Source organism: Hippocampus bargibanti, linkage group LG08, assembly GCF_051943395.1.
Source record: "Hippocampus bargibanti isolate YZ-2025 linkage group LG08, ASM5194339v1, whole genome shotgun sequence".
Taxonomy (NCBI): Eukaryota; Metazoa; Chordata; class Actinopteri; order Syngnathiformes; family Syngnathidae; genus Hippocampus; species Hippocampus bargibanti.
This window is the reverse complement of record NC_142741.1, coordinates 6,379,741-6,664,043: the sequence shown is the minus strand read 5'-3', so window position 1 is coordinate 6,664,043 and position 284,303 is coordinate 6,379,741. Positions and strand designations below refer to the sequence as shown.

The window sequence follows — 284,303 nt, the reverse complement described above, 5'->3', positions numbered from 1 at the left end:
ATATCTTGATAGTTAGCAACTGAGCTAGCTAGTTAGCAATCGAATTAACTAGAGATCGAGTGAAATAGGGATTGAGCTAGCTAGCGATCGAGGTAACTAGTGATAGAGCTAGCTAGCAGTCAAGCGAGCTAGTAATCTTTCTTCATTCGGCTAGCTTTCTTTATTCAGCTAGCTGGCTAATTCCTTACATCACAGGTGTCCAAGTCAAATTGTCGTATGTCAACCACAATAACAGTCATTGTTCTTGACTTCAAATTAGAAAACTAGTTCTTCATTAATTTGTTGTGCGCTCTATATGTAATATGTGGAGGAGATTAAACATTTGAATGGCTTCTCCAAATTTACAACGGTCCCCGAGAGGAAACCGTAACGACATCGTGGCCCGCGTCAGAAAACGACTGACACCCTTGGGAGTGGAGTGACAAAGGACAAACCTGCCCTTCAGAGAGCGATTTGGCACTCTCGTATAGCTCGTCAATGCGGGAAGAGAAGGACTGGAAGTCGGGGATGACGAACTTCTTGCGGAAGGCCTGCGTGAGCAGGACAATGTTGCTCTGGACACACCTGATGAACAAGACCACAAAACAAACAGCATGCTCAAACGCGGCGACCGCATGCAACGGGGTGGGGGGGAACAAAATTTGCCAGTTGGGTTTGCCACCTCGACGCGGTGACAAACTTGCCGATGAAGACGCTTCATCGACAATATGGCGGTTCATCGGTTCACCCTCATCACAGTTACCATGAACCCATACGGAAGATGGCGCGTCGCCGTGTGGCGTTTAGGCTTATTGTGTTAACATGCCACAAATGCCTGGTGGAACTTGGTTCAAATGTAGCCGTTACCTAACATTTGCCAACTCACTTGTTGAACTGGTGCCTGTCCAACGTGACGCCGTCCGGAGTGGCTTTTGAGATTTCTTTCAGTGTTTCCATACATTCTTTGAGTCGGGGGTCTCCGGTGCGGAGTCCTGTGCTTTTAAGAGCCTGAAAACGTCGGATAATAAACATCGTTTAAAAAAAAAAAAACAACTCAGTGACTTCAGGTAAAGTCACTGGGAAACCACACTTCATATGCAGCTAGCTAATAAATGGCTATCTGGCTGGTTATCTAGCAAGCTATCAATTAACTAGCTAGATAGCTTTCTACCTATTTAAGATTTCCGGGTTGAGTGAATGCTGGCGTGTGTGGTTGCCGCTGCTCACCCACACAAAACTTATGTGAATATAAAGTGACCTTGAGAGTTTTGAAATGCGCTTATAAATGAAATGTATAATTATTATGTATTAGCTAGGTAACAAGCTTTCTATCTATTTGAGTTACTTTCAGGTTGAGTGAACGCTGGCGTGTGTGGCTGCCGCCGCTCACCCACAGAGTAACTAATCATGGGACTGTAAAATGACCTTGAGTTTTGAAATGCGCTTATTAATTAAACATATTATTATTATTATTATTATTATTGTGATAGTTATCTATTAGCTATCCATTAGCAAGCTTACTAGCTTTCTATCTATTTGAGTTACTTTTGTGTTGAGTGAACGCTGGCGCTGCTCACACACAGAAAACCTTAATCATGTGACTGTAAAGTGACCTTGAGCGTTTTGAAAGGCACTTATAAATGAAATGTATTATTATTATTACTATTATTATTATTATTTTCTGTCACAAAAACTGCATAATTAGCATAGTATAATATGCTATTTTTTATAATTTGGTGTTATCTGTCTTATAATACGCCGTTCAAATTTGGGAGTGGTGCAAAAAAACTAAAATAAAACTTGTACAAGCCCCGTTGAAATGACCAAAATGAGTCTGCAACGAGAACAGCCGCGTCCTTTCAGTTAGCGCCATTTTCGAAGGTGCTCAAAATGGCCGCTATATCGAATTACAAAGCGACCGCAGGACTTACTGTGAGGAATTTATGCACTGAAACAGTTTCTTGACCTTCGGCGATTGTGTAGAAAAGCAAATCTTCCAGACTGGGCAGGATGCCGGCATTTCTTCTCCTACAATGGAAAAACATTAAAGGACAACCAACATCACTTTTTTGTTTCCTAACTGACATCAGAAAAACGTTTTATAGCATCTAAAATACCCAAAACGTGCAGTATGATATTTTTAGTCAAATGCAAAACACCAATAAAAATGACTTAAAGTGTGCTGAAACTGCAAAAAAATCGAAACCGGAAGTGGCCAGTTTCAGAAGGTACCGTCCCCATGTTCGTGGTGTCACGCCAAGATGTCTTGCCTGGCTCGAGAATCAAAACAATGGCTTCAGATTTAGAGAACATGCTTTCTTGTTACTCATCCAGTTATGAATATGATTCCAATAGTTCTGAAGAGGAAAGCATACATGTTTGCAATCGATTAAAGAATTTATTCTGTGTCATTGTGAGGCATCAGAAGGGGGGGGGGGGGATGTCGCACCCAAAAGAGGCAGGAGATGGCGACAAAGCTCCGTGGAAACGGGCTCAACATTTTTGTCACAACACAAGGATTCACCATCGCGTTATTTATGTGTTTGCCTTCTGATTTCGCCATCAAGACGGATCAACACGAAGTTTTCAGACCAAAGTACCGCAAAACGCATTGACGTGATCAAAGGACTGCTACAGTGTGTCTTTTCTCGGTCAGGGGTGTTCCTTCAGTGACGCAACGTGAGGACTCGTCACCAACTCAAACACAAAACTTCATGAATATTCAGCGCGAGTCTTAAAACGTAAAATATAGATATCTACGGTGGAATCTTTGTAAAATACGCTCAGTAGAAGTCATTTTAAGCGATTTTACAAATTATGGACACAACTTGTCCGGAGACGTCGGTTGGTGCACCACAGGGATCAATACCAGTGCCACTAACAATTCCGCGAGATCGTTTTAACTCATTCACTGCCATTCCGGAATTTATTCGGGAATTGAAAAGTGTGATGTGGAGCACCATTCTCGAATTTGCTCGGGTTTTGTTTTTTTTGGGTGCCGATAAAGCGCTGGCCACGGCCTCAGGCGGAAATGTTTTTTTTCCTTCCACAAGGGAGCAGCATTTCCCTTTTGTCCATGTTAGCGCTTTGTTAGAGCTTCGGCTATATAAACCAATATGTATTGTGTTGAATTTTGTACAGCCGCCCCTATTTTTAAGCTCAGATAACTCCAGACCCATATAACTTATGAATTAACATTTTTTTCTGCTGAAACAAGAGAGTCTAAGGTTTTTTTTCCCTGCATTAAATGTTTATGTCATCCTAAAACTCAATATTCTGTGGGTCATGCAATTTGAGTGAGAATGACAAAAACCCTGGCACTGGTTTGGACACATTTTTGCACATCGTCTGCCAGCGAATGAGTTAATTTGTATTTTGGTAACTTTTTTTAAGGACTTTTTTCCTAAAAAAACTCACTTCATTTCTTTTTTAGAAATGTATTATGATAATGTATCATATCCTTTTTTTTTCAAAAATGACTAAAATGTTAAAAAAATTACTCAAAAATGTACATTGTCAATGTTTATATACCAAATGCTTGACATGTAAAAATGTCAACAAGCTTGAAAAAAAATGCGCGAATGAGTTAAAGGTCCTTTTTTTTTTACTTAACGTCAGCAAATCCTTTCCTACGATACTTCCGGGTTACTGCCGCTGCTCACCCGCAGAAAAAAAAATATCCTGTGACTGTAAAGTGTCCTTGAGAGTTTTGAAAGGTGCTTATAAATGAAATGTATTATTATTATTATTATTATTATTATTATTATCTACTTTCTAATTTTCTAAGCTTTAAAACTATGGTATGGTATTATAATTAAAGAAATAAATGGTACTAGATAATAAAGTCGTTTTATTTACCTTTATGATGGTCGTCGATGGAATGGAGTGGCCGGTTTCATCAGCATTAAACACTTGATGAGGAACGGAGCCTTGTTCTTTCACCAACTTGAGGAATGATCCCTTGTAGGTACTTTCTCTGTGATAATTTTACCTGGTTCCCAATCATGTTGTGTTCTGTTTAGCTGGGTTGATAGCTTTTTGCATCAAGTGTACAAATGGCTTGTGCGGGTTATTTGTAGAGCCTGATTGATGGGAATTTCAACCTTGCAGTCTACACTCTGCTTTTGAACTATCAAAGTCGAGGTAATACTGTATTATTATTATCATCAAACAGTTTGCGTGTCTGTGAAAAAATATCGGCAAGGATAAAAAAAAATGACAGCAGCCCTCTACTGAGGGGTCACAATGGCTTTGACAAATATCAAGGTCATCTGGTGTACCAGAAGACTTCCGTGTAACCTAATTTAACCACAGGGCAATATTGACAGTACACGGTATCTGCCTACTAATGCAAAAAGCGGTAGCGTGTGCAGCTAATGCGCGAAGAGAGCACTCTGCAAACTGCTTCCTGAGTCCCCCGCGCTGCACACGGATGAGACATTTAACAAGATGCTTCTAGTCCTCTCATCATATTGATTTTTTTTTTTTTACCGCACCTCCTGCATTTCACATGAAGTGGAAAAAATGTGCAAACATCCCGAGCTGCTCCAGGTGAGGGTGCAGACGAAGCGTGAAAGCAAGAGTCTCTCTATTGGTTGGGGAAAGGGAAGTCTAGAGCGCTAAAGGCATTGCACCCGAGAAACTAGCCCGGATAATCGCTAGCAACGGTACATTTTGTTGATTTTTATCGGTATTTTAATGGCCGTTATTTTGCAAGTCTTCAAATTACAGTCAAACTTGGTTTTCGAACGTCCCGATTCAGTTTTTGACCCAAAATGTTATGCCTTGGTTTACAACCGAAAATTGGTTCTCAACCTAGCCGAGCGCACCTGAACGCACCACTGGACTCCCCTCCGCTTCCTTTTACGTCACTTCCTGGTGTCGTGTCTCATTGTGACCGACGCATTAGTGTTGTTGAATAAAGTTTTTAGTAACTCATTTACCGCCAGACGATGTGCAAAAATGTGTCCACTCCAGTGCCAGGGTTATGTTAGCGCTTTGTTCCAGCTTCAGCTCTTGTTAAAGTGCTATATAAATCAATATGTATTGTATTTTGGTCATCTGCCCCCATTTCATGCTTAGATAACTCCAGACCCATATAATTTAGGAATTAACTATGTTGATCTGATGAAATAAGAGAGTCTAAGGTTTGTAACACTGTATTGAATGTTTATGTCGTCCTAAAACTCAATATTCTGTGGGTCCTGGAATTCAAGTGACTATGACAAAAACCCTGGTACTAGAGTAGACACATTTTTGCATATCGTCTGGCAGTGAATGAGTTAAAAAAAAAGCAGACATTCATTCCAATGATTGTAAATGGAAATGCTTCGGTTTTAGACCAAATAGGTTATCGAACAGATTTCTGGAAGGGATTATGGTCGAAAATCCAGGTTGGGCTGGATTAGCATGCATCTAGAACTGCTTCATGTCACAAAGAAGGTACAGCAAGTGCTGAAGAATGAATGGCTATCTGTGTCTTTGTGTTGTCATGTTATTTCTTATTTAATACGCGAAAGTATTGTATTTTGTTTTTCTACTTCTTTCTTTCCTTTCCTTTTCGTTTCATAACTTTGCTGCTGTAAAATGTCAATTTCTCCACTGCGAGACGAATAAAGGTACATCCAATCCAATCGTCGCTTATCGCGCGAGTCAATGAACTTTAAATCATGCTGAACCGTAATCAGTCCGTTGGGGATGTCATATCAAATCATTAACGGCGTTGTGGCGTCTGCCACAAATCCACCCAGTTAACACCCGCGCAGCGCGAAGAGCCACATGGTCAACACTTGCTTCTCTTTTCTATTTCCGTCCACCATCTATCACCCTGTCACGAGGCCTTTGGTTATGTTTGGACTCCGTCAACCGCTTCTTCTTTTATTAAAGACTTTTTTGAACTTTGTCGTCATCACCCCAACAGCCCCCCCCCCCCTCGCAACTCTGTATTGGAAGCTTTTACATAAATAGCACACCCCTGCGTTACGTGTGAGCTCCGCCGGTAGGAGCTAACACGCGGCTGGTGAGCTAATCTACTATTTGGCTCCATTCTCAATTAACTTTCAAGATAGCTCAGTGGGATTTTTTTAACTGGGTGAACCTGCTGTGTTTAGCCACTTGGCATGGCGTCAAGGATGACGGAGCTTTTATGTCCTAAATACAGCGAGCGCAGGGGGGAGGGTGCCGGGTATCTCACAAGGCCGTCTTGTTTGGTAAACAACGTCACGCATGGTTTCAACTTGTGACCTGGCATATACGTCATGTTTCTTTTCGATTTGTTTCGATGCCATGTTTATGTTCGCCATTACAGTGATACCTTGGCTTACGAACTTAATTGGTTCACAGACAGAGCGTGTAAGGCGAAACGTGTGTATCCCAAAAATTAATTTCCCATAGGAAACCATTAAAATGAGAATAATCCGTTCCCAGGTCCCCATAAAACACAATTTTCTACTTTTTAATTTTCTAAGCCTTAAAACTACACAAAATATACCTTATATTAAGTATAATAAATGTGCTATGGTATTATAATTAAAGAAATAAAATGTACTATATAATAAAGTCAAATGGTGATGATAGTTTTGCTTTTTTGATTGTTGCTGTGCTGATGACCATTGTGTGTTTGGGAGCCTTTTACTGAGCGAGTTGCTTGTTCTGTAGCCACAAAGGGACATAAGTCTTCTTGTGCCTGTCCCAAGCCCGGATAAATACAGAGGGTTGTGCCAGGAAGGGCATCCGACGTAAAAGCTTGGCCAAAACAAACATGCGTATCATACCTCTGAAGATGGACGTCACTGATTCACTGTGGCGACCCCTTGGAGGGGAAAGGCGAAAGGAAAAGTGTACAGATGGCTTGTGTGGGTTATTTGTAGAGCCTGTTTGATGGGAATTTTAACCTTGCAGTCTCCACTCTGCCTTTGAACTATCAAAGTTGAAACGAGTCCAAATTTCACTGTTTCCTATCAATATTATAACTCTCTCTCTGTCGTCTACCTGTCTCTTTAAACCCCCCCACTCACTGCTGTGTTCTTGCCCAATCAGGTGGCTTTAACCGAAGACTGGGGGTGGGAAATAGAGGACAAAAACAATCGGCTCCCATTTTCTTGTTAGGAGAACGGGCTCGGTCACGAACGACACATCTCTCATTGTGGCAGCTCTGTGTGTATCCCAAAAAAATAGTTTGTATGCCAAGGTAAAATTTTCATTAATTTAACGTTCGTAAACCGAAAAGTTCGTAAGCCAAGGGGTTCGTGAACCGAGGTATCACTGTATTATTATTATCAAACAGTTCACGTGTCTGTGAAAAAATATCGCCAAGGATCCAAACAAATGACAGCAGCCTTCTATAGAGGGCTGCTGTCAAACCGTCGGTATCACTGTGTTTGCAAATATTCCTTTTCTAATTACCCGCACGGCACGCCCTGATATGTACACATTTTTCTCGCAATCTATAAAATGTTGTTCTTTCACATACCTGACGTCTTGTACCTAAGACAAAGCTTGGCCTACTTGTTCGTCAAGGTTGTAACATACTTGTCGTTATATTCAGTGAAATAGCAAAAGGCAACAAACTCCAAACGCGTACAAAAAACGTCTTGTGTTGATAGCTAAAACTCGAGGAATTTAAACATGGCCGCAATGGGTGTTTGCCAAATGGAGAATAATGTACGAGAGAAGAACAGTTTTATCCAAAGAGTTTGTTTTTTTTCTAGATTTTTTGAATCGAACCAATATGACACTAAGTTGACGGATAAGTCGTATATAAGCACTCAGGACAGAAGCAGGAGTGAGCGAATTTACGGTAACATGGCGTGATTCTCCGCATGAAAATAAAACCATCATGTAACTGAGAGAAATCAGATCGTGAGTCAGAATAATAAAGGAGTTCAGCGGGTACAAGATGTGCAAGTTTATTGATTGGATGAATCAATCTGCAGACTGAAACCCAATCGGGCATTCATTTTCCCGCCTTTCGTTGACATCCTGTTCACTATTTTTTATATGTATTTGAGTCTAGTTTTCTGCTGTTGTAACTCTACTGTCCTGTATTTGTATTTCTTAAATACCTGTCAACCTTGGCTCATAGTGGCCCTTATAAATGATTACAATTCTCGTATAATTGTATGTCTTTTTTTAGCCACGTTATAAGTGCCTTGCATGTCTTGCACGCTGGGTCCGAGAGGACATTAATTTCATCTGTGCTGTATGTCATGCATATTAGCATATTTGACAATAAAGCTGACTTTGACTTTGATAAAAGTTGGGAGTGTGCCATACATTATTTGAAATGATTTTTAAAAAAATGTATAAAATACAGAGAAAACTGATACATTGACAGGTACAGTGAGACCTCAACTTACAAACACCTCAACTTACAAACTTTTTGTCTTACAAACGTCAAATTTATGAAAATTAAACCTTATAATAAGCACTATTTTCATAATACACACCCACCACGGCTGGCGGAGTGATCTTCGGCGGAAGCACACGACCGAACAGCACCAGAGGTTAAGTTACCAACAGTCCTTATGGAAGGTGACTCTCGTTCCATAAGCCATCAACGACCATCAAAAAGGTAAATAAAACTTTATTTTACAGCACAGTTTATTTCTTTGATTACAGTCGTCATGTAATGCGCCTCTCTTTCCAAACAGCAATTCCCTTTGCCCTTCGACCTCCAACGCCATTCCATCAAGCTATAAATGACCATCACAAATGTAAATAAAGTGACTTTATGATACAATGCAGTGTATTTCTTTCATTACAATACAATACCACATTTATTATACATAGAATAAGGTATGTTGTGTGTAGTTTTAAGGCTTATTTAGTTGAAAAGTATATTTTATGGAAACCCGGGAACGGATTATTCCCATTTTAATGGTTTCCTCTGGGAATTCTTTTTTCGAGATACACACTTTTCGCCTTACACACTCTGTCTGGGAACCAATTAAGTTCATAAGTTGAGGTCTCATTGTATGTGTATATCATCCGGTACTGCATAGCTTGGATGTGCTATTTGGTTGAACCCGCTAACTCACAGATGTCAAAGTCAAGGCCCGGTAGCCAAATCTAGCTAGTGATTGCGCTAGCTAGCGATTGCGCCAGCTAGCGAGTTAACTAGCGATCGAGCGAGCTAGCTCTCTATATTCAGCTATCTGGCTAATCCCTTACATCACAGGTGTTGAAGTCAAGGCCCAGGGATCAAATCTGGCCTGCCACATAATTTGATTCGGCCCGCGAAAGCAAATCAATCTTGTGAAATTCCATGCTCATCTCTCAAGCTAGCTAGCGAGCTAGCTCGCTCTCTTTCTATTGAGCTTGCTGGCTAATTCCTTACATCACATGTGTCAAGGTCAAGGCCCGGGCACCAAATCTGGCCCACTACATCAATTTATTTGAATGATAAAAGCAAATCAAGCATGACAAGTGCCATGATGCTTGCTAAAGTCTGAATGAAAATTTCAAATTGTCGTATGTAAACCACAATAACAGTCATTTATTCTTTTTACTTCAGATTTGAAAACTAGTAATTCATTAATTTTGGTCTATTGTCTTTTCCTTTGGGCTTTTCCCTTTGCCGAATGAAATTTTTTTAGCAGACACCAGGGCAGAAGTCTGAAAAATTGCCTGCACCATTTTTCACAACATGAAACACAATAAGACGACAAATCGCAAAAAAAAACATTGTTGCCAAGTATTAAGGATTTTTTTAATGACGGATGAATCTACCACAAATGCTCCCTTGCTTAATTGATGGTAAATATGCCTTGCTGATGATTTTGCTCCAGTTGTCGTTTGTCCATACACTGTTCGGCATGTTGCGCAATGCAATGTTTGCGTTGCGTCGTCTGCTACTTTCCACGATTTTAATGTATGTTTATGTTTTGTAGCGTCATAAAGTTTGTTAGCTTCTTTTGAGTCTTTTTTTCTGGGGCTGAGGCTCTGTGCATCGACTTTGGAAAATGATATTTAAATGCATGACCTTATAACGCTCGGGGAAATTCCAGAAGCGCGAAGCAGGCTTCTGATTGGCTGCCATGCCAAATATGCAAATTGCCAAACGAACCGAAATGCCGAAATTTCCAAACCGAACGAATAATATTGAATAATTTATTCCGATTCTGAAATCTTCATTCAAAAATGTTCTTTATTGAATAACGCAAACGTTTGATTTGAAAAACAAAAACAATCTTTTTTTTTCTTGGAAAAGTTGTCGGCCACCCGGGCGTAGACGTTCTGTAAATTGTACACCTGACGTAAAAGTTGCACGCCCCGTTATTTCACGTTATTTCAGACACTGATAATAGTCATCGGCAACATTCATTAAAGTAAAACTACTCACCATTTGATGACAATGCACTGATCTTAATGTGAAATGGGCATTTCTTTCCCTACCTTTCGGTCTATGTGAAATATATAGTATAATCTCTCTGTAATATGTGGAGGGGATGAAACATTTTAATTGATTCCCCAAATTCATAACGTCCCCCCGAGTGGGAAACCGGAACTACAATGTGGCCCTATGGCAAAACAATGACATTGATAACGATGCCCTGACTACACGGGATCTAATTCCACAGCCTTAAAGTGTGAATAGAATTCGTTTTTTTTTATTACAACGACAACCGAGTTCCGGTTCGTATTTTAAGGCGGCGTTATCCTAGTGGCTATTTCTGACACAACGTCAGAGCTAAGTATTAGCAGCAGTCGTGCCACGCGCGTGTGGATTTGTGTTGGCGAAAAGCGGCTCGTTTCGGTTTTACATCACTTTTTTGTTTCCTTTGCTTAAAAACAAATGGGCGAAAGTAGAAAAGCGGGACGCCATCAGCGCCAACATGCCGTCATTGAGCCTCCAGATCCCCGTCGTGCGAAGCTAAAAAGGAACCAAGCTGGAGAAGAACGAGCCACGGTCGCAACCAGCCACCTTTCGCATTCCACTTACTTATCAGCGGCAGCCTCGACGCCGTCGTCCTGTTTCTTCGGTTCGTCCACTTTCAGCTCGCCCTCCGCCTTCACGCAGTAAGGCCGGAAGTGGACGTACGCCGCCGGGTACGTCGGCCGGGACGCGCACCCATTGAAGATCTTGAGCCTGGCGGAGGAGGCGGTGTCCGAGCACCGATGGCGGGTCGCGAGCCACCCGGCTGAAGGACACTTGAGGCTGGCTTTCAACAACTCCTTGAGCACTGTGGCGTGCCTAAAATGGAACATTTCAATCCCCGTCGGGCTGGTGGAGACGCGATTGTTTGGATTATAAGAAGGTCCCGCGTTCAAAGAGACGACTAGACACACGTTAGGACGTCTGAGGCGATGACTCATAAAATACTGGCGCTGATATATAAATACAGTCGCCGGTTCACACCCACCTCTGCTCCCATTGGTTAAAAGACGGTGACGTCAAAAGACGCTTCTGTACAGTACAGCGTGTCGAGTACAGCCACCCCCCGCACATTCGCGGATATCGCTAAAAACAAGTAGCGCCAGCCTTTTATAATAGTAATAATAATATATTGTAGCAGTTGAGGAAGGAGGACGCAAACCAGGAAATTGATGTAAAAAGCTATCAACCCAGCTAACAGAACACAATTGATGAAGAACAAGGTAAAATCGCAGAGAAAGCACCTACAAGGGATCATTTCTCAACATGTCGAAAGAAGAAGGCAACATTCCTCATCAAGTGTTTAATGCTGATGAAACCGACTACTCCATACCATGAACCAATCAACGACCATCACAAAGGTAAATAAACCCACTTTATTATACTGCACATTTATTTCTTTAATTATAATAACAGCACATTTATTATAAATAAAATAAGGCATACTGTGGGTAGTTTTAAGGCTTAGAAAATTAGAAAGTAGAAATTTATGTTTTATGGGGACTTTGGAACGGATTATTCTCATTTTAATGGTTTCCTATGGGAAATTATTTTTTGGGATACACACTTTTCGCTGTACACACTGTCTGGGAACCAATTAAGTTCGTAAGCCAAGGTATCACTAATAATAATAATAATAATAATAATAAAAATAATAATAATAATACATCTGTGTAAGCTCTCAGTCGTACAGGAGTGGTGCATCGATGAAAAGGTTTCTTCAGCCGTCATCTGTACTTTTATTTTGAAGGTGTCGGACGTTTCGCTTCTTGTCCAAGATGCTTCTTCAGCGAACTAAAGTATAATAAGTAAGTTAAGTACAGATGACGGCTGAAGAAACTTTTTCATCGATGGAATAATAATACATTTAATTTCTAAGCGCCTTTCAAAACTCTCAAGGACACTTTACAGTCACGGGATAGTTTTTTTTTTTTTTTTTTTTGCGGGTGAGCAGCGGCAGCCATTCGCGCCAGCGTTCAAGACAGTTCCTAATACTAACTAAAAACACTGAATTGTATAAATGGCACCGAATGAGATACGCAAGTTTTTTTTGGTTTTTTCAAATGCTGAGAAAGGGGTACTCTCTTTGAGCTTTACAAAAACTGGCAACAACTAAGGTGTGTACCCCAAATCTCCCCTTAAAATAATAATAATAATAATAATAATACATTTCATTTCTAAGCGCCTTTCAAAACTCTCAAGGTCACTTTACAGTCACAGGATCAGCGTTCACTGAATCCGGAAGTAACTCAAATACAAATATTAATATAAATAAAAATGATAGGTAGATAGTAAGATAGACAGACTGATAGATAAAATATACATAATAATATAAACAAATAAATAAAATAGGAATTAAAAATAAGAACAAATAAAGTATACATAAAAAAATAACAAATGCATATTAATTAATCAATACAAAATATATATAAATACATCAAATAAACACAAATAAAAATAAATTAAAATATTAACACATTATACGTAATAAAAATCGAAATATTAATATAAATAAATAAATAAATAAATAAATGTGCCAGCTCACCCATGACGTTCGATTGAACTACAACATTAGAAATTGGAACGTGTTCCGTTGTTTTTCAGAAAACAATGGTTCTCAATCTGCGCCAGTCATTCCTGACAGAATAAAATCAGGGTTAAATAACTAGAGGACTCCACCGCGCCCTCTAGTGTCCACAAGCCAGAATATCCAAAGTTGCCACGACTGCAGCAGTTCGCCAAACGACGAAGGCACCGCTCAAACATGTCAAAGTTTGTGAGCTACTACACGCTGTGCGTATTTGTGTGCTCTCAGCTGTGGTACGCGAGCGTTTGGGCAGACGACGAGGTCAAGATCGAGGTGGTGTACAAGCCCGACACGTGCGAAAAAAAGAGCAAGAGAGGAGACTTGATGAACGTCCACTATGACGGCTTCCTCGCCAAAGATGGGACCCAGTTCTACTGCAGGTCAGTGGGAAATATTAAAGCAGCAGAAACTCCCATTACAAACAAATGTCCCGTTTCCAACCAAAATGTTCAGTTTCCTGTTCTATTCTTTTGAACGGAACTTTGAAACTGATTCTGGGGTCTTACTTTTTCAACTGTTCGGGGGCCTTGTGATAAAACGTTTTCCACTTTGAACACAATATTACATCCGAGAATATTGTCCTATTTGACAAACTATTTGCGCATGATTTAATAGTACAGTGATACCTCAGCTCACAAACTTAATTGTTTCCTAGAAAGTGTAAGACAAAGTTCGTCTGCTGAACATGTATTTCCCATAAGAAACCATTAAAAATTAGAATAATCCGTTCCCAGGTCCCCATAAAACATAATTTTCTACAAAATAAAGCCTTAAAGGACAACCGACGTCACTTTTTTGTTTCTTGACTGACATCAGAAAAACGTTTTACAGCATCTAAAATACCACGCAGTATGATATGTTTATTCAAATGCAAAACTCCAATAAAAATGACTTAAAGTGTCCAAAATCTGCAAAAAATTGAGCTGCGAATTGGGCATTTTCAAAAAGTCCCGCCCCAGTTCGTGACGTCACGCCAAGATGTCTTGCATTGCTGGAGAATCAAAACAATGGCTTCAGATTCTGAGAATATGCTTTCTTGTTACACATCCAGTTATGAATATGATTCAAATAGTTCTGAAGAGGAAAGCACACATGTTTGCAAGTGATTAAAGAAGTCCTTCCGTGTCATTTTGAGGCATCTGGACTGCAATGTAGCGTCCCAGAAAAGAGGCAGAAAATGGCGACCAAGCTCCATGTGAGGAATTAATCAGCCCGTTCCCGGAGCCTAATAAATTCCTTATATGGAGCTTGGTCGCCCTCTTGTGGCTCTTTTTGGTGCAACATGACGTTTTCAGACCAAACAAGCACAGCAAAATGCATTGACGTGATTGAAGGACCGCTACAATGTGTCCTTTTTTTTCGGTCAGGGCGTTCCTTCGGTGACGTCACATACGGACTCGTCACCAACTCAAAAACAAGACTTACGGAATATTCAGCGCGAGTCTTAAAACGTAAAATATAGCTATATGCGGTGGAATCTTTGTAAAATACGCTCAGTCGAAGTCATTTTACAAATTATGGACACAACTTGTCCGGAGACGTCGGTTGTCCTTTAAAACTACACAAAATATACCTTATTTTATGTATATTAAATGTGCTATTGGATTGTAATTAAAGAAATAAATTGTACTGTATAATCAAATCGTTTTATTGACCTTTGAGATGGTCGTTGACGGAGTTTCCTCTTGATAATATCTGAGTGAAGTTGCCATGTTCTCTCTGCGATAATACCCTCACTCACATCATCCCCTGCTAGCTGCTTTTCATTAATCCAAATCAACCGAAGTTTTTCAACCTCTTCTATTGCCTGAGACCGTTGCTTAGACAACACAGAAACACCCTTAGCCACACGTAGCAATGGTCGATTTAGCGTACTGTTACTGGGATGCTAAGTCACACAAACGCACACCTTGTTCGTGTTTTTCGATGATCTCCTGATTTTGCTTGACCGTCATTTTATTTTGTGTCCTCTTTGGCGTAACACTAGCGTGTAGTAGGGTCTTTTTTGGTCCCATAAAAGCAGTATTCCACTCGATAACAAACCACGTCTGCACTCAGAGGGAGTGTGGAAAACTACTCCGCCAGTCACCGTGGTGCTGTGTGGTTTGGTTCGTCCGTTCGTAAGCCAAAGTATCACTGTTCAGCAGTAGTACAGTACTAGTACAGTAATAATAGTACTATTCTGTAAAGTCTGTGCGTAAATAATCTCCAAAATCTTTTCTCTCATTTCCAACTTTTATTATCCTCTATTCCCCGCCCCCAGTCTTCGGTTAAAGCCACACGTGATTGGTCGATAGGGAGAATTACAGACACACGCAGCAATGATGAGAAGGGGGGGAGGGGGGGTTATGGTAGACAGGTGGACAAATGTTATCACATTATGCTGTTATTATTACATTTTTTACTAGTTGGTATGATAGCATTATTAATATGAAAAGAAAATTAGTGACAGCTGATCATCAGACTACAGTAACTACACGGGGAAAGTGAAAGTTAGCATCCACTAACTGCACATATAAATAAAAAATATTTGATAGTGTATTTTTTTTACATGAGTAATTCGTTTTTCACATAATTTTACATGATTTTTGGTAGTTAATTAATTTAAGCAACAACAAAAAAACAGGAGCCATTTGGAAGCCAAAAGAGCCGGATCTTTTTAGTGAGCCGAGCCAAAAGAACCGGCTCCGTGAAAAGAGCCGGAATTCCCATCACTACTACAAATACATCATTATTTCTATCACCAGAGAGTGTTTTGGGAAAAAAAATGACTTTTATAAACGTTCTTTCAGTCGCGACGACAAAGCCGGCCACCCGCAGTGGTTCGTCCTGGGCGTGGGACAAGTCATCAAGGGCCTGGACATCGGCATGGTGGACATGTGTGTGGGGGAGAAGAGGAAAATCACAGTTCCGTCCGCCTTGGCATTTGGCGAAAAAGGCAAAGGTAGCCGGTTGGATGCTACGGTCGTCTCATGTCTCTCTTGTCCAATTGGAGCTTCTTTCATCTTGTGTCCTTGCCTTTTGCAGTTACTCTCTCTGAGAGGAGGGCCTCACATCCCCTTTCTCATCTCCCCGTGGCATGATTGTAAGCATGCGCTGAGATTTTAAAGGTTCGACACTCGCACTTCTGCTACTCGTCTATTGAATGTGTCTTTATTAGTGATGGGAATTTCGGCTCTTTTCAGAGAGCCGGTTCTTTTGGTTCGGCTCACTAAAAAGATCCGGCTCTTTTGGCTCTCAAATGGCTCTTCAGTTTTTTTGTTGCTTAAATTAACTACCAAAAATCATGGAAACTTATGTGAAAAACGAATTACTCATGTAAAAAAATACACTATATTAAATATTTTTATTTATATGGCTTTATTTATATGTGTACAGAGAGCATCCACTAACTTTCACTTTCCCTGTGGTTACTCTGGTCTGATGATCAGCTGTCACTAATTTGCTTTTCTTATTAATAATGCTATCATACCAACTAGTAAAAATATAATAATTGAATAATAACAACAGCATAATGTGATAACATATGTCCGTTCACCTGTCTACCTTGACCCCCCCACCCTCTTCTCCTCATTGCTGTGTGTGTCTGTAATTCTCCCCTCCCTCCTCTACCACAGATATTAACCATTCACGTACGGCTTTAAGCAAAGACTCGGGCAGGGAATAGAGGACAAAAAAAGTTGGCTCCCATTTCCGGCTCCTTGTTAGGAACCGGCTCTCTTTGTTCACTTCAGAGATCCGGCTCTGAGAACCGGCTCGTTCGTGAACGACACATTACTAGTGTTTATAACAGTAGAATGTTAAATTCCCTCCACATATTACATACAAAACGCACAACAAATTAATGAATAACTAGTTTTCAAATTTGAAGTTAATAATAATGACTGTTATTGTGGTTTACATACGATAATTTACATTTTAGTTGGGCCTTGACTATGACACAAATAGAAAGAGAGCAAGATAGCTCGCACGATCGCCAATTAGCTAGCTTGCGTCAATGCTAATTAGCTAGCTCACGCGATCACTAATTAGCTAGCTCGCGCGATCGCTAATTAGCTAGCTTGCGTCAATGCTAATTAGCTAGCTTACGTGATCACTAATTAGCTAGCTCACGCGATTGCTAATTACCTAGCTCACGTGATCACTAATTAGCGAGCTCGTGCGATTGATAATTAGCTAGGTCGCGCCATCTCTAATTAGCTACCTCGCGCCATTGCTAATTAGCTAGCTCACGCCATAGCTAAATGGCTAGCTCGCACCATAACTAATTGGCTAGCACGCGCCATCGCTAATTAGCTATCACGCGCCATCACTAATTAGCTAGCTCGCGCCATCGCTGATAGGCTAGCTCGCGCCATCGCTGATCGGCTAGCTCGTGCCATCACTGATCGGCTAGCTCGTGCCATTGCTGACTGGCTAGCTCGCACGATCGCTGACCGGCTATCTCGCTAGCTACTTTGCTCGATCGCTGAGTATGAAATTCTCACAAGTTTGATTTGCTTTCATGGGCCGAATAAATTGTGCCGGGCCAGATATGGCTCCCAGGCCTTGACTTTGATAGCTTTGATGTAAGGGATTAGCCAAATAGCTGAATAGAGAGACCTCGCCAGTGAGCTCGATCGCTAGCTAGCGATTACGCTACTTAGTGATTACACTAGCTAGCACAATCGCTGTCTAGCGCAATTGTTGGCTAGCGCAATCGCTAGCTAGCTCGATCGCTAGCTACCCTGCTCGATAGCTGAGCATGGAATTTTGAGCAGAAAGTTTGATTACCTTTTGCCAAATAAAATAATTCGGCCCCCAGGCCTTGACTTTGACACCTATGATATACCATTACGAGCAATTTCCCCACGTCCGTTTCAACAATCGACACAAAAATGAAATAATACATCCTTTGAACATATTATCTTACTTTTTATGGAGGCAGTTTATTATTAAATGTAATTAAAGGACAACCGACACCGTTTTTTGTTTCCTAACTTACATCAGAAAGACGTTTTATAGCATCTAAAATACCAAAAACACGCAGGCAGATATGTTTAGTCAAATGAAAAACACCAATAAAAATGAGTGTCCCAAAACTGCTTCAAAATGACCTCGGAAATGGCGAATTTCAGAAGGTCCCGCCCCCTTGTTCGTGACATCACGCAAGGATAGTCCAGACACAAAACAATGGCTTCAGAGAGTTCAGATTCGGAGAAGATGCTTTCTTGTTACTCATCCATTTATGAATATGATTCAAATAGTTCTGAAGAGGAACGCATAAATGTTTGCAATCGATTAAAGAAGTCCTTCCGTATCAATTTGAGTCGTCTGGACTCCAATGTAGCGTTCCAGAAAATACACTAGATGGCGCACAAGCTCCGTTAGAAATGGGCTGATTTGTCTGCTGAGAATTTCTCTCCACTTTTATGGTCTTACCGCAATTGGTAATGTTGGTGCGACACACAACGATACACCATGTATCGCGTTATTTATGTGTTTTCCTTCTAATTTCGCCATCAACACGGATCAACACGATGTTTTCAGACCAAACAAAGTACCCAAAATGCATTGTGTGTCGCTTTCTCGGTCAGGACCGTCCGTTCCTGACGTGATATCACATCAGGCATCGTCATCAACTCGAAAACAAGACTTCCTGAATATTCAGTGCGAGTCTTAAAACGTAAAATCTAGCTATATGCCGTGGAATCTTTGTAAAATGCGCTCAGTAGAAGTCATTTGAAGTGATTTTACAAAGTCTGGACACAACTTGTCCGTAGGTATCGGTTGTCCTTTAATCCTGGTGGCATGAACTGTTGGGATCCAGTGCAAAGCATCAAACCAGGTCTCTTTTCAAATACAGGGCCTGTCCCACCTAATGCGACTGTGGTTTTTGAAGTGGAGGTCTACTCGGTATCTAGGGGTCCACGCAGCATGGAAGCTTTTGGAGAAGTCGACGTCAACCAAGACCGAAGTCTCACAAAGGAGGAGGTGAGAACCGTGTCGGGCGTGAACTCATTATTGGCTCCTGAAGGACTCGCAGGCAACTTTTTCTGCTATTTCCAGATCAAAGCGCACCTGAAGATGGAGTATGAAAAAGAAGGCAAACCCCGTGACGACGTCTTCTACGAGAAAGTCGTCACCGACATCTTTCGCAAGACCGACACAGACAAAAACGGGATTATCAGTGTAAATGAGTACAACATTTATCAACACGATGAGCTATAGTCTTTTTTTTCCTCTAGCCCGTTTTTCTTTTTTACTTTTTGTAGTCCACAAAATGTGTTTTGATCTGAACACACTGAAGCTTTAAAACTACAAAATGTGTCTCGACGCAGATGGGGTATCATTTTGTCTAGGACTGCATGGATTTAGCTGATTTCGTCTTTCACCCCTTTGCAATAATAAACCGACTGAGGCACGCTTGATCAATTGATTAATTGCTTGTTTAATTGATAAGGAAGATGCCAAAGATGAATCGGGGTTTGAGATTTGTGTACATCAAGGGTGTCAAAGTCATTTTTTTCGCAGTGGGCTACATTGTAGTTACGGTTTTCCTGTAGGGCGCAGGTGTCAAAGTCAAGGCCCGCGGGCCAAATCCGGCCCGCCACGTCATTTTTTTTTCGGCCCGCGAAAGCAAATCAAACTTGTTAAATTCCATGATGATTGCTAAAATCTGAGCCAAAGTTTCATATTTTTGGATGTCAACCACAATAAAAGTCATTATTCTTGACTTCAGATTTGAAAACGAGTTATTCATTAATTTGCTGTGTGCTCTATATGTAATATTTGAAGGGATTTAAACATTTTAATGGGTTCCCCAAATTCATAACGGCCCTTGAGAGGAAACCATAACTACAATGTGGCCCGCGGCAAAAAATGACTTTGACGCCCCTGCATTAGAATGTTTCATCCCCTCCACATATTACATACAAAATGCACAATAAATGAATAACTAGTTTTCAAATTTGAAATAAAAAATAATGACTGTTAGTGTGGTTTTCATATGATAATTTGACCTTTTGGTTTGGACATAAGCAAGCATCATAGAATTTTTCAAGTTTTATTTGCTTTCGTGGGCCGAATAAAATGATGTGGCAGGCCAGATTCGGGCCCCGGCCCTTGACTTTCACACCTGTGCTATACACTTTTTTTTACACTTTTTTTCACACTTTTTTTCGGGCTAAAAAAAGCTACCTAGCTCGCTCGCTAGCTCGCTTGATCGCTGGCTAGCTCAATCTCTAGCTCGATCGCCAGCTAGCTTGTTTGATCGCGAGCTAGCTAGCTTGATGAGCATCATGGCACTTGACATGCTTGGTTTGCTATCGTGGGCCGAATAAAATAATGTGGTGGGCCAGATTCGGGCCCCGGCCCTTGACTTTGACACCTGTGCTATACATGTTTTTTTTCGGGTAAAAAAAAAAAAAAAACCTAGCTCACTCGCTACCTATCTTGATTGCTAGCTAGGTCTATCGCTAGCTAGCTTGATGAGCATCATGGCACTTGACATGCTTGGTTTGCTTTCGTGGGCCGAACAAAATAATTTGGCGGGCCAGAGTCAGGCCCCGGGCCTTGACTTTTACACCTGGGCTATACATGGTCTGTTTTTTTTGGGCTAAAAAAGGTACCTAACTCGGTCGCTAGCTAGCTTGATCGCTAGCTAGTTCACTTGCTAGCTTGCTAGTTTGATCACTAGCTAGATAGCTTGATGAGCATCATGGCACTTGAATGCTTGATTTGCTTTCGTGGGCCGAATTAAATAATGTGGTCGGCCAGATTTGGGCCCCGGGCCTTGACTTTGACATCCGTAGTGTACATTTTTAAAGACACGTTTTTGTCAATAAATTTCTGCGGCAAACAAATAAAATGTCACCCTTGGTGTTGACGTTATATCATGTCATGTCCGTGCGCTTCACATTTTTCACGAATGGACAAAGGCACGATTCCCCAAAATAACCTCCCCTTCACCGATGGAAAAAAATCTTTGAAAAGTGCTTTAACGTTCACACGAGCCAACCTGCTGGTAGTTGTCCCAGTTTATTAAATCCTGATCCGGACCGACGGTACCCTAATGGCCGCCTCCTTCACCCGCGACGTGAGGTCCACGCCCAGCGGTGCCCTGGAAGCAAACATCTCATTGATTCAAAAGTTGATGAAAATAACGCAAGCTGTATGTTTCGCGTACTTTGGCTCGTAGCGGACGTCGGCGTCAGGAGGCAGGATTCCTTTCCCTTCCCTGAGTCGCTCAACCCCATTCCTGATGGATCAAGATGCAAAAGCATCATTAAAAATAAAGATTTGACAGTATAAAGAAACGGCGGCGACGCACCACGCGATCATCACGCCGTTGTCAGTGCAGAATTTGGCGGGAGGGCAGAGCAGGCGCAGGCCGGTTGCCTCGGCGATGATGCCCAGAGCTTTGCGGATGTACTGATTGCTTGCCACGCCTCCCGACAGAACCTGCAATGCATCGTTGGAAAGGTTGTGGTTAAAAATGAAAATCTAGAAAAGGAAATATATACTGTACAGTGATACCTCGGTTAACGAACCCCTTGGCTTACGAACTTTTTGGTTTACGAAAGTTAAATTTATGAAAATTTTACCTTGGCATACGAACTATTTTTCGGGATACACACGGAGCTGCCACAATGAGTGATGTGTCGTTCGTGAACGAGCCCGTTCTCCTTACAAGAAAATGGCAGCCGGCTTGTTTTGGTCCTCTATTCCCCGCCCCCAGTCTTTGGTTAAAGCCACGTGATTGGTCAAGAACGTAGCAATGAGGGCGGGGGGGGGACGCTGCTTTGCAGTGTTGTTTGCAGTGTTGTTTCTTTTACTTTGTTTTTTTGCACATTTATAGACAGAGAGAGTGAAGCTATTCTCCAAAAAAGAAAATGGCAGCCAACATTTTTTTGTTCTCTATTCCCCGCCCCAGTCTTCGGTTAAAGCCACGTGATTGGTCAAGAACGTAGCAATGAGGGCGGGGGGGGGACGCTGCTTTGCAGTGTTGTTTGCAGTGTTGTTTCTTTTACTTTGTTTTTTTGCACATTTATAGACAGAGAGAGTGAAGCTATTCTCCAAAAAAGAAAATGGCAGCCAACATTTTTTTGTTCTCTATTCCCCGCCCCAGTCTTCGGTTAAAGCCACGTGATTGGTCAAGAACGCAGCAGTGAGGGGAGGTGGTTTAAACATGAAAGAGACAGAGAGTCTGGATATGGATGGATAGAAAACGGTGAAATTTAGACTAGTTTCAACTTTGATAGTTCAAAGGCAGAGTGTAGACTGCAAAGTTAAAATTCCCATCAATCAGGCTCCACAAATAACCCACACAAGCCATCTGTACACTTGATGCAAAATGGTATCAACCCAGCTAAACAGAACACAATTGATAAGGAACAAGGTAAAATTATCGCGGAGAAAGCACCTCCAAGGGATCATTCCTCAAGATGGTGAAAGAAGAAGGCTCAGTTCCTCATCAAGTGTTTAAATGCTGATGAAACCGGCCACTCCATTCCATCAAGCCATCATCGACCATCACAAAGGTAAATAAAATGACTTTATTATATAGTAGTTTATTTCTTTAATTATAATACCATATCACATTTATTATACATGAAATAAGGTAAATTTTGTGCAGTTTTAAGGCTTAGAAAATTAGACAGTAGAAAATTATGTTTTATAGGGACCTGGGAACGGATTATTCTCATTTTAATGGTTTCCTATGGGAAATTATTTTTTGGGATACACAATTTTCGCCTTACACACTCTGTCTGGGAACCAATTAAGTTCGTAAGCCAAGGTATCACTGTGTACAGGTAACATTTGACTTACGACCAGCTCGATTTACGACCACGGGTTTGCGAGTCATTTAGCCTCCAATTCTCTATTCAACATTTTGAATGTTTGATTTCGATTTACGACCATTTTGATGTACGACCACTTGGTCGGAGCAGGACTCGGTCCGAAGTCCGATGTTACCTGTATATATTCATTTGGCCTCTGTTGTACTATTTCAATAATGAAAACGAGGATCAGCCAATTTAAAAGTGTACTGTTGAGCGCCATTCCCGATTTTGTTTGGGTTTTGTTTTTTTTTTCTTGCAGGCGGTGCTGATAAAGTCAAAGTCAAGTCAAAGTCAGCTTTATTGTCAAATATGCTAATATGCATGACATACAGCACAAATGAAATTACTGTCCTCTCGGACCCAGCATGCAAGGCACTTATAATTACTTAACAAACATAAACATGAAAACGCCAATTTGCCGGGAGAGCGCTGGTCAGACATCTGGCAATGTTTTTCCCTTTCCACGAGGGGGCAGCATTCGCCTTTTGTCCATGTTCACACTTTTTTTACAGCTTCAGCTGTTGTTTAAGCGCTATATCAATCAATATGTATGGATTGTATTTTGTACATCTGCCCCATTTCAGATAACTCCAGACCCATATAACTTTGGAATTAACTCTTTTTCTGATGAAAGAAGAGAGTTTAAAGTTTTTAACGCTGTATTTAATGTTTATGTAGTCCTAAAACTCAATATTCTGTACATCCTGCAATTTGAGTGAAAGTGACAAAAACCCTGGCACTGGAGTGGACACATATTTGCACATCATCTGGATGTGAATGAGTTTTTTTTTTTCTTATAGCTTTTCTTCAAAAATGATATTTATTTCACTTCTTTATTTTTTCCCTCAAAATAAAAAAAAATCACTTGCATTTTTAGAAATATATTATGACAATGAATCATATCCATTTTTATTAGGTTTTTCAAAAATGACTACAATGTAAAAAAATGACTAGAAAATGTAACTTGTCAATGTTTTTTTACAAATACTAGTCAGGTAAAAACACACAAAAACACCAGCAGTATAAATTCAATCCTAAAAACAACAGATTGTAGATTGCTACAAATCTTTTGTTTAATTTTCAAAAATACAGTAAAGTCTCGTTATATCGATATCGGATATATCGATAGTCCCGGTTATATCGATACTATTTCTATGCACGCACGGAGAAAATTACATGCAAACAGGGTCGGATATATCGATAGTCCCGGTTATATCGATATTTTTTCGGACTCCCTTGAATATCGATATAACGAGACTTTACTGTATATATAAAATAGGTCAAATTTGAACCCCCCAAAATGACTCTTGATGCATCCGATCATTTACATCCAATTATTTTGCATGTTCCATCCAATTTGCATCCAATTATTTGCATGAGTTTCATGCACTTGGGTGACATAACTTTGCCAACCCAGAGGTTGCTTATACCCAAGTGTCCTTGAGCAAGCCGCTGAACCCCCAGTGGCCCCTGATGCTGCGTCATCAATCGACGAAAGACGTCGTAGAAAAGTGCTAAAAAAATGACAGCCCGTTTTGCTTTGACTCACCAACGTGGGCGCAAGCGATGGCAGCATTCCGTTGGCCTTACAGAAGAGGATGGCACGATGCGTGCGCTTGGCCAGATGGCACGCCACCGTATGCTGCGTGGCCGCCGCAATGTCGTTCGCACAGGACAGCAGAGTTCCGCGTTCGATTCCTGCCGGCGCAGGGTAACCACAGAGCGGGGCCATTATGAGGTTGCGGCGATGAATATTTGGAAAACATTTTTAATTCATGGAAGGTTCGCCTTATAGAACTAACATCCGACTTACGACCGGCTCGACTTACGACCACCTGTACTAACGACCGCGACCTCCAGATCCTATTTAAAAAATTTTTGATTCTACGGCTGGCACCGCAACGGACTAGCAGGCCGGCAACGCGTACAACAATTATGGCCAGCCAGCCAGCATCTCACTCTCGCACAGCAATCGACCGTGTGATGGCACCATAGGGGGGGAGTTCAGTTCAGAATCAGAAAACCTTTATTCGTCCCACAATGGGGAAATTTGCGAGTCATTTAGCCTCAGAGTCTCTATTAAAAATTTTGAATGGATTTTGATTTATGACCGCTTTGACTTACGACCGTTTAGCTGGAACGGAACTCGGTCGTAAGTCGGATGTTACCTGTATATGGAAAAAGTTTGAAAATACACAATTCATTTGGGGTGCACCTTATACTCCAGTGTGCCTTACACACCGGAAAATCAGGTAGATGAACCTTTATTAATCTCACAGTGGAGACATTCCCAATTCACAGCAAAATTACAGATTTTTAACAAAATGTGTAGTGAAATTTACTTAGTAAAAAACGCTGCAACGTTTCCTAAAAAAATAGATTAACTCCTTCACTGCCATTGCACAATTTAATAGGGAATTGAAAATAACACATAGAGTGCCATTCCCGAATTTGTTTGGGTTTGTTTTTTTCATGCTTGGTTGCCGAAGCGCTGGCCATGGCCTCCCTTTCACAAAGGGGCCGTTTTTCCATGTTAGCACTTTGTTTCAGCTTCTGCTTTTGTTAAAGCGCTATAACAATCAATATTGTATTGTATTATGCACATATGCGCTCATTTCAAGCTCCGATAACTCCAGACCCATATAACTTAGGAATTAACTTTTTTTTCCTAATGAAAGAAGAGAGTCTAAGGTTTCTAACGCTGCATTGAATGTTTATGTCATCCTAAAAGTTAATATTTTGTGGGTCCTGCAATTCGAGTGAAAATGACAAAAACCCTGGCACTGAAGCGGAAACATTTTTGCACATCGTCCGCCAGTCAATGAGTTAATTTAAAAAATAAAATCAAACGAAACTTGGCTGATGGAAGACTAAGTCCCTCGTACCTTCCTCTGCTTCTTTTTTCTCTATCGTCACGTTAACTTGATTTCGTAGGCCGGCGAAAGAGAAGCAGCAGTCGTACGTTTGTCCCATGGGCGTCGTGAAAGGAAACCTCGAGCGGTCGCCGTCCCGAGCCAGCAACTCGATCGCCTGTCCTCCGCTCAGCGCGGCGCATCGTGGATGCTTGGTCAGCGACAAACGTCTCGCCACCTGTGGAAACGCACACACACAAAAAAAGGCATCAACTAAAGAAGCTCTTGGCGATTGACCCGTTTTATGATTTTTTTGACGGGAGACCCGCATTGAGATGCGCGTCAAATCTGCGCTTTGATTGGGACGACCTACGGAAGAAACGAAGTTTTTTTTCGTTCTTCACTGAAGCCTGTTCGCGGAAAATCCTCCACGCGAGAGACAGAAGGAATCACAACTTTCTGGTGGCAGTTGTGCTCCTCGCGTTCTGGCTGAAGGACTACACGGCAGCATTCAAAAGTTCACTAAGTAAGTAGCGCGCTAGCTAGCAGCCATTGTTTGAATGCATTGTGAGACCTCCTGGCCAGAGAGTCTCTTTTCCACTTGACTCACGTACGGACCGGTGTGAAGCGATTTTCGTTAGGCAAGGTGGCCAAATGAGAATACGTGTGCCGGTGGAGGAGTGCATATTAAGGTGCACGCAATATCCACACGCCGAAATGTGAATCGGAAGTTTTCCAGCGAAAGAATATTGTTCACAAGGTGGTGATAGCTGGGATTCAGTTTGTGTGGTGGACCGCTTTTAGTCTGTAGAGCGGAAGTGTTTTAGGGCAGCTGCTATTGTACTGAGTCGAGAGGAAAGAAATAAGATCAAAAATACATTTTTAACTTGGTTTGTCTATGCTAGCATCGTGGCTCAGAGAAAGTTCTTTGTCTCGGAGAAAAAAGGGTGGGGGCGAAGTCATTTGAGCCGTTGGTGTGTGTGTGTTGGTGTGTGCGTGTGTGCGTAAGAGCATTCCTTGTGTGTGTGCGTGAACGCGCATCCTGGCTGAGGATTGGCGCGAATCACGCCCTTTGTTCTTGGGTTTGAATCAACATCGCGAGGTGTGCTTCCTTTCTTGTGATAGTTGAAGAAGGAATTTGTTGTTGCAATCGTGAAAATGGGTGCTATTTTTTCTAAAAAGACCCCAATTCATAGGGACGTAGAGTTTATGTCCAAAAAGTTCCCAGGTAGCGAACTTTATTGCAAGAAATGGATGGACTGTAGTACGTTCTCTGGTTCTTTGCAACTACAGCCTCTGAAGGAAGTTTTGTTTCTATTGAAACTTCAAGAAGCATCCGCGATGAAAAAATCTCTTGGAAAGATACGTGCCGAGATAATTGCCTGCGAAGCTTGGATTGCGCAAGCAAAAATCAGAGAGAGAGAGATGGAAGCCAAACGGATGAAAAAAGAGGAGAAAGCGATAGTTGCAATGTCTTCCAAAGTGGGCTCTGACGATGAAACTGTGGCTTCGTCTGTTGCACGTCCCAATGTAAAGTTGGTGGAAAATGGAGAGCGGCCATTGTTTCAATCCCCAGGGCTCCCCCACGGGAGGCGAGGGGGAGAGGCGGGGGGCTGCCCCGTCGAGGCGCCACGACCCCCCTCCTCCTCCGCGGAGCTGAAGAAGGGGGAGGACGCCATTTGTTCAACCCCTGTGGGGCGGGTGGGCCCCCCTGCGTGGGCCCCCCAGGTGATGACTCCAAATGTCTGTTGGGCAGACCAGCAGAATGGAGCGCTTATGACCCCTACTGGAGGAATACGAGGATTACAACCTGAGATGGCAAATCAGATTGCCGCTGATTGTGTCTCTTCGCGTACGAGGAGCAAAGCAAATTGTTCTGGACAATTGTATCCGTTTGAAGAGTTGAATGGAATTGAAATGAATAATGGAAGCGACTGTGACGCTTTGCCACTGATTCAGGTAGCAAATCCTAATTCTTCAAGCATACATGATCAAACTATCTTGGTTTATCGGCCATGGGGCGACAGTGATGTCGCAGAGGCGTGTAAAGGACTAGGTAATGTTGTTGAAAATGCAGAAAGTTGGACTGAGAATTTTGAGGAATTATGTGCTTCTTATCAGTTGAATGGACAAGAAACACTTAAGGTTTTCAGGAGATGCTTGGGACACCATTGGAATCGGGTGAAAGGTGACTTCACTGGGAAAACATCGATGGGAACAAATATGACGTACGAGGAAGCGTCAACCCAACGAAGATTGGTTTGTGAAAACATCCGAACATTATGGAAGAAAACACCAAACTTTGGCTTGATTCAGAATTGTAGACAGTTACGTGGGGAAGATATTAACATTTTTCGGGGACGCTTGGAAAATGTTTTTCGAAACCACTGCTGTATTCCTGAATCTGCTGATGAGAATTCCATATATGTCAACCAATTCAAGCAAACATTTTTGCAGAATTTGACGCCGGAAATTGGAGATTTCATTCGCAAACATTATGTCCAACACCGGACTGGAAGGTTGGTTGATCTCATGGAATGGGCAATACACGCCCAAGAAGTGGTGAGAAAAAAGTGGGGAAATGGTGCAGATTCGCCGATGGAACATGTGATGGCATCTACCATGGGTAACATAATGGAGAACGTGTTATACCAGGATCGGATGAAGAGACGGATGCCGCACAATGATCGATGCTACAGTTGTGGCAGTGTAGGGCATATGGCTCGCCACTGCAAAAAGAAACCTATACCGAAAAGGAAACATGGGAAATCTTACATACCTCCACCATATAATACGCGATATGGTGAAGGACATAAAACAAAACATTCAGATTGACGCGAGGAACCCCATTTCAACACTGATGACAACAGTCACAACAGTGAGGAATGGGAATCAATAAAACCAGTTGAAATCTTGGATTTGACTAATGTGTTTGCCTTAACTTTACCGGAAAACGAAAAACCTTATTATTGGCTAAAAATCGGGAAAAAGGATGTCAAATTTCTTTGCGATAGTGGTGCATGCAGATCAGTGTTAAGAGACACCATTCCAGGTGTCACTCCGAGTCGACAACAAATTTCTGTGGTATCTGCAGATGGGAAAGTGACATTGTTACCGATTTCCAAACCAATAAAAATTTTAGATGAGGGACTAAGTCCATACAAGGTCACTATGGTCTTGAGTGGAGAGTGTCCTATAAATTTGTTGGGGAGAGACCTGTTACAAAAATTGCAAATAGCTTTAATACCAACAGAAGAAGGGTATAAACCCAAAAAAGTGAATTTTCTGGAGTCCTTCGTAGTTGACGCTATGGGGGACCCAGTAAAGGTCGATTCACTAGAATTATGACTGATGGCCACTTTAGGGGCGGAGGACTTTCCAGACGTCCCTGCCACCCTTTGGTCATCGGGAAAAACTGATGTGGGCTTACTTAAAACAGCGAAACCAGTTGAAGTATTGCCTAAAACGACTTATCGACCAAGACTTAAACAATATCCATTAAAACAGGACGCTATTATTGGCATCACCCCTGTAATACGGGATATGGTGAAAGCTGGTATTTTGATTGAAGACCCAACTTGTGAATGTAATACACCGATATTTCCTGTTAAAAAAGTGGAATCTGGAGTTTGGAGAATGGTGCATGATTTACGACAGGTAAATAAATCCATACAATCACGTGCTCCGTGTGTGCCAGACCCGCACACATTATTGAACAGTTTAAAACCTGACAAAAAATGGTTTACAGTGATTGATTTGAGCAATGCCTTTTTCTCCATTCCGTTACACAAAAATTCACGTCATTGGTTCGGATTTACATTTAATGGGAAAAAATATACATATACAAGATTACCACAAGGGTTTACAGATAGTCCTACAATTTTTTCACAGGAAATGTCTTCGTGTATTGCTGATTTTAAACATCCTGAATCTTCTCAGATTCTTTTGTATGTTGACGACATCTTAATTGCTTCACCAACTGAAGATGAGAACAAGACTGTATCAATAGCTTTGTTCCAGTATTTAGCGAATACAGGTAACAAAGCTTCTTTGGATAAATTGCAGTTCTGTCAACAAGAAGTAGTTTTCTTAGGACATCTTTTGTCAAGAAAGGGAAGAGAGTTGACAACTAAGAGAAAACAGACAATTTTGCAGGTTCCTCGACCTAAGACGAAAAAACAGATGATGACGTTTTTGGGACTGTGCAATTATTGCAGAACTTGGATTCCGCATTATGCACAAGTTACCCAACCATTATTGACACTTATATACCAAGACGAAATGGCACTGAAAGACTCTATTCAGTGGACCGAAGAGGGCAGTAAAGCATTTACAGAATTAAAAAATTTGATAGCAAACACTAGCGTCTTAGCTTTACCTGACTATGACAAACCTTTTGTTCAAACAGTTGACTGCAAAGACAAATACATGACTTCAGTCCTGTTACAAAAGCATGGACAAAAGCTGAGACCAGTTGCATTCTATTCTAAAAGACTGGATCCAGTAGCTGCAGCTCTTCCAGCATGTGTTAGAGCAGTGTGTGCCGCAGCGTTGGCAGTTCAGTCGTCAGCTGAACTAGTACTTTTTCATCCCACAACGCTGATGGTACCACACTCAGTTGATTTATTGATTACAGGCACAAAAATGACCTTCTTGTCACCAGCACGACATTTGTCTATCATGACAACCCTGCTGGAACAACCACACATAACTGTTGAGAGGTGCAATAGCATTAACCCAGCGACACTTATACCTCTACCTGTGGACGGAGAACCACATTCATGCGTTGACAGAATAAATGAGAACTGCAAACCACGACCAGACTTAAAAGACATACCTTTACCTGACAGCATCTACCTGTACGTTGATGGCTCTGCGTCTAGGTCAGACGCAGGGGCTAACAGGGTAGGCTATGCTGTTGTGACCGATGTTGAAATTGTTGCTGATGGCTCATTACCAAACACGTATTCAGCACAAGCAGCAGAAATTGTTGCATTGACTGAAGCGTGTAAATGGGCGGAAGGGAGAACGGTGACGATTTTTACGGACAGTCAATATGCGTTTTCCACACTTCACTGCTTTGCAGCTCAGTGGAACCGCAGAGGAATGACTACATCGAACGGAAAATCTGTCGAACATGCAGATTTATTGAGAGGCTTATTAAAAGCTATCCTCCTTCCAAAAAGTGTAGCTGTATGCAAATGTGCAGCGCACACGAGAGCTAAAGACAGAATTAGCTCAGGCAATGCCAGAGCGGACACAGCAGCTAAGAACGCCGCTCAGACTACTTTCAATTTGGTCAATCAAGAAATGCGTGAATTAGTGCCTACACAAGTTTTAAAGGACATGCAAGCGTTAGCTACAAAGTCCGAAAAAGATTTGTGGCTTGCCGATGGTGCTAAGCTCGTTGATGAGTTGTATAAAATAGACAACAAACCATGTTTACCAAGAAACATGTTCCCTATGGTGGCTCGATTGAGCCATGGTAGTTCACATATATCAACAGGGGGCATGGTGTTTATAGCAGGGAAAGTATTCCATTTAAGCAGAGGTTTCAATTCGTATGCAAAAAACTTTTGTCGGAGTTGTTTGATTTGCTGTAAACACAATCCACAAGGTAACATACGACCAAAAAGAGGAACATTTCCACAAGGGTCACACCCCTTTGAAGTGGTCCACATGGATTTCATTGAACTAAGCACAAGTAATTCTTATAAATACTGTTTGGTGTTAATTGATTCATTCACCAAATGGGTGGAAATTGTGCCTTCAAAGAAATCCGATGCATTATCCGTTGCAAAAGCATTATGCAAACATATTATTCCAGAACATGGCATACCAAGAATAATTTGGAGTGATAATGGACCACATTTTGTTAATGACGTAATCACCAAAATTTCTGAACATTTAGGTATTAAATTAAAAAACCACTGTGCATATCATCCACAGAGTGCAGGATTGGTTGAAAGAACGAATGGCACAATAAAAAATCGACTCAGAAAAACCATGGAGGCAACAGGCAAACCTTGGCCTGAATGTCTGTTTTTGGTTAAATTATATATGAGAATAACACCCACGAATAATGGCTTAACGCCTTTTGAGATCTTGCATGGCAGACCTTTCATCCTCCCATTATGGGAAGGTGTGCCCTGGCAAGAAAATGAATCAGATCCAGGTGCTTTGTTGGCAAAATGGTTGTGTGAAATGTTTACAACAAAAGAGGTTCAGTCAGCCTGTGTACTGCCGCAGTCTGCCCTGTTGTATCCACAGGACGAGAAGCTGCTTCGCCCCGGAGACCGCGTGCTGATCAGAGCGATTAAACGTAAATCCTGGTCGGCGCCAAAGTGGGAGGGGCCATTCACCGTGCTGATAACAACGCCAACTGCCATCAAAATCGCCGAGAGGTCCACCTGGGTGCATCAAAGCCACTGCAAAATCGTTCACCAACCAGATCCGGAGCAGGTGGAAGAGAGACGGAGCCAAACCACTCAATAGCCATGGGTTTGGTCCACATCATCTTGCTGTATGAATTAGTGGAGGCAATCCAGATGACGCACGTAAAGCCTCCCATTCCATCAGCCTGCCAGACTCCACCATTGCAACCAACGATGACAGAAAAGTGCCCTAGCATGGCACATCCTGTAGCCTGCTTGCCACTACAAGATGCAGGAATCATCTCATTTCCTCTTAGCATCCTCAGGAACGAAGCACGACAAACGGGAAGTGATTACCCTCATGGTCCTTGGTACGCTCGTATCAAGTCAGGGAAGACTTGGACCACTGGTTGGGACTCAGTTGTGGTCCATTCTGAGCCCAAAACAAAATGGGTTCAAAATAGCTGTGCCCAAGAAGCAAAACGAATTGTCAGAAAGATAACTCAAGGGAACTGGTTAGGAACTGGAACTGGCACAATGACAGATATCCAACTCGTTATCGTAACCCACAAGGTTGCGGGATGCATGGACTTGAGACTCTGTCCTGATTTTCGTGAACATCACACTGGTTTTCCTGTAACTATATGCATGTTGTCATCTTTGACAACACCAGTCGTGACATCGCCTTTCCAGCGCAAACCGCATATCAAACCGACAGCCTGGATGGAAACACCTGACAAAAAAGCCCAAAATTCAGATGTCATGGACGCATTATATCAACCATTTGCAGGAGAAAAACATGACTGGAATCCGTTGTTATCAAACACGTGGTATCGTTATGCTACATTAATTGCTAAACAAAATAGGAAAAGTAATTGCTTTGTTTGTTCTTTTATGCCACATTCTGTAACGCAACAAAGAGTGCATTCAAAGGTATTTGGAGATAAAATGGCTCGAGCTGCGTATATGTTAATATCTTCGCATAAACCTGATCAACATTTTCCAGTTCTTCGCAATGCTTCGAGAGGAGAGATTGTTCCAAGTTTGGATACCATTTTGGAAACTGAAAATCAGGTTATGACCGAGAGCGGATTGCGATTACCAGTATGCGTTGCAATGTACGGTACAGGTCAAAATCTAGGTTTTATAGATGAGAATAGATGTTTATACGTGCTACCGTTAAACACCAATGTCACCATTTTACCTGTATCTTCACATCTTTGGTGGTTATGTGGTTGGAAAGTATATTCTTTTATTCCTCCGAAAGCCTACGGTATGTGCGCACCTGTTACTGTAACTGACAATACTTTCATCATTACCAGTCGTCCAGCACACCATCATGTGAAAAGAAGAGTGTCGTTTAAGCCCCACGATTCGATCTGGGGAACTGATGTTCCAGAACAATTCAAACACCATAGCACGGGAAGTAAGGTAATGTTAGCTCTTTTTCCACAAATTGGAGTAGCTAAAAACATGCTACAAATTGAAACAATTGACTACAGGTTTCAAGTGTTTGTAAACGCCAGTTTGGAAGTAGATGAAATGCAAAACACTGAAATTGCAGCAATTAGACAAATGGTGCTGCAAAATAGAATGGTTTTGGACCTTTTGACCGCGCCACAAGGGGGCGTCTGTGCTATGGTGGGTGATACTTGTTGTACGTACATACCCGAAGAAGCGAATTCCATAAACATGACTGATGCTCTGTCTGTTGTCAGGGATCTCAGAGATGCCATGGCCAAAGATCACCGGCCTGATCAACCGTGGATCTTTGACGGGCTCTTTGGGGGCTCTTGGTATAAGACTTTGCTCAGACTGTTTATCCCATTCGCAATTGTGATTGTACTTATTTTCTTAGTCATTGGTTGTATTATTCCATGCTTAAGAACAATGCTAATGAATATGATAACTAATTCTCAGGTGAATTACGCAAAGGTTTTGTATCAACAAATGCGTGAAGGGGACCCAGTGTTGTAGCTAGGGATAGTACACCATGGCCAGAGAGTGGTTGCTCCAAAGAACAAAAGCAAAAAAAGAAAACGGAGAGCCGAGAAGGAGTTTTCCTCATTAAAAACCCTCAAAAATGGAGAGGTTATATATCACAGCAGCAAAATTGTGATAGAGGTTTTTCGCCTTCTCCATGGTAAGTTAAATAATATTAGACGTTGGATAGATGAGATTAGAATGGTTCCCTGTGCAATTAGTATGACGTGCATGCATGAAATCTTTTGGAAATGTATGAACTGATGTTTAAATGTACAACAGGAGGGAATGATAGAGTGTTTATGCACATTAGTAAACATATTACGTTATTTCATGTTTATATTAAGTAAACATATGTTTTTCATGTTTAGCTTAGTATATATTATGAATTGTGCACGTTTAATTTCAGTCTAATTTAGTTAAATAAAACTATCAGTCTTATTAGTACAATAGCCGTGGAAGGAAAAAAGCAGCGGCTCCAACTTCAATCTAAGACCCGCCCAACACTGAATTGCTCGTAACCGATTGGACGGGAAAGGTCGACTTGTTCGCAACTGATTGGACAACAGATCGCCACTCTGTATGTTTAAAAACTTGGAGCGGGAGCTCGTTCTTGCTCTTGCCTTCTCTTGCTTCTCTTTGCTCTTGTGCTCATGTCTTCGTCCCACCTAGACGAGAAGTGCTTTCTCTGCCTCATTAGAATAAAGTAGATGTTTGTCCACCATCTATTGTACTTGCTGATATTTTTATCAAGTGAACTCCAGACAATGCGCGAACCAGGAGAGAAAACGAAGTTTTAACCGGACAGCATCAAACACGGGAGATGGCGTCGCGGGGCGGTTTTTGTGACTGATAATAATAATAATAATAATAATAATAATAATATAAAAAAATAATAATAATACATTTTATTTCTAAGCACCTTTCAAAACTCTCAACGTCACTTTACAGTCACAGGATAAGTTTTTCTGTGGGTGAGCAGCGGCAGCCATACACCCCAGCGTTCACTTAACCCGGAAGTAACTCAAATAGATAGAAAGCTAGCTAGCAAGCCAATAGATAGCTAATAGCTAGCCAGCTAGATACCTAGCCAGCCAGCGAGATAGCTATTGTACGGGATTACAGAAAAGACAAAGAGAATAGACTTAGCACAATATTTCTAACTAATGTCTACATTTACAAAAGTAACACTTCTATAATAATAATAATAATAATAATAATAATAATAATAATAATAATAATAATAATACAGTAATAATAATAATAATTCCATCCATCCATACATACAATAATATTATCTTTTCTGGACTACCGTACAATAGCTACGTGGCTGGCTGGCTAGCGATATAGCTGGCTAGCTATTAGCTATCCATTGACTTGCTAGCTAACTTTCTATCTATTTGTGTTACTATTCTATTTGAGTTACTTCCAGGTTCAGTGAACGCTGGCAGATGAACAAAATATAATACATATCGATTTAGATAGCGCTTTAATATAATAAAGGTATGAAATCAGCATTTAGCGTGAATATTTCTTGATTTATTTATCTAGCTAACCAGCTATCTAGCTAGCTATCTCACTAGCTAGCTATTTGCTATCTATTTGCTATCTAGCTCCCTGGCCGGCTATCTAGCTAGCTATTAGCTATATAGCTATATTATTATTATTATTATTATTATTATTACACATACATACAATAAAAGAATACAATTATAATACAATAAAAAGCGTCTCACTTTATCCAACGTATCACCTGGGGCTTCATCCAAAGTGTGACCTAGCAGCAGGAAATCATCCACGCCACGAGCCACGGCGAGCAACGAGTGCCCGCCGGACACCAGCAGCACCAGGAAGGGGAAGGGGACAGGTTGCAGCAAGCGGACGGTCAGGGCGTGGGCTTCCATGTGATGGATGGGGATGAAAGGCGTGCCGTGGAGCTTGACCAAACTCCGGCTGAACGCGAGACCCACGCCCAAGCTCAGGGACAAGCCCGGCTTCACCGTGGTGGCCACCGCCGATAGCTGACGCGGTTCCACGCCGCTCCTTTCCAACGCCTCTTGGACGACGCGCTCAATGTGCTGCTGGTGGAGTTGCTGGGCCACGCTGGGGACGATGCCACCCGTCCTACATTGGGGACAGACAAACCGTTTGAGAAAGACAAATAATTTTCTCAACTTTCATGGTGTGCGACATTGTTGCATGGGGTGCTACAATAACAATAACAACAATAATAATAATAATAATAATAATAATAATAATAATAATAATAATAATAATAATAATAATAATATAATCTAATAATAATCTAATAATAATAATATAATCTAATAATAATCTAATAATAATATAGTAACAATGGCAATAATAATAATAATAATAATAATAATAACAATAATATATTTAATATCATGATTTTTAATCATGATGACGATGCTAATAATGATAATAATAATAATGATAATAATAATAATAATAATAATAATAATAATAATGACAATAGTGATGATGATAATAATAATCATCATCATATTAATAACAACATTAATAATAATAATAATCTCCTCTTCTTGTTTTCCTTTCGGCTTTTCCCTTTTCAAGGGGTCGCCACAGCAAATCAGTGTCCTCCATCTTCAGAAGTTGATAATAATAACAATAATAATAATAATAATAATGACGATGATAATAATGATTATATGAATAATAATAATCATCATCATAATCCTAATAATCTATAATAATAATAACAATAATAATAACATAACGAAACTCTCAAGGACACTTTATAGCCATAATATAATGTATAATACACAATGAATGGTGTATTTTAAAACTTTTTCCATGTATAAGGCGCACCTTCAATGAATGAAAAAAGTTTTCCAAATATAATATATACATTTATAAAGGTTTTTCGACATACTATATATAAGGCAGTTTCCAGACCTTTTGTGGCTCAATATTACTTCACATATAAGGTTCAGCACGGGCGGATAAGGCACAGGGTCATCTGTTGAACAAAATGAAGGCTTTTGGGTGTGCCTTATACAGTGAGACATAATTTGATGCTGTGAAATGTGAATTTTTCCACTATGGGACTAATGAAGGCTAATCTAATCTAATCTAATCTAATGTAACCTTGGGCTCACCTGAGGTGCACTTCTTTCTGAGAGTGAAGGGACTCGCCCAGGATTGTGCCCGTCTCGCTAATCACGGCCGCTCCGGTATCGTCGCAGCTCGTCTCGATGCCTAAAACCAGCCGAGGGGAACCGGATCCCGGGGAGCTTTTCTCCATAGCGACATTGCCATACCGCCGTCGTTTATATGGAAACAACCGTCTCAGGGCGAGTTTGTTCGCCTTGGAAGCGAACATGCTAACGGGTATTTGCAGTCAGTTTAAATGGGCAAAGTCATCTTGCGTGAAAGTTTAATTTAGTAGAGAAAGAGAGAGATGTGAAATTTTAATTTAATAGAGAAAGAGATAGGTGACGCGTATATCAGAAAGCATTAAATAAATGTATCGTTCTTCCAAAGTCAACGTAGATTTGCTTCCGGTTAATTTCTTCTTCTACTAAAATATCTTCCCTCTTTTTGGGACCTAGTTTACAAACCCGCCACCATGTGGTTGAAACGTGAGTGTACAGCATCCGTATTACATGCAGTATTTCTATCTGTAATTCGCGTGTGTGCGCGCACCCGCGCGCGTATTTTTTATTTTATTTTTTTATTTTTTGACAAAATTAAAAAACACAGAACAGTCAACCATATACACTGCACGAAATGAACACGTTGTTAACCCGTAACAGTATACGAATTTACAAAATACTGTAGTAAAAACAACGCCAGGATTTATACATGTATTCATGTTGTCTTTGTGTTGTCATATTATTTGTTATTTAGTTTTTTCGTTGTTCTTTTGACTTCAAGACGGCGCCGCGAGAGCGGCTGCCTTTCCAGCAGCTCATGTATTTCTTTTTTTCATTCCTTTCATCACTTTGCTGCTGTGAAATGTAAATTTCTCCACTGTGAGACTAATAAAGGCAAATCCAATCCAATCCAATCCAATACACACACTCAACTCATTTAGGCAGGGTATTTATTTTAAATGTCTCTGATTAGGGTGTTTTATGCAGTGTCACGGGAAAATTAAAATTCCGTAAAAATACACAAACCATCTTAAAAATGACGAATTCTTAAATGACACAAATAATATTTCAAAAATACACAATAATGCACACCACAAACCTAAAATTCACCTTTCGCTTTCAACACGAAAACTTTGAGAGAAGTGAATGAAGCGAGATAGTTTATTTCCGTTTATCACGTTTCGGGGGGGACACTTTAGTCTGCTGCACTAAGCCGTCTTCACAACACGCCTTTTAATTTTACATCGCTGGACCAAAGTATTGATGTCCAAAATAAAGTAAGGATTCGTCTTTATGTAGGAATGCAATGGTATAATGATATATTTTATGCAACAGTGGGGAGACGTTTTGGGTTTGTTCTTGCCGTTCACGCGTGTCAGCGTCCTCTGGTTCTCAAATTGAGTTTATTACATCCCACGTTTTTCCATATAATTTTTTCCACAAGGAGACATGGAACACCTGCCATGTATTTCCGAGGAATTGAAGCAATTTGTCGTGCGCGGTGCTCCATCTACAGTCTATTACATCCCCGCATTCATATCTGACGAAGAGGAGGCCTCCCTCCTGCAGCAGGTCTACCAGTCCCCTAAACCCAAGTGGACTCAGTTGTCCGCCAGGAGGCTGCAGAACTGGGGAGGCTTGCCGCATCCCAAAGGCATGCTGGAGGAGAGAATGCCCCCCTGGCTTCAAGTTTACTGCCAGAAAGTTTCCTCCTACGGGGCGTTCGATGGGAAAACGGCCAACCATGTTCTGGTAAACGAGTACAAAGCGGGCGAGGGGATTATGCCCCACGAAGACGGACCCCTGTACCACCCTACGGTCACTACCGTCACTCTGGGCTCGCACGCCCTCCTGGACTTTTACACGCCCGTCGGACGAACGGTGGGCGACGGGGTCGCGGCGTTGGAGGAGGACCGGCATGTTTTCTCGTTGCTCTTGAGGCCGCGCAGCTTGTTGGTGTTGCAGGACAATGCTTACCGGAACCTTCTCCACGGCATTGGGGCACGCCGCTTGGACGCTCTGACAGACAAGGTGTTGAACTTGCACGCCGCTGAGGCCAACCTGGGCGAAACGCTCACTCGGGGAACCAGAGTGTCGCTGACCATTCGATACGTGCCCAGAGTCTTGAAGACCAAGCTTCTTCTCGGGAGGAAATGAGTGTATGTGTGTGGGGGGTGGGGTCTGTTGACTAATGGCTAATGTTTGTCAACCTTGACTGTTCCAATGTACATATTTGGAAAAACACATCACATCAGTACTTATTGTGTGATATCATTGCCAAAGGTCTTATTTTAATCGTTTCAACCGATACATTTACTCCAAACTAATTTAAAATGATAGTTAGCTAGCTAGCAATCGGGCTAACCAGCTACCAATCGAGCTAACCAGCTAGCGACCGAGCTAACGAGCTAGCCAGCTAGCGACCAGGTTAGCGAGCGACCTAGCTATACTAATCTTCTTTTTCTTTCGGCTTTTCCCTTCAAGGGGTCGCCATTGCAAATAAGTGTCCTCCATCTTTAGAAGTTTGATCCGTTTGTTTTGGCCAAGCTTTTACGTCGGATGCCGTTCCTGACACAACCCTCTGTATTTAGCCGGGCTTGGGACCGGCACATACGTCTTGTATGTCCCCTTGTGGCTACAGAACAAGCAACTCTATGAATTTATACATTTAATTTCTAAGTGCCTTTCAAAACTCTCAAGGACACTTTACAGTCACGGGATAAGAACTTGTTTTTAATTGTGCGGGTGAGCAGTGGCAACCATTCACGCAAGCTAGCTTTTTTGATGAATAGTACAGGTGTCAAAGTCTGAGCTAGCTCGCGACCGAGCTAGCTAGCCTTAGCCCCCAAAAAAGACCATGGATAGCACAGGTGTCAAAGTCCGATCTAGCTAGCTTTTTTAGCCCAAAAAAAGACCATGTATAGCAGAGGTGTAAAAGTCAATGCCCAGGGCCCAAATCTAGCCCGCCACATTATTTTATTAGGCCCGTGAAAGCAAATCAAACTTGAAAAATTCTATGATGCTTGCTAAAATCCAAACCAACATTTCTAATTGTCGCATGTAAACCACAATAACAGTCATTATTCTTGACTTCAAATTTGAAAACTAGTTATTCATTAATTAGCTGTGCGCTTAGTAATATGTAGGAGGGAAGATACAGTGATACCCTGGCTTACGAACTTATTTGGTTCCCAGTAAGACGAAAAGTGTTTATCCCAAAAATTAATCACCCATAGGAAACCATTAAAATGATTATAATCCGTTCCCAGGTACCCATAAAACATAATTTTCTACTTTCTTATTCTTTAAGCCTTAAAACTACACAAAATATACCTTATTTTATGTGTAATAAATGTGATGTGGTATTATAATTAAAGAAATAAACTGTACTGTATCATGGTCATTTTATTTACCTTTGTGATGGTCGTTGATGTCTTGATGGAATGGAGTGGCCGGTTTCATCAGCATTAAACACTAGATGAGGAACGTAACCTTCTTTCACCATCTGAGGAATGATCCCTTGTAGGTGCTTTCTCTGTGATAATTGTATCTAGTTCCTCATCAATTGTGTTCTGTTTAGCTGGGTTGATAGCTTTTTGCATCAAGTGGACAGGTGGCTTGTGCGGGTTGTTTGTGGAGCCTGATTGATGGGATATTTAAACCTTGCAGTGTACACTCTGCCTTTAAACTATCAAAGTTGAAACTCTCTCACTGTCATCTGCCTCACTTTAATTTTTAAACCACCTCCCCTCACTGCTGCGTTTTTGACCAATCACATGGCTTTAACCGAAGACTGGTGGCGGGGAATAGAGGACAAAAAAAGTCAGCAGCCATTTGCTTTTTGGAGAATGGCTTCACTCTCTCTCTGTAAACCCCTCCTCACTGCTGCGTTCTTGACCAATCACGTGGATTTAACCGGGCGGGGAATAGAAGACAAAAACAGTTGGCTGCCATTTTGTTGTTAGAACGGGCTCATTCGCGAACGACACATCACTCATTGAGGCAGCTCTGTGTGTATCCCGAAAAAAGTTTGTATGCCAAGGTAAAATTTTCATAAATTTAATGTTTGTAAGCCAAGTTTGTCAGCCAAGGGATTCGTAAACCGAGGTGTCACTGTATTATCGAGATGGTCCAACTGTCATGGACAGGACACTAACTTTGCTGTAAATCCCATCCGACAGGAGAACTTTTTTTTAATTAAATGGAACCGGCAAGTAAGCGGCGGAAAGGCGCGTCGTGCGACCCCAACTCCTGGACGGCATACCCGGTACTTTCGGATGAGCAGATCCACGCCATAGAACTTGTTGACGCCTTCGCTGCGCCTGTCCTGGACAAGCGAGCAACCTCTCGACTGATCGCTGAACTCAACAACCGCTACCCTTTGACGGGCCTTCAGCACGTCAAGAGGGTTCGTCCCACCAAGGCGGAGGAGGGCCGCCCCCACTCCCTGGAGATCCTCCTTTGTCCCGTCGGTCAAGTTCTAAACTCTGACTTGGACTCGTTGAGTATTGGATGCGATGGTTTGGGCAAACCCTTCGTTGTCAAGGTTCCTGCACGACCCCCTTTAACCAGACCCCAATTTGAGCTGGCCAGCAAGCACTGGCCCACCTCCTTCCACGAAGACAAGCAGGTGACCGACGCCCTCCGAGGGGAGTCCTTCAGCCCAGCTCAGAAAGCCCGGATGCACACGTACATGGCCGCGGCTTTGTCCGTCGCCCACGAAGGGAAAACCTTAGGGTCGGAGGCCGTGGGGGCTGTGATGGTGGACCCAATCTCGGAGACAATCGTGGCAGTGGGCCACGATTGCCGAGGGCGACACCCGCTGCATCATGCCGTCATGGTGTGCATCGACTTGGTGGCCCAAGGGCAAGGTGGCGGGCATTACGGGTGGGACGCGTATCCCGCTTGCCGTTCGAGTCGGACACCCGTCCCCGAATTGAAGGCGTATATCTGCACGGGGTACGACCTCTACGTGACCAGGGAGCCGTGCGTCATGTGCACCATGGCGCTGGTGCACTCGCGGATCGGTCGCGTGTTCTACGGGTCGACTTTTGCTGATGGTGCCCTGGGGACAAGGTATAAAATCCATACGATGAAAAACCTGAACCATCGCTTTGAGGTTTACAAAGGAGTAATGAGGCAACAGTGCGAGGAGCTCGACTGTGTGCCTATTTGAACAGGATCAGTGTCTGAAATAACGTCTGCAACTTTTGCGTCAGGCGTACAACTTACAAAACGTCTGCGCCCGGGTGGGTGGCCGACAACTTTTTGAAGAAAAAAAAAGATTTTTTTTTCAAATCAACTGTTTGCTTTATTTAATAAAGCAAACGTTTGAACGAAGACTTCGAAATCTGAATAAATTACAGTGATACCTTTTACAGACAGAGAGAGATTGAAGCCATTTTCCAAAAAAGAAAATGCCGGCCGACAAAGCCACGTGATTGGTCAAGAACGCAGCAGTGAGGGGAGGTGGTTTAAACATTAAAGGGCAACCGACGTCACTTTTTTGTTTTTTAACTGACATCAGAAAAACGTTTTATAGCATCTAAAATACCCAAAACACGCAGTATGATATTTTTAGTCAAATACAAAACACCAATAAAAATGACTTAAAGTGTCCAAAATCTGCAAAAAATTGAGCTGCGAATTGGGCATTTTCAGAAAGTCCCGCCCCCAGTTCGTGACGTCACGCCAAGACGTCTTGCATTGCTGGAGAATAAAAGCAATGGCTTCAGATTCAGATAATATGCTTTCTTGTTACACATCCAGTTATGAATATGATTCAAATAGTTCTGAAGAGGAAAGCATACATGTTTGCAATCGATTAAAGAATTTATTCTGTGTCATTTTGAGGCAAACGGGTGGGGGGGAATGTCTCACCCAAAAAGAGGCAATAAAATGGCCACCGAGCTGTGAGGAATGAATCAGCCCGTTTCCACAGGCTGATACATTCCTTCCAAGGAGCTTGACTCCCTCTGCTGGCGGCTTTTGGATGTAACACAAGGGTTTCAAAAAAAACAGTACAGCAAAATACATTGACGTGATGGAAAGATGCTCCAATGCGTCTTTTTTTACGGTCAGGAGGCGGTCCTTTTCTGACTTCACGTGAGGACTCAACCAACTTAAAAACAAGACTTCCTGAATGTTCAGAGCGAGTCTTAAAACTTAAAATATAGCTACAGTAAAGTCTCGTTATGTCGATATCGGTTATATTGATAGTACTGCTTATTATGATACTATTTCTATGAACGCAAGGAGAAAATTTACATGTCGCAGGATCGGATATATCGATAGTCCGGTTATGTCGATATTTTTTCCAACTCCCGAGAATATCGATATAACGAGACTTTACTGTATATGCGGTGGAATCTTATTAAAATATGCCCAGTAGAAGTCATTTGAAGCGATTTTACAAATTATGGACACAACTTGTCCGGAGACGCCGGTTGTCCTTTAAAGAGACAAGCAGACGACAGAGAGAGTGACAAAATGGATAAAAAAACTGACATTTGGACTCAATTCAACTTTGATAGTTCAAAGGCAGAGTGTAGACTGCAAGGTTAAAATTCCCATCAATCAGGCTCCACAAAAATTATAATGCCATAGCACATTTATTATACATAAAATAAGGTATATTTTGTGTAGTTTTAAGGCTTAGAAAATTATGTTTTATGGGGACCTGGGAACGGATTATTCTCATTTTAATGGTTTCCTGTGGGAAATAAATTTTTGGGATACACACTTTTCACCTGACACACTCTGTCTGGGAACCAATTAAGTTTGTAAGCCAAGGTATCACTGTATTCTGATTTCAAAATATTCGTTTGGTTTGGAAATTTCGGTTCGTTTGGCAATTTGCATACTCGGCACGGCAGCCAATCAGAAGCCTGCTTCCGGACTTTCCCGAGCGTTATAAGGTTGTGCATTTGCGTATCATTTTCCAAAGTAGATGCACAGAACCTCAGCCCCAGAAGAAAAATTCAAAAGAAGCTAACAAAATTTATGACGCTACAAAACATAAATGTACATTATCCCGTGACTGTAAAGTGTCCTTGAGAGTTTTGAAAGGCGCTTAGAAATTATTATTATTATTATTTCTTAAAGCATCGTGGAAAGAGGAGTTTGTTGTAGCAGACTACGCAAAGCAAACATTGCATTGTGCAACATGCCGAACAGTGTATGGACAAACCACAACTGGAGCAGAATCATCAGCAAGGGATATTTACGATAAATTACGCAAGGGAGCATTTGTGGTAGGTACATTCGTAATAAAAAAATCCATAATACTTTGCATCAATATTTTTTTTTTTTTTTTTTTTTTTTGGGGGGGGGGGGGCGATTAGTCGTCTTATTGTGTTTCAAGTTGTGAAAAACGGGGCAGGCAACTTTTCAGAGTTGTCTGCCCTAGTGTCCGGTAACGTCATCAGTTTCAGACCCTGACAGGATCTTTTATTACTTTTATATTCTCATTTTAATACAATCTCTGTTCAAAACATTAAATTCAGATTTGTTATTAAGATGGAGGTTGAAAATACTGGTTTGTCTTGCGATTTCAACATACATGGAGGCAAAGGCTCTGTTTTAGCAAAGCAGCCCCAAAAGACGACCAAATGTGAGATTGTTCTGAAGATTTGAATGTATGAAAATATTTCTGAGCCAGTTTTGAATTTGAATTTCTAACGCTGAATTTTATTCTCAATACTGAAGCTGTTAAAAAAAAACAGTGTGCATGTTCTGTGGCTGCTTTGCTACATGTGACATGTTTGTCGTGAATCTGTGCAGGGTAAAATTAGCCCTCTCACAAATAAAGGTTAAAACAGTTTTAATAGCATCCAAAACGTTTGACTTGCCTCAATCAACATTATCAGGCATTTTCATCACTTCAACGAAACCATTTTACACCGCTTAAAACATAGGTGTCAAAGTCAAGGCCTGGGGGCCCAAATCTGGCCCGCCACATCATTTTATTCGGCCCGCGAAAGCAAATCAAAGATGTGAAAATTCCATGCTCATCTATCGAGCTAGGTAGCTAGCAAGCGATTGAGCTAGTGAACGATCGAGCTAGCTAGCGAGCTATTGAGCTACCGAGCGATCCAGCTAGCTGGAGAGCGATCGAGCTCACTAGCAAGCGATCGTGTTAGGTAACGAGCGATCCTGCTAGCTAGCGAGCGTTCAAGCTAGCTACTGCTCTTTCTATTATGCTATGTCGCTAGTCTCTTACATCACAGATGACAAAGTCAAGGCCCGGGGGCCAAATCTGGCCTGCCACATCATTTTATTCGGCCCGCGAAAGCAAATCAAGGCAATGAAAGTCCATGCTTATACCTATTGAGCTAGCTAGCGACAGATCGAGTTAGCTAGCTCTCTTTCTATTAGGTAATCCATCTCATCCCTTACATCACAGGTGACAAAGTCAAGGCCCGGGGGCCAAATCTGGCCTGCCACATCATTTTATTCGGCCCGCGAAAGCAAATCAAGGCAATAAAATTCCATGCTTATATATCTATTGAGCTAGGTAGCTAGTGAGCGATCGAGCTAGCTAGCTCTCTTTCTGTTAAACTATCTAGCGAAACCATCACTACAAAATGACTTTGACACAGTTGACTTAAAATATTGACGGACGTAACCATCTCAGCCATTAGTGTCACCGTATGAATTCACGTCAGAGAATAAAGAACAAAAAGGAATCAAAAGTCTCACTGATATCTGGGCCAGCCCGGTTCAGAACAGACTGAAAACGCATCACTAACCCTCCTGTTATACACAGCATTAGTGATTGTGGGTCAATTTGACCCGAGGAATGTTTCATCATCCAATAATGCATATATGTTGATAACATAGATGTAACTTTTTTTGCTTTGTTGAAAAGGAAAGGTAATTTAAAAAATCTGGGTCAGTTTGACCCCAAGGATTTTAAATGATCAAGAAATGTGGATGTTGTTTAGACTTATTGAAAAAAAGTAACAATTTAAAATGGGTCAATGTGGCCCATTTGTTCCCCTTGATCAGTGTAAAATTGTATCTGTCAATTTGACCCGAGCAAAGTTGAATTCATGACAAAAGTATCTGGAAAGCTCAATCTTAAATATCTGTAACTCTACTCGCAGATATATGAAATAAAACATTCATTGTCAATGATGATTAGCAGGTCACTTTGACCCGGCGCACGTTTACCTATGCAGAAAAGTGGCAAAACCTCAAAATCTGAGTCAACATGACCATATTCATTCATTATCTTAAATTGTGAATGTGTGATCGGTAATACACGTTGAGGTTTTTTTTTACCATGTACATTTTTCCAAAATTTATAAAACGGGTCTGTTTGACCCGTATCATAACAGGAGGGTTCAACATTCACACAAGTTCCAAATGCACACGATCTCACCGATCTTTGCGCCAGTCTTTGTATATCACACAACAGAAAACACGATGGGCGGAATGGTGGGGGCCGAGGGGGAGGGGTGTCGAGAAGGACCTCATCAGTATTTGTTAATCCCAAAGACCCTCACGCCGTGAAGTTGCGGGAGCTTGGGGATGAGCACGCTGAGCAGCGAAGCCGTGTTTATCAAGAAGTGGGTTGCGTCGTACTTGGTGTAGAAACTCGCCAAGAAATAACTGTGGAGGAAAAACAAACACCAACAACCCCCACCCAAAAAAAGTCAGCAAGCTATGCATGTGGGAAGTACACATCATCTTATTCGGCCCGCGAAAGCAAATCAAACTTGTGAAATGTTGTGCTTATCTATGGAACTAGCAAGCGATAGAGCTAGCTCGCGATCGATCGAGCTAGCGATCGAGCTAGCTAGCAAGTAAGATAGCTGGCTCTCTTTTATTCAGATAACTGGCTAATCCCTTACATCACAGGTGCCAAAGTAAAGGCCTGGGGTACAAATTTGCCCCGCCGCATCATCTTATGCGGCTGGCGAAAGCAAATAAAATACAGTAAAGTCTCGTTATATCGATATCGGATATATCGATAGTCCCGGTTATATCGATACTATTTCTATGTACGCACGGAGAAAATTACATGCAAACAGGGTCGGATATATCGATAGTCCCGGTTATATCGATATTTTTTCGGACTCCCTTGAATATCGATATAACGAGACTTTACTGTTTGTGAAATGTCATGCTCATCTATCGAGTTAGCTAGAGATTGAGCGAGCTAGCGATAGAGCAAGCTAGCTAGCGAGTAAAATAGCTAGTGATTGGATTGAGCTAGCTAGCGAGCTAGCTAGCTAGCGATCGAGCTAGCTAGCCCTTAAGATAGCTAGCTATCTTTTATTCAGATAACTGGCCAATCCCTTACATCACAGGTGCCAAAGTCAAGGCCCGGGGGACAAATTTGCCCCACCCCCGTCATCTTATTCGGATGGCAAAAGCAAATAAAATTTAAGAAATTCCATGCTCATCAATCGAGCAAGCTAGCTAGCGACCGAGCCAGCTAGCGAATGACCGAGACAAGCTAGCGAGCAACCGAGACAAGCTAGCGACCGAGCTGAGCTAGCGAGAGACCAAGCCAAGCTAGCGAGCGACCGAGCCAAGCTAGCGAGCGGGCGAGCGACCGAGCTAGCGAGCGACCGAGCCAAGCAAGCGAGCGAGCTAGCGAGAGATCAAGCCAAACTAGCGAGCGACCGAGCCAAGCTACCGAGCTAGCGACCGAGCTAGCGAGCGATCGAGCGAGCCAGCTAGCGAGCGGCTGAGCCAGCGATCTAGCGAGCGACGGAGCTAGCGAGCGACTGAGCAACCGAGCTAGCTTTCCCAAATTCATAACGCTCCCTCGAGAGGAAAATATAATTACAATGGGGCCCGCAGCAACAAAAAAAATTGTTTGAAACCCTTGACTTACAGGATGATGGGTGAAATGGTGAAGAATTTTCTGGAGGATGTGAACTGAACACCGTAATCCAGCTGTTCCCAATGCGTCAGGAGTCTGGCTTTTCCTTGATCGGGGGTCTCAAATGGCGTCCCTTTCACCGCGTGCATGAACACGTACATCCCCTGAGGAGACAACAAGACCACGGACACCGTTACGACTTGGCTAAAATGGACATCCACCGTATTTTCATTTGTGTCTCAGCTGTGTTCCACTAACCAAGTTATGGATGACGTTGGTGAGCGTCCACACCAGCGGCACGCTGAAGAACGGAATGCTCAAAAGCACAACGTGAAGAATTCCCACGCCGAGCGCGTACGTCAACCAGATGCCGCGACTGTTCATGACACGCGTGTTGGGGTTCACCTCACTATGTGCCACGCCCACATTCATTCTGGTCTGGAAGATACAAATAGTGATACAGTGAGACCTCAACTTACAAACACCTCAACTTACAAACTTTTTGTCTTACAAACGTCAAATTTATGAAAATCAAACCTTATAATAAGCACTATTTTCATAATACACACCCACCACAGCTGGCGGAGTAATCTTCGGCGGAAGCACACAACCGAACAGCACCAGAGGTTAAGTTACCAACAGTCCTTATGGAAAGTGACTCTCCTTCCATAAGCCATCAACGACCATCAAAAAAGTCAATAAAACTTTATTTTACAGCACAGTTCATTTCTTTAATTCCAGTCCTCATGTAATGCGCCTCTCTTTCCAAACAGCAATTCCCTTTGACCTCTAACGCCATTCCATCAAGCCATAAATGACCATCACAAATGTAAATAAAGTGACTTTATGATACAATGCGGTGTATTTCTTTCATTACAATACAATAGCACATTTATTACACATAGAATAAGGTATGTTGTGTGTAGTTTTAAGGCTTATTTAGTTGAAAAGTATATTTTATGGAAACCCGGGAACCGATTATTCCCATTTTAATGGTTTCCTATGGGATTTTTTTTTTAGATACACACTTTTCGCCTTACACACTCTGTCTGGGAACCAATTAAATTCGTAAGTTGAGGTCTCACTGTACCTCGGTTTATGAACGGTTTAGCTCACCAACTTTTCTCCTTTCGAACGTTAAATTCGCGAGGATATAATCTTGGCATACAAACTATTTTTTTGGGGAAACACAGAGCGCCACAATGAGTGATGTGTCGTTCGCGAACGAGCCGGTTCTTGGAGCTCCTGACAAGAAACTGGAAATGACAGCCAACTTTTTTTGTCCTCTATTCCCCGCCACCAGTCTTCGGTTAAAGCCGTACGTGATTGGTCACGATCTGTGGTAGAAGAGGAGGGAGGCAGCAGTGAGGGGGGCGGGGGCAGGCTACAGAAACACAGAGCTGCACATTAACAGGAAACGCAGACGACAGAGCTTGAAACAAACAAACAAACAAAAAACTAACGTGAAAAGGTGAGAACATGGATAGAAAGCACTGAAATTTGGACTTGTTTCAACTTTATTGATAGTTCAAAGGTAGAGTATAGACTGCAAGGTTAAAATATCCCATCAATCAGGCTCCACAAATAACCCGCACAAGCCATCTGTACAATTTGAAGAGAAAAGACAAGCAAGGGAAGCAGCTATTAGTGAAGTTTCTAGTGTGTCTGCTTGCATCTGTTGCTGTTGCAATATCACAACTTCCAAGATGAGCTCCTTGAGACACTATATGCAAAAAGCTATCCATTCCATCAAGCCATCAACGACCATCACAAAGGTAAATAAAATGACGTAATTATACAGTACCGTTTATTTCTTTAATTATAATACCATAGCGAATTTATTATACTTAAAATATGGTATATTGTGTGTGTATTAAGGCTTATTTAGTTGAAAATTAAATTATATGGGGACCTGGGAACATTTTATTCTCCTTTTAATGGTTTCCTATGGGAAATTAATGTTTGGAATACACACTTTTCGCCTAACACACACTTTCTGGCAACCAATTAAGTTCGTAAACCGAGGTATCACACAGAAATAAAAAGTTTGCATTAAAGGCGATTTCAAGCTCAGAATTTACAAACATCTCCACTGAATCTCTTGTTCATCAGTGAAACACGAATAAGGGGTTGTTTTTTTTCTAACTTTTCAATTCCTGCTGTTATTTGACCACAGCGATTCCAACCCCAGGACACCATGGACCCTATTTTGGATTTCAAGACACACATAGTTTGAAGAATTGCCAAACTGGACCTTTGCCCCCTGGGGGCCTAAATATGACACCAAGAAAATGTATTAGCCAATCTTGGTGAACTTTGTTCCCTGGCCCGCTTTCAGCTTCCAGCTTGGATGAATGCTTGCACTGTTTACCTCACCACAAAGCAGAAGAGCGATCTTCCCCTTGGACGTTAATAATGTGGAACATTATATTGCCCTATTTAAGTTATTTCAGCTTCTATTGAGAAGATATGAAATGTAATATTTAATCGTTTATTTTAAATAACAACTGTCAATCGAATGGTTAATCACTTTCATACCCATTTAGAGTCTTCAATGAACATAACATGCTAACCCAAATTCAAACCAAGGACCTCTCAAATGTACAAACCACCGATTAAACTGTCATATTTTTAAATACACTTAAAAATATAATGCATGCCATTTGAAATAACGTGTATTGTTTTTGAAATACAAAGAAATGAATGAAAAAATACTTTAATACGAGTACGCACACCGTTTTGTCCTCAAATAGACTCCAAGCCAACAAGTCGGGGCAACAGATGTTAGATAAGATCGGTGCATCTGATGAGCACCACCGTGTCGCTTGGAACTGACAAAACCGGAAAAACAACTGAAATCTAAGACAAATACAGTTACATTTCGACGATATTGATTGGAAATCAAAAGTCTCGTGCAGTGTGTTTCATATCTAGCAGTTGGAGTTTGATAGCAAATGGCGCATAATATGCGAGAAAATTATTTACTTTCGATTCGATTATGGAGAAGGTGGTCGGGAAAAGCCCCCGGAGACTTACATGTTAGACTTTAGAGCAAGCGAGTCGTGGACGTACGTAGAGAGCAGATCTGCCGTGGAGAGAAAGAGAAAACAACCTTGTTGTTGTTGATGTGCTTCACTTAGACGACGGCGACGGGCCTAAGGGACAAAGCGGAAGTGGAGGACAGTTGTTGTTTCACCGCCTTTATCGTAGGTATTTTGGAGGTTCAATCGAGGCCAATAGTGTGCGTTTGTTTTCAATTCGCGTATATATTATTTCAAAAAAAAAATTAAAATATACTTTTGTGTCATATCAGTACGGAAATAAAATTAAAAAGAAATTATAAGGGCGGCGTGTCTGACAGACTAAGTTCAGGGCTGACATATTATTAGTGTTAATGCCTACCTCTCCTTACCAGCCAATTAGATTAGAGTATGCATGGCGGGGTAACAGTTGTCTTCCTGTTTACGGCATTGGCGAGGGACGAGGCAAGTTCACACAAAAATGTTAATTATTGGGTTGTATTCGTTAAGATACAGCATTCACTTTTGGTATAAAATGCAAATCTTTTCGTGGGAGTTTGATGAGTTCAAGAGCCGCTTGTGAACAGAGTCGCTCACCATCGTTACTCGTCGAAGGGCGTCAAAAATGACGTCACTCGCGCGACCAGATGAGTCCTTCCTCCAGTCGCAATTCAGTAGCATTTCCATGTCCTACGTTTGTTTTTGTTTTCAAGATCCGTCATGAAGCAGCTTCCGGCAGACACCGTGCGGCTGTTGTCCAGCTCGCAGGTCATCACTTCGATGACGAACGTCGTGAAAGAGCTACTTGAAAATTCACTCGATGCTGGGGCTTCCTCCATTGACGTCAAACTGGTATAGATGACATCATTTTCGCTCGTATTTCATCAATGGGCTGGAAAACAAACCTCCCCCATCACGTATGAAATTCCAGAACCAAGTCTTTTTCCCTGACCTCCACCTGCGAACGTAATGTTGTAAATTGTGGGTCAATTTAGGCACCGTTAGTAGGGTTCGTATGTTTGTTATTGATTGTTACAATTTGTGTTAAAAGTTAGTAATTTATATTGTAATTGCCAGGTTTATGAAGTGCTTCCTCCATTAAAGGACAACCGACGCCTTTTGTTGTGTCCATAATTTGAAAAAAAAACACACAAAAAAACAAGTTGTGTCCATAATTTGTAAAATCACTTCAAATGACTTCTACTGAGCGTATTTTACAAAGATTCCACCGACTCGCGCTGAATATTCAGGAAATCTTGTTTTCGAGTTGGTGACGATTCCTGACGTGACGTGACGTCAGGAACGCCCCTGACCGAGAAAGTGACACACAATGCATTTTGGGTACTTTGTTTGGTCTGAAAACTTTGTGTTAATCCGTGTTGATGGCGAAATTAGAAGGAAAACACATAAATAACACGATGGTGAATCGTTGTGTGTTGCACCAAGACTACTATTTGATACTAGTTGACACAAATTCCCAGCAGACAAATCAGGCCATTTCCAACAGAGCTTGGGCGCCTTCAGAACTATTTGAATCATATTCATAACTGCATGAGTAACAAGAAAGCATCTTCTCCGAATCTGAAGCCATTGTTTTGATTCTAGAGAAAGGCAAGACGTCCTGGCGTGATGTCACGAACAAGGGGGCGGGACCTTCTGAAACTCGCCATCTCCGAGGTCATTTTGAACTTCTCTATGATTTACTACCGCAGGTGAACTACGGCCTGGATCGAATCGAAGTCCGCGACAACGGCAGCGGAATTAAGGCCAATGCTGCTGCCGTCATGGCTGTCCGCCATTTCACCTCCAAGATCAACAGCCACGAGGACCTGGAGGAACTCCAGACGTACGGCTTCAGGGGCGAAGCTCTGAGTTCTGTTTGCGCCGTGGCGGAGGTCAGTCCCAACTGTCACATGGGTTTTAATTTACACATTGTTGATTGTGATAAAGGGTGTCGCTATCGAATATTTTCTATATATATATTATCTATATATTTTTATTTTATATTTATATTTTTTTATTTTAAAGTCTATCAATTAATGACAAAAATGACATTTTATTTTTAATTACAGGGTGTTGTAAAATTCTGCTTTCCTTGATGACTCTTTATCAACCAATCGCTGTCATTTATGTTGTATTTTTTTATAAAAAAAAACTGAACACTGGGATAAGAATTTTCCGCCGATCGGTGGAAATATGCATTCTCGCTTTTTTGCTGTTCATTTCCTGTTTCGGCTTGTGTTGGCAAAAAGCGCAATTTTGATTGGAAGACACTAACGCCGGTTGGCGGAAAGTGCCATTTTGATTGGACCACCTTTTGAATAAGCGGTCGAGGAAAAAAAAATCTCGTTGATTCGCCTTTCTAATTTGATATATTCTAATTTGCAATGAAACAATACCACTATGACAAGCCACATGCTAACGTTAGCATCAATATACTACTGTGAGAGAACAGAAAGCAAGCGTGCAAGCTAACAAGCAGTGTGCACGGCATATATATATATATATATATATATATATATATATATATATATATATATATATATATATATACACACAGTATATAAAACAGTGTATAAAACAGTGCGTGCGCAAAATACAGCGCCTTTTTTTTTTTTTTTTTTTAATTTTTTCCTCATTTGTCAGTTTCATCCCTGTAAACATGTGTACTATTTTTTATATTTTTCTCCAGGTGACCATCACCACCAAGACCGAGGACGACGACATCAGCACCCAGTACACGCTCGACGCCCAAGGGAGCATCGTATCTCAGAAGCCGAGTCACTTCGGTCAAGGCAAGGCCTCATTCACATTTGTTGTAAGCAGCAATATCCAAAAATTGCATTTTTACCACATCTGTCACCCTCCCCACCCCCAAATATGCGATTTACATCTTCACATAGCTCTTTCGGCTTTGCCCCATCATGCAATTTTTCATGACTCCCTTAGCCATTTTAAAAACATATCTCCGTTATTTAATAACAAATCTGGTTGTCACATTTTACAGGTACAACGGTTAGCATACTGAAACTTTTCAAGAATCTTCCTGTGAGACGACAGTACTACTCGTCAGTGAAGAGATGCAAAGAGGAGGTGAAAAAAATCCAGGACCTGTTGATGGCCTACGCTATTATAAAACCCCAAGTGAGACTCACACTCACTCACAATAAGGTAAGACTACTTTATTTTTTTAAATCAATGTTCAATTTCAATCTGCTGTTTTAAACTTTGAAAGTTTAGCTCTAAGAGCTTTTCACAAAAATAACAGAATGGGCATTTTGGAAGTGCCAAAGAACCAAAAGGCACAAAGCTAAACAGCACCGAGACGTGTTTTGAGTGTGGACAGCCACAAGGTGTCCTCAGCAGCTTTCTCAAGGGTGCACGATGCAAAATAGGATGGGAAATTTGGAATTATGTAACAAAATACTCACAGGATTAACTGCATATTTTCCTTCTTTGCCCATGTGGGGTAAATGGGATCCTAAAACTCCTCATTACTTTGTTAAAAAAGATGATGATTTGAAGACATCACAATCAAACAAACAGTATTTTGGAAAAAGATGCGAATAAAATTGATTTCTTTTCAATGTTTTACGTCGCTCTTTGATCTGAAGTGTTTGGTATATTTCACACGATGTATTAGCCCATTTTATTCCTTCCGCAAAAGCAAATCAAACTTGTGAAATTCCATATTCATCGATCAGGCTAACTAGCTTGCGATCGAGCTAGCTAGCGAACGACTTAGCTAGCTCTCTTTCTATTCAGATATCTGGCTAATCCTTTACATCGCTGATGTCAAATTCAAGGCCCTGTGGGCCAAATCTGGCCCGCCACATCATTTTGTTCGGCACGCCAATGCTAATCAAACTTGAGAAATTTCATGTTCATCTCTCAATTTAGCTAGCTAGCGAGCTAGCTAGCGATCGAGCTAACTCGCTAGCTCTCTTTTTATTCATCTGGCTAATCCTTTACATCACAGGTGTCCAAGTCAAATTGTGGGGGTCAAATCTGGCCCGCCACATCATTTTATTTGGCCTGCGAGAGCACATTATTATTATTATTATTATTATTATTATTATTATTATTATTATTATTATTATTATAACAATCATTAATAATGATACATTTCATTTATAAGCATCTTTCAAAAGTCTCAAGGTCACTTTACAGTCACAGGATAAGTTATTTTGTGGGTGAGCAGTGGCAGCCACACGCGCCAGTGTTCACTCAACCCGGAATAGCTCAATTAGATAGAAAGCTAGCTAGCTAGCTTATAGATAGCTAATAGCCAGCTATATAGCTGATAGATAGTTAGCTAGATAGCTAACAAGCCAGCTAGATAGATAATAGATAGCTAGCTCGATAGCTAGCGAGCCAGCTAAATAGCGAATAGATAGCAAATAAAGTTCTTGCTAGGTAGCCAGCTAAATAGCTAGATAGCTTGCTAGATAGCCAGTTAGCCAGCAAGATAGATCGATAGCTGAATAGCTCAATAAATAAAAACACCCCCCATAGCAAAAATGAAGGAAAGAAGTTGTGAGACACATTTCCACCAAAAATATTTGTATCCACATTTTCCACTAACCATAAATCCCTTAAACTATTTTAACCCGGGTCAGATGTCAACTAAAGTTCATCGTTTTCTATTCTTGACTTCATGTTTGAAAACTAGTTGAAACATTGTAATATTTTTGTCCAACTTTATCACGGCCGTCGAGAGGAAACCTTAAAAAAAAGACTTTTTTGCAGCTCGCTTGCTAGCTAGCTAGCAAGCTTTATTATGGAATTTTACAAGTTTTATTTCCTTTCGCGGGCCGAATAAAATGATGTGGCGTGCCAGATTTGGCCCCCAGGCCTTGACTCAATCTCACCGGACAAATTTCAGCTGTAATTTTACTTGACCTGTTAAAAATCAAAATCTATCATTTGGGTCTGTGTAAACTCTATCATTTGGGTTCATCTTTAGTCTTTCAACAAGATGAGTGGCAATCGTCCGTCCAAGTATTGAGCAAGCGGGCCTGCCTTGTCGCCTTTCTCAACGCCTCTAATCACAGCTGTCAGGTGCTCCCAACACAAATACGAGCGACTGCAAACTCGGATTTAGCCGATTATGATGCTTGAGTAAGTTGCTGAAGTCAGCTGCAGTTTGTGTTTCAGGCCGCGGCGCACGTCGCCGCGCGCGTTGGTGTATGTGGGTCAGAGAGAGGGCACGACGCCACTTTCTGTGGCGTTCCTAGAAATCCGTTTCAAGGGTTGTTAACGGCGAGTAACGAAGGTGCCCATTTTGTACATTCAGCTCTCGCTCGCCGCTATCGTTTACAAGCGGCAACGCCAGTCGAGCCCCCGTGTCGCGTTGCACGCCGTGTCTACGAGCTCTTTACAGCGGCGATCCCTTTCCCTGCGGTAACTGTACGTTACATAGCTCGAGGCGTGCCACCATATCGTCCCGAATCATTTTAATCAAATCATTGCTTGGGGAATGTGATGGCAAAGAGCAGTTTTTTTCAAGAATCCATTTTTGATTGTAAACCAAGGCATAAAAAACCCCGAAACTTTGGTCAAAAAACGAATTGGTCGAGAATTAAGAAATTGTATTGTATTTTGTTGTATTTATCTGTCACACTTTAAAGGACAACCGACACCATTTTTTGTTTCCTAACTGACATTAGAAAAATATTTTATAGCATCTAAAATACCCAAAACATGCAGGCTGATATTTTTAGTCAAATGCAAAACACCAATAAAAATGAGTTAAAGTGTCCCAAAACTACTTCAAAATGATGGCGAGTTTTAGAAGGTCCCGCCCCCTTGTTCGTTACGTGACGCAAAACGTCCTGTCTTGCCGTCCTCTAGAATCAAAACAATGGCCTCAGATTCGGAGAAGATGCTTTCCCTTTACTCATCCAGTTATGAATATGATTCAAATACAGTAAAGTCTCGTTATATCGATATCGGATATATCGATAGTCCCGGTTATATCGATACTATTTCTATGCACGCACGGAGAAAATTACATGCAAAAAGGGTCGGATATATCGATAGTCCCGGTTATATCGATATTTTTCCGGACTCCCTTGAATATCGATATAACGAGACTTTACTGTAGTTCTGAAGAGGAAAGCATAAATGCTTGCAATCGATTAAAGAAGTCTTTCCGGGTCATTTTGAGGCATCAGGACTGACCCAGAACATGCAGAAGATGGCACTCAAGCTCCGTTGGAACTGGGCTGATTTGTCTACTGGGAAGTTGTGTCAGCTGATATTAAATAGTTGTTTTGGTGCAACACACAACGATTCACCATTGCGTTACTTATGTTTTCCTTCTAATTTCACCATCAACACGGATCAACACGAAGTTTTCAGACCAAACATAGTACCGCAAAATGCATTGTGTGTCCTTTCTCAGTCAGGGGCGTTCCTTCCGTGATGTGACATCAGGAATCGTCACCAACTCAAAAACAAGACTTCCTGAATATTCAGCGCAAGTCTTAAAACGTAAAATATAGCTTTATGCGGTGGAATCTTTGTAAAATATGGTCAGTAGAAGTCATTTGAAGCGATTTTACAAATTATGGACACAACTAGTCCACAGGCGTCGGTTGTCCTTTAAGGCTTATTTGGTAGAAAATTATGTTTGATGGGGACCTGGGAACGGATTATTTTTAATGGTTTCTTATGGGAAATAAATGTTTGGCAGACGAACGTTTCGCCTTACACACACTTTCTGGGAACCAATTAAGTTTGTACACTGAGGTATCACTGTATTTCAGTTCAACTGGTTCATATGTGAAATGACTCAAGATGAGATCACCTTTATTAGTCTCACATTGGAGATATTCCCTATTTCACAGCAGCAAAGTGACAAAAGGAAGAGGATAGGAAAAAGAAGTAGAAAAGCAAAAATCTAGTAGCTGCTGTAAAGGCAGCCACTCTCCCGGCAGCCATTTTGAAGTCAAAACAATAACAAAAATGGTGGTTCAGTTCCCGTCTCGACACCAACGTCAAGTGTGTAAATGTAAAAAAGGCTGTCGTCGTTGTGGTTGCAGGAGATGCTCTGGCAGAAGGCCAAGGCGGCTGACCACAGGGATGCTCTCCTTGCCACCTTGGGCTCCGCGACGCTTGCTAACATGCTCCCGTGCAACCATCGTCAAGAGGAGGCCGAGGTTTGTTCCTCGTCTCTTTCATCATATCTATTCACGCTCCCAAATGACATTAGATTTGATTTGATTAGATTAGATTAGCCTTTATTATTCTCGCAGTGGAGAAATTGATGTTTCACTGCAGCAAAATGATGAAAGGAAGAGAAAAGGAAAGAAAGAAGTAGAAATAAATACAGGATCTATCTGGCTATCTATTAGCTATCTGTTAGCTAGCTAGTTAGCGTTCTATCTATTTGAGTTACTTCCGGGTTGAGTGAACACTGGGGCATGTGGCTGCCACTGCTCACCCGCAGAAAAAAGTTTTGAAAGGCGCTTAGAAATGAAATGGATTATTATTATTATTATTATTATTATTATTATTATTATTATTATTATTATTATTATTATTATTATTATTATAGGAGCTGCTGTCAAGGCAGCCACTCTCGTGGCGCCATCTTGAAGTCAAAACAACAACAAAAAACAAAATATCAAATAATTAGATTAGATTACTTTTTATTAGTCTCGCACTGGAGAAATTGACGTTTCAAAGTAACAATGGGATGAATGGAAGAGAAAATGAAAGAAAGAAGTAGAAAAACAAAATACAGGAGCTGGTGTAAAGCCAGCCACTCTCGTGGCGCCATCTTGAAGTCAAAACAACAACAAAACAAAATATCAAATAATTCGATTAGATTCGTTTTTATTAGTCTCGCACTGGAGAAATTGACGTTTCACAGCAGCAAAGTGATGAAAGGAAGAGAAAAGGAAAGAAAGAAATAGAAAAAAATACAGGAGCTGCTGTCAAGGCAGCCACTCTCGTGGCGCCATCTTGAAGTCAAAACAACAACAACAACAAAACCAAATATCAAATAATTAGATTAGATTAGTTTTTATTAGTCTCGCACTGGAGAAATTGACGTTTCACAGCAGCAAAGTGATGAAAGGAATAGAAAAGGAAAGGAAGAAGTAGAAAAACAAAATACAGTAGCACCTTCTTTGTCGTATGAAGCAGTTCTAGATGAAAGAGGGGTGGGTCAACGCCTCATTTTCACCAGTGGATCAAGGACATCACGGTGAAATAAGCACGTCTGCTACAAGCTAAATGTTGAACGCTAACACAAAGCTGTAGCATCCATTGACGAAAAGACTGTCGCACATCTCCTGTCCCACGTAAATCCGCATCAATTCCAAGCCGCAGCCGATTCACAGACAAGAATGGCACATTTGGCTAGCTTGCCGAGAAAGTGCTGCCCTCACCAGTGAAAATCTCACTTTTCTCTTCAGTCTCTGGATTGTTTGTTTGGGGACATGGTCGCCTTTGGCTCCCGAAAACACAGAGCTAGCGAGCCAGTGCTGGTTTCTAGCCAGAAAATGTGTTGAGCTGGTCGGCAGCCAAAATTTCTTTGGCATTTTTGCTCGCTTGTGATGAGGAGTGAGCATTTTTGGAAAGCCAAGCTTTTGTTGTGCTGCCGCTAATTGAATGACGCTTTGAGCGCTCACTTTTCTGCTAGGTCACGCTAGGTGCCGTACGCTTTGCTAGCTCCCAACTAATCGTCCGTGACGGATGTAGAGCAGCACCTTTTCACCTCCCTTTCCTGGTTTGTCTCATTTGCTTGTTGTTGATTTGTCGCCGCCGCCCCGTTAGCACATCGACCTTTCGTCTTGTCCCACGAGTCCGACTCCCCGAAGCAACGGGAGCAGAGGTGACTTCACCGCGGGGGGGGGATTGTAAGCAAATGCCATAGCTGCGTTTCGGCGGCGTTTTACTTTCAGCCCGATGGAGGGCAAAGTGTGGCCATTTGTGTTAATATAAAGTGAGCGTACATGTGGCCTGAAAAGCCCGAAGATCGGCTCCTTTATTGACATCAAATTCGACATCTTTTAGAGAGCGTCGCGAATAATGACATCAAAGTTATGTGGAGGCGAGCAAAGGGAAAACAAAGTAATAAATCGGCGCTTTGCCACCTGGAATCAATACGCTAATAGCGATCGTAATTTCATATAAGCTTATTCTGTCTGTCTGTCTGTCCCGTCCCTTTGTCCGTCTGTCCGTCTATTTGTTTGTGTGTTTTTCATATGCCAGAGTTCATTTAGCTGCCTATCTATTTGCTCTATATCAGCTTTCTATTAGCTATCTATTTGCTATCTATTAGCTAACTGGCCGGCTAGCTAGCGATCTGGCTGGCTATCTATCAGTTATATAGCTAGTTGTCTAGTTGGCTATCTATTGGCTATCTATTAGCTAGCTAGCTTTCGATGTGTTTGAGTTACTTCTGGGTTAAGTGAACGCTTGCGCGTGCGGCTGCCGCTGCTCACCTACGGAAAGACTTATCCTGTGACTGAAAAGTGACATTGAGAGTTTTGAAAGGCGCTTAGAAATTAAATGTATTATAATTATTATTTTTGTACTTATGTACTTATTATTCTATACATGGTCGTATTTTTTTCAGTCAAAAAGGAAACAAAGAAGATTTACCTAGCTATCCAGCTATCTAGCTGGCTTCTCGCCAGCTAGCTATTTGCTATCTAGCGCCCTATCTAGCTAGCTATGTATTAACTATATCGCTATCTAGTTAGCTTTCTATCTATTTGAGTTACTTCCGGGTTGAGTGAACGCTGGCGCGTGTGGCTGCCGCTGCTCACCCACAGAAAAACTTATCCTGTGACTGAAAAGTGACCTTGAGAGTTTTGAAAGGCGCTTATAAATGAAATGTGCTATTATTATTATTATTATTATTATTATTATTATTATTATTATTATTATTATTATTATTATTATTATTATTATTATTATTATTATGTATTTACCTATTATTTACTTTTTATTTGCTATTTATTTACGTATCATTTACTTTTGTATTTATTTGCTATGTATTACTTATTATTTATGTATTACAGTAAAGTCTCGTTATATCGATATCGGTTATATCGATAGTACTGCTTATTACGATACTATTTCTATGAACGCAAGGAAAAAAATTACATGCCGCAGGATCGGATATATCGATAGTCCGGTTATAACGATATTTTTTCAGACTCCCAGGAATATCGATATAACGAGACTTTACAGTATTTATTATTGACTTTTTACGTAATTGTTTGTTTACTTATTTATTTGTATGTTTATTGATTTGTTTGTCTATTTATTTGTTTTTTTTTTGTTAATTCATTAACATATTTTTGTGTAGTTATTTGTCTATGCATTAATTTATGTGTTTATTTATTTACTTATGATGTACTTATGATTTACTTATTGTTTACTTATTGTTTACTATTTATTTACATATTATGTATGTAATTGTAAATGTAAATGTAATTTATTATGCATTTGTTGTTTTATTTGTCTATTTAGGTTTATTTGTTTATTCATTTATGTATTTGTTTATTCTTTGTGTATTTATTTATTTATTAATTTATTTATTTATTTTAAGGGATTTTGGAACAACTCTTTTCATCTAGCATCTCACTAAGATTCTTTAATTAATTAATTAATTTATTTATTTATGTATTTATTTATTGACAGTATTTATTTATTTACCAGGGTATTTCAAAGACATTTAAAAATTATTTACTTATAATTAAAATTTGGTTGTATTGTAAATTGTTTATTGTATATATTCCAATTTATGTATTCATTTATTTATCTTGTTTTGTGTTTTTCTTTTCAGATTTTTCTGGAGGGTTTTTTCCCTAAACCAGGCGCCGACGTCTCATCAACCAGCGCTTCCGGTCCGGACAAAACGTTCCTATTTGTCAACAATCGTCCCATCCATCACAAGGACATCATCAAGGTGCGCTTGACGTACTTCGCTCGCGGCGCTCATCTTTAAAAAAAAAAGTTCTGTTTCCATTTCTGCTGGGTTTTCAGTTACTACGCCAACACTACGCCGCGCAGTATGCGGACGAGTCGGCGCACAACCGCTACCCCATCCTCATGCTTCACATCACCGTGTCACCTTCCGCCGTGGACGTCAATCTGACACCTGACAAGACCCAGGTTCTCCTCCACAGCAAGGTATTTTCTGGAACGCATAATAATAATAATAATAATAATAATAAATAATAATAATAATACATTGTAGCAGTTGAGGAAGGAGGACACAAGCCAGGAAATTGATGCAAAAAGCTATCAACCCACCTAAACAGAACACAATACATTCAATTTATAAACGCCTTTCAAAACTCTTCAGGTCACTTTACAGTCACGGGATACCTTTTACTGTGGGTGAGCAGCGGCTGCCACCCGCACCAGCGTTCACTCAACCCGGAAGTAACTCAAATTGATAGGAAGCTAGCCAGCTTGCTAGCTAATAGGTAGCTAGCAAAGTAGCTAGCACGATAGCTAGCCGAGCCAGCTAGATAGCTGACAGCTAATAGATAGCAAATAGAGAGCAAATAGCTAGCTAGAAAAAATTGCATTCATGGTCTCGTTCAATCAGCTATTTTATTATTATTTTATTTATGGTTTTATTGTTCTGTGTATTTTTTGATTGAGCGTTCAGAAAGGCGCTTGGAAATTAAATGTATTATTATTATCAGTGTTTGAAATAACGTCTGACCGGACGCCCGGGGCGTACAACTTTTACGTCGGGCGTACAACTTTCAAAGCGTCTCGGCCCAGGTGGCCGACAACTTCTTCAAGAAAAAAAAAAGATTTTTTTCAAATCAAACGTTTGTTTTATTCAATAAAGCAAAAGCCAGGAGCCATCCGTTACAAGCCACATGGGCTCCCCTTTCTAAGCGCCTTTCAAAACTTTCAAGTACAATTTACAGTCACTGTATAGTCCGAAGCACGAAACAGGCTTCTGATTAGCTGCAGTGCTGAGTATGCAAATTACCAAACGAACGTTCGTTTGGCAATTTGCATACTCTTCAGCAAGGGATATTTACTATAAATTAAGCAAGGGAGCATTTGTGGTAGGTACTTCCTTAATTAAAAAAAAATCATTTATACTTTGCAACGTTTTTTTTTGCGATTAGTCGTCTTATTGTGTTTCAAGTTGTGAAAAATGGAGCAGGCAACTTTTCAAAGTTGTCTGCCCTGGTGTCCGCTAACTTTTTGTCATGAGTTTCAGACATTATTATTATTATTATTATTATTATTATTATTATTATTATTAAGAATCAGAATCATCTTTATTGCATCTTTATTATTAAGTATGTAGAACTCACAAGGAATTTGTTTCCGGTAGAACACGCTGCACTAGTATCGTCGTCAAAAAAACTGCTAAGTGGCACTATACAATTCCATTTTGGCTACTGTTGAAAGAGTTCAAAGAGTTAATGGCTTGGGGGAAGAAGCTGTTTAAATGTCTGCTGGATTTTTTTGTTTGATTTATTATTACTATTATTATTATTATTATTATTATTATTATTATTATTATTATTATTATTATTATTATTAGCCAGTGTAGCTGGCTTGATAACTAGCTAGATAGCTAATTGGGTAAATTTAGTAGAAATACAGTATGTAACAATTGATGGTGGCCTATGAGAACTATTTTTTAAATACGATCGCAATTCCGGTTTGTAATTTTTGCGTTTTAGGAAACCTTGTTGACGGCCTTGGAAGCCTTGTTGGTCTCTCTCTACGGATATCGCGACTCCACCAGACCGACCTCAGCTAGCAGTTCTTCGTCCTCGGCGGTCCAGGAACCCATTGTTCATGGGTTACCCGCTCCCTCGGAGTCCACCTTGGATGAACCCTTGCCGAGCGAACTCCCCGCAAAATTCCAAGATGGAGACAAGTTGAGAAAAGCACAAATATCTGCGGACGACTGGAGCAAAGGCACCGCTTTAAGCGACCCGGTAACAGGACAGCCTCTGCAGCCCGTCACCGTCCATCAAGGATCGGCGTTGGACGCTCCAAGGCCGCTCAATGTCATCACGGAAAAGCGTACAGCCCTGACGGCCTTCAACCTGATCGGCGACCGGACGATGAGAGCGCCGCTGTCGCCGCTCGCTTTATTTGAGAAGGAGGCCCGCCTCCAGGTTCTCTGCAAGAAACCCACCGCCAGCCTGCAGGAGATTAGCGAGGCGGTTCGCGACAGGTGGAAAAATCTCGGTCAGGAAGATCGTAAGAAGTAAGTTTCCGTTTCTTATCGCCTGAGATATATATATATATATATATACAGTGATACCTCGGTTCACGAACTTAATTGGTTCCCAGAAAGTGCGTGTAAGGCGAAAAGTGTGTCTTTCAAACATTAATTTCCCATAGGAAACCATAAAAAATGAGAATAATCCGTTCCCAGGTCCCCATAAAACATACTTTTCTACAAAATAAGCCTTAAAACTACACAAAATATACCTTATTTTACATAAAATAAATGTGCTATTGTATTATAATGAAAGAAATAAACTGTACTGTAGAATAAAGTCGTTTTATTTAACATTGTGATGGTCGTTGATGTCGTTGCCTCTTGATGCGATCCGAGTGAAGTTGTCATGCTTTCTCGGTGATAATACCCTCACTCACACTGTTGTGTGCTAGCTGCTTTTCGGTAATCCAAATCAACAATTTTTCAAGCTCTTCTTTTGCCTGAGACCGTTGCTTAGACAACACAGAAACACCCTTAGCCACACGTAGCAATGGTCGACTTAGCATACTGGCACTGGGATGCTAAGTCACACAAACGCACACTTCGTTCATGTTTCTCGATGATCTCCTTCTTCTGCTCGACTAATTTTGTTTTCTGTCCTCTTCAGCTCAACACTAGTCTGTGGTGGGGTCTTTTTCTGTCCCATAATTGCAAAAGTACTCCACCCGATAGCAAACCGCGTCTGCACTCAAAGGGGTGTGGAAAACTAGTCCGCCAGCCAACTGTATGGTTTGGTTCGTCCGCCGAAAACTAGTTTGTCAAGATTATATTCTCGCAAATTGTTCGTAAGGCGAAAAGTTCGTGAGCTAAAGCATTCGTAAGCCGAGGTCTCACTACATATATTTTTTTGATAGGGTAACCGGCCAATTCAGAACGAGTCAATCAATAGCTTTCCGTGTGCCGCCCTTGACCCAACATGCTTCTCGCCACTGTTTTCGTTGGTCGAAAATCACATCCACGCTTACATCACCGGCGCTCGGCGTGACACATAGTTGGCTCGCGGTGAACAAATTTGGCAGCGAAACAGATGGAGGTAATGAGCGTTAGCTGTTTGACCCGTTTCGGGCCCCCCTGCCGGGCAAAGGATTTAGCATTCATGAAGCGAAGACGGAGGAGGAGGATGGAGTCGTTTCGTGGGGGTGATCGGGAAAATAAAGCGGCTCGCAAAATGTCTTCACGTGGCTCTCGCTGTGAATTGTGCCCTATTTTTCAGATGTCAGTCAACGCTAAAGGCACACTGAGTAGAAACCCCAAAAAGTAAAAATTAAGTTCGGAAGTTGAGGTCTCACTGTATTTAATGTTTTATGAATGTTTTTAAATTATGGACAGTGATACCTTGGTTTACGAACTTAATTGGTTCCCAGACAGAGTGTGTAAGGTGAAAAGTGTATATCTCAAAAATATTTTCCAATTGGAAACCATTAAAATGGGAATAATCCGTTCCTGGGTTTCCATAAAATATACTTTTCAACTAAATAAGCCTTAAAACTACACACAACATACCTTATTCTATGTATAATAAATGTGCTATTGTATTGTAATGAAAGAAATACACTGCATTGTATCATAAAATCACTTTTGTATCCCAAAAATTAATTTTCCATAGGAAGCCATTAAAATGAGAATAATCCGTTCCCAGGTCCTCGTAAAACATAATTTTCTACTTTCTAATTTTCTAAGCCTTAAAACTACACAAAATATACCTTATTTTATGTATAATAAATGTGCTACGGTATTATGATTAAAGAAATGAACTGTACTATATAATAAAGTCGTTTTATTTATCTTTGTGATGGTTGTTGATGGCTTGATGGAATGGAGTGTCCGGTTTCCTCAGCATTGAACACTTGATGAGGAACATAGCCTTTTTCTTTCACCATCTTGACGAATGATCCCTTGTAGGTGCTTTCTCTGCGATGTTCCTCATCAATTGTGTTCTGTTTAGCTGGGTTGATCGCTTTTTGCATCAGATGGCTTGTGCGGGTTATTTGTGGAGCCTGATTGATGGGAATTTTAACCTTGCAGTCTACACTCTGCCTTTGAACTATCAACGTTGAAACGAGTCCAAATATCACTGTTTTCTATCCGTTTTGTCACTCTCTCTCTGTCGTCTGTATATATACACAGGTAACATCCGACTTATGACCGAGTTCCGTTCAGACCAAACGGTCGTAAGCCAAAATGGTCGTAAGTTGAAATCCATTCAAAATGTTGAATAGAGACTCGGAGGCTAAACGACTTGCAAATTCCCCCCTCTGGTGCCATCACACGGTCGATTGCTGTGCGAGAGTGAGATGCTGGCTGGCTGGCCAAAATTGTCGTCCACGTTACCAGCCTGCTAGCGCACTGCGGTGCCAGGCGTCAAATTAAAATTTTAAAAATAGGGTTTGGAGGTCATGGTCGTAATGATGCGGATGATGTTTTGTTTCTCATGGATGTGATATGCACTCGACAGGTATGAAGAGAAGGCCCAGAAGCAGCTGGAGCACCACGACCGCACTTGCGCCGCCAAACTAGCGAGCGGCGGCGCCAAAGAGCGACGGGCCTCCTCAGCTTCCGGCCAGAAGCGCAAGGCGCCGCTCTCAAACCAGCAGCTGCTGGACGAGCTCTTCTCCACGCCGCGCTCGCAGAAGAAGGCCCGCACCCCCATCGGCAAGCCCTCGCGGCCCCTCCCCTGCTGCATGTCGAGCCTTCGCGCCCGACTCCAACGCCTCTCGACGGCGGTGGCGACGCCGCGGGGCCTTCGTCTTGTCAACCGGCTGGCCTCGCAGAGCATCTGGCTGGTTTTATGTGACCAGCAGCTGATGTTGTTCAACCCCTTCCGGGTGCAGGAGAGCCTTCTTCTTCAGAATCTCCTGCGGGATCAAATCCTTCCAGCCGTTACTCTGCAGAACGCCATCCGTGTCACCGAAGGGTAACGGCACACTCACTTCTCACTTGCAAACAGCCCAACCACAATTTCCGTGCTGAATTTGAAAAATAATTGTAGTGTAGTTGCAGCAACGGTCCACGTATGGCCACATACGGTCATATATGGCCCCTTTCTGTCATGCTGGTTTGCATTGATCTAAAAAAATAATAGGTTTCATTTCTAGTTTAATTTTTAAAATATTTGTATTCATAAAATTAGATGCTTGGTTAATTCTGTGAATTTATGATAAATGTGTGTTAGCAAAATAACAGTACCTGGAAATGTATTATGATTATTATTATTATTATTATTATTATTATTATTATTATATTATTATTATTATTATTATTATTATTATTATTATTATTATTAATATTATTACTAATAAAGGCATATCCAATCCAATTATTATTATTATTATTATACTAATTATTATTATTATTATATTTTTCAATTCTATTACAAAGACATATATACAATGATATATATATATATATATATATATATATATATTTTTTTTTTTTAAACTATAAACTATATTTTTAAAGAAAGAGACATTTAAAAAAAATCCACATTATTTATGCCTATAGATGTTTTTTATTCGATTACAAAAAAATTATATAGATATGCTGTTTTTAAAACGTATATATAGTATATAAAATATACATTATATATATACAGTAAAGTCTCGTTATATCGATATCGGATATATCGATAGTCCCGGTTATATCGATACTATTTCTATGCACGCACGGAGAAAATTACATGCAAACAGGGTCGGATATATCGATAGTCCCGGTTATATCGATATTTTTTCGGACTCCCTTGAATATCGATATAACGACACTTTACTGTAATATATATATTATATAATAATAATTTATATATTGTCTGTGACTGTGTGAGAGCTTTGAAAGGCGCTTAAAATTTAATGTATTATTATTATTAATATATATTTTTTAATATATATTGGATATGTATACATATTTTTTAATTCAATTACAAAAAACAATATAGATATACTGCTTTTTGGATTTGATATGCCTTTATTAGTCTTTCAATGGAGAAATTTACATTTCACAGCAGCAAAGTGATGAAAGGAATAAAAGTAGAAAAACAAAATACATGAGCTGCTGGAAAGGCAGCCACTCTCGCGGCGCCGTCTTGAAGTCAAAAGAAAAAATGGGCCATAAATAAATAGATAAAGATAATGGCGACAATTGGCACACAGCACAAGCCAAAAAAAAGAATCAAATGGTCATATTAAACCCATATTAATGTTGGCATCCCGACTCTCTGATAGGACATTTCACATATCAGCCTGTCAGGGGGTTTAACTGTCCTACCACATCTTGTGAAATTGACGGGGCCTTGTGTGTCTTGTGGTTGTGTGCAAATGACCTCCTCAAGTTCAGTCTCATCTGGAGTCGAGTGTGCTATGTCAAACACCCCATTTTTTCCCATGGGTTTTAAAAATATATATAGACAGTATATCAAATATATATATTTTATATTTTTAATATATATTGTATTTGTATGCATATATTTTTTTTATTCAATTACAAAAAAAAATTGATAATAGTGTTTAAAATCATTCCGGACACGTCTGAATTTCCTCCGTTTTTTTTTCTTGTGCAGAAGTGTAGGCGGAAGCGAGTGCCTGGAGTGTTTGTGCAACATGGAGAAAGACAAGCCGGATGCTAACGGCAGGATGGTCATCTCTGACCCGAGAGTCGTCGCCAACGGATTTCAAATCAGGCTCACGCCAGGTAAATTTCCATCGCTAACACCACGTTAGCTTAAACGACTCACGCCAGGTTAACTTCCATCGCTAACACCGCGTTAGCTAATATGACTCACGCCAGGTTAACTTCCATCACTAACACAGCGTTTGCTAAAACGGCTCACGCCAGGTTAACTTCCATCGCTAACACAGCGTTAGCTAAAACGGCTCACGCCAGGTTAACTTCCATCGCTAACCCCACGTTAGCTAAAACGACTCACGCCAGGTTAACTTCCATCGCTAACACCACGTTAGCTAAAATGTCTCACACCAGGTGAACTTCCATCGCTAACACAGTTAGCCAGAACGACTCACGGCAGGTTAACTTCCATTGCTAATAATATTTTTTTTTTGTAATTGAATAAAAAATATATGGGGCCGATACGACCAGTCAGACTTTAGTTCGCTGACGAAGCCTCTTGGATAGGAGGCGAAACGTCCGAAACCTTCACTTTTGTACAGATGACGGCTGAAGAAACCTTCTCATCGATGGACCACTCCTGTACGACTGAGAGCTTACACAGACATAAAAAATATATGCATACAAATACAATATATATTAAAAATATATAATATATATTTTAAATCTATATATTTTATATACTGTCTGTATATACTTTTAAAAGCAGTATATCTATATTGTTTTTTGTAATTGAATTTAAAAATATGTATACGTATCCAATATATATTTAAAAAATATATAATAATAATAATAATAATAATAATAATAACAATACATTTCATTTCTAAGCACCTTTGAAAACTCTCAATGTCACTTTACAGTTATTACAGGATAATTATTTCTGTGGGTGAGCAGCGGCAGCCACACACGCCAGCATTCACTCAACCCGGAAGTGACTCAAATAGAATAGTACGACAAATAGATAGAAAGCTAGTACCACGTTAGCTATCACGGCTCACGGCAGGTTAACTTTCATCGCTAACACCACGTTAGCTAAAACGAGTCACGCCAGGTTAACTTCGATCGATAACACCACGTTAGCTAAAACGACTAACGCCAGGCTAACTTCCATCGCTAATCCCACGTTCGCCAAAATGACTCCAGGGTTTTTTTATTTATTGTTATCATTTGGTGTGATGGCAGCCAACAAAACAAACGGCGACCGCGTGTCAATATTGACCATCGGCGTTTCGTAACCAAATGGCCGCCAAGGGGAGCATTTGGCAGCGTTTGGTCTTCATTAGCCGGGATTATTTCTCAGTTTGCAGTGCGTGAATTTGCGCGACCTTTTGAGCGGGCACGCTGCCAGTCTCGCAGGTGATGCGAATGCTTGCTTGCCCTTTCAAAGAATTTCAGGAATTTTCATTGCTCGCTGCTAGCCCCCCCATGGCCCCCTCCCTAAATTGCAATAATAATAATACAGTGACACCTTGGTTTATGAACTTAATTGGTTCCCAGACAGTTTGTAAGGTGAAAAGTGTGTATCCCAGAAATTAATTTCCCATGGGAAACCATTAAAATCAGAATAATCCGTTCCCAGGTCCCCATAAAACACAGGTGTCAAAGTCAAGGCCCGCGGGCCAAATCCGGCCCGCCACATCAATTTTTTCAGCCCGCGAAAGCAAATCAAACGTATGAAATTCCATGATGCTTGCTAAATTCTTAACCAAAATTTCATATTTTTGGATATAAACCACAATAACAGTCATTATTCTTGACTTCAGATTTTATAACTAGTTATTCATTCATTTGTTGTGTGCTCTATATGTAATATGTGGATCGGATTAAACATTCTAATGGCTTCCCCAAATTCATAACGGCCCTCGGGAGGAAACCATACCTACAATGTGGCCCGCGGCATAAAACATAATTTTCTAAGCCTTAAAACTACACAAAATATACCTTATTTTATGTATAATAAATGTCCTATGGTATTATAATTAAAGAAATAAACTGCCTTCGTAAACATAGGTATCACTGTAAAACATTTAATTTATAAGCGCTTTTCAAAACTCTCAAGGACACTTTGCATTCACAGGATATTTTTTCTGCGGGTGAGCAGCGGCAGCCAGCGTTCACTCAACCCGGAAGTAACAAAGTAAAAATAAAATAAAAACTAAATAACAAATAATATGACGACACAAAGACAGAGACTCATTTATCAGCACTTTCTGTACCCTCTTTGTGACATGAATAAACAAGTGATGTATCACACTGGTTTCTTTTGGACTTTTCATCAGAATAGGATAGCGACGTACCTCTGTAACAAGAATGTACTGTTACATAAGCCACATTCTGTTGCGAACAGCTAAATGATTCAACAGAGCTACATGCTTATACAAAACACATTTTTGAATGTCTACATTGGAAAATAGTAGGGCTACTGACTTTCCAACAAAGTTCTATCACACTGTCCGCCGCACAGACGATTTTAGCTTCTTAGTTCATTAGCTAGCTAGCGACCTTGCTAGTTAGTTAGCGAGCTTGCTAGTAGTTAGCGAGCTTGCTAGCTAATGTCATGTGTCCCTTGGCATGTTTTCATCGTGTACTTGGAACAGGTTATTTTTTCTGTATATAAAACAGTGGAATTGTTCCAATTTTAAGTGTTGATAAAAAATGTCTTCATAAAAGTAGAAAAAAATGTGTGCCACTTTTAGCTAGCTAGCGAGCGAGCTAGCTAGTTAGCTAATGCTAGCTGGGTAGCTAGCATTTCCACATTCTATTGCGCGAAGCTAAGTGATTCAACAAAGCTACATGCAAACACAAAACACATTTTTGAATGTCTACATTGGAAAATAGTAGGGCTACTGACTTTCCAACAAAGTTCTATCACACTGTCCGTCGCACAGACGATTTTAGCTTCTTAGTTCAATAGCTAGCTAGCGAGCTTGCTAGTTAGTTAGCGAGCTTGCTAGCTAATGTCATGTGTCCCTTGGCATGTTTTCATGGTGTACTTGGAACAGGTTATTTTTTCTGTGTATAAAACACTGGAATTGTTCCAATTTTAAGTGTTGATAAAAAATGTCTTCATAAAAGTAGAAAAAAATGTGTGCCAATTTTAGCTAGCTAGTTAGTTAATGCTAGCTGGGTAGCTAGCATTTCCACATTCTATTGCGAGAAGCTAAATGATTCAACAAAGCTACATGCTAACACAAAACACATTTTTGAATGTCTACATTGGAAAATAGTAGGGCTACTGACTTTCCAACAAAGTTCTATCACACTGTCCGTCGCACAGACGAGTTTAGCTTCTTAGTTCAATAGCTAGCTAGCGAGCTTGCTAGTTAGTTAGCGAGCTTGCTAGCTAATGCCATGTGTCCCTTGGCATGTTTTCATGGTGTACTTGGAACAGGTTATTTTTTCTGTGTATAAAACACTGGAATTGTTCCAATTTTAAGTGTTGATAAAAAATGTCTTCATAAAAGTAGGAAAAAAAAGTGTGCCACTTTTAGCTAGCTAGCGAGCGAGCTAGCTAGTTAGCTAATGCTAGCTGGGTAGCTAGCATTTCCACATTCTATTGCGAGAAGCTAAATGATTCAACAAAGCTACATGCTAACACAAAACACATTTTTGAATGTCTACATTGGAAAATAGTAGGGCTACTGACTTTCCAACAAAGTTCTATCACACTGTCCGTCGCACAGACGATTTTAGCTTCTTAGTTCAATAGCTAGCTAGCGAGCTTGCTAGTTAGTTAGCGAGCTTGCTAGCTAATGTCATGTGTCCCTTGGCATGTTTTCATGGTGTACTTGGAACAGGTTATTTTTTCTGTGTATAAAACACTGGAATTGTTCCAATTTTAAGTGTTGATAAAAAATGTCTTCATAAAAGTAGAAAAAAATGTGTGCCAATTTTAGCTAGCTAGTTAGTTAATGCTAGCTGGGTAGCTAGCATTTCCACATTCTATTGCGAGAAGCTAAATGATTCAACAAAGCTACATGCTAACACAAAACACATTTTTGAATGTCTACATTGGAAAATAGTAGGGCTACTGACTTTCCAACAAAGTTCTATCACACTGTCCGTCGCACAGACGAGTTTAGCTTCTTAGTTCAATAGCTAGCTAGCGAGCTTGCTAGTTAGTTAGCGAGCTTGCTAGCTAATGTCTTGTGTCTTTTGGCATGTTTTCATGGTGTATTTGGAACAGGTTATTTTTTCTGTGTATAAAACACTGGAATTGTTCCAATTTTCAGTGTTGATAAAATAATTTCTTCATACAAGTAGAAAAAAATGTGTGCCACTAGCTAGCTAGCGAGCTGGCTAGTTAGCTAATGCTAGCTAGCATTTCCTTGTCATGTTTTCGTGGTGTATTTGAATCAGGCAATATTTGGCCCAAGGCGTCCGAACATTGCTTCGGAAATATATTTTAGCATGATTTGTGATATTTCCTCTTGACGTGACAGGCCGTCTTTTTTTTTTCTTTCTTCCGACTTCCTTTTGGTCTCGCGAGCCTTCTATTAGTCATTAAACACTCCATTTGGCCGTCCTCCGTTTAACTTGGCCCAATGCTGAATCGTAATATTTATTTGGGGATGATTTCCTGGCGATAACATCTCGCTCTGCCAATATTTGACTGGTGTCTTTCTGCTTCTCTTGGCCAGGTGGCGTGTCGTCCCAGAGACATCTGGAAGTGACGGCGTTGGCCGACTGCGTCCCTTTCCTCGGCGTCCAGGACCTGGGGGAGATCGTCTCAGCGGTGCTTCGCAGGAAAGCCAAAACGCTGCAGGAGTGCCGGCCGCTTAAAGTCTCCAACTTCCTCCAAGTGAGTGACGAAACGCTTCCGAAATCAAAGTGGAACGCGGGCTGTTCGTGTCCGGTGCTGAGATGACAATCCGAAATGTGAAGTTGGTGCCTCGAAATGCAAACTAAATCCAAAAATGTTAATAGTTCTTTGTTTTTAACTCCTTCACTGCCAGACGGTGTGCAAAAATGTGTCCACGCCCATGCCAGGGTTTTTGTCATTGTCACTCGTTTTCCAGGACCCACAGAATGTTGACGACATCAACATTCAATGCAGCACCAGAAAACTTAGCGCTATTATTTCATTACAAAAAAAGTGTTAATTCCTAAGTTATATGGGTCTGGAGTTAAATGAGGGAACGCCGGCGCGTATGGCTGCCGCTGCTCACCCTCAGAAAAAAATATCCTGTGACTGTAAAGTGTCCTTGAGAGTTTTGAAATGCGCTTATAAATGAAATGTATTATTATTATGATACTATGTATTAGCGAGCTAGCTGGGTTTCTATCTATTTGAGTTACTTCCGGGTTGAGTGAACGCAGGCGCGTATGGCTGCCGCTGCACACCCGCAGAAAAAATATCCTCTGACTATAAAGTGTCCTTGACAGTTTTGAAAGGCGCTTATAAATAAAATGTATTATTATTATTATTATTATTATTATGAGCTTGAAAGGGGGACAGATGTACAAAATACAATACAATACCTACATTTTGATTTATATAGCGCTTTAACAAAGCGCTAACATGGACAAAAGCCAAACATTGCGCGTCATGGAAGGGAAAAACATTACCAGTGGTCTGACCAGCGCTTAATTGGCACCCCCACGCAAGAAAAACAAATTGGGGAATGGCGCTCCACGCCACAATTTTCAATTCCCGAATAAATTTGGGAATGGCAGTGAATGAGTTAACTAATGGGCTAAAAATGGTCGCCAAATTGTTTCGGAGAAACAAGCACATGCTAATCGCAAACCACCAACCGTTGCTGATAAACTGCCCGTTTTCAAGCAACGCAAATTACAACAAAGATAAGTGTAGCATAAACGTATTATTCATGTTTTCATTCAGTTTGAATGAATAGTGATCCAAATATCAGATCAAAAAATACTTTGACCGTAAAAAAAAACAAAAAACTGATTGGCGAGCTGCGCGTATTTCCGCCATACCCGTCTGAAGGCGTTAGCTAACTGACTAACTGGCTAGCTAGCTATTAGCTATATTGCTGTCTGGGTGGCTAGCTATCTGTTGGCTATTTATTAGCTATCTACTAGCTGGCTAGCTAGCTTTCTATCTGTGTATTTAATAGTGACATTCAGTGTATTAGCTATCTTGTTATCTTGCTAGCTAGCTATTAGCTATGGAGCTATCTAACTGGCTATCTGTTGGCTATATATTAGCTATCTACTAGCTGGCTAGTTAGCTTTCTATCTATTAACTTCCGGGTTGAGTGAACGCTGGTGCGTGTGGCTGCCGCTGCTCACCCACAGAAAAACGTATTCTGTGACTGTAAAGTGACCATGACAGTTTTGAAAGGCGATTAGAAATGAAATGGATTATTATTAGTCTTATTATTATTTGAGTTAGTATTAATCGGGTTATCTATTAGCTAGCTAACTGGCTTTCTATCTATTTGAGTTACTTTCGGGTTGAGTGAACGGTGGCGCATGTCGCTGCCCCTGCTCACCCACAAAAAAAACTAATCATGTGACTGTAGTTTGAGTCCACTTCCTGTCAGACCAAAACCAGGGTTAACAAAACAAACTAAGAATTCAATGCGTCCTTGCGTGGCCCGGATCTGGCCCGCGAACCGGTGATTGAAGACCGACCGTTCACCTTGGGTAAAACCGCAGCGGAACGTTACCTTCTTGCGCGAGTTATCATCCGGCATGATTTACGCAGAGCGAAGCCGTGCGACTGGCCCGTCAGATGCCGGCACATCTCAGCAGGGAGGACGCGGAGGACATTTTGAGACGGATGCAACAGCAACTGGGCGACAGCCAGCGCGCCTGCTTCCACGGGAGGCCTTTCCTGCAGCCGCTTTGCGACGTCCCGCAGACGGAACGCCAGGCCCGAGCGCTCCTTAAGTCCATTCCTGCCAGTAGCGAATAGAGATGGACACACCTAGTAGATAATGGCGATTATGTGGGTATTAGTGATGGATTTTCAAGTGCGGTCGGTGTGCGTCGATACCCAAAAACAATTTTTTTTTGTTGAAAATATCAACTCAATAAAGCGGCAGTATGTCAAGTTGCAAAAAAAAAGAATGGCACTTGATGAGATGCGCGTCTTCTTTCTCCTCCATGGAAGGAACTCGATGCGTTCATGGCGACATCAATGCAGTCAAGGCAATTTTCATTCTTTATCTCGCCAATTTTTTGAGAAGAACGATTATTGATACAGTTCGATTCCATATTTGCTCCAATCACCTTTAAAGGACAACCAACGCCTCCAGACAAGTTGTGTCCATAATTTGTAAAATCGCTTCAAATGACTTCTACTGAACGTATTTTACAAAAATTCCACAGCATATAGCTATATTTTACGTTTTAAGACTCGCGCTTAATATTAAGGAAGTCTTGTTTTTGAGTCGGTGACGAGTCTGTATGTGACGTCACGAAAGGACCGCCCCCTGACCGTAAAAAAGACACATTGTAGCAGTCCTTCCATCACGTCAATGTATTTTGCTGTACATGTTTGGTCTTAGAACCGGGTTGCACCCAAAAGCCGCCAGAAGAGGGCACCCAAGCTCCATATGAGGAATTGATCAGCCTGTGGAAATGGAGGTGATCACAGGAGGTCGCCATTTTGTGCCTCTTTTTCGGGGAGACATTTCCTCTCAATGTTGCCTCATAATGGCACATATAATTCTTTAATCGATTGCAAACATGTATGCTTTCCTCTTCAGAACTATTTGAATCATATTCATAACTGGATGAGTAACAAGAAAGCATATTCTCCGAATCTGAAGCCATTGTTTTGATTCACAAGCAATGCAAGACGTCTTGGTGTGACGTCACGAACTGGGGGCGGGACTTTCTGAAAATGCCCAATTCGGAGCTCAATTTTTTTGCAAATTTTGGACACTTTAAGTCATTTTTATTGGTGTTTTGCAACTGAATAAAAATATACTGCATGTTTTGGGTATTTTAGATGCTATAAAACGTTTTTCTGATGTCAGTTAGGAAACAAAAAATGATGTCGGTTGTCCTTTAACTCATTCATTGCCAGACGTGCAAAAGTGTGTCTCCGGTTTTTGTCATTGTCATTCAAATTCCAGGACCCATAAAATATTGAGTCTTTGGACTACAGAAACATTCAATGCCGCATTAGAAACTTTTCATCAGAAAAAAAGAGTAAATTCCTAAATTATACGAGTGGAGTCATACGAGCTTGAAATGAGGGCGCCTGTCCAAAATACAATGCAATCCATACATATTGGTTGATATAGTGCTATAACAACAGCTGAAGCTGGAACAAAGCGCTAACATGGACAAAAGGGAAATGCTGCCCCTTGTGGATGGGGAAAACATTCCAAGAGGCAATGGCAAGCGCTATATCGGCACCGCAACATGAAAAACCAAAACCCGAACAAATTTGGGAATGGTTCTCTACGTCTATGTTTTCAATTCCCGAGTAATTCGTGAATGGCAGTGAATCAGTTCATAGCGTCACAACGATATGTTCATAATTTAGGATGTTTGAGTCCACTTCCTGTCAGACCAAAACCAGGGTCAAATAGATCTTTGATTTGCGATATCTCTCATAATGGAATTTCATTTCACCAGGTGACAAAAAAAATCAACAAATCCATTTCCATCATGGATCATACCACCCCGGGATAGCTGCTGCCAAATACCCCCCCCCGCCCCCGCACCACCACCGACCCCTCCACCACCATCCCCATTAGTATCAGTTGGCTTGTAACGGTCACCTCGGCGATCAGTGCTCCTCACTTTCTATCTATAAATATCTGCGTTTTTTTTCCAATCTGCAGTTAGTTTATACACATCAAATCAAAAGAAAAGAATGACAAGGAAAGAAAAAAAATACTAAACCAATCCTGCGGCAACACCGATTGTCACGGAGATTTAAAAAAATGGCCGTCCACAATAAAATCTGCCCTGATCATCGTCTACCAGGTGTCCACTCGCTGCCCCGTGGAGGATACCGAAACCGCCGAGGGCAAAAAGTGCCACCTGATCTTACGATCATATCATCGTTAGGCCAGCGAAAGGTCAAAGCTCAGCACGTCTTGTTTTACGTGAGTGTAGCCCCCCCCCCCCCCCCCCCCTCGCAACCCCTCCTTCCATATGGCTTCGGCATTGCTGCAAGCGACGGAAAGGGGCTTGTAAAGGCGCATCTGAGTTTCCCGTGTCAGCAAATGTATGCAGCAGCAGTGGAATCGGCTCCGTACACGTTCGCCTTGTCACCCAAGGGCCTTATTCGAGTAATTGGGGGGGCGGGGGTGGATTAAAAGGTCAACGGGAGCTGCCTTTGCGTTGGCCAGCTGTCTTTTTACACCACCTGTTGCATCCCTTTTCCTCCCACCACTCAAACCGATTCAGTAGATTAGCGCAATGCTAAGGTGGTAAGTACAGAAGAGCATTAGGGCCAGGTTGAAATATATATTTTTTTAGAGATGGGGTATTATTTGGAGAAAAAAAGTGACAAATTTGCTAGATTTAAAGTCACAAATTTGCTAAATTCAAACTCGCAAATCTGCTAGGGTTAAAGTCACAAATTTGCTAGCTTCAAACTCGCAAATTTGCTAGATTTAAAGCCACAAATTTGCTAGATTCAAACTCGCAAAATTGCAAGATTTAAAGTCACAAATTTGCTAGATTCAAACGTGCAAATTTGCAAGATTTAAAGTTACAAATTTGCTATATTCAAACTGGCAAATTTGCTAGATTCAAACTCGCAAATCTGCTAGGGTTAAAGTCACAAATTTGCTAGCTTCAAACTGGCAAATTTGCAAGATTTAAAGCCACAAATTTGCTAAATTCAAACTCGCAAATTTGCAAGATTTAAAGTCACAAATTTGCTTGATTCAAACGTGCAAATTTGCAAGATTTAAAGTTACAAATTTGCTAGCTTCAAACTGGCAAATTTGCAAGATTTAAAGCCACAAATTTGCTAAATTCAAACTCGCAAATTTGCAAGATTTAAAGTCACAAATTTGCTTGATTCAAACGTGCAAATTTGCAAGATTTAAAGTTACAAATTTGCTAGATTCTAGATTTCTAGACAATAAATCTAGCAAATTTGCACGTTTGAATCTAGCAAATTTGTTACTTTAAATCTTGCAAATTTGCGAATTTGAATCTAGCAAATCTGTGACTATAAATCTAGCATATTTGCGAGTTTGAATCTAGCAAATCTGTGACTTTAAATCTAGCAAATTTTCCAGTTTTAATCTAGCAAATTTGTGACTTTAAATCTAGCAAATTTGTCACTTTTTTCTCAGAATAATACCATATCTCAATAAAAAAATCAACCTGGCCCTAATGCTCTTCCGTAGGTAAGAAAACTTTTTTTCTTTTTTTTTTTTTTCAAGTGCGAGCATCCGCGGCGTCTCTTGAAAACGCATTGCGCACGACCTATAGTGCGCAATGCTATTTGTGAGATTTTCGCAAATCCTCACGGCCCATTTGACACGTAGCTGACATGGGCGTACATCCGTTAGCGTGTCGTCTTTCCATAATCAAGGCCTCCCTCGGCTTCACTTTTGGGAACATTTATTCTCCAACACTTGTCACGTCTCTTCCGAAGCAGGTCGTGGCCTTGGACACCCCCCCCCCCCCAACCTGAGCCCTCTTTTAACCCTTCCGTTCGAAACCAACGACGTGCCGGTGATTAATATTGTAAACATTTCTGGAGTGGACACCAAATTTGTTGTCCAAACTTCCAGTCATAAATCGTCCGATGGCTTCCCCGAGGTGACTGTCAATGTTGACGTCGGAATGGCCGTTCCTTCTCCCTAAACGAAAAAGCAAACGCCGCACGGACGGAAAGGATAAATCACCGCTTCAGGCGAAGACAGGCAGCGTTCAACGGACGGCCATCTGGCCGTTATCGCGTCCTGGGTTGCTTTTATGACTTTTCATTGCCTTCCGTGGACCCGGCAGGGAGTGAAACAAAAATGCCTGGTGACATGATTACAATATGCGTCGTCAATACGTCGCCCCCGATCCACAACGCCGATTTCGACAACCGAATTCCAATGCAAAAGTGGCAAAGTCCACTGGGGCAGTTTAGTTCAACTGTAACAACAATACAATACAATACAATACAATACAATACATCCAAGCTAACAAGCGAGCTAGCTAGCAAGAAAGCTAGCTTTTTTTACATTTTAAAAATGTAAAATTCTCATGTGTAAACCACAATAACAGTCATTATTATTGACTTCAAATTTGAAAACAGTAGCCAAAATGGAACTGTATAGTGCCACTTAGCAGTTTTTTTGACGACGATACTAGTGCAGCGTGTTCTACCGGAAACAAATTCCTTGTGTGTTCTACATACTTGGCAATAAAGATGATTCTGATTCTGATTCTGAAAACTTGTTATTCATTAATTTGTTCTGTGCTCTGTATGTTATATGTGGAGGGGATGAAACATTCTAATGGCTTCCCCAAATTCATAACGGCCCCCGAGATGACCAGCTAGTGAGAGAGCTAGCTAGCGAGAGAGTGAGCGAGCTAGCGAATGACCTAGCTAGTAAACGACCTATCTAGCGAACGACCTATCTAGCGAACGACCTAGCTAGCGAACGACCTAGCTAGCGAGTGAAGGATTATTGCTTATTATATTTTGTTTAGTTAAGCCTCTACCTTGGTATTTTGCTTTACTAAAGATAAGTAATTATGTGCGTCATAAATAATGTGTTGATGCGCGTCATAAATAATGTCATGATGTGTGTCTTACGCCATATTTACTCTAGCTTGTATAACCTTCTGATACGCAGAGTGAACCATGTTCTTTCTTGGAGCCATCTGTTAACCTTGATACACTGCTTACTGGAGACTTTGTGGAAACAGTCTGATAAAAGCTAGGAATTGTTTTGGAAGAATGCCGCCTCAGTGTCGCACCATATGTCGTATGTCCATGATGTGAACACACACTCGTGATCATGCAGCCATTGTCTGTAAATCATGTGTGTCACGGAATGTTCTACAAATAAACCCTTCGAAGGTACTGTTCATCGACTCCAGCCTTTATTTGGATCACCAAAATCTTCATTAACCGATATTAACAAACACGCGGAGGAAAGAAGGCCACTCTCCTCCAACATGAGCTAGCTAGTGTTTATTCTACAAAAGTAACTAGCCAAAAAAATTTCATATTATCATATTTCATATATTCATATTCTCCATATAAATACCCAGCGGATGAATGTCAATATAGCATAATCACTACTAGCTGTCGACAGCTATCTATTAGCGATCTATTAGCTCTACCTAGCTATCTATTAGCTCTAGCTAGCTGTCTATTAGCTATCTAGCTAGCTTTCTGTCTATTTTAGTTACTTTCGGGTTGAGTGAACGCTAGCGCGTGTGGCTGCCGCTGCTCACCCACAGAAAAACGTATCCTGTGATTGTAAAGTGACCTTGAGAGGTTTGAAAGGCGCTTAGAAATCAAATCTATTATTATTATTATTATTATTATTATTATTATTACGTCTGTATAAGCTCTCAGTCGTACAGGAGTGGTCCATCAATGAAAAGGTTTCTTCAGCCGTCATCTGTACTTCTTTGAAGGTGTCGGACATTTCGCTTCTTATCCAAGGTGCTTTGTCAGCAAACTAAAGTCTTTTGCTCGTAGTTTTGGCCCTATATATATCCCTACTGTCCAGACTCTATGATTGGTCCCTTCTCTCAGGTTGGGGGAGCAGAGGACTACTCCCTGCGGCTCCACTGACTACTTCTATTGTCCTGACTGATTACGTCTATTGTCCTGCCTGAATATAAGGTCTATGACTGGCCTGATTCCCCCATTTGCTCTGGTATCATCTCGTCAGCATAACTAAGCCTATGTTGCCTAAGCAGTCTGTTGTACGAACGATTCAAATTGAACCACACTCCACCATGGCGGTTTAGTGAAGGATTTTGCTGTTTTATGAAAATAATAATAATAATAATAATAATAATAGCTTCTTTTGCTCCCCTTTCAAACCATCTATTTTCTTTCGCTAAGATTTTAACCTCATTGTCGTCAAATGAGTGGTTGCTAGCTTTTAGGTGCATATGTACTGGCGATTGAGGCCTACTGGTATTATCCCTGCGATGTTGATAAGGTCTTTTTTTGAGAAGGGTAACCACAGTTTGTGAGTGCTCTCCTGACTACCGGGTTACCCTCAGTGATCTTTTAAAAATGTCAAAAGGAAAGAATAGGGAATGAAACCAACAATTCTAAAGATACAAAAAGGAGAGGAGTAGCAGTACCTTACATTGCAGGAGTTTCTGAAAAACTACTAAGAGTCCTTTGGCAACACAAAATTCCTACTTATTTCAAACCGATAAACACTTTAAGGCAGAAATTAGTGCATCCAAAAGATAGGCTGCCAAATGAAAAATAAAGTAATGTAGTTTTTTCAATACATTGTAAAAATGAAAATTGTAAAGGCAATACATTGGGGAGACTAAACAAATTCTCAAACCTGTTCATCGATATTATTATTATTATTATTATTATTATTATTATTACAGCAACATATTGTTTCACATTCGCCCCAAATTGAATCCCCGTTTCATCCGTTCGGCTTCTGCTAATGTGAACACAAACACGAATGGCGTCCAATAACCGGGTCTCCAGCTGTCTTGGAGCAGTCGCCCGGCCCCCGAACATCCTTCTTCCCTCTCCTCTCGCTCTCACTTCCTCACCTGTCAAGAGGTGGAATGTCACTGGCGGATGCAGTCCTCCAGAGTCCCGCCATCACAACAGATGTCACTACGCTCAGGCGGAGACGCGGGGATGACCCGCGAGGAGTAAAACAAGCAGCAAATAAATCGGCCGGGCGCGCTTCAACTTGGCGCTCGCCACAATTGCGAAATGTCAGACAGACGGAATTCATGGCGATTTTAATTTTGCCGCATTAGCGGGTGCGAGCCGTTTGTCGTGATTGTGACAATGGCGGTGTGTTTTTGTTTTCATCATGAAACAATCCGAAGTGAAAAATACAGTACAGTGAGACCTCAACTTACGAACTTAATTGGTTCCCAGACAGAGTGTGTAAGGCGAAAAGTATGTATCTCAAAAAACATTGTCCCATGGGAAACCATTAAAATGGGAATAATCCGTTCCCGGGTTTCCATAAAATATACTTTTCAACTAAATAAGCCTAAACAACTACACACAACGTACCTTATTCTATGTATAATAAATGTGCTATTGTATTGTAATGAAAGAAATACACTGCATTGTATCATAAAGTCACTTTATTTACATTTGTGATGGTCATTTATGGCTTGATGGAATGGCGTTGGAGGTCGAAGGTCAAAGGGAATTGCTGTTTGGAAAGAGAGGCGCATTACATGAGGACTGTAATTAAAGAAATAAACTGCTGTAAAATAAAGTTTTATTTACCTTTTTGATGGTCGATGATGACTTATGGAAGGAGAGTCACCTTCCATAAGGACTGTTGATAACTTAACCTCTGATGCTGTTCGGTCGTGTGCTTACACCAAAGATCACTCCGCCAGCCGTGGTGGGTGTGTATTATGAAAATAGTGCTTATTATAAGGTTTAATTTTCATAAATTTGACGTTTGTAAGACGAAAAGTTTGTAAGATAAGGTGTTTGTAAGTTGAGGTCTCACTGTATTTTGAAGACTACCTGTCCTAAGTTCCAAAATAACACAGCACTTTTCGAAAATGCACGTTTTGTCACGATCTGGTTAGCGACCAACGGGTGGCGCTGTCAGCCCTGCCTGCACCTGCACAGGTGTTGGTTGTTCCAATCAGTGGCAGTTAAAAGGATTCCCGGCACGATCGGTCCTTGTTGGGCCATTGTACTGTGTATGTGTTTGCTGCACCCTTTCAGGTTTGTTTCATCTTGGCATACTTTTACTCTTGGTTTTCTTTGATACTTTGTACTTTTCTGTTCAGATGACTTTGATGTTTTAGATTTTGTTCCAGCTGACTTTATTTTAATAAAATTTGTCAAATACATCCTGCTGCTCCCTCGTGCCTGCTTTTTTTTTTGGGGGGGGGGATCCACAACCACCATCACCACCTCGCAAACCGTGACACGTTTATGTACTTCCGGAGCAAAATGGCTACCTTAGCCTTTAGCATGCGAATGTTTGAAAGATAACAGTATGTCTTTCGGTTATTTATACTTAATATTAAATGACACAGAAGAACGTAAAGACATGTTAAAAATAATTACATTTGTATTTCAAGCCAAATTCAAAGTAAAATTACTTAAAGTAGCCTACATGTGAAACCCCTCCATCTTAGTAGATTTCGTTTACCGTAAAATGACCCAGAAGAACATAAAAACATGTTCAAAGAAAGAAAGAAAGAAAAAGTCTACATGAGGGAACACCACGTTGTTTTTTATGTGTATTTAAAAAAAATCGTTTTACCACAAAATGACCCGGAAGGACAAAAAACAAATAAAAAGAAAAGTCCAAGTGATGGAACAGAAAGTTGTTTTTTCTTTGTATTTCAAGCCAATTTCAAAGTAAATTTCACTTATGACGGAAACCCTCCATTTTTGTGACTTTTGTTTACCGTAAAATGACCCGGAAGAACATAAAGACATTAAAAAGAAAAAATACGACGTGAGGGCTCTTTCCCCCTTCCGTGTTACTTTAAGGACTGCGTACGACTCTGCATCTGTGATGTGATCGTCGTTAACCCGAACCAGTCTGACAAATCTCGCGCCTCTGAGCCTTTACATTTGTTTGTGGCACTTTTGCATCACTTTCAAGAAAAAAACAAATGCAGAAAAAGAGGGTTTTGTGGCCGGGCGGCTGTCCAGCTCTCAGCTGGGCGAGGAAGTGGCTCTCCGGGGGCGACGCTCGATTCGCCTTCTACTGGGCGGAAGTCAAGTCTCATGTCAAGCCCGGCAGAGGTCACGCTGTCACTTTACATCCCCTCATCATTAGGCTGCCGCGCTTCCAACCAGAATCGAAACAGCTGAGTCATGGAAATCCAAATAGATTTGCACCTTGGCCATCAGGTACGCCGGATAGAATGTGCGCGCGTGCTAGCGAGCTGTCATTTTACTCCCTGCTTACTCACACCACGTGCGTTATCGGTTTCCAGCATGTGTGGAAGACATTCGGATTCTCAGCTGCTGAGGCGAAGCTCTTAAAAGCCGTAAAGCCCCGCGTCGCTTGTAAATCAACCACAAAAAAGGCCAGCCATGAAAATCAATCGCTTGTGCATATCACGGCAACTCTCCGACGATCCGTGAGATGGTGAAATGAGTGTACTTGGACGAACGAAATGTTGCTCACATGAGCCTTCATCTTGTTGTGTTGCCAGCCAAATGAAGTACCTTTAAATTCAATTTTAAGATACTTTTTTTCCGTTTTATTTTTTTAACCCATCCACAAAAGCTAAGATGAACACTGTTACAAACTTACGAAAAACTCTCTCTCTCTCTCTCTCTCTCTCTCTCTCTCTCTCTCTCTCTCTCTCTCTCTCTCTCTCTCTCTCTCTCTCTCTCTCTCTCTCTCTCTATCTATCTATCTATCTATCTATCTATCTATCTATCTATCTATCTATCTATCTATCTATCTATCTATCTATCTATCTATCTATCTATCTATATATATATATATATCTATATATATATATATATATATATATATATATATATATATATATATATATATATATATATATATATATATATATATATATATATATACACACACACACACACATTTATAAGCATATATAAATATAGATAGATAGAAATCCCGTTACTATAAAGTGTCCTTGAGAGTTTTGAAAGGCGCTTAAAAATTGACATGTACATGTAATAGTATATGTATATATATGTACATGTAATAGTATATGTATATAAACACATTTTGTGTATATGTATATAGATGTATATATACAGCATATATGTGTATATATACAGTATATGTGTGTATATATACTGTATATGTGTATATATACTGTATATGTGTATTTTCGGGGGCTTAAAATACAGTAATAATACCACTCCACCACTCCAGTTAAAAAGTTTATTTGTTAAAATAGGTACAATATATAGAGTCGTTGCAGTACATCTGCCATCTTGTTAAATTGCAGTTTGATTGGTGAGGACCAAAAAGCGGTGAAGAAAAACATTTAAAAAGTAAATTAGTAACAAGAAATGCAAATATGTATACAATCCAAAGTCCATTTTTTTAAACAACTTTCATAGCCACCAAGCGATGGGCCTCAGTGCAAACCGCATACAGAGCATACGCGTACCCAACATATTCCCACCATCGACGAGGTACTACCCTGATATTCACAAAAAAACTCTTATTTCTTCATCAAAACTACTTTCCTCCTTCAATAATATTTAATATTCACAACAACAACAAAAACCCCAATAATGCAACAACTTTTTACCACCTAAAAAAAAAACTTTGATATTCTTAAAAAAAGGAACTTTTAAATTTCAGTGTCTATTCGGGTTACACGAATCTTGACTTGATCATGACGATGATGCTGCGCATTTGGGGGCCAATGTCCAGGATCTGCACGGGTTCCCATGAGTCAAAAGTTTTTTTCTTTTTGTGGGGGCGCAGAAAATGTCCGACTGATCACTTATGAAGACTTCCACTGTTCACATAAAAAAAAAATCTGCAATGTCGAATCAGCAAGGGTGATTCTGAGTCAGAGTCGAAGTCAGAGTCAGTGATGGAGTCGGAGTCAGAGCCTGATTCAGATTCTGCATTTTTTGGATTGTCGCTCTTCGGCAACTTTGTTTTTGTTTTGACATACGGTCACCAAAATACAGTGATACATTAGTTTACGAACCCCTTGGCTTACGAAGTTTTCGGTTTACGAACGTTACATTTATGAAGAGTTTACCTTGGCATCCGAACTATTTTTCGGGATACACACGCAGCGCCATAATGAGTGATGTGTCGTTGGCGAACGAGCCCGTTCTAACAAGGAAATGGCAGCCGACTGTTTTTGTCCTCCATTACCTGCCCCCAGTCTTTTGTTAAAGCCACATGATTGGTCAAGAACGCAGCAGTGATGTGGGGGTTTACAGACAGAGAGAGAGAGTGAGGCCGTTCTCCAAAAAAGAAAATGACACCTGACTTTTTTTTCGTCCTCTATTCCCCGCCCCCAGTCTTCGGTTAAAGTGATTGGTCAAGAACGCAGCAGTGAGGGGCAAGGGGTGTTAAACATTAAAGAGACAGGCAGACGACAGAGAGTGATAAAATGGATAGAAAACGGTGAAATTTGGAGTAGTTTGATAGTTCAAAAGCAGAGTGTAGATTGCAAGGTTAAAATGTCCCATCAATCAGGCTCCACAAACAACCCGCACAAGCCATCTGTGGACTTGATGCAAAAAGCTATCAACCCAGCTGAACAGAACACAATTGATGAGGAACGAGATAAAATTATCACAGAGAAAGCTACAAGGGATCATTCGTCAAGATGGTGAAAGAAGGTTACGTTCCTCAAGTGTTTAATGCTGATGAAACCGGCCACTCCATTCCATCAAGACATCAATGACCTCACAAAGGTAAATAAAATGACTTTATTATACAATACAGTTTATTTATTTAATTATAATACCATAGCACATTTATTATACATAAAATAAGGTATATTTTGTGTAGTTTTAAGGTTTAGGAAAATAGAAAATTATGTTTTATGGGGACTTGGGAACGGATTATTCTCATTTTAAAGGTTTCCTATGGAAAATTAATTTTTGGGATACACACTTTTTGCCTTACACACTCTGGGAACCAATTAAGTTCGTAAGCCAAGGTATCACTGTACTCCCCCCGAGGGCCCGGCGACGATTGCAAAACCCTTGTTGTCCATGGCTAGCATCACCCTAGCGGAGGAGCCAAAGGAAGCGACAGAAAGCTGCGTGACCGCCTCAGGCTTATCGAGGCATCGGCCGCGCCAGGAAAAAGACCAGAATTGGTGTTTTGGGGTGGAAAGACCCCCCCCCATCGCCCTCCGCCCTCCGTCCCCTCAATCGCAATGGGCTGAGGTGGAGGGGGCTCAAGAGCAGCCGCAACGATCCACCACCATGGATGGGATCTTGCCGTAGATGATCTGCTCTTTGCGGTTGAAGTAAAGCATATTGATGGGCGACATCTTGGTAGGGGTACAACAGGGGCCGGCGTTCCCGCGCGGGTTGGCCTTGTTCACCAAATGGGTGTGCGGGTATTTCTGCAGGTGCATGTACTCGCACTCGCCCGAGCAGTAGTTGGCTTTGTAGCGCTTGGGCGCGATGATCCAGTCCCAGCCGAAGTCCTCAAAGTCTACGGTGAGCGGGTAGCGGCAACAGCGCGACTCGGGCGAGTTCTCGTCGCAATCAAGGCCGGCGTCCCGCCGCAGGCGTCGAGGACCCTCGTTCAGCTTCACCTCCATGAACGGTTGCTGCACAAACAAAAATAACGTACAATGTGGACCACAGACCAAGTTTCGATTTTAAAGGACCACAGATGTCTCCAGACAAGTTGTGTCCATAATTTGTAAAATGGCTTCAGATGACTTCTACTGAGCTTATTTTACAAAGATTCCACCGCATATAGCTATATTTTACGTTTTAAGACTCGCGCTGAAGATTCCGGAAGTCTTGTTTTTGAATTGGTGACGAGTCTTCACCCTACGTCACTGAAGGAACGCCCCTGACCGAAAAAAGGACACATTGTAGCAGTCCTTCGGTCACGTCAATGCATTTAGCTGTATTTGGCTGGGCTGAAAACTTCGTGTAACACCAAAAAAAGGTAGAAAGGGCGACAAAGCTCCATGTAAGGAATTAATCAGCCTGTGGAAACGGGCTGATTAATTCCTTACAGGTGCTTTGCCGCCATTTTCTGCCTCTTTTTGTGCTACATTTCCCGCCCCCAGATACCTGAAAATGGCATGGAATAAATTATTTAATCAATTGCAAACATGTATGCTTTCCTCTTCAGAACTATTTGAATCATATTCATAATTGGACGAGTAACAAGAAAGCATTGTTTTGATTCTAGAGCAAGGCAAGACGTCATGGCGTGACGTCACGAACAAGGGGGCGGGATGCTAAACACTTAGCATTAGCCAACAATGTGTGACCACATTAGATTACATTTAATTAAATTACATTATATTACACTATTTAAAATTTGATTAGATTAGATGAGATTATATTAGAATGGATTATATTAGATTAATTAGATATTACTTTAGATTACATTAGATTTCATAATAACAATAATAATAATACATTTCATTTATAAGCGCCTTTCAAAACTCTGACGGTCACTTTATATTATTTTATATTAGATTATTTTGGATTAGGTTATATTATACTCATTATATTTGATTAATTGGATTGGGTTAATTAGATTAGATTAAATGAGATTAGAATAGATTAGATTATTTATATTAGATTAATTAGATTCAATTGGATCAGATTAATCAGATTATATTTTATTATATTAGATTATATTGATTAGATTCATTGATATTACTTTATATTACATTAGATTAGATTATTTTTATATTAGATTATTTTGGATTAGGTTAGATTAGATTAATTAGACTTGATTAATTATATATGATTAAATGGATTAGATTTAATTAGATTAGATTAATTAGATTACATTATATTATATTTGAGTACATTAGATTATATTAATTACATTACATTCATTAGATTATATTATACTAAAGGGGGGGGTCCGGATTCTAAAAATTTAGCATTGGCCAACAATGTGTGACCAAATTAGATGGTTGATTTAAATTACATTATATTAGACTATATAAAATTATATTAGATTAGATTAAATTAGATGTAATTAGATTATATTACTTGGATTAGATTAGATTAATTGTATTATATTATATTAGATTAATTAGATTATATTAGATTAGCCTTCAATAGTTTCAGTGGAGAAATGGACATTTCACAGCAGCAAAGTGATGAAAGGAAGACGAATGACAACTAAATCAAACAGCGTCCATCAAAATGGTCGCCGTCCAACGTCGGAGCTTCTCTGATGACTTTTTCGCAGTCCAAATTTTATGAAAAAACGTTATTATTTGTAACTACAAAACGTTGAAGGCGCTTCGCTATGCTAACAAGCCACCTGTCGACAATTTTAAAAGGCAAGATGGAATCTCACCAGGCCTTCCTCGCCCAACTCGGCGGAGGTGACGGCCAAGTCGTTGCCGGCGTTGTCGTAGGCGTTGATGTGGATGCCCCAGTTGGTGTCGGGCTGGCGCAGCCACACGCTCAGAACCTGCTTGACGTCGATGCTCTGCCAGGAACCCGTCCCGGCCTTCACGTCCAGCTTGAGCGAGCGCACCCGCACGTGACGCCCGCCGTCCGATGCCGGTGTCAGCCGCGAGATCTGCAGGAAGACGGCGGTGGGTTCCTGGGATGCTCGCAGGTACACCCACAGCTGAGCCCGTAGCACACGGCTCGCTTGGAATTTGGGGCTCGGCGTGAACAGGCAGCATTTGGGCCAGCCGTTGGATTGCACCTCCGGATTGGCTGAGGGACAAACGCCACCGCCGTTGTTAATACGTTTTCAAAAAAGACCATAAATACAGGACGGTGTTTTCAGGACGAAAAAGATGCCCATGTATAGTAAGGCGTTTTCCAGCAATTTAAATGGGGATTTAGCTCAGTGGTAGAGCGCATGCTTTGCATGTATGATGTCCAGAGTTCAATCCCAGGCATCTCCACTAGGCCTTTTTTCTTAATTTCCACATTGTGGGAGTATGAAAGGCTTTCTTATTCTGGTTGTAAAACAACTATGTATATTAAGGCGTTTTTAGCATGACAAAAACGACCATGTATAGTAAGGTGTTTTTAGCCCGAAAAAAAACGACCATGTCGACCATGAAAACGACCATGGTAAGGTGTTTTTGGACCAAAAAAACACTATGTATAGTAAGGCATTTTTAGTCAGAAAAAAAACGACAAATTTTTTGGACAAAAAAAAACGACCATGATTAGGAAGGCGTTTTTAGCCGAAAAAAATGACCATGTATAGGAAGGCGTTTTAGCTTAAAATAAAAACTACCGTGTATAGTAAGGCATTTCAGCCCGAAAAAAACAACCTTGTTTAGTAAGGAAAAAAAACGACCATATATAGTAAGGTGTTTACAGCCATAAACCCCCCAAAAATGACCATGTATATATAGTAAGGCGTTTTTCACCGAAAAAAAATGACCATGTAGAGTAAGGCTTTTTTTAACCCGAAAAAAACAACCATGTATAATAAGGCGTTTTTGGACGAAAAAAAACGACCATGTATAGTAAGGCGTTTTTTTCCCGAAAATTATGACAATGTATAGTAAGTCATTTTTATACATAGTAAGGTGTTTACAGCCGTAAACCCCCCAAAATAGTGCCCCCCCCAAAAAAAAAAAATGACCATGTATGGTAAGGCGTTTTAGCTTAAAATAAAAACTACCATGTATAGTAAGGCATTTTCAGCCCGAAAAAAACAACCTTGTTTAGTAAGGTGTTTTTAGCTGGAAAAAAAACGACCATATATAGTAAGGTGTTTACAGCCGTAAACCTCCCAAAAATAGTGCCCCCACAAAAATTACCATGTATATATAGTAAGGCGTTTTTCACCGAAAAAAAATGACCATGTATAGTAAGGCTTTTTTTAACCCGATAAAAACAACCATGTATGATAAGGCGTTTTTGGGCAAAAAAAAAACAACCATGTATAGTAAGCCGTTTTTAGCCAAACAAAAAATTAACATGTATCGTAAGGCGTTTTTGGACGAAAAAAACTGACCATGTATAGTAAGGCGTTTTTGGACGAAAAAACGACCATGTATAATAAGGCGTTTTTAGCAACAATAACAAAAAAAAAAAAAACACCATGTAAAGTAAGGCATTTTAGTCCGAAAAAAACGACCATGTAAGGCATTTTTGGGCCAAAAAAACAACATATGTATATGTACATATGTACATATGTACAGTTGTCATGATCTTGTTGCAGACCAACGGGTGGCGCTGTCGGCCCCGCCTGCACCTGCACAGGTGCTGGTCGTCCCGAGCCTTGGCGGACTGCCACGTTCAGATTGGCGACCACGGGGTAGCGCTGTCAGCCTGCCTGCTGCCTCGCAGGTGCTGGTCGTTACAATCAGTGACACTTAAAAGGACTCCCGGCACAACCATCCGGTGTCGGGTCATTGTTGTATGCTTTGTATGCAATTGTAGGCATTGTATGCTGTGCATGTGTTCATTTAACCTTGGCGGACTTTTACTCTTGGTCTTCTTTTGATACTTTATTTTTTCTGTTCAGATGATTTTGATGTTTTACATTTTGTTCCTACTGACCTTTATTTTAATACAATTGGTCAAACACAACGTCCTGCTCCCGCCTGCCTGCTTTTTGAGATCCGCACCCGCCATCACCACCTTGCAAAACGTGACAATAGTAAGGCGTTTTTCTCCGAAAAAATACGACAATGTATAGTAAGGCGTTTTTGGACGAAAAAGACGACCATGTATAGAAAGGCGTTTTTAGCCAATAAAGAACGACCATGTATAGTAAGGTGTTTTTAGCCAAAAATAATCGACCATGTATAGTAACGTGTTTTTGACATGTAAAAAATGACCATGTATAGCAAGGCGTTTTTAGGACGAAAAAACAACCATGTATAGTAAGGTGTTTTTATCTAAAAAAAAGAGCAAGTATAGTAAGGCATTTTTCGCCGAAAAAAATACGACCATGTATCATGAGGCGTTTTTGACATGTAAAAAAACGACCATGTATAGTAAGGCGTTTTAACCGTAAAAAAAGACCATGTATAGTAAGCTGTTTTTAGCTGTAAAAAACGACCATGTATAGTAAAGCGTTTTTAGCCGTAAAAAATGACCATGTATTGTAAGGCGTTTTTAGCCGAAAAAAAAAACCACCATGTATTGTAAGGCGTTTTTAGCCGTAAAAAACACCATGTATAGTAAGGTGTTTTTAGCTGATAAAAACGACCATGTATATATAGTAAGGCGTTTTTGGCCCAAAAAAAACAGCCATGTATAGGAAGGCATTTTCAGCCCGAAAAAAAAAAACCTTGTTTAGTAAGGCGTTTTTAGCCGAAAAAAACGACCATTGTATATTAAGGTGTTTGTGACCCCCCAAAAATGACCATGTATAGTTTTTGACACGTAAAAAAACTTAAAATAAAAACTACCATGTATAGTAAGGCATTTTCAGCCCGAAAAAAAACAACCTTGTTTAGTAAGGCATTTTTAGCCGGGAAAAAAAACCACCATATATAGTAAGGTGTTTACAGCCGTAAACCCCCCAAAAATAGTGCCCCCCAAAAATGACCATGTATATATAGTAAGGCGTTTTTCACCGAAAAAAAACAACCATGTATAATAAGGCGTTTTTAGCTAAAAAAAAAAACTACTATGTATAGTAAGGCGTTTTTATCCCGAAAATTATGACAATGTATAGTAAGTCATTTTTAGATGAAAAAAAAAACAATCATGTATAGTCAGGCGTTTTTAGGCCAAAAAAAACAACCATGCATAGTAAGACGTTTTTAGCGGAAAAAAACGACAATGTAGAGCAGGGGTCGGGAACCTTTTTGACTAAAAGAGCCATAAAAGTAAAATATTAAGAAATGTTTTTCAGCAAGAGCCACACGCGCGCGCGCACATACAAACGCTCGCGTGCGCGCGCACATACAAACGCTCGCGTGCGCGCGCACACACACACGCACGCGCGGCCACTTTTCAACAAAATATCAGAATGTATTATTTAAAATAACTTTGTGATAGTACTCACGGTTAACATGGAACGTTTTCCGTTCCTCGTGTTTGGTAAAAATCCAGGAAAACGATCGGAATGAAATTCAATTTGCCGGTCCAGAGGCGAAGTTACTGCTAGCTAGCCTTCACACGGCTCATAAGCTTCCACACTTGCTATCTGCAATCGACTTCTCGCAGAAGTATGTTGATGCTAACGTTAACATGGGGCTTGTTAAAATGTCACTGACATTCGACTGTTTCATCGATGGTATTGTTTCATTGCAAATTAGAATCTGAACATTTTCTCTCCTGTCATGCTCCGGTGCATTCACGCTGAAGTGCACAAGTTGGGCTCATTTAAAGGGGTGTTTACCTGTTTCAACATGACGGCCACTATCATCCAATCAACATGGCGCTTTCGGCCATTCTAGGTCAGTGTCATCCAATCAAAATTGCGCTTTCCGCCAACTGCAGCCCCAACGGGAAATGAACGGCGAAAAAAATGACAATATGTATTATAATATGTAATATTATATTGGCGAGCCATAGCAATCATCAAAAGAGCCACATATGGCTCACGAGCCATAGGTTCCCGACCCCTGATGTAGAGTATGGCGTTTTCATCCCGAAAAAAGGACTATGAATAGTAAGCGTTTTTGACACGAAAAAAAAAAAACGATGATGTAAAGTAAGGCGTTTTTGGCGTGAAAAAAAATCTACAGTGTATATAGTAATGCGTTTTTGACGCAAAAAAAACACAATGTCTAGTAAGGCGTTTTTAGCCAGAAAAACTGACCATGTATAATAAGGCGTTTTTGGCCGAAAAAAAAACGACCATGGCAATTTTGGCTTGAAAAAGAAGACCACGTAGATCACTGGTATCAAAGTCAAGACTTGTCTCCTACCGGATAGCAAAGTGCAGTCAATCTTGGCCCTCAGCATGTTTTCATTTTTTTTCCAATATCGTCCACCTTTGCTAACCAGGCATCCGTCCAGTTCACGATAACTTAAATTCAAGATAGGTTGAAAATGTTTTTAATCAAGTCTTCTGAAATTGAAACTGACTGTCCGTTTTGACGACCCAAAAAAGCGAAGTGAGCTCGATTGTGACCAAAAAAAAAACGAGGCAGAAAGTTATCACTAATATCGTCCACGTTCGAACCCGGAAGTATCTGAAAGCAGCCGAACGAAAGACATCGAGTCGGGGGGCTCGGTCCTCTTACGCTCAGTGGCCATCATCATGATGGTCTCGGTGACGGCGTGCTCGTCGTCCAGGTCCACGACTGCGTCGCGGTTGTCGTCACCCAAGACGTCGTACTGGTCCAGCAGCTGTTGAAGCGGCGGCGCCCTGGGCAGGAGCTGCTTGACGACGTCGCGGCTGATGTTGGGGGCCTCCTTCATGCGCAGTTTGCTCAGGATTTGCGACTTGATGGCGTTCAGGCGCATAGTTTTGATTTGCTGGCGCACGTCGCAGGTGGAGCACGACTCGGACTGCTCCTCCTGTCCGCCGGAAGTCTGCTGCGGATGCGGCTGCGGCTCGCACATGCACGCCGCGGCCGAAAGCATCAGCAAAGTCAAGCCGGCGTGACAGAAACGCATTGTGGACGCACGCGGATGCCACCAAAAACCCTACTTGAAAAAAAATGGATTTCTTTGGGATTAAAGTCCACACTGATTGGCATGGCTTGATTAGCGCGCGCGTTTTTATATTCATTTTTTCTTTTTTCTTTTTTTGCGTCCAAAACGATGATTGGCTGAGGAGGCCAATGATGACTTCGAATCATGATAACTTTTTTTCCTCCGCCTCTGTCAAACCATAAAAGTACCGTGGACGGAGTGTAGGGGGGTGTACAGTCGTGATGGGGATTACGGCTCTTTTTAGAGACCCGGATAGTTTGGCTCGGCTCAAAAAAAAAGCCGGCTATTTCGGCTCCCAAATGGCTCCTCATTTATTTATGTTTTTTTGTTGCTTAAATTAATTTACGACCAAAAATAATGTGCAATGATATGTAAAAAGAGTTACAAATGCAAAACATATGCAATTATTTATTTATTAAAATTTATTTGACTTTATTATCTTGTGTGACTGTGCTGCGTGTGTGAGTGTGTGTTTGTATGACAGGCTTGTGAGGACCACTAACATTTTATATCATCCGTAGTGAGGACATTTTTGACAAGTGAGGACCTTTTGGCCGGTCCTCACAAGTTTTTCATTCTAAAGGCTTCTAGAGGGTATATACATGCATCTGTTAAAGTTTCAGAGAGGTCCTCACAAATTCACCCAAAATGATTGTTTTGTGTATTTTCATTGCACATGGATACACACACTTTTTACTCACCTTGTGTGTTTATGTTTGTGTGTGCGTGGTTAATGAGAGGAAAAAGTTCATACCACAAAAAGTAAAATATTTTTACCAAATTCACAACAGGGATGAGGACTTTGAATGTACCCATTCAGAAACCTCACACCTGCTGTTATTTCAGTTTCAAGTCCACTATTTATTTCTTTGTTTCAAAAGAAACTGAAGTGGGAAATGGGGTGACATTTAGTGTTCAAATGTAATACTAGTTCATATCTAAACTTATCAGCAACGGTGGTCATCACTTCTTATCTGGGGTTATCCAGAACTCACAAAACAATTGAAACAGGAATGCGTGTGTGTGTATGTGTTCTACCACGGATTTTGAGCATTCATGCACGACTTTAACTATAGGGGAGGATGAGTCGGTTCTTCTAAGCAGCTCCCTATGAAGACCCGGCTCCAGTCGTTCGCTTAAAAAACACGGCTTTAAAATCCGGTTTGTTCACGAAGGACACACCAGTCGTGACAGCGGGTGGGTCGCGAGCAGATTGTGGATAGATTGACTTTTCGTGCCAAGATTGCGCAACAGGCGGAAGCAAACTTGACCTTCTTTTCACACGAAGATATTGCTGATGATAAAATGCATTTTGTTTGTTATTAATTTTGTATTGAAGTTTTTAAACAGTTAGAAAAAGTTACGCGGTCTGGAAAATGGAGGGGATCGATAGAAAAGAGAAAACATTGTAACGAGTACATTGAACATCATTAAAAAGCATTTTTATTGAAAAAAAATCACCACAAATGTTTGTTCCACCGCGATAATGAGCAACATTAAAATTCAGTTGCATAAAAGTGTTCTAAAAAAACACGATTTTAAATTAAAACGAAGGAAAACACGTCAACTGAATTGCAATAGGGCCATCTAGTGGATATTTGTGGCACTGCAGCGAAACAGCGTCGAACCCAACTCGCTTGTACTGCACTCCCACAAGTGTCCACCGGACGGCGCTGCTGCTTCAATGAATTGTGACCTCTTGCTCACGTGCGCGCGCGCGGCCGCGATGTCTGCTTCGCTGTGAGATCCGCCAGGAGAGCCGCCAGGGCAAATTATTCTCTCGCGGGACTGGTCGAAGAGGAGGAGGATTGTTTATTTGTTTGTTTGTCGTCTATTTTCACGCGTCGACTGAAACGGAAAATACCCGGATGACGTCTCGGGCAAGTAGGTCGTGTTTTTCATCGCCTGAGCAACGCACGTGTGCTCGCTTTCCTTACAGATGTTGAAGCAAAACATCTGTTTTGTCATCGATTCGATACGAGCCGGGGGGCGCACCTCGTTGTACGACGGAGCTGCGTTCCCATGGACGTAAATCGGGACACTTATTGCTCCGTCAAGGGGGAAAATCAATAAGTACGACGGCTGATAGCGGTTCGTTACCTCGAGACGTTGTACGTCGTAAACCGAGGACCCTTGTGCCCTTAATTCAAACGTCATCAAACGGATCCGTCCCACACTCTCTTATAAATCAGGCCATCGTTACCCTTGCTCCAGACCACCACTTCTCTTCTAGAACTTTTGACACCCAGTATTACCTGGGGGGGGGATGTATAAAAATAACACGCCAGTTGAGAAAAAAAAATTGATTTGCTTTTGCGGAGCGAATAAAATGATGTTGCGGGCCAGATTTGTCCCCCGGGCCTTGACTTTGACACCTGGCTACCTAGCGTGCTCGCTACCTAGCTTGATAGATGAGCATGTAATTTCACAAGGTTGATTTGCTTTCGCGGGCCGAATAAAATGTGGCGGGCCAGATGTGGCCCCCGTGCCTTGACTTTGACACCTGTGATGTAAGGGCTTAGCCAATTGCTTAATAGCTATCTGAATAGCTAGCTAGCTCGATCACTAGTGAGCTCAATTGCTAGCTAACTCAATCACTAGCTAGCTCACTCGCTGCCTAGCTTGCTCGCTACCTAGCTCGATACATGCGCATGGAATTTCACAAGGTTGATTTGCTTTCGCGGGCCGAATAAAATGATGTGGCGGGCCAGATTTAGCCCACGTGCCTTGACTTTGACACCTGTGATGTAAGGGATTAGCCAATTGCTTATTAGCTATCTGATTAGCTAGCTAGCTCGAGCGCTAGCTATCACAATTGCTAGCTCACTCAATCACTAGCTAGCTCACTCGCTACCTAGCTCGATAGATGAGCATGGAATTTCACAAGTTTGATTTGCTTTCACGGGCCGAATAAAATGATGTGCCGGGCCAGATGTGGCCCCCGGGCCTTGACTTAGACACCCTTGTTTTTTTGGGATTTTCACATTTTTAAAAGAATCACTTTTGGGAATCAATCAGACATCCAAAAGCGCTGTGAATATGTACCCTCTTTGATCTGCAGGTGACAGCAGTGGTCTCCAGACCATCTCTAGCACCAAGGATGCGTGTCAGTAGATCCGTCCCCCCTGGTAGAGTCTAGAACCGACGCATGCGGACTCTCGGCCTGGCACTCGTCCGCCGCAGTCCACCCATGCCACATCCTCCAGACCATGGGTTGCATCAAATCCAAGAGGAGCGCTTCCCACGCAGACGGTGAAGTGGCGAGGACAGGGGGTGAGAAGGCCTACTTGGTCCGCTCAGAGGACGGATCTCATCGAACCGACCCGGCGCTGTTGGACTACGCCCAGAAACTGTCGGAGGAGATCATGACGCGGGCCGTCCAGCAGTGGGCCGAGGTGGACCGGCGTTACGGCGACATCCCGTACATCGAGTGCGACGTCCCGTGATTGACGAAATGGTTCTGAGACCATCATGTCCGAGTGGAACGAGTGAATTTGGGCGTACAGTGATACCTTGGCTTACGAACTTAATTGGTTCCCAGACAGAGTGTGTAAGGTGACAAGTGTGTATCCCAAAATTTAATTTCCCATAGGAAAACATTAAAATGAGAATAATCTGTTCCCAGGTCCACATAAAACATAATTTATACTTTCTAATTTTCTAAGCCTTAAAACTACACAAAATATACCTTATTTTATTTATAATAAATGTGCTATGGTATTAAAGGAATAAACTCTACGGCACAGGTGTCAAAGTCAAGGCCCGCGGGCCAAATACAGCCCGCCACATCATTTTTTTCGGCCCGCGAGAGCAAATCAAACTTGTTATATTCCATGATGATTGCTAAAATCTGAGCCAAAATTTCATATTTTTGGATGTCAACCACAATAAAAGTCATTATTCTTGACTTCAGATTTGAAAACAAGTTATTCATTAATTTGCTGTGTGCTCTATATGTAATATTTGAAGGGATGTAAACATTCTAATGGGTTCCCCAAATTCATAACGGCCCTTGATAGAAAACCATAACTACAATGTGGCCCGCGGCAAAAAATGACTTTGACACCCCTGCTCTACGGTATAATAAAGTGGTTTTATTTACCTTTGTGATGGTTGTTGATGGCTTGATGGAATGGAGTGGCCGGTTTCATCAGCATTAAACATTTGATGAGGAACGTCGCCTTCTTCTTTCACCATCTTGAGAAATGATCCCTTGTAGGTGCTCTCTGCGATAATTTTACCTTATCAATTGTGTACTGTTTAGCTGGGTTGATAGCTTTTTGCATCAAGTGTACAGATGGCTTTTGCTGGTTATTTGTAGAGCCTGATTGATGGGATATTTTAACCTTGCAGTCTACACTCTGCCTTTGAACTATCAAAGTTGAAACAAGTTGAAACAAATTTCACTGTTTTCTATCCATTTTGTCACTCTGTCGTCTGCCTGTCCCTTTAATGTTAACCCCCCCACAGCGGTGTTCTTGACCAATCACGTGGCTTTAACCGAAGACTGGGGGCGGGGTATAGAGGATAAAAACAGTCAGCTGCCATTTTGTTGTTAGGAGAACGGGCTCGTTCGCAAACGACACATCACTCATTGTGGTGCTCCGTGTGTATCCCGAAAAAAAGTTCGTACGCCAAGGTAAAATTTTCCTACATTTAACGTTCGTAATCCGAAAAGTTCGTAAACCAAGGGGTTCATAACCTGATCTATCACTGTACAGTCAAACCTGGGTTTTCAAACGTCTAATTGGGTTTTCGGCCAAAATTGTCAGTTTTTTTATGCCTTGGGTTACAACCAAAAATGGGTTATTGAAAAAACTGAGCACACCTGAATGCACCATGACTCTCCACTTCATTATACGTCACTTCCTGGTGTTGCGTGTCATTGTGAGCGACGCATTAGCCTCTTGTAGCGTTGCATTGTATTGCTCCATATCAATTAAAAAAACAAACATTAATTATTATTATTTTTTAACTACATTGATTATAACGAGAAACGTTTCGGTTTTGGAACCAAATGGTTTTCGAACCGATTTCTGGAACGGATTATGGTCGAAAACCCATGTTGGACTATATTATACATTTGAAAAACTGGGCTACATTTTCTTCCGATTTTTACTTTCCATTGTTATCGGCAAACGCTTTGCATTTGTTGCGAGACATTTCTTTGATTGCCGCGCGTCGACAAAAACAGCGTAACCTATGTGCTAATCTGCGGGTGCGCGGGGAGCTAATCCCAAACATATTGCCAACACGCTAAAGATTAAAGTGGACTCGGCCGTTCTTCTTAAGAGGATGTCGTTTGGTTTGTCGACTGCAAAGTTGACACGCACTATTTTTAAGTCCATTTTTTTGGGCTTTATTTACAAACTGAGCTGCTTGTTACGAAAAAAAAAACATGCAGGGATGATCGTTAGGTCGCGGGTCAAATTGACCCGGGGCCAAAAGGGTGTTAAGTTACATGTATTTCCCACAAAATTAATGGTGCGTTGCCTGATAGCCCAACAAGAGTTCCTGTTTTACTCGCTGTGTGTTTATGGCGCTTTATCGCTTTGCTCTTTGAACGTTGTTACCTAATAGTAGCAAGCGTGTGTTGTGTGTGTGTGTGTGTGTGTGTGTGTGTGGGGGGGGGGGGGGGGATTAGGACATGACATAATACCGGGATGATTATTTGACAGAGAAAGCGGTAAAGGCGGCCATAGCGGCTCATCTAATCAAGTCACCGCTAAGCCGGAAGTGTCCGTGCTACGACATAAAATGGGCAAAGTGAAATGATGCCTTCAAGTTGGAATAACGTGAATGGAAAACTACAATTGCACAGAAGGGGTCAAAACATCGATCAAAAAGTCCTCCTCACCAAAACGACGCCTTTTGTTTGCACTTTATCTGATGAACAAAAAAAAAACATGGCTGGATGAAAACGTTTTGTTTAGTCGATGGCACCGACGCCACTACATCATCCCAGACAGACCTTGGCCATAAAAGGAGGTACAAGCGCGCATTTGACGTTCCAGGCTGAACGTTTGCGCCGCGGTCAAGTCACACAAAGTGGAATCGGGACTCAGCGGGGCATTTTTTTATTATATATGATAGATAGCTACCTAGCTAGCAAGCTACATAGCTAGCTAGATAAATAGCAACATAGCTAGATAATAAGATAGCTAGAAAGCTAGCTACATAGCCAGATAGACAGATAGATGGCAAGATAGCTAGATAACAAGATAGCTAGATAACAAGATAGCTACCTAGCTCGCGAGCTACAAAGCTAGCTAGCTAGATTGTTACTATTTTTCCTGCGTCCTTTTTCAACTAAAGCATAATGACATTTTGCATCAGGCATATGATATGGTTGGGCAGCTATTCCAACGCGGTTTCCATGGATGTTGCGTGAATTTGCTATCTATTAGCTGTCGAGCTATCCAGCTGACTACCTATTGGCTATCCAGCTGGCTACCTATTGGCTATCTTTTTGCTGTCTATTAGTTGTCGAGCTGGTTAGCTGGCTATCTTGCTTGCTATCTAGTTGCGATCTAGTTATCTAGCTGAATATCAAAGTCAGCTTTATTGTCAAATATGCTAATATGCGTGACATACAGCACAGATGCTATCCATTAGCTATCTGGCTGGCTACCTAGCTATCTAGCTGGCTACCTACCTAGCTATCTGTTTGCTGTCTCTTAGCTATCTAGCTATCTAGCTGGCTACCTAGATCTCTGGCTGACGATCTAGCTGGCTACCTAGCTGGGTACCCAGCAATCTAGTTGCTGTCTATTAGCTATCTGACTATATAAATTACCTGTATTATTATTATTTATTATTATACAAAGGTAGCTAGAAAGCTAGCTAGCTAGATCGATAGCTAAAACTTCTGCTGGCCTTTTTTCCACACTGACCCTTTTGGATCTTGGAACTGAGAAACACGACGTAGTAGGAGGGTCAAAGTGACCCATTTCTAGGTTTTAAACTCCTAAAAAGGACCGAAAAGGGCTAACAAATAAACATAAGAAAAATAGTTCTATACCAATTTGGATTTTTTTTTTTTTTTTTTGCATGAGTTTAGTAGGACCAGCAATGCTTGAAAGGGGCCGTGGATCTTGCCTTGGCCTCTCTACACATTACTGAAGAGTGGAGTACCCACATTGGGGTAGATCTACTTTCTTATTTAATAATTTCACATGATGAGTCAAACAAAAACTAAAAATCATCCATCAGTCATTATCTTGATGTTTGCCGAGCGTTATTACCTGATACAAAAGTTCACGGGTGACAAAATGGTCGACGGGTGACAAAATGGTCGCCGGGTGATGCAATCACAACACCAGATCCAGGTCACCAAGCGAAGCGAAGCACTGATCCACGCTGGCGTCCGACACTTCCTCCAGGGACGGCGGCTTCCATTTGGGATTTTGGTCTTTGTCCACCAGAACTGGAAACACGCATGAAAAAAACAGGAAAAAAAAAATTGTCGAGAGACGTCATGATGCGTTTAAGCGCCGTCCGACTTACCGGCTCGGACGCCCTCGTAGAAGTCGCAGCCCCGCTGAAAAGCAAACGTTACACCTTAGAAAAGGAATTTTACAACATCAAGTTGCTGTTGACCCGCACAAAAAAATGGGGAAGGTGAATGTTCTTTTTTACTTGTAATGAAAACAGAATAATTCAATAGATTTTTTTTCTGCAAGAAATAGTGCGGGTCATAATGACCCGAGACATCAAATATTCAAGTGCGGGCAAAAATGTTGTTCGTTAAGAAAAAAATAATAAATCGTGGCAATTGTCGTCAATGATTGAATATTTTTGGGGACAGTAAAAAGTAGAGCGGGTCACATTGACCCGATACCTCAAATATTCAAAGTGTGAGCAGACTTTTTTTCCTCTAAGAAAAAAATTGTCAATTGTTGTCAATGATTGATTGAATATCTTTGAGGATAGTTAAAAGTAGAGCGGGTCATATTGACCCGATACATTAAATATTGAAAGTGTAGCCAGAAATGTGAAGAAACAAATAAGTTGTGGCAATTATCATCAAAGATTGATTTAATACTTTTGGGGATAATTAAAAGTAGAGCGGGTCACATTGATCCGAGACACCAAATATTCAAAGTGCACAGAGAAATTTTGTTGTCTAAAAAAGTGTGGCAATTGTCATCAATAATTGATAAAATATTATTTAGGACAATAAAATGTAGAGCGGGTCACATTGACCCGACACCTCAAATATTCAGAATGCAGGCAGAAATTATGTCCTTTAAAAAAGTTGTGGCAATTGTCATCAATGATTGATTGAATATTTTTGGGCAGTTAAAAGTAGATCGGGTCAAACTTACCCGATGCATCAAATATTCAAAGTGCGGCCAGAAAGGTTGTTCATTAAGAAAAAAAAAGTTGTGGAAATTGTCGTCAATGATCAAATAAATATTTTTTGGGATTGTAAAATGGAGAGTGGGTCATATTGACCCGATACATAAAATATTCAAAATGCAGGAAGAAATTATGTTCTTTTAGAAAAAAAGGTGTGGCAATTGTCATCAATGATTGATTGAATATTTTTGGGGATACTTAAAAGTATATCGGGTCAAATTGACCCGATGCATCAAATATTCAAAGTACGTGCAGAAATTTTGTTCGTTAAGAAAAAAAATAGGTTGTGGCAATCATCGTCAATGATTGCATATTTTTTGGGATATTTAAAAGTAGAGTGGGTCATATTGACCCGATATATCAAATATTCAAAGTGGGGCGCTTTCCTACCACACAGGCCTGACTCAAGCGGTACTCCATGACCAAAACGTCCCGCAGGCTGAGCGCGGCGCCGAGCTGCAGCTGTTTGAAAGTCAGTTTCAGGGAGGTGGGAGACATCTTGGACAATGTCTGCGGGAGGACAACCGGGGACAGAAAAAAGACAAGTGCTCATTCCCAACAAGAAGAAATTCATTTGATTTGTTTGTGTGGATTCAACAAAATGCTTTTAAAAAACAGAACTGTGAGAAACAAACTACAACGAGACCTTGGCTTACAAACGCATATTTGGTTACAGAAACAGAGCTGCAAATAAAAATAGATAGGCAGACGACAGAGAGTGAGAAAATGAATAGAGAAAACAGTGAAATTTGGACTTGTTTCAACTTTATTGATAGTCTAAGGCAGAGTGTAGACTGCAAGGTTAAAATATCCCATCAATCAGGTTCCACAAATAACCTGCACAAGCCATCTGTACACTTGATGCAAAAAGCTATCAACCCAGCTAAACAGAACACAATTGATGAGGAACTAGATAAAATTATCGCAGAGAAAGCACGGCAACTTCACTCGGATATCGTCAAGAGGCAACCTGGAAGTTTGTCATCCATTGACGATTTCAAGGCTAGCCACGGATGGTTCGAGAACTTTAAGTGTCGTACAGGGATTCATAGTGTCATTCGTCATGGTGAGGAAGCCAGTTCTGACGATAAAGCTGCCAAAGCATACAAGGAATCATTCCTCAAAATGGTGGAAAAAGAGGCTACGTTCCTCAGCAAGTGTTTAATGCTGATGAAACCGGCCACTCCATTCCATCAAGCTATCAACGACCATCTCAAAAGCAAATGAAATGACTTTATTATACCGTACAAATTATTTCTTTAATTACAACACCACATCACATGTATTATACATAAAATAAGGTATATTTTGTGTAGTTTTAAGGCTTAGAAAATTAGAAAGTAGAAAATTATGTTCTGCGGGGACCTGGGAACGGATTTTTCTCATTTTAATGCTTTCCTATGGGAAATTAATGTTTGGGATACACACTTTTCACCTTATACACTCTGTCTAGGAACCAATTAAGTTTGTAAACAGTACAGTGATACCTTGGTATCACTGTACAATGAAAAATGGGTCAATTTGACCCGCTACGTAAGATCAGGATTGAGCAAAGTGCTTTTCCTTTATTAATCCCGAGTGTGATGCTAAGTGGCAAACAGTGGATGGAGGTGATGCTGGCATGGGGGGTTGGGCGTTTTTAATCTTTTTTTTTCACCCTTCAATAATCCCCCTCCCCTCGCCTGACCTTGATGGACGCCGTAAATGGATATGAAGTGGCGGGGGAGGGGGGGACGGGCAGAATTAGGCAAATGAGTTTTGGCGAAGCTACTTTGCTACAAAGCTACAACCACTCCCTTGAAGCCCCACCCCGGAGGGTGTTAAGATGCAGGCACAAAAATACCAATAACCACCATTAAGCGATTTTACTGCCGCAAATGCTAACTAGCAATACAGTGAGACCTCAACTTCCGAACTTAATTGGTTCCCAGACAGAGTGTGTAAAGCGAAAAGTGTGTATCTCAAAAAAAAAAAAAATCCCTATAGGAAACCATTAAAATGGGAATAATCCATTCCCGGGTTTCCATAAAATATACTTTTCAACTAAATAAGCCTTAAAACTACACACAACATACCTTATTCTATGTATAATAAATGCGCTATTGTATTGTAATGAAATAAATACACTGCATTGTATCATAAAGTCACTTAATTTTTTTTGTGATGGTCAATTATGGCTTGATGGAGTGACGTTGGAGGTCGAAGGTCAAAGGGAATTGCTGTTTGGAAAGAGAGGCGCATTACATGAGGACTGTAATTAAAGAAATAAACTGTGCTGTAAAATAGTTTTATTTACCTTTTTGATGGTCGTTGATGGCTTATGGAAGGAGAGTCACCTTCCATAAGGACTGTTGGTAACTTAACCTCTGGTGCTGTTCGGTCGTGTGCTTCCGCCAAAGATCACTCCGCCAGCCGTGGTGGGTGTGTATTATGAAAATAGTGCTTATTATAAGGTTTAATTTTCAGAAATTTGACGTTTGTAAGACGAAAAGTTTGTAAGATAAGGTGTTTGTATTTATTTTTTTGCTTATTTCTTTCTTTCTGTATTCATTTACGTCATTATTTATCCATCTATTTATTTATCCATTCATTTTTTCTTTATTTTTTGGGGGGGTTAGCATACCTCCACTTGCTTCTTTGCAAAGTCGGAGGGGTCGGCCTTCAAGTTGCGCATGACGCCTTCCATTGTGGCCGAGTCGAAGAGCCTGTGAGGGCAGGCACAACAACACTGAAGCGGCGTTCCCACTTTACAGTTTTCTATGACATCATCAACGAGGAGTTTGTGACGGCCTACCTGTCGATATCTGCTATCTGCTTCTCCAGGACAAAAGGCTTGTCACCATCGAGGCTGCTCTGAGAGAAGCGGGGAAATGCCCAATCAGCACCCAAACTTCACCGGAACGTGACTTCAGGCTCCTCACCTGGGTCTGGAAGAACTCCAAGACTTTGGAGATGTCCTCAGCAGAGGGAGACCTCAAGTTCACCACTTCCTTTTCCAGCTCCGCCATCTATTACAAACAAAAATATGAATGAATGAATAAATAAACAACCAAATAATAAGACAAATAAACAACTAATAAATAAAATTAAAAAAATATACAGTGAGACCTCAACGTACAAACTTAATTGGTTCCCAGACAGAGTGTGTAAGGCGAAAAGTGTGTATCTCAAAAAAGAAATTCCCATAGGAAACCATTAAAAAAGGAATAATCCGTTCCAGGGTTTCCATAAAATATAGTTTTTAACTAAATAAGCCTTAAAACTACACACAACATACCTTATTCTATGTATAATAAATGCTATTGTATTGTAAAGAAAGAAATACACTGTATTGTATCATAAAGTCACAAAGAGAGGCACATTACATGAGGACTGTAATTAAAGAAATAAACTGTGCTGCAAAATAAAGTTTTTTTCAACTTCTTCGATTGCCCGAGACCGTCGCTTTGAGAGCACAGAAACACCTTTTGCAATAGACGCACCTTTGATGGCTTCTGTGTTCCGGAGAATGGGAGCAATGGTTGATTTAGCATAGCCGTGATCGGCCACTAAATCACACAAACGTACACCTCGTTCGTGTTTTTCAATGATCTCCTTCTTCTCAGCGACGGTGATTTTATTTTGTGTCTTCCTGGGCTGTACACGAGCCTGTGGTGGGGTTTTTTTTTTTCGGTCCCATCATAGTAAAATTATCAGCAAAAAGCTCCAAGTAGGCGATCGACGTGTGCATTCAATGAGAGGGGGTGTGCAAAGTAGCGCCGGCTGGAGCGCTGTTCGGTCGTGTGCTTCCGCCGAAGATTACTCCACCAGCCGTGGTGGGTGTGTATTATGAAAATAGTACTTATTTTATGGTTTAATTTTCATAAATTAGAGGTTCTTAAGACGAAAAGTTTGTAAGATAAGGTGTTTGTAAGATGGTCTCACTGTATAAACACACAGACAAAATAAACAATAAGTAAATAAATGGATGGATAAACAAATAAAAACAAACTACATAATAAATGCATCCAGAAATACATAAATTATAAATATTAAAATAAAAAAATAAATGGCTAAATAAAAAGATAGGTTAACAGGCAAACAAACAAACTAAATAATAAATACATAAATATATGGATAACTACAACAAGACAAAATAAAATAAAATAAAATACAATGAAAAATGGTGATTGACAGGCCGTCCAGGTCATGGAGTAATAAAAAAGTTGAATGGAATGTGTAGTGCTGAGTTTGTCAAAAACTACCCGAGCAATTTGACAAGAATACATTTCGTAAAGCGTGCTTAAGCAACGTAAGCATCCGCAACGGCAGGCTCGTCCTACCTTGGCGGACTCGACAAAGTGAGTGGCGATTCCGGCTCGCCGCACGTCGCGGCCCTTGAGGCGGAAGCCCGTCAGAGCCAGAAACAGGCCCAACTTGCCCTGAAGCCTCGGGAGAAAATAACCGCCTCCCACGTCGGGGAACAGGCCTGCCGTGGGCAAAAATACCACTTGGGGTGAAAATGGCCACGTGGGATCCTTTGCGAGAGATCCAGACCGCCTCCTCAAAATGGGCTCACTTAAAGGACAACCGACACCATTTTTCGTTTCCTAAATGACATCAGAAAAACGTTTTATAGCATCTAAAATACCCAAAACACGCAGGATGATATTTTTAGTCAAATGAAAAACACCAATAAAAATTACTTAAAGTTACCCAAAACTGCCACTCATGAGCTCAAAACTGAATAGATTCAGAAAGTCCCGCCCCCAGTTCGTGACGTCACGTCAGGAAACTCCTTCACAAACTGCCTTGCTCCAGAATCAAAACAATGGCTTCAGAGAGTTCAGGTTCGTAAAAAGATACTTTCTTGTTACTTATCCAGTTATGAATATGATTCAAATAGTTCTGAAGGGGCAAGCATAAATGTTTGCAATCGATCAAAGAAGTCCTCCCGTATCAATTCGAGGACTCCAATGTAGCGTCCCAGAAAATGCACAACATGGCGCCCAAGCTCCGTTGGAAATGGGCTGATTTGTCTGCTGGGAATTCGTATCAAATAGTAGTCTTGGTGCAACATACACACACGTCGGTTGTCCTTTAAAACATATAATATAGCTATATGCGGTGGAATCTTTGTAAAATGCGGTCAGTAGAAGTCATTTTACAAATTATGGACGCAACTTGTACAGAGGTGTCGGTTGTCCTTTAAGCATGGCTTCATAAACAACTGAACCGTGGTGACGCTTACCGATGGCCGTCTCGGGCATGGCAAACATGGTCCTCTCGGTGGCCACTCGAAAACGTCCGTGAACTGAAAGACCGACACCCTGCGGGCGCACAACCGGATAATTAATTTGCCAACCGGTCACGTGCAAATGAAGTCACGGAAAACGGAAGATGGGTTGCGGATCGCGCGGAGGGTAACATTTTCTGTCTCAATCGGGATGCATGATGACTTTGGGTATGTCCGGGACTGGTCGCCCACCGACAATCGACCAGTAATCACAACAAATGTCCAGATTATTTCCTTGATCAAAGTCATATGCTGATGAAGATGAATTCAATAAATTGCAATTTTTCCAGTATATTACCTATATTTTTTATATTATATATATTTTGTATTATACATACTTTTTGCATATGGCGAGTAGTTTTACTTTATTTGAATATTATTGTTCATAGTGTGAGTGTGTGTGTGTGTGCGTGCGTGTATGCGTGCGTGCATGCTGGCGCTTATGGCTACCGCTGCTTACCTGCAGAAACACTGACTGTCAAGTGTCCTTCAGAGTTTTGAAAGTCGCTTATAAATTAAATGTAGTAGTAGTAGTAGTAGTAGTAATATTTGTCCTCGTATTAGTAGTAGTATTATATACAATCTGTGTCTTTGTGTTGTCATATTATTGTATATATTGTGTATAATGTTATTTAGTTTTTTGTTTCTTTAACTTTGTTACTTCCACGTTGAGTGAACATTGGCGCGTGTGGCTGCCACTGCTCACCCGCAGAAAAAATATCATGTGACTGTAAAGTGTCCTTAAGAGTTTTGAAAGGCGCTTATAAATGAAATGTATTATTAGTAGTAGTAGTATTAGTACAGTGAGACCTCAACTTACAAACACCTTAACTTACAAACTTTTCGTCTTACAAACGTCAAATTTATGAAAATTTAACCTTATAATAAGCACTATTTTCATAATACACACCCATCACGGCTGGCGGAGTGATCTTCGGCGGAAGCACATGACCGAACAGCACCAACAGTCCTTATGGAAGGTGACTCTCCTTCCATAAGCCATCAACGACCATCAAAAAGGTAAATAAAACTTTATTTTACAGCACAGTTTATTTCTGTAATTACAGTCCTCATGCAATTCCCTTTGACCTTCGACCTCCAACACCATTCCATCAATCCATCGCCGACCATCACAAATGTAAATAAAGTGACTTTATGATATAATTCAGTGTATTTCCTTCATTGCAATACAATAGCACATTTATTATACATAGAATAAGGTATGTTGTGTGTAGTTTTAAGGCTTATTTAGTTGAAAAGTATATTTTATGGAAACCTGGGAACGGATTATTCCCATTTTAATGGTTTCCTATGGGAATTTTTTTTGAGATACACACTTTTCGCCTTACACACTCTGTCTGGGAACCAATTAAGTTCGTAAGTTGAGGTCTCACTGTAGTAGTATTATCATCATTATTATTATTATTATCATTATTATTATTATTATTGTTGTCATTATTATTATTATTAATCTCACTCATCCGCATTCACACAAAAAAAAAATCAATCTCGAGTCTTTGGTAAGTTTAACATGCCTGTTTTCAAATAAGGAGTTTGTCCAGCTCTAGCTATCAAAAAATAATTAATTTATTAACTAATTAATGAATTAATATATTTTTTAGGCATGTAACTTGAATATATTGAAGCGGCCATGACACAAGGTGCTGAAACGGGACCAAGACCGTTTCCGTTTTTGTTCTGTTTTTTTGGTTTTTTTTTTTTTTTTTTTTTTTTTTTTTTTTTAGGGGGGGGGGGTTACTCATGCGTGACTAAACGGGCAGCGGGGGTCACACTCATGCATGAACGTTTCTGACATCCCAGAGTAATAATTAATAAAAGAAATAAAGAAATAGGACAGGGAAAAGGGCAACAGGCAAATATGTCAAAGCCCAGCAGTAAAGCTGTCTGATGATTCATGATGGTTATTTTTTTGTAAGGGGGAAAGGGGGCGGGCATCATTTCAATTCAAGCTCTGCTGCCACCCTCAGGCGAAATTCCGCATTGCACCGCATAGCGGACACCATATTGGCTCCAACGGCACGTACTCGGCCGTTTGGATCGTCCCCTTACCTCAACCCCATTGAGAAATGTCATAATTATTAATTATTATTATTATAAAATGTTAGCATCTTAAATAAGACGGCGCCTGCGAACGTCTGAAATTGGGGCCATGGCTCTGTTTACTTGTTACTCCGGGTCGAATGTACGCTGGCGCGCTTTTGGCTGCCGCTGTTCGCCCGCAAACATTTGGCTTCTTTTTGTTTTTTTACGATTCCTGTACCACTGGAAATACTCGACAGTCACCAGAGGAACTTATGGTGGAACTCCAATCTGCTTTGGCTGTCGGATCGTCTCGTGATTCCGGTCGTTTATCCGGACCGCGAACGAGAACACGGACGATCTCCACCCACCTGTACCCGCTGTTGAGGGCTAACCTGGGCGCTGCCTGTCTCTGGACGTTGCTGGGTGCTATCATGTCGCTCCTCCAACGACCCGTTGGACGGCTGCAATATTCGGCGTCAGAGCTGCTTGAACTCCGCTCCCGGTGGACGAGCGTGCCACAGGCGATTTTCCGATTCCCGGAAATCGCTCGCCACCCTTCCCGGAGGTATATCCACCGCGGATCACGTCGAGACTTTCACCTCGACGACTCCAAGGATATCACCTCCCTGTGGTCATCTTTCCGCCGGCCACGCAGAGGTTACAGCCGCTCCGTGCAACACCGTGTGTTGGCCGGCCTGGCTAGGTCGGCCAATACCCCTCAAAATGACACCACCAGCGTCACTTTCGGCCTCCTGAACATCCGCTCGCTTACGGGTAAGGGTTGTCTTATCCAAGACATCCTTAGTGACCGTAAGCTGGACTTCTTCTGTTTGAATGAGACCTGGCAAACAGCGGGGGACTTTTCCGAGTTGAACGACACGACGCCACCTGGGTTTGTTTACCTCTCAAAACCCCGCCTCTCGGGCCGCGGAGGCGGTCTCGCGATATTTTACCGCGAGATCTGGAAAGTCACTCAAGTACCAGTCCCGGAAACTCTCTCATTTGAATGCCTTGCGTGTCAAATTTCTGGTCCATCTCCCACAGTTATAGCCACTGTATATCGTCCCCCTAAACCACATCGTGACTTTTTAAAAGACTTCTCAGCCGTCCTCACACACCTCTCCACTCTGTCACCAAATATTATTATCCTTGGGGACTTCAACATACACATTGACAATTCCACCCATCCCCTCACCAAAGACTTTATTTCCTCATTGGAGAGTTTTGGCTTACACCAATTCTCTGATTTCCCCACGCATATAAAAGGGCATATCCTGGACTTAATATGCTGCTGTGGTTTTACCCCCGCCAACTGCACAGCAAACGAACTTCCTGTAACGGACCATTTCCTCGTCTCATTTAACGTTCCCATCACACTCTCTCTCCCCAAGCCACCGCGCATCATCACTTATCGGAACATCCAACACATTGACACTGTCACCCTCACTGCAATGGCTGCCAACCTCAAACCGGACTACAACTCCCCCCCTGATGAACTTGTTTCCCAATACAACATGGACCTTGCACACATGCTCAACACCCTTGCTCCTGTTAAATCCCGGTCAGTCCAATTCACTCGATCCGCCCCTTGGTTCACCGCCCAACTCCGCTCCACCAAGGCGAAAACTCGGCAGCTGGAAAGACTTTACAGAAAGACCGGCCTCACCACCCACCAGGACATGTACACAGCTCACCTCACCCACTACAAGGACTCTATCACACGCGCAAAATCGGAATACTATTCTGGACTGATTGATGCTAACAGTGGGAATTCACGGACTCTGTTTTCCCTATACAACAAAATCATTCAACCCCCTATCTCTCTCCCCCCACACTTTCACTCCTCAGACACCTGCAACGCACTACTTCTGTTTTTCACTGAAAAGATCAACAAGATCCACCAGCACCTCGGCTCCTCTGTATCCCCCCCCTCTCCCAACCTTCCTACTCCCTATCAACTGCTGTCGTCTTTTGAACTCCCTCATCCCTCCTTACTTTCTGACCTCATCACCAAGTCCAAGAATTCCACCTGTAAACTTGACCCCCTCCCTACTGTCCTCATCAAATCTTGTCTACCTGCTCTCCTCCCTTTTATTTCAGCTATTATTCACTCCTCACTGTCCACTGGAATTGTTCCTGTCCCTCTTAAAACCGCAGCTGTAACGCCAATCCTGAAAAAACTTGGTTCAGATCCCAATGATTTCAATAACCTACGTCCAATTTCGCATCTTCCATTTATCGCTAAAATTCTCGAAAAAACCGTCGCCTGTCAACTCCACTCTCACCTCACTCACAATAACCTCTACGAACAATTCCAGTCTGGTTTCCGTCCCCGCCACAGCACTGAATCAGCCCTCATAAAAATCACGAACGACCTTCTCATAGCAGCAGATACCGGCTCCCTCTCTATTCTCATCCTTCTTGATCTATCTGCGGCCTTTGACACAATTTCTCACCCCATCCTGCTCAACCGACTCTCCACTCTAGGCGTGACACACACCCCACTCAGTTGGTTTCACTCCTACCTCACTGGCCGCTCACAGTTTATCCAAATTACCTCATTCACTTCACGGTCCTCCCCTGTGTCTTCTGGTGTGCCCCAAGGTTCTGTCCTGGGGCCCCTTCTCTTTATTATATACCTTCTTCCCCTTGGTGATATCTTACGCAAATTTGGAATTCATTTTCACTGCTTCGCGGATGACACCCAGCTCTACCTCTCCAGTAAACCCGACGCCTCTCTTCCACCTGCATCCCTTACACTTTGCCTCTCAGAAATCAAATCCTGGTTTTCTCATAACTTTCTCAAACTAAACAGCGAAAAAACTGAACTTCTCCTTGTCGGTACAAAATCCACCCTTCACAAAGCAAACAGTTTCTCTCTCACCATTGACAATTCTACCGTGTCCCCCGCCCTTCAGGTTAAGAGCCTGGGTGTCATCCTTGATAGCACACTATCTTTTCACTCCCACATAAATAACATAACCCGGTCTGCATATTTTCACCTCCGCAATATCAATCGTCTCCGTCCCTCTCTCACCCCTCACACCACTGCTATCCTCGTCCACAGTCTCGTCACCTCCCGTATCGATTATTGTAATTCACTTCTTTTCGGGGTCAATCAAAAATGTCTCCATAAACTCCAACTAGTCCAAAATTCCTCAGCCCGGATCATCACAAAAACCCCCTCATTTCACCACATCACTCCTGTCCTCCAACAGCTCCACTGGCTCCCTGTTAAACTCCGTATTGAATTCAAGATACTTCTGTTTACATTTAAAGCCATCCATAACCTTGCCCCCCCCTATCTGTCTGACCTAATTCAAATCTCCGTTCCTACTCGGGCCCTCAGATCCTCTTCCTCCCTCCACCTCTACACGCCCTCTGCCCGTCTCACAACGATGGGGTGCAGAGCTTTCAGCCGCTCCGCTCCTAAACTCTGGAACTCACTTCCACCCAACATCCGCAACATTGACTCCCTTCCTACTTTCAAATCTCACCTGAAAACCCACCTCTTTAAACTTGCTTACATGGTCTAATTTATTATGCTGTTTTATTATTTATTGCTTTATGCATGATTTTACTGTTTTGTGTGTTGTCTTTGTTGTAAAGTGTCCTTGAGTGTTCAGAAAGGCGCTTGTAAATTAAATGTATTATTATTATTATTATTATTACTCGTGAAGCTATGCTATCTTGCTAAATTCTGTCAACGTGGTCTGTTGAAATGTTAGCGTTGGGTCCAGCGTCTTTATCTTTGTTTACGTTATTAAGTGACCTTGACAGTTTTGAAAGGTGCTTGTAAATGAAATGTATTATTATTACTGTATCTATTAGCTAGCTAGCTTTCTATCTATTTGAGTTACTTCCGGGTTGAGTGAACGCTGGCGCATGCGGCTAGCGCTACTCACCCACAGAAAAGCTTATCCTGTTACTGTAAAGTGACCTTGAGAGTTTTGAAAGGCGCTTATAAATTAAATATATTATTAGTATTAGCATTAGTATTAGTACTGGTAAAGAACTAGTACTAGTACAAGTATTAGTATTATTATTAGTATGATTAGTAGTACTAGTAGTATTAGTAGTAGTATTAGTAATACTAGTACTATTAGTATTAGTATTAGTAGTCGTAGTATTAGTCATAGTATTAGTCATATTATTAGTATTAGTCGTCTTAGTATTAGTAGTATTAGTAGTAGTATTAGTCGTAGTATTAGTATTATTATTATTATTATTATTCTAAGACGTCATATGTTATTCAAAAGGACGAATTTCCACTCACCCCTCCCATGGTTATTCCGTCAATGAAGGCAATAAACGGTTTCCGGCATGTTCCTGAAAAGATGACGCGCGTGAGAAGGCAAAACGTTTGTTTCAGGCACCGTCAAACCTCGGCTTTGGAACGTCTTGGTTCTCAAACAAAAATTTCTGGGTGTTAATGCCTCCGTTTATAACAGAAAATGGGTTGTCGAAAAAAACTGAACGCACTTGAATGCACCATTTGTCTACCCTCCACTTCCTTATACGTCACTTGTGTCGCATCTCATTGAGATCGACGCATTATCTTCAAGTAGCGTTTGATTGTGAGCAGGAATGTTCGTATTGTTAAATTATGATTTAAAAAAAGCAGACAGGGAAATGTATCGATTTTCCACCAAATAAATTTTCAAACAGGTTTCTGGAACAGATTATGGTCGAAAACCCAGCTTTGACTGTATGTGAGACTGCAGGGTTTTTCATATTAACTCATTCGCTGCCATTCCCGAATTTATTCAGGAATTGAAAAGTGAGACGTGGAGTGCCATTGCCGAATTTGTTCGGGTTTTGGTTTTTCTTCCCGATAAAGCGCTGGTCAGACATCTGACAATGTTTTTCCCTTCCACTATGGGGCAGGATTTCCCTTTTGTTCATGTTAGCGCTTTGTTACAGCTTCAGCTGTTGTTAAAGCCCTATATAAACCAATATGTATGTGTTGCATTTTGTACAGACGTCCCCATTTCAAGCTCAGATAACGCAAGACCCATATAATTTAGGAATTAACTATTTTTTTTCTGATAAAAGAAGAGGGTATACGATTTATTACGTTGAATTGAATGTTTATATAGTTCTAAAACTCAATATTGTATGGGTCCCGGAATTTGAGTGAAAATGACAAAAACACTGGCACTGGAGTGGACACATGGTTGCACATCGTCATCAGTGAATGAGTTAACGAGTATTAAAAAAATGTTCTCCAAGCTCACCGATTGCGTGGTTCAGAATGTATTCCTCACGGAACAAGTCCTTGGTTAGGCGATCGCCAACTTTCCCTGCCTCGGTCAGTGCTGAAATGAAAACACAAAGCAACAAAGGCGACAGAGAGTCACTTATCCATCTGCAAGAAAACAAATTCCCCCAAATCGGCAAATCAGCATCGTTCGAAACGGCAAAATGATCGTGTTTACGATGGACTGATCAGAAACCGCCACTATTGGAATTTACCTCGGACGTCTCCACCGGCGCAGAAGGCTTTCTCGCCTGCCCCTTTGATGATCACAAGGTCCGTGTCGCTGTCACTCTCCCATTTCTAACAAGGCGACATTTTGAAAAAAACACACGAGGAAATGGAGATTGAACATTCCTGAGGAGCGTTTCAGCTGGTACCTTGAGTTGAGGGTAGATAGATCGGATCATGGTCAAATTGAGGGCGTTGAGCACTTTGGGCCTGTTCAAGGTGATCACACCGGCCCTGCCCACCTTCTCCAGGAGAACCTCGGGCTCTGCGCGACTGGACATCTGGAGCGCAGAGGAAAATAGTTCATAACATCATGGTGACTTTTAAGACTGAATACTGTCACCGTGAGACAACGGAAGCTACTATCGAGGGGAAATTTACGGCAAAGTCTATCAATAAGCTACGATACAACAAAACTAAAACTTTCAGCAAATAATTGCATAAAAACGTTTTGTAGGCCATAAGTCTAAAACGATCTATTGGGAAGATGCACGGCGGTAACTGGATGCATCTAATTTGCGTTTTGTTATGTTTTGTTGGTGCGTATCCAGATTACATCCAATGTGGTAAATCGAGGATCGCCACAAAAAAAAGCAATTGTTCACTCACCATGTGACCTTGGATTCGTTGAAGTCTGCATATGGCCCTGAGTCTGAAACAATTAACAACATGGGACGACCCCTTTATTCTCACGTAGAAGTTATTTATCGATGCCGATCGATCGGCGTGGAACTGACAGTTTTTTTTTCGCCAGTTCTGCGAAACTAAAACCCCACTATGACTGGGCCCCGATAACATGCTTCTTGAACTGCAAAATGGTAGCAAAAAGAAACATTTTGTAGCAACAACAAAAGACAATTACCTGTGTTTGGACGTCACGAGCGTTAACGACATGGCTTTTATATTGTTAGCTTGTTAGCTTGCGTTTTTCTTCGGACGCAGCGCCGACTCCAACTTGACTTCCTGAAATAGGTCGCTGCCTTTCCTGATTGGCTGTTATTCGTGACGTGTTCATACCCGGATGAAAATAAAAAAATACGTATTGCCTCTTGCTCTGTAAATATAAATGTGTGCACATAAATAGCTGTTTCGGGTTTTGCGTCTTGCTTTTGCCTCTTGCTTTGTAAATATAAATGTACGGAGTGCCGACTTTCACTTCCTGAAAGAGGTCGCTGCCTTTCCTGGTTGGCTATCATTCGGTACGCGTGTCACGCGGATGAAAATAGAAAAACTTTTGCCTCTTGCTTTGTAAATATAAATGTACGGAGCGCCGACTTTCACTTCCTGAAAGAGGTCGCTGCCTTTCCTGATTGGCTGTAATTCGTGACGCTTGATCACCCGGATAAAAATAGAAAAACCTTTGCCTCTTGCTTTGTAAATATAAATGTACGGAGTGCCGACTTTCACTTCCTGAAAGAGGTCGCTGCCTTTCCTGGTTGGCTATCATTCGGTACGCGTGTCACGCGGATGAAAATAGAAAAACTTTTGCCTCTTGCTTTGTAAATATAAATGTACGGAGCGCCGACTTTCACTTCCTGAAAGAGGTCGCTGCCATTCGGATTGGCTTTAATTCGTGACCCGAAATCATCCGGATGAAAATAGAAAAACTTTTGCATCTCGCTTTGTGAATATAAATGTACGGAGCGCCGACTAAATGTACGGAGTGCCGACTTTCACTTCCTGAAAGAGGTCGCTGCCTTTCCTGGTTGGCTATCATTCGGTACGCGTGTCACGCGGATGAAAATAGAAAAACTTTTGCCTCTTGCTTTGTAAATATAAATGTACGGAGCGCCGACTTTCACTTCCTGAAAGAGGTCCCTGCCTTTCCTGATTGGCTGTAATTCGTGACTCTTGATCACCCGGATAAAAATAGAAAAACATTTGCCTCTTGCTTTGTAAATATAAATGTACGGAGCGCCGACTTGCACTTCCTGAAAGAAGTCGCTGCAGTCCTGATTGGCTATCATTCATGACGCATAATTACCCGGATGAAAAAAAATATTGCCTCTTGCTCTGTAAATATAAACGTGTGCACAGAAATAGCTGTTTCGGGTTCATATAGCCGGAAGCTAACAGTATATACTCCATTTTGCCCCTACAAAAACAAAATAAAATAAAAACACATCATCATTATCAGCAAAGAAGACGAGCGAACATTCAGGGCAAAAAGTCCAGCTGTTACTTATCAATGAGCTGGCAAGGTGCGGCCCATCCCAAGGCCAAGGGTCAATATCTCGAATTTATCCGGACTGTCAAAACAAGATTAGATGTGAAATTCCAAGATGACAAATGCTGCTGGGATAAGGTGCGGCTTGGACAAATAGACACACTTTTGACTCTCCCTAAACAAATGAATGAGATCGGTTTCCAGGATTTTCTCTTTATTTTCGTCAAGGAAAGTCAGTCAAATATTGCAAAGTCCATCAATGTTACAGGAAGCATTTGCTTGAAAAAAAATAGTCGCAAGCGGCAATGTCGCAGTGTGCCTTTGTTTACAATACAGGTACATCTGACTTACGACCGAGTTCAGTTCCAACCAAACGGTCGTAAGTCAAAATGGTCGTAAGTCGAAATCCATTCCAAATGTTGAATAGAGACATGGAGTTGAAATGACTGGCAAACTCCCCCCTCTGGTGTCATCACACGGTCGATTGCTGTGCGAGAGTGAGATGCTGGCTGGCCAAAATTATCGTGCGTGTTGCCTCCTTGCTAGTGTGTTGCGGTACCAGGCGTAGAATTAAAATTTTTAAAATAGGGTCTGCAAGTCCTGGTCGTAAGTTGAACCCGTCGTAAGTCGGATGTTACCTGTATCTAGCACACAGAAGATCAATCAGTATATCTCCCCTATAAAAAATATGAATAATATATTCTTCAAATTATATCAAAGTCATTGATTTGATTTGTAATTTTTATTTGCACATATAAGTAAATACACATTTTGTGATGGTTAGTGTTATTGATATTTTTTAAATGTTGTATCTATGTTGAGTATTTTCAATGCGCACCGTGTAGTTTTGTATTATAAAAGTGAATTTCCACGTTAAGAAGCAAAAAAAACATACTTTGCTTTAATAACTAAATTTTTAAAGGACAACCGACATCACTTTTTTGTTTCCTAACTGACATCAGAAAAACGTTTTATAGCATCTAAAATACCCAAAACACGCAGTATGATATTTTTAGTCAAATGAAAAACATCAATAAAAATGACTTTGTGCCCAAAATCTGCAAAAAATTGAGCTGCGAATTGGGCATTTTCAGAAAGTCCCGCCCCCAGTTCGTGACGTCACGCCAAGACGTCTTGCATTACTGGAGAATCAAAACAATGGCTTCAGATTCGGAGAATATGCTTTCATGTGACACATCCAGTTATGAATATGATTCAAGTAGTTCTGAAGAGGTAAGCATACATGTTTGCAATCGATTAAGGAATTTATTCCGTGCCATTTTTAGGCAATATTGGGGGGAAATGGATCACCAAAAAAGAGGCAGAAAATGGCGACCAAGCTCCGACCAACCCCATTTCCACAGGCTGATTAATTCCTTACATGGAGCTTGGTCGCCCTCTTCTGCCTCTTTTTTGGTGGTACACAAAGTTTTCAGCCCAGTCAAGTACAGCCAAATGCATTGACGTGATGGAAGGACTGCTACAATGTGTCCTTTTTTTCGATCAGGGGTGTTCCTTCAGTGACGTCACGTACGGACTCGTCACCAACTCAAAAACAAGACTTCCTGAATATTCAGCGCGAGTCTTAAAACGTAAAATATAGCTCTATGCGGTGGAATCTTTGTAAAATACGCTCAGTAAAAGTCATTTGAAGCCATTTTACAAATTATGGACACAACTTGTCCGGAGACGCTGGTTGTCCTTTAAGGGTGCATTAAAGAAGCAAATATAAAATGATTAAGCACACCCTTGTACTCTTCAAATATTTGGCAGCGACGTCACATTCTTGCCGCCATGTCCATCGATTTGGTCTAGTCAGAGTCGCTGCTGCAAGAGCTGCTGGATGACTAAAAAAATGAATAAAAATAATGAAAAAAAAACAAGAACACAAATGGACAATATAAGAATGAACAATGGAAGTTTTCATTTGATCAAAATGTTGACGTGGAGCGACACGCCTTACTTACCCCATGACAGTTCTTCCCTTTTTTGTGGCACTTGCCATGCTTGTGGCCATGCTTGTGCTTGTGCTTGCCATGACAATGAGCACCATGTCCATGTCCATGACCATGATGTCCATGTCCATGTCCATGACCATGATCATGACCATGACCATGATCATGACCATGATCATGCCCATGTCCATGACCGTGTCCATGATCATGCCCATGTCCATGTCCATGATCATGTCCATGACCATGACCTTGACCTTGACCTTGACCCGGTCCACAACCAGGTGGGCAGCAGGGTTGAGGAGGGCAGCCACCCGGCTGATACTGAGGGTAGCCCCCGGGAGGATATTGCGGGTACCCTCCAGGCTGGTTGGGGTAACCCGGGGGGTACTGGTTGCCTTTTTACACAAAAAGGAAAGAAAAGAAGCGGATTGGAAAGGCATTAGAAAAAGACTGGATAGTGTAAAATGATCTATATAAACTATATATAAATATAGAATTAACTTTAAAATTATTCTTTATACATTTAAAGCTATCCATAACCTTGACCCCCCCATACCTATCGGACCTTCTTCAAATTTCTATTCCCTCTCATTCCCTCAGATCCTCTTCCTCCCTCCACCTCTGTGTGCCCCAACCTGTCCATCTCAGCACGATGGGGGACAGAGCTTTCAGCTGCTCTGCCCCCAAACTCTGTTCGTAACATTGATTCACTTCCCATCTTCAAATGGCATCTTAATACCCACCTATTTAAAATTGCATTTTCTGTGTATCTCTTGATTCTATTTATAATTGTATTTTATTTATTGTATTCTATTTATAATTGTATTTTATTTATTATTGTATCTATGCTTGTCTGTGAGTGTAAAGTGTCCTTGAGACCTTTGAAAGGTGCTTGAAATAAAATGTATTATTATTATTATTATTATTATTATTATTATTATTATTATTATTATTATTATTATTATTAAAACAGGTCAGGTTGACCAATTTTTACTTTTTTAAAGTAAATACTACTGACAAACAAAACAACTTCAAGATTGAAAATCAGATTTTTTAAGGAGTTTGAATAATAAATATGGATATTTATCTCATGGGTCAAATTGACCCGGGCATATAAGAGTCATTTATGACAAATGGCATTTCACAAGAGGTCATACAAAGTCACGGTCGGTTTTCAAAGTAGCTTGGCGGTTTACCTTGATTGTTTCCGTACATTTTTTCACCAACAAGTGAAGCCCCTGAGATTGGAATAAGAACAAAAAGCTCATAATCAGCACAATCAGTTCAAGAACCACAAAATGAGCATGAAAAAAAGAGTAGCTTACTGCACGCTGGAGAGTCAAGTTGTAAATACAGTCCACTTCATCCCTTGCTTTTTTAATGTCCCTTTTATGAGAAGCCACTCCTTGACTTGCCCGCCTCCACTCCACTCCCACTACAACTTGCGTGTGTTTACAAATGTTTGTCTTTAAACAGCTGACCATGTGACCAAATGGCATATTTAAAAAAATGGGTATATATTGTTTATGACAAGGTTATGGCAAGGTCATTTTTTTGCCACGAGCCACATTGTAGTTCCGGTTTCCTCTCGGGCGGAGGGGGGGGGGGGGGCGTTATGAATTTGGGGAAGCCATTAGTATGTTTAATCTTCTTCCCATATTCCATATAGAACGCACAACAAATTGATGAATAATTAGTTTTCAAATCAGAAGTAAAAAATAATGACTTTTATTGTGGTTTACATACAACAATTTGAAATTTTGGTTGGGACGTTAGCAAGCGTCATGGCACTTCAAATGCATGATTTTTATAATTGTATTTTATTTATTGTATTCTATTTGTAATTGAATTTTATTTATTATAGTATCTATGCTTGTCTGTGACTGCAAGTGTCCTTGAGAGCTTTGAAAGGCGCTTAAAATAAAATGTATTATTATTATTATTATTATTATTATTATTATTATTATTATTATTTGCTTTTGCGGACCAAATAAAATGACATCATTGACTTTGACACCTGTGATGTAAGGGATTAGCCAGCTAGCTGAATATAAACAGAGTGAGCTAGCTCAATCGCTAGCTAGCTCAATCGTTAGCTAGCTCAATCGCTAGCTAGCTCGATTGCTTGCTAGCGACCACGTTCGCTAGCTCGCTCGCTCACTAGCAACCACGTTCGCTAGCTCAATAGCTAGCTAGCTCGATAGATGACAATGGAATTTGACAGTTTGATTTGGCCCCTAGGCTTTGACTTTGACATCTGTGATGTAAGGGATTAGCCAGATAGCTGAATAGAAAGAAAGCCGTCTAAGTCGTTCACTAGCTAGCTTGATCACTATCTTGCTAGCTAGGTCGTTCACTAGCTACACTAGATAGATGAATCGCTATCTTGATAGCGAGGTCGCTCACTTGCTAGCTTGGTCGCTATTTTGCTAGCTCGCTCGCAAACTAGCTATCTTGATAGATGAGCATGGAATTTCACAAGTTTTATTTCCTTTTGCTAGCTGAATAAAAAATGATGTGGCAAGCTAGATTTGGCCCCCTGGCCTTGATTTAGACAGCTATGGTTTATGAGATTCAGAACTAATTGCTGTGACTTTCTTTTCAGAAATGTTAATATTAGTCTTATTCGCTCAGGTGTCTGATTGTTATTCCGATAAGTAGACTTTAAAGGACAACCGACACCATTTTTTTGTTTCCTAACTGACATCAGAAAAACGTTTTATAGCATCTAAAATACCCAAAACACGCAGGTTGATATTTTTAGTCAATTGCAAAACACCAATAAAAATGAGTTAAAGTGTCCCAAAACTACCTACCTCTAAATGACCTTGGAGATGCAGAGTTTTAGAAGGTCCCGCCCCCTTCTTTGTTACATCACGCCAGGATGTCTTGCCTTGCTCGAGAATCAAAACAATGGCTTCAGATTCTGAGAAGATGCTTTCTTCTATTCAAATAGTTCTGAAGAGGAAAGCATAAATGTTTGCAATCAATTAAAGAAGTCCTCCCGTATCAATTCGAGCCGTCAGGAGTCCAATGTAGCGTCCCAGAAAATGCACAAGATGGCGCCAAAGCTTCCTTGGAAATGGGCTGATTTGTCTGCTGGGAATTTGTGTCAACTAGTATCAAATAGTAGTCTTGGTGCAACACACAACGATTCACCATCGCATTATTTGTGTTTTCCTTTTAATTTCGCCATCAACACGGATCAACACGAAGTTTTCAGACCAAACAAAGTTCCAGATGTGACATCACGTCAGGCATCGTCATCAACTCGAAAACAAGACTTCCTGAATATTGAGCGGCAGTCTTAAAACGTAAAATATAGCTATATGCCGTGGAATCTTTGTAAAATACGCTCAGTAGAAGTCATTTGAAGCGATTTTACAAATTATGGACACAACTTGGTCGGAAGCGTCGGTTGTTCTTTAATAATTAACCGTCCAGGTATGTATCATGTATACTCCCAAAGGAGCTGGATGCTATGCCAAGATGTCAATGTAACTTTCAGAAGGATTCTTGATGTGTCCTGTGTTCCAGCCTCAAGACCCACAAGACCACATCACCACAATTGTTATGCCAAAACACCAAACATAATTTTTTTTGTGTTTCTTTGGTACACTTGAAATTACACCCAAGTGCTTCCCTAAGGCGTTTTTTTTCTCCATTGCAGGAATTCCAAAACACAAAAGTCAATGTCGTCAGAGCAGCGGCGTGATACAACACACCCTTAAAAATCACATGGGACCGTACAAAGGTCCTTATTCAGACCTTCCTTGTGATAAAAAGTCATAAAAGAAGTGAAGAAAAAAGAAAACACAGATGTGGGGACTGATGACATTCTATCCATCCACCTTCCATTGGATTTAGGGGTTATTATTATTATTATTATTAGTAGTAGTAGTAGTAGTAGTAGTAGTAGTGGTAGTAGTAGTAGTATTGGTATTAGTAGTTTTAGTAGTATTAGTAGTATTAGTAGTAGTAGTAGTAGTAGTAGTAGTAGTAGTAGTAGTAGTAGAACAAACGTGCGTTTGGAGACAAATATGGCGGCGGAAAAATGTTGATTTACGTTGAAGATGAGTGATGTGTCGTTCGCGAACGAGCCGGTTCTTAGAGCCGGGGCTCTGCTCTGCAGTGACGAACAGAAATTCCGAACAAGGAGCCGGGAATGAGAGCTGACTTTTTTCCCCTCGATTCCCCGCCCCCAGTCTTCGGTTAAAGCCGCACGTGATTGGTCGATATCCGTAGTAGAGGAGGGAGGGGAGAATTACAGACATACGCAGCAGTGAGGAGAATTGGGATTAGGGTAGACAGGTGGACAAATGTAACACACATTACACTGTCAATTATTATATTTTTTGAATACGTAGTTGGTATGATAGCATTATTAATATGAAAAGCAAATTAGTGACAAATCATCAGCCCAGAGTAACCACAGGGAAAGTGAAAGTTAGTGGATGGTCTCTGTGCACATATAAATCAAGCTATATAAATGAAAATATTTGATATAGTGTAGTTTTTACATGAGTAATTGGTTTTTCACATAATTTTACATGATTTTTGGTAGTTAATTTAAGCAAAAAAAACAACAACAAGAGGAGCCATTTGGAAGCCAAAAGAGCTGGATCTTTTTATTGAGTTGGGCCAAAAGAAACGGCTCTCTGAAAAGTGCTGGAATTCCCATCACGAGTGAAGACCGGTTTCTCTTCGCAGACCTGGTCCAGGTTGTCCGGTTTAACGCAACGCTTTTTTTTTTTTTTGGGGGGGGGGGGGGCAGCGACGTTGGTGGTCAGGCGATTTTTCTACCAAACTGGATTTTTCAGAGGACGTAATTTCAAGTATTTCAAGTAACGTTGGTCTCCACCAGGTGGCGTAGTAGTTCTCAATTTACTCTGTCCAGGGTTGAATTTCGATGCTGTCACGTGCTTCGGTTCGGTCAGCTTGTTTGACTCTCCTGCTGGGTTAGCCTCTTAGGTCTCAAACGAATAACAAACAAACAAACAATAATAATCCCAATATCGTTAAGATGGTTGGTACATTTTAATAGTATGCGCCCCCCGGGTCAAAATGACCGACTAAGAACAGAGCAGACAATGGTGAGATGAAATCCGACACCCAAACGTCCACTTAGCATATGTTCTCACAATTGCCGAGTCAAAATGACCCAGGTTCATGAGGAAGATGAAATGCAGACAATGTTGTGATTTGCATTCCCGGGCCAAATTGACCCAATAGGAATGTTGCTATTCCTGATGAAAAAATGTAACAAAGTAGATTGACGCCATTCGTCACTTTCGTTTCAGAGTTGCATTTTATTGCACCGACTGATCCTGGTTATGTCATTGAGCTGAGAATATACATGCAAGTACATTTCAAGGTCAAAGGTCAAAGGTCAAAGGTGTTATTGTATCGAACAACCTCTGTGGCCGTAGCCGTATCTACCGTGGTGGCCGTAGCCGTGGTAACCGTACGCGTGGCCGTACGCGTGGTGCCCGTATCCGTAAGCGTTTTGATGCCCGTAGCCGTAGCCATAAGCGGGCCTGTAGCCTCCGTAGGGTCCGTAAGCCGCAGCTGGCGTGTAGCACACCCGGGGGGGGACGCAGGGTCTGTACGGACCGTACGGCATCGTCACCGAGATAAGCCTAAAGAGGAGAAAACTGTTTTGTAAAAAAAAATATAGATATAAAAATATATAAATATAAAAATAAAAAAAGATTTTCTCAACTAGAGGAAACTGTCATGATCTGGTTGGCGACCAACGGGGGGCGCAGTCGGCCCCGCCTGCACCTGCACAGGTGCTGGTCGTCCCGATCAAATTGGCGACCAGCGGGTAGCGACGTCAGCCCTGCCGGCAGCCTCGCAGGTGCTGGTCGTTATAATCAATGACACTTAAAAGGACACCTGGCACGATCATCCGGTGCCGATTCATTGGTTGTTTGCTGGTTGTTTGCAGCATGCATCGTGTACGTGTTTGTTTAACCTTGGCGGACTTTTACACTTGGTTTTCTTTTGCTACTTTGTATTTTTTCCATTCAGATCATTTTGATGTTTTACATTTTGTTACTGCTGACCTTTAATTTAATACAATTTGTCAAACAACCTCCTGCTCCCTCCTGCCTGCTTTGTGGGATCCGAACCCGCCATCACCACCTCGCAAACCGTGACAGAAACTCTCTGGCCCAAAACTCGAGATGCCGAAAAAGACAACCAAGACGAAAGTATGGGTCACATAATATATTATTATTATCAGTTCAGTAATACCTTGGCTTACGTACTTAATTGGTTCCCAGACAGGTGAAAAGTGTAGTTGTGTTGCGTTCATCCTATCTACTTGATATCTAATTTAAACCAGATTCTTTTATTACAGACAGTGTACATGAAACATGTCAGGTAATCGAACACCTAAAATACACTGTCTGTAAGAAAGGAATCTGGTTTAAATTAGGTGAAAAGTGTGTATCCCAAAAATTAATTTCCCGAAGAAAACCATTAAAATGAGAATAATCCATTCCCAGGTAACCCATAAAACATTATTTTCTACTTCCTAATTTTCTAAGCCTTAAAACTACACAAAATATATCTTATTTTATGTATAATAAATGTGCTAGTCGTTTTATTTACTTTTGTGATGGTCGATGTAATGGAGTGGCCGGTTTCATCAGCATTAAACACTTGATGAGGAACGTACCCTTCTTCTTTCACCATCTTGAAGAATGATTCCTTGTAGGTGCTTTCCCTGTGATAATTTTATCTAGTTCCTCATGAATTGTGTTCTGTTTAGCTGGGTTGATAGCTTTTTGCAGCAAGCGTACAGGTTGTTTGTGGTGCCTGATTGATGGGATATTTTAACCTTGTAGTCTACACTCTGCCTTTGAACTATCATAGTTGAAACTCTCTCACTGTCGTCTGTCTGTCTCTTTAATGTTTAAACAACCTCACATCACTGCTGCGTTCTTGACCAATCACGTGGCTTTAACCGCAGACTGGGAGCGGGGAATAGAGGACAAAAAAAGTCGGCAGCCATTTTCTTTTTGGAGAACGGCTTCACTCTCTCTCTCTCTGTAAACCCCAGCCCCCTTCACCACTGCCTTCTTGACCAATCACGTGGCTTTAACCGAAGACTGGTGGCGGGGAATAGAGGACTAAAACAAGCCGGCTGCCATTTTATTTTAGGAGAACGAACTCGTTCGCGAACGACACATCACTCATTGCGGCAGCTCTGTGTGTATCTCGAAAAAAGTTTGTATGCCAAGGTAAATTTTTCATAAATTTAATGTTCGTAAACCGAAAAGTTCGTAAACCAAGGGGTTCGTAAACAGAGGTATCACTGTATATTATTATTTCTGTTATTAGTATATTGTTATTATTACTATTATTATTATTATTATGGTTATTATGATGATTATTATTATGGTTATTATGATTATTATGATTACTACCCAGCTGGTTATCTAGCTGGCTATCTATTAGTTATACGGCTACCTAGCTAGCTGTCTCTCTATTAGCTATCTATTTGCTATCTATTAGCTATCAGCCTGGCTCGCTAGCTATCTAGCTGGCTATCTATTAGTTATACGGCTACCTAGCTAGCTTTCTATCTATTAGCTATCTATTGGCAGCAACACATGCGGCCTGAAAGCCCGAAGATCGGCTCCTTTATTGACGTCTTTTAGAGAGCGTCGTGAATAATGACCTCAAAGTTATGTGGAGGCGGCGAGCGAAGGGAAAAAAAAAATTGGCGCTTTGCCACCTGTAATCGATACGCGAATCGTGATCATAATTTCATTGAAGATTATTCTGTCTGTCTGTCCGCCGTCCATCCGCCTATTTGTGTGTTTGTGTGTTTTTCATATGCTAGAGTTCATTTAGCTGTCTATCTATTTGCTCTATATTAGCTTTCTATTAGCGATCTATTTGCTATCTATTAGCTATCGGGCTGGCCATCTATTAGTTATATAGCTAGTTGTCTAGCTATCTATTGGCTATCTAGCTTTCTATCTATTTGAGTTACTTCTACTTCTACTAGTTGAGTTGAGTGAACGCTGGCGCATGTGGCTGCCGCTGCTCACCCACAGAAAAACGTATCCTGTGACTGAAAAGTGACCTTGAGAGTTTTGAAAGGGGCTGTGAAATTAAATGTATTACTATTATAAAATGACGTTGTTCAAACTCATGCTAACAACAAGTTGATAATTGGGGGGGTGGCGTTAGAAGGATCCATCTTGTCACAATGTGAAAAATGGCCACCCGCAACAAACCAGGAAGTGTTGTTCGAGGAAATATGAGCAAATTTCCTTCAGATGCGGTTTTGCAGGTTTCAACCAGTGACATAAGCTACTGTTCTCTTATGGAGGAAATAAACAACCATGCTAAGAAGTAATTTTAAATAACAACAGCATGGAAACGATAAAAGTAAATAAAATAAAATAAATACATAAATAAATACAATAAAGTAAAGAGGCCTACCCTGACTGGTCTTGCTTGTGCTTGTCAAAATCTCAAATCCCTGCAATGAAAAAAGGGGAACATGTAAAATACATACACAGGCTCAACATTTGACACAAACATTTCTCAAGTGTTTGTAAAAAAATATATATTTTGGTGATGGAAAAGCTGAATTTACCGTGCGCTGTCGTTGAGAGTCTCACTTGCTCAACTGTTGACGTTGGACGCTTTTAATAGAAGTCGGAGAAGAAAAAACATTCCGCCTCCAACCACACCTCCAGAAATTGAGGGCTGGGTTGTTGTTGCTGATTGCTTCACCGCTAATAGTGTGGCACAAAATTTCCTATGTAGCTATCGAGATCTATCTATCTGGATCGATCGAGATCTATTGAGATCAGGGGTCAGCAACCTTTAGGACTCAAAGAGCCATTTGGACCCATTTCCCACAGAAAAGAAAACACTAGGAGCCACAAAATACTTATTGACATTTAAAATGAAGACAGCACTGCATCTTTTCATCATCGTTTTTTACATTTATACAGTGAGACCTCAACTTACGAACTTAATTGGTTCCCAGACAGAGTGTGTAAGGCGAAAAGTGTGTATCTTAAAAAAAATTCCCATAGGAAACCATTAAAATGGGAATAATCCGTTCCCGGGTTTCCATAAAATATACTTTTCAACTAAATAAGCCTTAAAACTACACACAACACACCTTATTCTATGTATACTAAATGTGCTATTGTATTGTAATTAAAGAAATACACTGCATTGAATCATAAAGTCACTTTATTTACATTTGTGGTGGTCATTTATGGCTTGATGGAATGGCGTTGGAGGTCGAAGGTCAAAGGGAATTGCTGTTTGGAAAGAGAGGCGCATTACATGAGGACTGTAATTAAAGAAATAAACTGTGCTGTAAAATAAAGTTTTATTTACCTTTTTGATGGTTGTTGATGGCTCATGGAAGGAGAGTCACCTTCCATAAGGACTGTTGGTAACTTAACCTCTGATGCTGTTCGGTCGTGTGCTTCCACCGAAGATCACTCCGCCAGCCGTGGTGGGTGTGTATTATGAAAATAGTGCTTATTATAAGGTTTAATTTTCATAAATTTGACGTTTGTAAGACAAAAAGTTTGTAAGACAAAAAGTTTGTAAGATAAGGTGTTTGTAAGTTGAGGTCTCGGTGTATATGCATAAACAAACTATAGTGTGTTGCATTTATGAATCAATGAACTGTTACAGAGAAGCGAAATTCCATTTCCGCACGCAACAAAAACATTTTAAACGCCGAAAAAAAGACGTTGGGTTGAAGATTACTTTCAAATATAATACTCAATGTCTATTTGAAAAAAAAAAAAAGAATATTTGCTAAATGGCAAATACAATATTTATCACCTGGTTAATGTGATTTCTGCTCCTGCGCCTCAGCGCACAGCCTCCGCACATCAGGGCTCTATGACGTTACCTTCATCTTCACACAGGACTGTAAGACGTCGTCTGTCAGGCGTGAGCGATGTCTGTTTTTAATGAGAGGGGCAGAGATTAACATGTCTCTGATTTTCTGCACAACTTCACTCTTGTTTTTAAAGTCTGTGAATAGATGTTCTGACATCTTAATGAATGATTCATTTATATATTCTCCGTCTGTGAATGGCTTCCCGTGCGTGACTATTTCCTTGAGCGGCCACAACACTAGCATATGTCGCTGAATTTGTAGATTTCATCCACTTTATAAAATGATTTTTGCTCTGATCAGCCTTCCGCATCAGTTTCGAAACAGCTCTTTTTCTCTCATCTCCATCCGGATATTTTTGAGCAAAAGCTGTGTGTTTGTTCTGGAAATGTCTTGCGACATTTGACTTTTTGTTGTTTGCTAACTTCTCATTACATATTAAGCATACCGGTAAACCCGTCTCGTCAGCAGTGAAGGCGAACGAATCTGCCCAAGTTCATTAAACGTTCTGTTTTCTTCAGACACTTTTCTTTTCTTAGATTTATCCATAGTTGGCCTACCTGGGGGTCGAAAAATTCAAGAAATCGTGCGCAATTTGGCGGTTGTGACCGGATATACATTCACTGTCGATGGTTGTGACGTTTTATGAGCGAGAAAAAAATTGAATACGTTTTATTTTGTATTATTTATAATCACCGTAATCTTCAAATTTAGAATTACATTTTAAAAACGAACGAACTAAAATAATATACATTAAATTAAATACTCATTATTTATTTTCTAAAGCCGCAGGGAGCCGCAGCAGGGGGGTGAAGCCGCGGGTTGCAGATGTCTGATCTAGATCTTTTTAGATCAGGGGTGCTCCCACTTTTGCAGCATGGGAGCTACTTTTGAAATGACCATGTCAAAATGATCTACCCATTATATTTATTGAGAAATATATTGAGGATTCTAGGCAACTTTTGTTGCCTAGAATGTTTATGTATAACCGCATATGTTGCACAACACAACATAATGATGCACATTTTTTGCCATTACCTGAGTTCACTCTGATAACTGGCAGACGATACAAACACACTTTGAAAATGTCATCGTGAAAAAAGTCCTCCTCCCATTCCGTATGAAAGGGATACTTTTTTCGTCTTACTTAGTCCAGCTCCCCCACTCATTGTTATACCCAATCTTACATTTAAAGGACAACCGACGTCTCTTTTTTGTTTCTAACTGACATCAGAAAAACGTTTTATAGCATATGAGGGAGCATTTTAAAATGGCAATGTTTCATTTATTACATATGATATTGTTTGACATTTTGGTACATATTTTATCATGTACAGTGAGACCTCAACTTACAAACACCTTATGTTACAAACTTTTCGTCTTACAAACGTCAAATTTCTGAAAATTAAACCTTATAATAAGCACTATTTTCATAATGCACACCCACCACGGCTGGCGGAGTGATCTTTGGCAGAAGCACACGACCGAACAGCACCAGAGGTTAAGTTACCAACAGTACTTATGGAAGGTGACTCTCCTTCCATAAGCCATCACCGACCATCAAAAAGGTAAATAAAACTTTATTTTACAGCACCGTTAATTTCTTTAATTACAGTCCTCATGTAATGCGCCTCTCTTTCCAAACAGCAATTCCCTTTGACCTTTGACCTCCAACGCCATTCCATCAAGCCATCAATGACCATCACAAATGTAAATAAAGTGACTTCATGATACAATGCAGTGTATTTCTTTCATTACAATACAATAGCACATTTATTATACATAGAATAATGTACGTTGTGTGTAGTTTTAAGGCTTATTTCGTTGAAAAGTATATTTTATGGAACGACAGACCGAAAGGCAGCTCATGTAGCCTTGCTAGGTATTTGCTGTCTATTAGGTATCTGGCTGTCTATTAGATAACTGGCTATCTAGCTAGCTAGCTAAGTACATTTAGTTAGCCATTTTAAACATTGTAGGATGAACATTAAAGTCGTGATTTGTTCAGTAGAAAGTGCCTTGTTTTCAATGAATGAATGAGCGAACAGACATCGAATGTTCGTTGGGTGTTATGTTTTGGCAGGTACTGGAGGTTCAAGGGGTCAGCTGGTTCTTATCACACAGGGGAAGCGAAGCAATACAACATGGCCAAGGCCGTATGGGGGAGGTGAATACTACAACAAAAACCAACGTTGTTTGCTGGGGACGCACGCCACTTAAATTATCCGCTTCCCCCGCCAAAGAGGAGGATGACATCACAGACCAGTGAAGGAGATGAGTGGACATGCACATTCCACCATGAACAGGACGACGTCTATTGAGTGATGATTCCAAAATGTTATTACTTTGTAATTAATAAATAAAGCACTACCAAACTCAGTTTTGCTCCCAATCTGTTTTTTTTTTAATACGCACACTTGTATGCCTCTCTGTTGTTGTGGGGCGGACGTACGTATGGCAGTAGAGGATATGTACCGGCATATAAAACTTGCGCCCTATCACCCGGTGCGCTCAATGTGTATATTAAATAGAGAAATGGCACACATAAATGAGACTGCGCCTTTTCACACCGTGCGCCCTTTGGTCGTGAAAATACGGTATTCTGGGTTGAGTAAACGCTGGCACGTGTGGCTGTTGCTGCTCACCCACAGAAAAAAAACTTACCCTGTGACTGTAACTGAATGAACAGGGACAAACACTTAAGTACCTGTCTGTTCTTCCCTATTCAACTGTCTGGGATGATGCACAGAAAATGTCAAATTCTTTGAAATCTTTAATTTCCCCCTCTATGATCATTTTAATTCCTATCAAATTATGTAGCATCATTTTGTTACTAGTACATCACCTGCTCATTATCAGGAAAGACATTCAAGATCACCCCCACCCCCCATTTAGAGCTGATGTGTTTTCGAAGTGTTCCTCTAATTTTTTAGAGCAGTTTATTTTGTTGAATTAATCTGTTCAGCTGTTGAGAACAAATGTATTTCAATTATATTGAAATTTTCAATTTATTGTTTTTGATGTTTGGAAGAGAATGCTTTGTGTTGTATTTTATGTTAAATATGAACAACTTCAGATTTAAAGTATTTTAATTAAATAAACGTTGAAAAAATAACCAAAACACCATGTTTGCCTCATGATAAATCCATTTTACATTCATTTGTGTGACCAGTAGGAACTAAAAACTGCTCCTAATGAAGTCATGATAATTTCATAATCGTGAGCGAGTAGAAATGACAGATTTTTGGGTAAATAGAGTAATCTTACATGTCACTGGTTCTAAAACCGTCCTTTTTTGTGCTACTTTCTGTGAATTTTTGGGAAATTTTAGAGTATACCCACTACTTAAGGGACCACGACACCACTGTCGACACTTGCCCAAATTGTGGACACGCTGTTTTAATTTGGGATGATTGTTAATTGCAATTTGGATTTGGAAATGCATTTGTAAGATTTGTCAATGACTGGGAGGTTGTATATTGTAGCGGAGCGATTCGTTATCTCCGCTACCCGTGGGTAGCGTCACCGGTGCACACCGCGGCCTTAATGTTTTTCAAGCCCTTGCTTTCTTTGATGTGCGTCTCAGCCTGACGCGTGTCCCACGCTTGAAAACGATATAAAAGTAGCCGTTGCGGGACAGAGAGAATCAGACTCATCTCGGACCCAGAGATACACGCAGCTCGCAGAGACCCGCTCAGCATCGGACGGAGTGTCACAGCACGACTTGCTCGACTCCACGCTCCATCTGCGTGTCACCTGCCTGAGAGATCTGACAACGAACCTACTTACAAAATAAAGAGAAACATCAAATTCTTTTACCTCGAGCTTGGGTAAGTTATCGTGTTCCATTAGTTATGTTTTTTTTTTTCTGGGGGGGGGGGTGCACTTATTACGATCATTGCGATGTTTACTATTTATTTTTGTAACGTTTTCCAAAATAAGGGTTTCTGTCTCTCTTTTCATTGCCGTCAGAAGACGAATATATTTATTTACTGCTGTGGTTTATGCTAAAGAGAAATTGAATAAAAATTTACAGACTGTCCTCTCTCTCTCTATCTGTATTACTCTCTGTCTCTCTCTGTCGCTCTCTCTCTCTCTCTCTCTCTCTCTCTCTCTCTCTCTCTCCCTCTCTCTCTCTCTCTCCCTCTCTCTCTGTCCTCTCTCTCTCTCTCTCTCTCTCTCTCTCTCTCTCTCTCTCTCTCTCTCTCTCTCTCTCTCTCTCTCTCTCTCTCTCTCTCTCTGCCCCACCCCTCTCTCCATCTACACACACAAACACACATACACACACTGACTGCACTTGTGTATATAATATGTATGTTGTGGCGGGCACTCGGACCAGGCATCTCACCCAGCAGGTGCACGAGAGGAGGCGGGTTTATGTTACATATATTTCACTGCATTTTCTGTTTGAGTTAGATCCACTTGTTAGCAGTTGGAATAAAGACGTACTCCAGTCGATCGTGTGTTCTTCTTCCTCAACTGCTACAATGTTTAGAATTTCCCTAGAGTAGCAGCTAAATGTTGTCTTCATGTTGGTGCTGGTTCATTTCCTAAATAGCATATTGTTTCATACATACTTTGGTATATGTCGTATGCCCCTTAGTCATTAGGTTATTTCTTGTTTACTGGAGAGTTGTGGATGGATATGTGGAACAAATTCGTTTCAGGGGTACAACATTAGATTTTTGTTTTGTTTTCTCTCCCACGTGTGTTCAAGGTGGTGGGATTAAATCATCTCCAGATACAGTGGATTCGCCCTAGCGGAGCAGTCATGCAGTTGTCCAGAACAGTTTTAAAACATGGCTTCATCATTATCACTCTGTTTGGTCTCATCTCCTGGATGAAAACCATCAGAAATGTCGAGGTGAGAAAGGTTAAAACTTTTCTTGCACGCTAAGCATGGGTACACCGGAACAGTGTACCCGTTCTCAAACATATTGATTAGAAATGCTCGCTGGCAACGGTGAAGGATGCCAGGCCTTAAAAAGTCCAATGCATCCCCAATTTCCCACGACACACCTAATGGTCTCTCACTGCATGTACCCTTTTTTGCAAATCCTCTCAATGATTCAAACTACAGTGAGACCTCAACTTGTGAACTTAATTGGTTCCCAGACAGAGTGTGTAAGGCGAAAAGTGTGTATCTCAAAAAAAAAATCCCATAGGAAACCATTAAAATGGGAATAATCCGTTCCCGGGTTTCCATAAAATATACTTTTCAACGAAATAAGCCTTAAAACTACGCACAACATACCTTATTCTATGTATATTAAATGTGCTATTGTATTGTAATGAAAGAAATACACTGCATTGTATCATAAAGTGACTTTATTTACATTTGTGATTGTCATTTATGGCTTGATGGAATGGCGTTGGAGGTCGAAAGTCAAAGGGAATTGCTGTTTGGAAAGAGAGTCGCATTACATATGGACTGTAATTAAAGAAATAAACTGTGCTGTAAAATAAAGTTTTATTTACCTTTTTGATGGTCGTTGATGGCTTATGGAAGGAGAGTCACCTTCCATAAGGACTGTTGGTAACTTAACCTCTGATGCTGTTCGGTCGTGTGCTTCCGCCAAAGATCACTCCGCCAGCCGTGGTGGGTGTGCATTATGAAAATAGTGCTTATTATAAGGTTTAATTTTCAGAAATTTGACGTTTGTAAGACGAAAAGTTTGTAAGATAAGGTGTTTGTAAGTTGAGGTCTCACTGTATTGTTAAAAATGTCATCTCTTCAGAAATGGAAGAATCAAACAATGCTGTACAAGTCCCAGAGCACCGATCAGTCAATCAGCAGGACAAGCTCGCTAACATTTCACCACAACCACAACTTCTGTTCACATCTGGTCCAGCCACCATCACCCTCAGAAGAGTTGGAGAAGCAGGACCTGTTGGATCTCATTGCCTGGCCCCAACTGCCCTCTGGTTCCGCACTACCCACCCTCAGCCAGACAAGTGACCCGGCCCACAGCCTTTTTACAATTGTCCCCGCCAAAAACGACCAGCGTTGGTATGTGGGCGACCAGCTGGAAGTGCTCATCCACCTGCGTGACTTCGAGGGTCGACCCAAACGCTACGGCGGCGATGTTCTGCTGGCTCGGTTGCACTCGCCAAAATACAAGGCGGGGGTTGCCGGCCAGGTGGTGGACCTGAAGAACGGCCTTTATGCCGTTCGATTCCCGCTACTGTGGGAGGGGACGGCTCAGGTTGAGGTCACAATGGTGCACTCGAGCGAGGCCGTCGCCGTGCTGCTGAGGCTGAGGAAGGAAAGGCCCGATCGGGTGTTTTTCGTCAGCCTCTTTCGCCGCGGCCTTCTTTCCGAGACCACAGTTTGCAACGTGTGCCTGCCGCAGGACCAGGGGCAGCTTTGCAACTACACGGACCTTCACACTGGCGAGCCGTGGTATTGTTACAAGCCTAAAACGCTCAGCTGCGATGCTAGAATCACCCATGCCATGGGAGGCTACCAGAAAAACCTCATCACCAACAAAGAAGCTTTGCTCTTCCAAAGGTTTGTACTGTAAACTGAAATGATCAACAAAAGCTGCCCTAAAGGTATTTCAAAGGAGTTGAGCCCCACTTGACCTTTTGTCACAGATGTTAGTTCGGACACTGTGAACAAAGGCTCGAACACAGGAAGATTGATTGTCTTTTACTGCCTGCAGGGAACGGAGCCATTCATGACCGATGCCCAACTTCCGCAGCCCTCTGCCAAGCTATTTATTGAGAGTATATGCAAATTTAAAGGACAACCGACACAATTTTTCGTTTCCTAACTGACATCAGAAAAACGTTTTATAGCATCTAAAATACCCAAAACAAACAGGCTGATATTTTTAGTCAAATGTAAAACACCAATAAAAATGAGTGAACGTGTCCCAAAACTACTTCAAAATGACCTCAGAGATGCCGAGTTTCAGAAGGTCCCGTCCCCTTGTTCGTGACGTCACGCCAGGACGTCTTCGCCTTGCTCTCGAATCAAAACAATGGCTTCAGATTCGGAGAAGATGCTTTCTTGTTACTCATCCAGTTATGAATATGATTCAAATAGTTCTGAAGAGGAAAGCATAAATGTTTGCAATCGATTAAAGAAGTCCTTCCGTGTCATTTTGAGGCATCTGGACTCCAATGTAGCGTCCCAGAAAATGCACAAGATGGCGCCCAAGCTCCGTTGGAAATTGACTGATTTGTCTGCTGGGAATTAGTGTCAACTGATGTCAGTTAGGAAACAAAAAATGTGATGTCGGTTGTCCTTTAAGTGATAGTTTAGTAAAACACAGTCTTCTTGATTTGAATACCACACCCCTGGATGTCCCACTCCACACCCCTGATAGATTTGTAACCTGGCTAATGAGCTCTTCCTGTGAAGAAGTTTACCAAGTCCTAAATTCTGCCCAAGGCTAGATCGCCTACTTGACGATGACAGTTTAACAGGCTGTGTCTGTTCACCTCAGATTAACCACAGATTTTCTGTGCTTCCATTGTGGGCCTAGTGTTCGGCCAAAGAAGCATACAACAGCATGACATTTCTTAAATATGATAACTTCTATTCTGTCTATTCCATATCACCTTTCCAATTGTTTTTTTTTACATCAGTAAGGTGAACGTTAAAGTTCCCATCCACGCTTCCACAACAGACACCATCACTGTACTGCCTCCCAGGAAAGGTACTGCGGCGCTTTAGACCAATATTTCACTTTTTCTGAAATGGCTATTTAGTCACATCATTGTATCTGCTGTCATTGAAGAAAATGCCAGTCAAAAAACGGATCCTGTGAAGCTGGCAACGTCTGGGTACTACTACCAGGACTCGTGGAAGTCATTGGGTGGCGTCCCCATGCGCCAATTTGACGGAGCGTCCGCCATCACTCAGTGTTTGACCAGCAAGATGGTCTACATGTACGGCGACTCCACCATGCGCCAGTGGTACGAGTACCTCCTCTCTGTTCTTCCAGGTGAGTGCTTCTGTCTCATTGCGTTGTGGCCGTTTGTTTCAGGTGGTGGAGGAAAAAGGATTCAAATGCTACAGTATTGATACTCGTGTCACTTTTAAGAAGTATGGGTTTTGTACAGACGCTCCCCAATTTACGAACGAGATACATTGCCTAGCTCTAGAATCAAAACAATGGGTTCAGATTCGGAGAAGATGCTTTCTTGTTACTCATCCAGTTATGAATATGATTCAAATAGTTCTGAAGAGGAAAGCATAAATGTTTGCAATCGATTAAAGAAGTCCTTCCGTGTGAATTCGAGCCGTCAGGACTCCAATGTAGCGTCCCAGAAAATCCACAAGATGGCGCCCAAGCTCCGTTGGAAATGGGCTGATTTGCCGACTGGGAATTTGTGTCAACTTGTATCAAATAGTCGTCTTGGTGTTACACACAACGATTCACCATCGCGTGATTTATGCGTTCTTCTAATTTCGCCATCAACACGGATAAACACGAAGTTTTCAGACCAAACAAAGTACCCAAAATGCATTGTGTGTCGCTTTCTCGGTCAGTGACAATACCTACCGTGACGTCATGGTAGGTATCGTTACCAACTCAAAAACAAGACTTCCTGAATATTCAGCGCGAGTCTTGAAACGTAAAATATAGCTATATCAGTGGCGGTCTGTGCATTTCACACCTAGGCCTTCAGTGAAGTCCTGCTTAGTCCGACTTGAACAAATATCCCTCGTAATACCGTAATTCAGGGGTGTCAAAGTCATTTTTTGCCGCGGGCCACATTGTAGTTATGGTTTCCTCTCGAGGGCCGTTATGAATTTGGGGAACCCATTAGAATGTTTAAATCCCTTCAAATATTACATATAGAGCACACAGCAAATTAATGAATAATTCATTTTCAAATCTGAAGTCAAGAATAATGACTTTTATTGTGGTTGACATCCAAAAATATGAAATTTTGGCTCAGATTTTAGCAATCATCATGGAATTTAACAAGTTTGATTTGCTTTCGCGGGCCGAAAAAAATGATGTGGCGGGCAGGATTTGGCCCGCGGGCCTTGACTTTGACACCTGTGCCGTAATTTATCACACAACGGCTGGAGATATCATTTACAAAAGCACACGCACGCAGTACTGGGTGTGGCATCACCTTAATCGTCTACAACACAGGTTACTGCAAACACTTAAAAATGAATGGAAATTTAAAATCATTTGTCCACAAAGTTTTATGAAGTCCACCAAGAATATGCAATCTTTAACAAGATTTTACGCTAAATTACAAAACGTCAGTTTAATATAAGAACAACAACAAGACATTCACAAAACGAACTATTTGTTGAAAATAAAAGTAAACAAATCTTTTTCATTTGTTCTTGAGAATAGGCATAGGCAACATGCGACAGCGAGTTGTCCTCTCCTTCAGCCATTGTGGGTTAAAAAAGCGAGTAGATATACGTACTTGGTTTTTCTGCTAAAGTTTCCGGGTCTGTTCTGTTGTAGCTTGGTTGATTTGCATAGGGCTGCCTCCGCTGAGGGCTGAGGTAAAGTGAGTATCCAATCACAGGACGTGTACATGTCATGTTCAACGCGAGGCCCTCTAGCTTGCCTTACTGTGCCAACTCGTGATCTGATTGGCTATCGCAACTATCTATCAACTACATGTGCCCGTTCTTGTACAGCGCACAGACGCCCTCACTGTTGATTCTGAAGGCGTCGGTCAGATTTCATACAGCCTGGTGACACAAGCTGTCTGAATTCTGATTGGATTGAAAACTCTGACCTAAAACTACAACACTGAAAGGAGCATAACCAAATGGATATAATATAACATCAAGAAAACAGTATGTAGAATAATTATATATATATTTAGAAAAAATACTTTTTTAATGAAATTGAATTTTATTATAATTATGATAATGATGTCTGATTATGTTAGTCCAGCAGAGAAGGCCTTGCTGGCTCTGACGGCCCACCACTGAGCTATATGCGGTGGAATCTTTGTAAAATACGCTCAGTAGAAGTCATTTGAAGCCATTTTACGAATTATGGACACAAATTGTCTGGAGACGTCGGTTGTCCTTTAAACTTTAAAGGACAACCGACATACATCAGTATGATGCCTGATGCCTCAAAATGACACAGAAGAACTTCTTTAATCAATTGCAAACATTTATGCTTTCCTCTTCAGATCTATTTGAATCATATTCATAACTGGATGTGTAACAAGAAAGCATTTTCTCAATCTGAAGCAATTGTTTTGATTCCCTAGCAATGCTAGACGTCTTGGCGTGATATCACAAACTGGGGGAGGGACTTTCTGAAAATGCCCAATTTGCAGCTGAATTTTTTTGCAGTAATAGCACATTTTAAGTCATTTTTATTGGTGTTTTTCATTTCACTAAAAATATCAGCCTGTGTGTTTTGGGTATTTTAGATGCTATAAAACGTTTTTCTGGTGTCAGTTAGGAAACAAAAAAATGGTGTCATCGTCCTTTAATGTTCCGGAAACAATATTACACACCACTGGCTTTTTTATCCCCAGTAATTTTCTTTTTCTGACAATCCCGCAGTCATTCCGTACCATCCATGCTCTTGCGAAAGCGACATGGCCTCCAATTGCTACTAACCAAATGTTTCCTGTGCAGAGATGAAGGAATTCGACCTTCAGAGTAACAAAAAGGTGGGGCCCTTAATGGCGGTGGACAACACCCACAAAATTCTGCTGAAGTACCGCTTCCACGGCCCACCCATTCGCATCTTCGCCGTCAAGACCAGCGAGTTGCGCTACATCGCCAACGAGTTGGACCGCCTGTCCGGCGGTCCCAACACGGTGGTGGCGCTCAGCATCTGGGCTCACTTCGGCACCTTCCCCGCGGAGGTGTACATACGTCGCCTTCAGCATATCCGCAAGGCGGTGGTACGACTCCTGGACAGGGCACCGGGGACGGTGGTGCTGGTCCGCACGGCCAACCCTCAGGCGCTGGAACGCGACATCAGCTTCTACAACAGTGACTGGTTTACGCTGCAGCTCGACACCATACTGCGCACCATGTTTAAGGGTCTTGACGTTATATTGGTGGATGCCTGGCAGATGGTCGTGGCGCACCATGAACCTCACGACCTACACCCTCCAAGGGCCATCGTCAAGAACATGGTCGACATGATGCTCTCCTACGTTTGTCATGATGGGACCACGAAAATTGGGTGATTTTTGGCACCAGGTTAAATGTGTGAAAGGGACCACACTGAAAAAAAAACAGAAAAAGTTGTAATTAAAGGAGGCTTATTACCTCATTCACTTCCAGACGTGCAAAAATGTGTCCACTGCAGTGCCAGGGTTTTTGTCATTGTCACTTGAATTCCAGGACCCACAGAAAATTGAGTTTTAGGTTCACATCATCATTTAATACACTGTTAGAAACCTTAGACACTCTTCTTTCATCGAAAAAAGAGTTAATTACTAAATTCGATGGGTCTGGAGTTATATGTGCTTGAAATGAGGGTGACTGTCCAAAATACATTTCAAAACATACATATTGGTTTATATAGCGCTGAAGCGGGTACAAAGTGCTAACATGGCAAAAAAGGGAAATGATGCCTTGTGGAAAAGAAAAAAACATTGCAGAAGGTCATTGGCATAGGCCATGGCCAGCGCTTTATTGGCACCCAAGCATGAAAAAACAAAACCAAACAAATTTGGGAATGGCGCTCGACGTCCTATTTTCAATTCCTGAATAAATTTGTCAATGCCAGTGAATAAGTTAATTGAATGATCTATTTTTATTTTTTGAAAATGTTTTTCTCTGTTTTTTTGTAACTTGCATCTTTAATATTTTTATAACATTTAAAAACATTTGAAATTGAACATTTGAATACAGAATGCCTTGTGGCCAATTTGTATAACAACATCCTTTTGTAACTGCAAATTATTCAACAATGAAAACAACCAATCAACAAAATTAAAACACAGCAATAACAATAAAGCAAAAAAAAAGTGATCGATAATAACAAATTTCCCTTTTTTTGGGATTTATATTTGTTAGCTATCTTGACTATATTTATATATCCATCCATCCATTTTCTGTACCGCTTATTCCTCAGTAGGGTCGCGGGGGGTGCTGGAGCCTATCTCAGCTGTCTTTGGGCACGAGGCGAGGGACACCCTGAATTGGTTGCCAGCCAATCGCAGGGCACACAAAGACAGTCACTCTCACACTCACACCTAGGGACAATTTGGAGTGTTCAATCTGCCTGCCATGCATGTTTTTGGAATGTGGGAGGAAACCGGAGGACCCGGAGAAAACCCACACGGACCCGGGGAGAACATGCAAACTCCACACAGGGACGCCGGGGCGGGACGCGAACCGGCTAACCACTCGACTACCGAGCAGCCACTATATATATATATATATGTATATATGTATATATATATATATATGTATATATATATCAGTGGAGGCAGGTGTGACAGCTTTCCATGATGACAGGTGAGGCACTGCCTCACCTGTCATCATGGAAAGCTGTCATGGAAATATCAAATTAAAAAATAAATTAAACAATTAGATGTATTTAGTGATTTGTACTTTAGTTCTTGTCCATTTAACTTCACCGTTTTAGGATTTTTTTCAAAATCGCTGAATTTACCGTTCAAATTCTAAGTAGAGATGAGCGGTGACATCATTGATGACGTCAGTGCCTCACCAGCCATGAACCTCACCGCACGTCACTGGCATATCGCTATTAAAGCGTTCAAACACGTTTAGTATATGAACTAAATTTCTACAGTTTAGCTGGTGTATATAATGTAGAGTCATTGTACATTATAAACACTGTACTCGTGTTTATTTTATTTTATTTTCATCAAAACGCTGTGCGTAAGTGAGGCACACAGTTCTCCCGCCTCATGACAGGCAGGGGGCGCTTGTGATTCCAGAGATACTTCTTACTACACGTCTGCAGAATAATAGAATTAGAGACAGAAAGCTACAGTAAACAGTTAGCAAGTAAAGTGCAACCCTGCAGTCATTTTTTCGTGTTGCTTGCCCTCACTTTCAGAATGGAGGATTACATATCTAAATTGAAAGAATTTCCTAAACTGGACTTTCAGTCGAAGCAGGAGGTAATAATTAAAGGAAGACCAACACCGGAGCTAAAGGGTTTGCTTCAGACAACGGGACACAATAATCGCTCTTTTCAGGCGGACTGGTACACACGAAAAGGCTGGCTATGTGGATGTCCAGCAAGAAACCGCCTTTTCTGCTTTTCCTGCCTTCTGTTCTCAATTTGTGACAATGTCTGGACTCAAATGGGATCTTGCGACCTGAAAAATTTACAACGGAGCCTCATCAAAAATGAGCGAAGACTCAACATCAGCATCCACAATGCTAAGGTAAAGGAGAAGCGGGAGATTTTAAAATATCTCATCAATGCCACCTGCTTCCTTGCCAAACAACAGCTGGCATTTCGTGGAAATGATTAAAGTAAAGGCTCTGCTCATCGTGGCAACTATGTTGAACTATTACATGCTTTCGCTGAGAAAGATGACAGGCTAGCGAGTCATTTTGCGATATCCACTGTATTTTCTAGCCTGTGAAACAGAATACAGAACGATTTAATTGAAGCAGTTGGTGATGTCATTAGAAATGACATTTAAAAGGAGATCGGTGCAGCCCCATTTATTGCTGTAGAAGTAGACGAGATTGTCATTCTCAGCACTGAAAACATACAGTCGGAACAGGACTGATCAAGGACGACTTTCTTCACTGGCAGTGATCTCCGTTGAGACAGGGGGACTTTTAAAACTGAAGAAAGATAAGGAAGGCTTCTACAAAGAAGTTATCGATGCCTTTCTTCAGAAGGAGCGGCCCATGGACTAAAGGTAACACGATAAAAACGTTTTTTTTTATTATTTTTTCTATGCTACAGTTTGTATATATAAAGAATGCTGACATGAAATTTTAAACAAAATATGTTAACTGTTGCCAATCAAATGGTGAATAAACTACTCTGTAGAGTTAATGTTTGTAAATCTGACTATGATGACGTCAGTGCCTCACCAGCCATGAACCTCACGTCACTGATATATATATATATATATATATATATATATATATATATATATATATATATATATATATATATATATATATATATATATATATATATATATATATATATATATATATATATATATATATATATATATATATACAGTAAAGTCTCGTTATATCGATATCCAAGGGAGTCCGAAAAATATCGATATAACCGGGACTATCGATATATCCGACCCTGTTTGCATGTAATTTTCTCCGTGCGTGCACAGAAATAGTATCGATATAACCGGGACTATCGATATATCCGATATCGATATAACGAGACTTTACTGTATATATATATATATATATATATATATATATATATATATATATATATATATATATATTGTGATGTCACGAGAGGCTGGGTCCTGGAGGGCAAATACATCCCCCTAAGATGGCTCCACCCAGAGAGAGTCTTGGCCCCACCTGGTGGAAGGCAGCAATTAAACCCACACACCTGCAGCTGATCAGGGCTTGATTGGAAAGCAGGGCTCTTAAGGCAGAGAGCCTCTGAGTGTGGAGTTTGTGGAAAGACAAGCTCGATTGCTGTGCTCTGTGAAGAAGTTGATTGCTGCGTGGAACTCATTGCCAGTTGGGACCACACGACTGGACACTGGATTTGAACCTAGGTAAGGTGGCTAGGCTACATGACGAGGACGTCAAGAGGGGTGAGGCCTAGAGACTCTTGTAAAAAACTCATAATATATATATTGTGATATCATGAGAGTCTAGCTCTCAGTGGGATGGGACAAGAAGTGCAATGGGCGACGGGTTTGGATACAAACAAAAGATTTTAATCAAGGGTTCCAGGGGGAATTCACAAGCAACAAAGGTTTGAATAGTGTCTCCTCTGTAATGATATGAGCAAATTGTATTTGCATGTTCTACTAGTGATGCCTGGCTTTAGATCAAAGGAGCATGCGCGCTGCTGCAAGTCAGTCTGATGAGAGCCTACGAGAGCCACACATGTGAATTGCCTTCTCCCTCCAACCAACACAGCCGTCCTAATAAAGAACCTCAACTCTATCCAGAAGTTGTATCATTTACCGAACCCGCTTACACAAAGCAACACATGGTGTCAGAATTGGTCTGGAAGACAAGAGGACGATAAAAGGACTTGGAACGAAAGATTCCACGGAGGAAAGACATTGAGTACAACCCACGGCAGAAAACGGCAGAAATGGAAGCTTTACGTCCACCCACAGCTCTGCAGCTAACAGGTAACGTGGCTGAAAATTGGAAGAGATTTAAGCAACGTTTTGAACTGTATTTGTCTGCAATTGGAGCTGATGAAAGCCATTCAAAGATGAAAGCATCCATGTTTTTGCACGTTGTGGGAGAGGAAGCTCTAGAGGTCTACAATAACTTCACATTTGATGCTGAGGATGACAAAATGAAGCTGTCAAAAATAATGGAAAAGTTTGAAGCTTACTGCATTCCGAAACGCAATGTGACGTTTGAAAGGCACAGATTCTTCACATGTGTACAGACAGTTGGAGAAACTATTGACCAATATGCAAATGAGCTGAGAAACAGATCAAAGACATGTGAGTTCGGTGGATTAACAGAATCACTGATCAAAGAGAATAGTGTGTGGCATTACAGATAATAAACAGAGAGAAAGGCTACTTCGAGAATCAGATCTGGACCTGGAAAAAGCCTCAGCACTGTGTAGAGCCGCTGAGACTGTTAAATCACAGGCTAAAGAGTTGCTAAATGATTCTAGCTGCAACGTGGATGCAGTGGAAAGAAATGCACACAGATTCAACAAAAACAAGACTGCTGAGATCAAAGCAAGAGTGAGAAAACCCAACAAAAATAGGATACTCAAACAAAAATCTTGTACTTGTTGTGGTACGCAACATCCCCCAAAGCAATGTCCAGCATATGGGAAAATATGTAAAAACTGCGACAAAGCAAATCACTATGCTCGTTGCTGCAGGAACCAAGACGTGAAAGGCAAGGTAGATGCAGTAGATGATCATTATGAAGTGGAGGAACTTTATGTGAATGCTGTAAAAGATGAAAGAGAAGAAAGAGATTGGATCACTACGCTGAAAGTGAACAACATTCATCTAAAATTCAAATTGGGTACTGGAGCCAATGTGAATGTCATTTCAGAGACTGATTTCATGAAGATCAGGCCGAGACCAAAAATACATAAAGCAAATATGAAAGTAACAGCTTATGCGGGTTCAGTCATACCAATGAAAGGAAAATGCATTGTGAATGTGACACATAAAGGCCAATTACATAAGCTATCTTTCATCATAGTTCCAAGGGATGTGCAGGGTCTACTAGGATTGTCGGCATGTGAGAGACTACACCTAGTGAAGAGAGTTTTTGTTGTGGATAGACAAAAAGAGACAGCATATGATCAACTGATTGAGCAGTACAAAGACTTGTTTCAAGGGTTAGGCTGCCTACCAGGAGAACACACAATCAGAGTGGACAAAAGTGTGCCACCAGTGATACATCCATGCAGGAAAGTCCCCTTTGCTCTTCAAAAGCAGCTAAAATCAGAATTGGACAACATGGAGAGCAGGCATGTGATAAAGAAAATTGATGAGCCGACTGAATGGGTGAGTTCCCTCGTTGTCGTAGAGAAAAAGAACGGAAAACTCAGAATATGCCTGGATCCCAGAGATCTAAACAGAGCCATCAAGAGAGAACACTTCAAGCTACCTACTCGTGAAGAGATTATGGCACAGTTTTCAAAGGCAAAGTATTTCAGCAAGCTAGATGCTTCTTCAGGATTTTGGCAAATGAAGCTGGATGAGCCAAGTTCCAAACTATGTACTTTCAACACTCCGTTTGGAAGATACAGATTCCTAAGACTACCTTTTGGAATTGCTTCAGCTCCTGAAGTTTATCACAAAACAATCAACATGATATATGAGCACTTGGAAGGAGTTGATACCTCGATGGATGACATCATCATTTGGGGTGCCACCAGAGTTCAACATGACGAGAGACTGAAAGCTGTGCTAGAAGCAACAAGAAAAGCAAACCTGAAGCTGAATAAAGAGAAATGTCAGCTAGGTACAACAGAATTGACATTTCTGGGAGATATCCTAAGCAGTGAAGGTATCAGACCAGACCCACGAAAAGTGTCTGCTATAGAAAACATGCCAAGGCCACAATGCAAAAAAGATGTGCAACGGTTTAATGGGATGATCACTTTCATGGGAAAATTTATACCCAACCTGTCAGAAAAGATGGCCCCACTGAGACAACTAACTGAGAAGAAGATAGAATGGCAATGGAATCATGAGCATGAAAAGGCATGGAATGAACTGAGGAAGCTGCTCACAGAGGAACCAGTACTGACATTCTATGATCCAGAAAAAACAATCAAAATATCATCGGATGCATCACAGAGTGGGCTTGTAGCAGTACTTCTACAAAAACATGAAGGCTGGCAACCCGTAGCATATGCATCGCGTTCGATGACGGATCCGGAAACACGTTATGCACAAATTGAAAAAGAACTGCTCAGCATTACGTATGCCTGTGAGAGATTTCATCAATTTGTGTCAGGACAAGAAATCAGCGTGGAGACTGATCACAAGCCCTTAATAGCATTGTTTCAAAAGCCACTAAATGACTGTCCACTCCGTATACAGCGAATGATGATCAGGCTACAACGTTACTCACTGAAGGTCGCATACACCCCTGGAAAACTGATGTATACAGCTGACACTCTATCCAGAGCTGTTGACCCGAAGGAGCACTCGAAGGCTAAACTGGATGAAGAAGTCGAAGCTTACGTACACATGATCACCAGTGCATTGCCAGTTGCAGATGCAAAGATGGAGATTATACGGATGGAAACAAACAAGGATGAGACACTGAAACAATTGAAACAAATCATCAAAAATGGATGGCCCGAAGTGAAACAAAATTGTTTACCAGACGCAGCAGAATATTGGAACTACAGGATGGAGTTATCTGTAGTGGATGACATCATATACAAAGGCAGTAAGATTGTCATTCCAAAGACTTTGAGAAGTGAAATGCTCAAAAAGATCCATGAAGGACATCTTGGAATTGAAAAGTGCAAGAAAAGAGCACGACAACTGATGTTCTGGCCTAGAATGAATCAAGACATCACAGATCAAGTGTCGAGATGTACAATTTGCCTCAAATATCAAGCAAATCAACCGGCAGAGCCACTACACCCACACCAAGCACCAGAAAGACCATACCAGAAGGTGGGTGCTGACCTGTTTTCGTGTCAAGGTAAAGATTATCTTTTGGTCACAGACTACTACTCCCTGTATCCAGAAGTTTGCAGACTGCAAGCTACAACAGCAGAAGCAGTGATAACATGCATGAAGGCCATATTTGCTAGAAACGGGATTGCAAACCAAGTGTTTTCTGATAACGGTCCACAATTCGCCAATGAGAAGTTCAGAAAATTTGCAAAGGAGTGGGACTTTAAACACATAACCTCAAGTCCACATTTTCCACAATCCAATGGATTGGTGGAAAGTTCTGTCAAGACTGTGAAAAGACTGATGTACAAGGCAACAGACAGTGGAACGGATTTCTACCAGAGCTTGCTGGTGTATCGCACAACGCCGCTCGAGTGTGGTATGTCCCCGGCCCAGCTACTCATGGGACGCGTGCTGAGATCCAACTTACCCATCCCGGAAAACCTGCTAAAGACAAAGGAAGGGGAGAAAGTGAGGAAGATGAAAGAACAACAGAAACAAAAACAAAAGTTCTACCATGACAGAGGAACACGGAACCTACCTGAACTACACACCGGTGACCAAGTACGGTACAAAGACAAAACAGACACATGGTCACAGAAAGGAACTGTTCTGCGTCAGGTCCAACCTAGGTCATACAACATTCAGACAGAGGAAGGTGCTGTTTTAAGAAGAAACCGCCGAGATCTTCTCAAAGAACCAACCATAGCAAGTCAACGAACAGAGACTGTAACAGAGACTGTTGTAACACCTCTAAATCCAGGACATGCTATCTGAAAATCCTCAAGGAAAGTGAAACCACCTGAGAGACTGATTGAAACCATTTAACATGTTTTTCTAAGTGATCATGGAAAAAAAAAAATGATGTGAATGTTTCATTTATTGTTGCAAAATTTAGAAATACTTTATTCAAGTTTAAGGTTGCTAATTACTGACATAATTAAATTCATTACATTTGTTAAAAGTAAAGAATTCCATTAAGAAAGGGAGATGTAATGATATGAGCAAATCGTATTTGCATGTTCTACTAGTGATGCCTGGCTTTAGATCAAAGGAGCATGCGCGCTGCTGCAAGTCAGTCTGATGAGAGCCTACGAGAGCCACACATGTGAATTGCCTTCTCCCTCCAACCAACACAGCCGTCCTAATAAAGAACCTCAACTCTATCCAGAAGTTGTATCATTTACCGAACCCGCTTACACAAAGCAACACAGGGTCCACTCCAATACTTATCAAAATAAAGTCTCTTCTGATGCTTAAATCCAAATAAAGTCTCTTCTGCTACTTAAATCCAAATAAAGTCTCTTCTGAGGTAAAACTGAAGACAGAATTTTTTACAAGAGTCTCTAGGCCTCACCCCTCTTGACGTCCTCGTCATGTAGCCTAGCCACCTTAGCTAGGTTCAAATCCAGTATATACTCACCCCCCACAAGAGGTACGCAGCAGCATACTTGGATGATGTCGTCATACAGAGTCCCGACTGGGAGAGTCACTTACCACGAGTGCAAGCTGTGATTGACTCCCTCAGAAAAGCAGGTCTCACAGCAAACCCGAAAAAGTGCAGGTTGGCATTTGGCGAGACCAACTACCTGGGCTACACTATAGGACGGGGGCTGGTGAAGCCTCAAGAAGCAAAACTACGGGCTATACAAGATTGGCCCCAGCCCCTTTCCAAGACGCAGGTGAGGTCGTTCTTAGGCCTGGCTGGCTACTATAGACGCTTTATTACTGACTTTGCTACTATAGCAGCCCCCATGACAGAATTGACGACCAAAAAACAGTCCCGGTTGGTGAAATGGAGCCCAGAGGCCGAAATGTCCTTCATCAATCTAAAACAGGCGCAGTGTTCCAGTCCGATCCTGGTGGCACCAGACTTCAGCAAGGACTTCATTGCTCAAGCTGATGCATCAGAAGTTGGTCTGGGGGCCGTACTCTCGCAAGTACATGGAGGAGAGGAACATCCCAACCTTTACCTTAGTAGAAATCTGTTGCCCAGGGAAAAGAACTATTCCACCGTGGAAAAGGAGTGTCTTGCCATTACATGGGCGCTGGAGTCATTACGCTTCTATCTCCTGGGTAGACGTTTCACGGTGGTCTCTGATCATGCTCCTCTACAATGGATGGCTCGAAACAGGGAGACTAACAGCAGAATAACCAGGTGGTTTTTGAGCCTGCAGGCCTTTAACTTTTCTGTGGCCCACAGGGCTGGAAAGCGCCAAGGCAATGCGGATGCCCTCTCCTGAAGGGAGGCCTTCCTTGCCTGTTTCACATCCTTCACCCCGCCGAGGACGTCGCTCTCAAGGGGGGGGATGTGTGATGTCACGAGTGGCTGGGTTCTGGAGGGCAAATACATCCCCCTAAGATGGCTTCACCCAGAGAGAGTTTTGGCCCCATATGGTGGAAGGCAGCGGTTCAACCCCCACACCTGTGGCTGATCACGGCTTGATTGGCAGGCAAGGCTTTTAAGGCGGAAAGCCTCTGAGTGTGCAGGCCGGGGAAGACAAGCTCCATTGCTGTGCGCCGTGGAGAAACTGGTTGCTGCATGGAACTCATCGCCACTTGGGACCAGATGACAGAACACTGGATTTGGACCCTTGCTAAAGGTGGCTAGGCTACCTGAGAAGGACATCAAGAGGAGTGAGGCCTAGAAACCCATGGAAAAGAACTCTGTCTTCAGTTTCACCTCAGAAGAGACTTTATTATGATTTAAGTATTGGAAGAGACACTATTCTTGCCTTTGTTGCTTGTGAATTCCCCCTGAAACCCTTTATTAAAACCTTTGTTTGTATTCAGAATCAGAATATCAGAATCCTTTGTTTGTATTCAGAATCAGAATATCAGAATCAGAATACCTTTATTCGTCCCGCAATGGGGAAATTTGCAGTCCACAGCAGCAATTGAAGAGGGATGGGGTTGGGGTGGGAGTGAAAGGATAGAAAACAAGATATTCTAAGCATAACAAAATAAAAATGTCAACTGTATACTGTGCAAATGTAGATGTGCAAAAACCGTTCTATAAACAAGACTGTACATAGTGCAGAATCAAGAAATGCATTTAGATATATTGCAACAACCCATATTTACAAGTGTCCAGTTTTTTTTTTTTTTCACATGTGATCATTGGGAATTGTGAAGCCTGACAGCAGTCGGTACGAACGAGCGGCGGTACCTCTCCTTCTTGCAGCGCGGGTGTAATAGTCTCTGGCTAAAGGAGCTACCCAGAGCTGTCAGGATGGGCAGGAGGAGGTGGGAGGGGCTGTCCGTCATAGCTTTTAGTTTAGCTAGCGTCCGTCTGTTGCCCACCTCCTCTAGAGAGTCCAGCGAGCAGCCCACGACAGAACTGGCCCGCTTGACAAAGCGCTCCAGTCTTTTTCTGTCCCGGGTGGTGATGCTGCCTGACCAGCAGACAATGCCATAGTGGATGGCTGATGCCACCACAGACTCAATCCAATATCCAATCCAAACCTGTCGCCCAGTGCGCTCCGTGTCCTGTCCCGCTGAGAGCTAGCCTCTCATGACATCACTATATATATATATATATATATATATATATATATATATATATATATATACAGTAAAGTCTCGTTATATCGATATTCAAGGGAGTCCGAAAAAATATCGATATAACCGGGACTATCCATATATCCGACCCTGTTTGCATGTAATTTTCTCCGTGCGTGCATAGAAATAGTATCGATATAACCGGGACTATCGATATATCCGATATCGATATAACGAGACTTTACTGTATATATATAGTCAAGATAGGAAAGCCGTTGTCGTGGATGTAGCGGTCCCGAGTGATGGAAACATCAGAAAGAAGGAACATGAGAAAATGGAGAAATACCAAGGGCTCAGAGAGGAGCTGGAGAGAGCCTGGAAGGTAAAGGTGACAGTCGTGCCTGTGGAGGTCGGAGCACTCGGGGCAGTGACCCCCAAACTCGACGAGTGGTTGCAACAGATCCCGGGAACAACATCGGATATCTCGGTCCAGAAAAGCGCAGTGCTGGGAACAGCACGGATACTGCGCAGAACCCTCAAGCTTCCTGGCCTCTGGTAGAGGACCCGAGCTGAAATGGGGGACAGACACCACCCATGGTGGGTGAGACGAGGATTTTTTTTTTCATAGTCAAGATAGCTAACATATAAATTAAAAAAAAGGGAAACTTGTCAGTATCGATCACTTTTTTTGCTTTATTGTTATTGCTGTGTTTTAATTTTGTTGATTGGTTGTTTTCATTGTTGAATAATTTGCAATTACAAAAAGATATTGTTATACAAATTGGCCACAAGGCATTCTGTATTCAAATGTTCAATTTCAAATGTTTTTAAATGTTATAAAAATAATAAAGATGCAAGTTACAAAAAAACAGAGAAAAACATTTTCAAAAAATAAAAATAGATCATTCAATTAACTTATTCACTGGCATTGACAAATTTATTCAAGAATTGAAAATAGGATGTCGAGCGACATTCCCAAATTTGTTTGGTTTTGTTTTTTCATGCTTGGGTGCCAATAAAGCGCTGGCCATGGCCTCTGCCAATGACCTTCAGCAATGTTTTTTTTCTTTTCCACAAGGCATCATTTCCCTTTTTTCCATGTTAGCACTTTGTACCCGCTTCAGCGCTATATAAACCAATATGTATGTTTTGAATTGTATTTTGGACAGTCGCCCTCATTTCAAGCACATATAACTCCAGACCCATCTAATGTAGTAATTAACTCTTTTTTTCCGATGAAAGAAGAGTGTCTAAGGTTTCTAACAGTGTATTAAAGATGATGTCATCCTAAAACTCAATATTCTGTGGGTCCTGGAATTCAAGTGACAATGACAAAAACCCTGGCACTGCAGTGGACACATTTTTGCACGTCTGGAAGTGAATGAGGTAATAAGCCTCCTTTAATTACAACTTTCTCTGTTTTTTTCAGTGTGGTCCCTTTCACACTTTTAACCTGGTTCCAAAAATCACCCAATTTTCGTGGTCCCATCATGACAAACGTAGGAGAGCATCATGTCGACCATGTTCTTGACGATGGCCCTGGGAGGGTGTAGGTCGTGAGGTTCATGGTGCGCCACGACCATCTGCCAAGCATCCACCAGCATAACATCAAGACCCTTAAACATGGTGCGCAGTATGGTGTCGAGCTGCAGCGTAAACCAGTCACTGTTGTAGAAGCTGATGTCCCGTTCCAGCGCCTGAGGGTTGGCCGTGTGGACCAGCACCACCGTCCCCGGTGCCCTGTCTAGGAGTCGTACCACCGCCTTGCGGATATGCTGAAGGCGACGTATGTACACCTCCGCGGGGAAGGTGCCGAAGTGAGCCCAGATGCTGAGCGCCACCACCGTGTTGGGACCGCCGGACAGGCCGTCCAACTCGTTGGCGATGTAGCGCAACTCGCTGGTCTTGACGGCGAAGATGCGAATGGGTGGGCCGTGGAAGCGGTACTTCAGCAGAATTTTGTGGGTGTTGTCCACCGCCATTAAGGGCCCCACCTTTTTGTTATTCTGAAGGTCGAATTCCTTCATCTCTGCACATGAAACATTTGGTTAGTAGCAATTGGAGGCCATGTCGCTTTCGCAAGAGCATGGATGGTACGGAATGACTGCGGGATTGTCAGAAAAAGAAAATTACTGGGGATAAAAAAGCCAATGGTGTGTAATATTGTTTCCGGAACATTAAAGGACGATGACACCATTTTTTTGTTTCCTAACTGACACCAGAAAAACGTTTTATAGCATCTAAAATACCCAAAACACACAGGCTGATATTTTTAGTGAAATGAAAAACACCAATAAAAATGACTTAAAATGTGCTATTACTGCAAAAAAAATTGGGCATTTTCAGAAAGTCCCTCCCCCAGTTTGTGATATCACACCAAGACGTCTAGCATTGCTAGGGAATCAAAACAATTGCTTCAGATTGAGAAAATGCTTTCTTGTTACACATCCAGTTATGAATATGATTCAAATAGATCTGAAGAGGAAAGCATAAATGTTTGCAATTGATTAAAGAAGTTCTTCTGTGTCATTTTGAGGCATCAGGCATCATACTGATGTATGTCGGTTGTCCTTTAAAGTTTAAAGGACAACCGACGTCTCCGGACAAGTTGTGTCCATAATTCGTAAAATGGCTTCAAATGACTTCTACTGAGCGTATTTTACAAAGATGCCACCGCATATAGCTCAGTGGTGGGCCGTCAGAGCCAGCAAGGCCTTCTCTGCTGGCCTAACATAATCAGACATCATTATCATAATTATAATAAAATTAAATTTCATTAAAAAAGTATTTTTTCTAAATATATATATAATTATTCTACATACTGTTTTCTTGATGTTATATTATATCCATTTGGTTATGCTCCTTTCAGTGTTGTAGTTTTAGGTCAGAGTTTTCAATCCAATCAGAATTCAGACAGCTTGTGTCACCAGGCTGTATGAAATCTGACCGACGCCTTCAGAATCAACAGTGAGGGCGTCTGTGCGCTGTACAAGAACGGGCACATGTAGTTGATAGATAGTTGCGATAGCCAATCAGATCACGAGTTGGCACAGTAAGGCCAGCTAGAGGGCCTCGCGTTGAACATGACATGTACACGTCCTGTGATTGGATACTCACTTTACCTCAGCCCTCAGCGGAGGCAGCGCAATGCAAATCAACCAAGCTCCAACAGATCAGACCCGGAAAAGTTAGCAGAAAAACCAAGTGTATCTACTCGCTTTTTTAACCCAGAATGGCTGAAGGAGAGGACAGCTCGCTGTCGCATGTAGGTAAGCCTATTCTCAAGAACAAATGAAAAAGATTTGTTTACTTTTATTTTCAACAAATAGTTCGTTTTGTGAATGTCTTGTTGTTGTTCTTATATTAAACTGACGGTTTGTAATTTAGCGTAAAATCTTGTTAAAGATTGCATCTTCTTGGTGGACTTCATAAAACTTTGTGGACAAATGATTTTAAATTTCCATTCATTTTTAAGTGTTTGCAGTAGCCTGTGTTGTAGACGATTAAGGTGATGCCACACCCAGTACTGCGTGCGTGTGCTTTTGTAAATGATATCTCCAGCCGTTGTGTCATAAATTACGGCACAGGTGTCAAAGTCAAAGCCCGCGGGCCAAATCCGGCCCGCCACATCATTTTTTTCGGCCCGCGAAAGCAAATCAAACTTGTTAAATTCCATGATGATTGCTAAAATCTGAGCCAAAATTTCATATTTTTGGATGTCAACCACAATAAAAGTCATTATTCTTGACTTCAGATTTGAAAATGAATTATTCATTAATTTGCTGTGTGCTCTATGTGTAATATTTGAAGGGATTTAAACATTCTAATGGGTTCCCCAAATTCATAACGGCCCTCGAGAGGAAACCATAACTACAATGTGGCCCGCGGCAAAAAATGACTTTGACACCCCTGAATTACGGTATTACGAGGGATATTTGTTCAAGTCGGACTAAGCAGGACTTCACTGAAGGCCTAGGTGTGAAATGCACGGACCGCCACTGATATACAGTAAAGTCTCGTTATATCGATATCGGATATATCGATAGTCCCGGTTATATCGATACTATTTCTATGCACGCACGGAGAAAATTACATGCAAACAGGGTCGGATATATCGATAGTCCCGGTTATATCGATATTTTTTCGGACTCCCTTGAATATCGATATAATGAGACTTTACTGTAGCTATATTTTACGTTTCAAGACTCGCGCTGAATATTCAGGAAGTCTTGTTTTTGAGTTGGTAACGATACCTACCATGACGTCACGGTAGGTATTGTCACTGACCGAGAAAGCGACACACAATGCATTTTGGGTACTTTGTTTGGTCTGAAAACTTCGTGTTGATCCGTGTTGATGGCGAAATTAGAAGAACGCATAAATCACGCGATGGTGAATCGTTGTGTGTAATACCAAGACGACTATTTGATACAAGTTGACACAAATTCCCAGTCGACAAAACAGCCCATTTCCAACGGAGCTTGGGCACCATCTTGTGGATTTTCTGGGACGCTACATTGGAGTCCTGACGGCTCGAATTCACACGGAAGGACTTCTTTAATCGATTGCAAACATTTATGCTTTCCTCTTCAGAACTATTTGAATCATATTCATAACTGGATGAGTAACAAGAAAGCATCTTCTCCGAATCTGAACCCATTGTTTTGATTCTAGAGCTAGGCAATGTATCTCGTTCGTAAATTGGGGAGCGTCTGTACAAAACCCATACTTCTTAAAAGTGACACGAGTATCAATACTGTAGCATTTGAATCCTTTTTCCTCCACCACCTGAAACAAACGGCCACAACGCAATGAGACAGAAGCACTCACCTGGAAGAACAGAGAGGAGGTACTCGTACCACTGGCGCATGGTGGAGTCGCCGTACATGTAGACCATCTTGCTGGTCAAACACTGAGTGATGGCGGACGCTCCGTCAAATTGGCGCATGGGGACGCCACCCAATGACTTCCACGAGTCCTGGTAGTAGTACCCAGACGTTGCCAGCTTCACAGGATCCGTTTTTTGACTGGCATTTTCTTCAATGACAGCAGATACAATGATGTGACTAAATAGCCATTTCAGAAAAAGTGAAATATTGGTCTAAAGCGCCGCAGTACCTTTCCTGGGAGGCAGTACAGTGATGGTGTCTGTTGTGGAAGCGTGGATGGGAACTTTAACGTTCACCTTACTGATGTAAAAAAAACAATTGGAAAGGTGATATGGAATAGACAGAATAGAAGTTATCATATTTAAGAAATGTCATGCTGTTGTATGCTTCTTTGGCCGAACACTAGGCCCACAATGGAAGCACAGAAAATCTGTGGTTAATCTGAGGTGAACAGACACAGCCTGTTAAACTGTCATCGTCAAGTAGGCGATCTAGCCTTGGGCAGAATTTAGGACTTGGTAAACTTCTTCACAGGAAGAGCTCATTAGCCAGGTTACAAATCTATCAGGGGTGTGGAGTGGGACATCCAGGGGTGTGGTATTCAAATCAAGAAGACTGTGTTTTACTAATGTATCACTTAAACGAGACAAGTTGTGTCCATAATTTGTAAGATCACAAATGACTTCTACTGAGCGTATTTTACAAAGATTCCACGGCATATAGCAACATATTACATTTTAAGACTCGCGCTGAATATTCAGGAAGTCTTGTTTTCGAGTTGATGACGATGCCTGACGTGACGTCACATCTGACACGCCCCTGACCGAGAAAGCGACACACAATGCATTTTGCGGTACTTTGTTTGGTCTGAAAACTTTGCGTAGATGACGAAATTAGAAGGAAAACACAAATAACGCAATAGTGAATCATTGTGTGTTGCACCAAGACTACTATTTGATCCTAGTTGACACAAATTCCCAGCAGGCAAATCAGCCCATTTCCAACGGAGCTTGGGCGCCATCTTATGCCTTTTCTGGGACGCTACATTGGAGTCCTGACGGCTTGAATTGATACGGAAGGACTTCTTTAATCGATTGCAAACATGTATGCTTTCCTCTTCAGAACTATTTGAATCATATTCATTACTGGATGAGTAACAAGAAAGCATCTTCTCCGAATCTGAAGCCATTGTTTTGATTCTAGAGCAGGGGTCGGGAACCTTTTTGACTAAGAGAGCCATAAAAGTAAAATATTTAGAAATGTTTTTCAGCGAGAGCCACACGCACGCGCGCGCGCACATACAAATGCTCGCGTGCGCGCGCGCAGACACACAGGAAGCGCGGACACTTTTCAACAAAATATCAGAACGTATTATTTAAAATAACTTTGTGATAGTACTCACCGTTAACATGAATGGTTTTCCGTTACTCGTGATTGGTAAAAATCCAGGCAAACGATTGGAATGAAATTCAATTTGCCGGTCCAGAGGCGAAGTTACTGCTAGCTAGCCTTCACACGGCTCATAAGCTTCCACACTTGCTATCTGCAATCTACTTCTCGCAGAAGTATGTCGATGCTAACGTTAACATGGGGCTTGTTAAAATGTCACTGACATGCGACTGTTTCATTGATGGTATTGTTACTTTGCAAATTAGAATCAGAACATTTTCTCTCCTCTAATGCTCTGGTGCATTCACGCTGAAGTGCACAAGTTGGGCTCATTTAAAGGGGCGTTTACCTGTTTCAACATGACGGCCACTATCATCCAATCAAAATGGCGCTTTCTGCCATTCTAGGTCAGTGTCATCCAATCAAAATGGCGCTTTCGGCCATTCTAGGTCAGTGTCATCCAATCAAAATGGCGCTTTCCGCCAACTGCAGCCCCGACGGGAAATGAACGGCGAAAAAAACCACAATATGTATTTTGTTTTATCGGCGAGCCATATGCAATCATCAAAAGAGCCATATATGGCTCGGGAGTCATAGGTTCCCGACCCCTGTTCTAGAGCAAGGCAAAGACGTCCTGGTGTGACGTCACGAACAAGGGGCGGGCTTTCTGAAACTCGCAATTTCCGGGATCAATTTGAAGTATAGTTTTGGTACACTTTTAACTCATTTTTATTGGTGTTTGTTTTGGGTATTTTAGATGAAACGTTTTTCTGATGTCAGTTCGGAAACGAAAAATGGTGTCGGTTGTCCTTTAAATTTGCATATACTCTCAATAAATAGCTTGGCAGAGGGCTGCGGAAGTTGGGCATCGGTCATGAATGACTCCGTTCCCTGCCGGCAGTAAAAGACAATCAATCTTCCTGTGTTCGAGCCTTTGTTCACAGTGTCCGAACTAACATCTGTGACAAAAGGTCAAGTGGGGCTCAACTCCTTTGAAATACCTTTAGGGCAGCTTTTGTTGATCATTTCAGTTTACAGTACAAACCTTTGGAAGAGCAAAGCTTCTTTGTTGGTGATGAGGTTTTTCTGGTAGCCTCCCATGGCATGGGTGATTCTAGCATCGCAGCTGAGCGTTTTAGGCTTGTAACAATACCACGGTTCGCCAGTGTGAAGGTCCGTGTAGTTGCAAAGCTGCCCCTGGTCCTGCGGCGGGCACACGTTGCAAACTGTGGTCTCGGAAAGAAGGCCGCGGCGAAAGAGGCTGACGAAAAACACCCGATCGGGCCTTTCCTCCCTCAGCCTCAACAGCACGGCGACGGCCTCGCTCGAGTGCACCATTGTGACCTCAACCTGAGCCGTCCCCTCCCACAGTAGCGGGAATCGAACGGCATAAAGGCCGTTCTTCAGGTCCACCACCTGGCCGGCAACCCCCGCCTTGTATTTTGGCGAGTGCAACCGAGCCAGCAGAAAATCGCCGCCGTAGCGTTTGGGTCGACCCTCGAAGTCACGCAGGTGGATGAGCACTTCCAGCTGGTCGCCCACATACCAACGCTGGTCGTTTTTGGCGGGGACGATTGTAAAAAAGCTGTGGGCCGGGTCACTTGTCTGGCTGAGGGTGGGTAGTGCGGAACCAGAGGGCAGTTGGGGCCAGGCAATGAGATCCAACAGGTCCTGCTTCTCCAACTCTTCTGAGGGTGATGGTGGCCGGACCAGATGTGAACAGAAGCTGTGGTTGTGGTGAAATGTTAGCGAGCTTGTCCCGCTGATTGACTGATCGGTGCTCTGGGACTTGTACACCACCGACATTGTTTGATTCTTCCATTTCTGAAGAGATGACATTTTTAACAATACAGTAAAGTCTCGTTATATCGATATTCAAGGGAGTCCGAAAAAATATCGATATAACCGGGACTATCGATATATCCGACCCTGTTTGCATGTAATTTTCTCCGTGCCTGCATAGAAACAGTATCGATATAACCGGGACTATCGATATATCCGATATCGATATAACGAGACTTTACTGTAGTTTGAATCACTGAGAGGATTTGCAAAAAAAGGTACCAGGGTACACAAGCATGCAGTGAGAGACCATTTGGGTGTGTCGTGGGAAATTGGGGATGCATTGGATTCACGGTCCTTTTTTTTTTTCCGGGAGACAGTCTCTTAAAGGACAACCGACGCCTCCGGACAAGTTGTGTCCATAATTTGTAAAATCACTTCAAATGACTTCCAATGATCGTATTTTACAAAGATTCCACCGCATATACCAATATTTGACGTTTTAAGACTTGCGCTGAATATTCAGGAAGTCTTGTTTTCGAGTTGATGACGATGTCCTACGTGACGTCTGGAACGCCCCTGACCGAGAAAGCGACACACAATGCATGTTGGGTACTTTGTTTGGTCTGAAAACTTCGTGTTGATCTGTGTTGATGGCGAAATTAGAAGGAAAACACATAAATAACGCGATGGTAAATCGTTGTGTGTTGCACCAAGACTACTATTTGATACGAGCTAACAGAAATTCCCAGCAGACAAATCAGCCCATTTCCAACAGAGCTTGGGCGCCATCTTGTCCATTTCCTGGGACGCTACATTGGAGTCCAGATGCCTCAAAATGACACGGAAGGACTTCTTTAATCGATTGCAAACATTTATGCTTTCCTCTTCAGAACTATTTGAATCATATTCATAACTGGATGAGTAACAAGAAAGCATCTTCTCCGAATCTGAAGCCATTGTTTTGATTCTAGTGCAAGGCGAAGACGTCCTGGTGTGACGTCACGAACAAGGGGGCGAGACCTTCTGAAACTCGCAATTTCCGGGGTCATTTTGAATTACTTTTGGGACACTTTAACTCATTTTTATTTGAGTTTTTCATTTTACTAAAAATATCAGCCTGCGTGTTTTGGGTATTTTAGATGCTCTAAAACGTTTTCTGATGTCAGTTTGGAAACAAAAAAGTGATGTTGGTTGTCCTTTAATGTGCGTAGCTAAACTCCTCCAATGAAAAAATGGCTTATAACAATCCTTAAAGGACAACTGACACCATTTTTTTGATATTTTTATTCAAATGCAAAACACCACTAAAAATGACTTAGTGTCCAAAATCTGCAAAAAATTGAGCTGCGAATTGGGCATTTTCAGAAAGTCCTGCCCCCAGTTCGTGACCTCACGCCAAGACGTCTTGCGTTGCTCTAGAATCTAAACCAGGGGTGCACATTACGTTGATCGCGATCTACCGGTCGATCGCGGAGGTAGTACTGGTCGATCGCAGCGTGACAGTAAAAAAAAAAACATTTGTCAGCCTATCAAACGTCCCGTCACTTGATTGACATACAGGGCAACCAATCAGATGACAACTGAATTTTTACCTTGAGGTCGCCATGCATGCGTAAACAACGGCGCTAAACGCAGCAAAATTTACAAGCTAGTCAGCGAATTCCCTAAGATTTTAAGCCCTTGCTAAAACATATAGTGATAAAAATGAGTGAGAAACCTGGATCAAGTAAGGGGGCAAAACATATTACTTTCATACGGAATGGGAAAATGTGGAGCGGCATTTTCGGACTGTTCATGGAAAATACGACATTGACTTCCCGCCGAAAAGCCAGCTGAGAAAGAGAACGGTGGACGAACTAAAATCCCAGTTGTCCGGACAGCAGTCATTTTTCACTCAACATACTTCAAAAGCGAAAGCCGCCACCAAAGCATCGTTCCGGGTGAGTCACGCCATCGTTAAAAAACGATAAGTCCTTCCAAGACGTAGAGATGGTAAAAGAAGCATTCGTTGAAGCAGCTGACTCCTTGTTCAGAGACTTTAAAAATAAGGCAGAGATATTATCTTCAATCAAAGCACTGCAGCGGTCAAGACATACAGTTACACGGCGCTGTGAAGCCATGGCTGAGGATTTAACCCAGCAAATGTGGAAAGACATCGGAGATTGTGAGTGTTCTCACTGCTGAAGTGCAGGGCTCATGGACAGTTCTGGAACTTACTCACACAGGAAAAGTACCCCAACATGAGGAAATGTGCTACCTCCTTGACTGCATTATTCGGCTCCACTTATTTATGTGAGTCAGCCTTTTCCTACATGAAGATCATTAAGTCCAAATACCGTTCCACCATGAATGATGAACATTTATTTGGAAATGTGCTTGAGGCTGGCTGTCAGCAGCTACTGTCCGGGCTATGCAGCCCTGGCTGATTCAATTCAGTGCAAGTCATCAAAGTAAACTCAGGTAATTACAAAAAATGTTAATCGTTATTTATTATGTTATGTATATGTAGTTATCATGTGTGTTGTACAATATTGGCTCATTCAGTTATGCAAGGTACATCAACATACAAAGAATCCTTAAAACATTTGAAAATAATTATGTTTTGCATTTTTTGTCGTGGGTAGATCATTTTGACTTAATTGGTTTTATAAGTAACTCGTATGCTAAAAAAGTGTGAGCACCTCTGATCTAAACAATGGCTTCAGATTCGGAGAATATGCTTTCTTGTGACACATCCAGTTATGAATATGATTCAAATAGTTCTGAAGAGGAAAGCATACATGTTTGCAATTGATTAAAGAAGGTTTTCTGGGTCGTTTTGATGGCTCAAGACTGACGTGTAGTGTCACAGAAAATGCAGAAGATGGTGGCAGAGCTCCGTGTAAGGAATTAGTCAGCCGGTTTCCACAGGCTGATTAATTCCTTACATGGAGCTTTGTCACCCTCTTATGCCTCTTGTTGGTGCAACACGAAGTTTTCAGACCAAACAAGTAGAGCAAAATGCATTGACGTGATGGAAGGACTGCTACAATGTGTCCTTTTTTCGGTCAGGGGTGTTCCTTCAGTGACGTCGGGTGAGGACTCGTCACCAACTCAAAAACAAGACTTCCGGAATATTCAGCGCGAGTCTTAAAACGTAAAATATAGCTATATGCGGTGGAATCTTTGTAAAATACGTTCAGTATGTCATGATCTGGTTGACGACCAACGGGGGGCGCTGTCGCCCCCGCCTACACCTCACAGGTGCTGGTCGTCCCGATCAGATTGGCGACGTCAGCCCTGCCTGCAGCCTCGCAGGTGCTGGTCATTATAATCAATGGCACTTAAAAGGACACCGGGCACGATCATCCGGTGCCGATTCATTGTTTGTTTGCTGCTTGGTTGCAGCATGCATTGTGTACGTGTTTGTTTAACCTTGGCGGACTTTTACACTTGGTTTTCTGTTGCTACTTTGTATTTTTTCCATTCAGATCATTTTGATGTTTTACATTTTGTTCCTGCTGACTTTATTTTAATACAATTTGTCAAACAACTTCCTGCTCCCTCCTGCCTGCTTTTTGGGATCCGAACCCGCCATCACCACCTCGCAAACCGTGACACAGTAGAAGTCATTTGAAGCCATTTTACAAATTATGGACACAACTTGTCCGGAGACGTCGGTTGTCCTTTAAGACAGGAGATGAAAAAGAACACAAAGAATCTCCTGATGTCAATTTTTTTTAGTCAGCGAAAATAAAAAGTACTATAAATAATAATGTTGAGCAATAAGTTTTTTTGTTTGGTTGTTTTTTTTGCTGTAATGCATTATTTATAAAATCACATGAATGGAATCTGAGAGCCCCACCCCCTTTGAAATTGCTGCTGTGGACTGCAAATTTCCCTTTTGTGGGACGAATAAAGGTTTTCCCATTCTGATTCTGAGATGCAACTCCATAATATATTTTAACGTTGTCGTTGATGTTCTCGGTTTTGCACATTTCCAGTATGTAGTTGCCATTTTTATTTTACTAAGCCTCGAATATCTGGTTTTTCTATCCTTTCACACCCCCCCCCCCACCTTTTCTGATTCTGATTCTTACTGGATGGTATTGCTTCTTCAGACCTATGAATCGTTTGAAATCATTCATTAACCTTTCAATCATTCGGCTTGCGTTATTCCGCTTGCTAAGACTTTTTAAGGCCTGGCTTCCTTCACCGTTGCCAGCTGGCATTTCTAATCAATATGTTTGAGAACGGGTACACTGTTTAGGTGTACCCATGTATAGCGTGCAAGAAAAGTTTTAACTTCTCTCACCTTGACAGTTTTGATGTTTTTCAGCCAGTAGATGAGACCAAACAGAGTGATAATGATGAAGCCATGTTTTAAAACTTTTCTGGACAACTGCATGACTGCTCCGCTAGGGCTAATCCACTGTATCTGGAGATGATGTAATCCCACCACCTTGAACACACGTGGGAGAGAAAACAAAACAAAAATCTAATGTTGTACCTCTAAAATGAATTTGTTCCACATATCCATCCATAACTCTCCAGTAAACAAGAAATAACCTCATGACTAAGGGGCATACAACATATACCAAAGTATGTATGAAACAATATGCTACTTACTCAGTAAATGAGCCAGAACCAATTATGAAGATTCAGCATTTCTCCAGATGAGAAATGAGATGTATTTTTTTATGATTGAGTAGAGATCAACTAGCCATCAATGAGCTGTAAACATAGACTTTGAAGTCCTGTTTGTGATGTAATATAGGGAAAGAGATGCCCATTTCACGGTAAGAAGCATTGTCATCAAATGGTGAGTATAGTTTTGCTTATTTGATTGTTGCTGTGCCGATGACCATTTTGTGTTTGGGAGCCTTTTACTGAGCGAGTTCTGGAGCCACAAGGGGACATAAGTCTTCTTGTGCCGGTCTTGGCGCCGTCTTGAAGTTAAAAGAACAAAAAAAAAAAAAAAAACAACAACAACTAAATAACAAATATGACAACTTAAAGACTATATGACAACACAAAGACACAGAGAGTCATTCATTCTTAAGCACTTTCTGTACCCACTTTGTTACATGAAGCAGTTCTAGATTAAAGATAATTTTGATTCAATTTCTCTGTAGCATAAACCACAGCAGTAAATAAATATATTCGTCTTCTGACGGCATTGAAAACAGATACATAAACTCTTATTTTGGAAAACGTTATAAAAATAAAGAGGAAACATCGCAGTGATAGTAATCAAGTGCACACACCCCAAAAAAAGAAAACAGAACTGATGGAACATGTTAACTTACCCAAACTTGTGGTGAAAGAGTTTGATGTTTCTCTTTATTTTGTAAGTAGGTTCGTTGTCAGATCTCCCTGGCAGGTGATCGTGGCGTGGAGTCGAGCAAGTCGTGCTGTGAAACTCCGTCCGACGCTGAGCGGGTCTTTGCGAGCTGCGTGTTTCTCTGGGTCTGAGTCCGAGATGAGTCTGATTCTCTCTGTCCCGCAACGGCTACTTTTATATCATTTTCAAGCGTGGGACATGCGTCAGGCTGAGACGCACATCAAAGAGATCAAGGGCTTGAATGACATTGAAGCCGAGGTGTACACCGGTGACGCTCCCCGCGGGTGGAGGAGATAACGAATCGCTCCGCTACAAAATACAACCTCCCGGTTATTGACAAATCTTACAAATGCATTTCCAAATCCAAATTGCAATTAACAATCATCCATTCCATTAATGAAATTACGGCCGATCTGTAACGATGGACCAAAGCATTTTGGCCCCACACCTTCTTTATCTCTTCTCCCTGTAGCATCACTCTTGTACTTGGATCCCTCTCATTCACACACATGTATTCCGTCTTGCTGTGACTGATCTTCATTCCTCTCCTTTCCAGGGCATATCTCCACATCTCTAGTTTCTCCGCCACCTGTTCCCTGCTCTCGCTACAGATCACAATGTCATCTGCAAACATCATGGTCCAAGGAGATTCTTGTCTAACATCGTCTGTCAGCCTGTCCATCCCCATAGCAAACAAGAAGGGGCTCAGAGCTGACTCATGGTGGAGTCCCACCTCCACCTTGAATTCCTCAGTCATACCGACAGCACACCTCACAACTGTCTTACAGTCATGATACATGTCTTGCACCGCTCTGACCTACTTTTCTGTCAATCCAGACTTCCTCATGCAATACCACAGCTCTTCTCTGGGCACCTTGTCGTATTCTTTCTCCAGATCTACAAAGACACCCATTTTTAACGAGTACTACATGCATATTCAAATTTGGCTCAAACAAAGAAATCAATAGTTGATTGGATTGGATTGTCTGTCAATTGATTGTCTGAAATTCTGATGCGGCCCAGCCTCACCCAGACTCTGCCTCCAGCGACCCCCGGGTAAATTGAGTTTGAGACCCCTGCTCTAGAATCAAAACAATGGCTTGAGATTCGGAGAAGATGCTTTCTTGTTACTCATCCAGTTATGAATATGATTCAAATAGTTCTGAAGAGGAAAGCATAAATGTTTGCAATCGATTAAAGAAGTCCTCCCATATCAATTTGAGCCGTCAGGACTCCAATGTAGCGTCCCAGAAAATGCACAAGATGGCGCCCAAGCTCTGTTGAAGTCAAAACAACAGCAAAACAAAATATCAAATAATTAGATTAGATTGGTTTTTATTAGTCTCGCACTGGAGAAATTGACGTTTCAAGGCAGCAACGGGATGAATGGAAGAGAAAAGGGAAGAAAGAAGTAGAAAAACAAAATTTAGGAGCTGACCTATCTACCTAACTAGCTATCTTCCTATCTACCTAACTGGCTATCTACCTACCTACCTACCTAACTAGCTATCTACCCACCTACCTAACTGGCTATCTACCCATCTACCTAACTGTCTATCTACCTATCTACCTATCTACCTAACTGGCTATCTACCTACCTACCTACCTACCTACCCAACTAGCTATCTACCTACCTAACTAGCTACCCATCTACCTAACTGGCTATCTACCTATTTACCTAACTGGCTATCTACCTAACTGGCTATCTACCTACCTACCTACCTTACTAGCTATCTACCTATCTATCTATCTATCTATCTATCTATCTATCTATCTATCTATCTATCTATCTATCTATCTATCTATCTATCTATCTATCTAACAGACAGACAGACAGACAGACAGACAGACAGACAATCTATCTATCTATCTACTTACCTATCTATCTATCTATCTATCTATCTATCTATCTATCTATCTATCTATCTATCTATCTATCTATCTATCTATCTATCTATCTATCTATCTATCTATCTATCTCCATCCACCAATCAATCAATCTATCTATCTATCTATCTATCTATCTATCTATCTATCTATCTATCTATCTATCTATCTATCTATCTATCTATCTATCTATCTATCTATCTATCTATCTATCTATCTCTATCCAACCACCAATCTATCTATCTATCTATCTACCTACCTATCTCTATCTATCCATCCACCAACCTAGCTATCTACCTACCTACCTATCTACCTAACTAGCTAGCTACCTCTCTGAATGGATAACTGACTGAGAAGCTTTTTTAGAATTTAATAAATAAATTAATAACAATACTCTAGCTCGTTATTATTTTTTTTTCTTTCAAAACACATCAACTAACATGTACATGAGCAGCCGACTGTGTTTCAATGGACGCCTTCTCACCACATAATTCGTCCCGGAGGCAAAATGTATCATGGCCATTGAATAATGCAGTCCTTCCAAATCCGTTGGTTTCATTTTTCAATCAATTTTATTGCACCATCGCAAAATATGCGCACTTGCACATCCTGTGCAATTATCTTCATCCAAAGAAGTCGTACAAAGCGGATGCTTGATGGCCTTCCAGGTCTGGTTGTCGTCGTCTTTTAGTCGGAGTCGCTGCTGCTACTGCTGCTGCTGCTGCTACTGCTCGTACAGGAGCTGCTGGACGACTGCAAACAACAGAAGAGAAACGGGTCATTTTTTAGACCGGTAGAAATGAAAATGTGTTATTTATAAATGCACAAGTGTGGTGGAAATGAACCTCATGTTATGTGGTTGGTCAGATTGACCCATTTCATCTGCATTGATAATGTCCAAAGCGGACAAAGCATAAAAATGTGATTTTTGTTGTACATTTTTTTTGTCGTCATGTATTTTTAGCTGTTTTTCATAATTTGTGTACCTTTTTTTCATCGTTTTCTTCCATTCGATCAATTTTATCAATATACAGTGATATCTTGGCTTACAAACTTAATTGGTTCCCAGACAGTGTGTGTAAGGCTAAAAGTGTCTATCCCAAAAATTAATGTCCCATAGGAAACCATTAAAATGATAATAATCCGTTCCCATAAAACATAATTTTCTACTTTCTAATTTTCTAAGACTTAAAAATAAACAAAATATACCTTTTTATGTATAATAAATGTGCTATGGTATTATAATTAAAGAAATAAACTGTACTGTACAATAAAGTCGTTTTATTTACCTTTGTGATGGTCATTGATGGCTTGATGGAATGGAGTGGCCGGTTTCATCAGCGTTAAACACTTGATGATGAGGAACGTAGCCTTCTTTCACCAACTTGAGGAATGATCCCTTGTAAGTGCTTTCTCTGCGATAATTTTACCTTGTTCCTCATCAATTGTGTTCTGTTTAGCTGGGTTGATAGCTTTTTTCATTTTGCATTTTGATAGCTTATTGAGAATTTTAACCTTGCAGTCTACACTCTGCCTTTGAACTATCAAAGTTGAAACGAGTCCAAATTTCACTGTTTGCTATCAATTTCCTCACTCTCTCTGTCATCTGGTTCTCTCTTTAATGTTTAAACCACCTCCCTTCACTGCCGCATTCTTGACCAATCACGCGGCTTTAACTGAAGATTGGGGGCGGGGAATAGAGGACAAAAAACAGTCGGCTGCAATTTTCTTGTAAGGAGAACAGGCTCGTTCGCGAACGTCACATCACTCATTGTGGCGCTCCGTGTGAATCCCGAAAAATAGTTCGGATGCTAAGGTACAATTTTCATAAATGTAACGTTCGTAAACCGAAAAGTTTGTAAGCCAAGAGGTTTGTAAACCGAGGTATCACTGTCGATTGATTTGTGGTATACTAACATTAGAAAAAAAAAACATGACTATTCTTGTTTCAGCCTTTTATAATATTGAAATCAAAATAAGCTTTTCTGGTACTTTTAGATAAACAAAGCCATCCCGGGTCAAAGTGACCCGGGTCCATCACTACAGCTCCAAATAAACAAAGAAAAATGGAGAAGTAAATAAAATCTCACCCCACGAGAATCTTTTCCTTTTTTGTGACACTTGCGATGCTTGTGCCCTAACTTGTGCCGCCGCCGACGACATTTTTTACATTCCGGTCCATGTCCGCATCCATGTCCGTGCCCGTGACCGTGGCCGTGCTTGCGCCCGTGTTTGCCGCCACCGCGCCCGCAGTGTCCTCCTGTAAAAAAAAGAAGAAAACAATTTCTGTTGGGGGAAAATAAAAAGATCTACGGAAAGAGAAATCATGACAAATTACTCACCGCGCTTGTTGTGGTGCATCGTCACCTGAAATATATATATTTTTAAATGCAATGGTAAATGCGTCAATGTCTAAAAAGTGTTCAGAAAAACAAATCCAGGGACTTACCTTCCGCGCACTGCCAAGTTTGGGAGGAATCTGCTTGCAGTGGATCCTGGCAGAGTCTATTTACCTGGCGCCACGCCTAAAGCATCTCCACGTCCGTCAGTGTTGGATAGGAATTTAATCTGTAATCTGCATTTTTTTAAATGAGGGCAAAAAGGGTTTGCTTGATTTTCAAGATGAGGAATTGGAATTATTCGGACAATGTGCATACAGCCCCGTTTGCATCGCCGCTTATCAGGAATGATGAACAATAATAGTAACACAAAGGAGAAGGAGTACAATTTGGAGTACAAATGTATTGTACTCCAAATTGACTGGTGTTGCTACTGCCCAAAAACGGCAGTGATTGTCTTCGGAATGCCTGCGACCCTCATGAAGAAATAACACTTCAGATCATGGGTGGATGGTCTTGATTTGGAAAAGCACGCTAATGCCGTCATGATGGCCACTTGAGCCTGTATTCCCGGCGGCCATTTTACGTTGCCATTCTTTAAACACTCGTGGCCCTTTCGTGTTATTTTCTTTCCCAAACAGCCACAACGACCCTCATGATGAAAACAATCGCTTGAAATCATGGGTGATGGTTTTGATTTGGAAAAAAACACGCAGCTGCCCGCATTTAGGTCCAGTTGAGCCTCTGTTCCCGGCGGCCATCTTACGTCGCCACTCGAAAAAGCACTAATGGCCTTTTCGTGTTATTTTGTGTCCCGAACGGCCGCAATGCCCCCCATGATGAAAACAATCGCTTCAGATTATGGGTAGATGGTCTTGATTCGGAAAAAACAACACAGCTGCCGCCATTCTGAACCACTGAGCCTGTATTTCCGGCGGTCATTTTACGTTGCCACTCTTTAAGCACTCGATCTTCATGAGGAAAAAATGTGTTTGAGATTATGGGTGGATGGTCTTGATTTGGAAAAGCATGCACCTGCCGCCATTAGGGCCAACTGAGCCCGTGCTCCCGGTGGGCGGCCATCTTACGTTGCCATTTACGAAGGCCTTTTCATGTTATTTTCTTTTCCGATAGGCCGTACCAACAAATCGTTGGCACCCATAATATCCAAATTATAAATTTCGTACACTAACACCACGTTTATCGGAAACAAATGAAACAAAAGGCCTTTGGGAAACCATGTTAGTCTAAACTCTGTAAGTTACAATTCATTAAACTGAGACCACACACGCCAAATGGTGGATGCACACCGTGAAGTTCCCTGTTTGAGAGGCTCTAATTCCATCATAGAGGAGACTAAAAGGCACTGATCAATGTTTTTCAGACAATATCCAATAGAAGTATTATTATTATTATAAGTTGCAAGGCAACGTAAGATGGCTGCTCCAAGGGTTTAAGTAGCGAATTGTTAGTCCACCTGTGTACAAGTCCGTGTTGGCCACATAAGTTTTGCTTGTTTTTTTTTCTCCTTTTTTTGTGGAGGCGTTGTCCCTATAGGCAGATCGAGACGGCTTCTTTCTTGGCGCGCATGACGTCCCCGATCACGAGTGCTGTTCTTTGAAAACGCGGAAAACAACAACAGGACGGCACCATTATTCCATTCACGCATGACATTTTATTACAATCAATGCCGTGACATCAAAATGACCAAAAAAAGCGACGAGCAACAGCGAATCAACGCCGAGGACCAAGTCTATACCCATAACTGAAGTTGTAGTTGTAGCCATAGCCGGGCCGAAATCCCCCGACGACGGGCCGTCCTACGTAGGGCCCGTAAACTGGAGCCGGAGGACAGTACACCCGCGGAGGGCACGTCACCACAGGGCGATACGCCGGTTGATAAACGAAGGGTCGGGAGACGGGATATCTGAGAGGCATCTTTGCAGGATGACTTTTCTAGACAAAAAAAAAAAAAAAACGGGCGGCCTTGATGAAATGAATCCTTCTGGTTTTGAGCTACAGTTCAACATGGGTTTTGAACCATAATCCGTTCCAGAAAGCTGTTTGAAAACCGATTCAGTTGAAAACTGAAAAGTTTCCCTATCTAATCAATGTAATCAATATCTGCTTGTTTATTGTTACTGAACAATGCAATGACGTCGACTCACAATGGAAGGTTGCACGTGGACACACACGTCACAATGAGACGCAACATATAACGAAGCGGAGAAAGGGGAGTCGAGTGGTGCATTCAGGTGCGCTCAGTTGGCTCGAGAACCCATATTCGCTTGTAAACTGACGCATAAAAAAACTGAATTTTTTTGGTCAAAAACCGAATTGGACGAGAACCAAGACGTTTGAAAACCGAGGCTTGACTGTCAAAGCTGGGTTTTCGACCATAATCCGTTCCAGAAACCTGTTCAAAAACCAATTTGGTCAACAATTCCCATTCTAATCAAAGTAATCAATGTCGGCTTTTTATGTATTTATTTTTTTTATCGTGATTGAAGTTTGGGTGAGAACAGATTTTCAACTAAGTCATAAAAAACACAAAATTTGTGGTCAAAAACCGAATTGGTTGAGAAGCGAGACGTTCGAAAAGCAACGTTTGTGTAAGGAAGCGGAGGAGAGTCAAGTGGTGCATTCAGGTGCACTCAGTTTGGCCAAGAACCCATTTTCGGTTGTAAACCGAGGCATAAAAAAAAGGAAATTTTTGGTCAAAAACCAAATTGGTTGAGAACCGAGACGTTCGAAAAGCAACGTTTGTGTATGCAAGCAGATGGGGAGTCAAGTGGTGCATTCAGGTGCACTCAGTTTGGTCAAGAACCCATTTTCGCTTGTCAACTGAAACATAAAAAAAACAAAATTATTTGGTCAAAAACCGAATGGGTTGAAAACCGAGACGTTTGAAAACAGAGGCATGACTGTGTAGTGTAGTCAAAGCTGGGTTTTCGACCATAATCCGTTCCAGAAAACTCTTCGAAAACGGATTTGGTCAAAAATCGTAACATTGCCTATTATAATCAATGTCATCAATGTTGACTTTCATTTATTTATATTTTTTGATTGAAATTTGGTCAAAAACCGAATTGGACGAGAACCAAGACGTTTGAAAACCGAGGCTTGACTGTGTAGTCAAAGCTGAGTTTTCGACCATAATCCGTTCCAGAAACCTGTTCAAAAACCAATTTGGTCAACAATTCCCATTCTAATCAATGTAATCAATGTTGGCTTTTTATTTATTTATTTATTTTTTTATCGTGATTGAAGTTTGGCCGAGAACAGATTTTCAACTAAGGCATAAAAAAACACAAAATTTGTGGTAAAAACCAAATTGGTTGAGAAGCGAGACGTTCCAAAAGCAACGTTTGTGTAAGGAAGCGGAGGAGAGTCAAGTGGTGCATTCAGGTGCACTCAGTTTGGTCAAGAACCCATTTTCGGTTGTAAACCGAGGCATAAAAAAAAGGAAATTTTTGGTCAAAAACCAAATTGGTTGAGAACCGAGACGTTCGAAAAGCAACGTTTGTGTATGCAAGCGGATGGGGAGTCAAGTGGTGCATTCAGGTGTACTCAGTTTGGTCAAGAACCCATTTTCGCTTGTCAACTGAAACATAAAAAAAACAAAATTATTTAGTCAATAACCGAATGGGTTGAGAACCGAGACATTTGAAAACAGAGGCATGACTGTGTAGTGTAGTCAAAACTGGGTTTTCGACCATAATCCGTTCCAGAAAACTACGAAAACAGATTTGGTTAAAAATCGTAACATTGCCTATTATAATCAATGTCACGAATGTTGACTTTCATTTATTTATATTTTTTGATTGAAATTTGGTCGAGAACAGATTTTCAGTTGTGAACCAAGGCATAAAAAAGCCGAAATTTAAGGTTGAAAACCAAACTGGTCGAGACTGAGACGTTCGAAAACGCAGGTTGGACTGTATAAGGAAGCGGTGGAGAGTCAAGTGGTGCATTCAGGTACGCTCAGTTTGGTCAATAACCCATCTTTGGTTGCACACTTGAGTATTCAATCTGAGCATTGTACACAAGTTTGATCATTGCCAGAATTTGCCTGGCATCAAATAAAGCGGTGCGCCCAATGCATTCTTTGAAGAAAAAAAATACCAATCTTGTGAAAAGACCAATACCTGGATGAATCCAAATCTCGACTTGACACCCTAAAATGACCAAAAAAAAAAGATATTTTCAAAGTAAAATTTCAGATCTGAAATAAACAATCATTTTTTTTGTTTTTTGTACCTTTTGCTGGAGTTTCGATGGATGCTTGCTCACCTTTGGACTGCCTGCACTTTTATGGCAAGTCGTTTATTTGTGGCTGCGATTAAATTAACAAAAAAGGCGTCGGCCAACGCCAGACGTTCTGTCACCGTCCCCCCACAAAAAAAAATGCCGACACGCCTTCGTATATTGCGAAACGTTCCGTTTGGAGTATCCTTTCGCAGTCACGACAATAAATACCAACTAAAACGCTTAACAACATCTAAACAAATTCATGAAAGGCTGACAGGAAGTGACATGATGACAGGAATTCTGAGAAAATAAAACAATGTTAATGGAAATAGAAAAAATGTTTAAAATGTGTTTGTATAGCGATTTCTCTTTGTATAACGTTTATTGGAATTGTTTCCCATTTTATAATAATAATAATAATAATAATAATAATAATAATAATACATTTAATTTATAATCACCTTTCAAAACTCTCAAGGTCACTTTACAGTCACGGGATCAGTTTTTCTGAGGGTGAGCAGCGGCAGCCACACATGCCAGCGTTCACTCAACCCAGAAGTAACTCAAATACATAGAAAGCTAGCTATATAGATAATAGATAGCTACGAGATAACTATTAGCTAGATAGCTAGCTAGATAGCTAGATAGCCAATAGCTAGCTAGCTATATAGCTAGCCAGCCGGCTAGACAGCTAATAGATAGCTATTATATTGCCATTAGATAGCTGTTAGATAGCCAGCCATATAGCTAATTGATAGCTATTAAATAGCTATTAGACAGCTAGCTAGATAGCCATTAGATAGCTAGCTAGCCAGCTAGACAGCTAATAGATAGCTATTATATAGCCATTACATAGCTGTTAGATAGCCTGCCAAATAGCTAACAAGATAGCTAATAGATAGCTAATAGATAGCTATAGATAGCTAATAGATAGCTATTAGATAGCTAGCTAGCCAATAGATAGCTACCTAGCCAGCTAGACAGCTAACAGATAGCTATTATATAGCCATTAGATAGCTGTTAGATTGCCAGCCAAATAGCTAGCTAGATAGCTAATAGATAGCTAATAGATAGCTAGCCAGATAGCCAGCCAGCCAGAAAGCTAATAGATAGCTCGGTAGCTAGCTAGATAACTGATATTCAATGGAATTTACAAGTAAAATTACCATATTTATTTGAGTATAACGCACAAAATTTCGACGGTACTGGGTCAAAAGGGCCCCCGGGTCAAAATGACCCACTGTGAAAGCCAATGAGGGGTTAAAATAACCCGTTGTGAAAGGCAACGATGATTTTGTCATTTCCTGCAAACCAATAAAAAAGTCAGAACAGGATAAACCAGCCAGTCTCTTTGTGCGCTGGCTTACTATCTTGGTGGAAAAATCTGCTGGCTGATCGCCGGCGCATCATGAGGCACTCCTCAACGTCAGGTGTGTCCGTGACAAAAACAAAATCATCGTTCTGGAGAAGAAATAAAAATCTCACTATGCTTCGGGGTGTTCACAGTTTGAGCTTTCCGGCGAGAGAACTGCTGGGGTGCAGTGAAGCGAAGCGGCCCAGGGTCCAAATGGGGAAGACATTCCGATAGGACGTGTAGCTAATGGCGCAGCTCTTGTTGAAAACGCCGGAAATATTTTCCTGTTGGAAGAGAGGGGGGTCGGGGGGGTGACGTAAATTCAATCACGTTGTGCGCACTCATTTGACATAAAGGTTGGAAAAAAGGCTAACCTGAGGCCAGTCTCCATTGGGTAACTGTTTGTCTATTAGCAGCTTGACGCCTCTCTCGATGGCTTCCAGGTCGGGGTGCCTTTCGATAAAAACACACATCGCCATCAAAAAATGTTGATGTCAGCACAGATCGTTCCGTTGTCATCTAGCAAATGGATCTATACAGTGATACCTTGGCTTATGTACTTAATCGATTCACAGAAAGTGTGTGTAAGGTGAAAAGTGTGTATTCCAAATATTAATTTCCCATAGGAAACCATTAAAATAAGAATAATCCGTTCCCAGGTCGCCATAAAACATAATTTTCAACTAAATAAGCCTTAAAGGACGACTGACGCCTCCGGACAAGTTGGGTCCATAATTTGTAAAATCACTTCAAAAGACTTCTAATGAGCGTTTTTCCAAAGATTCCATGGCATATAGCTATATTTTACATTTCAAGACTCGCGCACAAGGAAGTCTTCGAGTTGATGACAATGCCTGACATGACGTCATGTCTGGAACGCCTCTGACCGAGAAAGCGATACACAATACATTTTGGGTACTTTGTTTGGTCTGAAAACATTGTGTTAATGGCGAAATTAGAAGGAAAACACATAAATAACGCGATGGTGAATCATTGTGTGTTGCACCAAGACTAGGAGCTTGGGCGCCATCTTGTGCATTTTCTGAGACGCTACTTTGGAGTCCTGGCGGCTCGAATTGATACAGGACTTCTTTAATTGATTGTAAACATTTATGCTTTCCTCCTCAGAACTATTTGAATCATATTCATAACTAGATGAGTAACCAGAAAGCATCTTTTCCGAATCTGAAGCCAATGTTTTGATTCTCGAGCAAGGCAAGACATCCTGGCGTGACGCCACGAACAAGGGGGCGCGACCTTCTCTCGCTAAATCTCTCTCTCTTGCTAACTCTCACTAATTCTCTCGCTCTCGCTAACTCTCTCTCCTGCTAACTCGCTAACTCCTGCTTAATGTATCTCTTGCTAACTGTCGGCCTCCCTCTCTTTCACTAACTCTCTCACTAAGTCTCTCTCACACTAACTCTCTCCTACTAACTCACTCACTCTCTCTCGCTAACTCCTTCTCACTAACTCTTTATCTTGCTACCTCTTAATAACTCGTTCTCCCTCTTGCTAACTCTCTCTCTTGCTCTTGCTAAGTCTGTCTTTAACTCTCCCTTTAACTCTCGCTAACTGTAACTCTTACTAGCTCTCTCTCTAACCCTCTCTCTCTAACTTTCGCTACCCCTCTCTCTTGCTAACTCTCTCTCTCGCTAACTCTCACTAACTGTCATTCGCTAACTATCTCTCTCACTAACTCTCTCTCTGTATCTCTTGCTAACTGTCGGCCTCTCTTTCACTAACTCTCTCACTAATTCTCTCTCACACTAACGCTCTCCTACTAACTCGCTAACGCTCTCTTGCTAACTCTTGCTTAAACTCTTGCTTACTCTCTCTCTAACATTCACTAACTCTCACTCACTCTCTCTCGCTAACTCCTTCTCACTAACTCTCTCTTGCTAACTTTTAATAACACGTTGTTCCTCTTGCCAACTCTCTCTCTTGCTAAGTATCTGTCTTTAACTCTCTTTAACTCTCGCTAACTGTCACTCTTAGTAGCTCTCTAACCCTCTCTCTCTAACTTTCGCTCCCCCTCTCTCTTGCTAACTCTCTCTCTCGCTAACTCTCACTATCTCTCTCTCTAACTCTTTCTCCGTCTCTCTGTCTCTCTCTAATTCTCGCTTAATCTATCTCTTGCTGTCTGCCTCTCTTTCACTAACTCTTTCACTAATTGTCTCTCACACTAACTCTCTCCTACTAACTCGCTAACTCTCCCTTGCTAACTCTTGCTTACTCACTCTCTCTCGCTAACTCCTCACTAACTCTCTCTCTTGCTAACTCTTAATTCGTTCTCCCTCTTGCTAACTCTCTCTCTTGCTAAGTATCTGTCTTTAACTCTCTTTAACTCTCGTTAACTGTCACTCTTAGTAGCTCTCTAACCCTCTCTCTCTAACTTTCGCTCCCCCTCTCTCTTGCTAACTCTCTCTCGCTAACTCTCACTAACTCTGTCATTCGCTAACTATCTCTCTCACTAACTCTCTCTCTGTCTCTCTGTCTCTCTCTAATTCTCGCTTAATCTATCTCTTGCTAACTGTCGGCCTCTCTTTCACTAACTCTTTCACTAATTGTCTCTCACACTAACTCTCTCCTACTAACTCGCTAACTCTCCCTTGCTAACTCTTGCTTACTCACTCTCTCTCGCTAACTCCTCACTAACTCTCTCTCTTGCTAACTCTTAACTCGTTCTCCCTCTTGCTAACTCTCTCTCTTGCTAAGTATCTGTCTTTAACTATCTTTAACTCTCGTTAACTGTCACTCTTAGTAGCTCTCTAACCCTCTCTCTCTAACTTTCGCTCCCCCTCTCTCTTGCTAACTCTCTCTCTCACTAACTCTGTCATTCGCTAACTATCTCTCTCACTAACTCTCTCTCCGTCTCTGTCTCTCTCTAATTCTCGCTTAATCTATCTCTTGCTAACTGTCGGCCTCTCTTTCACTAACTCTTTCACTAATTGTCTCTCACACTAACTCTCTCCTACTAACTCGCTAACTCTCCCTTGCTAACTCTTGCTTACTCACTCTCTCTCGCTAACTCCTCACTAACTCTCTCTCTTGCTAACTCTTAACTCGTTCTCCCTCTTGCTAACTCTCTCTCTTGGTCTTGCTAACTCTCTCTATTGCTAACTCTCCCTTTAACTCTCGCTAACTGTCACTCTTACTAGCTCTTTTTTTTTAAATTGAAAGAGTCTTCCGTTTTTCCTCACCCGACAGCCATGAGCCCTAATAGAGCCCAGCAGGTGTTGTGGATCTGCGGCGAGGCGCTCTGAACGTAGCGCCGCTGCTCGCAGGACTCAAAGTCCTCCCCCCAGCCTCCGTCCGCCATCTGCCGATCCAACAGGAAGCGGCAGGCCTTGCGCACCTCCGCGCAGGCGTCCCTTGAGAGGGGAAAGCGCCAAATATCACTCTGCGACGTACTTTAGACATGCGGACGGCACACGCGGACTTCCTCCCACCTGTGGTAGCCGCGTCCCATGCAAGCGAAGGCTTCCAATCCAAACCAGATCCCGTAGGTGAAACACACTCCCCAGGACCTGAATATACGACTCACATTAGCGTCAGAGTCTAATCTCACTAAGGAAAGGCCAAGCTCACCCTTCCCAGGATCCGTCGGGCCTCTGCACCCTCCGACAGTACTCCAGCCCGTTTCTCAAAGCGTTCCTGGGGGACAGATATGGCAACCTTGCTACATGGGAAAGTCAACAAATTGCCACTTTTAACAAATTTCAAGTATTATTTGAGTACGAGTACGATTAAAAACGTGGCTTTCGTCTTCCCTGGATGATACACTGCGATAGGTCATGTTTTGAGTACAGTCAAACCTGGGTTTTTGACCATAATCCGTTCCAGAAAGCTTTTCGAAAACTGATTTGGTGTTAAAGCAAAACATTAGCCATTATAATCAATATAATCAATAATGTGTGCTTGTTTTTTTTTTTTTATCGATATTGAACAATACAAAGACGTCGACTCCCAATGGAACGCGATACGAGGAAGTGAACGTACAAGGAAGCGGAGGGGAGTCCAGTGGTGCATTCAGTTTGCTCCAGAACCCGTTTCCGGTTGTAAACCGAGACATAAAAATTCATCCACGGTGTAACCTTCCTTTCGTTGATGAGTTATGGGTTCAATGAGATGTAACATTATCAAGTGATATATAAGGAAGTAGAGGTTAGACTCGTGGTGCATTCAGGTGCGCTCGGTTTAGTCCAGAACCCATTTTTGGTTGTAAATCAAGACATAAAAACCCCAAACTTTTTGGTCACATTTGAAAACCCAGATTTGACTGTATAAAGAACGTTCTGGCACTTTTACTCAATCAGTTTCTGGAAGTTTGAAGGTCAAAGGTCAGACATGAACCAACTTATCAGTTTGAAGGTCAAATAAATCAGCAATCATCCAAAAACGTCCGAAACTGAAGAAATGAAAATTTCACTTGAATTTCACTTGTTGCAAAAAAAACAAACAAACACAAGTGCGCTATTATGGGGTGCAGCGTAATTATGTTTATTATGTTTCTGTTGCTCGGATACAGCATGTTTATTCCTGAGTCAATTTGACCCGTGATGCGTTTAATTACCCAGCAGGCAGGTTGGAGTAATACGTTTGGGTGTACAGTACCTAATCTCCTCTGTGCGATGTTCAGGATGGAGCTGGTGGAAATGGCGGAGCGCTTGCATGACGGCCGACGTGCACTCCACATACGTGTAATCGATCATGATGTCACCTGTTTGCGAAAAAAAAACAGATTTTTTTGTGGGTATTTTTGCAACCCGCGTCGCAGCTTGTGATGAAAAGGAAACGAGCCGGTCGTCCTTTTGTTGTCATGTTGAAACGATTGAGTCAGATGACAAAAATGCTGCAAGACGTATTTGGCTTGAGCGTGTGGAAAAAAATGGGAGAGACGGTGACACGTCTGCACTGCAGTCTGGTGTTCGGGTTTGAATATCTGCATCTCTGCTAAGAAACTCACCAAAAACCTCCGATGGGTTCAGCAGCTCAAGAAGTCGCCCCCCTCTTTTTGTTTCGTACGTGGCGAAGCCGCCATCCGAGTTTCTCATGCTCAGCAACTACGACAACAACAACAAAAAAAGTTGGCGGGCATCACGTTGACACAATAATAATAATAATAATAATAATAATAATAATAATAATAATAATAATAATAATTCATTCAATATTTCATTCCTTTCATCACTTGCTGCTGTGAAATGTAAATTTCTCCACTGTGAGACTAATAAAGGCATATCCAATCCAATCCAATAATAATAATAATAATAATAAAAAAAATAATAATAATAATAATAATTATCAAATAATTTAAAACTCTCATGGTCACTAGTCACAGGATACGTTTTTTCATGTGGGTGAGCAGCGGCGGCCACACGCGCCAGCGTTCACTCAACCCGGAAGTAACTGAAATAGATAGCAAGCTAGCTAGCGAATAGATAGCTAATACTTAGCGAATAGATAGTTAATACCTAGCGAATAGATAGCTAATAGATACAGGAGCTCGCTAAATAGCCAGCTAGATAACAAGATAGCCAGCTAATAGATTTTCAAGACGTCTTGAATGAGATCAACTGAAGACGCATAGCTGATGGTTTGCCTACATCTGCTCAATTAATAATAATAATAATAATAATAATACATTTTATTTTCAAAAGCCTTTCAAAACTCTCAAGGTCACTTTACAGTCACAGGATACATTTTTTCCTGTGGGTGAGCAGCGGCAGCACCAGGCGCCAGCGTTCACTCAACCCAGAAGTAACTCAAATAGATAGAAAACTAGCTAGCGAATAGATAGCTAATAGCTAGCGAATACATAGTTAATAGCTCGCAAATAGATAGCTAATAGCTAGCTAATACAAAGCGAATAGATAGCTAATAGCCCGCGAATAGATAGATAATACCTAGCCAATAGATAGCTAATAGATACAGGAGCTAGCTAAATAGTAGATAGCCAGCTAGATAACAAGATAGCCAGCTAATAGATTTTCAAGAGGTATTGAATGGGGTCAACTGAAGCTTACATCTGCTCAATTAATAATAATAATAGCCCTCCGCCCCAAATATTCCCGAGCGTTCTCCACCTACCACGTTGACGGCGTCGTACAAGCGATGAGGCGCAATGGGTTCGCCGAGGGAGGGGCGGCACTCGCTCAGAAGCATCAGAGACTTGAGACCCTCGGCGGTGCAGTCGGCCACGATCCAGCCGCAGTCACGGGTGCTGAAGGGGAACCCCCCCTGCAGCAAATAATAATAATAATAATAATAATAATAATGATAATAATAATAATAATAATAATAATAATAATAATAATAATTTTCATTTATAAGTGCCTTTCAAAACTCTCAAGGTCACTTTTCAGTCACAGGATAAGTTTTTCCGTGGATGAGTAGCGACAGCCACACGCGCCGGCGTTCACTCAAAGGATAAGTAACTCAAATAGAAAGAAAGCTAGCTAGCTAATAGATAGCCAATAGATAGCTAATAGATAGACAGATAGCTAGATAGCCAGCTAGGTATATAGCTAGCCAGCCAGCTAGGTATATAGCTAGCCAGCCAGATAGCTAATAGATAGCAAATAGATAGCCAGTTAGGTAGCTAGCTAGATAGCCAGCCAGGTAGCTAGCTAGATAGCCAGCCAGGTAGTTAGCTAGATAGCCAGCATTCATGGCAGTTGTACTGAAATAGAGCAGGCCTGGCCAACCCGCGGCTCCCGAGCCGCATGCGGCTCTTTGGCTGATTTCATGCGGCTCTTAAGGGGCGTCCATATGACAAGCGTAAAAAAGTTTGGCGCTGGCGCTGCCATTCATCCCTTATGTACCGTAAATTCACGACCATTGCGCGCGCTGCGCATTTTGGAGAAAATTTACGACTTTTAAGTGCACCCGATAGTCGTGAAGACCTTTAAGTGCACCTTATAGTCGTACCAAGCTGACCATGTGACATCAACACGCATGAACGTAAGATGAAAATCAATCATTTATGTTGTAAACCAGGGGTGGCCAACCAGTCAGACTTGACAAATTATTTACGACGTAAACAAATTGTGTCACGTTCGCTCTCAAAATGGCAGGGAAAAAATGCACAGCGAAACGAAAATATGAAGACGAACACAGGACGTTTTTTAACAGAGTGGGAGATTTTATATTTTTTGTTGCGCGTAAAGGCAAGCCATTGTGCCTTATCTGTCAGGCGTGATTAGCGCATTTCAAAGCGTCAAATCTTCAGCGCCACTTCAGCTCACTCCATCAACCAGGAATTTCCCAAAAGGACTGAACTTCGCAAGCAGAAGGTGGTCACTTTGAAAACTCAGACCGAAAAGCAGCTAATTTTTTCCCGAAATTTTACAAAGAACACAGAGACGCTTGCATCTACCCAACTGGCTTGAAACATTGCACAGGATAAAAAGCCATACAACGAAGGGGAGTTTCTTAAGAAATGCTTCAGTGACGCTGTTGAAATCTTGTCTTCTGAAAATGACAAACTAAAACGAATGGTAGCAGATGTCTAACTGTCCCGCCATACTGTTGAACGCAGAATATCAGACATTAGCACGGCTATTGAATCACAGCTGCACTCTGACCTACAAGCGTGTGAGTATTTTAGTGTCGCATTGGATGAAAGTTGTAACATACAAGACAAGCATCAGTTGGCAATATTTGCACGGTCTGTGAAAAAGGATTGTGTCATCAAATAATAACTCCTTGATATGGTGCCATTAAAAGACAACCTGTGGCATAGTTGTGAAAGAAACAATGATGGCTTCACAGATGAAGCTGAATTGGAGATGATCGATCTTTGTGAGGAAGACCAACTGAAACCTGCTGTAAGGGAAGGGACCATTGGGTTCTGGAAAAGTGTGCCAATGGAAAAATTCCCCCAATGTCAAACCGGCTGCGCTTAAAATACTGTCAATGTTTGGGTCAACATACATCTGCGAGTTTGTGTTTTCTACCCTGAAACATGTGAAATCAAAGCATCGATCCGTTCTGACTGACACTCATGTAAAAGAATTGCTTCGAGTGGCAACAACAGAATGCAAGACAGATTTAATGAGGATGGTTCAAGACAAGAAATGCCAGAAGTCCCACGAAGCAACATGCACGCTATTTTAAATTATTATATTTTTGTTTGTGGACTTGGTTGAACTGAATTTGTTTGTGTAAGACAGTGTTCTTTGTTGGAAATGTTCCTGTGGTTTTAGTACTCGATGAGTCAATTTCTGACATATTTGTTGATTTTGTATTTAAAATGTAATACATTGTATTCATAATAAATCTGGCTGGGCAGAGGTCTGTGTGTGTGTGTGTGTGTGTGTGTGTGTGTGTGTGTGTGTGTGTGTGTGTGTGTGTGTGTGTGTGTGTGTGTGTGTGTGTGTGTGTGTGGGATGGGGCGATGGGGTGTTGATGTGGCTTTATGAGGTGGCTCTTTGCAGTAACATAGTAAAAAATGTGGCTCTTGGTCTCTGACTGGTTGGCCACCCCTGAAATAAAGCATACTCACAAATCAAATCAAAACCGCTTTCCATTTCAAAGTCCCCAAAAAGATGACAGGGGTGATACGACGGGTACCTTGTTCATTTGCCGGTAGTACTTTTGGTAGTCGGGCGGATTTTCCGGGATCTGGTCAGGAGGGAAGGAGGGGGGGGGGGGGTGAAATTATATTTTTCACCAACATCCTTCCCTCCTCAAGCCCCAAATTAAAAATGGCGGAGCCAATGGTATGAAAATGTTCTCACCTGCGTGATTGACAGAAAGTGGCGGGCGCGTCCGAGACACTTGGCTAGGGCGGGGTGGTCTTGGGCTCCAGCCTGAAAGACCCCATTTAAAAACACTTGTCAATACCATGAGCAGAAATTCAACATATATGGCAAAAGTCACAGACATGACTCAAAAATATGGCTTTTCACGTAATTTTATGATTAAAAAGTCTAAGTAAATACATAATTTCTGGGGACAAAACAAAAATAAAGAAATACATCAACAACCAAATAAATAAATAGACAAAAAAATAAATGAATAAATAAACACCCAAATAAATATGCAAATAAACAATAAACAAATATATAAGTACATGAATAAAATAGTAAATAAACTAATAAATACATAAATAAACCAACACACAAACAAATAACTAAATAAACAAACAACCAAATGGATAAACACCCAAATAAATAGACAAAAAAAATGAATAAACACCCAAATAAATAAATAAATAGAAAAAATGGATGAATAAACACCCAAATAAATAAACAAATGAATAGACCAAAATACATGAATAAATAAACTCCCACATAAATACACAAATAAATAAATATGTACAGTAAATAAACTAATAAATACATAAATAAACAAACACACAAATAATGAAATAAACAAACAACCAAATGAAAAACACCAAAACAAATAATTAGACAAAAATAAATTAATAAACACCCAAATAAACAAATAAATAAATAGACAAAAAAATACATGATTAAATAAACACCCAAATAAACAAATACATAAATAAAACACTAAATAAACAAATACAACATGAATAAATAAACACCCAAATAAATGCACAAATAAATAAATCTGTACATAAAACAGTGAATAAACTAATAAACACATAAATAAACTAATACACGAATACATAACTAAATAAACAACCAACCAAATGAATAAACACACAAATAAATAAATAAATAAATAGACAAAAATAAATGAATAAACACCCAAATAAATAAATAAATATGCAAATAAACAAAGAAACAAATACAAAACTAAATAAATAAAATACACAAATAAATACATACATTCACACTTAAATACATGCATACACAAAGAATGAATGAATAAATAATAAATACATGAATGAATGAATGAATGAATGAATGAATGAATGAATGAATGAATGAATGTGAGAAAGGAGCCTTCATTTCATGGGAATAAAGTCCACATTCAAAACAAGTAATGACTAAAACTAAAATAATTGCATGAGTAGGAAGTTCAAAGATCAAGTCACCCACGGGACTATGTCATGTCCGACAACACAAACGAAACAATCAAAATGGAGTCCGCCACTGTTGATAATAAAATGATTAAAAGCTGCCATGGAGATGGACCCATCACATTTGTGTCTGACGAAAAGCAAACAAACAAACCGAGATTCCACCACTCTTATTTTGTTACGCTTGTGGCCAAAAGGAAGCTGACGCCAAACCTGTTCTACAACTTCCTTGTCCTTAGCTTCATGACGACACACCAAAAAAAAAAAAAAAAAAAAAAAAAAAAAACAATAACAAAAACAAAAAAAAGCTTATGTGAAACTGTACCTCAAGGAACGCTTGAACAGCAAAGCAAGTATCCCAAAGTTGAGATCCATTTGTACCCTGCGCAAAAAACACACCAAGACATTTTTTTATTTTCATTTTCTCAACGATGCTAGTAATGAAATTTGTTGCTAGTTCGACACGGAGGAAAATGCCTCACCTGCATTTTCATGCCATCGAGCCCCAACCTGAAATGCACAAATGTCTCCATTCATTATTCCACAAAAATGTCAACAAATCAACCCGGAACTGCAATTGATTGAGTTTTATTTTGGCTAATTGATCGATAACAAACTGACCAGAGATAGTCGGGGATCCTGGACACGTGCTCCTGAAAGGCTTCGGACGACGGTCCGTCCACGTACCAGCGGACGAGCATGTTGATGGTCTTGGAGATCTGCCAAGCAGAGGTCGAGCCGTCACCATGACGTCACTTTAGCCTAGCTTGTTAGCAGGGTTTTTGTCATTGTCACTCCAATTCCAGGACCCACAGAATATTGAGTTTTAGGACGATATAAACATTCACCATTTCGGTCAGCGACGTTCACTTTTCCGTGACTCGCGACGCTTCGGTGACTGCCAGGATAAACCATTTTTGTGGACTTGTAACATATCCAGGTAGCTATTTGCTGGCTAGATAGCTATCTATTAGCTATATAGCTAATATAATAGATAACAAGGAGACAGAATGAACTTAACACAACGAGCTAGCTATCAAGCTAGCCAGCTATTAGCCATCTATTAGCTATCTATTAGCTAGATAGCATTCAATCTATTTGAGTTACTTCCGGGTTGAGTGAACGATGGCGCATGTGGCTGCCGCTGCTCACCCACAGAAAAACTGTAAGGTGACATTGAGAGTTTTAAAAGGCGCTTATCAATGCTACCTCGCCAGCTAGCTATTTGTATCTGGCACCCTGGCCGACTATCTAGCTAGCTATGTATTAGCTATATAGCTATATAGCTCGCTGGCTGACTAGCTAGCTATTAGCGATCTTTTGGCTATCTAGCTGGCTTTCTATCTATTTAAGTTACTTCCGGGTTGAGTGAACGTTGGCGCGTGTGGCTGCCGCTGCTCACCCACAGGAAAAAATGTATCATGTGACTGTAAAGTGACCTTGAGAGCTTTGAAAGGCTCTTGAAAATAAAATGTATTATTATTATTATTATTATTATTATTGTTCAATTATTATTGTTATTATTGTTCAATACAGCATTAGAAACTTTAGCCATTAGTGTGGTTATGTATTTACTGTTTTATTTATTTACATATGCATTTGTTTCTTTTTTGTTTATTTCCATATTTGTTTATTTATTTGGTTGTTTATTTATTTATTTATTTTGATATATATTTATGCATGTATTTGTTAATTTACTCTTTTATTTACTTATTTATGTGTTTATTTATTTAAGTGTTTATATATATTTATGCATGTATTTGTTTATTTACTGTTTTATTTACTTATTTATTTGTTTATTTATTCATGTTTTTATTTAATCATTTATTTTTGTCTATTTATGTATTTGGGTTTTCATTCATTTGGTTGTTTATTTATTTGGTGATTCAGTTGGGTGTTTATTTTTTTGGTCTATTTATTTGGTTGTTTATTTCTTTATTTGTTTTTGTTTTGTCCCTTTCAACAAATAATGTAATTACTGTGTCTTTATTTATGTATGTATTTATTTGTTTATTTAATGTTTAATTTGTTTATTTAATTTTTTTATTTATTTTGTATGTTCATTTATTTGGTTGTTTATTTATTAATTTTTAGTCTGTTTATTTGGGTGTTGATTTATTCAGTTGTTTATTTATTTTGTTATGTATTTTTGTATTTCGTTGTTTATTAACTTTTTAAATTTTTTACTCGTTTATTTGTATTTGCATATGTATTTATTTGTTCATTAATTGGGTGTTTATTTATTTATTTATTTATTTATTTATTTTGGTCTATTTATTTATTTCCATATTTATTTAGAGTTCATTCCTAAATGATATGGGTCTGGAGTTATATGCGCTTCAAATGAGGGCAGGTGTCCAAACTACAATGCAATTCATACACATTGGTTTATGTAGCGGTTTAACAATAGCTAAAGCTAGAACAAAGCGCTAACATGGACAAAAGGAAAATGCTGCCCCTTTGTGAAACATTCCCAGAGGCCATGGCCAGTGCTTTGTCGGCACGCAAAAAAGAAGAAAAAACAACAACAAATTCGGGAATGGCTCTCTACGTCATATTTTCAATTCCCGAATACATTCGGGAATGGCAGTTAATGAGTTAAAATCTTGCATTCAATAAATATTTTTTGGGAGACCAAATGAAGCAGTACGTGTCCACTACCGGCCCGATGCTGATGCATTTGGTGAAACTGTCGTCAGCCTGGATGTGCTGGTACAGTTCTTTGACGGCCATCGTTCTCAGAGCGGCGCTGTGGTGGGCCTCGTACACGTTGAGCACAGCTGAGGAGAAGGCGGGGTTAAGGGTCATGGCAAAGAGTCACAAAACAAGCATTCAACACCCGGGACGTCATTTCCCATTGAGAACTTACTGTAGAAGGCAGTGAGCAGGATGCTGTGGGGTGTGTACATGTCACACGCTGCCACGTTGCTCCTCTGAGCTGGCCAGTCGATGGTGGCGTAGTCTTGGATGTAAAGCTCCTACGTGGGAGAGCGGGGGAAAAAAAATCAATGCAAAGCTGCAATGGGCACAAACGACACAAACACACCCGGGGACAATTTGGAGTAACCGGAGAAAAGCCAGGTAGGCACGGTGGGAATAAGGCAAGAAAAATTGGTGCATTTTTGGCAAAATGGGAAAAATTGGCGATGCCTGGAATTTTTGTACAGTGATACCTAGGTTTACGAACCCCTTGGCTTACGAACTTTTCGGTTTACGAACGTTGCATTTATGAAAATTTTACCTTGGCATACGAACTTTACCTTGGCATACAAATTTTTTTCGTACACAGAGCTGCCTCAATGAGTGATGTGTCATTTGCGAACAAGCCCGTTCTTGTAACAACAAAATGGCAGCCGACTGTTTTTGTCCTCTATTTCCCGCCCCCAGTCTTCGGTTAAAGCCACGTGATTGGTCAAGAACACAGCAGTGAAAGGGGGTGGTTTAAATATTATATAATATATAATAGACAGGCAGACGACAGTGAGAGAGTTTCAACTTTGATAGTTCAAAGGCAGTGTAGACTGCAAGGCTAAAATATCCCATCAATCAGGCTCCACAAACAACCCGCACAGGCCATCTGTACACTTGATGCAAAAAGCTATCAACCCAGCCAAACAGAACACAATTGATGAGGAACTAGATACAATTATCACAGAGAAAGCACCTACAAGCGATGATTCCTCAAAATTGTGAAAGAACAAGGTTACGTTCCTCATCAAGTGTTTAATGCTGATATAACCGGCCACTCCATTCCATCAAGCCATCAACTACCATCACCAAGGTAAATAAAATGACTTTATTATACAGTACTGTTTATTTATTTAATTATAATACCATAGCACATTTATTATAGAAAATTAGAAAGTAGAAAATTATGTTTTATGGGGACGTGGGAACGGATTATTCTCATTTTAATGGTTTTCTAAGGGAATCGATGAGAAGGTTTCTTCAGCCGTACTTTTTGAAGGTGTCGGACGTTTCGCCTCCTATCCAAGAGGCTTTGTCAGCGAACTAAAAAAAAAAAAAAAAAAAAATACAGATGACGGCTGAAGAAACCTTCTCATCGATGGACCACTCCTGTACGACTGAGAGCTTACACAGACGCTTTCCGAATGGAAACAAATTTTTGAACGGATTATGGTTGAAAACTGAAGTAAGTACTGTACTGTATCGAAGTACTGTACTGTATCGGAAGATGGTGACCTGTACTGAGTTCGTTTGTTCGATCAGGTTTATGTTTTTTAAAGGAGTAACACCACACTGCCTCCTTGTGGCCAAAGTAGTGCCCGCATACCTGTCTGAGGCTCAGGATCAGGTCGTCCTCGTCGGCGACGAGTCGTACGGCGTAACAGAAGCTCATAGGGAGGTACACCTGGCGACAGTGGCACCACAGCGTCGACGGGTGGGCCGGCAGCCAGCTGGGGAACAACCTGTTGTCCAGAGCAAAGCGCAATAGAAAAAAAGCTTGTTGGGATGCGTCAAGGGCGTTGATAAAAATGCACTTCACACAATACAAGTTATTTTCTGTTTAATTCAAAGCTTTTGGCGCATTCGATTCTCGACCGGAAAATGCAAATAGGTGAGTTTTTGAGAATCCCTTAAATCTGAATTTAGGCAACATATAGAAAGCCTTTGTGCAACAAATTTGAAAATCAAGTGCGCATTTAGATCTTACCACATCTCTGGTAGAAGCGTGTTCATTCCTTCCCAATGGTAAACATTTAAAATGGCCAACCAGAATTTTCCCCAGGACGGGATGCCCACTGCGCCGCCTGCGGAAAAACGTTCGACATTCAACTTTTCTGTAACCGGCACAGAAACAAATGTCTGCTAGCATCTCACATCTTATATTACAACAATAGGAAAAATATACACTTTTATGTTATTGGGTCAAATTAACCCTCTTGATTTTTTTTGTGGGGGGGGAAAGGGGTTAATAAAAATGATTTGTATTTTCTTATTTTTTTTTTGGTGAAATGTCTTTTTTTTCACCTCCTCTACATAGATGACATATCTATATATATATAGCTATGTCTATACTGTATATCTATCAACATATATATCCATATATAGCTATGTATATACGTACAGCTATATATATGTCAGTGGCGGTCCGTGCATTTCACACCTAGGCCTACAGTGAAGTCCTACTTAGTCCGACTTGAACAAATATCCCTCGTAATATCATAATTTATGACACAACGGCTGGAGATATCATTTACAGAAGCACACGCACGCAGAACTGGGCGTGGCATCACCTTAATCGTCTACAAGACAGGCTATTTTCCGGAGCAATAACACATCAATAAATCTGCATCAGCAATTAGAACTTGTCACTATACGTGATACTGCAAACACTTGAAAATAAAAGGAAATTTAAAATCATTTGTCCACAAAGTTTTATGAAGTCCACCAAGAATATGCAATCTTTAACAAGATTTTACGCTAAATTACAAAATGTCAGTTTAATATAAGAAAAACAACAAGACGTTCACAAAACGAACTATTTGTTGAAAATAAAAGTAAACAAATCTTTTTCATTTGTTCTTGAGAACAGGCTTACCTACATGCGACAGCGAGCGGTCCTCTCCTTCAGCCATTGTGGGTTAAAAAAGCGAGTAGATACACTTGGTTTTTCTGCTAACTTTTCCGGGTCTGATCTGTTGTAGCTTGGTTGATTTGCATAGCGCTGCCGCTGAGGGCTGAGGTAAAGTGAGTATCCAATCACAGGACGCGTACATGTCATGTTCAACGCAAGGCCCTCTAGTTGGCCTAACTGTGCCAACTCGTGATCTGATTGGCTATCACAACTGTATATCAACTACATGTGCCCGTTCATGTACAGCGCACAGACGCCCTCACTGTTGATTCTGAAGGCGTCGGTCAGATTTCATACAGCCTGGCGACACAAGCTAGCTGAATTCTGATTGGATTAAAAACTCTGACCTAAAACTACAACACTGAAAGGAGCATAACCAAATGGATATAATATAACATCAAGAAAACAATATGTAGAATAATTATATATATATTTAGAAAAAAATACTTTTTTAATGAAATTGACTTTTATTATAATTATGATAATGATGTCTGATTATGTTAGGCCAGCAGAGAAGGCCTTGCGGGGCTCTGATGGCCCACCACTGATATATGTACAGATATATAGCTATATATGTATATATATATATATATATATATATATATATATATATACACACAAATTCCTTGTGTGTTCTACATACTTGGCAATAAAGATGATTCTGATATATATATATATATATATATATATATATATATATATATATATATATATATATATATATATATATAGAGAGAGAGAGAGAGAGAGAGAATAATAGATAGATAGATAGATAGATAGATAGATAGATAGATAGATAGATAGATAGATAGATAGATAGATAGATAGATAGATAGATAGATAGATAGATAGATAGATAGATAGATAGATAGATAGATAGATAGATAGATAGATAGATATAAGAGCTAGCTAGATATACACATATAATATATATACACATATAATATATATACACATTTTTTTGTCATTTAAAAACAAAAAAAAATCACAATAACAAGAAGATAAACATTCACGGGTCAATTTGCTTGTTAATATTTATATTTATTGAACCTTACAAGTATCAATAAGAGGGTTAAGGGGTGCAGGAACTCATATAAACAGATTTTTTTCGAGGGTGGGGGTAGTTTCTTAAATCATATGTATACTTTGCCGCCTTGATCTCAACAGGAGTATTTAGTAGCATGAAATATGTGATCAAACGAACCTTTGCTATGCAGGTTATTCCTCGCTCGCACCATGTCAGGATCGTCCGGATCGACACCCAGAATCCTCAGGGAGGTGTAACTCAAAGCCGTACCGAACACCGTCGACTTGTCCTCGATGTGCCTGATGTTGTCATCAAGCATACAAACATGTTTTCCATCACACGGCGATCAACTTATGGAACGCACAAAAAAATTAGAGGTGCCTTACAAGCCCCAACCTCCATCCGGCAGCTGAACCGAGCGCAGGTATCGCACCATCTCCTTCTTCCAGGCCTGCTCCAGATGGATTTTGGCGATGTGGCAAGTAATCAGGAGGCCTGCAATCCCGTTTCGGAACCTTGTTTGGTTTCAATATCCAAACGTGGCTTGCTTGAGTCTCCCATCTTCAGACGTGTCCTCATACCGGGTAGCAAGAAGAGAGGTCCTCCGTAGTCCCCAGCCCAGTGGCCGTCCTCAGCTTGAAGGTGACTGTAGAAGTTCATCCCTTTCAGAGCAGCATCCACGGCCGTGTAGCAGGGCGGCGAGTCACGCACAAACTTTGTCTACGGGTGCATGATTGACATCTAATAAATATAGTTGAACCTGGTACCAGGAGTCTATTTATTTTCCTCACTTTACAACACAGGTGTCCAAGTCAAGGCCCGGGGGAAGAATCTGGCCTGCCAACTCATTTTATTCGGTCCGTGAAAGCAAATCAAACGTGTGAAATTCCATGCTCATCTATCGAGCTAGCTAGCAATTGAGCTATCTAGCGATCGAGCTATCTAGCTACCTCTTTTTCGATTCTATTCAATTCTATCGTATTCTATCTGGCTAATCCTTTACATTACAGGTGTCCAAGTCAAGGCCCAGGGGCCAAATCTGGCCCGCAACCTCATTTTATTCGACCCGCGAAAACAAATCAAGCATGTCAAGTGCCGTAATGTTTGATAACGTCAGAACCAAAATTTAAAATTGTCCATGTAAAAAAAAGAGTTTGACACCCCTGCTTTACAAGGGGTGTGTGTTTGTTTCCGCATTATTTTTGGGAGAAGCACACAAGATGTCCCCCGTGGCACCTACTGTGTCTAAGCCTAAAGAGTGGGCTTCCAGCATGGTCTGCTCCCTTTGTGGCACAGCCTCATCCTCCAAGTATGACCAGGTCTGCCTGCCCTCGACATTGGAAAGCCTCCAGCGCCTCAGGTCTGTCGCCGGCTCCGTCTTGTACGGTCCCCCTCGCCTCCGTAAGTGCCTGGGAGAAGACAACGCTCAATACAATATGGTCAATACACAAAATTTAGTTTGGACTTTGACTTCATTCACTTGATTTTTGCCATGGGAACTTCAATTATCGTGACATTTACATGTTAACATTTGTACGTCTGTGTAAGCTCTCAGTCGTACAGGAGTGGTCCATCGATGAGAAGGTTTCTTCAGCCGTCATCTGTACAAAACCGAAACCTTCACTTTTGTACAGATGACGGCTGAAGAAACCTTCTCATCGATGTTAACATTTGAAATGTGTAAATTACACATATATGATCTAGTAATTAATGTAATGAAAAATTTACTTCCGTGTTGTCAACTCCACAATACACAATGGCAGAAAGAACAGAAGGTTACAAAGCACAAAACGTACATTGAATAATATATTTATCAGAGGTTTGATATTATGTTATTAAATGTCAAATCCAAACAATGACAGCAACATGTTAAAACTCTTTTTCGTTATAGTAACCAAGTTTTCATATTAGTAATGTCGTATTTGGTCTTTTAAAGGTTTGTTCAATACTCACATCTTCTCTGTCATACCCGGTAAAGTTATCGAATCCTCCACTGACTGAAAGAACGACTACATTTACCTGCGAATGTTCCCACCCCTTTATATGGCGCGCATGGGATTTGTAGTTTTTGAAGAGCCGTATGTACTTTTAGGAAACCAAATTGAAACTACATTGCCAAGCAGGCATTGGGACACCACCCGAGTAACACTTCAACATGGACAGACATGAACAGACACCGATTGACCAATCAGAAAGCGAAATTCAACCAGCTTGGAGGAGGTGGTTGTGAGCTCCACCATTCAGAAACCGTTATGGTAAGCATTTCACGTGCGTGCCTGCGGCCTTCGTCGATGTTATTTGAGTGAAGCGCTTATATTTTTAAAATTATAGTAAAGCACACGAAGATAAAATATTAAACAGTTGAGACTCGGGGCAAAAGTATGGCCGTTTTAATTTTATTTTCTTCCGGGCAGTAAAAGTCATATTAAAAAGCGAGTTGTCCAACAACCAACAAAAGTATCTATATTATGCTTTGAAATACAGAAATTTAAATTGTAATCTTTGTCTGTAATCTTATGAAAAAAAAAGTAAATACATACGAAATTGTCACAAGCATCAGTACTTCCGGTTTGGTTATGACGATCAATGACGTTGCATTCACGACCGCCCGCGATTCGTCTCCGAGCCACTCGGATAAGACGCCGTTTTTCATCAAAACGTTCCTGACCAAACGTGGCTGGCGATTTTGATTTCAACTACTTACTTTGTTGTAGATGACAGTTAAACTGACGATTTCGCGTTTCGTTTATTTTTCGTTGTCGAATGATTTAAGTTTCGTTGAAAGCAACACAGCCCCAGTGAACACAGAGTCCATTCTGCCTTTCTATTTAACGAAACTGTGTTAAAACAACAACTAAACGCAACTATTTGAACGGAGTTTCAATCGGAATTATCTTAACATTCAACTAGAAATGGTTAGAAACACGGAACCGGCTTCGATACTTTGTACGCTTCACTACTGTGGCGTGTCACCTTGATTTCAGAAATGGCCGCTGCCGTGTTTTCATTGTAACTTGCAATAATCATTAGAAAATCGATATTATCATTATCGGCTCTTTAGAAATGGGTGTAGTAGTAAGGAACCTTCAAAAGGTGGTGCCTCTTCGCCGCGCCAGGCTGCGGAAGGACGTGAACACGCTCAGGCACATTTTGGGTATCCACAAGTTCGACTTGGGCGTCGTTTGTATGGACGACCGCAGGATTCAGCACATCAATAACGTTTACAGGAAAAAAGATGAACCCACGGATGTGCTTTCGTTTCCATTCCACGAGGTAAGCCCAAAACACGTCGTATTGCTGCTTGTAACGTTTGCGGGTTGTGTTTTGGATTCGCCTTTATTATTCTCTTATTTCACAGCAGCAAAGTGATGAAAGGAAGTAAAAAAACAAAATACAACAGCTGCTGTAAAGGCAGCCACTCGTGCGGCGCCATCTTGAAGTCAAAACAACAACCAAATAAATAATGTGACAACACAAAAGACAGACAGTCATTCAATGTCAAGCACTTTCTGCACCCTCTGATCTATTAGCTATGTAGCTGTCTAGATAGATAACTATTAGCTATCTATTAGCCAGCTAGCTTGCTTTCTATCTAATTGAGCTATTCCGGGTTGAATGAACGCTGACGCGCGTGGCTGCCGCTGCTCACCCACAAATTACCAGATCCTGTGACTGTAAAGTGACCTTGAAAGTTTTGAAAGGCGCTTATAAATGAAATGTATTATTATTATTGTATGAAGCAGTTCTAGATGAAAGAGGAGAGAATCAAAGCGTCCTTTTCATCAGTGGATCATGGACGTCAGGGTGATATGTGCACGTCTGTTACAAGCTAAATGTTGAAAGCAAACATGAAGATGTAACATCCATTGATAAGATGATAAAATAGAGATTGTCTCCCATCTCCTGTCCCACATAAATCCGCTTCAATTCCAAGCAGCGACAGTTTCACATACACTTCGGTGCTCTGCGCTGACGCTTCTTTCTTCTCATGGCGGGCTCAAACGAATGAGTTAATGTAGTTTCAATCAGTATTTAAACTTGTTTTGGCACTTCATACTTTTCCTGATGGGTCATTTTGACCCACGTGTCCAACATATAAAAGTAAACCAGTGCAATCCTAATCGGTCTTTGTTTTCCAGGGCCTGCGACCCGGTAAGATGCCATGTCCCCTCCACAGAGACGAGCTGAACCTCGGCGACATTTTCTTGGGCGTGGAATTTGTCATGAGGCAGTGTCGGGAGGAATCCACGGATTTCCACCAAGCGCTCACTGTGAGCGGTCGTACCGAAATCCCGGGCCGTGCCAATATAATTGTTGACGACCAATCGTTTGTTGCGTTTGCAGGTGGTGGCGGCCCACGGTATTTGCCACCTGCTCGGCTACAGACACGAAACAGAGGAGGAATGGAGTGAGGTACGTATGCGGCAGAAATATCGGCCTGTGCGGATGGGTTTTAACCTTATGGGTCAAATTGACCCAACTCAAAATTGATTTCAAAGTGTTATGGCTTTATGTTTAACATTTGTTGATATTAAAGAACTTGATTGTATTGAAATGTTTTGTTTGGTATTTTTATGTGTAGCCGGTCAAAGTGACCCGGGAATGTCATAAGCAAAGGAATGGTTGAATTTGTAGTTTTCATGGGCTTGGATAGATGATGGAGAAGGAAAGGTATATTCTACGCGAGTACAACAGACTGACGGGTTTTAACCTAACGGGTCAAATTGACCCAACTCAAAGTTGATTTCAAAGTGTTATCACTTCATGTTTTATTTAACACTTGTTGATATAAAATTGCTTGACTGTATTGAAATGTTTTGCGTTTGGTATTTTTATGTGTAGCGGGTCAAAGTGACCCGAGAATGTCCTAAGCAAAGGAGGAATTGAATTTGTAGTTGGGATGGGTTTTAACCTTATGGGTCAAATTGACCCAACTCAAAATTGATTTCAAAGTGTTATGGCTTTATGTTTAACATTTGTTGATATTAAAGAACTTGATTGTATTGAAATGTTTTGTTTTGTATTTTTATGTGTAGCCGGTCAAAGTGACCCGGGAATGTCCTAAGCAAAGGAATGGTTGAATTTGTAGTTTTCATGTGCTTGGATAGATGCTGCTGAAGGAAAGCTACATTCTACGCGAGTACAACAGACTGACGGGGCAACATTTAGTACCCATGATGAAGAAGTGCCACCAGGAAAGGTGACGGACGTCCATTTGTGAACATTAAACCAGTGTCTGAAAGTCATGACAAAAAGTTAGCGTACACCAGGGCAGACAACTCTGAAAAGTTGCCTGCATTGTTGCGAAGTATAAAGGATTTTTTTTAATTAAGGAAATAACTACCACAAATGCTCCATTGCTAAATTTTAATAAATATCCCTTGCTGAAGATTTTGCTCCAGTTGTCGTTTGTCGTCATGGTGCACAATGCAATGTTTGTGTCGAGTTGTCTGCTAAAAGCCACATGGACCCCTCTTTCTAAGCGCCTTTCAAAACTCTCAAGTACACTTTACAGTCACGGTATAATGGCACAAAACAGGCTTCTGATTGGTTGCCGTGCCGAGTATGTAAATTGCCAATAGAACGTTCGTTTGGCAATTTGCATACTCTGCACTGCAGCCAATCAGAAGCCTGTTTCGTGCTTCGGACTATACCGTGACTGTAAAGTGTACTTGAGTTTTGAAAGGCGCTTACAAAGAGGAGTTCATGTGGCTTGTAGCGATTTGCTCGTAGCTTTTGCTTTATTGAATAAAGCAAACGTATGATTTGAGAAAAAAAAACACGTTTTTTTTCTTGAAGAAGTTGTCGGCCATCTGCCGAGACGTTTTGAAAATTGTACGCCTGATATAAACGTTGTACGCCCCGGGCCTCCAGGCAGACGTTATTTCAAACACTGATTAAACGCGTGAAAAAAAATATATGTCGGTGTTGGTTGGAATATTTTATTACCAAAGTCGGCTGTAAGAATTTTGAACAGGAAAACCGAACATGGTCGACTTCAGGGGGCGGGAAATGTGAGCTAATCTCTCTCAAAAAAAAAAAAAAAAAAAAAAATGGAGACCGATGAGAAGGTTTGAATTCATCCTAAAAGATTTAGCTTCCTCGGGGGTACTGTATCATTATCGGTGCAATAAATAGAAACAAAATCTGACTATAAACGAAAATTTCAACAAAAATATTGGGTGTACGGGAAAAAAAGTAAAGCTTATACATGACATCCATAAAATACTTCTCGGGGAGGCACATGATTGGAACGAAAGCGCTTTTTTAGGGGTGGGAACTATTCAGTAATATAGCGCAAACAGCAACTTGGGGAGACACTGAAAAAACCCACACAAAGCTTAAAGTGTGCCGAAAAGGATATTGCACCAAGTGTACCCGCTAAATACAGCAACCCGCTAACACTCGAAACATTAGCTTATCATCCAACATAGACATTTTTTTTGTATTTACCTTATAAAACAAACGAGAGGGTTGAGGAAGAAGACAAAATAGAGACACTTCATCAAGTGAAAACAACAAAACAGTTCATTGAACGAAGAACTGCAGACCCCACCCCCCCACAAAAACAAAACAAAACAAAAACAAACAAGGCAATGTCGTGTTTTTGTTTTGTCTTTTTTTTTGCGCGCAACAAACAAAAGTGGCCAAATGGGTAGAAGAGCAATTAGTTACGTTTCTGATGTTTCGTGTAGCTCAAAGGGGCTGCAGGACGTTTCTTCCAAAGTCGGAGGAGACGCTGCCGGGGGTCTTCTCTGTTTCGGACAGCTGCTCAAAGACGTCCCTGAGAACATACAAAAGGGTGGTTGCCACATATTGGATGGAAACAAATACAGTGATACCTCATGTTTACGAACTCCTTGGCTTACGAACTTTTTGGTTTACGTACGTTACATTTATGAAAATTTTACCTTGGCATATGAACTATTTTTCGCGATACACACAGAGCCCCACAATGAGCGATGTGTCGTTGTCGAACGAGTCCATTCTCCTAACAAGAAAATGGCAGCCGACTGTTTTTATCCTCTATTCCCCGCCCACAGTCTTCAGTTAAAGCCACGTGATTGGTCAAGAACACAGCAGTGGGAGGGGGGGGGGGGGGGGGGTTAAACCTTAAAGGACAACCGACGTCACTTTTTTGTTTCCTAACTGACATCAGAAAAATGTTTTATAGCATCTAAAATACCCAAAACACGCAGTATGATATTTTTAGTCAAATGCAAAACACCAATAAAAATGGCTTTAAGTGTCCAAAATCTGCAAAAAAATTGAGCTGCGAATTGGGCATTTTCAGAAAGTCCCGCCCCCAGTTCGTGACGTCACGCCAAGACGTCTTGCATTGCTGGAGAATCAAAACAATGGCTTCAGATTCGGAGAATATGATTTCTTGTTACACATCCAGTTATGAATATGATTGAAATAGTTCTGAAGAGGAAAGCATAAATGTTGAAATCGATTAAAAAATGTATTCCGTGTCATTTTGATGTCGAACCCAAAAAAGGCAGAACATGGCGACCGAGCTCCTGTGAGGAATGAATCAGCCCGTCACATGCTGATAAATTCCTTATATGGAGCTTGGTTGCCCTCTTCTGGCTCTTTTTGGTGCAACATGACGTTTTCAGACCAAACCAGCACAGCAAAATGCATTGACGTGATGGAAGGACTGCTACAATGTGTCCTTTTTTTTCGGTCAGGGGCGTTCCTTCAGTGACGTCACGGATGGACTCGTGACCAACTCAAAAACAAGACTTCCGGAATATTCAGCACGAGTCTTAAAACGTAAAATATAGCTATATGCGGTGGAATCTGAGTGAAATACGCTCAGTAGAAGTCATTTGATGCCATTTTACAAATTGTGGACACAACTTGGTTGTCGGTTGACCTTTAAAGAGACAGGCAGACGACTCGTTTCAAGTTTGATAGTTCAAAGGCAGAGTGTAGACTGGAAGGTTAAAATTCCCGTCAATCAGGCTCCACAAATAACCGGCACAAGCCATCTGTACACTTGATGCAAAAAGCTATTAGCCCAGCTAAACAGAACACAATTGATGAGGAACGAGGTAAAATTATTGCAGAGAAAGCACCTACAAGGGATCATTCCTCAAGATCAGGGGTCTCAAACTCAAAATGACCCGGGAGCCGCTGGAGGCAGAGTCTGGGTGAGGCTGGGCCGCATCAGGATTTCCACAAGAAAATCACAGATAAAACATTCCAACGTTCTCAAAATCTTTATTTTTAACACACAAAAAATGAATTAAATGAATAAATGGAAAAATGAATACAAATAAATTAACCAGTAATAAATACATACAATAATTATAAGGCAGATACAGACAACAGAAAAAAAACACAGGAAAACTAATTATTTTAATAAAGTTTCAAATGTCTGTATTCACAGTTCTTTAACCTTTAACTTTCTTAACATAAAGAAAATATTGAGCATGAACTAATATTGAACATGAACTGTCCTAAACATGGCTTCTCTTGCCTACTTGTTCAGCTCCACACACAAGTTTCATTCATATCAATCATGCGGGCCGCACTAACATTAATCTTTCATGTCAAGGCGGCAAAATATTCTTTCGGGAGCCGCAGTTGGCCCGCGGGCCACGAGTTTGAGACCCCTGCTCAAGATGGTGAAAGAAGGTTACGTTCCTCATCAAGTGTTTAATGCTGATGAAACCGGCCACTCCATTCCATCAAGCCATCAACGACCATCACAAAGCGTCTGTGTAAGCTCTCAGTCGTACAGGAGTGGTCCATCAATGAAAAGGTTTCTTCAGCCGTCATCTGTACTTCTTTGAAGGTGTCGGACGTTTCGCTTCTTATCCAAGAAGAGTTTGCTGACGAAGTTTCTTGGATAAGAAGAGAAACGTCCGACACCTTCAAAGAAGTACAGATGACGGCTGAAGAAACCTTTTTATTGATGGACCATCACACAGGTTAATAAAATGAATTCATTGGACAGTACAGTTTATTTCTTTAATTATAATACCATAGCAAATTTATTATACATAAAATAAGGTATATTTTATGTAGTTTTAAGGCTTACAAAAAATGTTTTATGGGGACCTGGGAACGGATTATTCTGATTTTAATGGTTTCCTATGGGAAATTAATTTTTGGGATACACACTTTTCGCCTTACACGCTGTCTGGGAACAAATTAAGTTCGTAAGCCAAGGTATCCCTCTACATTTTTTTAAAAGGAGCCCAACATAAGCAAAACTCCTATTTCATATTTTACCCCCTCCCCCCAATAGAAGATTGTCTCATCGCTGATTGAGACAGCAGGAACGGGGTTGAACTGCCATCTCACCCACAGCGATGAAGTCGATATCCTCTTGCGCGACAACTCGGCCGTGTCGACTGATACGACAGGGCAAGTGCTTTTGGAAGAGGATAAAATAATGAAGGGCACCTTTTTCATTCACGATTGAAAAAAAATACTATTGAGGAAAAAATATCTACAATAGTGAATTATATTTTTCAAATTCAATATACAGTAAAGTCTCGTTATATCGATATCGGATATATCGATAGTCCCGGTTATATCGATATTTTTTCGGACTCCCTTGAATATCGATATAACGAGACTTTACTATATATATATATATATATATATATATATATATATATATATATATATATATATATATATATATACACACACACACACACGCACAAATAAAAATCTGCGTACGTTAACGTTGTCGTTGAAAAATAAACTAATTCCCGAATGCCTTGAAAACCACTCGGAAGCAACACGCCATTGGCGGCGTTCAGATATGGCGAGTGACTCACTTGTGCATGTAGAAGAAGATGTAGCCGCTGCGGTCGCGCTCTCGCTGGACGGTGGCCTCCTGCGTACGCGACACATCGAGGTCGTTGTACGTCAGCCACGACTGTTTCTTCATGTCGTACACGTCGCTGATGTAGTGGCCTGAGGAGACCCAATTACGTCCGTTAAAGGACAACCGACATTTTTTTTGTTTCCTAACTAACATCAGAAAAACGTTTTATAACATCTAAAATACCCTAAACACGCAGGCTGACATTTTTAGTCAAATGGAAAACACCAATAAAAATGACTTAGTGTCCCAAAACTACTTCAAAATGACCTCAGAAAATTTCAGTTTCAGACAGTCCCACCCCCAGTTCGTGACGTCACGCCAGGACGTCTTGCATTGCTCCAGAATCAAAACAATGGCTTCAGATTCGGAGAAGATGCTTTCTTGTTGCTCATCCAGTTCTGAATATGATTCAAATAGTTCTGAAGAGGAAAGCATAAATGTTTGCAATTGATTAAAGAAGTCCTTCCGTGTCATTTTGAGGCATCTGGACTGTAATGTAGCGTCCCAGAAAATGCACAAAATGGTGCCGAAGCTCGGTTGGAAATGGGCTGATTTGTCTGCTGGGAATTTGTGTCAACTAGTATCAAATAGTAGTCTTGGTGCAACACACGATTCACCATCGCATTATTTATGTTTTCCTTCTAATTTCACCATCAACATGGATCAACACAAAGTTTTCAGACCAAACAAAGTACCCAAAATGCATTGTGTGTCGCTTTCTCGGTCAGGGGCGTTCCAGACGTGACGTCACGTCAGGAATAGTCACCAACTCAAAAACAAGACTTCCTGAATATCAGCGCGAGTCGTCAAACGTAAAATATAGCTATATGCCGTGGAATCTTTGTAAAATACGCTCAGTAGAAGAAGCCTGCGACACGACTGCTTTTCTTTGGTGTTCTCAAATTGGAACCAAATGGGAGCAGACATTCCAAAAGAACATTTGGGCAACGTCGACGGAGGTTCTCACCGGAGGACGAGCTGCTCCCGATGTGGCTGACGACGCTGATGAGCCGAAAGGAGTTAGCCAAGTCGCCGCACTGTGGAAGAGAATTGACGACGTCCTCGTCAGAAATCATCTTTTTTCGTGTTGTCGAGAAAATGAGAAAATCGTCGTTGGTCGATGAAAAGCTACCTCGGCATTCCTCTTGAGGTTCTCGGCTTCGGCTTCCGTGTATTCCATATCGAGCACGTCTTCATTGCCGGAATCGTCGTCCGAGCACACCAGCTCGGGTAAAGAATTATTGAACTCTGTCGGAGGGACGTCAAACAAGGATTATATACTGGAAAGTACAGTATTTAGCCAAGTGTCAAAAAAGATTTAAAAATACAAGTGGGCAGAAAATCACATGGCATTTGTTTCAAGCAACAACAACAAAAAAAGTCATGAAAGTAACGGCCAGTTCCAACCTTGCACGCTGAGCCTTTATAACAGGGGTCGGGAACCTATGGCTCGCGAGCCATATATGGCTCTTTTGACGATTGCATATGGCTCGCCGATAAAACAAAATACATATTGTCGTTTTTTTCGCCTTTCATTTCCCGTCGGGGCTGCAGTTGGCGGAAAGCGCAATTTAGATTGGATGACACTGACCTAGAATGGCCGAAAGCGCCATTTTGATTGGATGATAGTGGCCGTCATGTTGAAACAGGTAAACGGCCCTTTAAATGAGCCCAACTTGTGCACTTCAGCGTGAATGCACCAGAGCATTAGAGGAGAGAAAATGTTCTGATTCTAATTTGCAATGAAACAATTCCATCGATGAAACAGTCGAATGTCAGTGACATTTTAACAAGCCCCATGTTAACGTTAGCATCAACATACTTCTGCGAGAAGTAGATTGCAGATAGCAAGTGTGGAAGTTTATGAGCCTTGTGAAGGACCGGCAAATTGAATTCCATTCCGATCGTTTGCCTGGACGGAAAACCATTCATGTTAACGGTGAGTACTATCACAAAGTTATTTTAAATAATACGTTCTGATACTTTGTTGAAAAGTGTCCGCGCGTGCGTGTGTGTGCGCGCGCACGCGAGCGCTTATATGTGCGCGCGCGCGTGGCTCTCGCTGAAAAACATTTCTAAATATTTTATTGATATGGCTCTCTTAGTCAAAAAGGTTCCCGACCCCTGCTTTATAACATTCGGGTTTCAAAAGTAGAATTTAAAACGACTTGGGAGGAGTTGCAAGTTTTGTATTTAAATCACCAAATCATCACTTTTGCATGTTAGCTTTATGCTAACAGAGAATGGCAAATGTCAAAGACAGGCTAATGAATAGCATTTACCGTTGACTGCAAAATTGATGTCTGGGTAGCTAGACAGATGGACAGGTAGCTAGATAGATAGACAGGTAGCTAGCGAGACAGAAAGGTAGGTACAGAGACAGGGATCTAGAGAGACAGCTAGATCGCTAGACAGCGAGTTAGCTACAAAACGAGCTAGCTAGACAGGTAGCCAGAGAGAGAGGTAGCTAGCTAGCCAGAGAGAGAGGTAGCACAGGTATCTAGCGAGATAGAAAGGTAGGTAGAGAGACAGGGATCTAGAGAGACAGCTAGATCGCTAGACAGCGAGTTAGCTACAAAACGAGCTAGCTAGACAGGTAGCCAGAGAGAGAGGTAGCTAGCTGGCCAGAGAGAGAGGTAGCTAGCTAGCAAGACAGATTGGTAGCTAACTAGCCAGGCAGAGCGGTAGCTAGCTAGCCAGACAAAGCGGCAGCTAGCGAGCCAGACAGAGAGGCAGCTAGCTAGCCAGACAGGTAGCTTGATACGTAGCTAGCTTGCCAGACAGGTAGCTAGATACGTAGCTAGCTTGCCAGACAGGTAGCTAGATATGCAGCTAGCTAGCCAGACAGGTAGCTAGACACGTAGCTAGCCAGACAGGTAGCTAGCTAGACACGTAGCTAGCCAGACAGGTAGCTAGCTAGATACATAGCTAGCCACCCAGCTAGCTAGATACATAGCTAGCCACCCAGCTAGCTAGATACATAGCTAGCCATCTAGCTAGCTAGATACATAGCTAGCCATCTAGCTAGCTAGATACATAGCTATCTAGACAGCTAGCTAGACACATAGGTAGCTCGCTAGAGACATAGCTAGCTAGCTACAGATAGAAAATACAAGTGAGCAGAAAATCACATCTCATTTGTTTCAAGCAACAACAACAACAAAAAATAATCGTGAAAGTCACTAGCTAGCTAACCAACCTTGCAAGCTGAGCTCGGTGGCCCTCTTCAAATCATCGGCCTCCCTCATCTCTTGAGCTTCCTGAGAGCAAATGAAAAAAAATAACAAATCAACAGTCGACTTGCAAAAAATAAAAATAAAGAATAATAATTGAAAACGAATCGAATGAGCGATTTGAAAATGGCGTACATGCTCTTTGAGGCTTTGAGCCAGCGCTTGTTGCAACTCCTGATCTTCCCTCTCCTGATCCAAATTGTACTGCTGGACCCAATCCATTTCCCCCTGTTGACCCTGCGAGCTCCCCGGCGTTTGGTTCTCCTTGTTCTCGTCCATTGTCAAGTCCAACGAATCCAACACGTCTAAAGCAAAAAAAGTGAACGAGATGCAAATTGACCCAACAGCGGCATTTGAATCAGTGTCTGAAACTCATGATAAAAAGTTAGCGTACACCAGGGCAGACAACTCTGAAAAGTTGCCTGCCCCATTTTTCACAACTTGAAACACAAGACGATTAATCGCAAAAAAAAAAAAAAAAAAAAAACATTGTTACAAAGTATGAAGGATGTTTTTTTATGAAGGATGTACCTACCACAAATGCTCCCTTGTTTAATTTATACAGGTAGTTAGCTATGTATCTGGCTACCTGGCTAGCTAGCTACGTACGCATCCGGGAACACGTTATTTCAGACAGTTTGATTTTTTTTTTTTTTAATGGGTAACAACCCCCGTCCGTCACACACATACCGGCGGCGGTCTGTTTGGTGTCCGTTTCCATCAGCTGTGTGTGATAGGCCAGTTCCTGAGCATCCGTGTCTCCGAAGCCCGTGTCCGGACTGCTCGTCGACTGGTCATCCAAAGCCGACGGGGCGCTCAGAGCGGCTTCCTGGCGACTGAACTCCAGCACCGCCTCGAACATGTCATCATCGTTAATCTCGCTCAAGTCTGCCGGATCCACGGAAACTCCCCGCTGAGAACGACAACTCCATTAGGGGTGGAGGAGAAGAAAAAGGAGAAAAAGACCCCCTCAATCCGGGAAAAATGTTACCTCTTGGGGTCGCTCATCATCTTCCAGCAAACCGCCGCTGATTCGTCGTTTGCTACTGCTAATTTTTCTGATGAGTTCTTCTTCACTGTCCGAATCCACGAGCGCTGACGTGTTGCTGGAATTGGCAATTTTCCCGCCTGCCTTCCTGTAACACACGACCATCGCGTTCGGATTGAATTTCACATACAAGGAAAGAGAGAAGAAAAAGTTGACGTTCAATTGGAATTTACCTGAGAGCTGCCGTGGACGCGTTGAGTGCCTGCGGGGTTTTGTGTACTCGCAACCTTTAAAAACAGAGAAAAAGAGGGGGTCACAGGTTTGGGTGATTTTCCTCCAAAATAGGAAGCACAGTAATACCTCATCTTACGAACTTAATTGATTCCCAGAAAGTGTGTGTAAGGCGAAAATTTCATCTGCCAAACATTTATTTCCCATAAGAAACCATTAAAATGAGAATAATCTGTTCCCAGGTCCCCATAAAGCCAAATCCGGCCCGCCACATCATTTTTTCCGGCCCGCGAAAGCAAATCAAACTTGTTAAATTCCATGATGATTGCTAAAATCTGAGCCAAAATTTCATATTTTTGGATGTCAACCACAATAAAAGTCATTATTCTTGACTTCAGATTTGAAAACGAGTTATTCATTAATTTGCTGTGTGCTCTATATGTAATATTTGAAGGGATTTAAACATTCTAATGGGTTCCCCAAATTCATAACGGCCCTCGAGAGGAAACCATAACTACATTGTGGCCCGCGGCAAAAAATGACTTTGACACCCCTGCCATAAAGCATAATTTTCTACTAATTAAGCCTTAAAAACGACACAAAACATACCTTCTTTTATGTTTAATAAACGTGGTATTGTATTGGAATTAAAGAAATAAACTGTACTGTATAATCAAGTCGTTTTATTGACCTGTGTGATGGTCGATGTAGTTGCCTCTGAAAGGACAACCGACGCCTCCGGACAAGTTGTGTCCATAATTTGTAAAATCACTTCAAATGACTTCTACTGAGCGTATTTTACAAAGATTCCACGGCATATAGCTATATTTTACGTTTTAAGACTCACGCTGAATATTCAGGAAGTCTTGTTTTCCAGTTGATGACGGTGCCTGACGTGACTGGAACGCCCCTGACCGAGAAAGCGACACACTATGAATTTTGGGTACTTTGTTTGGTCTGAAAACTTCGTGTTGATCCATGTTGATGGCGAAATTAGAAGGAAAACGCATAAATCACGCGATGGTGAATCGTGTGTTGCACCAAGACTACTATGTGATACTAGTTGACACAAATTCCCAGCAGACAAATCAGCCCATTTCCAACGGAGCTTGGGCGCCATCTTGCGCATTTTCTGGGACGCTACATTGGAGTCCTGACGGCTCGAATTGATACGGGGGGACTTCTTTAATCGATTGAAAACATTTATACTTTCCTATTCAGAACTATTTGAATCATATTCATAACTGGATGTGAAACAAGAAAACATCTCCAAATCTGAAGCCATTGTTTTGATTCTAGAGCAAGCCAACACGTCCTGGCGTGACGTCACGAACAAGGGGGCGGGACCTTCTGAAACTTGCCATCCCGAGGTCATTTTGAAGTAGTTTTGGGACACTTTAACTCATTTTTATTGCTGTTTTGCATTTGAATAAAAATGTCAGCCTGCGTGTTTTGGGTATTTTAGATGCTATAAAACATTTTTCTGATGTCAGCTAGGAAACAAAAAAATGGTGTCGGTTGTCCTTTAATGACATCCGAGTGAAGTCGCCGTGCTTTCTCAGCGATACCCTCACTCACACTGTCCCCAGCGAGCTGCTTTTCGTTAATCCAAATCCACAGAACTTTTTCAACCTCTTCTATTGCCTGAGATCGTTGTTTAGACAACACAGAAACACCCATAGCCACACGTAGCAATGGTCAACTTAGCATAGTAGTACTGGGACGCTAAGTCACACCTCGTTCGTGTTTTTCGATGATCTTCTTCTGCTCGACCGTAATTTTGTTTTGTGTCCTCTTCGGCGTCACACTAGCCTGTGGTGGGGTCTTTTTCGGTCCCATAAAAGCAAAAGTACTCCACTTGATAGCAAACTATGTCTGCACTCTAAGTGGGTGTGGAAAACTAGCCTTCGTGACTTGTGATTTGGTGTTCATCTGCCGAAAACTAGTTTGTATGCCAAGATTATATTCTTGTGAATTTTATGTTCGTAAGGCAAAAAGTTTGTGAGCTAAATAAAGCGTCCGTAAGACGAGGTATCACTGTATTTTTTTCAGGACTCTGGAGATCTTACGTTTGTGAACTGGAGCCGAGAGTGATGGGGGGCCGCGTGGAGTCAGTGCAATGCGATAGTAGCGTCAGGTAGCGAGGTATCACCACCTGCTGGCCCAGCTTGCTGTTCAGAGACAGCTGGGCGTTGAAACTGTATCTTTTCAGGTGGAGGATGAGAACTCTGGAAGGGAAAAAGAGAATAATTATTACCGGCAAAAAAAAATATATATATATATATATATATATATATATATATATATATATATATATATATATATATATATATATATATATATATATATATATATATATATATATATATTTCTCCTTGCGTTCATAGAAATAGTATCGTAATAAGCGGTACTATCGATATAACCGATATCGATATAACGAGACTTTACTGTATATATATTACCATATTTTCCGGCGTATAAGGCGCACCCAAAAGCCTTGATGTTCTTGATTTCTACCATAGAAGTAGTGTGCAGTCCATGCTGGCACATATAAAAATGGCGTTTGATTTCAATAATCTTTTAAAATGACTTTGCAAGATATTTTTCTCAATTTCGTCATCATTTTCCATTTTTGCGATCATGATTAGAAATGGAAAATGTGCTGTTTTTTGCTTGTTTTTGTATTTCAAGAAAAACATTTGTTTCTTGCAGAAAATGTTAATATTCCATTACAACCTTGAAGGAACATTAATGTTTTAAAGAAGGAAGAATGGTCATCTCTGAAAATTATATTTATTATTGTATACAGTGATACCTCGTTTTACGAACACTTAGCTTACAAACTTTTCGGTTTACAAACATTACATTTATGAAAATTTTACCTTGGCATACGAACTATATTTCGGGATACACATGCAGCGCCATAATGTGTGATGTGTCGTGATGCAAAAAGCTATCAACCCAGCTAAACAGAACACAATTGATTGAGGAACATAATTGATGAGGAACTAGATAAAATTATCGCAGAGAAAGCACCTACAAGGGATCATTCCTCAAGATGGTGAAAGAAGGCTATGTTCCTCAACAAGTGTTTAATGCTGTCCATTCCATCAAGCCATCAGACCATCACAAAGGTAAATAAAACGACTTTATTATACAGTACAGTACAGTTTATTTCTTTAATTATAACATCATAGCACATTTATTATACATAAAATAAGGTATATTTGTGTAGTTTTAAGGCTTAGAAAATTAGAAAGTAGAAAATTATGTTTTATGGGGACCTGGGAACGGATAATTATCATTTTAATGGTTTCCTATGGGAAATTAATTTTTGGGATACACACTTTTCGCCTTACACACTGTCTGGGAACCAATTAAGTTTGTAAGCCAATGTATCACTGTAGTTAATAAATACTAATAAAACCCTGGACTATTTTGGACCTCATAAAAATTGAGGAAATACCACACATTCTGCGATTTCTATTTTGGTGTTTGACATTTAAAAAAAGGAAAATGATGGTGAAACCTGACTATTTTGTTGACATTCCATTGTCCAATGGATGCATAACATAACCTTGGCCTCTCATTATAATGTGGTGTGCCCTATATATGGAAAACCTTTTTGAAACATGTCATTCATTGACGGTGCGCCTTATAGTTCAGTGCGCCTTATACATGCAAAAAGTTTGAAAACACACCATTCATTGGGGGTGCGCCTTATTCACCTGAAAATACGGTAATCATAACGACTTTAGCTTTGACTCGTGTGTTAAAGCAAAAGTACTCCACTTGATAGCAAACTATGTCTGCACTCTAAGTGGGTGTGGAAAACTAGCCTTCGTGGCTTGTGATTTGGTGTTCATCCGCCGAAAACTAGTTTGTATGTCAAGATTATATTCTTGTGAATTTTATGTTCGTAAGGCAAAAAGTTTGTGAGCTAAATAAAGCGTCCGTAAGACGAGGTATCACTGTATTTTTTTCAGGACTCTGGAGATCTTACGTTTGTGAACTGGAGCCGAGAGTGATGGGGGGCCGCGTGGAGTCAGTGCAATGCGATAGTAGCGTCAGGTAGCGAGGTATCACCACCTGCTGGCCCAGCTTGCTGTTCAGAGACAGCTGGGCGTTGAAACTGTATCTTTTCAGGTGGAGGATGAGAACTCTGGAAGGGAAAAAGAGAATAATTATTACCGGAAAAAAAAAATAAATATATATATATATATATATATATATATATATATATAAATATATATATATATATATATATATATATTTCTCCTTGCGTTCATAGAAATAGTATCGTAATAAGCGGTACTATCGATATAACCGATATCGATATAACAAGACTTTACTGTATATATATTACCATATTTTCCGGCGTATAAGGCGCACCCAAAAGCCTTGACTTTCTTGATTTCTACCATAGAAGTAGTGTGCAGTCCATGCTGGCACATATAAAAATGGCGTTTGATTTCAATAATTTTTAAAATGACTTTGCAAGATTTTTTTCTCAATTTCGTCATCATTTTCCATTTTTGCGATCATGATTGGAAATGGAAAATGTGCTGTTTTTTGCTTGTTTTTGTATTTCAAGAAAAACATTTGTTTCTTGCAGAAAATGTTAATATTCCATTACAACCTTGAAGGAACATTAATGTTTTAAAGAAGGAAGAATGGTCATCTCTGAAAATTATATTTATTATTGTATACAGTGATACCTCGTTTTACGAACACTTAGCTTACAAACTTTTCGGTTTACAAACATTACATTTATGAAAATTTTACCTTGGCATACGAACTATATTTCGGGATACACATGCAGCGCCATAATGTGTGATGTGTCGTGATGCAAAAAGCTATCAACCCAGCTAAACAGAACACAATTGATTGAGGAACATAATTGATGAGGAACTAGATAAAATTATCGCAGAGAAAGCACCTACAAGGGATCATTCCTCAAGATGGTGAAAGAAGGCTATGTTCCTCAACAAGTGTTTAATGCTGTCCATTCCATCAAGCCATCAACGACCATCACAAAGGTAAATAAAACGACTTTATTATACAGTACAGTACAGTTTATTTCTTTAATTATAACATCATAGCACATTTATTATACATAAAATAAGGTATATTTGTGTAGTTTTAAGGCTTAGAAAATTACAAAGTAGAAAATTATGTTTTATGGGGACCTGGGAACGGATAATTATCATTTTAATGGTTTCCTATGGGAAATTAATTTTTGGGATACACACTTTTCGCCTTACACACTGTCTGGGAACCAATTAAGTTTGTAAGCCAATGTATCACTGTAGTTAATAAATACTAATAAAACCCTGGACTATTTTGGACCTCATAAAAATTGAGGAAATACCACACATTCTGCGATTTCTATTTTGGTGTTTGACATTTAAAAAAAGGAAAATGATGGTGAAACCTGACTATTTTGTTGACATTCCATTGTCCAATGGATGCATAACATAACCTTGGCCTCTCATTATAATGTGGTGTGCCCTATATATGGAAAACCTTTTTGAAACATGTCATTCATTGACGGTGCGCCTTATAGTTCAGTGCGCCTTATACATGCAAAAAGTTTGAAAACACACCATTCATTGGGGGTGCGCCTTATCCACCGGAAAATACGGTAATCATAACGACTTCAGCTTTGACTTGTGTGTTTACCTGGGTAATTTGCTGAACTTGTGGGTAACCGTGGCTGCTTTTCCGTTGCATTTCTCGCACGAGTATTCAATTTCCTCCAACTGCAGGAGGAAAACATTCCTTTAGAACACTCGGGTTTCAAAATAAGAATTTAAAACAACTTTTCAGGAGTTGCAAGTTTTGTCCTTAAACCACCAAATCTTCCCTTTCGCGTGTTAGCTTTATGCTAACAGAGAATGGCAAATGTCAGACTGTCTATGACATAGACAGTCTAATGAACAGCATTTACCGCTGACTGCAAAATGGAGGGATAGGTCACTAGATACATAGCTAGATATCCACCTAGCTTGATAGCTAGGTAGCTAATTAGCTATCTAGATAGCTAATTAGTTAAATAGCCAGCTAGATCGCTAATTAGCTAGATGCTAGCTAGATAGCTAATAAGGTCAATAATTATCTAGATAGCTAGGTAGCAGTATACCTAGCAAGCAAACTAGATAGGCAGCTAGCTAGCTCACGAGCTAGGTAGCTAGTTAGCTAACTAGATAAGTAGCTAGCTAGCTAACTAGATAGGTAGCTAGATTGGTAGCAGATCCATAGCTGGCTATATAACAATGTATCTAGGTAGCTAGATAGCAAGCTCGGTAGCTAAATACATAGCTAGCTAGATCACTAGATAGCTAAATACATAGATAGAAAGCTAACTAGCTAGATCGCTAGCTAGACAGCCAGCAAGATAGCTCGATAATCCAATTAAATAACATTAATAATACATTTAATTTCTCAGCACCTTTCCAAACTCTCAAGGACACTTTAGTTGACAGTCACGGGACTTTTTTGGTGTGGGTGAGCAGCGGCAGCCATTCACGCCAGCATTCAATATGTCAATGTTGACTCACCCTGAAAAATAAGTCCAGGGAATCTTGGATTGATCGAAGTGGGAGGGTCTTCTTTCTGCGAGGTAGGTCGATGGACAGGTCATTAAACTGTTCGCGCTTGGTCACCACTTCGGCGCAACTGCAAAAAAAAAAATGTTTTTTTTTCCCCTAGAATTTTTCTGTTTTAACCCAGAAAGAAATGGGGGAAGCAGGGGTCCTCACCATTTGCATGTGATGGTATGCTGCACCTCAAACTCCATGTTAACAGCCACGGGGCAGGTGTAGATGCGAGAAGGGTCGGCTTCTTCGCCGGGATCCGTCTTAGACATCGGTGACTGTGCCGTGGCTGCGTGGCTACCCTCGCACGTTGACGCCTCGCCGGTCCAGCTTTTGTTCATTTTCTCCACGTCATCTTTCAGCTGGTCCAGACACTGGCTGAGGAACTCGTGCGCGTCCTGGTGACGGAAATGACATCACGGTGAAACGACGACGGGAAATAATTTATTTCAGATTTATTTCGCAGTGTCTTCATCTTACATTCTCCATATTTCCAGAGAAACGCTCGGCAGTCGACGAGATGGCACTTTTGACTTTTCTCAGCAGGTCCTTTTGCGTTTCCGGGCAGCCCACGTCCTTCTTGGCCAGAAGATGAGCAAAACGCCTGGACACACCCATATGGACAAATCACAGATGTGGTCGTCGGAGAAAAAAAACAACTGTTTTTGACTTCAAGATGGCGCCGCGAGAGTGGCTGTCTTTACAGCAGCTCCTTTATTTTGTTTTTTTTTTATGCTTAGAAATGTGTGAGACAAATAAAGGCTCATCTTATCTAATCAAAATCTGGATTTAATCGTGGCATTTGACATTAAAGTGCTAATATTCCAAGAGTAATTATTTAATTACAATTTTAATTGGGAAAACTGTGTATTTGGAGGAAGATTAAAGCCCAAATATTATCACGCAAAGTTATAATATAAATTTTATACAATAGATAGAAAAACAAATATTTTTTTAAAAATAAAAAGCGGAACATTTTCAAGATATATCTATAACATTCAGGGAATTTCAGGAAAAAAATGTTTTTAATATATAAGATACATACATAATAAAAAAGTATGTAGAATATAAATATTATATATAATATCCTGAAAAAATTGCCATTTATTGAATGAATAAAATGACCCTACCAAGTACATAATTAACTATATTCTTATAATAATAATAAATAAATAAATAAATAAATAATAATAATAATAAGAGAGACCTCAACTTACAAACACCTTAACTTACAAACTTTTCGTCTTACAAACGTCAAATTCCTGAAAATTAAACCTTATAATAAGCACTATTTTCATAATACACACCCGCCACGGCTGGCGGAGTGATCTTCGGCGGAAGCACACGACCGAACAGCACCAGAGGTTAAGTTACCAACAGTCCTTATGGAAGGTGACTCTCCTTCCATAAGCCATCAACGACCACCAAAAAGGTAAATAAAACGTTATTTTACAGCACAGTTTATTTATTTAATTACAGTCCTCATGTAATGTGCCTCTCTTTCCAAACAGCAATTCCCTTTGACCCCCAACACCATCAATGACCATCACAAATGTAAATAAAGTGACTTTATGATACAATGCAGTGTATTTCTTTCATTACAATACAATAGCACATTTATTATACTTAGAATAAGTTATGATGTGTGTAGTTATTTTATAAAGTATATTTTATGGAAACCCGGGAAAGGATTATTCCCATTTTAATGTTTTCCTATGGGATTTTTTTTTTGAGATACACATTTTTCGCCTTACACACTGTCTGGGAACCAATTAAGTTCGTAAGTTGAGGTCTCACTGTACATTTAATTTACAAGCGCCTTTCAAATCACCCAAGGACACTTTACAATTAAAAGAACAACACCATAACAATAAAACCATAAATAAAATGATAAATAATAAAAGAGATGATTAAATTAAATGGTGAATGCAATTTTATTTCTCTTATTTTATTTCTTGCATAAAGTCATGATATTAAAATAGTTTTCATGATAAAAATATACTGTAGTGTCCTTGAGTGCCCACGAAATGTATTATTATTATTATTATTATTATTATTATTATTATTATTATTATTAAATCCACTCTGGTGAATTAGCAAGAAAATACAACCAACCATATTTGTGCAAAACCTGAAACTTCCGATAAACTACAACTTTAGCTCATATATATTTTTTAAAACAAATCTACATGTTCATTAGCATATGACTTTGATCAAGACAATAATCTGGAACTTTACAGTAAATACCTGAGCAGCGCATTGACGGGCACTTTCTTCCAACGGATGCTCTGCCTCAGCATGTCATTCGAGAAGGACGGGAGACTGAAGAGCGACTGCAGAATGGCGTTCATGTAGCAGGTGTTGCCCAAATTGGAAAACCTGCCAAAGAATTTTGCACACCAGGCCAGCGGCATCAGAAAAAAAAACCACATACAGTGGTGATACCTTGGTTTACAAACCCCTTGGCTTATGAACTTTTCGGTTTTACAAACGTTACATCTATGAAGAATTTACCTTGGCATCCGAACTATTTTTCGGGATACCCACGGAGCGCCACAATGAGTAATGTGTCCTTGGCGAATGAGGCCGTTCTCCGAACAAGAACATAGCAGCCGACTGTTTTTGTCCTCTATTCCCCGCCCCCAGTCTTCAGTTAAAGCCACGTGATTGGTCAAGAACGCAGCAATAAGGGGTGGAGGGGGGTGGGGGGTTACAAACAGAGAGCGAGTGAGGCCGTTCTCCAAAAAATAAAATGACACCCGACTTTTTTTGGTCCTCTATTCCCCGCCCCCAGTGTTCGGTTAAAGCCACGTGATTGGTCAAGAATGCAGCAGCGAGAGGGGGGTAAACATTAAAGAGACAGGCAGATGACAGAGTGATAAAATGGATAGAAAACAGTGGAATTTGGACACGTTTCAACAAAAAAAACAGTATAAACTGCAAAAGTTAAAATATCCCATCAATCAGGCTCCACAAATAACCCGCACAAGCCATCTGTACACTTAATGCATAAAGCTATCAACTCAGCTAAACAGAACATAATTGATGAGGAACTAGATACAATTATCGCAGAGAAAGCACCTACAAGGGATCATTCCTCAAGATGGTGAAAGTAGAAGGCTACGTTCCTCATCAAGTGTTTAATGCTGATGAAACTGGCCACTCCATTCCATCGAGCCATCAACGACCATCACAAAGGTCAATAAAATAACTTTATTATATAGTAGTTTATTTCTTTAATTATAATACTATATAAGATCACATTTATTATACATAAAATAAGGTGTATTTTGTGTAGTTTCAAGGCTTAGAAAACTACAAAGTAGAAAATTACGTTTTATGGGGACCTGAGAACGGATTATTATCATTTTAATGGTTTCCTATGGGACATTAATTTTTGGGATACACACTTTTCGCCTTACACACTGTCTGGGAACCAATTAAGTTCGCAAGCCAAGGTATCACTGTAGTTGGCCAATCAAGATGATGATACTGGGCAACGGCGGCCTTCCGACGGACAAAAAACTCCGGGCTTACCCTTGCAAGGGAGGCTGCGACGGCGACGCTGCGGCGGGCCGCTGTTTGTTCCAACCGCCGTAATCCACGGAGGGCCGGACTTTCTTGGAAGGAGTCGAGTGATTGGGCAGCAGGAGGCTGCGCTTCGCCGTGGGCGTCACCGATGTACTCGATGGCCTAAGACATGGGGAGTGAAAGTCATTTTTTTTGCTGTGAGCCACATTGTCGTTACGGTTTAATCAATTACTAGTTTTCAAATCTGACGTCAAAAATAATTATTATAGTGGTTGACATGGGACAATGTGAAATTTGGTTAGGGACTTTAGGAAGTACAGTAAAGTCTCGTTATATCGATATCGGTTATATCGATAGTACCGCTTATTATGATACTATTTCTATGAACGCAAGGAGAAAATTACATGCATTACAAATTACATTATATCGATATTTTTTCGGACTCCCGAGAATATCGATATAACGAGACTTTACTGTATTCTGAAATTTCACAAGCTATATTTGGTTTCGCGGGCCGAATACAATGTTGTGGCGGGCCAAATTTGGCCCCTGGGCCTTGACTTTGACACCTGCGATGTAAGGGGTTAGCCAGCGAGCTAGAAAGAGAGCTACTTAGCTAACTAGCTAGCTGGCTCGCTAGATAGCCCGATCTCTAGCTCGCTCGATAGATGAGGATGGCACTTGACATGCTTGATTTGGCTTCGCGGGCCGAATAAAATGATGTGGCGGGCCAGATTTGGCCCCCGGGCCTTGACTTTGACACCTGTAATCTAAGATATTAACCAGCGAGATAGAAAGAGAGCTAATGGCTGCCGCTGCTCACCCGCACAAAAAGTTATGACTGTAAAGCATCCTTGAGAGTTTTGAAAGACACTTATAAATGAAATGTATTATTATTATTAATACTTAGCTAACTAGTTAGCTAGCTCGCTCGATCGCAAGCTACCTCGATCGCTAGCTAGCTCGACCGCTAGCTACCTTGATAGATGAGCATGGAATTTCACAAGTTTGATTTGCTTTCGCGGCCGAATAAAATGACGTGGCAAGCCACATTTGGCCCCCAGGGCCTTGACTTGGACACCTGCGCTATATACAGAACTGACCTTTCTGAAAAAGAGTGGCTCTGGTTGTAATCCTTGGTAACGGATCGACTGCCGTAGAATGAAGTTGGCTGGAGGGGGGTCGTTGAACCCAGGGGGGCTGAGTGAGACAAAGACAATAAATAAAGAAATAAAATAAATAGATAAATAAATTAATGAATTAAAGATGCTGAAACATGTGTACATGCAATGACATAGCAAGATATCGCACCACACTGGCAACATTAAATCACAGTGACACCGCTGGAGGTTTTACCTAAACTTCGGTTGTCCTCTGCCTGCTTGAGTTTATCCTTGCAGCTGAGTAAAAACTTCCTGGATGGCTCCAAAGTGGCTTTGTTGTTACTTTGAAGAAAGATAAATCAATCAATCAATAAAAATGTTTAATTGTTTTTGTTTTTTTTAATGTTCAAAGCTTATATTCTGCAATTGCGCCATCAATAACATCATTTTTTTAATAATAATAATTTCGAAGCGCCTTTCAAAACTCAGATAGATAGAAAGCTAGCTAGCTAATTGATAGCTAATAGATAGCTACAAAGCATTCAGTCATTACCGACGATGCAGATGTTTTTACACAAATCCCAACAGGTCATTGTGACCCGTAACATAAATATCGTGTATCCAGTGCACTGCGGCTCAGTTCAAGTGCGACTGACTGACTTCTACCTGGACGAATCATTTTCTTTGGGGTAATCCTCAGTCAAGTCATTTTCAGAGGTGAGGAGCCGCTTTCTCTTTTCACTCCTGGAAAGAGAAAGGTTAAAAAAAAGATTAAAAATGCATATTTTCCCGCTTATTCCAAGTCCAACAAAAGCAATCGAACCGGTTCTCGGAAAGTCCGCTTCGAGCAGGCGTGGAGGAGGCTCTGCTGGGGCTGCCTAGCGGTTTCCGCGGTGTCGAGTCCTCTCGTCCCTCGGCACTTTGGCGTCTTGTTGCCGCCTGCAAGAGGTTCGAAGTTTGAATACTAAGATGAAACCATCGGGTTTACATTGTGGGTCAATATGACCCCTCTTAAAGGATAACCGACATCTCTTTTTTGTTTCCTAACTGACATCAGAAAAACGTTTATAGCATCTAAAATACCCAAAACAGTATGACAAGCATTATGATATTTTAGTCAAATGCAAAACACCAATAAAAATGATTTAAAGTGTCCAAAAACTACTTCAAATTGAACCCGGAAGTGGCCAGTTTCAGAAGGTCCCGCCCCCTTGTTCGTGGTGTCACCCCAAGACGTCTTGCCTTGCTGGAGAATCAAAACAATGGCTTCAGATTCATAAAATATGCTTTCTTGTTACTCATCCAGTTATGAATATGATTCAAATAGTCTGAAGAGGAAAAGATACATGTTTGCAATCAATTAAATAATTTATTCCAGTCATTTTGATGCACCTGGAGAGAAATGTAGTGACAAACTCTTTAGTTCGTAGTTGTCTCCTGGGACGTTTTCAACATCAAATACACTGTAGAAGCCTTGGCGCAACACACAACGATTCACCATTGCGTTATTTATGTGTTTTCCTTGTAATCAACACGAATCAACACGAAGTATTCAGACCAAACAAACTACCGCAAAATGCATTGAGGTGATGCAAGGTATGTCCTCTCTCGGTGAGGGGCGTTCCTTCAGTGACGTAGGGTGAGGACTCGTCACCAACTCAAAAACAAGATTTCCGGAATATTCAGTGCGAGTCTTAAAATGTAAAATATAGCTATATGCGGTGGAATCTTTATAAAATACGCTCAGTAGAAGTCATTTGAAGCGATTTTACAAATTCTGAACACAACTTGTCCGGAGACGTCGGTTGTCCTTTAAAGCTCCAGTTGCAATTGAGTTGTGCCACAGAGTTTGACCGACAGCGACACTGCAAAGCTTTTTTAAAATCAGAATCATCTTTATTGGCAAGTATGGAGAACACACAAGGAATTTGTTTCCGGTAGAATGAGGGATCAAGCTAAATTACTGGATTTCAAAATGTCAAAAGTGACTGCTCAAAAAGCCGGGGTTAGTAATGTATCTTTAAAAAACTGATTGTTGTTTTGATCTGAATCTTGATCTTGCAATATTTACATCAAATATTCATTCATCCAAGCATCTTTGTTTGGCTACCTACCTAGCTATCTATTAGATATCTAGCTAGCTATCTGTTAACTAGCTATTGGCAAGCTATCTATTCGCTAGCTATTCGCTCGCTAATAGCTATCTATTTGCGAGCTATTAGCTATCTATTCTTTAGCTCGCTTTCTATCTATTTGAGTTATTCCGGGTTGAGTGAACGCTGTCGCGCGAGGCTTGTCTTGTGACTGTAAAGTAACCTTGAGAGTTTTGAAAGGCGCTTATGAATGAAATGTATAATTATTATTATCATAATAAAAGTAAAAAGCGTGTGTGCTCAGAAACACCCGCTACCAGAAAAGTATTGTGGGTAATAATAGACCAGTGGTTCTTGACCTGTGGGGAAGTCCCCACTAGTGGGGAATCGCGGGTTGGCCAAGTGGGGAATGACGGGTCATTTCTTCAGTTGAACCAAATATTGACGCCCTAGTAGCTAATAAACAAGCATAAAATTCTCATTAAAACTGTATTTTTGACTTAGTGTTGTCATGGGGAACCGGGAGTTGTTCCATTGGAAAGTGGGGAATTGAGGAAAAAAAGGTTAAGAGCCGCTGCAATAGACCCTGTTCTAAATACAGTGATACCTCATCTTACGAACGCTCTAGCTCACGAACTTTTCACCTTCAAACATTAAATTTGCGAAAATATAATCTAGGCATATGAACTAGGTTTCGGCAAACGAACCAAACCACACGGTGGCTGGCGGTCTAGTTTTCGGCGGATGAACACCAAACCATATGGTCGAACAGCGCCACGGTGGCTGGCGGACTCGTTTCCCACACCCACTTTCTTTGAGTGCAGATGTGGTTTGTTATTGAGTGGGGTACTTTTGCTATTATGAGACCGAAAAAGACCCCAACAGAGGCTAGTGTTAAGCCGAAGAAGACACAAAAGAAAATGACGGTCAAGCAGAAGGAGATCATCGAAAAACACCAACGAGGTGTTACCTAGCGTCACAGTACCAGTATGCTAAGTATGCCATTGCCACGTGTGGCTAAGGGTGTTTCTTTGTTGTCTAAGCAACGGTCTCAGGCAATAGAAAAGGTTGAAAAACTTCTGTTGATTTGGATGAATGAAAAGCAGCTAGCAGGGGACAGTGAGTGAGGGTATTATCGCCGAGAAAGCACAGCAACGTCACTCGGATATCATCAACAGGCAACTACATCAACAACCATCACAAAGGTCAATAAAAAACTTGATTATACAGTAGTTTATTTAATTACAATACAATAGCACATTTATTATACATAAAATAAGGTATATTTAGTGTAGTTTTCGGGCTTATTTAGTAGAAAATTATGTTTTATGGGGACCTGGGAACAGATTATTCTCATTTTAATGGTTTCTTATGGCAAATAAATGTTCAGCAGACAAACTTTTCACCTTACACACACTTTCTGGGAACCAATTAAGTTCGTGAGCTGAGGTATCACTGTATATATATATATATATATATATATATATATATATATATATATATATATATATATATATCAGCCCAGACAAATCAGCCCATTTCCAACGGAGCTTGGGCGCCATCTTGTGCATTTTCTGGGACGTTACATTGCAGTCCAGACGCCTCAAAATGACACGGAAGGACTCGTTTAATCGATTGCATATATATATATATATATATATATATATATATATATATATATATATATATATATATATATATATATATATATATATATATATATATATATATACACATACACACACACACATTCCTGTTCCAATGGTTTTGTGAGGTCCGGATAACTCCAGATATGGAGTGAGGACCACCGTTGCTGATAAGTTTAGAGAAGAATTATTACAGTTTATTTCTTTAAGTACAATACAATAGCGCATTTATTATACGTAAAATGTATATTTTGTGTAGTTTTAAGGCTTATTTAGTAGAAAATGATATTTTATGGGGACCTGGGAAAGGATTATTCTCATTTTTAATGGTTTCTTATGGGAAATTAACATTTGGAAGACACACTTTTTGCATTACACACACTGTCTGGGAACCAATTAAGTTCGTAAGCTGAGGTATCACTGTACTTGGCCAATCAAGATGATTTGGATCCTGAACAGATGCTCACACAATTTTTGATCTCGCGCTCACCTGTCGTTCCCCGGGGGAACCGATTTCATTCTTCAAAGAGCGGCGTGTCGGCAGACTGAAGTTTACACTTCCGTGGGATGACTTTAAAACGGCTAAGCAAGGACAGAAGAATCTTCTCAGGTTTCCGTTTTCATTCCAATAACAGCTTTTTGAAGATGTTCAGATCATTGGGGGGAGGGGAAAAAAGGAGGTTGGATTACTTGTCTTTCCTTGCATCAGCTTCTCCAGATAGTCGTTGGTCTTCCGGGCCAAAGTGGAAGACATCTGGGCCAGACGGATAACGCGGTTGTCTTTCAAAATCAGCGTGATTTTGTTCACAGCGAGGGAAACTTTCTTCACATTCTGATTGAGCTGTGGATATAAAAATGAACCATCAGCTCATCTTGTTCGCACAGCAATTTACTAAAAACAAAGCAAAAAAAAAAAAAAAAAAAAAAAAAAAAAAATCACCGCGATGAGAAAAAAGACGTTTCGATATTACCTGGAAAGTTTTGCCCGCCCCGCCGGAGTTGAATTTCAGGCAGAGGCTGACTTTGGTGTCCTTTTCCAGTATCTCAAAAGTTCCTTCCTTCCATCGCGAGATGCTGACATCGGGGCCAGTGTAGCGCATATTCACAGCGCCGCCGCTCGACACTTGGGGCACAAGGCTGGCCATGGCTTAATGATCCCGTTGATGCACTTTGGAGGTTTTGGATCAATCAAAACATATTGGGGGGGGGGGGCAAAACAGCTGTTCACATACCTTTAAAGGATAACCGACATCATCGGACAAGTTCTGTCCATAATTTGTAAAATCACTTCAAATGACTTCTACTGAGCGCATTTTACAAAGATTCCACCGCATATAGCTATATTTTACGTTTTAAGACTCGTGCTGAATATTCTGGAAGACTTGTTTTCGAGTTGGTGACGATTCCTGACGTGATATCACGTCAGGAACGCCCCTGACCGAGAAAGTGACACACAATGCATTTTGGGTACTGTGTTGATGTTTGCGAATTTAGAAGGAAAAACATAAATAACGCAATGGTGAACCGTTGTGTGTCGCATCAACACTACCAATAGCAGTAACACCATAAAAGTGGACACAAATTCTCAGCAGACAAATCAGCCCATTTCCAACGGAGCTTGGGCGCCATCTTGTGCATTTTCTGGGACGTTACATTGCAGTCCAGACGCCTCAAAATGACACGGAAGGACTTCTTTAATCGATTGCAAACATTTATGTTTTCCTCTTCAGAACTATTGGAATCATATTCATAACTGGATGAGTAACAAGAAAGCATCTTCTCTCCGAATCTGAACTCTCTGAAGCCATTGTTTTGTGTCTGGAGTATCCTTGCGTGACGTCACGAACAAGGGGGCGGGACCTTCTGAAACTCAGCATCTCCGGGTCATTTTGAAGTAGTTTTGGGACACAGTTGACTCAAAATATCAGCCGGTGCGTTTTGGGTATTTTAGACACTAGAAACCGTTTTTCTGTTGTGAGTTAGGAAGCAAAAAAATGGTGTCGGTTGTCCTTTAAATGAAGAATGCTAACGAGCGGAAATACAGTAAATGCATGTGTGTGTTATGCTTCAATAAATCAGACCATATGCAGTGATTAATTTTTTCCCCTTTTTTTCGTGAGGGGAGCGATCGTCGGCAGCATTGTCGTTGTCTACCAGAAATTAATTCAAACTGGATTTGAGTCAAAATGCTCTTTGTAAGATCGGTTCACAATTAACTCATTCACTGCCATTCCTGAATTTATTTGGCAATTGAAAATATGACGTAGAGCGCCATTCCCGAACTTAATAATAATAATAATAATACATTACATTTTAAGCGCCTTTCAACGCTCTCAAGGACACTTTACAGTCACAGACAAGCATAGGTACTATAATAAATAAAATATAATCACAAATAGAATACAATAAATAAAACACAATTATAAATAGAAACAAGAGAGAGCTACACAGAAAATGCAATTTTAAATAGGTGGGTTTTGAGATGGGACTTGATCGGGTTTTGTTTTTTTCATGCTTGGGTGCCGATGAAGCGTTGACCATTGCTAGTGGCAATGGTTTTTTTCTGTTCCACAAGGGGGCAGCATTTGGCTTTTTTTCCCCATTAGCGCTTTGTTACCGCTTCAGCTGTAGTTAAAGCGCTATCGAAATCAAGATGTATGTATTGCATTGTATTTTGAACAGCCGCTCTCCTTTCAAGCTCATATAACTGCAGACCCATATGCTTTAGGAATTAACTATTTTTTTCTGATGAAAGAAGAGAGTCTACTGTTTCTTACGCTGCATTGAAAGTTTATGCAGTCGTAAAACTAAATATTCTGTGGGTCGTGCAATTCAAGTGACAGTGACTAAATCCCTGGCACTGGAGTGGACACATTTTTCGCACATTGTCTGGCAGTGAATGAGTAAAACAAATCCTGTATAATAGTTATACATTATTTAAAATAAAAAAACGTATAAAATATGGGGAAAACGTATGAGTTGACAGGTATTCAGGACGCCTGCTCAACTCGTGCAAAATAAAGCTCGGCCATACAAATCGACGGAAGTCAAAGTTGGAAACAAGACTGCACGGTGGCGAACACACACACACGTTCGAGATTTCACAAATGTTCTAGCGATGAAAAAAATAGTTTATAAACCTGCCACAGAAATCAAATTGGAATTAAAAAGAAGCAATCAGATACAAATACGCCTCACGACGTGCGGGCTTTTGGAAACTGGCGTGACGGCTGGTCACCATATGACCGCCGCAGGAAAACTGAGCGAAAAGAAGACCAAGCACTCGCTTTTCGGAAGGAAACCGTCCACCGACCCATTAGAAGCTTTACATGTATTACCAGAAAGCGTTTCAACTCGTTAGAAATTGGCAGAGTTGTCCATTTCGAGGGCAAATGTCGTCCTCTCGGAATGGATGGATGGAGGAAGGCCGACATTAGCGGGTCGGCTAGTAATGCTAACGTGGCTAGCAGGCTAATTTGCCTGCTTGTCATTTCGGGGAGGTGAAAACAGAGATCTGTTTTTACACCGCAATATTTCAAATATTCTCACCTGCCGTGGGTCTTTGCTCGCTGCAAAACGGTCGTGAAGAAAATGCGGTTGTTTACGGAGCAAAGTGAATTTCGCCGGCATTCACCGCCGGCTCCTTGTAGGGAATCTTGTTGACACCCAGGTGAGGACTCGCAGCAGCGCAGTGCGATGATGGCGGGAACGTGAAAAATTACCCCGGAAGTGACGCGCGGGAGCAGAAGTCGGCTAAGTCACGTCGAATCTCGCGGTATCTCTACTACGAGCGTTTTTGCAGAACACGAAAGTGGAGTGCGTTTTTCGAAAAATATCACGCAAATTTTTAAGTATTGTAGGTGCTTGCGATGCACGCAAACCACGACGCCCGTGGCGTTAAACTTCTTTTCGTTCGCGCAAGGTTGAGCTGTATGTAATGTAGTTTCAACACACCGCTTCTGTGTATGAAGACATGAGTTGCTAACGGCTAGCGTTAGCGCTAACAGTTTCTTGAACTGCACTTGCTGTTGAAATTCACCATTTAATTTTTATACGCTTCTTAGTAAGACCGTGAGAATGCTGGCTACGGGAGCCGTAAGTACTTTATATTTTTTTATCCCCTTTGGAGTGCAAAAGAACGTCCCCCGTTTTCTCCCAACCAGTCAATCACTCGCTATGGCGTCACGGACGAAAGTTAAAGCTAAATTGTCACCCAAGAGTTGTCTTTTCCAAACATTATTGCTCTAATGCCAATACATTGCATTAGATACCTATTTATTTACACAAGGGAAAAATTAACAGAATTTACATGTGTCGTTTTCCAGGAACATGTTTAGTAAGTTGTGATTCTGCAACCGACTTCTGGCTGACGTATCCGGATTTTAGGCGTGATCTTTATGTACAGAATCAAACTTTCCTAACTTTGACAAGACAACATGTAATTTCTTCCAAAACAAAGGGAACGGACCATGCGAGCTGGTCGTCCTGAACCCGACGTCACGGTGCATGTTATGACTTTGTGTTGCCAAACTACCAAGTGACAAAAAACGCGATGATGGGCGCTGTGCAGCTCTGCTGGTGTTTAATTTATTAATTCGGTTAGTTTTTGGTATTTTCTTGCAGCAGTGGGGATAATTGTTACCAAATTACACTTTCACATCAATGCACAGTGTTCCATAAATGTAATATACAGGTAACGTCCGACTTACGACCAAGTTCCGTTCCGAACAAATGATTGGAAGTCAAAATGGTCGTAAGTAGATATCCATTCAAAATGTTAAATGGAGACTCAGAGAATAAATGACTCGCAACCATCGTCCCCCTCTGGTGCCTTCACACGGTTCGATTGTTGTGCGAGAGTGAGATGCTAGCTGGCCAAAATTGTTGTACATGTTGCCGGCCTGCTAGCGCGTTGCGGTGCAGGGCATATAATTAAACTTTAAAAAGGAGGATCTGGTGGTCGTAAGTTGAATCAAAACAATGGCTTCAGATTCAGAGAAGATGCTTTCTTGTTACTCATCCAGTTATGAATATGATACAAACAGTTCCGAAGAGGAAAGCATAAATGTTTGCAATCAATTAAAAAAGTCCATCCGTATCAATTCGAGCCATCAGGACTCCAATGTAGTGTCCCAGAAAATGCACAAGATGGCACCCAAGCTCCATTGGAAATGGGCTGATTTGTCTGCGGGGAATTTGTGTCAACTAGTATGAAATAGTAGTCTTGGTGCAACACACAACGATTCACCATTGCGTTATTTATGTCTGTTCCTTCTAATTTCGCCATCAACACGAAGTTTTCAGACCAAACAAAGTACCCAAAATACATTGTGTGTCGCTTTCTCGGTCAGGGGCGTTCCTGACGTGACATCACGTCAGGAATCGTCACTAACTCGAAAACAAGTCTTCCAGAATATTCAGCGCAAGTCTTAAAATAATAAAATATAGCTAAATGCCATGGAATCTTTGTAAAATACATTCAGTAGAAGTCATTTCAAGTGATTTTACAAATTATGGACACAATTTGTCCGGAGGCGTCGGTTGTCCCTTAAACAAACAAAAGAAATGTGGCAAAAAACAAAATGTGCTTTACTTTGCAATGAATTTATAGTTCTTGCTAACAAGAAAAAAAACACCTAATTTTTGGCATGCTCTTACCTTTTGACAGCCCGTCACCAACGTCACTGCCTTAGCTCAGGTCGACCGGGAGAAGATTTACCAATGGATCAACGAATTATCCAGCCCAGAGACAAGAGAAAACGCCTTGCTGGAGCTTAGCAAGAAACGAGAATCTGTACCCGACCTGGCACCCATGCTGTGGCACTCGTGCGGCACCATCGCCGCCCTTTTGCAGGTATCCGTCCAGCAATGTCACTGATGTCGTTTTTTTTTTTTTTTTTACTCACGTACGTTTCCTGACTTCTCTTAGGAAATTGTGAACATTTATCCTTCCATAAACCCCCCCACGCTGACGGCTCATCAATCCAATAGAGTGTGCAACGCTTTAGCGCTACTTCAGTGTGTCGCCTCACACCCGGAAACGAGGTAAGTCCTGGATTTGATGCCTTTGTGAATACTGGATGGCAAAAAAAAAATATCACAGAAATATTTTTGGGCCTGAGTCGCGGTCGGTGGGCTTTTTGGCGCAACCCTGGTGTCACACTGCGCCTTTATGTACTATATTTTCCCTCTTTCTCGCCATTCTCACCCACTGAAAATGTGTTGGTTTCTCCAAGGTGATTAACGCTGCTATTTTTTATATGATCAAAAAACGAAAATGTCAACAAACATAAACGCAGCTCGCCACTTGCTTAAAGGACAACCGACACCATTTTTCTGCATCCGAAGTGACATCAGAAAAACGTTTTATAGCATCTAAAATACTCAAAACACGCAGGCTGATATTTTTAGTCAAATGCAAAACACCAATAAAAATGACTTATTGTCCCAAAACTACTTCAAAATGACCTCAGAAAGTTTCAGTATAACAAGGTCCCGCCCCTTTGTTCGTAACGTCACGCCAAGACGTCTTGCCTTGCTCGAGAATCAAAACAATGGCTTCGGTCCCCCCCCCCCCCCCAAAAAAAAAAAAAAAAACAAAAAACAAAAGTACTCCACTCGATAACAAACCACATCTGCACGCTAAGAAAGTGGGTCTGGAAAAGTAGTCCGGCAGCCATGGTGGCGCGCCGTGTGTTTCCCTTCTAATTTCGCCTTTAACACAGATCAACACGAAGTTTTCAGACCAAACAAAGTACCCAAAATGCATTGTGTGTCGCTTTCTCGGTCAGGGGCGTTCACTCCGTGACGTCACTTAGGGCATCGTAATCAACTCGAAAACAAGACTTCCGGAATATTCAGCGCGAGTCTTAAAACGTAAAATCTAGCTATATGCCGTGGAATCTTTGTAAAATGCGCTCAGTAGAAGTCATTTGAAGTGATTTTACAAATTATGGAGGTGCCGGTTGTCCTTTAATAATGTCCATCTACTCTTGAAAAGTCCATCTTGAAAATGGCTTTAGCAGTATATCTGCAAACAAATCAATTTCTCCTGATCACATTGTTCTTGATTTTGATTGCACGAGATTGAGGCAAAATCTTTTTTTTAGCACACCAATGATTTTATTCTGATTCCTTTTTTTTCCTCTCTTCACTTCTTTTTATCAATCTATCCAACTGTCTATCTCGCAAGCTAGCTAGCTATTTGCTAGCTATTTGCTATCTGGATGGCTCGCTGGCTGTCCAGTTGGCTATATATGAGCTATCTTGCTAGCTCGCTGGCTATTAGCTATCTAATAGCTAGCTTTCTATTTCTATTTGAGTTACTTCCGGGTTGAGTGAACGCTGGCGGGTGTGGCTGCCACTGCTCACTGAGAGAAAAACATATCCTGTGACTGTAAAGTGACCTTGAGAGTTTTGAAAGGCGCTTATAAATTAAATGTATTATTATTATTACTATTATAAAGAAGAGTGTCATCTTGATAAAATGGTGTGACTACAACATGCAAGAAATAATTGGAATCCCTTTGCTTCTCGTCATCTTTCTGTAGGTCGGCCTTCCTCGCAGCTCACATCCCCCTTTTCCTTTATCCCTTTCTGCACACTGTTAGCAAAACGCGCCCGTTTGAGTACCTGCGACTTACCAGCCTGGGAGTTATAGGTACGTTTGTTTTTTTTCTGTAAACCCTTTGCGATTTGTCAGGCGCGCTACACAACCTCTTTGTCGCCAACACAGGAGCTTTGGTGAAAACGGACGAGCAGGAAGTGATCAATTTCCTACTCACCACTGAAATCATTCCGCTGTGTCTCCGTATCATGGAATCTGGAAGTGAACTCTCCAAGACGGTAATGAACTTGATTTTGATGCTCGGGTGGTACAGTGATACATGCGCTTACGAACTTCATTGGTTCGCAGAAAGTGTGTGTAACGTGAAAAGTTTGTTTCCCAAACATTTATTTCCCATAGGAAACCATTAAAATGAGAATAATCCGATCCCAGGTCCCCATAAAGCACAATTTTCTACTACACAAAATATACCTTATTTTATGTATGATAAATGTGATATTGTATTATAATGAAAGAAATAAACTGTACTTTATCATAAAGTGGTTTTATTTACCTTTTTGATGTAGTTGTCAATGGATAACGAACTTCCAGGTTGCCTCTTGATATCAGAGTGAAGTTGCTCAGTGATAATACCCTCACTTATACTGCCCTGCTAGTTGCTTTTCGTTAATCCAAATCAACAGAAGTTTTTCAACCTCTTCTATTGCCTGAGACCGTTGCTTAGACAACACAGAAACACCCTTAGCCACACACGTAGCAATGGTCGACTTAGCGTACTGGTACTGGGGCGCTAAGTTACACAAACGCACACCTCGTTCATGTTTTTCGATGTTCTCGCCATTCTCACCCACTGAAAATGTGTTGGTTTCTCCAAGGTGATTAACGCTGCTATTTTTTATATGATCAAAAAACGAAAATGTCAACAAACATAAACGCAGCTCGCCACTTGCTTAAAGGACAACCGACACCATTTTTCTGCATCCGAAGTGACATCAGAAAAACGTTTTATAGCATTTAAAATACTCAAAACACGCAGGCTGATATTTTTAGTCAAATGCAAAACACCAATAAAAATGACTTATTGTCCCAAAACTACTTCAAAATGACCTCAGAAAGTTTCAGTATAACAAGGTCCCGCCCCTTTGTTCGTAACGTCACGCTAAGACGTCTTGCCTTGCTCGAGAATCAAAACAATGGCTTCGGTCCCCTCCCCCCCCCCCCAAAAAAAAAAACAAAAGTACTCCACTCGATAACAAACCACATCTGCACGCTAAGAAAGTGGGTCTGGAAAAGTAGTCCGGCAGCCATGGTGGCGCGCCGTGTGTTTCCCTTCTAATTTCGCCTTTAACACAGATCAACACGAAGTTTTCAGACCAAACAAAGTACCCAAAATGCATTGTGTGTCGCTTTCTCGGTCAGGGGCGTTCCCTCCGTGACGTCACTTAGGGCATCGTAATCAACTCGAAAACAAGACTTCCTGAATATTCAGCGCGAGTCTTAAAACGTAAAATATAGCTATATGCCGTGGAATCTTTGTAAAATGCGCTCAGTAGAAGTCATTTGAAGTGATTTTACAAATTATGGAGGTGCCGGTTGTCCTTTAATAATGTCCATCTACTCTTGAAAAGTCCATCTTGAAAATGGCTTTAGCAGTATATCTGCAAACAAATCAATTTCTCCTGATCACATTGTTCTTGATTTTGATTGCACGAGATTGAGGGGAAATCTTTTTTTAGCACACCAATGATTTTATTCTGATTCCTTTTTTTTCCTCTCTTCACTTCTTTTTATCAATCTATCCAACTGTCTATCTCGCAAGCTAGCTAGCTATTTGCTATCTATTAGCTATCTGGATGGCTCGCTGGCTGTCCAGTTGGCTATATATGAGCTATCTTGCTAGCTCGCTGGCTATTAGCTATCTAATAGCTAGCTTTCTATTTCTATTTGAGTTACTTCCGGGTTGAGTGAACGCTGGCGGGTGTGGCTGCCACTGCTCACTGAGAGAAAAACATATCCTGTGACTGTAAAGTGACCTTGAGAGTTTTGAAAGGCGCTTATAAATTAAATGTATTATTATTATTACTATTATAAAGAAGAGTGTCATCTTGATAAAATGGTGTGACTACAACATGCAAGAAATAATTGGAATCCCTTTGCTTCTCGTCATCTTTTTGTAGGTCGGCCTTCCTCGCAGCTCACATCCCCCTTTTCCTTTATCCCTTTCTGCACACTGTTAGCAAAACGCGCCCGTTTGAGTACCTGCGACTTACCAGCCTGGGAGTTATAGGTACGTTTGTTTTTTTTCTGTAAACCCTTTGCGATTTGTCAGGCGCGCTACACAACCTCTTTGTCGCCAACACAGGAGCTTTGGTGAAAACGGACGAGCAGGAAGTGATCAATTTCCTACTCACCACTGAAATCATTCCGCTGTGTCTCCGTATCATGGAATCTGGAAGTGAACTCTCCAAGACGGTAATGAACTTGATTTTGATGCTCGGGTGGTACAGTGATACATGCGCTTACGAACTTCATTGGTTCGCAGAAAGTGTGTGTAACGTGAAAAGTTTGTTTCCCAAACATTTATTTCCCATAGGAAACCATTAAAATGAGAATAATCAGATCCCAGGTCCCCATAAAGCACAATTTTCTACTACACAAAATATACCTTATTTTATGTATGATAAATGTGATATTGTATTATAATGAAAGAAATAAACTGTACTTTATCATAAAGTGGTTTTATTTACCTTTTTGATGTAGTTGTCAATGGATAACGAACTTCCAGGTTGCCTCTTGATATCAGAGTGAAGTTGCTCAGTGATAATACCCTCACTTATACTGCCCTGCTAGTTGCTTTTCGTTAATCCAAATCAACAGAAGTTTTTCAACCTCTTCTATTGCCTGAGACCGTTGCTTAGACAACACAGAAACACCCTTAGCCACACACGTAGCAATGGTCGACTTAGCGTACTGGTACTGGGGCGCTAAGTTACACAAACGCACACCTCGTTCATGTTTTTCAATGATCACTTTCTTCTGCTCGATTGTAATTTTGATTTTTGTCCTCTTCGCCTTAACACTAGCCTGTGGTGGGGTCTTTTTCCGTCCCATAATAGCAAAAGTACACCACTCGATAGCAAACTAGATCTGCACTCAAAGAAAGGTGGTGACGAAGACTAGTCCGCCAGCCACCGTGGCGCTCCGTGTGATTTGGTTCGTTTGCCAAAAAGTAGTTTGTATGCCAAGATTATATTCTCGCGAATGTTATGTTCGAAAGGCGAAAAGTTCATAAACTAAAGCGTTCGTAAGCTGAGGTATCACTGTATCTGTTTTTTCAAGTCCGCCATTTTGTCTGGGATAGGTCGCTACTTTCATCTTGCAAAAGATCCTGTTGGACGACACGGGTCTGGCTTACATCTGCCAGACGTACGAGCGCTTCTCCCACGTGGCCATGATCCTCGTGAGTGACCCCTCAGAGCGTATGAAGCTCGCCGTCCACAGCGCGTGACAATGTCGTCCATTTTGTCCGCAGGGGAAAATGGTGTTGCAGTTGTCCAAAGAGCCTTCGGCGCGTTTGCTGAAGCACGTGGTCCGATGCTACCTGCGCCTTTCGGACAATCTCAGGTGCGAGGGTTGAACACCCGATTCTGATGACCGACTTTGGACACCCCCTCCAGATCCATACAAAGGGGTTTTGACATTTTCTGTTTCCTTTCCTGTGCAATCAGAGCCCGGGAAGCTCTTCGGCAGTGTCTGCCCGACCAGCTGAAGGACAGCACCTTTGCGCAGGTGCTGAAGGACGACACCACCACCAAGCGTTGGCTGGCCCAGTTGGTGAAGAACCTCCAGGAGGGTCAGGTGACCGACCCCCGGGGGATCCCCCTGGCGCCGCAGTGATCCCACTGGAGTTTGCTTGCACTTTGGTCAAAAGTGGTGCTTGGACACTAGGGAAGCGCTCCATTAAAGTCCATTTTGCTTCCGTTAGCGGACACGTCATCTCCATTAGCACAATTTTGTTTTTCCTCCCAGAGTTGGACTATTTCCATCCACTTATCAAATGAAATGAATTTTGGAGGTGAGGGGGTAAAAATAAAACTTGACCAGGGAATTGGTAAACTGGAGGCAAATTTACACCCACAATATTACACCCACATTAAATATGATTTTGTTGGCTGCAAAATTGGTATGACAAAGACTTTTAAGTACAAATTCCATTCGTTTTCGTTAGCAGCTATTAGCATTTTGGTCCTGCACAGCGTGGCAACCGGCCCCCCGTTTACAGTTGGCAGTTTTGTCCGTCTGTTTTTGGGAGTGTGACATATTTTACGGTTCAATGATCAAAAGATGACTTCAGTTTTGTACTAAATTGTGTCGAAAACTGTAAATACTGTACCTTCAGTGATGTTGTAAATAGCAAATGACAACATTTGGCTAAAACGGAACACATTCATGTCTGCCAGCCCTTCCGAAATGTTTTTGGCTACTCTTAGTTTTTCCCCTCATGCAATTTTCACTATGTATTAAAAGTTTCCGATTGTTCTTTTTGGATGAATAAAAACATTTGAAACCCCTGAGCTCGTTTTCTGAGACTACAGGTTTCAAAGTCAAGGCCCGGGGGCCAAATCTGGCCTGCCACGTCATTTTATTCGGCTCACAAAAGCAAACCCAAATTGACAAATCTCATACTCATAATCGAGCTAGCAGGTGACCTCGTTAGCGAGTTAGATTGCTAGCTAGCGGGATAAATGGCTAGCTAGGGGGATAGATGGCTAGCTAGGGGGATAGATGGCTAGCTAGTGGGATAGATCGCTAGCTCGAGGGATAGATGGCTAGTTAGCGGGATAGATGGCTAGCTAGCAAGATAAATGACTAGCTAGTGGGATAGATGGCTAGCGAGAGGGATAGATGGCTAGCTAGCGGGATAAATGGCTAGCTAGTGGGATAGATGGCTCGCGAGAGTAATAGATGGCTAACTAGCGGGATAAATGGCTAGATAGTGGAATAGATTGCTCGTGAGAGGGATAGATGGCTAGTTAGCGGGATAAATGGCTAGCTAGTGGGATAGATGGCTAGCGAGAGGAATAGATGGCTAGCTAGCGGGATAAATGGCTAGCTAGTGGAATAGATGGCTCGTGAGAGGGATAGATGGCTAGTTAGCGGGATAGATGGCTAGTTAGCGGGATAAATGGCTAGCTAGTGGGATAGATGGCTAGCTAGTGGGATAGATGGCTAGCGAGAGGGATAGATGGCTAGGTAGCGGGATAATTGGCTAAGTAGCGGGATAATTGGCTTGCTAGCAGGATAGATGGCTACCGAGAGGGATAGATGGCTAGCTAGCGGGATAGATGGCTAGCTAGCGGGATAGATGGCTAGCTAGCGGGATAGGTGGCTAGCGAGAGGGATAGATGCCTAGCTAGCGGGATAAATGCCTGGCTAGCGGGATAAATGGCTAGCTAGTGAGATAAATGGCTTGCAATCGAGTTAGCTAGCATTCGCTCTATACAGCTAGATGGCTAACCCTTACATCACAGGCGTCAAAGTCAAGGCCCGGGGGCCAAATCTGGCCCACTACGATTTTATTCGGGCGGCGAAAGCAAATCAAGGTTGTGGAGGAGATGAAACATTCTAATGGCTTACCCAAATTCATAACGGTCCTCGAAAGGAAACCATAACTACAACGTGGACCGTTGCAAAAAAAATGACTTTGACACCCGTCTTACACTGACACGGGCATGAACGTGATGCTAAAATGTGATGAAAACAAATTTCCATGAAAACTGAGCCTGATTGCTGCTCACATCTCAAGTCACCCTTTATAAATTTAAAGTCGGGTGGATGTAATGGCATCCAAAAGGAACTAGAGTGCTTGTCGACTGCATTAGCTTCCATTAAACTGCATGATGCATTTGTGTGCTAAAGCTATTTCCAAATGCAGCAGTCTTGCCAAATTCACTTTTACAAGTGGATGCCATACAGCAAGCAGGTCAATATTGGAGTGCATTAGCCAAATTGGACCGATGAGCCCGCATTTTAATGGCGTCCATCAATATATTTACAGATGAGAACGCTGGACAACCTCTAAGTGTGTCTGCCTCGCAGTATAGAGGCTGCAGGTTTGATTCCGTGCCCTTGGAATGTTTGTCCCAGTATTGGTTACACAAGTTTCACTCTTTGAATTTGTATTACTGAAAAAAAAAATCAATGTTTTCATAATACAATGATACCTCCGCATACGAACGATTCAGCTCAACAAATTTTCGCCTCACAAACATTAAGTTTGCGAGCATATAGTCTTGTCGGTGAACGAACCAAACCACACGGCGCGACGGTGGCTGGCAGACTATAGTTCTCGTCACCCCCTTTCTCTGAGTGCGGATGTGGTTTGTTATCAAGTGTAGTACTTTTGCTATTATGGGACCGAAAAAGACCCCACCACAGGCTAGTGTGACGCCGAAGAGGACACAAAACAAAATTATGGTCGAGAAGAAGGAGATCATCGAAAAACACAAACGAGGTGAACTTAGCGTCCCTGTACCAGTACGCTAAGTGTGCTAAGTGTGCTACGTGTGACGAAGGGTGTTTCTGTGTTGTCTAAGCAACGGTCTCAGGCAATAGAAGAGTTTGAAAAACTTCTGTTCATTTGGATTAATGAAAATCAGCCAGCAGGGGAGAGTGTGAGTAAGGGTATTATCGCCGAGAAAGCACGGCAACTTCACTCGGATACCATCAAGAGGCAACAACATCAACGACCATCGCAAAGGTAAATAAAGCCACTTTATTATACAGTACAGTTTATTTATTTAATTACAATATAATAGCACATTTATTATACATAAAATAAGGTATATTTAGTGTAGTTTTCAGGCTTATTTAGTAGAAAATTATGTTTTATGGGGACCTGGGAACGGATTATTCTCATTTTAATGGTTTCTTATGGGAAATAAATGTTCAGCGGACAAACTTTTCGCCTTACACGCACTTTCTGGGAACCAATTAAGTTCGTGAGCTGAGGTATCACTGTATTAATTTTTTTACATGTACTTGTGTATATACACACAAACACACGTACACACGCATGCACCCACACACACACACACACATTTCATTTGACATGCGACACATGATGGGTGGCCAGTGGGCACGCACTCCATAGACCCAACTACAGGTAATTCTTCTAGGATTTTTTTTTTCAAAGGTCCAATTTAAATGCAGCAAAAGCAAAGCAGGCTGCAAAGGGAGTGGCTCCAAAAGGAAGGAAGGCTCAAGAAGAGGAGGAGGAGCAGCACAGTCACGGTCTGCCTCCGACAGATTTCTCCTCGGACACTCCCAATCATTAAATGCTCCCTGGCGTTTTCCAAGCGTCTGGATACAAACATCCAAGGAACATGTCATCCCCGGACAATCTCTCAGATTGCCGACAATGCATCAAGCCCACTGCACCCCCCCCCCCCCCACCTCCCAGGAAACTAGGCTGTTAGCTGGGGAGCCACTTTAAATCGACCGCATCTGGACTGGTCTGACTCATCGCCAGGGAGGCTTGCATTTTTTTTGGTAAGGAAAATTATTTTTAGTATCTCATGGCTTGCTTTTGTCTCAACGGTATATGTATTTTTACATTTTTTTTGGTGTCCGTGTTTGTGGGGAGGGGGAGCTAAGATGATGTTACATATTTTTCATGTGTCTGGTTCTAATTTATAGTCTGCAGCAATAACATTGGTTCATCATCGGCATGTTTACATGTATGAAGCCAGTTCAGCCTTGAGTTAATGTTTCCGAATCTTTGTGTCATCACAACGTGTTTGTTCTAGCGAGGTGGAAGCGCGGATCTGACCTTTGAACCCTCATCTTAAATTTGGGAAGACATCATTTTTATAGTCCATTTGACATGCGCATGTGTCACCGAGTGTCAGAAACGTCACCCCCCCACCCCTGCCAAAAGAAAATCCCAAGGAACAGTTGTTTGCATCACATGAACTCAACCACTCCAGTGCCAGGGTGTTTGTCATTGTTACTCGAATTCCAGCACCCACGGAATATTGAGTTTTAATAATAATAATAATAATAATAATAATAATAATAATAATAATAATAATAATAATAATAATAATAATAATACATTTCATTTATAAGCGCCTTTCAAAACTCTCAAGGACACTATACAGTCACAGGATATTTTTTCTGCGGGTGAGCAGCGGTAGCCACACGTACCAGCGTCACTCAACCCGGGAGTAACAAAAAGTAAAAAAAAAACTAAATAATAAATAATATGACAAATTAAAGACTACATAGACATTCAATACAGCGTTAGAAACCTTAGACTCTATACTTTCATTGTAAAAAAAAGTTAATTCCTAAATTATATGGGTTTGGAGTTATCTGAGATTGAAATGGGGCAGCTGTAATAAATACAATGCAATACATAACTATTGGTTTATATAGTGCTTTAACAACAGCTGAAGCTGGAATCAATGCAACATCAAAAACCATAGACTCTCTTCTTTCATTTAAGAAAAAAATGAGTTAATTCCTAAGTTGTATGGGTCTAGAGTTGTGTGAGTTTGAAATGAGGGCGGCTGTCCAAAATACAATGCAATGCATTGGTTGATATAGCGCATTAACAACAGATGCAGCAGTCTTGCCAAATTCACTTTTACAAGTGGATGCCATACAGCAAGCAGGTCAATATTGGAGTGCATTAGCCAAATTGGACCGATGAGCCCGCATTTTAATGGCGTCCATCAATATATTTACAGATGAGAACGCTGGACAACCTCTAAGTGTGTCTGCCTCGCAGTATAGAGGCTGCGGGTTTGATTCCGTGCCCTTGGAATGTTTGTCCATGTATGGGTTACACAAGTTTCACTCTTTGAATTTGTATTACTGAAAAAAAAATCAATGTTTTCATAATACAATGATACCTCCGCATACGAACGATTCAGCTCAACAACTTTTCGCCTCACAAACATTAAATTCGCGAGCATATAGTCTTGTCGGTGAACGAACCAAACCACACGGCGCGACGGTGGCTGGCAGACTATAGTTCTCGTCACCCCCTTTCTCTGAGTACACTCAGTGCAGATGTGGTTTGTTATCAAGTGTAGTACTTTTGCTATTATGGGACCGAAAAAGACCCCACCACAGGCTAGTGTGACGCCGAAGAGGACACAAAACAAAATTATGGTCGAGAAGAAGAAGGAGATCATCGAAAAACACAAACGAGGTGAACTTAGCGTCCCTGTACCAGTACGCTAAGTGTGCTACGTGTGACGAAGGGTGTTTCTGTGTTGTCTAAGCAACGGTCTCAGGCAATAGAAGAGTTTGAAAAACTTCTGTTCATTTGGATTAATGAAAATCAGCCAGCAGGGGAGAGTGTGAGTAAGGGTATTATCGCCGAGAAAGCACGGCAACTTCACTCGGATACCATCAAGAGGCAACAACATCAACGACCATCGCAAAGGTAAATAAAGCCACTTTATTATACAGTACAGTTTATTTATTTAATTACAATATAATAGCACATTTATTATACATAAAATAAGGTATATTTAGTGTAGTTTTCAGGCTTATTTAGTAGAAAATTATGTTTTATGGGGACCTGGGAACGGATTATTCTCATTTTAATGGTTTCTTATGGGAAATAAATGTTCAGCGGACAAACTTTTCGCCTTATACGCACTTTCTGGGAACCAATTAAGTTCGTGAGCTGAGGTATCACTGTATTAATTTTTTTACATGTACTTGTGTATATACACACAAACACACGTACACACGCATGCACCCATACACACAAACACACGTACACACGCATGCACCCACACACACACACGCACACACACATTTCATTTGACATGCTTAAATGCGACACATGATGGGTGGCCAGTGGGCACGCACTCCATAGACCCAACTACAGGTAATTATACTCGGATTTTTTTTTTCAAAGGTCCAATTTAAATGCAGCAAAAGCAAAGCAGGCTGCAAAGGGAGTGGCTCCAAAAGGAAGGAAGGCTCAAGAAGAGGAGGAGGAGCAGCACAGTCACGGTCTGCCTCCGACAGATTTCTCCTCGGACACTCCCAATCATTAAATGCTCCCTGGCGTTTTCCAAGCGTCTGGATACAAACATCCAAGGAACATGTCATCCCCGGACAATCTCTCAGATTGCCGACAATGCATCAAGCCCACTGCACCCCCCCCCCCCCCACCTCCCAGGAAACTAGGCTGTTAGCTGGGGAGCCACTTTAAATCGACCGCATCTGGACTGGTCTGACTCATCGCCAGGGAGGCTTGCATTTTTTTTGGTAAGGAAAATTATTTTTAGTATCTCATGGCTTGCTTTTGTCTCAACGGTATATGTATTTTTACATTTTTTTTGGTGTCCGTGTTTGTGGGGAGGGGGAGCTAAGATGATGTTACATATTTTTCATGTGTCTGGTTCTAATTTATAGTCTGCAGCAATAACATTGGTTCATCATCGGCATGTTTACATGTATGAAGCCAGTTCAGCCTTGAGTTAATGTTTCCGAATCTTTGTGTCATCACAACGTGTTTGTTCTAGCGAGGTGGAAGCGCGGATCTGACCTTTGAACCCTCATCTTAAATTTGGGAAGACATCATTTTTATAGTCCATTTGACATGCGCATGTGTCACCGAGTGTCAGAAACGTCACCCCCCCACCCCTGCCAAAAGAAAATCCCAAGGAACAGTTGTTTGCATCACATGAACTCAACCACTCCAGTGCCAGGGTGTTTGTCATTGTTACTCGAATTCCAGCACCCACGGAATATTGAGTTTTAATAATAATAATAATAATAATAATAATAATAATAATAATAATAATAATAATACATTTCATTTATAAGCGCCTTTCAAAACTCTCAAGGACACTATACAGTCACAGGATATTTTTTCTGCGGGTGAGCAGCGGTAGCCACACGTACCAGCGTCACTCAACCCGGGAGTAACAAAAAGTAAAAAAAAAACTAAATAATAAATAATATGACAAATTAAAGACTACATAGACATTCAATACAGCGTTAGAAACCTTAGACTCTATACTTTCATTGTAAAAAAAAGTTAATTCCTAAATTATATGGGTTTGGAGTTATCTGAGATTGAAATGGGGCAGCTGTAATAAATACAATGCAATACATAACTATTGGTTTATATAGTGCTTTAACAACAGCTGAAGCTGGAATCAATGCAACATCAAAAACCATAGACTCTCTTCTTTCATTTAAGAAAAAAATGAGTTAATTCCTAAGTTGTATGGGTCTAGAGTTGTGTGAGTTTGAAATGAGGGCGGCTGTCCAAAATACAATGCAATGCATTGGTTGATATAGCGCATTAACAACAGATGAAGCTGTTAAGGAAAGAAAAAATGGAAATGCTGCCATCTGGTGGAAAAAAAAAAAAAAACATTGCCCGAGGCTATGGCCAGCGCTTTATGGGCACACAAGCATGAAAAAAACAAAACCCAAACAAATTCGCGAATGGCGCTCTTATTCCTATTTTCGATTCTCGAATAAATTTGTGAATGGCAGTGAATGAGCTAATTTGTTGTGTGCTCTGTATGGAATCTGTGGAGGGGATGTAACATTCTAATGGCCTCCCCCGAGAGGAACCGTAACTACAATGTGGCCCGCGGCAAAAAATTGGGTTTGATACCGGCGGTTCATACTGTACGATGAAGTCAACGAAAAGAGAAACAAGACGTTTCTGTTCCCGGTTGAGTCATTAATTCCCACATTTTATTTGACCAGACATCAGGGTGACTTAGCGCGTGCGGTCAGTCAACTTCCCCGAGGGCTTTGGAATCGCAATGAGTCATCTTGCCTCGTGGGAGCCATGTTACAAAACACACCACACTCCTACACTAGCCCCCCAAAATAAAAATTGAACACTCGTGACCTTATTTGCAGTTCAGAGGAGGAGCCTTGTGACTGGCGGACTTTCTGGAAAATATCGGCATGACATGAATTACTATAATCCGGTTGCGTTTGCATAAAGGTACCCAGTCTTGCGTAATCTTAAAGGACAAATGACACCATTTTTTTTGTTTCCTAACTGACATCAGAAAAACGTTTTATAGCATCTAAAATACCCAAAAAACGCAGGCTGATATTTTTAGTCAAATGCAAAACACCAATAAAAATTAGTCTCCCAAAACTACTTCAAAATCACCCCGGAGATGCCGAGTTTCAGAAGGTCCCGCCCCCATGTTCGTGACATCACGCCAGGACGTCTTGCCTTGCTCTAGAATCAAAACAATGGATTCATATTTGGAGAAGATGCTTTCTTGTTACTCATCCAGTTATGAATATGATTCAAATAGTTCTGAAGAGGAAAGCATAAATGTTTGCAATCGATTAAAGAAGTCCTCCCGTATCAATTCGAGCCGTCAGGACTCCAATATAGCGTCCCAGAAAATGCACAAGATGGCGCCCAAGCTCCGTTGGAAATGGGCTGATTTGTCTGCTGGGAATTTGTGTCAACAAGTATCAAATAGTAGTCGTGGTGCAACACACAACGATTCACCATCGCATTATTTGTGTGTTTTCCTTCTAATTTCGCCATCAACACGGATCAACATGAAGTTTTGAGACCAAACAAAGTGCCCAAAATGCATTGTGTGTCACTTTCTCAGTCAGGGTCGTTCCAGACGTGATGTCATCAACTCGAAAACAAGACTTCCTGAATATTCAAAGCGAGTCTTAAAAGGTAAAATATAGCTATATGCCGTGGAATCTTTGTAAAATGCGCTCAGTTAGAAGTCATTTCAAGTGATTTTACAAATTATGGACACAACTTGTCCGGGGTGTCAGTTGTCCTTTAAAAGTATTCCAAAGCTTTCATATCCCAGCCTTGATCCGGACACCAGAAGGAGCAAAAACGTAAATAGAATACAGTGATACGTCGGATTATGAACGCTTTAGCTAACATTAAATTCGCAAGAATATAATCTTGGCATATGAACTAGTTTTCGGGAAACACACGGCGCGCCACAATGGCTGGCGGACTATTTTTCGGCGCAAGAACACCAAACCACACAGCCAAACAATGCCACCGTGGCTGCGGGACTACTTTGCCACACCCACTTTCTTTTTGTGCACTCAATGCAGACGTGGTTTGTTATCGAGTGGAGTACTTTTGCTTTTTTGGGACCGAAAAAGACCCCACCATAGGCTAGTTAAGCCGAAGAGGACACAAATTAAAATTACGGTTGAGCAGAAGAAGGAGATCATCGAGAAACACTAACGAGGTGTGCATTTGTGTGATTTGGCATCCCAGTACCAGTACGCTCGTAAGTCGACCATTGCTACGTGTGGCTAAGGGTGTTTCTGTGTTGTCTAAGCAACGGTCTCAGGCAATAGAAGAGGTTGAAAAATTTCTGTTGATTTGGATTAACGAAAAGTAGCTAGCAGGGGACCGTGTGAGTGAGGGTATTATCGCCGATAAACTTCATTCGGATATCATCAAGAGGCAAATACATCAACGACTATCACAAAAGTCAATAAAACGACTTTATTATATAGTACAGTTTCTTTAAATACAATACAATATCACATTTATTATACATAAAATAAGGTATATTTTGTGTAGTTTTAAGGCTTATTTAGTGCAAAATTATGTTGTATGAGGACCTGGGAACAGATTATTCTCATTTTTAATGGTTTCCGATGGTAAATTAATGTTTGGAAGACACACTTTTCCCCCTACACACACTTTCTGGGAACCAAGGAAGTTCTTAAACTGAGGCATCACTGTACCTTGATACATGATCAAGCAAAGAAACAAAAGGAAAACAAAAGCAAGTCATAGTAGAAATTCCCACATTTTATTTGACCAGACATCAGGGTGACTTAGCGCGTGCGGTCAGTCAACTTCCCCGAGGGCTTTGGAATCGCAATGAGTCATCTTGCCTCGTGGGAGCCATGTTACAAAACACACCACACTCCTACACTAGCCCCCCAAAATAAAAATTGAACACTCGTGACCTTATTTGCAGTTCAGAGGAGGAGCCTTGTGACTGGCGGACTTTCTGGAAAATATCGGCATGACATGAATTACTATAATCCGGTTGCGTTTGCATAAAGGTACCCAGTCTTGCGTAATCTTAAAGGACAAATGACACCATTTTTTTTGTTTCCTAACTGACATCAGAAAAACGTTTTATAGCATCTAAAATACCCAAAAAACGCAGGCTGATATTTTTAGTCAAATGCAAAACACCAATAAAAATTAGTTAGTCTCCCAAAACTACTTCAAAATCACCCCGGAGATGCCGAGTTTCAGAAGGTCCCGCCCCCATGTTCGTGACATCACGCCAGGACGTCTTGCCTTGCTCTAGAATCAAAACAATGGATTCATATTTGGAGAAGATGCTTTCTTGTTACTCATCCAGTTATGAATATGATTCAAATAGTTCTGAAGAGGAAAGCATAAATGTTTGCAATCGATTAAAGAAGTCCTCCCGTATCAATTCAAGCCGTCAGGACTCCAATATAGCGTCCCAGAAAATGCACAAGATGGCGCCCAAGCTCCGTTGGAAATGGGCTGATTTGTCTGCTGGGAATTTGTGTCAACAAGTATCAAATAGTAGTCGTGGTGCAACACACAACGATTCACCATCGCATTATTTGTGTGTTTTCCTTCTAATTTCGCCATCAACACGGATCAACATGAAGTTTTGAGACCAAACAAAGTGCCCAAAATGCATTGTGTGTCACTTTCTCAGTCAGGGTCGTTCCAGACGTGATGTCATCAACTCGAAAACAAGACTTCCTGAATATTCAACGCGAGTCTTAAAAGGTAAAATATAGCTATATGCCGTGGAATCTTTGTAAAATGCGCTCAGTAGAAGTCATTTCAAGTGATTTTACAAATTATGGACACAACTTGTCCGGGGTGTCAGTTGTCCTTTAAAAGTATTCCAAAGCTTTCATATCCCAGCCTTGATCCGGACACCAGAAGGAGCAAAAACGTAAATAGAATACAGTGATACGTCGGATTATGAACGCTTTAGCTAACATTAAATTCGCAAGAATATAATCTTGGCATATGAACTAGTTTTCGGGAAACACACGGCGCGCCACAATGGCTGGCGGACTAGTTTTCGGCGCAAGAACACCAAACCACACAGCCAAACAGTGCCACCGTGGCTGTGGGACTACTTTTCCACACCCACTTTCTTTGTGTGCACTCAATGCAGAAGTGGTTTGTTATCGAGTGGAGTACTTTTGCTTTTTTTGGACCGAAAAAGACCCCACCATAGGCTAGTTAAGCCGAAGAGGACACAAATTAAAATTACGGTTGAGCAGAAGATCATTGATGAACACCAACAAGGTGTGCGTTTGTGTGACTTAGCGTCCAAGTACCAGTATCCGAAGTCGACCATTGCTACGTGTGGCTAAGGGTGTTTCTGTGTTGTCTAAGCAACGGTCTCGGGCAATAGAAGAGGTTGAAAAATTTCTGTTGATTTGCATTAACAAAAAGTAGCTAGCAGGGGACTGTGTGAGTGAGGGTATTATCGCCGATAAACTTCATTCGGATATCATCAAGAGGCAAATACATCAACGACTATCACAAAAGTCAATAAAACGACTTTATTATATAGTACAGTTTCTTTAAAAACAATACAATATCACATTTATTATACATAAAATAAGGTATATTTTGTGTAGTTTTAAGGCTTATTTAGTGCAAAATTATGTTGTATGAGGACCTGGGAACAGATTATTCTCATTTTTAATGGTTTCCGATGGTAAATTAATGTTTGGAAGACACACTTTTCCCCCTACACACACTTTCTGGGAACCAAGGAAGTTCTTAAACTGAGGCATCACTGTACCTTGATACATGATCAAGCAAAGAAACAAAAGGAAAACAAAAGCAAGTCATAGTAGAACATTTGACTGATTTAACATTCCAGGGTCAAAGCAACTGATCCAAGGACGTGTCTCCTGTTCCTGACAGTCAAACTCGGATATGGGAGGGCCTTTAAAGGCAAAGATGAATCTGTGTTGTTTCAGGACACAGCTGAGAGGATGTGATATCTCAGACGGGTAAACTCAGGATCAGGTGAAAAAAAACAGTCTGTCCGACGATTATCGGCCACGGTTTGCAGTCAACAGACGCAGGCAGGGAGGAGGAAGTGACATTTGGGTTTACTGTGTTTGAAAAGCAAGCAGAATATGCTTGAAATGCATCATTTCTCAGGAACAGAATCTATTGTTTTTGGTAGGATTGTTGTTCCAGGTTTTGCAAAAGTCAGCACGAAGCTCCAGTCTTTAAACTGGAACCCAAAAACAAACATCTGCTTCATTTTAGGACCATCTTTTCATTGGCATGATTGCGGGCTAACAAAATGGCGTCTTCGGGTTCACGTGAGTACATGCGAATAATTCAAAATGTTTTTCGTTCCTTGTTATGATGTTTCTGTGCCTCCAGTTTTTCAGAAGGACCCAGACGTCAAGGTAATGATGGCCGGGTCCACTTTGAGAAAGGTTAAGTCCTGCTCCTGGAAAAAGCAAAGGCATTTCCGACTCCTGGAGGATGGGCTGAGTATTTGGTACAAGTCCAGATGGCTGGGGAAAGGCCACTCCACCTGTACGTTCCCATAACCCCTCTGAAGTCACTGAGTTCCGAAATACTGTTAAACTCTGTTTAATTGTCATTGAGACTTTTAACTCGCGGCTTTTTGGTTTTTATGTTGGGTGCACCATGCCTAAACATTCAAAATTGTATTTCAGTGGTCTCAAATACTGGCCCCCGAAACGGACTTTGTATAGTTCTTTTAGGGGGAAGAAAAACACCAGAGTCACCAGTTTCAACCAAGGAAACTGGGTGGACAAGTTCAATACCTTCTGCCATCTTCTGTGACATGCACTCACGGCTAACAACAAGGCACTCTAAAGCCATCACAAACGTGCAAATTTCCTCCAAAAATCTCCAAATTCACCCTGATTTCTCCCCAGTTTCAGTGATTGAGGTGGAGGCGGTGCGTGAGGGCCACCAATCGGAGGTCTTGCAGAGCATCACGGATGAGTTCCCGGCAGACCTCTGTTTCACCTTGGTGTTTCATGGTCGCCAAGGCAACCTAGACCTGGTGGCCGAGTCCCCAGAGGAGGCTCAGGCTTGGATCCGGGGATTGCGCAAACTCATTCACAGGGCTCAAACCATGGATGACAAGCAGAGACTGGACCAGTATCCTTAATCGTGTGACATAGACAGTCCAGGGATCCATTTTCCTTCATTGCTTATCCTTTAAATCACTGCCAATTATGGGCAAAACGCAACAGAGATAAAATGGTAGCTCATATTTTATTACAAGTCATTTTATGGACCCCCATGTCATGGCTTGCGGGACTTGAACAGCCGTTTCAATGACATGAGTGAGTGCCGATCCCAGTTTCCCTGAGCATCCTCTCAGGTGGGTCCGAGACTGGTTCCACAAGGCCGACAAAAACAAAGATGGGAAAATGACCTTCAAAGAAGTGCGGAAGCTGTTGAAGATGATGAACGTGGAGATGAATGAGGATCACGCTCTATATCTCTTCACGGTATGACTCAGAAAGTTATTGTTCCTCAAAGACAAGTATCGTCTATCTTCTGTTTCTTTTGCAGATGGCAGACCGATCGCAGAGCGGATCACTGGAACTGGAGCAGTTTGTCCTCTTCTACAAGATGCTGACCCAGAGAGATGAGGTCTGGCGGGTCTTCCAGGACTACTCTGGAGATGGGGAGACGCTAATGCTGGAAGAGCTGGAGAACTTTCTGAGTGTTGAGCAACAGGAGGGAGAAGGCAGCACCCGACACGCCAGGGAGCTGATGGAGCGCCAGGAACCACCAGGAACAGGTCAGCTTGATGTTGGCTTAAGAAGAGAGAGCTGCTTGCAAAACTGGCTCCTAGACTTCAGCAATCAGAATCAGAAAACCTTTATTTTCCAATGCCCATTTCCAAACGCCATGGCTTGATAACCTCTCACTCACAATACAGAAACGATAACATTGACTTTAGTTTAGAAAAGACAACGTAAAGGTCCAGTTTAGGATTTTTTAAAAATGTTTGATTCAAAGTTCCGCTCGCTGGGAAGTGGTCGATTTCTTAAATTTGATCTCTCTTTGTGCAGCCAAGAATCAAAGCACCATGTCCTTCGATGGCTTCCAGAAGTACCTGTGTTCCCCAGAGGGTTCCATTTTCAAACCCGACCGTCTGGATCTCTACCAGGATATGAGCCAGCCACTCAACCATTATTTCATTTCCTCATCGCACAACACATACCTGATGGAGGACCAACTGCGAGGCCAGAGCAGCCTCGAGGCCTACATCCAGTAAGACCTGCGGGCCATACCGCAAACAAACCCAAGACGTACAGTCGCACCTTGATTTAGGATTTGGATTTTTTAAGTGACCACGCTGGGAACTCTAAACACTCAAATGATCAAGATTTTTTTTGCAAATGTCTGTGCAACGCAGGGCTCTTAAAAGAGGCTGCCGCTGCGTGGAGGTGGACTGCTGGGATGGCAGCGATGGGGAGCCAGTGGTTTATCATGGCCACACTTTCACTTCCAAGATCCTCTTCAAGGACATCATTGCAACATTGAAAGAATATGCCTTTGTGGTGGGTTGTAGCACTTTTTACTCATGACACAAAATAAAATAGGAGTTCAGTACTGTAGATGACGTGCCTGCCTTTTTCTGATAGGCATCCGACTACCCGGTTATCTTGTCCCTTGAGAATCATTGCAGTTTGGAGCAGCAGGCGGTCATGGCCCAGCATCTGAGCAAGATCTTGGGCGACACGCTGCTCAGGAACATTTTGGACGGAGAAACCAACTCTCAGAGTCTTCCTTCACCGCAGGTTAGTCCAATCACAGATATTGGAGTTGTGATGCTAAAGTTTGAGGCTTTTCAGGACCTTACTGGAGGACGGCATCCAAGTTTGATCATTTTGAAGTAGACAACTTTGCTCAAGTGTCCTCAAGAGGGCGCTCAAATATTTTCACCTGCCCTCCGCTAATGGTATTGTCCTGTCAACACACAAAGGAGCTTAAAGGAAAGGTTTTGCTGAAAGCCAAGAAAATCAGTGGCGCGGAGGGTTCCCAGGACGGGACGCTGACAGATGACAATAGCGACGAGGAGGTTATAGCTAACGGCGAAACGCTCCATGCTGAGAGTTTGAACCAACATAGGAAATCCAAACTCTCACGCGAGCTATCCGATCTGGTGGTTTATTGCAAGAGTGTCCACTTCCACGGCTTTAAAAGCAGCCCTTTACACACCAAATTCAACGAGATGTCCTCATTTGCCGAGTCCAAGGCCAGGAGGCTTGCTAAGGAAGAAGGTGACAGCAGCCCTTGAATTAGTTGCGAAACTTAAGTCAACAACGCGTATACTCAATCAATGTGGGCTGCACGTTTCTACAGGAGCAGACTTTGTGCGGCATAATATAAAACAGCTAAGTAGGATTTACCCGAGTGGCCTCAGAGCCGATTCCTCAAACTACAACCCTCAGGAATTGTGGAACGTGGGGTGCCAAATAGGTGAGGTGAAAAGGTTCCATTGCAATTGTGCTCAAGCAAACCGGGTGGCCAAACTCCTTGAATGACGTCCCATTTGACTCTTTTCCTTCAAGTGGCTCTCAACTTCCAGACAGCGGGTCTTGAGATGGACCTGAACGACGGATTGTTTGCACAGAACAGTCGCTGCGGTTACGTCCTCAAGCCGAACATCTTGAGAGACAACCGCACAATGTTCAACCCGGAGAAACCCCAAGAGCAGCCGGGCTACCAACCGATGCGTTTCTCCATCCAGGTGAACACATCTTCTCCAATGACCAAAAACAGAAGCACCCTGACCACTGACTCTCTTTAATTACAAGAGGTCCTCCATTTACAACACCATTGCTTTCCTACAATGGCGTGATTGGAATTTCCATGTTAAACCAAGTCATAATTAGACCACATATCAAATGATAACTTGCACATCTATGAACATTTCCTATACTGTAGTTAAAAATCAAGACTTGACGATTTTGATTTTTTCTGAACTGCATTGTCATTCAGGTGATAAGTGGGCAGCAGCTACCAAAGGTGAACCAGAAGGAGGGCTCTATAGTAGACCCCTTGGTCCGAGTCGAGGTGTATGGAGTGCCACAGGACCAGGCGAAGGAGGAGACCAGTCACATCAACAACAACGGTATGAGAAGATGGTTTCAATGGATGGTTTGGTTTTTATTCAGACCATGAAAGGCAGAGTAAAAAAACACATTTTCACTTGATGCAGGCTTCAACCCTGTCTGGAATCAGACGTTGAATTTTGTCATTCACACTCCCGATCTGGCCTTGATTCGCTTTGTGGTGGAAGATTATGACAAGACCTCCAAAAACGACTTCATCGGCCAGTACACGCTGCCGTTTACGTGCATCCAACCAGGCGAGCAACGAGTGACATTTCTTTGGAAAAATAAATCCCCAGCATGACATTTGACGCAATGCCTCATTTCTGTTGCAGGATACCGTCACATTCATCTGCTTTCAAAAGACGGAACGGCCATCCCTCCCGCATCACTTTTTGTTCATATCAGCATCTCAAAGTTCACATGAACCGCCCCGTTTCTGTTCAGTTCCCAGGGTCAATCGCCCCAAAGCGCTAGTAGAATGGTCAGACGTATTAAAAAAATCTCAACATTGTGTATACCTCATGATTAATTATATGACAGAACATTACACACACACACGTATATCAAGAAATGGTGACTTTCAAAAGTACAGTGATACCTCAGCTTACGAACTTAATTTGTTCCCAGAAAGTGTGTGTAAGGTGAAAAGTTCGTCTTTATATCCTATAAGAAACCATTAAAATGAGAATAATCCGTTTCCAGGTCCCCATAAAACATAATTTTCTACTAAATCAGCCTTAAACCTACACAAACTATACCTTATTTTATGTATAATAAATGTGCTATTCTATTGTAATTAAAGAAATAAACTGTACCGTATAATAAAGTCGTTTTATTGACCTTTGTGATGGTCGTTGATGTATTTGCCTCTTGATGATATCCGAGTGAAGTTGCCGTACTTTTTCGGTGATAATACCCTCACTCACACTGTCCCATGCTGGCTTCTTTTCGTTAATCCAAATTAACAGATGTTTTTCAACCGTTATTGCCTGAGACTGTTGCTTAGACAACACAGAAACACCCTTAGCCACACGTAGCAATGGTCGACTTCACGTATTGGTACGCTAATTCACAAGTCGTTTGTGTTTTTTGATGATCTCCTTCTTCTGCTCGACCGTAATTTTCCTTTTGTCCCCTCTTTGGCTTAACACTGGCCCCTGGTAGGATCTTTTTTGGTCCCATAATGGCAAAAGTACTCTACTCGATAACAAACCACGTCTACACTCAAAGAAAGTGGGAGTGGAAAACTAGTCCGCCAGCCATCGTGGTGCTGTTCGACCGTGTGGTCTGGTATTCATCTGCCGAAAACTAGTCCGCCAGCCATCGTGGCACTGTGTGGTTTGGTTCGTCCGCCGAAAACTAGTTCGTATGCCAAGATTATATTCTCGCGAATACAATGTTCGTGAGGCAGTTTCTGAGCTAAAGCGTTCGTAAGCCAAGGTATCACTGTATAAACTTGTAAACTTGCATGAGTCGGTTTGATATAGTTTATGCACACGCAGTTTGTGCAGAAATCTGGTATATGCAAATATTCTATGCATCAAAAATAAATGTCAGTATAGTTTTATATGTAGTGCTGCTTGTTTATTTACTGTCAAAAAGAGCTTTACTGTGATTTGGTAGACCCCAATTTCTTTTGAGTGCAACATTAAGACGTTATGAATTCTGAACATCGGACGGACTTGAACTCACAGTCTGTGCACCGCTCATCGTTTCTTGATCTAGTTCCTCCGCTGTTCCTTGACCGGTCAGCGTTCCTTGCATGGCCTCCTTCAGGGTGAGGGCACTGGCGTCCCTCACCACCCCATGCTCGACAGGCATCCCCGGGTGGTGCCTCCGCAAATGTCTGACCACCTGAAACTTTTGCTTGGCCCGATATGAACAGTGGGAACAACCAAACGGCACCTGCTCGGTGTGCGTCAGGAAGTGGTGCCTGAGACCGGCGGGCCACCGGAAGGCCTTGTGGCATATGCCACAGGTGTACGGTCGCTGGTTGCCGTGCTGCTCCTGGTGGGTCTTCAGAAGGAAGCTGCTCTTGAAGGCTTTGCCGCATTTCTCACAGACGTAGCCCCGCACGTCGCAGTGCTGCGTGGACTGGTGGCCGCGCAGGGCGTCCCTTCGGTTGGTGCGGTAATCGCACTGGTCACAGGCGTACGGCTTCTCCCCTAAACCCAAATGAGTTTTTTTGTTTTCGATGTACAGGTCACATCCGACTTATGACCGGGTTCCGTTCCGACAAAACGGTAGTAAGTCAAACGGTCGTAAGTGGAAATCCAATCAAAATAGCCGACGCGAGGTTTATACGACAGACTAGTATACGATGTTTTCTTTTCCTTTTGGCTTTTCCCTTCAAGGGGTCGCCACAGCGAATCAGTGTCCTCCATCATCAGAGGTTTGATTCACATGTTTGTTTTGGCCAAGCTTTTACATCGGATGGCCTTCCTGACACAACCCTCTGTATTTACCCGAGCTTGGGACCGGCACAAGAAGACTTATGTCCCTTTGTGGCTACAGAACAAGCAACCCGCTCAGTAAAAGGCTCCCAAACACAAAATAGATGTCAATCTGTTGTTTTTAAGCAACGTTTTCTATTGAATACTATTACATACCAAACTGTTTCCAGTTCATTTATAAATTTGATAACTTTTAGTGTCATTTTTCAGAATCAGAATCAGAAAACGTGTATTCGTCCCACAATGGGGACATTTTATCATTTTATATTTTGCATTATCAATTTTTATTACTGCATAACTGGACCTGTAATGTATACAAAACTGTTTACGGGACAGTTCATTTATAAATGTTATATTTACCTTTTAGAGTCGTTTTTATCATTTTATATTTCATATTATGGATTTTTATTACTGTTTTATTACCACACTGTTGAAAAATCGCTCTCCCTGCTAACAGCAAGAAGAGGTCGCGCGACACACACGCTCTGACTCAGGCAGACGGCAAAAAAAAACAAAAACGTGTACAGTACTACAGGAGATGTTATCGAGACGGTATCTGCACTGTATAACTACTGTATTGAGTGCAGTCACACAGTTGATTGCTATGTGAGTGTGTAACAGGCTAGCTAGCCAAAATTGTAGTATGCGTTGCTGGCTGCTTGCACGTTGCGGTGCCAGGCGTAGAAAAAAAAAAGGGCCTGGCAGTCGTGGTCGTAACTCGGATGTTACCTGTAATTCACATTTGTTTATCGTTCACCTGACAGGCGAGAAAAATGAAAGCGAACACGTTCGCGGGGTCAATGGGCGTGTGCGGGGTAGGCAATTTAGTCATGACCTAAAACCCCAAATGAATCAACTTTCAAAAAATACATGTCAGCTTTGTGAGTAACCCTGACTCTGGGAACTGAGAACCGACCCAGACCGTTTGACTTTTTACTTCCTGGTAACCCAAGTATGTTTTGGCCAGGTAGCCGTACTCCTATTTAAGGTTGCTGTGAGCACTTTTTCCAGTTTTGGATCTCACCTGTATGCTTGGTCAGGTGGTACTTGAGCTGAGTGGCCCACTTGCATTTGTAATCACAGTCGGGACAATGGTACTTTTTCTCTTCTCGGTGGATCCTCATATGAACCTTGAGGATGGCACAATATACGTATGAAGAAAAATAGCAGAGAAAATACGCATTGTGCTTCTAACATGACAGAAGGGATTTTTTTAAAGGAATTTGAGCTTACCTTCAGCCTGTAAGCATCTATGCAGGTATAGCTACAATGCGCACATCTGTACGGCTTCTCCCCCGTATGTATGCGAGCGTGCCTCGTGATCTTCTGCTTGCTGCCCGTCGAGTACTCGCAATCCACGCACTTGTACATGCGTTTGCCCCCGTGGGAAAGCAGGTGCTGTTCCAACACCAGAGGGTGCCGACAAAAAAAGGCGCAGGCTCCGCAGCGCAGTGGTTTGTCTGAGGCCGAGCCTTCCTCGTGCTCCGCCAGAAGGTGCTCTGCGAGGAGCACCCTGGTTTTGCCGGCAAAGGAACAGTGCTGGCACTGGTGGGCCGGTTGGACTCTCAGATGAGCATCAAAGTTGTCTTTGGTCCCGCGAGACTCCTGGTGCTTGCTGCGTCGATGGCTCCTCAATGCGGCCTGGTTATCGCAAGCGTAGTCGCACTCCTCGCAGTGGAAACGCGCCGGGCGCCGGTGCGCTCGTATGCGGTGGTTCTTCAGAGCAGCTTCCGAACTGAAGTGAGCCTCGCAATCAGTGCAGTCGTGATTCAAGTCCCCCGTGTGGCACCTGCGCGTGTGCCGCTTCAAGTCGTCCGCCGTATAGCCGGCGTAGTCGCAAAACGAGCACGGGAGAGCTGGTGGTTTGTCGTGGACACGGATCTTGTGCTGGCGAAGCTTGTCCGCCGCCCCGAATGTCTTGTCGCAGACATCGCAGGCATGGCGGCCACTTCCCGTGTGAAGGGTCCGGTGCTCTTGCAAACGGTAGCGCCTGGCGGTGGTGAAAGGACAGTCGGGGCACGTATGAAGGGGTGAAGTACCCATTTGCTTTCGTGCTTTGTGTCCTTCTTGTTCAAGGGGAGAGTTCTGGTCTAAATGCTTTGGCTGAACAGCACAGTTGGAACTCTGGACTACCTTGGGCTCCAAAGGATTTTCCAGTTCACCTTCAGGCATAGCGCAAGAGTCTTCCTTTAGTCCCTCCTCAATCAGTTGTTTTACTTTTCCTGACACATCGATGGATTTGCTACTTTTTTGGCAAATAGAAAGGTGTTCATCAAAAGTTGCAAGCTCGACCGATGAAAAGGTACAAAAGTTGCATGTGAACTTCCTGGGACACACTGCCATCATACGTACCGTAATGTCCTCATTCTTACTCGCAGAACGCTCTGGATCCCCGCTTGTCAAGACGCTAAGAACAGAGACATCATGATCGTCAGTCTTAGCTTCTCTTACTTTTTCAGGACTCTCCTGAGTGGCAGTACAGTTTTCTTCTCTTTGTGCATCTCTTTTGCCAATTAACATCTGTGAGCAATATTTGGCAATGTGCTCCTCGAAGGTCCGTCTATGTTTGAACTGGGCGCCACAGGCTTGGCACTTGTTATACGGCATTCGACCACGACACAAAGACCGACAGTGGTGCCGAAGAGTTTTCCAGTCCTTGGTGACATAGGCGCACCAGTCACAGCGATAAACATCTTGAGTTGCGGCTGGGCCGCTATCAGGTGGAGGACTTTGCGATATTCCTTCAGTGGTCCCTTCCTTACGCGAGGCAGCATCAGAATCCGATAGCGGAACACCTATAGGGCGATCTTCAGCAGCCTGGCCGCCGAATGGATCTGGTGGAGGCCCGGAATCAGACACCTCTGTCGGAATGGCTTCTTCGGTGGACGCGGCGGATATTCCATGAGCAACCACTAAGTCATCAGGCGTGCTGTTTGATCGTCTCTCCTTCTCTTTTGCCGCATAATTCTCCAGCCAGACTTTGTCACCGGGCACGTAACCATGAAATTTTCTCTTGTGCTGGAACAGGCTATTGCTACTGTACGAAGAATAGGGACAGAGGGCACAGCTGTATTCCTTCAGTTTGGTGTGCTTGCTGTTCTCGTGGTTTTTAAGGGCTTGCTGGAAATGTGTTGTGTATGTGCAGTATTTGCATTGGTGCACAGATACAGGCTTCCTTTCTCCCAAATGTTTGATTAACATGTGATTACGAAGCTCAATTTTGCGTCTGCAGGTGTAGGCGCAGAGCTCACACATGAGCGATTTGGCCTGATGTCGTAGTTTGTGGCACTTGAGCAGGTCCAAGCGGTGACAACGATACGGGCATTGATCACACTCATACCTACAAGAAGAATGAGGCGGGTTAAGCTACGTACATTTTATATGGACATTCTTGTTGTCGTTCAGAGAAGGATCGGGAGAGTAAATGGACTTGATTACCTCCACAGAATGAATTTTGAGGTTAATTCACGCTTGTCACGTTATTCGTATCCTTAGTTTTTTATTTTGATACGTCATACGGGAGTTTAAACAGTTGACACTCCCTTTCCGAAAGTATTGGAAGAATGAGGCCAATTAATTTATTTATTTATTTAATTGCTGTAAGTTGAAAACAAAGATGAATATGAGACATGGGGTCATCCGTTCAACATTTATTTGAAGGAACAAAAACAACATGTACTGTGTGTGGCCTGGTTTATGTGTACAGTAAAAGAGTAAAAATACAAAAGTCAAGTGTATCATTAATGTAGGTACAAGCCGATAACCAATTTGAAAATAAGTGCACTTACCAGAACAGAAATGATACTTGAGTGAAGATGATATTGTTGAATAAAATCGGCTATGCAGTACGAAAAAGATGAGCATGGTGATTTGTATGGTACTGCGCCGAAGAGCAGGACCATTTACAGCTCTTGATAGGACGCCTCTTCCTGAGACTCTTCTGATAGGTTGAGGTCCTTACGTTCTGCTCCTTCCTCTGAAGACGTTGAGTTGTCTTGAGTTCGGGCCGATTTCTCTGGTCGTTTCTTCATGGTGGTGAGCAGGATCCTGTATGGCTGCATCGCATTGTCGAGAGCATTCTTGAATTGCAGTGCCCGAACCACGTGAGGATCCCACGCCTCCAGCATCCCCTGGAGGTCCTTTGCAGTTTTGACCATCTCTGACAGCCTTTGAAGCGACAAACCTTGATCTTTGTCCTCATCCTGCGACGGATCGGCTTCTCGTTCTGCCTCCTCAGCGGGTTGCTTTGGGAAATACGCAGAGTCATCTTTGTCTTCCTCCTGTGATGGATCTGCTTCTCGTTCTGCCTCCTCGATGGGTTGTTTTGGGAGATGCGCCAAGTCATCGTTTGCCATTGTGTTGGAGTTGGTCACCAGTAGGTCATTCAAGTCGTATGGCGCGATGTCGGGCAAACCTTCGACTCCCACGAGCTCCGCCGGTATGGCCGCCTGATCCACCGCTAAGCGTTTAATTTTGTCCGTTGAGGAACCCTCCGGCCACAGATTCTTCCAACACGCGCTCACAGTTTCTGGTTTTAACTCCTGGAGACATATTTCGATGACCTGGAGAGCCGTCCCGATTTTGAACTTCCTCCACACCTCCCCAACGGAAACATTCTGGTTGGCATTCCTGGCGTCGATGATGTGCTGCATGACATTTCGTGCGTAAAGTGTCTTGAATGTCCGAATGGGGCCTTGATCCAAAGGTTGAACGTCAGCCGGCAAGATCTCAATACGCACACCCTCACACGTCAAATCGGGCGGGTGGCAGCTCACGTCATCCATCATCAGGCAAATGTTGAAGTCCAATCCCTTTTCCGATAGGTACGACTTCACCTGAGAGAGGAAACTTTCCCAGAACCACTGGGCTACAAGGTCTTTGGTCAGAGACACTTTTGAATGATGCATCCAGAAGACAGGCAGAAGGTCTTTGTCCTTGCACTTCAGAGACCGAGGGTTCTCAGATTTGTAGATTAACGCCGGTTTCATCAGGAAGCCGGCCGCATTGCAACACATAATCAGCACCACGCGGTCATTCTGCCCTTTGAACTCGGGGGTTCCGGCTTCTTCCTTCATGAACATCCGAGTCGGGACCTTCTTCCAGAACAAGCCCGTTTCGTTCATATTGAAGACCTGCTCAGGCTTGTAGCCTTTCTCTTGGATGAGCGCCTTGAAGGTCTCTGGGTACTTCCTGGCTGCTTCCATGTCCGCCCTTGCCGATTCCCAATGTGGCGACACGCTCTTCAGATGGTATCTCTTCCGAAAGCGGTCAAACCAGCCCTTGCTTGCGTGAAATTCCATGGGTTCTTGCGATGAGTTCGATGGTCCCGGTTGGGGGTTAGCGCCATTGTCACGGTGAGCGTTTCCATCGGCCAGTTCCTGGTAAAGTTGTCTGGCCTTCTCCATGATGACGCTGGTGTTCAAAGGAATGTTATTCTCCCTGCAATTGGTTATCCACAGAACCAAGGCTGACTCCGTCCTCACTATGTACTTATTACGCGTATTGACCACCCTCTTCATGGTTTGCGAGCCATTGAGGGCCACTGTATTTCGGATGTTGGCCTCCTCCTTCTTGATGGAGCGAATGGTCGACTCGTTCAATCCGTAATAGCGCGCGACTGCTGAAAATTTCTTGCCGTCATTGAGCATGTTGAGGATCTTGATTTTTTCCGAGAGGGGCATGACCTTCCTCTTGCGTTGAAGCTTCGGGCCAAAATAGACCAAAGGTGTGGAAAGTTTGGGTGACATCCCAGGGCTTGGAAAAAAAAGTGCAAAAAAAAACACTTCACTCATTACAACCATGACATGCAAGGATGCAAAAAATAAAGGAATTGACTTCATTGTTCGGATTCTTTTAGGCAGAAGTTTGTCGCTTGGTCTTCAATTTTGAGCAGCGCCGGCTTCTGACGTTCTGACGTGACATTTGGTAGGATGACGTTGTCATGGATCACAAAAAGCTCTGTTGTTTTTTTTACTCTATTTTTCATCAGATGTTTTTTATGATTACGGCCTAGTACTAATTTAACATAGTTTAATGATAGATCTATATATAAGTTATAGCTACAGTGATACCTTGGCTTATGAACTTAATTGGTTCCCAGACAGTGTGTAAGGCGAAAAGTGTGTCTCCCAAAATTAATTTCCCATAGGAAACCATTAAAATGAGAATAATCCGTTCCCAGGTCCCCATAAAACATAATTTTCTACTTTCTAATTTTCTAAGCCTTAAAACTACACAAAATATACCTTATTTTATGTATAATAAATGTGCTCTGGTATTGTAATTAAAGAAATAGCCTTATACGCCAGTGAGCCTTATATGTGAAGTCATATTTAGCCAAAAAAGGTCTCGCAACTACTTTCCTCCTGTAGAAGTAGTCCGTAACTCAAAAAATGAAGGCTTTTGGGTGCGCCTTATACAACGGAAAATACAGTAGGTAGTTCGCAGCAGACAGAAAAAAGTTCACGACAACAGCAAGACGCTACCTTTGGTCTCCCGCATGCTTCCTCATGTGGATGTTCAAGCTGTGCTTCCATCGAGTGACGTGTCCGCATTTCTCGCAAATGAATTTCTTGTCGTTGGAGTGCGTGAGCATATGCTTGGAGAGGTAGGACTCGTTTCGGCAGCGAAAGTCGCACAATTGACACTTGTGCGGCTTCTCACCTTGAAAGACAAAGAAAATATAATAATAATAATAATAATAATAATAATCCTCATCATCATAATAATACATTTCATTTATAAAGGCCTTTCAAAACTCTCATGATCACTTTAGTCACAGGATAATTTTTTTTAGTGGGTGAGCAGCGGCAGCCACACGCATGAGCGTTTACTCAACCCGGAAGTAACTCAAAAAGATAGAAGGCTAGCTAGATAGCTAGCTAATAGATAGGTATTAGATAGCCAGCTAGACATCTAGCTAGATAGCTATATAGCTCATAGATAGCCAGCTAAATACCCAGCCAGATAGCTAATAGATAGCCAACTAGGTAGCTAGCTAGATAGCATTTTAATTAGCGATTTTCGCTCAAATAACGAATATTTAAAAATTCTTTCGCGGTTACTTCCTGGCAGCACAAATGGGTCCGTCCGTTGACACACCCACGTAAGGAATTAAACGCCACGGAAGTGAAAACCCCGCTGTCGGTTAAGTCTCCAATGAATGACACGACGTGAATATTATTATTATTATTATTATTATTATTATTATTATTATGTGTCTGTAAAGTGACCTTGAAGAGTTTTGAAAGGTGCTTATATATGAAATGTATGATTATTATTATTATTATTATTATTGTATATATAACCTAGCTAGCTTTCTATCTATTTGAGTTACTTCTGGGTTGAGTGAACACTGGCGCGTGTGGCTGCCCCTGCTCAGCCACAGAAAAACTTATACTGTGACTGTAAAGTGACCATGAGTTTTGAAAGGCGCTTATAAATGAAATGTATTATTATCAAAAAACAAAACATCCATCCTCACCACGATGCGTCAGCAAGTGTCGATTCAATGCTCTCTTATGTGATGTCACATAGCCACACTGCGAGCACCGGTGGATCTTCTCGTCGGCGTGCAGGTGTCTCATGTGCTGTTTGAACTGCACTGGGTTGAACGTGGAAAAGTCGCAATAGTCGCAGCTGAGCTTCTCGCTGCCGGCGTGGCCTTGCCGCTCATGTCCTAGCAAGGCGGCCTTGTTGGAAGACGAGAAATCACACTGCGAGCAGTGGTAAGCCAGGTGCATCTTAAAGTGAGCGTCCATTTGGTCCACACTGGGAAAGACGGCAACGCAGGCGTGATGTGGACATCCTATCGCCGCGATGCCGTGCTCCTCGTACGAGTGTCTCATGTGAGCGTTGCGCAGATGACTCCGGAAAGGACAACCGTGGTGAAAACACGCCACCGCCGTTTTGGGTGCTTGCGCGTGCTCTGTTTTTATGTGAGCCTTCAGCGTCCCGCTTTGGCCGAAGCTTTGACCGCATGTGGGACACGGGAAGCGTTGCCGGGTTGGGTCCTCGTCCATTTGGTCTGCGTGGACGGTGACGAGATGGCGGCGGATGGCGTTTGGCTCCACGGCGGAGTAGTCGCACAGGTGACAGTGGTGGGTTTTCTCGCCCGCCTCGCGGAGCTGATGCACACGTAGTTTGCTTCGGTTGGCAAAAATGCGGTCGCAGGTGGGACACTGCAGACCTGGGTGGGGATAAATGAAATGTGGGTGTTCTTGGAGAGAAAAAAAAAGTTGCTCCGGCCATCATTGTTTAAAGGACAACCGACACCTCCGGACAAGTTGTGTCCATAATTTGTAAAATCACTTCAAATGACTTCTAATGAGTGTATTTTACAAAGATTCCACGGCATATAGCTATATTTTACGTTTTAAGACTCACGCTGAATATTCAGGAAGTCTTGTTTTCGAGTTGATGACGATGCCTGACGTGACGTCATGTCTGGAACACCCCTGACCGTGAAATCGACACACAATGCATTTTGGGTACTTTGTTTGGTCTGGAAACATCGTATTGATCCGTGTTGATGGCGAAATTAAAAGGAAAACACATACATAATGCAATGGTGAATCGTTGTGTGTTGCACCAAGACTACTATTTGATACTAGTTGACACAAATGCCCAGCAGACAAATCAGCCCATTTTCAAGGGAGCTTGGGTGCCATCTTGTGCATTTTCTCGGATGCTTTATTGGAGTCCTGGCATCTCGAATTGATCTGGAAGGACTTCTTTAATCGATTGCAAACATTTATGCTTTCCTCTTCAGAACTATTTGAATCATATTCATAACTGGATGAGTAACAAGAAAGCATCTTCTCCGAATCTGAACTCTCTAACGCCATTGTTTTGATTCTTGAGCAAGGCGAGACGTCTTTATTTGGTCTTATAACTTCATGCTGATGGCGAAATTAGAAGGAAAACACATAAATAACGCGATGGTGAATCGTTGTGTGTTGCGCCAAGACTACAATCTGATACTAGTTGACACAAATCAGCCCATTTCCGACGGAGCTTGGGCGCCGTCTTGTGCATTTTCCGGGACGCTACATTGGAGTCCAGATGGCTCAAAATGATCCGGAAGGACTTCTTTAATCGATTGCAAACATTGATGCTTTCCTCTTCAGAACTACAGTAAAGTCTCGTTATATCGATATCGGATATATCGATAGTCCCGGTTATATCGATACTATTTCTATGCACGCACGGAGAAAATTACATACAGACAGGGTCGGATATATATCGATAGTCCCGGTTATATCGATATTTTTTCGGACTCCCTTGAATATCGATATAACGAGACTTTACTGTATTTGAATCATATTCATAACTGGATGAGTAACAAGAAAGCATCTTCTCCGAATCTGAAGCCATTGTTTTGATTCTCGAGCAAGGCAAGACGTCTTGAACAAGGGGGCAGGACCTTCTGAAACTCGCCATCCCGAGGTCATTTTGAAGTAGTTTTGGGACACTTTAACTCATTTTTATGGGTGTTTTGCATTTGACTAAAATATCAGCCTGCGTGTTTTGGGTATTTTAGATGCCATCAAACGTTTTCCTGATGTCAGTTAGGAAACAAAAAAAATAATGTTGGTTGCCCTTTAACTCATTCACTGCCCATTCCCGAATTTATTTGGGAATTGAAAATATGACGTAGAGCGCCATTCCCAAATTTGTTCATGTTTTAGTTTTTCTTGCAGGGGTGCCGATTCTAGTTGGCTGGCTGGCTATCTATTAGATGGCTAGCTAGTTTTCTATCTATTTGAGTTACTTTCGGGTTGAGTGAAGCCTGACGCGTGTGGCTGCCGCTGCTCGCCCATAGAGAAACATATCCTGTGACTGTAAAGTGACTTTGAGAGTTTTGAAAGGCGCTTGTAAATGAAATGTATTATTATTATAAAGCGCAGTTATACCTCTGGCAATGTTGTTCCCTTCCACTAGGGGGCAGCATTTGCCTTTTCTCCATGTTAGCGCTTTGTTACAGCTTCAACTGTCTTTAAAGCACTATAGAAATCCATATGTATTGAATTGCATTCTGTAGAGCTACCCTCATTTCAAGCTCATATAACTCCAGACCGATGTAACTTAGGAATTAATTATTTTTTTTCTGATGAACTTCTAACACCGCATTGAATGTTTATGTCGTCCTAACACTCAATATTTTGTGGGTCCTGGAATTTGTGTGAAAATAACCAAAACCCTGGCACTGCAGTGGACATAGTTAATTGTTTATTAGTTACATCATGACCTCCCCTTTTGTCTTTATTTCTTAGCAACAATACTGGAGGTCAATGTGAGGCATTTTTACAAGTATACTTTGTGTGACCAAATAATGTCTTCTTTGTATGAGCGTACCTTTCTCCTGCAACATTGAGTCCTCTCCCTCCACTGTCCTCTGTTTTTTGACAATAGGACCTTCGTCATCGACATTGTTTTCATCGCCCTCGTCGTCTTCTCCATCTTTCTTGTTTTCCCCATTGTTGTCCACTTCCGCTTCATCCTCAGCCGATGCAGCCTGCTTTGATTGCGCTTTTCTTTTGGGCCTTTCAGTGGAGACCTGAGCTTGCTGGTTTTCATTGGTACATTCACTCCCTATGTAAAAAAAGGAAAAGACAACGACCCATTCATTAGACCCATTCATTGGGGATCTAAAACTTTGTCAATTATGTATTAAATGGATATTTATCGTTTACCTATACAGTGATACCTCAGTTTACAAACACTTTAGCTTACGAACTTTTCGCCTTACGAACATTAATTTCGCGGGAATATAAACTTGGGATACGAACTAATTTTCGGCGGAAGAACACCAAACCACACGGTCGAACAGTGCCACTGTGGCTGGCAGACTTGTTTTACACACCCACTTTCTTTGAGTACACTCAGTGCAGATGTGGTTTGTTATCGAATGGAGTACTTTTGCTATTATGGGACTGAAAAAGACCCCAGCACAGGCTAGTGTTAAGCCCAAGAGGACACCAAAGAAAATTACGGTCGAGCAGAAGAAGATCATCGAGAAACACTAACGAGGTGTGCATTTGTGTGATTTGGCATCCCAGTACCAGTACGCTCGTAAGTCGACCATTGCTACGTGTGGCTAAGGGTGTTTCTGTGTTGTCTAAGCAACGGTCTCAGGTAATAGATGAGATTGAAAAACTTCTGTTGCTTTGGATTAACGAAAAGCAGATAGCAGGGGACATTGTGAGTGAAGCTATTATCACAGAGAAAGCACGGCAACTTCACTCGGATATCATCAAGAGGCAACCTGGAAGGTCGTCATCCATTGACCATCACAAAGGTAAGTAAAACGACTTTATTATACAGTACAGTTTATTTCTTATACATAAAATAAGGTATATTTTGTGTAGTTTTAAGGCTTATTTAGTAGGAAATTATGTATTATGGAGACCTGGGAATGGATTATTCTCATTTTAATGGTTTCTTATGGAAATGTTTGCCAGACGAACTTTTCGCCTTACGCACACTTTATGGGAACCAATTAAGTTCATAAAATGAGGTATCACTGTACCATTATGTTTTACTGACGCTTTATACTTTCCATTTTATAATCTCGTTGATGATATTTTAAATAACATTTAAATTGTTTAGAGCATTCACTCGTTAGGAGTGGAGCTTTGTTGCACAGACATGCTCTGTTCTCTGCCCAGACCCGGAGTCACATAACTTTGAATGATAAGGAACCCCCATCCCCCAGTTGATGCTGAGACTCCCTGGAAAAGTACTGAGGCCTGGACCAATCTGAAGACGACACATTTGCTTTCTGTTTATGGAGTGTTCTCTCCCCAACACCCAAAGGGGGGGGGGGGGGGGGTGAGGAATGCACTGTTGAAAGTACTGCGTCTCCCTGTTTCTGCGTTCTTCCTTGATTGGGCCGGTTGAACCCAGATCTGCTTCGAAAACTGTTAGGGCAAATACAATTTTGGATGATACTTTTGGCTCTTGGTTTTCTTCCGATCTCGATGAAATGAACACGCACAACTGCTCTGGGTGAATGACAATCAAATAGTCATTAACCTAACTGTAGTTATACAGGGAACATAAACCAACCATATGGAAAACATTTGGCAAAAAAACCTATGAGCTAGCTTGTCAAGACTTTTTAGATTAACTGTAAATTTGCATTCACTTTTGAAGCTACCTAAATGTCTGTCTGAGAAGTTAGAAGTGAGTTGGTCACCATCTGCAACGTTCTGCCCACTTGTTTTACATTTGCCACGTCCCATCCTCTTTACTACTTCCTGCAACACACACAAATCAACAAAGCGTCGTTTTGCTATGAGCAATAAAAGGGACAAAACAATATGAGAAGTTTCAAGTGACATACGTTATGGGATTTCCTTATTTCTGTCTCCTTCTTCAGGTTCAGTACTGTACTCTCGTTCAAGTCAAAATGGTGGGCGACTTCGGAACAACTTTTCCCACCTTCGAGCATATCCAGGTTGATCTTCTCCTTGTGCGGCAGAACTCTTTTTTGATGGCGAATGGGTAGCATCTTTAGGCATCACACACACAAAAAAACACAAAAGCATGGAATGAATGACTCTGTGTCTTTGTGTTGTTATATTACTGTATTTATATATTTATTTATTGTTCTTTTGACTTCAAGATGGCGCCGCGAAAGAGGCTGCCTTTTCAGCAGCTCCTGTATTTTGTTTTTCATCTTCCTTTCGTAACTTTACTGCTGTGGAATGTAAATTTTTCCACTGTGAGACTAAAAAAGTAAATCCAAACCAATTCAATCCAATCCACAAGAAGAGACCCCCGCGAATTTGCGGGGGTTTGATGAAAAACACATTTTCTCATTGTTGCTGCTTCAAGCAGTTGGTCGCGACGGTGTAAAATGTTTTTAACAGACTGTAGAAAAACAAACCCGACTCACATAAATCGTAAAAAAAACATTTCGGCGACATTACTTACTCTGCACGATAACTTGGCTCGAACGTCTACTTCAGCTGCAGCATTAGCTTCTTGTGATTTAAGGACAGCGAAACGTCGCATTATAAAGAGGGTTTGCACATTCAACGCTAAATGTACCCATTGTGTTAAAAGTTTTTTTTTTAGCAATTCATTAAAATGGCAATCGAGAGCGAATTAGAATAGCTTCGAGTTCAGGTTGAACATAACGGAGTGGCAGAGTCGTAAATTAGTGTAACAAACACCGGAAATTCTAGTATACACATGCGCGTAAACGAACCTATTTACCAATCGATATATGAAAATCAATTTCATATTTTCAATTAAAATAGTTACAAAATATAGTATAATATTTTTAGGATCGTAAAAATAGTCTGTCTAAAAATATAATATACATACAAATAATTACTCGGAATTCAAAGAGGAAATAGGAACGTATAAGTCCGGAACCAGAATTATACAAGCAGGTGACCAGTCGGTTGAATGTGAAAGAAACAACAACATTCCTTCTTCAATTATTTATGAAATCATTTATTATTGCTTATGTGCGTAAGAAAGACACAATTTCTGGACAATACAGAGCGTACAAAAATATAAAGCATCCGCCTCAGCAATGGCTTTATAACCCAGAAATTACAAAACGAGCACAATGAGCGAAATTGCGTCACTTCCGTTTTTGCCTTGATACTTCGACGATAGATTCCGATGAGTGAAAGACTTTTGTAATCATGTTTGTAATTATGTGAATTGAAAACATCTTGCTGGACAAGAAGAAGCCTACATTCTGCTGGCGTAAAGCAATGGCCGTGAGGGACTAATTGTGTTCAAAAATACAACATGCCCCTGTCAGACATTCTGGACAGTCTAAAGGACAACCCGTACTTCGGGGCTGGCTTTGGACTAGTGGGCGTCGGAACCGCCTTGGCGTTGGCCAGGAAAGGAGCCCAGGTGGGGATGGTGTTTTTCCGCAGGCATTACATGATCACACTGGAGGTCCCCAGCAAGGACAAGAGCTACCACTGGCTCCTGAGTTGGATCACCAAGCACGCGAACCGAACCCAACATCTCAGCGTGGAGACGTCCTACATGGCGCACGAAAGCGGACGCGTTCAAACCCAGTTCGACTTCCATCCCAGTCCGGGGAATCACATCATCTGGTCAGCAACACTCATACGTTTCCCATGCTCCTAATGATCATACGAAAACATCAAATTAAACTTGTAAAATGAATAAAACCGCTAAAGAAATTTACATCCTGACAAATGGCGCCTTGTTTTTTCATTTGAAACACTATTTGCTTTAAAAAAATATTATTTTATAGAAACTTCCTGTTTTCTGTTGTGTTCAAAAGGTATGGCCGCAAGTGGATCAGAGTTGAGAGGACCAGAGAAAAACAGATGATTGACATGCACACGGGCACCCCGTGGGAGTCCGTCACATTCACAGCATTGGGCCGAGACCGAAAGGTCTTCTTCAATATTTTACAAGAAGGTAAGCACCGGCGTTGTACTTTCAAATTGCATATTCAGCGAGGCTTCCTTCGCTTCCCCAGCCAGGGAGTTGGCGCTGAAGCAGGAAGAAGGACGTACGGTGATGTACACGGCCATGGGTGCCGAATGGCGGCCCTTTGGCTTTCCGCGGCGACGCAGACCCCTGAGCTCCGTGGTGTTGGAGGCGGGAGTGGCCGAAAGGATCGTGGATGACGTCAAAGAGTTTATTGGGAACCCCAAGTGGTACACGGATCGCGGTAAGTCATTCATAATCTTTTTTTAAAGTTCCCCTTGACACCAGTTTCATTGAGCCTCACAAAACTGGATGGACATGACATACGCAGTGTACAGTGATACCTCAACTCACGAACTTAATTGGTTCCCAGAAAGTGTGTGTCAGGCGAAACGTTCATCTGCCAAACATTTATTTCCCATAAGAAACCATTAAAATGAGAATAATCCGTTCCCAGGTCCCCATAAAATATAATTTTCCACAAAATAAGCCTAAAAACTACACAAAATATACCTTATATCACGTATAATAGATGTGCTATTGTATTGTAATTAAAGAAATAAACTGTACTGTGTCATAAAGTCGTTTTATTTACCTTTCTGATGGTCGTTGATGTTGCCTCTTGCCTCTTGATTATATCAGAGTGAAGTTGCCGTGCTTTCTCTGCGATAATACCTTCACACACTGTCCCCTCTTAGCTGCTTTTTGTTAATCCAAATCAACAGAAGTTTTTCAACCTCTTCTATTGCCTGAAATGTTGCTTAGACAACACAGAAATACCCTTAGCCACACGTAGCAATGGTCGACTTAGCATCCTGGTACTGGGACGCTAAGTCACAAAAACGCACACCTCGTTGCTGTTTTTCGATGATCTCCTTCTTCTGCTCGACCATAGTTTTCTTTTGTGTCCTCTTTGGCTTAACACTAGCCTGTGGTGGGGTCTTTTTCGATCCGATAATAGCAAAACTATCCTCGATAACAAACCTTCACACACTGTCCCCTCTTAGCTGCTTTTTGTTAATCCAAATCAACAGAAGTTTTTCAACCTCTTCTATTGCCTGAAATGTTGCTTAGACAACACAGAAATACCCTTAGCCACACGTAGCAATGGTCGACTTAGCATCCTGGTACTGGGACGCTAAGTCACAAAAACGCACACCTCGTTGCTGTTTTTCGATGATCTCCTTCTTCTGCTCGACCATAGTTTTCTTTTGTGTCCTCTTTGGCTTAACACTAGCCTGTGGTGGGGTCTTTTTCGATCCGATAATAGCAAAACTATCCTCGATAACAAACCATGTCTGCACTCAAAGAAAGATGGTGACGAAAACTAGTCCGCCAGCCACCGTCGCGCTGTGTGGTTTGGTTCGTCTGCCAAGATTATATTCTCGCGAATTTAATGTTCGTAAGGCGAAAAGTTCGTGAGCTAAAGCGTTCGTTAAACTGAGGTATCAATGTATTCATTTTCCCTTCAGGCATCCCGTACAGGCGAGGCTACCTGTTGTATGGACCCCCAGGATGTGGGAAAAGCAGCTTTATGTTAGTTTTCTTCACATTTTTAATTGTAGCAAACCATCTTTGTCGCTAACATAGCCGTTTGTATTTCAGTACGGCTCTTGCCGGCGAGCTGGGCTACAGCATTTGTTTGATGAGTCTGAGTGACCGCTCGCTCTCAGATGATCGTCTCAATCACCTGTTGAGTGTGGCCCCCCAGCAAAGTATTATCCTGTTAGAAGACGTGGACGCCGCCTTTGTTAGCCGAGAGCTGCTTCCAACAGAGAGTAAGTCCCTCTCATGTAAAACGTTTTCCGTAATTCACTTTTAGGCAAGGTGAGTGACAGAATACATACAATAGATCAGGGGTGTCAGTCTTGTTTTTTTGCCGCCCGCCATATTGTCATTACGGTTTACTCTTGGGGGTCGTTATGAATTTAGGGAAGCCATTAGAATGTTTCATTCGCTCCACATATTGCGTCCAGAGTGCACAACAAATTGATGAATAACTAGTAAGGGATTAGCCAGCTAGCTGAATCTAAAGAAAGCTAGCTTGTTCGCTCGATAGCTTGCTCAATAGCTCGCTCAATAGCTCACTCATTAGCTTGCTCACTAGATAGCTAGTTCATTAGCTTGCCTGCTAGATAGCTGGCTACATAGCTCGCTAGATAGCTCGCTCAATAGCTTGCTAGATAGGTGTCTAGATAGCTCGCTCAATAGCTCGCTAGCTCAATAGCTCTCTCGCTAGATAGCTTGCTAGATAGCTCGCTCACTAGATAGCTCGCTCACTAGATAGCTCGCTCACTAGATAGCTCGCTCGTTATATATCTCATTCGATAGCTCGCTCGCTCAATAATTCGCTCAATAGCTCGCTCAATAGCTCGCTCGCTAGATATCTCAATAGATAAGCTTTGAATTTCACAAGTTTGATGTGCTTTTATGGGGCGAAGAAAATGATGTGGCGGGTCATATTTGGCCTTGAATTTGACACCTGTGATGTAAGGGATTAGCCAGCTAATGAATTAAAAGAAAGCTAGCTAGTTCGCTCGCTAGCTTGATAGCTAGCTTGCTAGATAGATAGCTCGCTCGTTAGCTAGCTCAATAGATGAGATTTAAATTTCACAAGTTTGATTTGCTTTTGCGGGCCGATTAAAATGATTTTGCGGGCCAGATTTGCCCCCGGGGCCTTGATTTTGACACCTCTGCTACAGATCCTTTAGCTTACCAGGGAATGGGGAGGCTGACTTTCAGCGGCTTACTGAACTCTCTGGACGGAGTGGCTTCATCCGAAGCCAGAATTGTATTTATGACAACAAACTACATTGACAGGTACTTTTGGAGAAAAAAAACAAAAACGCGATGCACAAATGCAAACATCATTTCACACCAAGTCAATTTCTTTGCACGCGCACAGGTTAGATTCCGCGCTGATCCGGCCAGGGCGCGTGGATCTCAAGCAGTATATCGGCCATTGTACCCACTGGCAGCTCAGCCAGATGTTCGGACGTTTTTATCCGGATCAGGCCACCTCGCAGGGCGAACGTTTTGCGACTTCGGCGCTGACGGCCCGCGCGGAGATCAGCGCTGCTCAGGTTCAAGGACACTTTCTGCTGCACAAAATGGACCCTGGTGGATCAATAGAAAATGTCACCCAAATGAAGGAATAATAATAATAATAATAATAATAAATAATAATAATAATACATTTCATTTATAAGCGCCTTTCAAAACTCCCAAGGCAACTTTACAGTCACAGGATATTTTATCTGCGGGTGAGCAGCGGCAGCCACACGCGCCAGCGTTCACTCAACCCGGAATGATGGGGCTGGAGAATTAATTTTTTACATTTTGTCACTCGAAGACGGAAAAGGAATTTACCGCACTGATGTTTCTTCCCCTTATAATTTCCTTATAAATTTCTCCACTGCGAGACTAATAAATGCTAATCCAATCCAATTTATGACCATTTATTTTATTTTGTTATTTTTATGTTATTTATTTTATTTTTATTGTCAGTGTTATTTTTATTTTTATTTTTATTTTTATTTTTATTTTTATTTTTATTTTTATTTGTATTTGTATTTGTATTTTTATATATATATATATATATTTATATATATATATATATATATATATATTTTTCTTTTTTTTTTTTTTTTTTTTTTTTTTTTTTTATTTTTATTTTTTGTTTTTTTTGTTTTTTTATATATATTTATTTATATATATATATTATATATATTTATATTATTCATTTTATATATATATATATTTTTTTTTTAATTATTTTTAATTTTATTAATTTTATTTTTTTAATATATATTTTTGTATTTTTATTTTATTTTTTGTTAATTTTTTTATTTTTATTTTTATTTTTTCAGTTTTAACTTTTACTTTTACTTTTACTTTTACTTTTACTTTTACTTTTACTTTTACTTTTACTTTTACTTTTACGTTTACTTTTACTTTTACTTTTACTTTTACTTTTACTTTTACTTCAATCGTGGGCCATGTCAGCGACAAACTGATTTTAGCCTGGGTTGCTAATGCAAGCACGGAGAGTCTTCACCAGACGTGTACGTTTTCTTTTTCTCTCTGTGCTCATTAAAAAAAAAAACAATATCCAATTATCCGCTGTCCATTTCACTTTTAAGAATTCACTTGTAAGTCTAATTTGAATTCAGAATGATTATTGTCAGCCGTACAGAAAAATGGCGGCGTGGTTGGACAGTGATGAAATATGCATTTGTTCCTGATACAACCCAGACTCTGCCTGCCATTTGTTGACTGGGCTGACAACTCGCAGTGCAATGGCCCCTCCTCTTTCGAGCTCTTCGATGTAATCGAAACTCCTGAGCGACCGCAAAGCTATTTTCTCCCCATCATGGCTGCCGCGCGCCTGTTCCAGAGGAACCCGGTGGCCGCGGTTGCAACTCTCTGCAGGGGTTCGAGGAGTACGTCCTCAGACTCGGATGCTGTGGAAAAGCCTCTGACGATGAAAGATCTCCCGTGCGTCAGCGTTTTGGAGCTGATCTACCGGATGGTCTTTCAGGGCTTCTACAGCCGTGCGCATGAACTTCAGGTAACTTTCTTTAGATGTTCTTTTTCCTCATGACACCCCGACATTGGTCTTATTTGCTCATCAGCTGTACGAGAAGCAGCTCTATGGACCCATCTACAGAAACGCCATGAAGAACGTGTCCCTGGCCAGCCCCAAGCTGCTGGAACAAGTCTTGAGGAACGAAGAAAAGTTTCCTTGCAGAGGAGACATGTCCTTCTGGAAGGATTATCGGGATATGAAAGGATTCGGCTACGGACCTTTTACGGTGTAAGTAAGCGCCTACGACAGTTTTCCGTTCTGTTTCTATCGCTAGAGTATGCAAGTAATGTGGACAAAAAATTGGATTAAATGCTATCAAGTTCTTTTTCAATATTCATATCGGGGGCATATATTGACCCACTTCGAACTAGGGACAATTTCTTCAGTGGGGCTAAGTTATTTATTTATTTATTTATTTATTTATTTATGTATTTATTTATTTGTTTGTTTGTTTATGTATGCATTTATTTGGGTATTTCTATTTATGTGTTTGTTTACTTGTTTATTTATATATGTATTTATTCATCCATTCATTTGTTTATTTACGTATTTATTTATGTATTTATTTACATGTTGGTGTTTTTATTTATTTATATTTATATTTGTTTATTTGTTTGTGTATCTATTTATCTGTGTTTATTTCTGTATGTATGTATTTATTTTTTATGTAATTATTTATTTGTTAATTTATTTATTTATGTATTTATTTATTTATTTATTTATTCATCCATTCATTCATTTATTCTTGTATTTATTTATTCATTTATTTATTTATTTATTCATCTGTGTGTTTATTTCTGTGTGTATTTTTAATGTAATTATTTATTTATTTTTATTTATTTATTTATTTATTTATTTATTTATTTATTTATTTATTTATTTATTTATTTATTTATTTATTTATTTATGTATGTATGTGTGTATTGTTTATTTATTTCTCTGTGTGTATCTGTTTATTTATTTCTCTGTGTGTTTATTTTGTATGTATTTATTTTTATATAATTGTTTATTTCTATTTATTTATGTACTTTTGTATTTATTTGTGTATTTATTTATTCATTCATTCATTCATCTATTCGTGTATTATTTGTTTATTTATTTACTTACTGCTGTATTTTTTGTGTATTTCTTTTTTCAAATGTGTATTTATTTATTCATTTATTTGTGTATCATTTTATTTATTTATCTGTGTGTTTATGTATTTATTTATTTTTGTTGATTGATTTATTGATGTAGGTATTTATTTGTGTATTTATTTATTTGTTCATTCATTTATCTATTAATGTACTATTTATTTATTTGTGTATCTATTTATTCGTTTGCTTTATTTATTTAGTTAGTTATTTATCAATTTATGTATTTATTTATTCATATATTTGTTCATTCGTTTGTTCATTTATCAACCGTTGACCTAACTGCAGGGGCCGGGGGGGTTGCGGTCATTTTTGTTTTTCAAGAGAAGGGGAGAGCTGGTACAAGCTGAGGATGGCCTTGAACAAGCGCATGATGCTTCCCAAAGATTCGGCGCAATATTGCGGCATTCTCAACGCCGTGGTTGCCGACTTCATGGTCAGGCTCTGCTACGTGCGCCGCTGCAGCCCCAGCGGAGATTTGGTGATGAATTTGGCTCATGAGTTCTATCATTTTTCACTTGAAGGTAAATGCTGTTTTTATTAGTTTTGTTTTTATGTGCGTGAACTTGGAGCTGCACTATTAGTGGTTTTGCCAGTTTTTTTCTGTATAACCGATCCTGAACAAACTGAAATACAGTGATACCTTGGCTTATGAACTTAATTGGTTCCCAGACAGAGTGTGAAAGTAGAAAAGTGTGTATCCCAAAAATTAATTTCCCATAGGAAACCATTAAAATGAGAATAATCCGTTCCCAGGTCCCCATAAAACATAATTTTCTACTTTGTAGTTTTCTAAGCCTTAAAACTACACAAAATATATCTTATTTTATGTATAATAAATGTGCTCTTGTATTATAATTAAAGAAATAATCTGTACTGTATAATAAAGTCGTTTTATTTACCTTTGTGATGGTCGTTGATGGCTTGATGGAATGGAGTGGACGCTTTCATCAGCATTAAACAGTTGATGAGGAACGTAGCCTTCTTCTTTCACCATCTTGAGGAATGATCCCTAGTAGGTGCTTTCTCTGCGATAATTTGACCTCGTTCCTCATCAATTGTGTTCTGTTTAGCTGGGTTGATAGCTTTATTTTAACCTTGCAGTCTACACTTTGTAGACTGCAACACTTTGCCTTTGAACTATCAAAATTGAAACGAGTCCAGATTTCACTGTTTTCTATCAAATTTCTCTCTCTCTCTCTCTCTCTCTCTCTCTCTCTCTCTCTCTCTCTCTCTCTCTCTCTCTCTCTCTCTCTCTCTCTCTCTCTCTCTCTCTCTCTCTCTCTCTCTCTCTCTCTCTCTCTCTCTCTCTCTCTCACCTCCCTTCACTGCTGCGTTCTTGACCAATCACATGGCTTTAACCGACGACTGGGGGCGGGGAATACAGGACCAAAACCAGCCGGCTGCCATTTTCATGTTAGGAGAGCGGGCTCGTTCATGAACGACACATCACTCATTGTGGCAGCTCCGTGTGTATCCCGAAAAATAGTTTGTATGCCAAGGTAAAATTTTTTTGAATTTAACGTTCGTAAACCGAAAAGTTCGTAAGCCATGGGTTTGGTAAACCGAGGTATCACTGTACTCGCTAATTTTGAGCTTTTTGTGCTTTTTCTGTAACTGACTATAATGGCACAAGATAGTGACAGGTAGCCGACTTCTGGTCTTGAGTTACAACTAAAAGTTTGAGATGTGAGCACTCGAGGCAAGCAGCAAATTTTAATAATTATAATAATATTATTATTATATTAATAATATTAAAATTTATATGCAACAAGCAGCAGCACCATGACAGAAAATTGTGTCTTTCCATATCAGCTATCGCCACAATCTTGTTTGAGACCAGACTGGGCGCCCTGGAAAAGAACATTCCGGCAGGCACGCAGCAGTTTATCGGCGCCATCGCCAAGATGTTTTCCAATAGCCTGGCCGTGGTGATGTTACCCAAGTGGAGCCGGAATCTGCTTCCTTACTGGGGACGTTACATCGATGGATGGGAGGGCATCTTCAGTTTTGGTAATTTGTCAAACACGCTTGAACTCCACGCCTGATATGGAAAGTTAGAAAATATTTTAGCCTCTGAAAGCGGGACATGTGCAAAAAAGGCGCTTATAAATAATATTTTATTATTATTATTATTATTATTATTATTATTATAAAAAACAGGTTTTGGTTTGAAGCTACCAAAATGTACCGTATTTTCCGATGTATGAGGCGCATTGGCCATTGAAATGAATGGGGAAGACCCCTTGCGGCCGCAGGCGGTATTGCGCCTCCATAGAAATGAATAGGAAAGTGGCCTGGCCATTGAAATTGTTAGGGAGAGCGCCCCTGGTGGACAAAGGCGGTATTTTCTTCCGTAGAAATGATTGGGAAAATGCCCTCCGCATTGAAATGAATGGAGGAAGAGTATCCCCTGGCGGCAAAAGACGGTATTGCAATTCCCTTCAAACGATGGTTTTTTTTTTTGGTAGAATAAACCTCGTTGCATATACAGTGATACCTCGGTTTACGAACCCATTGGCTTACAAACTTCGCTTTACGAACATTAAATTTATGAAAATTTTACCTTGGCATACAAACTTTATTCGGGATACACACGGAGCTTCCTCAAGAGTGATGTGTCATTCGCAAATGAGCCGTTATTAGAAAGTAGTAAAGAATGTTTTATGGGGACCTGGGAACGGATTATTCTCATTTTAATGTTTTTTTCGGATACACTTGTCTTTCACACTGGGAACCAATTAAGTTCATAAGCCAAGGTATCACTGTACATTATTATATTATTATTATATTATTATTGCGTATTCTTATATCTAGAGTGCATATTTGATAATTGTGGACTATATATGGTTGTTTTTCCCTTAAAGGACAACCGATGTCTCCGGACAAGTTGTGTCTATAATTTGTAAAATGGCTTCAAATGACTTCTACTGAGCGTATTTTACAAAGATTCCACCGCATATAGCTATATTTTACGTTTTAAGACTCGCGCTGAATATTCAAGAAGTCTTGTTTTTGAGTTGGTGACGAGTCCGTACGTGACGTCACTAAAGAACCGCCCCTGACCGTAAAAAAAGACGCATTTTAGCGGTCCTTCCATCACGTCAATGTATTTTGCTGTACCTGTTTGGTCTGGGGACCTTGTGTTGCACCCAAAAGCCGCCAGGAGGCCAGAAGAGGGCCTCCAAGCTCAATATAAGGAATTTATCAGCCTGTGGAAAGAGAGGTGGCCACAGGAGGTCGCCATTTTGTGCCTCTTTTTTTGGATGAGAGATTTTCCCCCAATGTTGCCTCAAAATGGCAAAAATACATTCTTTAATCGATTGCAAACATGTATGCTTTCCTCTTCAGAACTATTTGAATCATATTCATAACTGGATGTGTTATAAGAAAACATATTCTCCGAATCTGAAGCCATTGTTTTGATTCACTAGCAATGCAAGACGTCTTGGCGTGACTTCACGAACTGGGGGTGGGACTTTCTGAAAATGCCCAATTCGCAGCTCAATTTTTTTTGCAGATTTTGGACACTTAAAGTCATTTTTATTTGTGTTTTGCATTTGACTAAAAATATTATACTGCGTGTTTTGGGTACTTTTGATGTTATAAAACGATTTTCTGGTGTCAGTTAAAAAACAAAAAAGTGACGTCGGTTGTCCTTTAGACATTGTTTTCCACTTGTACAGCTCAGTCTTAAAACAGATTTTGGTACCTGCTTTCTACATACTTTGTGACGCTATGTACAGTGTTTTTATTTTTTCCCCCTGCACACTTTGGGTGCGCCTTATATACCGGAAAATATGGTACGTACGTGTGTTGTTATAGGATACACTGAAAAGTTTGATTTCCATTTTGAAAGATTTTGTCATGGAAAAGCTACATTAGCTACATTGCTTCTGTTAAGAAAAAACAACTTTCGCATCTCTGTCTTTTTATGTATGTATTTTTTTAGCCAAACCACTGATTGACAAGAAGTTCGAGGACATTCAGCGACGCATAGAGTGCAACCAAAATGTGGAGGGAGAGTACCTGACGTACTTACTGTCAAACGCCGAGATGGACACCAAAGACGTTTACGGCAGCATAGCCGAGCTTCTCTTAGCCGGAGTGGACACGGTCATTTTTTTTAAATTAATTAATTTATTAATTCTAACACAGTGATTTATAAAGTGCTCTTATTTCTAAAAAAAAATACAAGAGCTTGTCACAAATGTTCTTTTCATGTGTCGTAGATCTCCAACACTCTGACGTGGACTTTGCACCTGCTTTCCCAGCACCCTCAAATCCAAGAGAAGCTCCATCGAGAAGTGTCCGGGTTGAAAACAGAAGATGGGAGTCTGTCTGCAAGCGACTTGGCACACTTGCCGTATTTGAAAGCCGTCATCAAGGAAGCGCTAAGGTATGGACGAGTCCTTGGATTTTTTTTCCCTTTCTCACCCATTGTTTGGTGTCTGATTTTCATGCTCTTTACACGTGTCTGAAACCTAAGCGGTTTTTGTAAGTGTGTATATTGTGGTGGGAGCATATTTTAGGAGTCCCATGGCTTGTAACTTGGTGCTCTCCATCTTGGCAGTTCATCCAAATTAATTCCAGTTGCAAGCAGATACATAAATATAATAATAATAATAATAATAATAATAATAATAATAATAATAATAATACATTACATTTTAAGCGCCTTTCAAAGCTCTCAAGGACTCTTTACAGTCACAGACAAGCATAAGTACTATCACAAATAAAATACAATCAGAAATAGAATGCAATAAATAAAATACAATTATAAATAGAAACAAGAGAGAGAGCTACAAGAAAATGCAATTTTAAATAGGTGGTTTTTTATTTGTCGGGTTATGTACTTATATTTTACTTATATTTCTGTATGGCCTTTTCTCTTGTTTCTACTTATAACTGTATTTTATTTATTGTATTCTATTTGTGATTGTATTTTATTTATTATAGTACCTATGCTTGTCTGTGACTGTAAAGTGTCCTTGAGAGCTTTGAAAGGCGCTTGAAACGAAATGTATTATTATTATTATTATTATTATTATTATATATTTACGTATCTATTTGTCTGTTTTATTTATTTAGGTATTTAGTTTGGTATTTACACTATACTATATGTACACAATACATTCTATTTGTCTATTTATTTATTTATTGACATTTAACTTTATATTTATTTGCCTCGGTATTTATTTATTTACCTCTGTATCCATTTATTTATTTGTTTGTTTATTTATTTGTGATTACTTTTTTGTATTTATTTGTCCGGTTGTTTATTTATGTATTTATTTGTCTGGTTATGTGTTTATTTATTTATGTATCTATATGAGTATTTATTTATTTATTTATTTATTCATTCATTCATTCTGGTTACGCTATATGCGGCGCTGAATGTCCTTGAATTTGTTGTCAATTATTTATTTACCTCTGTATTAATTAATTTATTTGTTTGTTTATTTATTTGTGATTTTTTATGTATTTATTTGTATTGTTGTTTATTTATGTATTTATTTGTATGGTTATGTGTTTATTTATGTATTTATGTATTTATTTATATTGAACTATTTACATTTATTTGCTTCTGTATTTATTGTTTGCTTATGCATTTATTTATCTATTTCATTATTTATCTGCTTATGTGTTTGTTTATTTATGTATCTATTTGTAGCATTAATGTATTTATGTACAGTGATACATCGGTTTACGAACCCCTTGGCTTACGAACTTTTCGGTTACAAAGTATTTTTCGGGATACACATGGAGCTGCCACAATGAGTGATGTGTTGTTCGGGAACAGCCCGTTCTAAAAGAAAATGGCAGCCGGCTTGTTTTGGTCCTCTATTCCCCGCCCCCAGTCGTCGGTTAAAGCCACGTGATTGGTCAAGAACGCAGCAGTGAGGGGGGGAGGGTGGTTTAAACATTAAAGAGACAGGCAGACGACAGAGAGAGTGACAAAATGGATAGAAAACAGTGATATTTGGACTTGTTTCAGCTTTGATAGCTCAAAGGCACAGTGTAGACTGCAAGGTTAAAATTCCCATCAATCAGGCTCTACAAATAACCCGCACAAGCCATCTGTACACTTAATGCAAAAAGCTATCAACCCATCTAAACAGAACACAATTGATGAGGAACAAGGTAAAATGATCGCAGAGAAAGCACCTGCTAGGGATAATTCCTCAAGATGGTAAAAGAAGGCTACGTTCCTCATCAAGTGTTTAATGCTGATGAAACCGGCCACTCCATTCCATCAAGCCATCAACGACCACCACAAAGGTAAATAAAATGACTTTATTATACTGTAGAGTTTATTTCTTTAATTATAATACCATAGCACATTTATTATATGTAAAATAAGGTGTATTTTGTGTAGTTTTAAGGCTTAGAAAATTAGAAAGTAGAAAATTATGTTTTATGTGGACCTGGGAACGAATTACTCTCATTTTAATGGTTTCTTATGGGAAATTAATTTTTGGGACACACATTTTTCGCCTTACACCCTCTGTCTGGGAACCAATTAAGTTTGTAAGCAAAGTTATCACTGTATTTGTTTATTAATTATTTTTATGTTATTTATGTATGTATGTATGTGTTTGTTTGTTTTTGCCTTTGCTATCTAATCTGGTTAGAGGTCATGGTATTAAACCTTTGAGAGGCCACTTGGTCTTTGTGTCCAGTTGTAATCACTGTATTATTTATTTTTCTTCCAGGATGTATCCAATCATCCCTTTCAACGCAAGGGTCATAAGTGAAAAGAGTATCTGTGTTGGTGGCTATCACTTTTCCAAAAATGTAAGTCTATCACCCGTCTTTCGATTTCCTGCACCGCTCCCAACAAATGATATCTTTCCAGACAGTTTTCACGTTTTGCCACTACGCCATCAGCCACGATGAAGAAACTTTCCCGCAGCCGTTCGCTTTCAAGCCAGAACGATGGCTGCGCGACGGCCGCCAGAGGCCTAATGCTTTCGGCTCCATCCCGTTTGGCTTCGGCGTCCGAGGCTGCGTTGGTCGCAGGATTGCAGAGCTGGAGATGTATCTAGTTTTATTTCAAGTAGGTCACTGTGTGATGAAGCGGTTCATGGGTTAAAGACCAGTACAACTTTATTCTGTGCTTTGTCTTTTCAGATTATCAGGACATTTAAGATCAAAGCAGACCCCAGCGTCGGCGAGGTCAAATGCCTCAACCGCACCGTTCTCGTTCCAGATCGAGTGATCAATCTCCATTTTGTGGACAGAGGATGCGAAAAGCCAGCCTAGGAAAAACTGACTTAACAGATGAAAATACAGCAATATTGTAGAGGAAAGACAATGAGGACAGAAAAACCGCCAGCAATTAATTCCACCTCACCCCGTGAAGACAAATGAAATCGGCATTTTCACTCATGCTTGCAGGGATTTGTATTATCTCACCCCTCGCCCACATTGGATTGGATTAGCCTTTATTAGTCTCGCAGTGGAGAAATTTACATTTCACAGCAGCAAAGATATGAAAAAGGTGCCAACACACCCCGCAACCGACAGAGAGAGGTATTTTTATGTTCCAATGTTAATGTTGAAGTCAAAATTGGTGAAAATAAATCATATTACTGTTTGTTTTTATAGTATTTTACAAATGACCTGCTCTTTTATTACATATGCGTACGCCGTACAGTATATGTTGTAAAATACAGTGAGACCTCGGTTTACGAACCCCTTGGCTTACGAACTTTTTGGTTTACAAACGTTAAATTTATGACAATTTTACCTTGGCATATGAACTTTTTTCGTACACTGAGCTGCCTCAATGAGTGATGTGTTTTTCGCGAACGAGTCCGTTCTAACAACAAAATGGCAGCCGGCTGTTTTTGTTCTCTATTCACCACCCCCAGTCTTCGGTTAAAGCCACCTGATTGGTCAAGAACGCAGCAGTGAGGGGAGGTGGTTTAAACGTTGAAGAGATAGGCAGATGACAGTGAGAGAGTTTCAACTTTGATAGTTCAAAGGCAGAGTGTAGACTGCAAGGTTAAAATATCACATCAATCAGGCTCCATAAACAACCCGCACAAGCCATCTGTACACTTGATGCAAAAAGCTATCAACCCAGCTAAACAGATCACAATTGATGAGGAACTAGATAAAATTATCACAGAGAAAGCACCTACAACGGATCATTCCTCAAGATGGTGAAAGAAGGTGGTTACGTTCCACATCAAGTGTTTAATGCTGATGAAACTGGCCACTCCATTCCATCAAGCCATCAACGACCATCACAAAGGTAAATAAAACAACTTTATTATACTGTACAGTTTATTTCTTTAATTATAATACCATAGCACATTTATTATATGTAAAATAAGGTATATTTTGTGTAGTTTTAAGGCTTAGAAAATCAGAAAGTAGAAAATTATGTTTTATGGGGACTTGGGAATGGATTATAATTATTTTAATGGTTTCCTATGGGAAATAAATTTTTGGGATACACACTTTTCGCCGGACACACTATGTCTGGGAACCAATTAAGTTCGTAAGCCAAGGTATCACTGTACTTAAAATGTGCTTTTAAAAAGTTGTTTTCTAGTCTTGGAACAAGTTGAAAATGTTTCCACTGATTATCATGGGAAGTACTGATTCGGTTTTTGAATAGGTTTCTGGAACATATTATGGTCGAAAACTGTACTCTACCTGAAAGTAATTTGGAACACCCAGAGTCAAGAAAAAGCATAAATTAGTGTAATTTAAAATGATATACATCAACATATATGTAACTTTTGTGTTGCTGTGGAAAGGTTTGTTGAGTCTTCAAAGTTGACGATTAGCAACCATAGCGACCATCAGCAATGGCTTCGATGAAGACTAATCCAGACAATTTTGCAGCATTCTCGTCACGGAGACCACAACGTGTGAGTTAACTCTTTCCTCCCTAGCAGGCATTTTGCATTTCTTCCCCCACAGCCTACAGAGCCTGCAGCCTAGCTTTGTAGTGTGCTCACTGAGAGCCTTCAGCAGGAAATTCATAACTAACATGTGTTTAAAGGACAACCGACGTCTCCGTACAAGTTGTGTCCATAATTTGTAAAATGGCTTCAAATGACTACTGAGCGTATTTTACAAAGATTCCACCGCATATAGCTATATTTTACGTTTTAAGACTCGCGCTGAGTATTCAGAAAGTCTTGCTTTTGAGTTGGTGACGAGTCCGTACGTGACGTCACTAAAGGACCGCCCTTTACCATAAAAAAGACGCATTGTAGCGGTCCTTCCATCACGTCAATGTATTTTGCTGTACCTGTTTGGTCTGGGGAATTCGTGTTGCACCCAAAAGCCGCCAGGAGGCCAGAAGAGGGCGTCCAAGCTCCATATAAGGAATTTATCCACCTGTGGAAACGGAAGTGGCCACAGGATGTCGCCATTTTGTGCCTTTTTTTTGGGTGAGAGATCTTCCCCCAATGTTGCCTCAAAACGGCAACAATTAATTCTTTAATGGATTGCAAACACGTATGCTTTCCTCTTCAGAACTATTTGAATCATATTCATAACTGGATGTGTAACAACAAAGCATATTCTCAGAATCTGAAGCCATTGTTTTGACGTCACGAACTGGGGGCGGGACCTTCTGAAAATGCCCAATTCGCAGCTAAATTTTATGCAGATTTTGAACACTTTAAGTCATTTTTATAGATGTTTTGCATTTGACTAAAAATATCATACTGCGTGTTTTGGGTATTTTAGATGCTATAAAACGTTTTCTGGTGTCAGTTAAAAAACAAAAAAGTGACGTCGGTTGTCCTTTAAATAAACTGTTATAACTTCTTTATTTGTGTTTCAATCTTCATGAAACTTTCTGTACATTTTCATAACATAACCGAATAAGATAATGTTTTTTTTGTGAAATTGATTGAAGTTTTAGAAAATTATTGCAATGTTAATGATTTTTTTTTCCAAAACCTGCAAATTACAACAAAATGCATTCACAACAAGTCACATATGCATGAAATAAATCTAGAATGCATTTAAAATAATTCAGGATGTTTTTCTTTGTGGTATGGTTTAAAACATGGAATGCATAGGTTCACCTTGCATTGCTCACAACCTGTTCTTGGCTCGCGACGAATTTTCTTCTTTGCACACTCTTTACATGTTCTCTTTTTATCTAATTCTACTGGCCAATGAAGGAGGGCAGAAGTGTCATTCTCCTTCATGCATTCTCTTTTTCTTTTCCTTCTGTAATTGCCAAACAACTGATGAGCTAAGTTTGTCCTGAATTCTAACTGAGTCCTTTTTCGGAGGCGACCTGTTCTGGTTTTCACTTGGTGGTTTGGAGAGAGTTTCATCAGTATAAATCCATTGCAAATACAAATATCCACTAGAAACCAGAACAGGTATTTCCACCATTTGTGTGATTTCCTGGAGATAGCGTATGAAGCACGTAGTTGATCGGCCCGATCGACGCCGTTCATGTATTGCGTGTAATTCTTCAGGGCTACTGGGCAAATTACAGTTGTAACAGTACCATTTTTCTGCTTCCGTTGCACTTCGCCAATTTCAGCTGGATTACTATTTGTTGCCAATAACAAGACAGTTCGCTTATCATGCCAGGCAACCGATGTCATATTTCCTTTTTGCATCAGAACAAAGTCACACTGTTTTTTTAACTTTGTCTTTGTGACGGCAGCAGGCAGGCCTTTCCGGTTCGCTCGAACAGTCCCGCATCCGTACGTTCCATGTTGTAGTAGGTATTCGAACAGCTGCACTGACGTGAAGTAATTGTCACAGTACACATGATGGTTTTTATCCAGAATGTTTCTCGTCAAGTCTTTGACAACGCGTTCTCCGAGAGCCTTTTCTGCTGCACCGTCCCGTCCCGTATACACCTGAAACTGGTTGACGTATCCAGTGTGAGGGTCTGCCCGCATCCACACCTTGAGTCCGCGTTTGATCGGTTTCATGGGCATGTACTGTTCAAATCCCAACCGACCATTGAATGCAATCATGGCTTCGTCAATGGAGACTTCGCGATGTGGGTTATAAGTTGCCTGGCATTTATCATTGACAATGTCCATGATGTGACGAACATGGGCGAGTTTATCGAAGCCGGGCTGTCCGCGCGCAGGACTGTTGCTGATGTCGTCGACGTGGAAATACTGATTTAATTTATCCAGCCGATCTCGCGTAAAGCGTTCACTTATTCCAGTGGATTTGAGTAATGGGTCTTTGGTGAAATATGTATCCTGGTCAGGTGCAACAATTATTCCCATAATAATTTGCACTGCGAAATATGCACGTATCTCCTGTGCTGTTGTGTCAGTCCAGTATGGATCCACGCAACCCTTCTGCTCCTGTATCCTCTTTGCGTAATTGTTCGTTTCCGTGGCGATGTAGTCAAACAGTTCTTCAGGAAACATTTGTAAAAAAAACTGTAATTCTAATTTGTCACTACCTAATTCACTAGTAGGCCCAACACGTTGTACAAACTCATTTATGCTTACGTCCGTCAGCTGTTTGCGCGACTCGATTGCAACATCGGCGTCGTCATCGCCATCGCTTTCCAACGAGTTGTTATCGTCTTCACTGCTCAGCTCGCTAATATCTAAATCAGAATCATTTAATGACTGTTCTATCTTGATTTTAGCACCGTTTTCCTCAGCTTTTCGAACATCATCCACGGTAAATCCATCGAAGTCAGGCTCGCTGTCGCTCGAGAAATATGACGCCATGTTGTCAGGTCTTACCAAATATGGTTCGTTTTCCTGACGTTCGTAATAGGTCAATACGCGTGTAAACTATTTTTCTATTGGCTGAAATGCTCGGGAAAGCCCGGAAACGAATGAGTCCCGACCAATTGTGTTTTAACATCTACTCACCCGCCTGTAGTCGGCAACCGGCGCATTATTTGTTATCGCTTCAGCCCGACTGGAGGCGTGACTCGTGATACGCGGAAGTAAAAACACAACGACTGTAGTCGTTTGCCGGGAGGAATGAGTTAAACTAAACTAACACTTGTTGCTTTTGTTTTACATCTGTGTTAATTTATAAAAAAAGTTAGAATTGTGAAATTGGCGACGAGAACCCCCGCCCCCTAAAATAGCTTCACATAGGACCTCTCGTGATTTATTTGAATGCAGCGTACACTCAATACCTTCACTCATTTCTTCTTTTGAAGCGTTTCTTTGACTTTGTGTCTTTTACGCACGTCACTACGAATTTCGTCTGTCTTTTGCATTGTTTACCATTTCAAATGTGTCCACATTTTAGTAGTTTGTTGACTTTTTGCGTGTGTGTTGTCGAACGTCACAGATCTGCCGAGTGGTGACTTGGGTTGCATTCATGTGCTCCTCGAATAGTTGACCAACTCCCGAACCTGGTATAATATAACCATACAACACTTTCGTGTTACATATGTCTATTTATGTCATACATATACTAGTTTATTTCAACGTGGGTCTGTATTCTTCATACTGGTAAGTTTTTAAACTGTTTTGATTGAACTGGCTACCATAGTAACGCGTTTGTTTTCACGGGGAGAAAAATCCACCCTCCACTTCAAACAAGCAGATTCGTCACTTATGTGCGCTTATTTAGGCGTTCTTTCGTGGTTAAATAACCCCCGAGGCTGTCTTTTAAAACATGCTGCTTTTTTCTTAAACGTCGACGTGATCTGTGAGTTTGGTTGTTTTCACGTCGGTAAGCATTCGAACGGGGATTTGATTTTCCTGGCGAGG

The 284,303-nt window shown here is 41.2% G+C and overlaps 21 protein-coding genes and 2 long non-coding RNA genes across 39 annotated transcripts in view; 11 read left to right on the top strand and 12 right to left on the bottom strand.

The window, feature by feature from the left end:
* glsb (glutaminase b) overlaps nt 1-11,404 on the bottom strand; it is a 39,067-nt gene extending 27,663 nt beyond the window's left edge. Inside the window, exons 1-4 of one of the 2 annotated variants that reach the window (XM_089001897.1) lie at nt 10,922-11,404; nt 1,911-2,007; nt 866-987; nt 435-564 (exon numbers count right to left, since the gene is read on the bottom strand). In XM_089001897.1, coding sequence (XP_088858023.1) covers nt 435-564; nt 866-987; nt 1,911-2,007; nt 10,922-11,295 — 723 coding nt within the window. In that variant the 5' untranslated portion in view covers nt 11,296-11,404. The remainder of the gene's footprint in view (nt 1-434; nt 565-865; nt 988-1,910; nt 2,008-10,921) is intronic. The other variant, XM_089001898.1, reaches the window with a different exon arrangement.
* A 70-nt stretch (nt 11,405-11,474) lies between these two features.
* On the top strand, nt 11,475-19,351 carry fkbp7 (FKBP prolyl isomerase 7). 3 transcript variants are annotated; one of them, XM_089001911.1, is made up of 4 exons: nt 11,475-11,715; nt 13,170-13,321; nt 15,734-15,885; nt 18,787-19,351. In XM_089001911.1, the coding sequence occupies exons 1-4, from the start codon at nt 11,689-11,691 to the stop codon at nt 19,149-19,151; spliced, it is 696 nt and encodes a 231-aa protein (XP_088858037.1). In that variant the 5' UTR covers nt 11,475-11,688; the 3' UTR covers nt 19,152-19,351. The 3 variants fall into 3 exon arrangements, with proteins under 3 accessions (XP_088858037.1, XP_088858036.1, XP_088858039.1); XM_089001913.1 differs by lacking the exon at nt 11,475-11,715 and having other exon boundaries at nt 12,436-13,321; nt 18,787-18,914; nt 18,990-19,351; XM_089001910.1 differs by lacking the exon at nt 11,475-11,715 and having other exon boundaries at nt 12,428-13,321.
* On the bottom strand, nt 18,864-37,522 carry osgepl1 (O-sialoglycoprotein endopeptidase-like 1). Its single transcript, XM_089001904.1, has 8 exons — nt 37,118-37,522; nt 35,711-36,098; nt 25,651-25,855; nt 24,315-24,463; nt 21,253-21,383; nt 21,109-21,180; nt 20,941-21,042; nt 18,864-19,001 (listed from the first exon to the last, which is right to left on the bottom strand). The coding sequence occupies exons 1-7, from the start codon at nt 37,339-37,341 to the stop codon at nt 20,964-20,966; spliced, it is 1,248 nt and encodes a 415-aa protein (XP_088858030.1). The 5' UTR covers nt 37,342-37,522; the 3' UTR covers nt 18,864-19,001; nt 20,941-20,963.
* Nucleotides 37,523-38,312: 790 nt separating this feature from the next.
* adat3 (adenosine deaminase tRNA specific 3) lies at nt 38,313-42,538 on the top strand. 2 transcript variants are annotated; one of them, XM_089002153.1, is made up of 2 exons: nt 38,313-38,391; nt 41,296-42,538. In XM_089002153.1, the coding sequence occupies exon 2, from the start codon at nt 41,316-41,318 to the stop codon at nt 42,288-42,290; it is 975 nt and encodes a 324-aa protein (XP_088858279.1). In that variant the 5' UTR covers nt 38,313-38,391; nt 41,296-41,315; the 3' UTR covers nt 42,291-42,538. The 2 variants fall into 2 exon arrangements, with proteins under 2 accessions (XP_088858279.1, XP_088858280.1); XM_089002154.1 differs by lacking the exon at nt 38,313-38,391 and adding an exon at nt 39,135-39,273.
* Nucleotides 38,323-41,382, top strand: alkbh6 (alkB homolog 6, nucleotide demethylase). Of its 2 annotated transcripts, XM_089002156.1 has the most exons (3): nt 38,323-38,391; nt 38,559-39,273; nt 41,296-41,382. In XM_089002156.1, the coding sequence occupies exon 2, from the start codon at nt 38,564-38,566 to the stop codon at nt 39,269-39,271; it is 708 nt and encodes a 235-aa protein (XP_088858282.1). In that variant the 5' UTR covers nt 38,323-38,391; nt 38,559-38,563; the 3' UTR covers nt 39,272-39,273; nt 41,296-41,382. The 2 variants fall into 2 exon arrangements, with proteins under 2 accessions (XP_088858282.1, XP_088858281.1); XM_089002155.1 differs by having other exon boundaries at nt 38,559-41,311.
* A 2,381-nt stretch (nt 42,539-44,919) lies between the features above and the next one.
* On the bottom strand, nt 44,920-51,120 carry ormdl1 (ORMDL sphingolipid biosynthesis regulator 1). 2 transcript variants are annotated; one of them, XM_089002158.1, is made up of 5 exons: nt 50,988-51,112; nt 49,124-49,288; nt 48,210-48,389; nt 47,964-48,115; nt 44,920-46,729 (listed from the first exon to the last, which is right to left on the bottom strand). In XM_089002158.1, the coding sequence occupies exons 3-5, from the start codon at nt 48,381-48,383 to the stop codon at nt 46,594-46,596; spliced, it is 462 nt and encodes a 153-aa protein (XP_088858284.1). In that variant the 5' UTR covers nt 48,384-48,389; nt 49,124-49,288; nt 50,988-51,112; the 3' UTR covers nt 44,920-46,593. The 2 variants fall into 2 exon arrangements, with proteins under 2 accessions (XP_088858284.1, XP_088858283.1); XM_089002157.1 differs by lacking the exon at nt 49,124-49,288 and having other exon boundaries at nt 50,988-51,120.
* Nucleotides 51,015-78,666, top strand: pms1 (PMS1 homolog 1, mismatch repair system component). Of its 3 annotated transcripts, none has more exons than XM_089002151.1 (13): nt 51,015-51,157; nt 51,685-51,823; nt 52,684-52,866; nt 53,664-53,766; nt 53,979-54,142; nt 58,018-58,134; nt 61,782-61,904; nt 61,982-62,128; nt 63,661-64,196; nt 66,670-67,128; nt 68,764-68,894; nt 73,472-73,632; nt 75,508-78,666. In XM_089002151.1, exons 2-13 carry the CDS (start codon nt 51,692-51,694, stop codon nt 75,715-75,717), a joined length of 2,466 nt encoding a protein of 821 aa, XP_088858277.1. In that variant the 5' UTR covers nt 51,015-51,157; nt 51,685-51,691; the 3' UTR covers nt 75,718-78,666. The 3 variants fall into 3 exon arrangements, with proteins under 3 accessions (XP_088858277.1, XP_088858276.1, XP_088858278.1); XM_089002150.1 differs by lacking the exon at nt 51,015-51,157 and adding an exon at nt 51,379-51,436; XM_089002152.1 differs by lacking the exon at nt 51,015-51,157 and having other exon boundaries at nt 51,794-51,888.
* A 9,022-nt stretch (nt 78,667-87,688) lies between these two features.
* Nucleotides 87,689-95,250, bottom strand: mstnb (myostatin b). Its single transcript, XM_089001907.1, has 3 exons — nt 94,761-95,250; nt 89,933-90,303; nt 87,689-88,199 (listed from the first exon to the last, which is right to left on the bottom strand). Exons 1-3 carry the CDS (start codon nt 95,134-95,136, stop codon nt 87,819-87,821), a joined length of 1,128 nt encoding a protein of 375 aa, XP_088858033.1. The 5' UTR covers nt 95,137-95,250; the 3' UTR covers nt 87,689-87,818.
* Nucleotides 95,251-96,754: 1,504 nt separating this feature from the next.
* akap19 (A-kinase anchoring protein 19) lies at nt 96,755-272,778 on the top strand. The gene is made up of 3 exons (XM_089001914.1): nt 96,755-97,059; nt 98,237-99,565; nt 272,761-272,778. Exon 2 carries the CDS (start codon nt 98,385-98,387, stop codon nt 98,619-98,621), a length of 237 nt encoding a protein of 78 aa, XP_088858040.1. The 5' UTR covers nt 96,755-97,059; nt 98,237-98,384; the 3' UTR covers nt 98,622-99,565; nt 272,761-272,778.
* On the bottom strand, nt 100,605-117,453 carry hibch (3-hydroxyisobutyryl-CoA hydrolase). 2 transcript variants are annotated; one of them, XM_089001906.1, is made up of 14 exons: nt 117,205-117,453; nt 116,952-116,994; nt 116,585-116,623; nt 116,330-116,414; nt 116,092-116,172; nt 115,131-115,183; nt 108,767-108,845; nt 107,859-108,004; nt 106,458-106,544; nt 106,331-106,389; nt 106,160-106,241; nt 103,927-104,046; nt 102,682-102,715; nt 100,605-102,601 (listed from the first exon to the last, which is right to left on the bottom strand). In XM_089001906.1, exons 1-14 carry the CDS (start codon nt 117,234-117,236, stop codon nt 102,486-102,488), a joined length of 1,056 nt encoding a protein of 351 aa, XP_088858032.1. In that variant the 5' UTR covers nt 117,237-117,453; the 3' UTR covers nt 100,605-102,485. The 2 variants fall into 2 exon arrangements, with proteins under 2 accessions (XP_088858032.1, XP_088858031.1); XM_089001905.1 differs by having other exon boundaries at nt 100,797-102,601; nt 116,492-116,623; nt 117,205-117,448.
* Nucleotides 118,707-121,963, bottom strand: LOC148894452 (uncharacterized). Its single transcript, XM_089003217.1, has 5 exons — nt 121,790-121,963; nt 121,661-121,702; nt 120,477-120,859; nt 120,259-120,356; nt 118,707-119,153 (listed from the first exon to the last, which is right to left on the bottom strand). The coding sequence occupies exons 1-5, from the start codon at nt 121,961-121,963 to the stop codon at nt 119,089-119,091; spliced, it is 762 nt and encodes a 253-aa protein (XP_088859343.1). The 3' UTR covers nt 118,707-119,088.
* Nucleotides 125,750-129,190, bottom strand: LOC148894451 (uncharacterized). Its single transcript, XR_016115774.1, has 3 exons — nt 129,085-129,190; nt 128,928-128,967; nt 125,750-126,103 (listed from the first exon to the last, which is right to left on the bottom strand). It is a non-coding gene; the product is annotated as an uncharacterized LOC148894451 (long non-coding RNA).
* On the top strand, nt 136,086-141,519 carry LOC148894450 (NXPE family member 3-like). Its single transcript, XM_089002166.1, has 4 exons — nt 136,086-136,873; nt 137,959-138,029; nt 138,111-138,317; nt 140,957-141,519. The coding sequence occupies exons 1-4, from the start codon at nt 136,086-136,088 to the stop codon at nt 141,517-141,519; spliced, it is 1,629 nt and encodes a 542-aa protein (XP_088858292.1).
* LOC148894449 (NXPE family member 3-like) lies at nt 153,437-165,729 on the bottom strand. Its single transcript, XM_089001899.1, has 6 exons — nt 165,479-165,729; nt 164,485-164,631; nt 159,451-160,229; nt 157,246-157,316; nt 156,958-157,164; nt 153,437-154,156 (listed from the first exon to the last, which is right to left on the bottom strand). The coding sequence occupies exons 2-6, from the start codon at nt 164,575-164,577 to the stop codon at nt 153,594-153,596; spliced, it is 1,713 nt and encodes a 570-aa protein (XP_088858025.1). The 5' UTR covers nt 164,578-164,631; nt 165,479-165,729; the 3' UTR covers nt 153,437-153,593.
* LOC148894448 (uncharacterized) lies at nt 167,954-169,972 on the bottom strand. The gene is made up of 4 exons (XR_016115764.1): nt 169,850-169,972; nt 169,743-169,767; nt 169,491-169,660; nt 167,954-168,153 (listed from the first exon to the last, which is right to left on the bottom strand). It is a non-coding gene; the product is annotated as an uncharacterized LOC148894448 (long non-coding RNA).
* lss (lanosterol synthase (2,3-oxidosqualene-lanosterol cyclase)) lies at nt 171,392-193,999 on the bottom strand. Its single transcript, XM_089002888.1, has 24 exons — nt 193,918-193,999; nt 193,205-193,373; nt 192,546-192,684; nt 192,351-192,459; nt 192,142-192,263; nt 190,014-190,110; nt 189,633-189,768; nt 188,208-188,316; nt 188,000-188,118; nt 185,960-186,057; nt 185,821-185,848; nt 185,664-185,720; nt 184,086-184,157; nt 183,919-183,969; nt 181,435-181,584; nt 180,311-180,407; nt 179,959-180,064; nt 178,933-178,998; nt 178,794-178,871; nt 178,545-178,715; nt 175,719-175,797; nt 174,000-175,628; nt 173,888-173,917; nt 171,392-171,695 (listed from the first exon to the last, which is right to left on the bottom strand). The coding sequence occupies exons 1-22, from the start codon at nt 193,929-193,931 to the stop codon at nt 175,491-175,493; spliced, it is 2,205 nt and encodes a 734-aa protein (XP_088859014.1). The 5' UTR covers nt 193,932-193,999; the 3' UTR covers nt 171,392-171,695; nt 173,888-173,917; nt 174,000-175,490.
* On the top strand, nt 194,553-197,353 carry LOC148894446 (endoribonuclease YbeY-like). The gene is made up of 4 exons (XM_089002887.1): nt 194,553-195,237; nt 196,104-196,235; nt 196,309-196,377; nt 197,073-197,353. Exons 1-4 carry the CDS (start codon nt 195,028-195,030, stop codon nt 197,166-197,168), a joined length of 507 nt encoding a protein of 168 aa, XP_088859013.1. The 5' UTR covers nt 194,553-195,027; the 3' UTR covers nt 197,169-197,353.
* Nucleotides 197,883-222,427, bottom strand: LOC148894445 (ubiquitin carboxyl-terminal hydrolase 37-like). Its single transcript, XM_089003227.1, has 23 exons — nt 222,210-222,427; nt 221,929-222,079; nt 221,729-221,820; nt 218,323-218,438; nt 218,166-218,243; nt 217,753-217,841; nt 217,500-217,596; nt 216,403-216,558; nt 215,113-215,244; nt 213,346-213,469; nt 213,031-213,263; nt 212,830-212,947; nt 211,952-212,031; nt 210,273-210,431; nt 206,272-206,325; nt 206,042-206,186; nt 205,741-205,963; nt 205,186-205,355; nt 205,017-205,077; nt 202,950-203,065; nt 202,785-202,854; nt 201,768-201,906; nt 197,883-198,748 (listed from the first exon to the last, which is right to left on the bottom strand). The coding sequence occupies exons 1-23, from the start codon at nt 222,381-222,383 to the stop codon at nt 198,661-198,663; spliced, it is 2,865 nt and encodes a 954-aa protein (XP_088859353.1). The 5' UTR covers nt 222,384-222,427; the 3' UTR covers nt 197,883-198,660.
* Nucleotides 225,014-233,377, top strand: cnot9 (CCR4-NOT transcription complex subunit 9). The gene is made up of 8 exons (XM_089002473.1): nt 225,014-225,333; nt 226,907-227,092; nt 227,168-227,283; nt 228,789-228,898; nt 228,974-229,083; nt 232,167-232,265; nt 232,338-232,429; nt 232,534-233,377. The coding sequence occupies exons 1-8, from the start codon at nt 225,316-225,318 to the stop codon at nt 232,700-232,702; spliced, it is 900 nt and encodes a 299-aa protein (XP_088858599.1). The 5' UTR covers nt 225,014-225,315; the 3' UTR covers nt 232,703-233,377.
* On the top strand, nt 238,828-250,550 carry plcd4b (phospholipase C, delta 4b). 3 transcript variants are annotated; one of them, XM_089002104.1, is made up of 15 exons: nt 238,828-239,101; nt 245,130-245,185; nt 245,250-245,408; nt 245,777-246,005; nt 246,232-246,361; nt 246,426-246,657; nt 246,932-247,133; nt 247,279-247,423; nt 247,508-247,663; nt 247,849-248,146; nt 248,229-248,345; nt 248,438-248,616; nt 248,868-249,000; nt 249,088-249,237; nt 249,316-250,550. In XM_089002104.1, exons 2-15 carry the CDS (start codon nt 245,167-245,169, stop codon nt 249,405-249,407), a joined length of 2,241 nt encoding a protein of 746 aa, XP_088858230.1. In that variant the 5' UTR covers nt 238,828-239,101; nt 245,130-245,166; the 3' UTR covers nt 249,408-250,550. The 3 variants fall into 3 exon arrangements, with proteins under 3 accessions (XP_088858230.1, XP_088858229.1, XP_088858228.1); XM_089002103.1 differs by lacking the exon at nt 238,828-239,101 and having other exon boundaries at nt 244,482-245,408; XM_089002102.1 differs by lacking the exons at nt 238,828-239,101; nt 245,130-245,185 and having other exon boundaries at nt 245,266-246,005.
* On the bottom strand, nt 250,546-264,596 carry znf142 (zinc finger protein 142). Of its 4 annotated transcripts, none has more exons than XM_089002099.1 (9): nt 264,376-264,596; nt 263,783-263,950; nt 263,597-263,696; nt 261,793-262,029; nt 258,920-259,624; nt 257,922-258,099; nt 252,670-254,776; nt 252,461-252,566; nt 250,546-251,148 (listed from the first exon to the last, which is right to left on the bottom strand). In XM_089002099.1, exons 1-9 carry the CDS (start codon nt 264,454-264,456, stop codon nt 250,640-250,642), a joined length of 4,191 nt encoding a protein of 1,396 aa, XP_088858225.1. In that variant the 5' UTR covers nt 264,457-264,596; the 3' UTR covers nt 250,546-250,639. The 4 variants fall into 4 exon arrangements, 3 of the variants coding, with proteins under 3 accessions (XP_088858225.1, XP_088858226.1, XP_088858227.1); XM_089002100.1 differs by having other exon boundaries at nt 263,636-263,696; XR_016115708.1 differs by lacking the exons at nt 250,546-251,148; nt 252,461-252,566 and adding an exon at nt 255,225-257,190 and having other exon boundaries at nt 254,641-254,776.
* Nucleotides 265,058-269,345, top strand: bcs1l (BCS1 ubiquinol-cytochrome c reductase complex chaperone). Its single transcript, XM_089002555.1, has 7 exons — nt 265,058-265,529; nt 265,724-265,863; nt 265,925-266,119; nt 267,348-267,411; nt 267,481-267,653; nt 268,578-268,695; nt 268,781-269,345. Exons 1-7 carry the CDS (start codon nt 265,210-265,212, stop codon nt 269,031-269,033), a joined length of 1,263 nt encoding a protein of 420 aa, XP_088858681.1. The 5' UTR covers nt 265,058-265,209; the 3' UTR covers nt 269,034-269,345.
* Nucleotides 269,849-279,209, top strand: cyp27a1.1 (cytochrome P450, family 27, subfamily A, polypeptide 1.1). Of its 3 annotated transcripts, none has more exons than XM_089001901.1 (9): nt 269,849-270,445; nt 270,510-270,691; nt 271,921-272,120; nt 273,412-273,609; nt 275,549-275,712; nt 275,829-275,995; nt 278,313-278,394; nt 278,460-278,656; nt 278,731-278,870. In XM_089001901.1, the coding sequence occupies exons 1-8, from the start codon at nt 270,104-270,106 to the stop codon at nt 278,643-278,645; spliced, it is 1,521 nt and encodes a 506-aa protein (XP_088858027.1). In that variant the 5' UTR covers nt 269,849-270,103; the 3' UTR covers nt 278,646-278,656; nt 278,731-278,870. The 3 variants fall into 3 exon arrangements, with proteins under 3 accessions (XP_088858027.1, XP_088858028.1, XP_088858026.1); XM_089001900.1 differs by having other exon boundaries at nt 269,852-270,445; nt 278,456-278,656; nt 278,731-279,209; XM_089001902.1 differs by lacking the exon at nt 273,412-273,609 and having other exon boundaries at nt 278,456-278,656; nt 278,731-279,209.
* The last annotated feature ends 5,094 nt before the right edge of the window (nt 279,210-284,303 follow it).

Excerpts from the sequence above, each read along its gene's own strand:
- fkbp7 (XM_089001910.1), top strand. The coding sequence starts at position 13,119 with ATGTCAAAGTTTGTGAGCTACTACACGCTGTGCGTATTTGTGTGCTCT. Across the intron at positions 13,322-15,733 it reads GGGACCCAGTTCTACTGCAG|TCGCGACGACAAAGCCGGCC; the intron begins GTCAGTGGGAAA and ends ACGTTCTTTCAG. Across the intron at positions 15,886-18,786 it reads ATTTGGCGAAAAAGGCAAAG|GGCCTGTCCCACCTAATGCG; the intron begins GTAGCCGGTTGG and ends TTTCAAATACAG.
- osgepl1 (XM_089001904.1), bottom strand. The coding sequence starts at position 37,341 with ATGTTCGCTTCCAAGGCGAACAAACTCGCCCTGAGACGGTTGTTTCCA. Across the intron at positions 25,856-35,710 it reads CAGGTGATACGTTGGATAAA|GTGGCGAGACGTTTGTCGCT; the intron begins GTGAGACGCTTT and ends GCGTTTCCACAG. Across the intron at positions 21,043-21,108 it reads GACGTCCGCTACGAGCCAAA|GGCACCGCTGGGCGTGGACC; the intron begins GTACGCGAAACA and ends GTTTGCTTCCAG.
- alkbh6 (XM_089002156.1), top strand. The coding sequence starts at position 38,564 with ATGGAACACCTGCCATGTATTTCCGAGGAATTGAAGCAATTTGTCGTG.
- adat3 (XM_089002153.1), top strand. The coding sequence starts at position 41,316 with ATGGAACCGGCAAGTAAGCGGCGGAAAGGCGCGTCGTGCGACCCCAAC.
- ormdl1 (XM_089002157.1), bottom strand. The coding sequence starts at position 48,383 with ATGAATGTGGGCGTGGCACATAGTGAGGTGAACCCCAACACGCGTGTC. Across the intron at positions 48,116-48,209 it reads CCAACGTCATCCATAACTTG|GGGATGTACGTGTTCATGCA; the intron begins GTTAGTGGAACA and ends TTGTCTCCTCAG. Across the intron at positions 46,730-47,963 it reads ACCATTTCACCCATCATCCT|TTATTTCTTGGCGAGTTTCT; the intron begins GTAAGTCAAGGG and ends TTTCCTCCACAG.
- pms1 (XM_089002151.1), top strand. The coding sequence starts at position 51,692 with ATGAAGCAGCTTCCGGCAGACACCGTGCGGCTGTTGTCCAGCTCGCAG. Across the intron at positions 51,824-52,683 it reads CCTCCATTGACGTCAAACTG|GTGAACTACGGCCTGGATCG; the intron begins GTATAGATGACA and ends TTACTACCGCAG. Across the intron at positions 53,767-53,978 it reads GCCGAGTCACTTCGGTCAAG|GTACAACGGTTAGCATACTG; the intron begins GCAAGGCCTCAT and ends CACATTTTACAG.
- mstnb (XM_089001907.1), bottom strand. The coding sequence starts at position 95,136 with ATGCGTTTCTGTCACGCCGGCTTGACTTTGCTGATGCTTTCGGCCGCG. Across the intron at positions 90,304-94,760 it reads CATGATGATGGCCACTGAGC|CCAATCCGGAGGTGCAATCC; the intron begins GTAAGAGGACCG and ends TTTGTCCCTCAG. Across the intron at positions 88,200-89,932 it reads AGTTGGGCGAGGAAGGCCTG|CAACCGTTCATGGAGGTGAA; the intron begins GTGAGATTCCAT and ends TTGTTTGTGCAG.
- akap19 (XM_089001914.1), top strand. The coding sequence starts at position 98,385 with ATGGGTTGCATCAAATCCAAGAGGAGCGCTTCCCACGCAGACGGTGAA.
- hibch (XM_089001905.1), bottom strand. The coding sequence starts at position 117,236 with ATGTCGTTAACGCTCGTGACGTCCAAACACAG. Across the intron at positions 106,545-107,858 it reads ACTTTGTCGAGTCCGCCAAG|ATGGCGGAGCTGGAAAAGGA; the intron begins GTAGGACGAGCC and ends TGTTTGTAATAG. Across the intron at positions 102,602-102,681 it reads CTACGAGGGCGTCCGAGCCG|TTCTGGTGGACAAAGACCAA; the intron begins GTAAGTCGGACG and ends GCGTGTTTCCAG.
- LOC148894452 (XM_089003217.1), bottom strand. The coding sequence starts at position 121,963 with ATGCCATTTGGTCACATGGTCAGCTGTTTAAAGACAAACATTTGTAAA. Across the intron at positions 120,860-121,660 it reads AATGTACGGAAACAATCAAG|GCAACCAGTACCCCCCGGGT; the intron begins GTAAACCGCCAA and ends TTGTGTAAAAAG. Across the intron at positions 119,154-120,258 it reads CAAATATTTGAAGAGTACAA|ATACAGGTAACATCCGACTT; the intron begins GGGTGTGCTTAA and ends TCTGTGTGCTAG.
- LOC148894450 (XM_089002166.1), top strand. The coding sequence starts at position 136,086 with ATGTCATCTCTTCAGAAATGGAAGAATCAAACAATGCTGTACAAGTCC. Across the intron at positions 138,030-138,110 it reads TGTACTGCCTCCCAGGAAAG|AAAATGCCAGTCAAAAAACG; the intron begins GTACTGCGGCGC and ends CTGTCATTGAAG. Across the intron at positions 138,318-140,956 it reads CCTCCTCTCTGTTCTTCCAG|AGATGAAGGAATTCGACCTT; the intron begins GTGAGTGCTTCT and ends TTTCCTGTGCAG.
- LOC148894449 (XM_089001899.1), bottom strand. The coding sequence starts at position 164,577 with ATGCAGTTGTCCAGAAAAGTTTTAAAACATGGCTTCATCATTATCACT. Across the intron at positions 157,317-159,450 it reads GAAGCTTTGCTCTTCCAAAG|TAAGGTGAACGTTAAAGTTC; the intron begins GTTTGTACTGTA and ends TTTTTACATCAG. Across the intron at positions 157,165-157,245 it reads TGTACTGCCTCCCAGGAAAG|AAAATGCCAGTCAAAAAACG; the intron begins GTACTGCGGCGC and ends CTGTCATTGAAG.
- lss (XM_089002888.1), bottom strand. Across the intron at positions 186,058-187,999 it reads AATGCATCAGCATCGGGCCG|ATCTCCAAGACCATCAACAT; the intron begins GTAGTGGACACG and ends TCTGCTTGGCAG. Across the intron at positions 184,158-185,663 it reads CTGTTCAAGCGTTCCTTGAG|GCTGGAGCCCAAGACCACCC; the intron begins GTACAGTTTCAC and ends GGGGTCTTTCAG.
- LOC148894446 (XM_089002887.1), top strand. The coding sequence starts at position 195,028 with ATGGGTGTAGTAGTAAGGAACCTTCAAAAGGTGGTGCCTCTTCGCCGC. Across the intron at positions 196,236-196,308 it reads ATTTCCACCAAGCGCTCACT|GTGGTGGCGGCCCACGGTAT; the intron begins GTGAGCGGTCGT and ends TTGCGTTTGCAG. Across the intron at positions 196,378-197,072 it reads CAGAGGAGGAATGGAGTGAG|ATGCTGCTGAAGGAAAGCTA; the intron begins GTACGTATGCGG and ends GTGCTTGGATAG.
- LOC148894445 (XM_089003227.1), bottom strand. The coding sequence starts at position 222,383 with ATGGCCAGCCTTGTGCCCCAAGTGTCGAGCGGCGGCGCTGTGAATATG. Across the intron at positions 202,855-202,949 it reads ACCTCAAGAGGAATGCCGAG|TGCGGCGACTTGGCTAACTC; the intron begins GTAGCTTTTCAT and ends TCTCTTCCACAG. Across the intron at positions 201,907-202,784 it reads CGGGAGCAGCTCGTCCTCCG|GCCACTACATCAGCGACGTG; the intron begins GTGAGAACCTCC and ends GGGTCTCCTCAG.
- cnot9 (XM_089002473.1), top strand. Across the intron at positions 228,899-228,973 it reads TACCAGCCTGGGAGTTATAG|GAGCTTTGGTGAAAACGGAC; the intron begins GTACGTTTGTTT and ends TCGCCAACACAG. Across the intron at positions 232,430-232,533 it reads CGCCTTTCGGACAATCTCAG|AGCCCGGGAAGCTCTTCGGC; the intron begins GTGCGAGGGTTG and ends CTGTGCAATCAG.
- plcd4b (XM_089002102.1), top strand. The coding sequence starts at position 245,509 with ATGTTGGGTGCACCATGCCTAAACATTCAAAATTGTATTTCAGTGGTC. Across the intron at positions 246,658-246,931 it reads CCAGGAACCACCAGGAACAG|CCAAGAATCAAAGCACCATG; the intron begins GTCAGCTTGATG and ends CTCTTTGTGCAG. Across the intron at positions 247,134-247,278 it reads AGCCTCGAGGCCTACATCCA|GGCTCTTAAAAGAGGCTGCC; the intron begins GTAAGACCTGCG and ends TGTGCAACGCAG.
- znf142 (XM_089002099.1), bottom strand. The coding sequence starts at position 264,456 with ATGCGACGTTTCGCTGTCCTTAAATCACAAGAAGCTAATGCTGCAGCT. Across the intron at positions 262,030-263,596 it reads CTTCTCAGACAGACATTTAG|GGAGTGAATGTACCAATGAA; the intron begins GTAGCTTCAAAA and ends TTTTTTACATAG. Across the intron at positions 259,625-261,792 it reads CTCAATGTTGCAGGAGAAAG|GTCTGCAGTGTCCCACCTGC; the intron begins GTACGCTCATAC and ends ATCCCCACCCAG.
- bcs1l (XM_089002555.1), top strand. The coding sequence starts at position 265,210 with ATGCCCCTGTCAGACATTCTGGACAGTCTAAAGGACAACCCGTACTTC. Across the intron at positions 267,412-267,480 it reads TGTGGGAAAAGCAGCTTTAT|TACGGCTCTTGCCGGCGAGC; the intron begins GTTAGTTTTCTT and ends TTTGTATTTCAG. Across the intron at positions 267,654-268,577 it reads AGAGCTGCTTCCAACAGAGA|ATCCTTTAGCTTACCAGGGA; the intron begins GTAAGTCCCTCT and ends CCTCTGCTACAG.
- cyp27a1.1 (XM_089001900.1), top strand. The coding sequence starts at position 270,104 with ATGCATTTGTTCCTGATACAACCCAGACTCTGCCTGCCATTTGTTGAC. Across the intron at positions 273,610-275,548 it reads GGAGGGCATCTTCAGTTTTG|CCAAACCACTGATTGACAAG; the intron begins GTAATTTGTCAA and ends GTATTTTTTTAG. Across the intron at positions 278,395-278,455 it reads GCTATCACTTTTCCAAAAAT|ACAGTTTTCACGTTTTGCCA; the intron begins GTAAGTCTATCA and ends ATATCTTTCCAG.